At 48.1% G+C, this 225,000-nt stretch overlaps 4 protein-coding genes and 1 long non-coding RNA gene across 7 annotated transcripts; 2 read left to right on the top strand and 3 right to left on the bottom strand.

The window, feature by feature from the left end:
- Window positions 1–60,099: 60,099 nt before the first annotated feature.
- LOC311117748 (TSC22 domain family protein 1-like) lies at window positions 60,100–79,521 on the bottom strand (the record flags this gene model as incomplete). The annotated part of the gene is made up of 4 exons (XM_084192668.1): window positions 60,100–61,454; window positions 67,473–67,524; window positions 77,276–78,011; window positions 78,345–79,521. 4 exons carry the CDS (start codon window positions 79,519–79,521, stop codon window positions 61,215–61,217), a joined length of 2,205 nt encoding a protein of 734 aa, XP_084048794.1. The 3' UTR covers window positions 60,100–61,214.
- A 9,438-nt stretch (window positions 79,522–88,959) lies between these two features.
- Window positions 88,960–131,978, bottom strand: LOC311117750 (FMR1-interacting protein NUFIP1-like). Of its 2 annotated transcripts, none has more exons than XM_084192672.1 (10): window positions 131,651–131,978; window positions 131,222–131,292; window positions 127,178–127,279; window positions 111,637–111,699; window positions 110,565–110,641; window positions 100,974–101,066; window positions 99,837–99,994; window positions 93,641–93,772; window positions 90,942–91,177; window positions 88,960–90,790 (listed from the first exon to the last, which is right to left on the bottom strand). In XM_084192672.1, exons 1-10 carry the CDS (start codon window positions 131,856–131,858, stop codon window positions 90,194–90,196), a joined length of 1,737 nt encoding a protein of 578 aa, XP_084048798.1. In that variant the 5' UTR covers window positions 131,859–131,978; the 3' UTR covers window positions 88,960–90,193. The 2 variants fall into 2 exon arrangements, with proteins under 2 accessions (XP_084048798.1, XP_084048797.1); XM_084192671.1 differs by having other exon boundaries at window positions 127,178–127,282; window positions 131,651–131,949.
- A 4,258-nt stretch (window positions 131,979–136,236) lies between these two features.
- LOC311117749 (nucleolar protein 58-like) lies at window positions 136,237–147,075 on the top strand. Of its 2 annotated transcripts, none has more exons than XM_084192670.1 (12): window positions 136,237–136,383; window positions 137,026–137,102; window positions 137,248–137,300; window positions 138,178–138,439; window positions 138,753–138,817; window positions 139,849–140,256; window positions 140,469–140,632; window positions 140,748–140,882; window positions 143,629–143,690; window positions 145,785–145,927; window positions 146,368–146,495; window positions 146,586–147,075. In XM_084192670.1, exons 1-12 carry the CDS (start codon window positions 136,339–136,341, stop codon window positions 146,640–146,642), a joined length of 1,599 nt encoding a protein of 532 aa, XP_084048796.1. In that variant the 5' UTR covers window positions 136,237–136,338; the 3' UTR covers window positions 146,643–147,075. The 2 variants fall into 2 exon arrangements, with proteins under 2 accessions (XP_084048796.1, XP_084048795.1); XM_084192669.1 differs by having other exon boundaries at window positions 146,362–146,495.
- Window positions 147,076–164,615: 17,540 nt separating this feature from the next.
- Window positions 164,616–212,908, top strand: LOC311117746 (ribosome biogenesis protein wdr12). Its single transcript, XM_084192667.1, has 13 exons — window positions 164,616–164,773; window positions 165,148–165,242; window positions 178,787–178,881; window positions 194,421–194,527; window positions 195,261–195,376; window positions 196,405–196,559; window positions 197,089–197,134; window positions 197,240–197,328; window positions 201,592–201,732; window positions 207,278–207,383; window positions 208,173–208,305; window positions 208,848–208,920; window positions 212,652–212,908. The coding sequence occupies exons 1-13, from the start codon at window positions 164,733–164,735 to the stop codon at window positions 212,727–212,729; spliced, it is 1,275 nt and encodes a 424-aa protein (XP_084048793.1). The 5' UTR covers window positions 164,616–164,732; the 3' UTR covers window positions 212,730–212,908.
- LOC311117747 lies at window positions 208,936–212,640 on the bottom strand. Its single transcript, XR_014611707.1, has 6 exons — window positions 212,465–212,640; window positions 212,035–212,128; window positions 211,552–212,004; window positions 210,325–211,484; window positions 209,699–210,287; window positions 208,936–209,564 (listed from the first exon to the last, which is right to left on the bottom strand). It is a non-coding gene; the product is annotated as an uncharacterized lncRNA (long non-coding RNA).
- Window positions 212,909–225,000: the final 12,092 nt, after the last annotated feature.

The raw sequence follows: 225,000 nt of genomic DNA, 5'->3' as shown, positions 1-225,000 counted from the left end.
ATGAGGTTTAATTCCATAGTGAAGGATCATTTTGAGCAGACGAGGGAGGAGGTGGAGATTCTCCAACAGTTCAGAGTAATATCAGCATATCGGCGAAATAAAAATTTGAAAGATGTGCTGGTACACTCTGGTTTCAGGGAGAAGCCGGGGCGGAGTGGATCACATTTTAGACAAGTTAAATACATTCAGAATAAATGGTCGGGTCTAGGGGCTCCAGTATGGGAGGTATTTCAATTGAAGACCACCAACATTGTATATGGAATTGAATGTCTACAATGTGGAAAACTGTATATTGGAGAAACTAGGAACTCCTTGGAAGCCAGACTCAAACAACATCTCTATCATATAAGTAAGGAGTCGGTTAAAAGCACACTATACATCCACTTTAGATCTCATCCAGTAGCTCAGTTAAGAATAGCAGGGTTGGAATCTAACCAGGGGTGGTCGCTAAAACACAGACAGATCCAGGAGCGGTGTTGGATAAAAAAATTGGGTACTTGTAATCCTAAAGGCCTTAATGAAAAGTATTAGAGACCTAAACTTTTCGAACTCTGACCTGAACACTAACCTGAACCATCCCAACCCCAGTTTACTTTAACTATAACCCCAACCCTAATCCAAAACTTAACCTTAACCTTGATTATAACCTTAATCCTAACTTTAACCGGAGCAATTTCAATTCTAGCTCTAACTTTAAACCTAAACCTAATCCTAAACCTAAACCTAACCCTAACCCTAACCCTAACCCTAACCCCTAACCCCTAACCCCTAACCCTATCCCAACCCTATCTCTAACCTTAACCTCCATCCTAAACCTAACCTTAACCTTCTCTAACTTTAAACCTAAACCTAACCCTAACCCTAACCCTAACCCTAACCCTAACCCCTAACCCTATCCCAACCCTATCTCTAACCTTAACCTCCATCCTAAACCTAACCTTGATCATAACCTTAACCCTAACGCAAGCTTTAAACTTAACTTGAACCCTAAGTCTAACCTCTTGGTTTACCCTAACTATAACCCTAACCTTGATTGTAACTCTGATCCTTGCTCGAACCCTAACCTTAACCTTACCTGAAACTGGAGCAATCCCAACCCTAGCTTTAACCTTAACCCTAATCCTAAACCTAATCTCAACCCGGATAATAACCTCAGTTCTAATCCTAACCCCAATCACAATCCTAATTTTAACCCCACCTCAATCCCTGAACCTTGACCCCGATACCAACCTTAATTGGAACTCAAGCTTCAAATCTAACCTTAACCCTAACCCCCTTGGGACTTAAAAAGTGGATATCAGGAATCCCACAAGTCTGAAACAAAAGTATGAGAGCCCAATTATCCTCTTGGAGGAAAAGGTTACTCTTATCTGTTCTTTTTTAGGGATAAACCATAACATCTTTCTTTGGGGTATATCTCCCAATTTCCTGTAGGACTATGATGTATCAATAGGAGAAATAGAATTAGAGAACATGTGCCCGTGTATTTGGTCCTCTTGAAGGGCAATTTTCTCTTAAACCTAACCCTAACCCTAACCCTAACCCTAACCCTAACCCTAACCCTAACCCTAACCCTAACCCTAAACCCTAACCCTAAACCCTAACCCTAACCCTAACCCTAACCCTAACCCTAACCCTAACCCTAACCCTAACCCTAACCCTAACCCTAACCCTAACCCTAACCCTAACCCTAACCCTAACCCTAACCCTAACCCTAACCCTAACCCTAACCCTAACCCTAACCCTAACCCTAACCCTAACCCTAACCCTAACCCTAACCCTAACTATAACCCCAACCCTAATCCAAAACTTAACCTTAACCTTGATTATAACCTTAATCCTAACCTTAACCGGAGCAATTTCAATTCTAGCTCTAACTTTAAACCCAATCCTAAACCTAACCTTAACTCTGATCATAACCCTAACCCCAGTCTCAAACTTAACCACAAGCCTAATCCTTTGGTCTACCCTAACCCTAACCCTAACCCTAACCCTAACCCAACCCTGACCTTAACCTCACCTTTAACTGGAGCAATTTCAACCCTAACTCTAACCTTAACCCTAACCCTAATCCTAAACCTAACCTTAACTTTGATCATAACTTTAACCCTAACTCCAGCCTCAAACCTAACCCCAAACCTAACCCTTTGGTTTACCCTAACTATAATCCTAATCTTAAACCTAACCTTAACCTGGATTGTAATCTTAATCCTAACCTGAACCCTGACCTTAACCTGAATCCTAACCTTAACCTCACTTTTAATTGGAGCAATCCTAACCCGAACTCTGATCTTAACCTGAACCCTAACCTTAACCTCACCTTTTACTGGAGCAATCCCAACCCTAGCTCTAACCTTAACCCCCATCCTAAACCTAACCTTAACCTTGATCATAACCTTAACCCTAACGCAAGCTTCAAACTTAACTTGAACCCTAAGTCTAACCTCTTGGTTTACCCTAACTATAACCCTAACCTTGATTGTAACTCTGATCCTTGCTCGAACCCTAACCTTAACCTTACCTGAAACTGGAGCAATCCCAACCCTAGCTTTAACCTTAACCCTAATCCTAAACCTAATCTCAACCCCGGATAATAACCTCAGTTCTAATCCTAACCCCAATCACAATCCTAATCTTAACCCCACCTCAATCCCTGAACCTTGACCCCGATACCAACCTTAATTTGAACTCAAGCCTCAAATCTAACCTTAACCCTAACCCCTTGGGACTTAAAAAGTGGATATCAGGAATCCCACAGGTCTGAAACAAAAGTATGAGAGCCTAATTTTAACCTTGACACTGACAATCTTAATCGGTACTTTAAATTATAACCCTGGCTTCATAAAGATGTATTCTGAGGAGCCTGGGAATTAGAAGGTATGTATTGTTTGGGTAGTGTCTGGGTGTTTATCCTCTTGGAGGAAAAGGTTACTCTTATCTGTTCTTTTTCAGGGATAAACCATAACATCTTTCTTTGGGGTATATCTCCCAATTTCCTGTAGGACTATGATGTATCAATAGGAGAAATAGAATTAGAGAACATGTGCCCGTGTATTTGGTCCTCTTGAAGGGCAATTTTCTCTTAAACCTAACCCGCCAGAGCCCTGTTCTCCTCCTCCTAATTAGATACTTTTACCCAGAGAAACTTGAATCTCATATATCAGGAGCACTTTTATATTATAATTGGAACCTTGTTAATATGTAAATTATTTTTGTTTTATTAAAGTTGTCTTTTTATATTTTTCTTTTTTTCTTTTTTTGTCTTGTGTGTTTTGGCCCTGTTTTCTTTTGATTCATTTATTTGGAATTTCTTTAGAGGTCTTTTTGTAGTGGGGAACGATGTCATAACAAAACCACATTTTCCCTTCATGTAGATTGGTTTATACAAGGAAGGTGAAAAAACAATGGGAAATTTGTAGAATTAAGGACAGGTGTGTTGGAGGACATAGGATGGACATAATAGTCCACCAATGGAAGGTCAGGCTTAGTACCTTAACCCCTCCCCTCACCCGTTCTCATACTATATGGGCTGGCCTCTTCTCATTTTCTGTCTATTTTCCTCTGAAGAAGCACGAATTGTGCGAAACGTCAGGAATTTTTTCTTCCTAATTTTAAACAATACTCCTTTTATCTTTTTACCTTGAAACAAAAAAGGTTTTGATAATGTGAATCAGAAGAGGATTACTGTATCTCACTATTCTAAAAGGACACCATTTTTCCTACAAACAAAGATAAGCACATGGACCTTTGGAGACTTGGTGGGGATGGTATGGAAGAGCTCTTTTCCGTGTGAGATATCCATTTCTCTGGGTTGGTGAGTACTCCCAAAATCACTGTGTGTACACATGAAGATTTGAACATTTGGAGTGACTTGAAGTGGAACCACTATCAGAATTGAACCATAAAGGAGTGATCACTTTTGAATGGAGTGTTTTTTTCTCCCACTTGAGTGGGGGTTTTTTTTCTCACCTTTGTGTGTTTTTATGGAGTGACACCTAACCTAAAGTGGGAATTTCCTACGGATCTGGGGTAACCACCAGATGGCAACGGACAATTATTTGTTGTTGGAGTAAATGAGTTGTGAGTGCTGACCTCTTATCCTTTCTTTACATTGGGTTTTGTTTCATTGGAGTTTTTTATCTAAAATAGGGCTAATTCTTTCTAATTTTTTCTTTTTGTCTTTGGTGTATGTATTTTTCTTTTTGTCTTTTGTATGTGTGTATATATATAAAATTTTTTTGGGGTTGATTGGTTCCAATTATATATTGTGGGGGGGATTTTAACCTTTATATGATCCCTTCTTTCAGTTGGGATTTCCAGCAAGGGTTCCTGGTTTTGAACCTTTACCATGGCAGTGCCACTACATAACCGTTTCCAGGCTCTAGTTAGTTTAAATGATGAGGGTGAGTCTACTGGAGAGATTAGGAATGTTTCTTCTTTGCAAGATAATACTTGCACAAAGGGATATTTCAAGGCTCTACAAGCAATTCATCACTCAGAAATATTAGATCATTCTGCAGTTAATCATTCTTTTCCAGCAGGGATGGTAAGACAGGTGAACAAATTGGCGGCCTTTATTAAACCCTCCTCGCCTAACCAACAGACCCTGGCAAAGGTAAAACTTAATACCAGTAGGTGGATGGAGAATAATATGGATATTCTGAGGGAGCATTATGATGGGGTAATTGCCTTATGCATTCAGAATAGCCCAACTTATAATCAAGAAGCTCTAGATAAAGCGGTGATGTGGGCAAAGGCAAGATATAAACACAAATTTACATCTTCGTCAGTAAGTACCTTAAAAAACATGTTGCAAAAACCAATTGACCCGCCGGCCTCTACTAAACTGATAACTTCTCATCAGGCCCATTCCAGTTATGCGGCTGCGGTGACCAGCAAGTCACCAACTGGTAGGGTCTCAATGGGAGCCCAGGCCCACAGGGACTTTGGAATATGCAGGAATATCCCAGGGGGCCAGAGTGACACTTCGGTAAGGGACAATATGGTTAATAAACAGGCCTTCAGTAATCCTGTAGATAAACCGATAAACCATAGTCAGACTATCAACAGCAATACCACAGGGCTTGCTGGGGGTATGCAGAGAAGGGAGGTGCAGGTAGAAGTTCATGTTGGGTCTACTTCCCTTTGTAGAGTGGTTCCTTCGACGAGCTTACCTACTAACCAACTATCTCCCCTCTTGTCCTGTCTCACCCCTCGGGAATTAGGTCCTGCAAAGAGTGGCGGGACTAGCTTCAGACTTACCCCAATAACCAGGAAGAGCACGGGGATACCGAATCCCCAAACTCAGCGACCAAGAAACAATTTGGCCGAGCCTAAAGTCCCAGCCCTGACCCTTCCAGGTAGAGAGCCCTCGAATTTACTCTTAACAGTAGAGGCGTTGGAGATTACGGTGAATAACGGCAATGGTCAAAAACTACCATTGAACAATGTGGCTGTTTTGATGGATGACATGGTTTTATCCAATTCTACGACAGGTTCACAGCAAGAGGACCATCAGGGTAAGGTAGCAATGGCAAATGGAAAAGACACGGGCCCTGGGACAGAACCAATACTGGAACTTGGAAAAAAGGAGAAACTCTTTTATCCCACATGTCATCCTAGAACTGAAAGGAAAATAAATGATTGGAGTATTGAGATTAAAAAGCCCGTGGTCTTTATTGGGGATTCCAACCTTGCGCGCATTTCTAGTTTCACTGACCCTAATACACAGATAGATAGTTTTCCGGGAGCAACCTTCAGACATATTGCAGGAGTGATAGGCAAGTTGGAGAAACAGCAAAACACACAGAAGGTTGTTCTATCAGTGGGTCTTGTTAACGGCTTGAACCAGCAGTATACCACTGCAGTCAAGCAGTTGCAACAGCTACTGAATAAAGCAGGTGAAGTTTTTCCTCATGCACAGGTTTATGTTCCTATCATACATTTTTCAGATGAGCTCCCATGGGAAAAGCAGGAGGTACTGAATCAATTGAACAAGTATATTCAGAAGAATTGTAGGGAACTATTGGATCTGAATAAACTTAGATTTCACACAGTGCAGGACGACCCAATACATTGGAGACCAGATACAGCTGTAAACATTTTTAATTACTGGCTAGACCAGTTAAACTATTAAGAGGGGAAGAGTGTATTGGTATTACTCCCCAGCACTCTAATGTACTTAACTTATCGACTACTTTTAGACTTACAGCGGCAGAACAGCAACTTCTGGAGAAGGGTCTTATGTTTATCCCGACACCCACTAAGATAGATCGCATGGAGCTCAGGAGGGATCTGCATACCTATCATAGAAAATTAAAATTACTTGATCATTTTAATTATAATACTGATAACCAAAGAATACCATTTATTGGTCCATCACATTGGGAGCCTAAGTTAGAGGGAGTGTCCAATACGATGCAGACTTTAATTCAAAGAGACTCTACCTCTTTTAGTACATTTAGGTTTTATATGGCAGGGAAAGATAATCTTACAAAACAAGAACGTAAATCCTTAAAATCCTTAAGTAAGAATTCCAACATAGTTATAAAACCAGCGGATAAAGGATCAAAGATTGTTATTTTGGATAAAACACAGTATCTGATCGAGGCGAAAAGGCAATTGAATAATTCTAAACATTATAGACCATTGACTCATTCATTGCAGCAGGAGACCCAGAGACAAATTAGGCAGATTTTAGGAGAACTTTATGAGAATAATTACATTACAGACAAACAAATGTTTTACCTATTTGGACCAGATACCCCACGTCCCAGACAATTTTATTTGTTGCCTAAAATCCACAAACCTCCTGAGACTTGGACCATTCCTTCTGAGGTTCCATGTGGTAGGCCGATTGTATCGGACTGTGGCTCGGAATCGTATAGAATAGCAGAGTATTTAGATTATTTTATAAATCCTCTGTCACGGAAACATCAAAGTTTCATTAAAGACACGTATGAATTTGTGACAAAATTGAAAGAAATTAGTGTGCCTCAAGAAACTGTGTTTTTTTCAATTGATATTGACTCATTGTATACCAACATTGACACCAAGTTGGGTCTTAGAGCGATCAAAAACATCTTCCATAAATATCCAGACCTAGATAGACCAGATGGGGCTTTACTACAACTATTGGAACTCAGTTTAACAAGAAATGACTTTGAATTTAATTCTAATTGGTTTCTTCAAATCCATGGTACAGCTATGGGGAAGAAGTTTGCCCCGTCCTATGCCAATATTTATATGGCAGAATGGGAACAATCAGCCTTCCCCAAATGTATAAAGCTTCCAATTTTGTATTTACGGTATCTAGATGATATATTTGGGTTATGGACACATTCACTTTCAGATTTTATGGAATTTGTGAAGATTCTGAATACACATCATCCGTCAATTACGATTAAACACAATGTTCAGCCGGAACGAATAGAATTTTTGGACACCGAGGTATTTTTTGTAGAGGGGAATGATAACCTGAAGCGATTAGCAACAAAGGTTTATTTTAAACCTACGGACACCCATTCCCTCTTACATAAATCCAGTTTTCATCCAAAACACACCTACAGGGGGTTGATAAAGTCGCAGCTTATTAGATTTAATAGGATTTGTACACAGGAAAAACATGTCAAGGAGGCTATAGGAATTCTTTTTAAGGCTCTCAGACCCAGAGGATACTCAAAACGTTTCCTCCGCACTATAAGAGCAGAGGTGAACAATATGTCTGTAACGGAACCTATATGTGGGAGGACTAGTAATGATGGATGCATTATTCCATTTGTCACCACATATTCACAGTCTTCTATGAGGTTTAATTCCATAGTGAAGGATCATTTTGAGCAGACGAGGGAGGAGGTGGAGATTCTCCAACAGTTCAGAGTAATATCAGCATATCGGCGAAATAAAAATTTGAAAGATGTGCTGGTACACTCTGGTTTCAGGGAGAAGCCGGGGCGGAGTGGATCACATTTTAGACAAGTTAAATACATTCAGAATAAATGGTCGGGTCTAGGGGCTCCAGTATGGGAGGTATTTCAATTGAAGACCACCAACATTGTATATGGAATTGAATGTCTACAATGTGGAAAACTGTATATTGGAGAAACTAGGAACTCCTTGGAAGCCAGACTCAAACAACATCTCTATCATATAAGTAAGGAGTCGGTTAAAAGTACACTATACATCCACTTTAGATCCCATCCAGTAGCTCAGTTAAGAATAGCAGGGTTGGAATCTAACCAGGGGTGGTCACTAAAACACAGACAGATCAAGGAGCGGTGTTGGATAAAAAAAATTGGGTACTTGTAATCCTAAAGGCCTTAATGAAAAGTATTAGAGACCTAAACTTTTCTAACTCTGACCTGAACACTAACCTGAACCATCCCAACCCCAGTTTACTTTAACTATAACCCCAACCCTAATCCAAAACTTAACCTTAACCTTGATTATAACCTTAATCCTAACCTTAACCGGAGCAATTTCAATTCTAGCTCTAACTTTAAACCCAATCCTAAACCTAACCTTAACTCTGATCATAACCCTAACCCCAGTCTCAAACTTAACCACAAGCCTAATCCTTTGGTCTACCCTAACCCTAACCCTAACCCTAACCCTAACCCAACCCTGACCTTAACCTCACCTTTAACTGGAGCAATTTCAACCCTAACTCTAACCTTAACCCTAACCCTAATCCTAAACCTAACCTTAACTTTGATCATAACTTTAACCCTAACTCCAGCCTCAAACCTAACCCCAAACCTAACCCTTTGGTTTACCCTAACTATAATCCTAATCTTAAACCTAACCTTAACCTGGATTGTAATCTTAATCCTAACCTGAACCCTGACCTTAACCTGAATCCTAACCTTAACCTCACTTTTAATTGGAGCAATCCTAACCCGAACTCTGATCTTAACCTGAACCCTAACCTTAACCTCACCTTTTACTGGAGCAATCCCAACCCTAGCTCTAACCTTAACCCCCATCCTAAACCTAACCTTAACCTTGATCATAACCTTAACCCTAACGCAAGCTTCAAACTTAACTTGAACCCTAAGTCTAACCTCTTGGTTTACCCTAACTATAACCCTAACCTTGATTGTAACTCTGATCCTTGCTCGAACCCTAACCTTAACCTTACCTGAAACTGGAGCAATCCCAACCCTAGCTTTAACCTTAACCCTAATCCTAAACCTAATCTCAACCCCGGATAATAACCTCAGTTCTAATCCTAACCCCAATCACAATCCTAATCTTAACCCCACCTCAATCCCTGAACCTTGACCCCGATACCAACCTTAATTTGAACTCAAGCCTCAAATCTAACCTTAACCCTAACCCCTTGGGACTTAAAAAGTGGATATCAGGAATCCCACAGGTCTGAAACAAAAGTATGAGAGCCTAATTTTAACCTTGACACTGACAATCTTAATCGGTACTTTAAATTATAACCCTGGCTTCATAAAGATGTATTCTGAGGAGCCTGGGAATTAGAAGGTATGTATTGTTTGGGTAGTGTCTGGGTGTTTATCCTCTTGGAGGAAAAGGTTACTCTTATCTGTTCTTTTTCAGGGATAAACCATAACATCTTTCTTTGGGGTATATCTCCCAATTTCCTGTAGGACTATGATGTATCAATAGGAGAAATAGAATTAGAGAACATGTGCCCGTGTATTTGGTCCTCTTGAAGGGCAATTTTCTCTTAAACCTAACCCTAACCCTAACCCTAACCCTAACCCTAACCCTAACCCTAACCCTAACCCTAACCCTAACCCTAACCCTAACCCTGACCCTAACCCTAACCCTGACCCTAACCCTGACCCTAACCCAACCACACTATACACACCCTAACCCTAACCCTAACCCTGACCCTAACCCTAACCCTAACCCAACCACACTATACACACCCTAACCCTAACCCTAACCCTGACCCTAACCCTAACCCTAACCCTAACCCTGACCCTAACCCAACCACACTATACACACCCTAACCCTAACCCTAACCCTGACCCTAACCCTAACCCTAACCCTAACCCTCTATCATATAAGGAAAGAGTCTGGCACAACCACACTATACACCCACTTTAGATCTCATCCAGTAGCTCAGCTAAGGATAGCAGGGCTGGAATCTAACCAAGGGTGGTCGTTAACACAGAGACACACTAAGGAGTACTATTGATCCCACAGGTCTGAATGACAAGAATTAGAGAAAGGCATGGCCACATAGGACCCTCTGTCTCCATCTGCTGGACAGTTTTTAAAAGACAGGTGGACTGCTAGTTTACATATGAGCCTCTGTCTCCATCTGCTGGACAGTTTGGAGAAGACAGGTGGACTGCTAGTTTGTTCTCTGTGACCTCAACACTCATGAAGATTGCATTTAGACAAAGGTTAATAGACCAGGTCTTGGCCCTGACCTTAACCCCGGACCTGACCTTTGCACCAGCCGTTACCTTAACCTTAAACCTGGCCCTGATTCTAACCCGACCTTCACCTTAAACCTCAGCACCTAGAGGTTACTAAGCCTTTGATCCTTGTCCTAACCTTAACCCCACCCTTCACTGGGGCTCTAACCTTAACCTTCCTCTGGCAATGTTCTCTCACCTCTCATATAACAACTTTTATACAGATGTATCCCTAGGAACAATACAATTAGAGAATATGTGCCTCTGCATTGCTTGTCCTCTTTGAGGTCAGATTTCCTCTAACCCAACCCTGACCCTGAGCCCAACCCCAACCCTGACCCTGAACCTGACCCCAACCCTGACCCTGAACCTGACCCCAACCCTGACCCTGAACCTGACCCCAACCCTGACCCTGAGCCCAACCCCAACCCTGACCCTGAACCCGACCCTGACCCTGAACCTGACCCCAACCCTGAGCCCAACCCCAACCCTGACCCTAACCCCTAACCCTTAACCCCTAACCCCTAAACCCTAACCCTACTCCTACTCCTAACCCTACTCCTAACCCTAACCCTAACCCTTAACCCTTAACCCTAACCCTAACCCCTAACCCCAACCCCTAAACCTAACCCCTAACCCCTAACCCTAATCCTAACCCTACTCCTAACCCTACTCCTAACCCTACTCCTAACCCTAACCCTACCCCCAACCCTACTCCTAACCCTAACCCTAACCCTGACCCTAACCTTAACCCTTACCCTAACCCGGGTTCGTATCCTGTTCCCACCCCTAACCCTACTCCTAACCCTAACCCCACCAAAATCCCCCCCTCTCTGAATCACAACCTTCTCTCCTCCTCTGATTCCTCTTCCAATCAGCAGACAATCCTTATCCCCTTAGTCACTACATTCTCACATAAGATCAGACCGCTACATCAGGCATTCAAACATAATTTTCTCATTACTCAACAGGCATACACACCCTTCCAGCCATATAGAATTATCTCAGCATTCAGAAGGAATAAGAGTCTCAAAGACGTCCTAATCAAAGCAAAATACAGCACTAAGCCCCCACAACCACCCAAACCTCACACGGCCCACTTCAAACCAAGTAAATTCATTTCAAATCCACACAGCAAGACCTCCACTCCAGTTCTAGACTCTATCTCACTCAACACTCCAAATGTCATTTATATAATTACCTGTACATTATGCAAAAAACACTACATCGGGGAAACTCAGTATACAATAGAAACTAGACTTAAACAACATCTATACAACATCAAACGGGCCCATCTACACACAGAACTAGTCACTCATTTCCAGGATCACCCCATCACTTACCTCAATATATCCGGCTTACAGTCATGTTCTGGGTGGACCAGTGGGTGGCGAAAAGCAGTGGAACGTGGGTGGATAAGAGATCTTCAAACAATTACACCCACCGGTCTGAATGAGCGTTTTTAACCAGTTAGATAGGATCAATCGAAAGGGATGGCACTTGTTTACAGGGATCTCAAGGAGGTGAAAGAAGGATGCACTATTCAAACAAAAAATAAAGTTTAAGTGGGTTTGTCTAATATTTAATATTTGCATGCTTATCTTAAATAGTTTTATTCCTTCCTTTTTTAGGTATTTGATTTTGTTTTGACATTTTAGCACTTTATCTCTTAGCACTTTGTCTTCTAGCGCTTATATATGTGGATATAATTGTGTTTGTATATGTATTATTAAAGCATCTATCCCCTGATCCCTTGTATATTTTAATATCTCAGTCCCTTCATGGTCCTAGATAACCACTCAGACTATCATTTAGAAACAATAATAACCTACTTACTTTTGGTAAGGGTTGGAGGGGGTAATCTAGATAATTTTAATAGTTGAATGGTTTATAGCATTATATTGGAGGGGCACACAACAATAGGCCTGCGCACCACAAGACAAACCAGTCTCTTTTTAACTCTACCCTAATTCAAAACCTAACCCTAACCCTAACCCTAACCTAACCCTAACCCTAAACCTAACCTCAGTGGCACCGATGCCTAAAACTTAATCCCTTCCCGTTTTTGGGATTCTATTGTAATGTCTTGTCTTGTCCTTGTCTCTCCTGTATTTTTTATTTTTGTATGTTTTTGGGGGATTTCATTGAAACATAAAGGATAAGATATATTTATAGCCCCTGTGCCCGTGCACACTTAACACCCACGTGGTGTGAATAATTTGTCCCCTACCTAACCTAGCCTGTGCCTGGTTGGCTATTATCACAATTAGGTATTCTGAATTTAAAAAAGAGATCTAATTATGGGCAATAGGAACTTATAAGAAGACTACACATTTTAATGTATTATAAGTCTTCCCTACCTATAGAGGGAACTTGTATCTATTTGGGGACATTTTAGATGCAGAAAGTTTTGGAGGAAAAAATGCCAAGGACCAATTAACAGTGATTGCCACTGGAGGTCAGCCCCTCTGAAACCCTTTTTATAGTTCCTGTTTTGCCCATTGTCTTGATACCTCTGATGAAGCCTAGTAAGGCGAAACATCAGGCAGCGCTTTTTATTTGTATATTTGTTCTAAACTAGAGAATATTCCCCTGCCTCTCACCTTAACCCTAACCCCAACCTCAGTGACACCGGTGCCTAACCCTAACCTCAGTGACACCGGTGCCTAAAACTTAAGACATTACAATAGAATCCCAAAAACGGGAAGGAATTGTCTTGTCCTTGTCTCTCCTGTATTTTTTATTTTTGTATATGTTTTTTTTAGATTTCATTGAAACATAAAGCATGATATATATAGCCCCTGTGCCCGTGCACACTTAACACCCACTTGGTGTTAAGAATTTGTCCCCTACCTAACCCTAACCCTAAAGTCCTCTACCTAACCCCTAACCCTAACCCTGACCCTAACCCTAAACCTAACCTCAGTGGCACCGATGCCTAAAACTTAATCCCTTCCCGTTTTTGGGATTCTATTGTAATGTCTTGTCCTGTCCTTGTCTCTACTGTATTTTTTATTTTTGTATATGTTTTTTTTAGATTTCATTGAAACATAAAGCATGATATATATAGCCCCTGTGCCCGTGCACACTTAACACCCACTTGGTGTGAAGAATTTGTCCCCTACCTAACCTAGCCTGTGCCTGGTTGGCTACTATCACAATTAGGTATTCTGAATTTAAAAAAGAGATCTAATTATGGGCAATAGGAACTTATAAGAAGACTACACGTTTTAATGTATTATAAGTCTTCCCTACCTATAGAGGGAACTTGTATCTATTTGGGGACATTTTAGATGCAGAAAGTTTTGGAGGAAAAAATGCCAAGGACCAATTAACAGTGATTGCCACTGGAGGTCAGCCCCTCTGAAACCCTTTTTAAAGTTCCTGTTTTGCCCATTGTCTTGATACCTCTGATGAAGCCTAGTAAGGCAAAACGTCAGGCAGTGCTTTTATATGTATATCTGGAAACAATCTGATGACTTTTTGGACAACCTTTTTTTAAAACAGGGGATTCAGATACTTTTAAAACCAAAAGGACTACAAAATCAACAAACAATTCAAGTGCAGGAGCACACCGATAACATCCACTATTGGATTCTTCCATTCTTCCTCCATCACTAAGGGTAGGCCACCCAAACATTTCAAATGTGAGTATGGAGTAAAGGACCTGGGTAAGAATTTGTTTTGGACTAGGTGTGCACACTGAAGACAACAACACACATATATATATATATTTATTTATTTATTTTTATATGTCCACTTGTTTTTCACTAAGGAAAATACAAAATTGTTTTTATACTACCATCGGAACAAAGTGGAAACTACAAAAGAAAGAACCACCAAACACTTCCAGTTCCATACCTTTAATGGTGGATGTTTTTTGGTTTTGTGTAGTCTTTAAAGGAAAATGATTACATCCTAAATCCACCAGATGGCAGTGAGAGTTTACTCCTTGAGAGTTCACCTGTAAAAGTGAGTGTTTGTTAGATTGAGTGTGGTTTCTAGTTCTCTTTCCAGTCCGGTCATTAATCATTGTGTGTTTTATGTAAACCCCCTTTCTTTAAAACCCTACCCTATCCTTTTCCCCCCCTAACCCTAACCTCAGTGACATCGGTGCCTAAAACCTAACCTTAACCCTAAAGTCCTCTACCTAACCCTGACCCTAACCCTAACCCTGACCCTAACCCTAACCTCAGAGACACCGGTGCCTAAACCTAACCTCAGTGACACCGATGCCTAAAACTTAATCCCTTCCCGTTTTTGGGATTCTATTGTAATGTCTTGTCTTGTCTTTGTCTCTCCTGTATTTTTTATTTTTGTATATGTTTTTGGGGGGATTTCATTGAAACATAAAGGATGATATATATATATATATATAGCCCCCGTGCACACTTAACACCCACTTGGTGTGAAGAATTGGTCCCCTACCTAACCCTCATACCTAACCCTCATACCTAACCCTAACCCTCATACCTAACCCTAACCCTAAACCCTAACCCTAACCCTCATACCTAACCCTAACCCTCATACCTAACCCTAACCCTCATACCTAACCCTAACCCTCATACCTAACCCTAACCCTAACCCTCATACCTAACCCTAACCCTCATACCTAACCCTAACCCTAACCCTCATACCTAACCCTAACCCTCATACCTAACCCTAACCCTAACCCTCATACCTAACCCTAACCCTCATACCTAACCCTAACCCTAACCCTAACCCTCATACCTAACCCTAACCCTCATACCTAACCCTAACCTCTAGACCATCGTTCTGACCTTGGCCCCTGGTCTCTAATTCTCAGTACTGAATCCCTGGTTCTTAACCCAAGCTTTATTTTAAATTCTGATTCTGGTCCTCTTTTATTTTATTTTTTAGTCATTAAAGTATTTTTTATACACAAGTCTTACCATTTATTTTAAAGGTTTTGCCAGTGCCACTGCACATCAGATTCGTCTGTTATTTATTAAACCTAACCCTTAACCCAACCTAACCCTTACCTTAACCCTAACCCCACCGGCCTTAACCCCCAGTCCTTATCCTTACCGTTAACCACTAGCCCCTAATTCCTAAATGTTACTCCCAGCCCTTATTCTAACCTTAATCCCCATCCTCACCCCAAATTCTGCTCATTGTTCTGACCTTGGCCCCTGGTCTCTAATTCCCAGTCTTAAATCCCTGGTTCCCAACCCTAGTTTTATTTTAAAACCTTTTTAGTCATTGAAGTATTTTTATATAAGTCTAACCATTTAATATAAAAGTTTTGCCTGTGCCAGTGCACATCAGATTTGTCTGTTCTTTAATTAACCTAACCCAGCCCGAGCCTGGCATTTTATATATTATTTAGGTTTTAAAGACTGACTAGATTGTTTTAGTATTTTTCTTGTTTTACTTTGTCTAAGTGGTTTAACAGTGATTCAACACCCACCCCAATTGGGACCTTTTGATTGGAGGAGAATGGGGGGATTGACGGAGGACTAAGCCATACACATGTTTTGGGAACTATGGATCCTCCCCCTTAATTCTCCATATTAACACAGGTGTTGGTGACTGCTCATTACCTCTGAAGAAAGCTATCAGCTGAAACGTAAGGTCTCTGTTTGTCTTCTGTTTTAACTACTCATTACCTCTGAAGAAAGCTATCAGCTGAAACGTCAGGTCTCTGTTTGTCTTCTGTTTTAACTCCTGAAAGTTCCCTTAACAGGTCTTTAAGCTATTTTGATTCCTTTTATCTTGGATTTTATGATATTTTAAACTACTTTAGACCTTTTATGGTGTGGTGTCGAGAAAACGTTGCTAATTATGCTGTGTGACCAAGGAGAACCGCTGACGCTGTATTTTCATCATAAAGGTTTATTCATATCAAAGGGTTACAGCGTCGATTTACAGATACCTGCAGATACCTGGAGAATAATCGGCCCATCTCAACCTGCAGATACCTGGAGAATAATCGGCCCATCTCAACCTGCAGATACCTGGAGAATAATCGGCCCATCTCAACCTGCAGATACCTGGAGAATAATCGGCCCATCTCAACCTGCAGATACCTGGAGAATAATCGGCCCATCTCAACCTGCAGATACCTGGAGAATAATCGGCCCATCTCAACCTGCAGATACCTGGAGAATAATCGGCCATCTCAACCTGCAGATACCTGGAGAATAATCGGCCATCTCAACCTGCAGATACCTGGAGAATAATCGCCCCATCTCAACCTGCAGATACCTGGAGAATAATCGGCCATCTCAACCTGCAGATACCTGGAGAATAATCGGCCCATCTCAACCTGCAGATACCTGGAGAATAATCGGCCCATCTCAACCTGCAGATACCTGGAGAATAATCGGCCCATCTCAACCTGCAGATACCTGGAGAATAATCGGCCCCATCTCAACCTGCAGATACCTGGAGAATAATCGGCCCATCTCAACCTGCAGATACCTGGAGAATAATCGGCCCCATCTCAACCTGCAGATACCTGGAGAATAATCGCCCCATCTCAACCTGCAGATACCTGGAGAATAATCGCCCCATCTCAACCTGCAGATACCTGGAGAATAATCGGCCCCATCTCAACCTGCAGATACCTGGAGAATAATCGCCCCATCTCAACCTGCAGATACCTGGAGAATAATCGGCCCATCTCAACCTGCAGATACCTGGAGAATAATCGGCCCCATCTCAACCTGCAGATACCTGGAGAATAATCGCCCCATCTCAACCTGCAGATACCTGGAGAATAATCGCCCCATCTCAACCTGCAGATACCTGGAGAATAATCGGCCATCTCAACCTGCAGATACCTGGAGAATAATCGGCCCATCTCAACCTGCAGATACCTGGAGAATAATCGGCCCATCTCAACCTGCAGATACCTGGAGAATAATCGGCCCATCACAACCTGCAGATATCTGGAGAATAATCGGCCATCTCAACCTGCAGATACCTGGAGAATAATCGGCCCATCTCAACCTGCAGATACCTGGAGAATAATCGGCCCATCTCAACCTGCAGATATCTGGAGAATAATCGGCCATCTCAACCTGCAGATACCTGGATAATAATCGGCCCATCTCAACCTGCAGATACCTGGATAATAATCGGCCCATCTCAACCTGCAGATACCTGGAGAATAATCGGCCCATCTCAACCTGCAGATACCTGGAGAATAATCGGCCCATCTCAACCTGCAGATACCTGGAGAATAATCGGCCCATCTCAACCTGCAGATACCTGGAGAATAATCACCCCATCTCAACCTGCAGATACCTGGAGAATAATCGCCCCATCTCAACCTGCAGATACCTGGAGAATAATCGGCCCATCTCAACCTGCAGATACCTGGAGAATAATCGGCCCATCTCAACCTGCAGATACCTGGAGAATAATCGCCCCATCTCAACCTGCAGATACCTGGAGAATAATCGGCCATCTCAACCTGCAGATACCTGGAGAATAATCACCCCATCTCAACCTGCAGATACCTGGAGAATAATCGCCCCATCTCAACCTGCAGATACCTGGAGAATAATCGGCCCATCTCAACCTGCAGATACCTGGAGAATAATCACCCCATCTCAACCTGCAGATACCTGGATAATAATCGGCCCATCACAACCTGCAGATATCTGGAGAATAATCGGCCCATCTCAACCTGCAGATACCTGGATAATAATCGGCCCATCACAACCTGCAGATACCTGGAGAATAATCGCCCCATCTCAACCTGCAGATACCTGGAGAATAATCGGCCATCTCTAATATGATTATTCTGTCTTCCTTTGTCCTAACTGTGGTATATATTCTATGTAATCTGATAAGGGTGTTTCCCTACAGACCAATCACCTGTCTCCACACAACAGACTTCCTCTGTTCTATGGGGTGTCCCCACAAAACTACTCCCCAGATGCTCCCTCTAAGCTGAATAAACCTCCTCTCAGGTTCCATTTGAAAACGTTAGCAAAGTCATAATTCCTCAGATACTACATATTCCCCCCTTCAAGACAAATTAAGTCTCGAAAACAAACAGAATAGGATTATGACAAGTAACAATTTATCTTATTGAGTATCTTTAACAATAAACCAAAAACACATTTTTCTATGGAGTGTAAATACATTTCTATGAAACATGAACAAATCTCTATGGAGTGTGAATACATTACTATGAAATATGAACAAATCTTTATGGAGTGTGAATACATTTCTATGAAACATGAACAAATCTCTATGGAGTGTGAATACATTTCTATGAAACATGAACAAATCTCTATGAAAGGAACTAGACACGGACTTGAATTATCTGTTTAGTGTGCTAACACACTCTTGGCAGTTTGTTGTAACCAAGTATTGATGCTAAATTGTGTGTTAATGGATGCTAGCTTGCAAGTTAGCTACGGCGTCATAGCTAGGCATCGTGGGTTGTTGTGTGTAGTTACTGTGTCTTGGCAGTGCCGGCTGTAGCACGAAGCGAGCTACCTAGCCGTTTTTTCGAACAGAGTCAGAGTCAACACAATAGCCATTGTGTGCCGGGTGTAGCACGAAGCTAGCTAGCTAGCCGTTCTTCAAACAAAGTCAACACAGTGGCCATTGCTAGCTACCCAACACGACCAGCTAACTGTACGGTAGTAGCTAAATACAATATACTTGTCCTAGCTAGCCAACGTCTAATCATTGCTGCGTCATGAAAGGAACTTGACACAGACACGAATGATCTGTTTAGTGTGCTATCACACTATTGGTGGTTTGTTGTGACCAAGTGTTGGTGCTAAACGGTGTGTTATTGTTATTGGATGCTAGCTTGCTAGTTAGCTATGGTGTCATAGTTGGCTAGCTGAATAAAGTGGGTTGAGTCTATTCCTTTAAACATTGAACCGCTGTGGTTCACAACAATTCTGATTTCTAAAGGCGGAAGTTGGGAGAGTTTTTGTTCGGGTGGTTCAGTGAATCCCACTGGCTATAGGGTGAACGCACCAATTTGTGAGTCGCTCTGGCTAAGAGCGTCTGCTAAATGACGTTAATGTGCCCTTGAGCAAGGCACTTAACCCTAATTGCTCCTGTAAGTCGCTCTGGATAAGAGCGTCTGCTAAATGACTAAAATGTAAAATGTAAATGTAAATACATTTCTATGAAATATGAACACATCTTTATGGAGTGTGAATACATTTCTATGAAACATGAACAAATCTCTATGGAGTGTGAATACATTTCTATGAAACATGAACAAATCTCTATGGAGTGTGAATACATTTCTATGAAACATGAACAAATCTCTATGGAGTGTGAATACATTTCTATGAAACATGAACAAATCTCTATGGAGTGTGAGAGCGAAAAACCTGTCTGGCAGCCATCTTTCCAAATATCAATCAAGACAGTAACATTCTCTCACAGCCCCTCTGCCCCAGGCAACCACTTAAGTACTCCAGATCAATTCATAAATCTTTATCAATGCATTTGAAACTATGATGCCATTTGAATACACATGAAAGCCTCAGCAAACAAAATACTATCAAAAACGTCCACACTCAGGCTGGTCGACCCATCGGACCCTCCTGTGGATTCTCTCTATCCCTGCCTAGACTCCATATCCCTAAGCTTCCACGAAATAAACAAAAACATCTGAGATCCCCACATGTACCCAATAACAGCAAATATCATTCTACAAAAATTTATACAGAAAGAATATGACACAAATTATGTATTACACATGCAAATATGTCTATATATCATTGCAGACACTGGAATGTAGTCCACTACACTTCATCTCCTCAGCAGTGTCGACTTCCAATGCATCGTTGATGATGGAATCGGAACATTTCCACACCTTCCTTGTTCCACTTCCTCCAGTCCATTCATATTCTCCTTTCATATCGTCCTTGTTTGAGGATTTGAATCTCTACATATTCCCCCATATGCTTCTAGAAGAAAAGACCAAACAGTATCTTTTGCAAAACAACACATTCAAATTAAAACATCAATATCAACTAAGAATATAAAAATGATATATAAAATGAATCACATTCTATTGCCCCCCTTTTGATTCATAACAAAATACTAAAATCACACTAACATTTAAACCTCAGAAAAATTATCGGATATTCAAAATTGATATCTATCTATCAATACTCCTTTGAGTCTTGACAGAAGGTTAAACCCTCTTATCGTTTCATTTGCAAAAACCTTCAAATTATAGGTAATATTATCTGTTATCTCCCCAAATTTTACACCATACCATGGAAAAATCCCCACTTCTCTCTTAGACTTATCCTCCAATGATAGGCTTCCCAGACTATGAAACTCCTCTCTTTCCCCTTGCTTCCCTTCTTTTAATTTAAAAAACCTCATATGGAAGCTTCAACTTCAACATGTAACAACATCCTATCCATCCATAGGGTAAGAATATATACGCTTTATCACCACAAGCCCCTAAACATCTCTAAAATCCCCAATAGTCACATTACCAGGCAAAAGCTTCTCTCCTTACTAAATGAAACCTCAAAAGTTACATTATATTTCTCATTACTAACCTTATGTTCCTGCTTACCCAAAGTCATCATATAATCATCACCATCTGATATTCCCCTAAACATCCCTTTCCATCAAATGTTTTATTAGAACAAAAACAGCTTTTAGCCCTCACTGGTTTCACCTCCAATGCTTCATAAAGCGCTATTAACTGATTTTCCTTCCTATCCAACAAATTCACATAGGTTAATTCACTTAACCAAGAACACTTAAACCTAGGCCTAAACAAATGTTTCGACAACTACATTATTTTCTCTCTTAATGATTGTTGCTGATACAACATCCCTAACCCTAACCCTCCCTTATAAAACATTAGATTTACACATACTTGATAGAAGTTTAGCTACCTTCTAAGATTCAACCACATTTTCTTTATGCTGAAATTCTCAACAGACATTTACCCTCAAGATTCCTCACTGATCTTACAGTATGAGTTAACTCCTTGAACTAAAGATTCCTACCTGCCCATCCATCTTTAATTTACAAACAGAAGAATTAAATCCATATGCCTTCCATTTAGTTTCTCTCTTCCCTAACGAACTGTATTGATCAGATATATCTTCTTGTCTTCCATTAAAATCAAAGAACTCATCCTGTACCTCCATGATAGTATTCTCCCTCTAACATTACTCAAAATAAGTTAGCAATCACTCATAACCCTCTTTCACTTCATATCGTTGTACAAAATATACTTCCTTTGACTAGGTGAAACAGCTTCTACTTCTTATCCTCATAACAACACTTCTTCTCCATAATTATCTCTCCATCTGGGAGGAACCTCACCTCTACACATTCCTTCTCTCACATCTACAAGGAAGATGAGCTGGATCACCCATCCTAACCCTAATAACAGTCTTTTCCTCTAAAATTGGTGCTGGAGCGATTGGCTCCCTTGTAATCAAATGTGATACATTTATAGCTTTAATAAATGTCAATGTTAAAAGAGTTAAATTGCTTCTCACTGTTGTTATAATATGCTGAAGTGTTGATGTCATTGTTGTTGATTCATCTATTTTCCCCAAAGCTTTGAACTCTTTACTTGTATTTCCATCTATCACCACTAGTGTCACTACATTCACTCTGTCCCAACTCTAATCCCTCACTTTCAAACTGTTGATTATAAAAAATACACTTATAATCACCTTGATCTTCCTGCTGGGAATTGTAAATATAGATACTACAATCACCCTCAATCTTCTCTTATCATTCAGCAACGCATACTTTCTCAATGCAACTGCTCCTAACACATCTAAACTCCTACCATATCTATCTTCCCACTGAACTCTACATTTCCCTTCACCACTGTTCTCTCTCTCTTACTACTAACATTGAAGCTTAGCTGACTGTCCTAGAGTTCCTTCAACCCTAGTTTTCTTAGCTTTTTTAATCTGACTTTTCTCCTAACTTTTTCAAAAACCATTTCACTGATTTATCCACAAATTCCTTTCCCACTAATTTTAGAAAAACCATTTCACTGATTTATTCACAAAATCCCTTCCCACTAATTTTAGGACATGTGATCAGGAAGTCCCCACCTGCTTATGACTTCTTTACACACAGACTTGGCAAACGATTGAGCATCTTTTAGCCTAGTTTGACATCTTATTCACCTCTTGGTTTAGGAATGTAACCAAGAATAACAGTCACCCCCTGTAAACATTATTTTTCAGACAGATTGTCCCCCTTCCTATGATATAATCTTTTCAAGCAAATATGATTCCCAAAAACCCTACTCCTTTATAATCTTCTAACCTTAGCCTTCTTTAAAAAATCTTCACTGAGATTTCCAATCCAGAATACTAAAGACAAATCCATCTCTGTCATCAACCATTGGTAAACCTTCTCCTTTGGCACTTCTACCAGACAGCCGTCTGGTGTACATCTTATTGTACAGTTCAACTTACACAATGCATCTCTTCCCAACAATGCAATAGGTGTATGTTCTGATACCAGTATGGGTATTGTAATTTGTTCATTTTCATAGCAGAGCTCAATTGGTTCCTTAAGAGTAATCAGCTGTTTTACTCCCTCGAATCCCTATCCTAATTAGTTGATTTGACATAGTGAGATGTGTAACCTCTTCAGGCTGAACACAGGTAAAAGCTGTTCCGCTATCCGCCATCACTTCCAATGGTCGGTTGTTTATTTTCACCTCAATTGTTGGCTCTTTTTCCGGTCCTGATGCTACCAGCTGACACCCCCCTTTCGGATCTTCTGGGCACCCCTAGAATCCTTGCTCCTTGTCCCTATAAGGATTCACCTGTCCTCCAGATGATCTTCACTTGCTCCTGTATCTTCCTCTGAAATTCTTTCTTTCCAGAAACTATCTATGGATATGAAACAACATGTACCACTAGTTGTGGCTGGTACAATTGCATTTGACCTTGTTCAATTGAAGCTGTGGCAGTGATTGTTGATTTGGTGCACACTGATTCTTCATAACCAAAGCTTTTCTTCTCCTTCTCCCCCCAGTTGTATTTCATCAAGTTTTCTGAGAGTTTCTTGGTCCTGTTCTTTCTAGTTGTTGACATATCGGTATTCTTCAAAGGCTTATATTCTAGGCTCTGTCCTCTAAATATCATCTTCCATCATCTTCTTACTGGTGCCCTCTTTCCTTGGCCTCAATGTATACTTCTCCTCCAATTCTTGGGATCCTTTTCTCAGCAGTTTTTTCCTCTTCTCTTCTGTATCTTCAGCTTCTTGAGTTGTTCTTCCAGTTCTCTTTGTCTCTTCTAAATTATTCCCCTTATCCAGGCATAATACGCATCAGTCTATATCTCTTTCTATTTCTTCTTTGCTAATCATTGTAGAATAAAATCCTCTTGAATATGAAGCACCTTTAATCTCCAAATCTTTATCACTGTCTTCATCTTCGCTTTCATCAGAACTGGAATATCTTGTATTCTTCTTCAAACATCCATCACCCCTTCTTTCCGCTCTGGCCAACCTCCGTCTGATCACAGGGTCATATCCACCCCATGATCTCTTCTCAATCACTCTGATCATCATCTTCTTCTTCAAGTTCCATCTTCCTGAACCTCATTCCACCCTTAGTTTCCAGACATCTCATTTTCTTCCTACTTTTGGAGTTTTGGATTCATCTTTATGGTCGTTTCTGCTTTTCCTCTCTCTATTATTCAATCACTTTCATCATGTTGATGACGTCAGGGTTAAAATTCCCTCCACTGGCCATGGTTGTTCAATGTCAGGCCAACGTTTATTCCCTTTTCCAGATAACCTTTAGTTAATGGTATTGCAAGGTTTACTATTTTCAACTATATCAACAGGTGTAATTACATTCATAGTTCTGATGTCCTTTTTCCCCATTGTAACAACAATTTTTTTATATTCCTTTATTGTGAATTATTTTTATTTTAGACTATATAGCCTATAGTTTCCTCCCTATTTTTTCTTCTTTTTTCCCCCCCAAATTAATTAATCAATTAATTTATTCATCAATTTATTTATTTGTTTATTTTATTTTACCAAATTATTGATTAGTGGCAATCTTACCACATCCAATCAGGAAATTAAATGAAAGTAGTCAACTTCAGAGCAATCCAAAAAAATAAAGACCTATAATCCTGCAACACTACAGTACTCACAAACCCCATTGCTTAATAAGCACCCAATGACCTTAATTTTACAGAATAATGTCAGTACTCGATCCCCAACACAACTCTAATCAAACCCACTCATGCACAAAAACTCCAATGCGCAATTACGTCAATTGATCAGTCTGTTGCCAAGTCCTTGTCAAATTGTCATAACATCAAATATGCTAGGCACACAAAATATCCTGTATGGGAAGGTAGGTTTTGTAAATAGAACAGCACTGGCCTTAGTTTGACTGGGCCCCGTCGCAGCAGACTCTTGTCGCGTGATGTACACATCAGCACTTCCGCTCTCTCTCTCTCTCCTCCTTCCTCTTATCGTCTCTCATATGACAGAATAACAAAGGACAAACAAGAATTTAGTATTTTATGCACACACTGAGTTATTTCAATCATTTAATATTTCTCTAGTCACATTCGCGCTAAGAATTAACTCAGGAATAGTATAAATAGCTCTAACATTTTATTTTGTTATATTTTTAATCCGTCAACATATCTCTAGTTTATCAATTCGATAGGTCTCAAGAAAAGTTTCATCATTAAACAACAGCCTATTTAACAACCAGAATACACTATTAGTCTCTAAATCTCTCTCTTTGTCTGCTCTCCCCGCAGCTCAGTGTAGGCAGAGGAGTATCTCTCTCTCTGCTCTCCCAGCAGCCCAGTGTAGGCAGAGGAGTATCTCTCTCTCTGTCTGCTCTCCCCGCAGCTCAGTGTAGGCAGAGGAGTATCTCTCTCTCTGCTCTCCCAGCAGCTCAGTGTAGGCAGAGGAGTATCTCTCTCTCTCTCTGCTCTCCCAGCAGCCCAGTGTAGGCAGAGGAGTATCTCTCTCTCTCTCTGCTCTCCCCGCAGCCCAGTGTAGGCAGAGGAGTATCTCTCTCTCTTTGTCTGCTCTCCCCGCAGCCCAGTGTAGGCAGAGGAGTATCTCTCTCTCTCTCTCTGCTCTCCCAGCAGCCCAGTGTAGGCAGAGGAGTATCTCTCTCTCTGTCTGCTCTCCCAGCAGCCCAGTGTAGGCAGAGGAGTATCTCTCTCTCTCTCTGCTCTCCCAGCAGCCCAGTGTAGGCAGAGGAGTATCTCTCTCTCTCTCTGCTCTCCCAGCAGCTCAGTGTAGGCAGAGGAGTATCTCTCTCTCTCTCTGCTCTCCCCGCAGCCCAGTGTAGGCAGAGGAGTATCTCTCTCTCTCTCTGCTCTCCCCGCAGCCCAGTGTAGGCAGAGGAGTATCTCTCTCTCTGCTCTCCCCGCAGCCCAGTGTAGGCAGAGGAGTATCTCTCTGTCTGCTCTCCCAGCAGCCCAGTGTAGGCAGAGGAGTATCTCTCTCTCTCTCTGCTCTCCCAGCAGCCCAGTGTAGGCAGAGGAGTATCTCTCTCTCTCTCTGCTCTCCCCGCAGCCCAGTGTAGGCAGAGGAGTATCTCTCTCTCTCTCTGCTCTCCCCGCAGCCCAGTGTAGGCAGAGGAGTATCTCTCTCTGTCTGCTCTCCCCGCAGCCCAGTGTAGGCAGAGGAGTATCTCTCTGTCTGCTCTCCCAGCAGCCCAGTGTAGGCAGAGGAGTATCTCTCTGTCTGCTCTCCCAGCAGCCCAGTGTAGGCAGAGGAGTATCTCTCTCTCTCTCTGCTCTCCCAGCAGCTCAGTGTAGGCAGAGGAGTATCTCTCTCTGTCTGCTCTCCCAGCAGCCCAGTGTAGGCAGAGGAGTATCTCTCTCTCTCTCTGCTCTCCCCGCAGCTCAGTGTAGGCAGAGGAGTATCTCTCTCTCTCTCTGCTCTCCCCGCAGCCCAGTGTAGGCAGAGGAGTATCTCTCTCTGTCTGCTCTCCCAGCAGCCCAGTGTAGGCAGAGGAGTATCTCTCTCTCTCTCTGCTCTCCCCGCAGCCCAGTGTAGGCAGAGGAGTATCTCTCTCTCTGTCTGCTCTCCCAGCAGCCCAGTGTAGGCAGAGGAGTATCTCTCTCTCTGCTCTCCCCGCAGCCCAGTGTAGGCAGAGGAGTATCTCTCTCTCTGCTCTCCCCGCAGCCCAGTGTAGGCAGAGGAGTATCTCTCTCTCTCTCTGCTCTCCCAGCAGCCCAGTGTAGGCAGAGGAGTATCTCTCTCTCTCTCTCTGCTCTCCCAGCAGCCCAGTGTAGGCAGAGGAGTATCTCTCTCTCTCTCTGCTCTCCCCGCAGCCCAGTGTAGGCAGAGGAGTATCTCTCTGTCTGCTCTCCCCGCAGCCCAGTGTAGGCAGAGGAGTATCTCTCTCTCTCTCTGCTCTCCCAGCAGCCCAGTGTAGGCAGAGGAGTATCTCTCTCTCTGCTCTCCCAGCAGCCCAGTGTAGGCAGAGGAGTATCTCTCTCTGTCTGCTCTCCCAGCAGCCCAGTGTAGGCAGAGGAGTATCAAATTCCTCGGCGCCATTTTGTTGTGTCGAGAAAACGTTGCTAATTATGCTGTGTGACCAAGGAGAACCGCTGACGCTGTATTTTCATCATAAAGGTTTATTCATATCAAAGGGTTAGGTATCAAAGGGTTAGGTAACCCTAACCCTAACCCCTAACCCTTTGGTTAACCCTAACCCTTTGGTTAACCCTAACCCTTTGGTTAACCCCTAACCCTTTGGTTAACCCTAACCCTTTGGTTAACCCTAACCCTAACCCCTAACCCTTTGGTTAACCCTAACCCTTTGGTTAACCCTAACCCTTTGGTTAACCCTTTCCCTCCTGGCATGATGAAACAGGTTGACCAGGTCTCTCCCTCCTGGCATGATGAAACAGGTTGACCAGGTCTCTCCCTCCTGGCATGATGAAACAGGATGACCAGGTCTCTCCCTCCTGGCATGATGAAACAGGTTGACCAGGTTTCTCCCTCCTGGCATGATGAAACAGGTTGACCAGGTCTCTCCCTCCTGGCATGATGAAACAGGTTGACCAGGTCTTTCCCTCCTGGCATGATGAAACAGGTTGACCAGGTCTTTCCCTCCTGGCATGATGAAACAGGTTGACCAGGTCTCTCCCTCCTGGCATGATGAAACAGGTTGACCAGGTCTCTCCCTCCTGGCATGATGAAACAGGATGACCAGGTCATTCCCTCCTGGCATGATGAAACAGGTTGACCAGGTTTCTCCCTCCTGGCATGATGAAACAGGTTGACCAGGTCTTTCCCTCCTGGCATGATGAAACAGGTTGACCAGGTCTTTCCCTCCTGGCATGATGAAACAGGTTGACCAGGTCTCTCCCTCCTGGCATGATGAAACAGGTTGACCAGGTCTTTCCCTCCTGGCATGATGAAACAGGTTGACCAGGTCTCTCCCTCCTGGCATGATGAAACAGGTTGACCAGGTCTCTCCCTCCTGGCATGATGAAACAGGTTGACCAGGTCTCTCCCTCCTGGCATGATGAAACAGGTTGACCAGGTCTCTCCCTCCTGGCATGATGAAACAGGATGACCAGGTCTCTCCCTCCTGGCATGATGAAACAGGTTGACCAGGTTTCTCCCTCCTGGCATGATGAAACAGGTTGACCAGGTCTCTCCCTCCTGGCATGATGAAACAGGTTGACCAGGTCTTTCCCTCCTGGCATGATGAAACAGGTTGACCAGGTCTTTCCCTCCTGGCATGATGAAACAGGTTGACCAGGTCTCTCCCTCCTGGCATGATGAAACAGGTTGACCAGGTCTCTCCCTCCTGGCATGATGAAACAGGATGACCAGGTCATTCCCTCCTGGCATGATGAAACAGGTTGACCAGGTTTCTCCCTCCTGGCATGATGAAACAGGTTGACAAGGTCTTTCCCTCCTGGCATGATGAAACAGGTTGACCAGGTCTTTCCCTCCTGGCATGATGAAACAGGTTGACCAGGTCTCTCCCTCCTGGCATGATGAAACAGGTTGACCAGGTCTTTCCCTCCTGGCATGATGAAACAGGTTGACCAGGTTTCTCCCTCCTGGCATGATGAAACAGGTTGACCAGGTCTCTCCCTCCTGGCATGATGAAACAGGATGACCAGGTCTCTCCCTCCTGGCATGATGAAACAGGTTGACCAGGTCTTTCCCTCCTGGCATGATGAAACAGGTTGACCAGGTCTCTCCCTCCTGGCATGATGAAACAGGATGACCAGGTCTCTCCCTCCTGGCATGATGAAACAGGTTGACCAGGTCTCTCCCTCCTGGCATGATGAAACAGGATGACCAGGTCTCTCCCTCCTGGCATGATGAAACAGGTTGACCAGGTCTCTCCCTCCTGGCATGATGAAACAGGATGACCAGGTCTCTCCCTCCTGGCATGATGAAACAGGTTGACCAGGTCTCTCCCTCCTGGCATGATGAAACAGGTTGACCAGGTCTTTCCCTCCTGGCATGATGAAACAGGTTGTTAGATGACCAGGTCTTGCCCTCCTGGCATGATGAAACAGGTTGACCAGGTCTCTCCCTCCTGGCATGATGAAACAGGTTGACCAGGTCTCTCCCTCCTGGCATGATGAAACAGGATGACCAGGTCTCTCCCTCCTGGCATGATGAAACAGGATGACCAGGTCTCTCCCTCCTGGCATGATGAAACAGGTTGACCAGGTCTCTCCCTCCTGGCATGATGAAACAGGTTGACCAGGTCTCTCCCTCCTGGCATGATGAAACAGGTCGTTAGATGACCAGGTCTTTCCCTCCTGGCATGATGAAACAGGTTGACCAGGTCTCTCCCTCCTGGCATGATGAAACAGGTTGTTAGATGACCAGGTCTTTCCCTCCTGGCATGATGAAACAGGTTGACCAGGTCTCTCCCTCCTGGCATGATGAAACAGGTTGACCAGGTCTCTCCCTCCTGGCATGATGAAACAGGTTGACCAGGTCTCTCCCTCCTGGCATGATGAAACAGGTTGACCAGGTCTCTCCCTCCTGGCATGATGAAACAGGATGACCAGGTCTCTCCCTCCTGGCATGATGAAACAGGTTGACCAGGTTTCTCCCTCCTGGCATGATGAAACAGGTTGACCAGGTCTCTCCCTCCTGGCATGATGAAACAGGTTGACCAGGTCTTTCCCTCCTGGCATGATGAAACAGGTTGACCAGGTCTTTCCCTCCTGGCATGATGAAACAGGTTGACCAGGTCTCTCCCTCCTGGCATGATGAAACAGGTTGACCAGGTCTCTCCCTCCTGGCATGATGAAACAGGATGACCAGGTCATTCCCTCCTGGCATGATGAAACAGGTTGACCAGGTTTCTCCCTCCTGGCATGATGAAACAGGTTGACAAGGTCTTTCCCTCCTGGCATGATGAAACAGGTTGACCAGGTCTTTCCCTCCTGGCATGATGAAACAGGTTGACCAGGTCTCTCCCTCCTGGCATGATGAAACAGGTTGACCAGGTCTTTCCCTCCTGGCATGATGAAACAGGTTGACCAGGTTTCTCCCTCCTGGCATGATGAAACAGGTTGACCAGGTCTCTCCCTCCTGGCATGATGAAACAGGATGACCAGGTCTCTCCCTCCTGGCATGATGAAACAGGTTGACCAGGTCTTTCCCTCCTGGCATGATGAAACAGGTTGACCAGGTCTCTCCCTCCTGGCATGATGAAACAGGATGACCAGGTCTCTCCCTCCTGGCATGATGAAACAGGTTGACCAGGTCTCTCCCTCCTGGCATGATGAAACAGGATGACCAGGTCTCTCCCTCCTGGCATGATGAAACAGGTTGACCAGGTCTCTCCCTCCTGGCATGATGAAACAGGATGACCAGGTCTCTCCCTCCTGGCATGATGAAACAGGTTGACCAGGTCTCTCCCTCCTGGCATGATGAAACAGGTTGACCAGGTCTTTCCCTCCTGGCATGATGAAACAGGTTGTTAGATGACCAGGTCTTGCCCTCCTGGCATGATGAAACAGGTTGACCAGGTCTCTCCCTCCTGGCATGATGAAACAGGTTGACCAGGTCTCTCCCTCCTGGCATGATGAAACAGGATGACCAGGTCTCTCCCTCCTGGCATGATGAAACAGGATGACCAGGTCTCTCCCTCCTGGCATGATGAAACAGGTTGACCAGGTCTCTCCCTCCTGGCATGATGAAACAGGTTGACCAGGTCTCTCCCTCCTGGCATGATGAAACAGGTCGTTAGATGACCAGGTCTTTCCCTCCTGGCATGATGAAACAGGTTGACCAGGTCTCTCCCTCCTGGCATGATGAAACAGGTTGTTAGATGACCAGGTCTTTCCCTCCTGGCATGATGAAACAGGTTGACCAGGTCTCTCCCTCCTGGCATGATGAAACAGGTTGACCAGGTCTCTCCCTCCTGGCATGATGAAACAGGTTGACCAGGTCTCTCCCTCCTGGCATGATGAAACAGGTTGTTAGATGACCAGGTCTTTCCCTCCTGGCATGATGAAACAGGTTGTTAGATGACCAGGTCTCTCCCTCCTGGCATGATGAAACAGGTTGACCAGGTCTCTCCCTCCTGGCATGATGAAACAGGTTGACCAGGTCTTTCCCTCCTGGCATGATGAACAGGATGACCAGGTCTCTCCCTCCTGGCATGATGAAACAGGTTGACCAGGTCTTTCCCTCCTGGCATGATGAAACAGGTTGACCAGGTCTCTCCCTCCTGGCATGATGAAACAGGTTGACCAGGTCTTTCCCTCCTGGCATGATGAAACAGGTTGTTAGACGACCAGGTCTCTCCCTCCTGGCATGATGAAACAGGATGACCAGGTCTCTCCCTCCTGGCATGATGAAACAGGTTGACCAGGTCAATCCCTCCTGGCATGATGAAACAGGATGACCAGGTCTCTCCCTCCTGGCATGATGAAACAGGTTGACCAGGTCTCTCCCTCCTGGCATGATGAAACAGGATGACCAGGTCTCTCCCTCCTGGCATGATGAAACAGGTTGACCAGGTCTCTCCCTCCTGGCATGATGAAACAGGATGACCAGGTCTCTCCATCCTGGCAGGATGAAACAGGTTGACCAGGTCTCTCCCTCCTGGCATGATGAAACAGGATGACCAGGTCTCCCCCTCCTGGCATGATGAAACAGGTTGACCAGGTCTCTCCCTCCTGGCATGATGAAACAGGATGACCAGGTCTCTCCCTCCTGGCATGATGAAACAGGTTGACCAGGTCTCTCCCTCCTGGCATGATGAAACAGGTTGACCAGGTCTTTCCCTCCTGGCATGATGAAACAGGTTGTTAGATGACCAGGTCTCTCCCTCCTGGCATGATGAAACAGGTTGACCAGGTCTTTCCCTCCTGGCATGATGAAACAGGTTGACCAGGTCTTTCCCTCCTGGCATGATGAAACAGGTTGTTAGATGACCAGGTCTCTCCCTCCTGGCATGATGAAACAGGTTGACCAGGTCTCTCCCTCCTGGCATGATGAAACAGGATGACCAGGTCTCTCCCTCCTGGCATGATGAAACAGGTTGACCAGGTTTCTCCCTCCTGGCATGATGAAACAGGTTGACCAGGTCTCTCCCTCCTGGCATGATGAAACAGGTTGACCAGGTCTTGCCCTCCTGGCATGATGAAACAGGTTGACCAGGTCTTTCCCTCCTGGCATGATGAAACAGGTTGACCAGGTCTCCCCCTCCTGGCATGATGAAACAGGTTGACCAGGTCTCTCCCTCCTGGCATGATGAAACAGGATGACCAGGTCATTCCCTCCTGGCATGATGAAACAGGTTGACCAGGTTTCTCCCTCCTGGCATGATGAAACAGGTTGACAAGGTCTTTCCCTCCTGGCATGATGAAACAGGTTGACCAGGTCTTTCCCTCCTGGCATGATGAAACAGGTTGACCAGGTCTCTCCCTCCTGGCATGATGAAACAGGTTGACCAGGTCTTTCCCTCCTGGCATGATGAAACAGGTTGACCAGGTTTCTCCCTCCTGGCATGATGAAACAGGTTGACCAGGTCTCTCCCTCCTGGCATGATGAAACAGGATGACCAGGTCTCTCCCTCCTGGCATGATGAAACAGGTTGACCAGGTCTCTCCCTCCTGGCATGATGAAACAGGTTGTTAGATGACCAGGTCTTTCCCTCCTGGCATGATGAAACAGGTTGTTAGATGACCAGGTCTCTCCCTCCTGGCATGATGAAACAGGTTGACCAGGTCTCTCCCTCCTGGCATGATGAAACAGGTTGACCAGGTCTTTCCCTCCTGGCATGATGAACAGGATGACCAGGTCTCTCCCTCCTGGCATGATGAAACAGGTTGACCAGGTCTTTCCCTCCTGGCATGATGAAACAGGTTGACCAGGTCTCTCCCTCCTGGCATGATGAAACAGGTTGACCAGGTCTTTCCCTCCTGGCATGATGAAACTGGTTGTTAGACGACCAGGTCTCTCCCTCCTGGCATGATGAAACAGGATGACCAGGTCTCTCCCTCCTGGCATGATGAAACAGGTTGACCAGGTCTTTCCCTCCTGGCATGATGAAACAGGATGACCAGGTCTCTCCCTCCTGGCATGATGAAACAGGTTGACCAGGTCTTTCCCTCCTGGCATGATGAAACAGGATGACCAGGTCTCTCCCTCCTGGCATGATGAAACAGGTTGACCAGGTCTCTCCCTCCTGGCATGATGAAACAGGATGACCAGGTCTCTCCATCCTGGCAGGATGAAACAGGTTGACCAGGTCTCTCCCTCCTGGCATGATGAAACAGGATGACCAGGTCTCCCCCTCCTGGCATGATGAAACAGGTTGACCAGGTCTCTCCCTCCTGGCATGATGAAACAGGATGACCAGGTCTCTCCCTCCTGGCATGATGAAACAGGTTGACCAGGTCTTTCCCTCCTGGCATGATGAAACAAGTTGACCAGGTCTTTCCCTCCTGGCATGATGAAACAGGTTGTTAGATGACCAGGTCTCTCCCTCCTGGCATGATGAAACAGGTTGACCAGGTCTTTCCCTCCTGGCATGATGAAACAGGTTGACCAGGTCTTTCCCTCCTGGCATGATGAAACAGGTTGTTAGATGACCAGGTCTCTCCCTCCTGGCATGATGAAACAGGTTGACCAGGTCTCTCCCTCCTGGCATGATGAAACAGGATGACCAGGTCTCTCCCTCCTGGCATGATGAAACAGGTTGACCAGGTTTCTCCCTCCTGGCATGATGAAACAGGTTGACCAGGTCTCTCCCTCCTGGCATGATGAAACAGGTTGACCAGGTCTCTCCCTCCTGGCATGATGAAACAGGTTGACCAGGTCTTTCCCTCCTGGCATGATGAAACAGGTTGACCAGGTCTCCCCCTCCTGGCATGATGAAACAGGTTGACCAGGTCTCTCCCTCCTGGCATGATGAAACAGGATGACCAGGTCATTCCCTCCTGGCATGATGAAACAGGTTGACCAGGTTTCTCCCTCCTGGCATGATGAAACAGGTTGACAAGGTCTTTCCCTCCTGGCATGATGAAACAGGTTGACCAGGTCTTTCCCTCCTGGCATGATGAAACAGGTTGACCAGGTCTCTCCCTCCTGGCATGATGAAACAGGTTGACCAGGTCTTTCCCTCCTGGCATGATGAAACAGGTTGACCAGGTTTCTCCCTCCTGGCATGATGAAACAGGTTGACCAGGTCTCTCCCTCCTGGCATGATGAAACAGGATGACCAGGTCTCTCCCTCCTGGCATGATGAAACAGGTTGACCAGGTCTCTCCCTCCTGGCATGATGAAACAGGTTGACCAGGTCTTTCCCTCCTGGCATGATGAAACAGGTTGACCAGGTCATTCCCTCCTGGCATGATGAAACAGGTTGACCAGGTCTTTCCCTCCTGGCATGATGAAACAGGTTGACCAGGTTTCTCCCTCCTGGCATGATGAAACAGGATGACCAGGTCTCTCCCTCCTGGCATGATGAAACAGGTTGACCAGGTCTTTCCCTCCTGGCATGATGAAACAGGATGACCAGGTCATTCCCTCCTGGCATGATGAAACAGGTTGACCAGGTCTCTCCCTCCTGGCATGATGAAACAGGTTGACCAGGTCTTTCCCTCCTGGCATGATGAAACAGGTTGTTAGATGACCAGGTCTCTCCCTCCTGGCATGATGAAACAGGATGACCAGGTCTCTCCCTCCTGGCATGATGAAACAGGTTGACCAGGTCTTTCCCTCCTGGCATGATGAAACAGGATGACCAGGTCTCTCCCTCCTGGCATGATGAAACAGGTTGACCAGGTCTCTCCCTCCTGGCATGATGAAACAGGATGACCAGGTCTCTCCCTCCTGGCATGATGAAACAGGTTGACCAGGTCTCTCCCTCCTGGCATGATGAAACAGGTTGACCAGGTCTCTCCCTCCTGGCATGATGAAACAGGATGACCAGGTCTCTCCCTCCTGGCATGATGAAACAGGTTGACCAGGTCTCTCCCTCCTGGCATGATGAAACAGGATGACCAGGTCTCTCCATCCTGGCATGATGAAACAGGTTGACCAGGTCTCTCCCTCCTGGCATGATGAAACAGGATGACCAGGTCTCCCCCTCCTGGCATGATGAAAAAGGTTGACCAGGTCTCTCCCTCCTGGCATGATGAAACAGGATGACCAGGTCTCTCCCTCCTGGCATGATGAAACAGGTTGACCAGGTCTTTCCCTCCTGGCATGATGAAACAGGTTGACCAGGTCTTTCCCTCCTGGCATGATGAAACAGGTTGTTAGATGACCAGGTCTCTCCCTCCTGGCATGATGAAACAGGTTGACCAGGTCTCTCCCTCCTGGCATGATGAAACAGGATGACCAGGTCTCTCCCTCCTGGCATGATGAAACAGGTTGACCAGGTCTCTCCCTCCTGGCATGATGAAACAGGTTGACCAGGTCTCTCCCTCCTGGCATGATGAAACAGGTTGACCAGGTCTTTCCCTCCTGGCATGATGAAACAGGTTGACCAGGTCTTTCCCTCCTGGCATGATGAAACAGGTTGACCAGGTCTCTCCCTCCTGGCATGATGAAACAGGTTGACCAGGTCTCTCCCTCCTGGCATGATGAAACAGGATGACCAGGTCATTCCCTCCTGGCATGATGAAACAGGTTGACCAGGTTTCTCCCTCCTGGCATGATGAAACAGGTTGACAAGGTCTTTCCCTCCTGGCATGATGAAACAGGTTGACCAGGTCTTTCCCTCCTGGCATGATGAAACAGGTTGACCAGGTCTTTCCCTCCTGGCATGATGAAACAGGTTGACCAGGTCTTTCCCTCCTGGCATGATGAAACAGGTTGTTAGATGACCAGGTCTCTCCCTCCTGGCATGATGAAACAGGATGACCAGGTCTCTCCCTCCTGGCATGATGAAACAGGTTGACCAGGTCTTTCCCTCCTGGCATGATGAAACAGGATGACCAGGTCTCTCCCTCCTGGCATGATGAAACAGGTTGACCAGGTCTCTCCCTCCTGGCATGATGAAACAGGATGACCAGGTCTCTCCCTCTTGGCATGATGAAACAGGTTGACCAGGTCTCTCCCTCCTGGCATGATGAAACAGGTTGACCAGGTCTTTCCCTCCTGGCATGATGAAACAGGATGACCAGGTCTCTCCCTCCTGGCATGATGAAACAGGATGACCAGGTCTCTCCCTCCTGGCATGATGAAACAGGATGACCAGGTCTCTCCCTCCTGGCATGATGAAACAGGTTGACCAGGTCTTTCCCTCCTGGCATGATGAAACAGGTTGACCAGGTATTTCCCTCCTGGCATGATGAAACAGGTTGTTAGATGACCAGGTCTTTCCCTCCTGGCATGATGAAACAGGTTGACCAGGTCTTTCCCTCCTGGCATGATGAAACAGGTTGACCAGGTCTCTCCCTCCTGGCATGATGAAACAGGTTGTTAGATGACCAGGTCTCTCCCTCCTGGCATGATGAAACAGGTTGACCAGGTCTCTCCCTCCTGGCATGATGAAACAGGATGACCAGGTCTCTCCCTCCTGGCATGATGAAACAGGTTGACCAGGTTTCTCCCTCCTGGCATGATGAAACAGGTTGACCAGGTCTCTCCCTCCTGGCATGATGAAACAGGTTGACCAGGTCTTTCCCTCCTGGCATGATGAAACAGGTTGACCAGGTCTTTCCCTCCTGGCATGATGAAACAGGTTGACCAGGTCTCTCCCTCCTGGCATGATGAAACAGGTTGACCAGGTCTCTCCCTCCTGGCATGATGAAACAGGATGACCAGGTCATTCCCTCCTGGCATGATGAAACAGGTTGACCAGGTTTCTCCCTCCTGGCATGATGAAACAGGTTGACAAGGTCTTTCCCTCCTGGCATGATGAAACAGGTTGACCAGGTCTTTCCCTCCTGGCATGATGAAACAGGTTGACCAGGTCTTTCCCTCCTGGCATGATGAAACAGGTTGACCAGGTCTTTCCCTCCTGGCATGATGAAACAGGTTGACCAGGTTTCTCCCTCCTGGCATGATGAAACAGGTTGACCAGGTCTCTCCCTCCTGGCATGATGAAACAGGATGACCAGGTCTTTCCCTCCTGGCATGATGAAACAGGTTGACCAGGTTTCTCCCTCCTGGCATGATGAAACAGGATGACCAGGTCTCTCCCTCCTGGCATGATGAAACAGGTTGACCAGGTCTTTCCCTCCTGGCATGATGAAACAGGTTGACCAGGTCTCTCCCTCCTGGCATGATGAAACAGGTTGACCAGGTCTCTCCCTCCTGGCATGATGAAACAGGTTGACCAGGTCTTTCCCTCCTGGCATGATGAAACAGGTTGTTAGATGACCAGGTCTCTCCCTCCTGGCATGATGAAACAGGATGACCAGGTCTCTCCCTCCTGGCATGATGAAACAGGTTGACCAGGTCTTTCCCTCCTGGCATGATGAAACAGGATGACCAGGTCTCTCCCTCCTGGCATGATGAAACAGGTTGACCAGGTCTCTCCCTCCTGGCATGATGAAACAGGATGACCAGGTCTCTCCCTCCTGGCATGATGAAACAGGTTGACCAGGTCTCTCCCTCCTGGCATGATGAAACAGGTTGACCAGGTCTCTCCCTCCTGGCATGATGAAACAGGATGACCAGGTCTCTCCCTCCTGGCATGATGAAACAGGTTGACCAGGTCTCTCCCTCCTGGCATGATGAAACAGGATGACCAGGTCTCTCCATCCTGGCATGATGAAACAGGTTGACCAGGTCTCTCCCTCCTGGCATGATGAAACAGGATGACCAGGTCTCCCCCTCCTGGCATGATGAAACAGGTTGACCAGGTCTCTCCCTCCTGGCATGATGAAACAGGATGACCAGGTCTCTCCCTCCTGGCATGATGAAACAGGTTGACCAGGTCTTTCCCTCCTGGCATGATGAAACAGGTTGACCAGGTATTTCCCTCCTGGCATGATGAAACAGGTTGTTAGATGACCAGGTCTTTCCCTCCTGGCATGATGAAACAGGTTGACCAGGTCTTTCCCTCCTGGCATGATGAAACAGGTTGACCAGGTCTTTCCCTCCTGGCATGATGAAACAGGTTGTTAGATGACCAGGTCTCTCCCTCCTGGCATGATGAAACAGGTTGACCAGGTCTTTCCCTCCTGGCATGATGAAACAGGATGACCAGGTCTCTCCCTCCTGGCATGATGAAACAGGTTGACCAGGTTTCTCCCTCCTGGCATGATGAAACAGGTTGACCAGGTCTCTCCCTCCTGGCATGATGAAACAGGTTGACCAGGTCTTTCCCTCCTGGCATGATGAAACAGGTTGACCAGGTCTTTCCCTCCTGGCATGATGAAACAGGTTGACCAGGTCTCTCCCTCCTGGCATGATGAAACAGGTTGACCAGGTCTCTCCCTCCTGGCATGATGAAACAGGATGACCAGGTCATTCCCTCCTGGCATGATGAAACAGGTTGACCAGGTTTCTCCCTCCTGGCATGATGAAACAGGTTGACAAGGTCTTTCCCTCCTGGCATGATGAAACAGGTTGACCAGGTCTCTCCCTCCTGGCATGATGAAACAGGTTGACCAGGTCTCTCCCTCCTGGCATGATGAAACAGGTTGACCAGGTCTTTCCCTCCTGGCATGATGAAACAGGTTGACCAGGTTTCTCCCTCCTGGCATGATGAAACAGGTTGACAAGGTCTTTCCCTCCTGGCATGATGAAACAGGATGACCAGGTCTCCCCCTCCTGGCATGATGAAAAAGGTTGACCAGGTCTCTCCCTCCTGGCATGATGAAACAGGATGACCAGGTCTCTCCCTCCTGGCATGATGAAACAGGTTGACCAGGTCTTTCCCTCCTGGCATGATGAAACAGGTTGACCAGGTATTTCCCTCCTGGCATGATGAAACAGGTTGTTAGATGACCAGGTCTTTCCCTCCTGGCATGATGAAACAGGTTGACCAGGTCTTTCCCTCCTGGCATGATGAAACAGGTTGACCAGGTCTCTCCCTCCTGGCATGATGAAACAGGTTGTTAGATGACCAGGTCTCTCCCTCCTGGCATGATGAAACAGGTTGACCAGGTCTCTCCCTCCTGGCATGATGAAACAGGATGACCAGGTCTCTCCCTCCTGGCATGATGAAACAGGTTGACCAGGTTTCTCCCTCCTGGCATGATGAAACAGGTTGACCAGGTCTCTCCCTCCTGGCATGATGAAACAGGTTGACCAGGTCTTTCCCTCCTGGCATGATGAAACAGGTTGACCAGGTCTTTCCCTCCTGGCATGATGAAACAGGTTGACCAGGTCTCTCCCTCCTGGCATGATGAAACAGGTTGACCAGGTCTCTCCCTCCTGGCATGATGAAACAGGATGACCAGGTCATTCCCTCCTGGCATGATGAAACAGGTTGACCAGGTTTCTCCCTCCTGGCATGATGAAACAGGTTGACAAGGTCTTTCCCTCCTGGCATGATGAAACAGGTTGACCAGGTCTTTCCCTCCTGGCATGATGAAACAGGTTGACCAGGTCTTTCCCTCCTGGCATGATGAAACAGGTTGACCAGGTCTTTCCCTCCTGGCATGATGAAACAGGTTGACCAGGTTTCTCCCTCCTGGCATGATGAAACAGGTTGACCAGGTCTCTCCCTCCTGGCATGATGAAACAGGATGACCAGGTCTCTCCCTCCTGGCATGATGAAACAGGTTGACCAGGTCTCTCCCTCCTGGCATGATGAAACAGGTTGACCAGGTCTCTCCCTCCTGGCATGATGAAACAGGTTGACCAGGTCTCTCCCTCCTGGCATGATGAAACAGGTTGACCAGGTCTTTCCCTCCTGGCATGATGAAACAGGTTGACCAGGTTTCTCCCTCCTGGCATGATGAAACAGGATGACCAGGTCTCTCCCTCCTGGCATGATGAAACAGGTTGACCAGGTCTTTCCCTCCTGGCATGATGAAACAGGTTGACCAGGTCTCTCCCTCCTGGCATGATGAAACAGGTTGACCAGGTCTCTCCCTCCTGGCATGATGAAACAGGTTGACCAGGTCTTTCCCTCCTGGCATGATGAAACAGGTTGTTAGATGACCAGGTCTCTCCCTCCTGGCATGATGAAACAGGATGACCAGGTCTCTCCCTCCTGGCATGATGAAACAGGTTGACCAGGTCTTTCCCTCCTGGCATGATGAAACAGGATGACCAGGTCTCTCCCTCCTGGCATGATGAAACAGGTTGACCAGGTCTCTCACTCCTGGCATGATGAAACAGGATGACCAGGTCTCTCCCTCCTGGCATGATGAAACAGGTTGACCAGGTCTCTCCCTCCTGGCATGATGAAACAGGTTGACCAGGTCTCTCCCTCCTGGCATGATGAAACAGGATGACCAGGTCTCTCCCTCCTGGCATGATGAAACAGGTTGACCAGGTCTCTCCCTCCTGGCATGATGAAACAGGATGACCAGGTCTCTCCATCCTGGCATGATGAAACAGGTTGACCAGGTCTCTCCCTCCTGGCATGATGAAACAGGATGACCAGGTCTCCCCCTCCTGGCATGATGAAACAGGTTGACCAGGTCTCTCCCTCCTGGCATGATGAAACAGGATGACCAGGTCTCTCCCTCCTGGCATGATGAAACAGCTTGACCAGGTCTTTCCCTCCTGGCATGATGAAACAGGTTGACCAGGTATTTCCCTCCTGGCATGATGAAACAGGTTGTTAGATGACCAGGTCTTTCCCTCCTGGCATGATGAAACAGGTTGACCAGGTCTTTCCCTCCTGGCATGATGAAACAGGTTGACCAGGTCTTTCCCTCCTGGCATGATGAAACAGGTTGTTAGATGACCAGGTCTCTCCCTCCTGGCATGATGAAACAGGTTGACCAGGTCTTTCCCTCCTGGCATGATGAAACAGGATGACCAGGTCTCTCCCTCCTGGCATGATGAAACAGGTTGACCAGGTTTCTCCCTCCTGGCATGATGAAACAGGTTGACCAGGTCTCTCCCTCCTGGCATGATGAAACAGGTTGACCAGGTCTTTCCCTCCTGGCATGATGAAACAGGTTGACCAGGTCTTTCCCTCCTGGCATGATGAAACAGGTTGACCAGGTCTCTCCCTCCTGGCATGATGAAACAGGTTGACCAGGTCTCTCCCTCCTGGCATGATGAAACAGGATGACCAGGTCATTCCCTCCTGGCATGATGAAACAGGTTGACCAGGTTTCTCCCTCCTGGCATGATGAAACAGGTTGACAAGGTCTTTCCCTCCTGGCATGATGAAACAGGTTGACCAGGTCTCTCCCTCCTGGCATGATGAAACAGGTTGACCAGGTCTCTCCCTCCTGGCATGATGAAACAGGTTGACCAGGTCTTTCCCTCCTGGCATGATGAAACAGGTTGACCAGGTTTCTCCCTCCTGGCATGATGAAACAGGTTGACAAGGTCTTTCCCTCCTGGCATGATGAAACAGGATGACCAGGTCTCCCCCTCCTGGCATGATGAAAAAGGTTGACCAGGTCTCTCCCTCCTGGCATGATGAAACAGGATGACCAGGTCTCTCCCTCCTGGCATGATGAAACAGGTTGACCAGGTCTTTCCCTCCTGGCATGATGAAACAGGTTGACCAGGTATTTCCCTCCTGGCATGATGAAACAGGTTGTTAGATGACCAGGTCTTTCCCTCCTGGCATGATGAAACAGGTTGACCAGGTCTTTCCCTCCTGGCATGATGAAACAGGTTGACCAGGTCTCTCCCTCCTGGCATGATGAAACAGGTTGTTAGATGACCAGGTCTCTCCCTCCTGGCATGATGAAACAGGTTGACCAGGTTTCTCCCTCCTGGCATGATGAAACAGGTTGACAAGGTCTTTCCCTCCTGGCATGATGAAACAGGTTGACCAGGTCTTTCCCTCCTGGCATGATGAAACAGGTTGACCAGGTCTTTCCCTCCTGGCATGATGAAACAGGTTGACCAGGTCTTTCCCTCCTGGCATGATGAAACAGGTTGACCAGGTTTCTCCCTCCTGGCATGATGAAACAGGTTGACCAGGTCTCTCCCTCCTGGCATGATGAAACAGGATGACCAGGTCTCTCCCTCCTGGCATGATGAAACAGGTTGACCAGGTCTCTCCCTCCTGGCATGATGAAACAGGTTGACCAGGTCTCTCCCTCCTGGCATGATGAAACAGGTTGACCAGGTCTCTCCCTCCTGGCATGATGAAACAGGTTGACCAGGTCTTTCCCTCCTGGCATGATGAAACAGGTTGACCAGGTTTCTCCCTCCTGGCATGATGAAACAGGATGACCAGGTCTCTCCCTCCTGGCATGATGAAACAGGTTGACCAGGTCTTTCCCTCCTGGCATGATGAAACAGGTTGACCAGGTCTCTCCCTCCTGGCATGATGAAACAGGTTGACCAGGTCTCTCCCTCCTGGCATGATGAAACAGGTTGACCAGGTCTTTCCCTCCTGGCATGATGAAACAGGTTGTTAGATGACCAGGTCTCTCCCTCCTGGCATGATGAAACAGGATGACCAGGTCTATCCCTCCTGGCATGATGAAACAGGTTGACCAGGTCTTTCCCTCCTGGCATGATGAAACAGGATGACCAGGTCTCTCCCTCCTGGCATGATGAAACAGGTTGACCAGGTCTCTCCCTCCTGGCATGATGAAACAGGATGACCAGGTCTCTCCCTCCTGGCATGATGAAACAGGTTGACCAGGTCTCTCCCTCCTGGCATGATGAAACAGGTTGACCAGGTCTCTCCCTCCTGGCATGATGAAACAGGATGACCAGGTCTCTCCCTCCTGGCATGATGAAACAGGTTGACCAGGTCTCTCCCTCCTGGCATGATGAAACAGGATGACCAGGTCTCTCCATCCTGGCATGATGAAACAGGTTGACCAGGTCTCTCCCTCCTGGCATGATGAAACAGGATGACCAGGTCTCCCCCTCCTGGCATGATGAAACAGGTTGACCAGGTCTCTCCCTCCTGGCATGATGAAACAGGATGACCAGGTCTCTCCCTCCTGGCATGATGAAACAGGTTGACCAGGTCTTTCCCTCCTGGCATGATGAAACAGGTTGACCAGGTATTTCCCTCCTGGCATGATGAAACAGGTTGTTAGATGACCAGGTCTTTCCCTCCTGGCATGATGAAACAGGTTGACCAGGTCTTTCCCTCCTGGCATGATGAAACAGGTTGACCAGGTCTTTCCCTCCTGGCATGATGAAACAGGTTGTTAGATGACCAGGTCTCTCCCTCCTGGCATGATGAAACAGGTTGACCAGGTCTTTCCCTCCTGGCATGATGAAACAGGATGACCAGGTCTCTCCCTCCTGGCATGATGAAACAGGTTGACCAGGTTTCTCCCTCCTGGCATGATGAAACAGGTTGACCAGGTCTCTCCCTCCTGGCATGATGAAACAGGTTGACCAGGTCTTTCCCTCCTGGCATGATGAAACAGGTTGACCAGGTCTTTCCCTCCTGGCATGATGAAACAGGTTGACCAGGTCTCTCCCTCCTGGCATGATGAAACAGGTTGACCAGGTCTCTCCCTCCTGGCATGATGAAACAGGATGACCAGGTCATTCCCTCCTGGCATGATGAAACAGGTTGACCAGGTTTCTCCCTCCTGGCATGATGAAACAGGTTGACAAGGTCTTTCCCTCCTGGCATGATGAAACAGGTTGACCAGGTCTCTCCCTCCTGGCATGATGAAACAGGTTGACCAGGTCTCTCCCTCCTGGCATGATGAAACAGGTTGACCAGGTCTTTCCCTCCTGGCATGATGAAACAGGTTGACCAGGTTTCTCCCTCCTGGCATGATGAAACAGGTTGACCAGGTCTCTCCCTCCTGGCATGATGAAACAGGATGACCAGGTCTCTCCCTCCTGGCATGATGAAACAGGTTGACCAGGTCTTTCCCTCCTGGCATGATGAAACAGGTTGACCAGGTCTCTCCCTCCTGGCATGATGAAACAGGATGACCAGGTCTCTCCCTCCTGGCATGATGAAACAGGTTGACCAGGTCTCTCCCTCCTGGCATGATGAAACAGGATGACCAGGTCTCTCCCTCCTGGCATGATGAAACAGGTTGACCAGGTCTCTCCCTCCTGGCATGATGAAACAGGTTGACCAGGTCTTTCCCTCCTGGCATGATGAAACAGGTTGTTAGATGACCAGGTCTTTCCCTCCTGGCATGATGAAACAGGTTGACCAGGTCTTTCCCTCCTGGCATGATGAAACAGGTTGACCAGGTCTCTTCCTCCTGGCATGATGAAACAGGATGACCAGGTCTCTCCCTCCTGGCATGATGAAACAGGATGACCAGGTCTCTCCCTCCTGGCATGATGAAACAGGTTGACCAGGTCTCTCCCTCCTGGCATGATGAAACAGGTCGTTAGATGACCAGGTCTTTCCCTCCTGGCATGATGAAACAGGTTGACCAGGTCTCTCCCTCCTGGCATGATGAAACAGGTTGACCAGGTCTCTCCCTCCTGGCATGATGAAACAGGTTGACCAGGTCTCCCTCCTGGCATGATGAAACAGGTTGACCAGGTCTCTCCCTCCTGGCATGATGAAACAGGTTGACCAGGTCTCTCCCTCCTGGCATGATGAAACAGGTTGACCAGGTCTCTCCCTCCTGGCATGATGAAACAGGTTGACCAGGTCTCTCCCTCCTGGCATGATGAAACAGGTTGACCAGGTTTCTCCCTCCTGGCATGATGAAACAGGTTGACCAGGTCTTTCCCTCCTGGCATGATGAAACAGGTTGACCAGGTCTCTCCCTCCTGGCATGATGAAACAGGTTGACAAGGTCTCTCCCTCCTGGCATGATGAAACAGGTTGTTAGATGACCAGGTCTTTCCCTCCTGGCATGATGAAACAGGTTGACCAGGTCTCTCCCTCCTGGCATGATGAAACAGGTTGACCAGGTCTCTCCCTCCTGGCATGATGAAACAGGTTGACCAGGTCTCTCCCTCCTGGCATGATGAAACAGGTTGTTAGATGACCAGGTCTTTCCCTCCTGGCATGATGAAACAGGTTGTTAGATTACCAGGTCTTTCCCTCCTGGCATGATGAAACAGGTTGACCAGGTCTCTCCCTCCTGGCATGATGAAACAGGTTGACCAGGTCTTTCCCTCCTGGCATGATGAAACAGGTTGACCAGGTTTCTCCCTCCTGGCATGATGAAACAGGTTGACCAGGTCTCTCCCTCCTGGCATGATGAAACAGGATGACCAGGTCTCTCCCTCCTGGCATGATGAAACAGGTTGACCAGGTCTCTCCCTCCTGGCATGATGAAACAGGTTTACCAGGTCTTTCCCTCCTGGCATGATGAAACAGGTTGACCAGGTCTCTCCCTCCTGGCATGATGAAACAGGTTGACCAGGTCTCTCCCTCCTGGCATGATGAAACAGGTTGACCAGGTTTCTCCCTCCTGGCATGATGAAACAGGATGACCAGGTCTCTCCCTCCTGGCATGATGAAACAGGTTGACCAGGTCTTTCCCTCCTGGCATGATGAAACAGGTTGACCAGGTTTCTCCCTCCTGGCATGATGAAACAGGTTGACCAGGTCTCTCCCTCCTGGCATGATGAAACAGGTTGACCAGGTCTTTCCCTCCTGGCATGATGAAACAGGTTGTTAGATGACCAGGTCTCTCCCTCCTGGCATGATGAAACAGGATGACCAGGTCTCTCCCTCCTGGCATGATGAAACAGGTTGACCAGGTCTTTCCCTCCTGGCATGATGAAACAGGATGACCAGGTCTCTCCCTCCTGGCATGATGAAACAGGTTGACCAGGTCTCTCCCTCCTGGCATGATGAAACAGGATGACCAGGTCTCTCCCTCCTGGCATGATGAAACAGGTTGACCAGGTCTCTCCCTCCTGGCATGATGAAACAGGTTGACCAGGTCTCTCCCTCCTGGCATGATGAAACAGGATGACCAGGTCTCTCCCTCCTGGCATGATGAAACAGGTTGACCAGGTCTCTCCCTCCTGGCATGATGAAACAGGATGACCAGGTCTCTCCATCCTGGCATGATGAAACAGGTTGACCAGGTCTCTCCCTCCTGGCATGATGAAACAGGATGACCAGGTCTCCCCCTCCTGGCATGATGAAACAGGTTGACCAGGTCTCTCCCTCCTGGCATGATGAAACAGGATGACCAGGTCTCTCCCTCCTGGCATGATGAAACAGGTTGACCAGGTCTTTCCCTCCTGGCATGATGAAACAGGTTGACCAGGTATTTCCCTCCTGGCATGATGAAACAGGTTGTTAGATGACCAGGTCTTTCCCTCCTGGCATGATGAAACAGGTTGACCAGGTCTTCCCTCCTGGCATGATGAAACAGGTTGACCAGGTCTTTCCCTCCTGGCATGATGAAACAGGTTGTTAGATGACCAGGTCTCTCCCTCCTGGCATGATGAAACAGGTTGACCAGGTCTCTCCCTCCTGGCATGATGAAACAGGATGACCAGGTCTCTCCCTCCTGGCATGATGAAACAGGTTGACCAGGTTTCTCCCTCCTGGCATGATGAAACAGGTTGTTAGATGACCAGGTCTCTCCCTCCTGGCATGATGAAACAGGTTGACCAGGTCTTTCCCTCCTGGCATGATGAAACAGGTTGACCAGGTTTCTCCCTCCTGGCATGATGAAACAGGTTGACCAGGTCTCTCCCTCCTGGCATGATGAAACAGGTTGACCAGGTCTCTCCCTCCTGGCATGATGAAACAGGATGACCAGGTCATTCCCTCCTGGCATGATGAAACAGGTTGACCAGGTTTCTCCCTCCTGGCATGATGAAACAGGTTGACAAGGTCTTTCCCTCCTGGCATGATGAAACAGGTTGACCAGGTCTCTCCCTCCTGGCATGATGAAACAGGTTGACCAGGTCTCTCCCTCCTGGCATGATGAAACAGGTTGACCAGGTCTTTCCCTCCTGGCATGATGAAACAGGTTGACCAGGTTTCTCCCTCCTGGCATGATGAAACAGGTTGACCAGGTCTCTCCCTCCTGGCATGATGAAACAGGATGACCAGGTCTCTCCCTCCTGGCATGATGAAACAGGTTGACCAGGTCTTTCCCTCCTGGCATGATGAAACAGGTTGACCAGGTCTCTCCCTCCTGGCATGATGAAACAGGATGACCAGGTCTCTCCCTCCTGGCATGATGAAACAGGTTGACCAGGTCTCTCCCTCCTGGCATGATGAAACAGGATGACCAGGTCTCTCCCTCCTGGCATGATGAAACAGGTTGACCAGGTCTCTCCCTCCTGGCATGATGAAACAGGATGACCAGGTCTCTCCCTCCTGGCATGATGAAACAGGTTGACCAGGTCTCTCCCTCCTGGCATGATGAAACAGGTTTACCAGGTCTCTCCCTCCTGGCATGATGAAACAGGATGACCAGGTCATTCCCTCCTGGCATGATGAAACAGGTTGACCAGGTCTCTCCCTCCTGGCATGATGAAACAGGTTGACCAGGTCTTTCCCTCCTGGCATGATGAAACAGGTTGTTAGATGACCAGGTCTTTCCCTCCTGGCATGATGAAACAGGTTGACCAGGTCTTTCCCTCCTGGCATGATGAAACAGGTTGACCAGGTCTCTCCCTCCTGGCATGATGAAACAGGATGACCAGGTCTCTCCCTCCTGGCATGATGAAACAGGATGACCAGGTCTCTCCCTCCTGGCATGATGAAACAGGTTGACCAGGTCTCTCCCTCCTGGCATGATGAAACAGGTTGACCAGGTCTCTCCCTCCTGGCATGATGAAACAGGTCGTTAGATGACCAGGTCTTTCCCTCCTGGCATGATGAAACAGGTTGACCAGGTCTCTCCCTCCTGGCATGATGAAACAGGTTGACCAGGTCTCTCCCTCCTGGCATGATGAAACAGGTTGACCAGGTCTCTCCCTCCTGGCATGATGAAACAGGTTGACCAGGTCTCTCCCTCCTGGCATGATGAAACAGGTTGACCAGGTCTCTCCCTCCTGGCATGATGAAACAGGTTGACCAGGTCTCTCCCTCCTGGCATGATGAAACAGGTTGACCAGGTCTCTCCCTCCTGGCATGATGAAACAGGTTGACCAGGTTTCTCCCTCCTGGCATGATGAAACAGGTTGACCAGGTCTTTCCCTCCTGGCATGATGAAACAGGTTGACCAGGTCTCTCCCTCCTGGCATGATGAAACAGGTTGACCAGGTCTCTCCCTCCTGGCATGATGAAACAGGTTGTTAGATGACCAGGTCTCTCCCTCCTGGCATGATGAAACAGGTTGACCAGGTCTCTCCCTCCTGGCATGATGAAACAGGTTGACCAGGTCTCTCCCTCCTGGCATGATGAAACAGGTTGACCAGGTCTCTCCCTCCTGGCATGATGAAACAGGTTGTTAGATGACCAGGTCTTTCCCTCCTGGCATGATGAAACAGGTTGTTAGATGACCAGGTCTTTCCCTCCTGGCATGATGAAACAGGTTGTTAGATGACCAGGTCTCTCCCTCCTGGCATGATGAAACAGGTTGACCAGGTCTCTCCCTCCTGGCATGATGAAACAGGTTGACCAGGTCTTTCCCTCCTGGCATGATGAAACAGGATGACCAGGTCTCTCCCTCCTGGCATGATGAAACAGGTTGACCAGGTCTCTCCCTCCTGGCATGATGAAACAGGTTGACCAGGTTTCTCCCTCCTGGCATGATGAAACAGGTTGACCAGGTCTCTCCCTCCTGGCATGATGAAACAGGTTGTTAGATGACCAGGTCTCTCCCTCCTGGCATGATGAAACAGGATGACCAGGTCTCTCCCTCCTGGCATGATGAAACAGGTTGACCAGGTCTTTCCCTCCTGGCATGATGAAACAGGATGACCAGGTCTCTCCCTCCTGGCATGATGAAACAGGTTGACCAGGTCTCTCCCTCCTGGCATGATGAAACAGGATGACCAGGTCTCTCCCTCCTGGCATGATGAAACAGGTTGACCAGGTCTCTCCCTCCTGGCATGATGAAACAGGTTGACCAGGTCTCTCCCTCCTGGCATGATGAAACAGGATGACCAGGTCTCTCCCTCCTGGCATGATGAAACAGGTTGACCAGGTCTCTCCCTCCTGGCATGATGAAACAGGTTGACCAGGTCTCTCCCTCCTGGCATGATGAAACAGGTTGACCAGGTCTCTCCCTCCTGGCATGATGAAACAGGTTGTTAGATGACCAGGTCTTTCCCTCCTGGCATGATGAAACAGGTTGTTAGATTACCAGGTCTCTCCCTCCTGGCATGATGAAACAGGTTGACCAGGTCTCTCCCTCCTGGCATGATGAAACAGGTTGACCAGGTCTCTCCCTCCTGGCATGATGAAACAGGTTGTTAGATGACCAGGTCTCTCCCTCCTGGCATGATGAAACAGGTTGACCAGGTCTCTCCCTCCTGGCATGATGAAACAGGTTGACCAGGTCTCTCCCTCCTGGCATGATGAAACAGGTTGTTAGATGACCAGGTCTTTCCCTCCTGGCATGATGAAACAGGTTGTTAGATGACCAGGTCTCTCCCTCCTGGCATGATGAAACAGGTTGACCAGGTCTCTCCCTCCTGGCATGATGAAACAGGTTGACCAGGTCTTTCCCTCCTGGCATGATGAAACAGGATGACCAGGTCTCTCCCTCCTGGCATGATGAAACAGGTTGACCAGGTCTCTCCCTCCTGGCATGATGAAACAGGTTGACCAGGTCTCTCCCTCCTGGCATGATGAAACAGGTTGACCAGGTCTCTCCCTCCTGGCATGATGAAACAGGTTGTTAGATGACCAGGTCTCTCCCTCCTGGCATGATGAAACAGGATGACCAGGTCTCTCCCTCCTGGCATGATGAAACAGGTTGACCAGGTCTTTCCCTCCTGGCATGATGAAACAGGATGACCAGGTCTCTCCCTCCTGGCATGATGAAACAGGTTGACCAGGTCTCTCCCTCCTGGCATGATGAAACAGGATGACCAGGTCTCTCCCTCCTGGCATGATGAAACAGGTTGACCAGGTCTCTCCCTCCTGGCATGATGAAACAGGTTGACCAGGTCTCTCCCTCCTGGCATGATGAAACAGGATGACCAGGTCTCTCCCTCCTGGCATGATGAAACAGGTTGACCAGGTCTCTCCCTCCTGGCATGATGAAACAGGATGACCAGGTCTCTCCATCCTGGCATGATGAAACAGGTTGACCAGGTCTCTCCCTCCTGGCATGATGAAACAGGATGACCAGGTCTCCCCCTCCTGGCATGATGAAACAGGTAGACCAGGTCTCTCCCTCCTGGCATGATGAAACAGGTTGACCAGGTCTCTCCCTCCTGGCATGATGAAACAGGTTGTTAGATGACCAGGTCTTTCCCTCCTGGCATGATGAAACAGGTTGACCAGGTCTCTCCCTCCTGGCATGATGAAACAGGATGACCAGGTCTCTCCCTCCTGGCATGATGAAACAGGATGACCAGGTCTCTCCCTCCTGGCATGATGAAACAGGATGACCAGGTCTTTCCCTCCTGGCATGATGAAACAGGATGACCAGGTCTCTCCCTCCTGGCATGATGAAACAGGTTGACCAGGTTTCTCCCTCCTGGCATGATGAAACAGGTTGACCAGGTCTCTCCCTCCTGGCATGATGAAACAGGTTGACCAGGTCTCTCCCTCCTGGCATGATGAAACAGGTTGTTAGATGACCAGGTCTTTCCCTCCTGGCATGATAAAACAGGTTGTTAGATGACCAGGTCTTTCCCTCCTGGCATGATGAAACAGGTTGACCAGGTCTTTCCCTCCTGGCATGATGAAACAGGTTGACCAGGTCTCTCCCTCCTGGCATGATGAAACAGGATGACCAGGTCTCTCCCTCCTGGCATGATGAAACAGGTTGACCAGGTCTTTCCCTCCTGGCATGATGAAACAGGTTGACCAGGTCTTTCCCTCCTGGCATGATGAAACAGGTTGTTAGATGACCAGGTCTTTCCCTCCTGGCATGATGAAACAGGTTGACCAGGTCTTTCCCTCCTGGCATGATGAAACAGGTTGTTAGATGACCAGGTCTCTCCCTCCTGGCATGATGAAACAGGTTGACCAGGTCTCTCCCTCCTGGCATGATGAAACAGGTTGACCAGGTCTCTCCCTCCTGGCATGATGAAACAGGTTGACCAGGTCTCTCCCTCCTGGCATGATGAAACAGGTTGACCAGGTCTTTCCCTCCTGGCATGATGAAACAGGTTGACCAGGTCTTTCCCTCCTGGCATGATGAAACAGGTTGACCAGGTCTCTCCCTCCTGGCATGATGAAACAGGATGACCAGGTCTCTCCCTCCTGGCATGATGAAACAGGTTGCTATATGACCAGGTCTCTCCCTCCTGGCATGATGAAACAGGTTGACCAGGTCTTTCCCTCCTGGCATGATGAAACAGGTTGACCAGGTCTTTCCCTCCTGGCATGATGAAACAGGTTGACCAGGTCTTTCCCTCCTGGCATGATGAAACAGGTTGTTAGATGACCAGGTCTCTCCCTCCTGGCATGATGAAACAGGTTGACCAGGTCTCTCCCTCCTGGCATGATGAAACAGGTTGACCAGGTCTTTCCCTCCTGGCATGATGAAACAGGTTGACCAGGTCTTTCCCTCCTGGCATGATGAAACAGGTTGACCAGGTCTTTCCCTCCTGGCATGATGAAACAGGTTGACCAGGTCTCTCCCTCCTGGCATGATGAAACAGGATGACCAGGTCTCTCCCTCCTGGCATGATGAAACAGGTTGCTATATGACCAGGTCTCTCCCTCCTGGCATGATGAAACAGGTTGACCAGGTCTTTCCCTCCTGGCATGATGAAACAGGTTGACCAGGTCTCTCCCTCCTGGCATGATGAAACAGGTTGACCAGGTCTTTCCCTCCTGGCATGATGAAACAGGTTGACCAGGTCTTTCCCTCCTGGCATGATGAAACAGGTTGACCAGGTCTCTCCCTCCTGGCATGATGAAACAGGTTGACCAGGTCTCTCCCTCCTGGCATGATGAAACAGGTTGACCAGGTCTCTCTCCTGGCATGATGAAACAGGTTGACCAGGTCTCTCCCTCCTGGCATGATGAAACAGGATGACCAGGTCTCTCCCTCCTGGCATGATGAAACAGGTTGACCAGGTCTCTCCCTCCTGGCATGATGAAACAGGTTGACCAGGTCTTTCCCTCCTGGCATGATGAAACAGATTGACCAGGTCTCTCCCTCCTGGCATGATGAAACAGGTTGACCAGGTCTCTCCCTCCTGGCATGATGAAACAGGTTGACCAGGTCTTTCCCTCCTGGCATGATGAAACAGGTTGACCAGGTCTCTCCCTCCTGGCATGATGAAACAGGATGACCAGGTCTCTCCCTCCTGGCATGATGAAACAGATTGACCAGGTCTCTCCCTCCTGGCATGATGAAACAGGTTGACCAGGTCTCTCCCTCCTGGCATGATGAAACAGGTTGACCAGGTCTCTCCCTCCTGGCATGATGAAACAGGTTGACCAGGTCTCTCCCTCCTGGCATGATGAAACAGGTTGACCAGGTCTCTCCCTCCTGGCATGATGAAACAGGTTGACCAGGTCTCTCCCTCCTGGCATGATGAAACAGGTTGTTAGATGACCAGGTCTCTCCCTCCTGGCATGATGAAACAGGTTGTTAGATGACCAGGTCTCTCCCTCCTGGCATGATGAAACAGGTTGTTAGATGACCAGGTCTTTCCCTCCTGGCATGATGAAACAGGTTGACCAGGTCTCTCCCTCCTGGCATGATGAAACAGGTTGTTAGATGACCAGGTCTCTCCCTCCTGGCATGATGAAACAGGTTGACCAGGTCTCTCCCTCCTGGCATGATGAAACAGGTTGACCAGGTCTCTCCCTCCTGGCATGATGAAACAGGTTGACCAGGTCTCTCCCTCCTGGCATGATGAAACAGGTTGACCAGGTCTCTCCCTCCTGGCATGATGAAACAGGTTGACCAGGTCTCTCCCTCCTGGCATGATGAAACAGGTTGACCAGGTCTCTCCCTCCTGGCATGATGAAACAGGTTGACCAGGTCTCTCCCTCCTGGCATGATGAAACAGGTTGTTAGATGACCAGGTCTCTCCCTCCTGGCATGATGAAACAGGTTGTTAGATGACCAGGTCTCTCCCTCCTGGCATGATGAAACAGGTTGTTAGATGACCAGGTCTTTCCCTCCTGGCATGATGAAACAGGTTGACCAGGTCTCTCCCTCCTGGCATGATGAAACAGGTTGTTAGATGACCAGGTCTCTCCCTCCTGGCATGATGAAACAGGTTGACCAGGTCTCTCCCTCCTGGCATGATGAAACAGGTTGACCAGGTCTCTCCCTCCTGGCATGATGAAACAGGTTGACCAGGTCTCTCCCTCCTGGCATGATGAAACAGGTTGACCAGGTCTTTCCCTCCTGGCATGATGAAACAGGTTGACCAGGTCTTTCCCTCCTGGCATGATGAAACAGGTTGTTAGATGACCAGGTCTCTCCCTCCTGGCATGATGAAACAGGTTGACCAGGTCTCTCCCTCCTGGCATGATGAAACAGGTTGACCAGGTCTCTCCCTCCTGGCATGATGAAACAGGTTGACCAGGTCTCTCCCTCCTGGCATGATGAAACAGGTTATTAGACTTACAGCTTTTATTAAACCTTCTTCACCCAATTCAACCACTCTGGCGCTGGTTAAGGAGAATACGGACCACTGGATGGACACTAACCATTTAATATAAAAGTTTAGCCTGTGCCAGTGCACATCAGATTTGTCTGTTCTTTAATTAACCTAACCCCTAACCCTAACCTAACCCTAAATCTAACCCTGCCGGTCTAAACGAGATTAACTAGAGTCCTTTTGTGGATCTTACTCCAACCAGAAACATGTTTGTGTGGGGAGGTGGCACTGACTGTACCAAATAACCTCCTACCTAATGTTAATAAATCCTCTATTTAAAAATATTTCTTACAACTTCTAATTTTTTGTTTAATTGATTGTATTTATTAATTATTCATTTCTATTTTTTGATGGGATTTCTGTGTGTTTTTTATTTGCATGATAACAGAATATAGTTGTTCCTCCTTTTGGAACTTAAAAGGAGGCTATTTTGATTTCTAACCCCCAACCCCTTCCCCTAACCCCTTCCCCTAACCCCAACCCCAAATCCTCTTAATGCTCTTGTTTCAACAATTACCACTCATTTATTTATATTTGCCAACATCAGCACTTAGAACCTTTTGAGGTAAAAAACTACATTTATTAATTTATTTATTGATCCATTTATATTTTGTGATTTTGAGGATCTAAATGTTTTGAGGATTGGTGTTGTTGGTGTCATCTCCTCCCAACTAAAAGACAATCTTATCTAGTTTACAAACATTTCAGCAGTGATAAATTCATGAACTTCTTTGAGGAAAAGATCATGACCATTAGAAAGCAAATTACGGACTCCTCTTTGAATCTGCGTATTCCTCCAGGGCTTAGCTGTCCTGGATCTGCACAGCTCTGCGAGGGCCTGGGATCGGGAGAGACACTTAAGTGTTTTAATACTATATCTCTTGACACAATGATGAAAATAATCATGGCCTCTAAACCTTCAAGCTGCATACTGGATCCTATTCCTACTAAACTGCTGAAGGAGCTGCTTCCTGTGCTTGGCCCTCCTATGTTGAACATAATAAACAGCTCTCTATCCACCGGATGTGTACCAAACTCACTAAAAGTGGCAGTGATAAAGCCTCTCTTGAAAAAGCCAAACCTTGACCCGGAAAATATAAAAAACTATCGGCCTATATCGAATCTTCCATTCCTCTCAAAAATTTTAGAAAAAGCTGTTGCGCAGCAACTCACTGCCTTTCTGAAGACAAACAATGTATACGAAATGCTTCAGTCTGGTTTTAGACCCCATCATAGCACTGAGACTGCACTTGTGAAGGTGGTAAATGACCTTTTAATGGCGTCAGACCGAGGCTCTGCATCTGTCCTCGTGCTACTAGACCTTAGTGCTGCCTTTGACACCATCGATCACCACATTCTTTTGGAGAGACTGGAAACCCAAATTGGTCTACACGGACAAGTTCTGGCCTGGTTTAGATCCTACCTGTCGGAAAGATATCAGTTTGTCTCTGTGAATGGTCTGTCCTCCGACAAATCAACTGTACATTTCGGTGTTCCTCAAGGTTCCGTTTTAGGACCACTATTGTTTTCACTATATATTTTACCTCTTGGGGATGTTATTCGAAAACATAATGTTAACTTTCACTGCTATGCGGATGACACACAGCTGTACATTTCAATGAAGCATGGTGAAGCCCCAAAATTGCCCTCGCTAGAAGCCTGTGTTTCAGACATAAGGAAGTGGATGGCTGAAAACTTTTTACTTTTAAACTCGGACAAAACAGAGATGCTTGTTCTAGGTCCCAAGAAACAAAGAGATCTTCTGTTAAATCTGACAATTCATCTTGATGGTTGTAAAGTCGTCTCAAATAAAACTGTGAAGGACCTAGGCGTTACTCTTGACCCTGATCTCTCTTTTGACGAACATATCAAGACTGTTTCAAGGACAGCTTTTTTCCATCTACGTAACATTGCAAAAATCAGAAATTTTCTGTCCAAAAATGATGCAGAAAAATTAATCCATGCATTTGTTACTTCTAGATTAGACTACTGCAATGCTCTATTTTCCGGCTACCCGGATAAAGCACTAAATAAACTTCAGTTAGTGCTAAATACGGCTGCTAGAATCCTGACTAGAACCAAGAAATTTGATCATATTACTCCAGTGCTAGCTTCCCTACACTGGCTTCCTGTTAAGGCAAGGGCTGATTTCAAGGTTTTACTGTTAACCTATAAAGCGTTACATGGGCTTGCTCCTACCTATCTTTCCGAGTTGGTCCTGCCGTACATACCAATACGTACGCTACGGTCACAAGACGCAGGCCTCCTAATTGTCCCTAGAATTTCTAAGCAAACAGCGGGAGGCAGGGCTTTCTCCTATAGATCTCCATTTCTATGGAACAGTCTGCCTACCCATGTGAGAGACGCAGACTCGGTCTCAACCTTTAAGTCTTTACTGAAGACTTATCTCTTCAGTAGGTCATATGATTGAGTGTAGTCTGGCCCAGGAGTGTGAAGGTGAACGGAAAGGCTGGAGCAACGAACAGCCCTTGCTGTCTCTGCCGGGCCGGTTCCCCTCTCCACTGGGGTTCTCTGCCTCTAACCCTGTTGCAGGGGCTGAGTCACTGGCCTGCTGGTGCTCTTTCATGCCGTCCCTGGGAGGGGTGCGTCACTTGAGTGGGTTGAGTTACTGACGTGATCTTCCTGTCTGGGTTGGCGCCCCCCCCCCCTTGGTTTGTGCTGTGGTGGAGACCTCTGTGGGCTATACTCGGCCTTGTCTCAGGATTGTAAGTTGGTGGTTGGGGATATCCCTCTAGTGGTGCGGGGGCTGTGCTTTGGCGGAGTGGGTGGGGTTATATCCTTCCTGTTTGGCCCTGTCCGGGGGTTTCTTCGGATGGGGCCACAGTGTCTCCGGACCGCTCCTGTCTCAGCCTCCAGTATTTATGCTGCAGTAGTTTATGTGTCGGGGGGCTGGGGTTAGTTGGTTATACCTGGAGTACTTCTCCTGTCTTATCCAGTGTCCTGTGTGAATTTAAGTATGCTCTCTCTAATTCTCTCGTTCTCTCTTTCTCTCTGAGAACCTGAGCCCTAGGACCATACGTCAGGACTACCGGGCATGATGACACCCTGCTGCCCCCAGTCCGCCTGGCCTTGCTGCTATTCCAGTTTCAACTGTTCTGCCTGCGGCTACGAAACCCCTACCTGTCCCAGACCTGCTGTTTTCAACTCTAAATGATCGGCTATGAAAAGCCAACTGAGAGACCTGAGCCCTAGGACCATACGTCGGGACTACCGGCCGTGGTGACTCCTTGCTATCCCCAGTCCGCCTGGCCTTGCTGCTATTCCAGTTTAAACTGTTCTGCCTGCGGTTATGGAACCCCTACCTGTCCCAGACCTGCTGTTTTAAACTCTAATGATCGGCTATGAAAAGCCAACTGAGATTTATTCCTGATTATTATTTGACCATGCTTGTCACTTATGAACATTTTTGAACATCTTGGCATGGTTCTGTTATAATCTCCACCCGGCACAGCCAGAAGAGGACTGGCCACCCCTCATAGCCTGGTTCCTCTCTAGGTTTCTTCCTAGGTTTTGCCTTTCTAGGGAGTTTTTCCTAGCCACCGTGCTTCTACACCTGCATTACTAGCTGTTTGGGGTTTTAGGCTGGGTTTCTGTACAGCACTTCGAGATATTAGCTGATGTAAGAAGGGCTATATAAAATAAAATTGATTGATTGATTGATTGATTTCATACATGTCAAAGGCCGTGCACCTGGCCATGATGGCCCAGTGGTTAGAGCATTGGGAAAGTTAGCGGTAATTTGCTAGTTCGAATCCCCCAAGGGGGGGAAAAGGAAAAACCCATATTTTGGGTGTTCCATTGAGAAAGGCACTTGGTGCCAACTGTTTTATGGTACGCTGTTGATGGGAATTCAGACCATCTAGTGACCATCAAGAAACATTTCGGGGAACTACCCTTTATTCTGGTTGGAAGTTTTGAGCTTTTTGGGACCACTTCATCTATTGTTACAATGTATTAAAATGGTACCTTGGTTTTATGTAGAGGTTCATATAATGAGTGAGGTTATTGTCTATGTGCCCGTGCTCCCTGTACTCCTTGTGGGTAACAGTTTTTTGGCCCCTTACCTAACCCTAACCCAATAACCAACGTGATCAAAGTGGGCAACGAAGGGTCAACAATGGCAGTGACTGGATCACTAGCCACCACTACAGCAGTGACTGGATCACTAGCCACCACTACAGCAGTGACTGGATCACTAGCCACCACTACAGCCCTGACTGGATCACTAGCCACCACTACAGCAGTGACTGGATCACTAGCCACCACTACAGCAGTGACTGGATCACTAGCCACCACTACAGCCCTGACTGGATCACTAGCCACCACTACAACAGTGACTGGATCACTAGCCACCACTACAGCAGTGACTGGATCACTAGCCACCACTACAGCAGTGACTGGATCACTAGCCGCCACTACAGCAGTGACTGGATCACTAGCCGCCACTACAGCAGTGACTGGATCACTAGCCACCACTACAGCCCTGACTGGATCACTAGCCACCACTACAGCAGTGACTGGATCACTAGCCACCACTACAACAGTGACTGGATCACTAGCCACGCTCGGTTGTGCGGTTCCTACGAAACCCTTCTGCTAGATAAATAACTCGAGTGGTGCCCTGGCTCCCGTGGCTGGGGCCGCGGGTAGTTTGTGGCCTCCCGCTGGGCATGCGGTGGATTGCACTGGGGCCTCCTCCCCTCACAGGGTATTTCTAAGTTATATTCAATAGGTAGATATAATACATTTATGGCACAAATGCAGATTGCCCCTTTAAGAAACAGTACTAACCAGTTTCAGGCATGGAACAAGACAAAGCACGCCAAGAATGACCAATCAGAGACCACAACATTTACAAGTTTCTCACCACTGAACTGACATATACTAATATAATATTTAATGCTGTAGTCTCAGCCATTCCCACAGTATGTTGTCAAAGACCTATCTGGGTTAGAAATGTGTATGATGTCTTTAACCTGAGGTAGGCCCTCTCCACCTGCTCCACTCTGCCACTTAACTATTCAATAAAATGATCACATGCATTGTTATTGAAAAACCACAAGAGACTGCAAGATGTATATTTTGTTTTTCCATTATATTTAAGTTGAGGTGCAACTGTTTAGTGCAATTGTAACGTCACATTTGTGGAGAACATTGTCTTGACATACAGTACCAGTCAAAAGTTTGGACACACCTACTCATTCAAGGGTTTTTGTAAGCAACAACATCGAGTTCCAAAAAGCGAACACTGGCGCTTCTAATGTATGTCACGCCCCTCCCTGTTCCACATCATCCCTCCTATGGAATAGACAGACAGCTGTGAGAATAGTGATTATTCTAATGTAGTGCATTCGGAAAATATTCAGACCCCTTCCCATATAATTTTTCCACATTTTATTACGTTACAGCCTTATTCTAAAATGGATTAAATAATAAAAATCCTCATCAATCTACACCCAATACCCCATAATGACCCAATACCCCATAATGACCCAATACCCCATAATACCCCATAATGACCCAATACCCCATAATGACCCAACACCCCATAATGACCCAATACCCCATAATGACCCAATACCCCATAATGACCCAATACCCCATAATGACCCAATACCCCATAACGACCCAATACCCCATAACGACCCAATACCCCATAATGACCCAATACCCCATAATGACAAAGTGAAAACAGGTTAACAAATGTGTGCAAATGTATTACAAATAAAAAACAGAAATCCCTTATTCAGACCCTTTGCTATGAGTTTCGTAATTGAGCTCAGGTGCATCCTGTTTCCATTGATCATCCTTGAGATGTTTCTACAACTTGATTGGAGTCCACCTGTGGTAAATTCAATTGATTGGACATGATTTGGAAAGGCACACAGCTGTCTATATAAGGTCCCACAGTTGACCGTGCATGTCAGAGCAAAAACCAAGCCATGAGGTTGAAGGAATTGTCCGTAGAGCTCCGAGACAGGATTGTGTTGAGGCACAGATCTGGGGAAGGGTACCAAAACATTTCTGCAGCATTGAAGGTCCCCAAGAACAGTGGTATCCAACGTTCTTAAATGGAAGAAGTTTGGAACCACCAATACTCTTCCTAGAGCTGGCCGCCCAGCCAAACTGAGCAATCGGGGGAGAAGGGCCTTGTTCAGGGAGGTGACCAAGAACCCGATGGTCACTCTGACAGAGATCCAGAGTTCCTCTGTGGAGATGGAAGAACCTTCCAGAAGGACAACCATCTCTGGAGCACTCCACCGATCAGGCTTTTATGGTAGAGTGGTCAGACGGATGCCACTCCTCAGTAAAAGGCACATGACATCCCACTTGGAGTTTGCCAAAAGGCACCTAAAGGATTCTCAGACCATGAGAAACAAGATTCTCTGGTCTGATGAAACCAAGATTGAACTCTTTGGCCTGAATGCCAAGCATCACGTCTGGAGGAAACCTGGCACCATCCCTACGGTGAAGCATGATGGTGGCATCATCATGCTGTGGGGATGTTTTTCAGTGACAGGGACAGAGAGACTAGTCAGGATCGAGGGAAAGATGAACTGAGCAAAGAACAGAGAGATCCTTGATGAAAACCTGCTCCAGTGCGCTCAGGACCTTAGACTGGGGCGAAGGTTCACCTTCCAACAGGACAACGACCCTAAGCACATAGCCAAGACAACGCAGGAGTGGCTTCGGGACAAGTCTCTGAATGTCCTTGAGTGGCCCAGCCAGAGCCTGGACTTGAACCCGATCGAACATCTCTGGAGAGACCTGAAAATAGCTGTGCATCAACGCTCCCCATCCAACCTGACAGAACTTGCAAGGATCTGCAGAGAAGAATGGGAGAAACTCCCCAAATAAAGGTGTGCCAAGCTTGTAGCGTCATACCCAAGAAGACTTGAGGCTGTAATCGCTGCCAAAGGTGCTTCAACAAAGTACTGAGTAAAGGGTCTGAATACATGTGTAAATGTGATATTTCAGTTTTTTATATTGAATACATTTTTTTATTGTCATTATGGAGTATTGTGTGTAGATTGATGAGGGGGAAAAAACAATGTAATCCATTTTAGAATAAGGCTGTAATGTAACAAAATGTGGAAAAAGTCAAGGGGTCTGAATACTTTCCGAATGCACTGAATGTTCCACCCTACGCCCCATACCAGATGGGGTCCTGTTTTCCCTTTCTTTAATGGTCCCTACAGATAATGCACCTCATTTCTTCACTGACAAAGTCCTTGTTGTTTGATTAAATTCACAGCTAGGAAATACTCCAACCAAAACAACTAAATGAAAAGTGTGTAAAGAAGTGGCAGCAATGGCTCAATTCAACCGTCACTGTAGAGATCTGAAGACAGTGTACCCGTTCTGGGTTGTTGTCTGTCTGTTTTATCTCCATGACAACTGTCCATCTGTTCCATTCACCTCCCTGGTCTCCATGGCGATTGTCTGAAGCACTCCAAGCTGACAGAACACCTGACACACAAGTGTCCATCATTGTCTTTGGTCAGTTAAATAAATGTGCAAAACATGGTTTTTCTACTTCTAGCGGTCTCCTTGATTGAGCCATATTGGTTCTTGTTTGCTTTGCATGAGGTCAGTTCACAGCATTGTAAAGGTTCTTCTCTCTCCTCCTCCTTCCCCTGTGGACGGGGGCTATGCGGAGGTCCCAGAGCTCTGTGAGGACGGCAGGGGCTGAGGCTGGGGGTTAGGGGAGCCAGAGCTGGGCTGGACCTGAGCCTGGAACTGAGCCATCTGCTCTGGGCTGGCCAGGGTTTTCAGGAGGTTGTTCTCCTGCTCCAACTGAGAGTTCCTCTCTATCAGCTCCTTAATCTGGTCCTTCAACACATCCACCTCCTCTCTCACAGCATACATCAGGTGGCTCTTTACCAGGTCCTGGGAGAGATGGAGAGAGAGAGATGGAGAGAGATGGAGGCAGGGAGAGAGAGAAGGTGAGAGAGGAAGGGATGAGGCAGAGAGATGGAGAGAGGAAGGGATGAGGCAGAGAGATGGAGAGAGGAAGGGATGGAGGGAGAGAGATGGAGAGAGGAAGGGATGAGGCAGAGAGATGGAGAGAGGAAGGGATGAGGCAGAGAGATGGCGAAAGGAAGGGATGGAGGGAGAGAGATGGAGAGAGGAAGGGATGAGGGAGAGAGATGGAGAGAGGAAGGGATGAGGCAGAGAGATGGAGAGAGGAAGGGATGAGGCAGAGAGATGGAGAGAGGAAGGGATGGAAGGAGAGATGGAGAGAGGAAGGGATGGAAGGAGAGAGATGGATAGAGGAAGGGATGAGGCAGAGAGAGGAAGGGATGAGGCAGAGAGGAAGGGATGAGGCAGAGAGATGGAGAGAGGAAGGGATGGAAGGAGAGAGATGGAGAGAGGAAGGGATGAGGCAGAGAGATGGAGAGAGGAAGGGATGGAAGGAGAGAGATGGAGAGAGGAAGGGATGAGGCAGAGAGATGGAGAGAGGAAGGGATGAGGCAGAGAGATGGAGAGAGGAAGGGATGGAAGGAGAGAGATGGAGAGAGGAAGGGATGAGGCAGAGAGATGGAGAGAGGAAGGGATGAGGCAGAGAGATAGAGAGGAAGGGATGAGGCAGAGAGATGGAGAGAGGAAGGGATGGAAGGAGAGAGATGGAGAGAGGAAGGGATGGAAGGAGAGAGATGGAGAGAGGAAGGGATGGAAGGAGAGAGATGGAGAGAGGAAGGGATGAGGCAGAGAGATGGAGGAAGGGATGGAAGGAGAGAGATGGAGAGAGGAAGGGATGAGGCAGAGAGATGGAGAGAGGAAGGGATGAGGCAGAGAGATGGAGAGAGGAAGGGATGAGGCAGAGAGATGGAGAGAGGAAGGGATGGAAGGAGAGAGATGGAGAGAGGAAGGGATGGAAGGAGAGAGATGGAGAGAGGAAGGGATGGAGGGGGAGAGAGGAAGGGATGAGGCAGAGATGGAGAGAGGAAGGGATGAGGCAGAGAGATGGAGAGAGGAAGGGATGAGGCAGAGAGATGGCGAAAGGAAGGGATGGAGGGAGAGAGATGGAGAGAGGAAGGGATGAGGCAGAGAGATGGAGAGAGGAAGGGATGAGGCAGAGAGATGGAGAGAGGAAGGGATGGAAGGAGAGAGATGGAGAGAGGAAGGGATGGAAGGAGAGAGATGGAGAGAAGAAGGGATGGAAGGAGAGAGATGGAGAGAGGAAGGGATGGAAGGAGAGAGATGGAGAGAGGAAGGGATGGAAGGAGAGAGATGGAGAGAGGAAGGGATGGAAGGAGAGAGATGGAGAGAGGAAGGGATGGAAGGAGAGAGATGGATAGAGGAAGGGATGAGGCAGAGAGAGGAAGGGATGAGGCAGAGAGGAAGGGATGAGGCAGAGAGATGGAGAGAGGAAGGGATGGAAGGAGAGAGATGGAGAGAGGAAGGGATGAGGCAGAGAGATGGAGAGAGGAAGGGATGAGGCAGAGAGAGGAAGGGATGAGGCAGAGAGGAAGGAATGAGGCAGAGAGGAAGGAATGAGGCAGAGAGATGGAGAGAGGAAGGGATGGAAGGAGAGAGATGGAGAGAGGAAGGGATGAGGCAGAGAGATAGAGAGGAAGGGATGAGGCAGAGAGATGGAGAGGAAGGGATGAGGCAGAGAGATGGAGAGAGGAAGGGATGAGGCAGAGAGATGGAGAGATGAAGCAGAGAGATGGAGAGAGGAAGGGATGGAAGGAGAGAGATGGAGAGAGGAAGGGATGGAAGGAGAGAGATGGAGAGAGGAAGGGATGGAGGGGGAGAGAGGAAGGGATGAGGCAGAGATGGAGAGAGGAAGGGATGAGGCAGAGAGATGGAGAGAGGAAGGGATGAGGCAGAGAGATGGAGAGAGGAAGGGATGAGGCAGAGAGATGGAGAGAGGAAGGGATGAGGCAGAGAGATGGAGAGAGGAAGGGGTGAGGCAGAGAGATGGAGAGAGGAAGGGATGGAAGGAGAGAGATGGAGAGAGGAAGGGATGAGGCAGAGAGATGAGAGAGGAAGGGATGAGGCAGAGAGATGGAGAGGAAGGAGTGAGGCAGAGAGATGGAGAGAGGAAGGGATGGAGGGAGAGAGATGGAGAGAGGAAGGGATGAGGCAGAGAGATGGAGAGAGGAAGGGGTGAGGCAGAGAGATGGAGAGAGGAAGGGGTGAGGCAGAGAGATAAAGGGAGAGATAAATGTATTTGTTTAATGTGAGAGTTAGATGGGTCAAAGATCATACCCCCAAGACATGCTAACCTCTCACCATTACCAATAACAGGGGAGGTAAGGATGTTTTGGGGGGTATGGTATTTGTGCATCTGTAACTTTCTCACTCATCATTATTCACAATTCATTCAGGATTATCCGTAATCATGGTAGCATCCACATTAATGTATAAGTGTTTAGGAACATATTATATTCTTATTGACAATAAAAGTGACTCCAAAATGACACAATACATTATTTACCATTTATCATTTCTATTGGGCACAAAATAATCTGAAACACAACCAAAACAAACAGCAAATGCATCCAACAAGTTTGTAGAGTCCCAAGCTTGATGTAGTCATTGTGTGCTGTGAATATGGGACCAAGTCACCAGCTTGATGTAGTCATTGCCTGCTGTGAATATGGGACCAAGTCACCAGCTTGATGTAGTCATTGCCTGCTGTGAATATGGGACCAAGTCACCAGCTTGATGTAGTCATTGCATGCTGTGAATATGGGACCAAATAATTAACTTTTTAATACACATACGTGAATTTGTCCCAATACTTTTGGTCCCCTGAAATGGGGGGACTATGTACAAAAAGTGCTGTAATTTGTAAACGGTTCACCCTATATGGATGAAAATACCCTCAAATTAAAGCTGACAGTCTGCAGTTTGGAATACCGAGGTCTAACTGTCTGAATCCTTTAGGGGCTCACTGTATATGTATGTTCCATATCCTTTCCACAGCAGTGAACAGTTCAGTCAGAAAGGGCTCACTGTATATGTATGTTCCATATCCTTTCCACAGCAGTGAACAGTTCAGTCAGAAAGGATACAGCATCTCTAATCATCCAAGACAAAGTAACAACCACACACTGACTGATGGAAAACTGATGGAATCTGACCAGAAAATACATTCATACAGAAAAGTTCTATCTTCAGCTGTGATGGTAGAATTCTCTGATATCAGAAATCTATTGTTGTGTGCAGGCAGTTAGTTAGTGGTTAGTTAGTGGTTAGTTAGTGGTCTAATGAGAGGAAGCATTCCCATAGCAGTTAGTTAGTGGTCTAATGAGAGGAAGCATTCCCATAGCAGTTAGTTAGTGGTCTAATGAGAGGAAGCATTCCCATAGCAGTTAGTTAGTGGTCTAATGAGAGGAAGCATTCCCATAGCAGTTAGTTAGTGGTCTAATGAGAGGAGGCATTCCCATAGCAGTTAGTTAGTGGTCTAATGAGAGGAAGCATTCCCATAGCAGTTAGTTAGTTAGTTAGTGGTCTAATGAGAGGAAGCATTCCCATAGCAGTTAGTTAGTGGTCTAATGAGAGGAAGCATTCCCATAGCAGTTAGTTAGTGGTCTAATGAGAGGAAGCATTCCCATAGCAGTTAGTTAGTGGTCTAATGAGAGGAAGCATTCCCATAGTAGTTAGTTAGTTAGTGGTCTAATGAGAGGAAGCATTCCCATAGCAGTTAGTTAGTTAGTGGTCTAATGAGAGGAAGCATTCCCATAGCAGTTAGTTAGTGGTCTAATGAGAGGAAGCATTCCCATAGCAGTTAGTTAGTGGTCTAATGAGAGGAAGCATTCCCATAGCAGTTAGTTAGTGGTCTAATGAGAGGAAGCATTCCCATAGCAGTTAGTTAGTGGTCTAATGACTGGAAGCATTCCCATAGCAGTTAGTTAGTGGTCTAATGAGAGGAAGCATTCCCATAGCAGTTAGTTAGTGGTCTAATGACTGGAAGCATTCCCATAGCAGTTAGTTAGTTAGTGGTCTAATGAGAGGAAGCATTCCCATAGCAGTTAGTTAGTGGTCTAATGAGAGGAAGCATTCCCATAGCAGTTAGTTAGTGGTCTAATGACTGGAGGCATTCCCATAGCAGTTAGTTAGTGGTCTAATGAGTGGAAGCATTCCCATAGCAGTTAGTTAGTGGTCTAATGAGAGGAGGCATTCCCATAGCAGTTAGTTAGTGGTCTAATGAGAGGAAGCATTCCCATAGCAGTTAGTTAGTTAGTTAGTGGTCTAATGAGAGGAAGCATTCCCATAGCAGTTAGTTAGTGGTCTAATGAGAGGAAGCATTCCCATAGCAGTTAGTTAGTTAGTGGTCTAATGAGAGGAAGCATTCCCATAGCAGTTAGTTAGTGGTCTAATGAGAGGAAGCATTCCCATAGCAGTTAGTTAGTGGTCTAATGAGAGGAAGCATTCCCATAGCAGTTAGTTAGTGGTCTAATGAGAGGAAGCATTCCCATAGCAGTTAGTTAGTGGTCTAATGACTGGAGGCATTCCCATAGCAGTCAGTTAGTTAGTGGTCTAATGAGAGGAAGCATTCCCATAGCAGTTAGTTAGTGGTCTAATGAGAGGAAGCATTCCCATAGCAGTTAGTTAGTTAGTGGTCTAATGAGAGGAAGCATTCCCATAGCAGTTAGTTAGTGGTCTAATGAGAGGAAGCATTCCCATAGCAGTTAGTTAGTGGTCTAATGAGAGGAAGCATTCCCATAGCAGTTAGTTAGTGGTCTAATGAGAGGAAGCATTCCCATAGCAGTTAGTTAGTGGTCTAATGAGAGGAAGCATTCCCATAGCAGTTAGTTAGTGGTCTAATGACTGGAGGCATTCCCATAGCAGTTAGTTAGTTAGTGGTCTAATGAGAGGAAGCATTCCCATAGCAGTTAGTTAGTGGTCTAATGACTGGAGGCATTCCCATAGCAGTTAGTTAGTTAGTGGTCTAATGAGAGGAAGCATTCCCATAGCAGTTAGTTAGTGGTCTAATGACTGGAGGCATTCCCATAGCAGTTAGTTAGTGGTCTAATGAGAGGAAGCATTCCCATAGCAGTTAGTTAGTGGTCTAATGAGAGGAAGCATTCCCATAGCAGTTAGTTAGTGGTCTAATGAGAGGAAGCATTCCCATAGCAGTTAGTTAGTGGTCTAATGAGAGGAAGCATTCCCATAGCAGTTAGTTAGTGGTCTAATGAGAGGAAGCATTCCCATAGCAGTTAGTTAGTGGTCTAATGAGAGGAAGCATTCCCATAGCAGTTAGTTAGTTAGTGGTCTAATGAGAGGAAGCATTCCCATAGCAGTTAGTTAGTGGTCTAATGAGTGGAAGCATTCCCATAGCAGTTAGTTAGTGGTCTAATGAGTGGAAGCATTCCCATAGCAGTTAGTTAGTGGTCTAATGAGAGGAAGCATTCCCATAGCAGTTAGTTAGTGGTCTAATGAGAGGAAGCATTCCCATAGCAGTTAGTTAGTGGTCTAATGAGAGGAAGCATTCCCATAGCAGTTAGTTAGTGGTCTAATGAGAGGAAGCATTCCCATAGCAGTTAGTTAGTGGTCTAATGCAGTTCCCGCCTTCAAACTGACAAGCTAGAGAACAGAATGTTCTGCATCGGCAGGGAGGAGCTAACAGATAAGTTATTTATACCGGGGCATCTGAGAGCAGACTTGCCTAGCAACACCTGACAGGGAACCGACCAACCGGATCACGGCAAATACAGAAACGGTTGCAGTCATTCAATCAAAGTGTCTTTATTGTACCAAGTATCCAACTGTTTTATTACCGACACGTTCTCTCTCCCAGAACAGTCAGATGTTCCAACACTTTAATTAGACTCCAGTACTCTGAACACCGGTCCTATTCCGTTTAAATAAAGTTGACATTTACATTTGACCTTTTAGTCATTTAGATGTGATTATATTATATACATATTAACGATGAGGATATTAACTTACCATTGCTTGTTCGATTTTATTGTCGATGGCCACCAAACTGGCACCAGAAGAACTGAAACACAAACATACACAACTCCAGCTTTAACAATAACAGGGTTGGGGTTGGGGTTAGGGTTAGCTAATAACACATTATAACCCTATATAGACATCACTGGGGTTAGGGTTAGCTAACCCTATATAGACATCACTGGGGTTAGGGTTAGCTAACCCTATATAGACGTCACTGGGGTTAGGGTTAGCTAACCCTATATAGACGTCACTGGGGTTAGGGTTAGCTAACCCTATATAGACGTCACTGGGGTTAGGGTTAGCTAACCCTATATAGACGTCACTGGGGTTAGGGTTAGCTAACCCTATATAGACATCACTGGGGTTAGGGTTAGCTAACCCTATATAGACATCACTGGGGTTAGGGTTAGCTAACCCTATATAGACATCACTGGGGTTAGGGTTAGCTAACCCTATATAGACATCACTGGGGTTAGGGTTAGCTAACCCTATATAGACATCACTGGGGTTAGGGTTAGCTAACCCTATATAGACATCACTGGGGTTAGGGTTAGCTAACCCTATATAGACATCACTGGGGTTAGGGTTAGCTAACCCTATATAGACATCACTGGGGTTAGGGTTAGCTAACCCTATATAGACATCACTGGGGTTAGGGTTAGCTAACCCTATATATAGACATCACTGGGGTTAGGGTTAGCTAACCCTATATAGACATCACTGGGGTTAGGGTTAGCTAACCCTATATAGACGTCACTGGGGTTTTGGCAGATGTTGACACGGTGGGTATTAGTGAAGGTGCATTCTGAACTCTTTAGAATAAACAGATTTTTGCCATCACATTAACGGACTGAATGAAGGAATGTACAACTATTAGTCTTTATATATAGCTATAAGAGTATTATTGTTGGGGTTTAACTACCAGGTTGTGGGACTTTAGCTACAAGGTTTATGTAAGGGTTATATAATGTTATGGTTATAAATTATTTATAGTCAACACGATGCGGAAAAGTTTAACACTGCAGAGCTCATCAAGTTATGAACCCCTCAATACTGCAGGACCGCACCACGCATTAAAGCATATAATCATCATAATACATTGAAATTCTAACCGTCACGGTCCCATTCATTTGATGCATAGCCATATTCTATTGCTTTTGCATACAAGTTTGATAAATAAGCTGGGAAAACATGTTACCTATTGTCAAGCCTGACTGGACTGGTCTCTTTAGCAAGCACGGAAGACAGAAAAGAAATAGACAAATTCCTCAGTTGACAAACACCAAGGTCCATCTCCACTGCAAAACAATGGGAATTCATCATTTTCCATCCATTAAAACAAAAGGCAATATTTCAAATGTAGAAAATGTCCAGTGTAATAAAAGTAAAGAAACATCAGAATTGGCAGAAGGTCCGTTCTCCGGGCGGTACAAGCTGACAACCGGGGCAGTCTTTACACTGAAGCAGCACAAAGGATAACCACAGCGAGACTGACTGGCTCCGCTAAGCTGGGAATCTGCAGCTCCCGTCCCAACTGCAGAAATGATGCATGAAAACAGCGCTGTACTGGCTGCCATTGGCGGAGAGTGACCTCATTTGAATAATTGAAGTGGCAACGCCCCCACCTGTGGCCCAGCTTCAGATGTAACTGCACCTAACTGTTCACTGCCATCCAAACCATCCAGAACCCAGGGTTAGGGTTATAGGGGATCCACTGCACCTAACTGTTCACTGCCATCCAAACCATCCAGAACCCAGGGTTAGGGTTATAGGGGATCCACTGCACCTAACTGTTCACTGCCATCCAAACCATACAGAACCCAGGAAGCAGCCCGGGACAGGATGAGGAGTCTCATCCAGAACCCAGGAAGCAGGCCGGGACAGGATGAGGAGTCTCATCCAGAACCCAGGAAGCAGGCCGGGACAGGATGAGGAGTCTCATCCAGAACCCAGGAAGCAGCCCGGGACAGGATGAGGCGTCTCACTGGGAAACAGTTGGGAAACAGTGAGGAAACGTTTCTCCAATACTTCTGGTTTCTTAAAATCAGCTTCAACATTTGTCATCTTCATTGTAACTAAAATGCTAAAACAAATGTAGACTATGTATGAGCAGAACGAATGACTAATACAAGGGAAAGTCAGACCTGGTCTGGTACAGTAGACCATAACGTGAAAATAGATGTTTTAAATACTATGGCCACTTTGTTTGGTAGCCTATAGAAACCCTATTGGGTTAGGGTTATAGGGGATCCACTGCAGCAGCAGGTGGGAGTTGGGACTGGACTCTATAGGTGGAACCATAAACAGGGTTATAGGGGATCCACTGCAGCAGCAGGTGGGAGTTGGGACTGGACTCTATAGGTGGAACCATAAACAGGGTTAGGGTTATAGGGGATCCACTGCAGCAGCAGGTGGGAGTTGGGACTGTACTCTATAGGTGGAACCATAAACAGGGTTAGGGTTATAGGGGATCCACTGCAGCAGCAGGTGGGAGTTGGGACTGTCCTCTATAGGTGGAACCATAAACAGGGTTAGGGTTATAGGGGATCCACTGCAGCAGCAGGTGGGAGTTGGGACTGTACTCTATAGGTGGAACCATAAACAGGGTTAGGGTTATAGGGGATCCACTGCAGCAGCAGGTGGGAGTTGGGACTGGACTCTATAGGTGGAACCATAAACAGGGTTATAGGGGATCCACTGCAGCAGCAGGTGGGAGTTGGGACTGTACTCTATAGGTGTAACCATAAACAGGGTTAGGGTTATAGGGGATCCACTGCAGCAGCAGGTGGGAGTTGGGACTGGACTCTATAGGTGTAACCATAAACAGGGTTAGGGTTATAGGGGATCCACTGCAGCAGCAGGTGGGAGTTGGGACTGTACTCTATAGGTGGAACCATAAACAGGGTTAGGGTTATAGGGGATCCACTGCAGCAGCAGGTGGGAGTTGGGACTGTACTCTATAGGTGGAACCATAAACAGGGTTAGGGTTATAGGGGATCCACTGCAGCAGCAGGTGGGAGTTGGGACTGTCCTCTATAGGTGGAACCATAAACAGGGTTAGGGTTATAGGGGATCCACTGCAGCAGCAGGTGGGAGTTGGGACTGTACTCTATAGGTGGAACCATAAACAGGGTTAGGGTTATAGGGGATCCACTGCAGCAGCAGGTGGGAGTTGGGACTGGACTCTATAGGTGGAACCATAAACAGGGTTATAGGGGATCCACTGCAGCAGCAGGTGGGAGTTGGGACTGGACTCTATAGGTGGAACCATAAACAGGGTTAGGGTTATAGGGGATCCACTGCAGCAACAGGTGGGAGTTGGGACTGTACTCTATAGGTGGAACCATAAACAGGGTTAGGGTTATAGGGGATCCACTGCAGCAGCAGGTGGGAGTTGGGACTGGACTCTATAGGTGGAACCATAAACAGGGTTATAGGGGATCCACTGCAGCAGCAGGTGGGAGTTGGGACTGGACTCTATAGGTGGAACCATAAACAGGGTTAGGGTTATAGGGGATCCACTGCAGCAGCAGGTGGGAGTTGGGACTGTACTCTATAGGTGTAACCATAAACAGGGTTAGGGTTATAGGGGATCCACTGCAGCAGCAGGTGGGAGTTGGGACTGGACTCTATAGGTGGAACCATAAACAGGGTTAGGGTTATAGGGGATCCACTGCAGCAGCAGGTGGGAGTTGGGACTGTACTCTATAGGTGTAACCATAAACAGGGTTAGGGTTATAGGGGATCCACTGCAGCAGCAGGTGGGAGTTGGGACTGTACTCTATAGGTGGAACCATAAACAGGGTTAGGGTTATAGGGGATCCACTGCAGCAGCAGGTGGGAGTTGGGACTGTACTCTATAGGTGGAACCATAAACAGGGTTAGGGTTATAGGGGATCCACTGCAGCAGCAGGTGGGAGTTGGGACTGTACTCTATAGGTGGAACCATAAACAGGGTTAGGGTTATAGGGGATCCACTGCAGCAACAGGTGGGAGTTGGGACTGTACTCTATAGGTGGAACCATAAACAGGGTTAGGGTTATAGGGGATCCACTGCAGCAGCAGGTGGGAGTTGGGACTGGACTCTATAGGGTGGAACCATAAACAGGGTTAGGGTTATAGGGGATCCACTGCAGCAGCAGGTGGGAGTTGGGACTGTACTCTATAGGTGGAACCATAAACAGGGTTAGGGTTATAGGGGATCCACTGCAGCAGCAGGTGGGAGTTGGGACTGTACTCTATAGGTGGAACCATAAACAGGGTTAGGGTTATAGGGGATCCACTGCAGCAGCAGGTGGGAGTTGGGACTGTACTCTATAGGTGTAACCATAAACAGGGTTAGGGTTATAGGGGATCCACTGCAGCAGCAGGTGGGAGTTGGGACTGGACTCTATAAAGAGTCTCCTGTGTGAAAACCCCACCTATCGGTTGCACAGGAACCAAGACTGTTCAAGTCTGAAGTCAACTGGACACAAAAAAAAAAAACGGTTGCATTTTGTGTAGAAATGTTAACTGTGGTCACAGAATAGATAGATCAGAATTAGAGCAGGGTGAAACGAGGCTAAGGAGTTAGTCACTAACCTAGATCCAGCCTTATCAAATGAGAGACGGTCACAACCTAGATCCAGCCTTATCAAATGAGAGACGGTCACAACCTAGATCCAGCCTTATCAAATGAGAGACGGTCACAACCTAGATCCAGCCTTATCAAATGAGAGACGTCACAACCTAGATTCCAGCCTTATCAAATGAGAGACGGTCACAACCTAGATCCAGCCTTATCATATGAGAGACGGTCACAACCTAGATCCAGCCTTATCAAATGAGAGACGGTCACAACCTAGATCCAGCCTTATCAAATGAGAGACGGTCACAACCTAGATCCAGCCTTATCAAATGAGAGACGGTCACAACCTAGATCCAGCCTTATCAAATGAGAGATGGTCACAACCTAGATCCAGCCTTATCATATGAGAGACGGTCACAACCTAGAACCAGCTTTATCAAATGAGAGACGGTCACAACCTAGATCCAGCCTTATCAAATGAGAGACGGTCACAACCTAGATCCAGCCCTATCAAATGAGAGACGGTCACAACCTAGATCCAAATATAAAGGGCAGGTCCTGAACAACTGACATTTCCTCACCTTTAACAGACACTCAATGTTCATCCTTACCTCTATTCAAACAACAGTCAATGTTCATCCTTACCTCTATTAAAACAACAGTCAATGTTCATCCTTACCTCTATTAAAACAACAGTCAATGTTCAGATAGTGATCTATCCTATAGACAGGGCTCTACAGTGCTAGCCCCTCTATTAAAACAGTCAATGTTCAGATAGTGATCTATCCTATAGACAGGGCTCTACAGTGCTAGCCCCTCTATTAAAACAGTCAATGTTCAGATAGTGATCTATCCTATAGACAGGGCTCTACAGTGCTAGCCCCTCTATTAAAACAACAGTCAATGTTCAGATAGTGATCTATCCTATAGACAGGGCTCTACAGTGCTAGCCCCTCTATTAAAACAACAGTCAATGTTCAGATAGTGATCTATCCTATAGACAGGGCTCTACAGTGCTAGCCCCTCTATTAAAACAACAGTCAATGTTCAGATAGTGATCTATCCTATAGACAGGGCTCTACAGTGCTAGCCCCTCTATTAAAACAACAGTCAATGTTCAGATAGTGATCTATCCTATAGACAGGGCTCTACAGTGCTAGCCCCTCTATTAAAACAGTCAATGTTCAGATAGTGATCTATCCTATAGACAGGGCTCTACAGTGCTAGCCCCTCTATTAAAACAACAGTCAATGTTCAGATAGTGATCTATCCTATAGACAGGGATCTACAGTGCTAGCCCCTCTATTAAAACAACAGTCAATGTTCAGATAGTGATCTATCCTATAGACAGGGCTCTACAGTGCTAGCCCCTCTATTAAAACAACAGTCAATGTTCAGATAGTGATCTATCCTATAGACAGGGCTCTACAGTGCTAGCCCCTCTATTAAAACAGTCAATGTTCAGATAGTGATCTATCCTATAGACAGGGCTCTACAGTGCTAGCCCCTCTATTAAAACAACAGTCAATGTTCAGATAGTGATCTATCCTATAGACAGGGCTCTACAGTGCTAGCCCCTCTATTAAAACAGTCAATGTTCAGATAGTGATCTATCCTATAGACAGGGCTCTACAGTGCTAGCCCCTCTATTAAAACAACAGTCAATGTTCAGATAGTGATCTATCCTATAGACAGGGCTCTACAGTGCTAGCCCCTCTATTAAAACAACAGTCAATGTTCAGATAGTGATCTATCCTATAGACAGGGCTCTACAGTGCTAGCCCCTCTATTAAAACAACAGTCAATGTTCAGATAGTGATCTATCCTATAGACAGGGCTCTACAGTGCTAGCCCCTCTATTAAAACAGTCAATGTTCAGATAGTGATCTATCCTTTAGACAGGGCTCTACAGCTCCTGTGCTGTTGGTTCAGCTGTCGATCACAGATTGGTTGAGTGAATACATGGGAACATTTTGTACTCAGTTATCCAATCAGAAGAAGATCCTTCCATGATTTGATCTCATCTAAATATGAACACTAGTGCTGAGCGATTAACTGACATTTCAGTCATTTTCAGTTTTTAAAACAATTAATTGACCGACGTCGGTTTAATTATTTTAATTCCATTTCGTAGTTTTTTCCCCTGTGAACTATGTACAGACTCTGTAGAGATAAATCAGATCCAGCCTGAACTGGGCGACGGAGCAGGGAGTTGTAGTTTCCAACAGGCCAATATTCTACATAGTTTAGCACAGAATTAACTACATCATTCATTGCCCGCTGAAACTACAACACGGAGACGGAGAGAACAGAGAACGGAGAGAACAGAGAACGGAGAGAACAGAGAACGGAGAGAACAGAGAACGGAGAGAACAGAGAACGTGTGATCAGAGGGATAGAGAGCAGTGGCTTCCTGAGCCTGAAAATACACGATCTGAGTGATTTATAGTTGGGATTCAGCAGTCAGAAAAGGATGACTTATTTACTCTGAAGAACTACTAAAATAGTGAATCTGTCAGACAGCAGCTCTATAGAGATGAGAATAAGGAAGTGGCTCTGGATCAGAGCGTCTGCAGCTCTATAGAGATGAGAATAAGGAAGTGGCTCTGGATCAGAGCGTCTGCAGCTCTATAGAGATGAGAATAAGGAAGTGGCTCTGGATCAGAGCGTCTGCAGCTCTATAGAGATGAGAATAAGGAAGTGGCTCTGGATCAGAGCGTCTGCAGCTCTATAGAGATGAGAATAAGGAAGTGGCTCTGGATCAGAGCGTCTGCAGCTCTATAGAGATGAGAATAAGGAAGTGGCTCTGGATAAGAGCGTCTGCTAAATGACTAAAATGTAAAATGTAATAATAAAGTGATGAAATAAACAAGAGATAGCAGTAATGGGACGTCTCTTCCATCTTGGGACTTTAACTCATGGTTCTATTCTGTTGTTACAGCATTAAACTCACTTAATGCATTTAATGTCTAAAAAAAGGATCAAAAACTAAATCCATTATTTTTTGTAAATAATCTAACCGAAACGACCTCAAAAAGCACTAATCGTTCAGCACTAATAAAACACTAGGTTGTAGCCTACAAGCCAGCCAACGTAAAGGGTCATTTCCCATTTTAAGGCTAAATAGACTATTCTCTTGATTTGATCAGGACTAAATAGACTATTCTCTTGATTTGATCAGGACTAAATAGACTATTCTCTTGATTTGATCAGGACTAAATAGACTATTCTCTTGATTTGATCAGGACTAAATATACTTTTCTCTTGATTTGATCAGGACTAAATCAACTTCTCTTGATTTGATCAGGACTAAATAGACTATTCTCTTGATTGGATCAGGACTAAATAGACTTCTTAAATTTGATCAGGACTAAATCAACTATTCTCTTGATTTGATCAGGACTAAATAGACTTCTTAAATTTGATCAGGACTAAATCAACTATTCTCTTGATTTGATCAGGACTAAATAGACTTCTTAAATTTGATCAGGACTAAATCAACTATTCTCTTGATTGGATCATGACTAAATAGACTTATCTTTATTCGATCAAGAGTAAATACACTTCTCTTTATTAGATCAGGACTAAATAGACTATTGATTTGATCAGTACTAAATATATTATTCTCTTGATTCTCTGTGTACAGCAGCAATAAAACTGGCCTTCTTGAGACTAGTTGAGTATCTGGAGCATCAGCAATTGTGGGTCCGATTACAGGCTCAAAATGTCCAGAAACAAATAACGTTCTTCTGAAACTCGTCAGTCTATTCTTGTTCTGATAAATGAAGGCTATTCCATGTGAGAAATTGCCAAGAAACTGAAGATCTCGTATAACGCTGTGTACTACTCCCTTCACAGAACAGCGCAAACTGGCTCTAACCAGAATAGAAAGAGGAGTGGGAGGCCCCGGTGCACAACTGAGGAAGAGGACAAATACATTAGAGTGTCTAGTTTGAGAAACAGACGCCTCACAGGTCCTCAACTGGCAGCTTCATTAAATAGTACCCGCAAAACACCAGTCTCAATGTCAACAGTGAAGAGGCGACTCCGGGATGCTGACCTTCTAGGCAGAGTTGCAAAGAAAAAGCCATATCTCAGACTGGCCAATAAAAAGAAAAGATTAAGATGGGCAGTCTGAGATATGACTTTTTCTTTGCAACAAAAGAAATGTTCCGGATTGACTGACCTTCATGTCTTAAAGTAATGATGGACTGTCGTTTCTCTTTGCTTATTTGAGCTGTTCTGCCATAATATGGACTTGGTCTGTTCTCTCTGCTTATTTGAGCTGTTCTGCCATAATATGGACTTGGTCTGTTCTCTTTGCTTATTTGAGCTGTTCTGCCATAATATGGACTTGGTCTGTTCTCTTTGCTTATTTGAGCTGTTCTGCCATAATATGGACTTGGTCTGTTCTCTTTGCTTATTTGAGCTGTTCTGCCATAATATGGACTTGGTCTTTTACCAAATAGGGCTATCTTCTGTATACCACCCCTACCTTGTCACAACTGATTGGCTCAAACGCATTAAGGAAAGAAATTTCACATATTAACTCTTAACAATGTACACCTATTGATTGAAATGCATTCCAGGTGACTACCTCATGAAGCTGGTTAAGAAAATGCCAAGAGTGTGCAAAGCTGTCATCAAGGCAAAGGGTGGCTACTTTGAAGAATCTCAAATATAAAATATATGTTGATTTGTTTAACCCTTTTTTGGTTACTACATGATTCCATATGTGTTATTTCATAGTTTTGATGTCTTCACTATTATTCTACAATGTAGAAAATAGAACAAATAAAGAAAACCCCTGGAATGAGTAGGTGTGTCCAACCCTTTGACTGGTCCTGTATATAAACACACAGGCGGTAAATTAGTTAACAGAACAATATGTGGGTTCCAAACCGCTCGGCCAATAACAGCTAGTTTCCAGTTGGCCCCTCCCCACTCAGACCACTCCCAGACAGTCTAGCAAAGTTCTTGCTTGAGAAATTGCTCTTTGCTAAGAAGCTATTTGTTTATTTTTTACCATTTTAATTTAAAACAATCACAGTAAGGTAGGCCTACTTAACTGTTACCTTTAGAGCAGTCTATGATGTCATATTGGATCTTTAGAGCAGTCTATGATGTCATATTGCTGAGTCTACCTTCAACCGTTCTAATTCCAACACAGAGGCCATCCATCCATCCATCCATCCATCCATCCATCCATCCATCCATCCATCCTTACCTGTCCTCCTCTCCATCTGCAGACTGTGTCCTCAGGCCTGCAGCAGCAGCCAATAAGGCACTGGCATCTCCAGCCTTCCCCATGTTCTCCATGGAGCAGCCTCGTCCTGCAGCTCCCAGCCGGGACTGGTGTTGGAACAGCAGCCTCTGGGCATCCTCCAGCTGGGATGCCGTCAGGCTGGGGATGCTGCCCCCGTACGGAGCCCCGCTTTGGGCCAGGCTGGTGTGGCTGAGGGGCACCCCGTGGGTCAGGAGGGGCTGGAGGTCGGCTCGGAGTGTGGTCACGAAAGGGGCGGAAGGGTGCTGGGGGTGAGGGTGCAGCTGCTGGGCTGGGAGATTCTGGAGCTGACTCGGAAGGGGTTGAGGGACAGCGGCTGGGCCAGGCATGGACACCCCAAGAGAGCCAGGGTGTGGGGGGAGGACCTGGGACTGGAGAGGAGCCGTAGGCTGGATGAAGTCTGGAGGCCGGCTGCCTGTCTGGCTCACTAGCACCGCTGGGAGCTGCTGCGTGGGCTGGCCTGTCTGGGCATGGTCCATAGCATAGGGCACCTGCTGGGGCATGGCCTGACTCCCAGCACCCTGGGCATTCACCTGGGGGACTGCAGGTAGAGTACCACGGGGGACCATGCTGGTCCGCTGCAGCAGGAGAGGGTTAGGGTCCTGAGGGACCATGTGGACAGTCTGAGGGCTGCTGTAGTCCTGGTGCTGCTGGTATGGCTGCAGGGTCTGGGATGCCCCTGCTTCCATCTCTGGGCCTCCGTACTGGACAACACTGGCCACCACACTCCCATTCCCTGCTTCCATCTCTGGGCCTCCGTACTGGACAACACTGGCCACCACACTCCCATTCCCTGCTTCCATCTCTGGGCCTCCGTACTGGACAACACTGGCCACCACACTCCCATTCCCTGGTTCCATCTCTGGGCCTCCGTACTGGACAACACTGGCCACCACACTCCCATTCCCTGCTTCCATCTCTGGGCCTCCGTACTGGACAACACTGGCCACCACACTCCCATTCCCTGCTTCCATCTCTGGGCCTCCGTACTGGACAACACTGGCCACCACACTCCCATTCCCTGCTTCCATCTCTGGGCCTCCGTACTGGACAACACTGGCCACCACACTCCCATTCCATGCTTCGCTCTCTGGGCCGGCAGCGCTGGGTGCAGGGGCTGGGTCAGAAGTCGGCGCGGCAGGGGGAACCTCCTTCTCATAGTACTCTGTACACATCCATCTTCCCTTACGGAACGGCTCAGAGTTAGAGTCCAGCTTCACCACTCTGAAGCGAGACCCCGGAGCGGCTTGGGTCTGTGTCTGGGTGCTGGAGGTCATAGCCTGTGCCACCACTCCTGCCATCCCAATCTGGGTGCTATTGGTGGGCCCTGTGCCTCCAGGGAGAGACCCTACTCCACTGGATGTCCCTTGACGGCCTCCACTACTGTCAAAGCTTATAGGGTCCGCAGAGGGAGGGACACCACTACCACCGTCTATGGATGACACATCCATGCCTGGCCCAGCAGTGATGGTACCAGAGAACTGAGTGGTGGTATTCTCCACCATACCCTGCCCCATCTGGGTCTGGTTGGGCCCAGCCATTCCAGAGGAACTCCCCTCTGCCACTGAGACAGTAAAGGCTGCTGCCACCACATTCTCTTGCAGATTATGCACAGTCCCGTTCACCATGTTGCCAGGCTGCGGAGGACCCCGAGGCTGCAGGGGTTCGCTAGGAGGGCCCTGGGGTAGGGAGTGAGGGATCAGGGGTTGGTTAGGGGACGCTGCGCCTGGGGTCTCCACCCCATGGGGGCTGTTCAGGGTCTCATCCGAGGAGCTTCTCTCCGGGACGCCGGTGTCCCGAGATACGGACACATCCAGCATTTCAGAGGAGGAAAGGTCTTCTGTGTGGGATTCATCCATGTCATCATAACTCTCTGTGTCGTCCGCTATGCTGTTGTTGGTGCTAACAGAGACCTGGGCCAGGGTCACGCTAGTTATCTGGAAGCCACTCTTCTTTTTCACCTGAGACCCGGACTGGGAGAGGTTAAGGCTCAGGGGGTGGTGGTGTGGCCCAGGGGAGGAGGACCCAGCCTGGCTAGTTGACTGATAATCATCAGTGGGAATTACATTACTGCTACCTGCAGCATACCCAGATACTCCACCACTACCGGTGGTGTTACTGCCTCTTCTATTGTGGAAAGACATCTTCCTAGACCCAGTAGAATCTCCTGAAAAGTCATGTTGATGCATTTTGTGACCAACACGAAGCCAGTAACGGGGGACTAGCTGTGTAGCTACTAATGCTAGCTGCTTGTTATGGCCAGACATACATAACATTAGCTAGTAACGTCACTGTAGTCAGAGGTTAGCTAGCTAATAGTTACCTAATAGTTAGCCAACGGTAGCTAACGTAACATAAGCAAGGTGACAGTCCCACAATAAATCACAACAAAGCTGGGACGTCGATGTAATTTTCTGTTTTCAGTAGTTGAGCACTTCCCTCTGTAATTGTCTGATAAGCAGTCGATATTGAAGTGAATGCGAATTACTAACGCGTTAGCTCAGACTTGGCCAGAACAACCAAGCTAGCTTAGCTATGTTTTCTATCTAGCTGAAATGTAGGCTACGAAGAGGCACTTTTAGAAACGTTTAAACAACGTCAAACATCTCACTGGCAGAAATATGATTTGACGTCAATAATATAGTGCCAAATTCAGTGCCAGAAGCTGTCGTAAGAGATCACCTCCATCGCTGGCATCACCAGACGTTGAGTCATCTTCTAGACTCTGGTCAAAAGTTTGTCGTCGAAAAATTCAGTCAGACACCCATCACTATAAACAACATCCTCTCAGCACATCAACTTGTTTGAATCCATCTAGACGGTTTCTAGCTAGCGTAGTTGTATCATCATCCTCTTAGCACATCAACTTGTTTGGATCCATCTAGACGGTTTCTAGCTAGCGTAGTTGTATCATCATCCTCTTAGCACATCAACTTGTTTGGATCCATCTAGACGGTTTCTAGCTAGCGTAGTTGTATCATCATCCTCTTAGCACATCAACTTGTTTGGATCCATCTAGACGGTTTCTAGCTAGCGTAGTTGTATCATCATCCTCTTAGCACATCAACTTGTTTGGATCCATCTAGACGGTTTCTAGCTAGCGTAGTTGTATCATCATCCTCTTAGCACATCAACTTGTTTGGATCCATCTAGACGGTTTCTAGCTAGCGTAGTTGTATCATCATCCTCTCGCTTGGCCCCGTTGACACGAACGCAGGGCACAACGTTAGCTAGCTAGCTAGGGGGCGGCAGGTAGCTTAGTGGGTAAGAGCGTTGTGCCAATCCCCGAGCCGACTAGGTGAAAAATCTGTCGATGTGCCCTTAAGCAAGGCTCTTAACCCTAATTGCTCCTGTAAGTCGCTCTGGATAAGTGCGTCTGCTAAATGACTAAAATGTAAATGTAGCTAGCTCACTCCGACGACGAGAAGAGAGGAGGCTACTGCGCATGACCTCTACTAGCTGGCAGAACAGCTGCTGTAGCTAGGATCAGCTACCAGTCGGTCCCTGAAATGACCTCTACTAGCTGGCAGAACAGCTGCTTTAGCTAGGATCAGCTACCAGTCGGTCCCTGAAATGACCTCTACTAGCTGGCAGAACAGCTGCTGTAGCTAGGATCAGCTACCAGTCGGTCCCTGAAATGACCTCTACTAGCTGGCAGAACAGCTGCTTTAGCTAGGATCAGCTACCAGTCGGTCCCTGAAATGACCTCTACTAGCTGGCAGAACAGCTGCTGTAGCTAGGATCAGCTACCAGTCGGTCCCTGAAATGACCTCTACTAGCTGGCAGAACAGCTGCTGTAGCTAGGATCAGCTACCAGTCGGTCCCTGAAATGACCTCTACTAGCTGGCAGAACAGCTGCTGTAGCTAGGATCAGCTACCAGTCGGTCCCTGAAATGACCTCTACTAGCTGGCAGAACAGCTGCTTTAGCTAGGATCAGCTACCAGTCGGTCCCTGAAATGACCTCTACTAGCTGGCAGAACAGCTGCTGTAGCTAGGATCAGCTACCAGTCGGTCCCTGAAATGACCTCTACTAGCTGGCAGAACAGCTGCTGTAGCTAGGATCAGCTACCAGTCGGTCCCTGAAATGACCTCTACTAGCTGGCAGAACAGCTGCTTTAGCTAGGATCAGCTACCAGTCGGTCCCTGAAATGACCTCTACTAGCTGGCAGAACAGCTGCTGTAGCTAGGATCAGCTACCAGTCGGTCCCTGAAATGACCTCTACTAGCTGGCAGAACAGCTGCTGTAGCTAGGATCAGCTACCAGTCGGTCCCTGAAATGACCTCTACTAGCTGGCAGAACAGCTGCTTTAGCTAGGATCAGCTACCAGTCGGTCCCTGAAATGACCTCTACTAGCTGGCAGAACAGCTGCTGTAGCTAGGATCAGCTACCAGTCGGTCCCTGAAATGACCTCTACTAGCTGGCAGAACAGCTGCTTTAGCTAGGATCAGCTACCAGTCGGTCCCTGAAATGACCTCTACTAGCTGGCAGAACAGCTGCTGTAGCTAGGATCAGCTACCAGTCGGTCCCTGAAATGACCTCTACTAGCTGGCAGAACAGCTGCTGTAGCTAGGATCAGCTACCAGTCGGTCCCTGAAATGACCTCTACTTAAATAGCTGTATAAGATGGAACTCTGTGTTTCCCACTCACATAAAATGACAACTCACTTTCATGATTATATAATACTAATAATATATGGCATTTAGCAGACGCTTTTTTCCAAAGGTACTTAGTCAAGCGTCCATACATTTTAAGTATGGTGGACCCGGGAATCGAACCCACAACACTGGTGTTTACAAGCGCCATGCTCTACCAACTGAGTTACAAAGGAATCCAAGACTGAAAGGTTCGTGTTAGACTGGAGGAAGGCAGCAGCAGTGAACATATTACACTGAACAAAAATATAAATGTAACAATCTCTAAGATTTTACTGAGTTACAGTTCATAGGAAATCAGTCAATTGAAATAAATTCATTAGGCCCTAATCTATGGATTTTACATGACTGGGAATACAGATATGCATCTGTTGGTCACAGATACCTTAAATAAAAAGGTAGGTGAGAGGATCAGACAACCAGTCAGTATCTGGTGACCACCATTTGCCTCATGCAGCGCGACACATTTCCGTCTCATAGAGTTGATCAGGCTGTTGATTCTGGCCTGTGGAATGTTGTCCCACTCCTCTTCAATGGCTGTGCGAAGTTGCTGAATATTGGTGGGAACTGGAACACGCTGTCGTACACGTCTATCCAGAGCATCCCAAACATGCTCAATGGGTGACATGTCTGATGAGTATGCCATAGAAGAACTGGGACATTTTCAGCTTCCAGGAATTGTGTACAGATCCTTACAGCATGGGGCCGTGCATTATCATGCTGAAACATGAGGTGAATGGCACGACAATGGGCCTCAGGATCTCGTCACGGTATTTCTGTGCATTCAAATTGCCATCGATAAAATGCAATTGTGTTCGTTGTCCTAGCATACCTGCCCATACCTTAACCCCACCGCCACCATGTTCACAACATTGACATCAGCAAACCGCTCACCCACACGATGCCATACACGCTACGCTGTCTGCCATCTGCCCGGTACAGTTGAAACCGGGATTCATCCGTGGAGAGCACACTTCTCCAGCATGCCAGTGGCCATCGAAGGTGAGCATTTGCCCACTGAAGTCGGTTACGACACAGAACTGCAGTCATGTCAAGACCCTAGTGAGGACGACGAGCACGCAGATGAGCTTCCCTGAGACGGTTTCTGACAGTTTGTGCAGAAATTCTTCGGTTGTGCAAACCCACAGTTTCATCAACTGTCCGGGTGGCTGGTCTCAGACGATCCCGCAGGTGAAGAAGCCGGATGTGGAGGTCCTGGGCTGGTGGTCTGCGGTTGCGAGGCCGGTTGGACCTACTGCCAAATTCTCTAAAACAACGTTGGAGGTTGGTTGTTGTAGAGAAATGAACATTCAGCTCTGGTGGACATTCCTGCAGTCATTGTGCCAATTGCATGCTCCCTCAAAACTTGAGACATCTTTGGCATTGTGTTGTGTGACAAAACGGCATATTTTAGAGTAGCCTTTTATTGTCCCCAGCACAAGGTGCACCTGTGTAATGATCATGCTATTTAATCAGCATCTTGATATGCCACACCTGTCAGGTGGATGGATTATCTTGAAAAAGGAGAAATGCTAACTAACAGGGATGTAAACAAATTTGTGTACAAAATGAGAGAAATAAGCTTTTTGTGCGTATGGAACATTTCTGGGATGTTTTATTTCAGCTCATGAAACATGGGACTAACACTTTACATGTTGCGTTTCTATGTTTGTTCAGTATAGTCATTTGGTAGGAAGGATAGGGGGGAAACAAAGCCGTTTCCACCAGTATGATGCGTGCTAACAGACAGCCCCATGTGCACAGAACTTTATGTTTACCTCATGCATCATACCTGGATGATCACCCACATGACACTGATCCACCTTAGAGGCATGTTCCCCCTGTCCCCCCCTGCCTGATCTCTGTCCCTCCCCAGCCCCAGGCAACAAGCTATAGCTGAATGATAAATAGGCAATGACAGGAGGTATGGTGTTGGACAGTCAAACCATGAAGAGGCGGGGATGTGAAAGAGCACAGTTAGAAAAATATGGCATATAGAAGCAAACCAGATGGTTCAGGAGTAAAAACAAACAAAATATAATTATTGTAGAATTTGACTGTCCATAAAATGTATATAGTATGTATGGGCTGAAAGTATGTATGTATGTATGTATGTATATATATATATACAGTGGGGGGAAAAAGTATTTAGTCAGCCACCAATTGTGCAAGTTCTCCCACTTAAAAAGATGAGAGAGGCCTGTAATTTTCATCATAGGTACACGTCAACTATGACAGACAAAATGAGGAAAATAAATCCAGAAAATCACATTGTAGGATTTTTAATGAATTTATTTGCAAATTATGGTGGAAAATAAGTATTTGGTCAATAACAAAAGTTTCTCAATACTTTGTTATATACCCTTTGTTGGCAATGACACAGGTCAAACGTTTTCTGTAAGTCTTCACAAGGTTTTCACACACTGTTGCTGGTATTTTGGCCCATTCCTCCATGCAGATCTCCTCTAGAGCAGTGATGTTTTGGGGCTGTCGCTGGGCAACACAGACTTTCAACTCCCTCCAAAGATTTTCTATGGGGTTGAGATCTGGAGACTGGCTAGGCCACTCCAGGACCTTGAAATGCTTCTTACGAAGCCACTCCTTCGTTGCCCGGGCGGTGTGTTTGGGATCATTGTCATGCTGAAAGACCCAGCCACGTTTCATCTTCAATGCCCTTGCTGATGGAAGGAGGTTTTCACTCAAAATCTCACGATACATGGCCCCATTCATTCTTTCCTTTACACGGATCAGTCGTCCTGGTCCCTTTGCAGAAAAACAGCCCCAAAGCATGAGGTTTCCAACCCCATGCTTCACAGTAGGTATGGTGTTCTTTGGATGCAACTCAGCATTCTTTGTCCTCCAAACACGACGAGTTGAGTTTTTACCAAAAAGTTCTATTTTGGTTTCATCTGACCATATGACATTCTCCCAATCCTCTTCTGGATCATCCAAATGCACTCTAGCAAACTTCAGACGGGCCTGGACATGTACTGGCTTAAGCAGGGGGACACGTCTGGCACTGCAGGATTTGAGTCCCTGGCGGCGTAGTGTGTTACTAATGGTAGGCTTTGTTACTTTGGTCCCAGCTCTCTGCAGGTCATTCACTAGGTCCCCCCGTGTGGTTCTGGGATTTTTGCTCACCGTTCTTGTGATCATTTTGACCCCACGGGGTGAGATCTTGCGTGGAGCCCCAGATCGAGGGAGATTATCAGTGGTCTTGTATGTCTTCCATTTCCTAATAATTGCTCCCACAGTTGATTTCTTCAAACCAAGCTGCTTACCTATTGCAGATTCAGTCTTCCCAGCCTGGTGCAGGTCTACAATTTTGTTTCTGGTGTCCTTTGACAGCTCTTTGGTCTTGGCCATAGTGGAGTTTGGAGTGTGACTGTTTGAGGTTGTGGACAGGTGTCTTTTATACTGATAACAAGTTCAAACAGGTGCCATTAATACAGGTAACGAGTGGAGGACAGAGGAGCCTCTTAAAGAAGAAGTTACAGGTCTGTGAGAGCCAGAAATCTTGCTTGTTTGTAGGTGACCAAATACTTATTTTCCACCATAATTTGCAAATAAATTCATTAAAAATCCTACAATGTGATTTTCTGGAGAAAAAAAATCTCAATTTGTCTGTCATAGTTGACGTGTACCTATGATGAAAATTACAGGCCTCTCTCATCTTTTTAAGTGGGAGAACTTGCACAATTGGTGGCTGACTAAATACTTTTTTTCCCCACTGTAGCTGCTGCTACTCTGATTATCATATATCCTGATGTCTAGTCACCTGACCCCTATACATATCTACTGACCCTGTATATACCTGCTACTCTGATTATCATATATCCTGATGTCTAGTCACCTGACCCCTATACATATCTACTGACCCTGTATATACCTGCTACTCTGATTATCATATATCCTGATGTCTAGTCACCTGACCCCTATACATATCTACTGACCCTGTATATACCTGCTGCTACTCTGATTATCATATATCCTGATGTCTAGTCACCTGACCCCTATATACATATCTACCTCTATCTCTCCAGTATCCCTGCACATTGTTAATATGGTACTGGAACTGACCCTGTATATAATATACTTACTTTATCATGTTCTCATTTTTATATCTGGTGTTTTTGTTCTACCTTGTTATTTTTAGTATTACATTGTTATTGATTACTGCATTGTTGGGTTTTGAGTTACATTTTACATTTTAGTCATTTAGCAGACGCTCTTATCCAGAGCGACTTACAGGAGCAATTAGGGTTAAGTGCCTTGCTCAAGGGCACATCGACAGATTTTTCACCTAGTCGGCTCAGGGATTAGAACCATCAACCTTTCGGTTACTGGCACAACGCTCTTAACCACTAAGCTACCTGCCGTTAGCAAGAAAGGCTGTACTAGTGCATGTGACATTAAACCTTGAGTGTCAGTTTGGTTGTAACAACCTGGATTCCCTTTTGTCCTCACATACAGTGAGGGGAAAAAGTATTTTATCCCCTGTTGATTTAGTACGTTTGCCCACTGACAAAGACATTATCAGTCTATAATTTTTATGGTAGGTCATTGCAACTCCACGAGGTGAGATCTTGCATGGAGCCCCAGGCCGAGGGAGATTGACAGTTATTTTGTGTTTCTTCCATTTTGCGAATAATCGCACCAACTGTTGTCACCTTCTCACCAAGCTGCTTGGCGATGGTCTTGTAGCCCATTCCAGCCTTGTGTAGGTCTACAATCTTGTCCCTGACATCCTTGGAGAGCTCTTTGTCTCGGCCATGGAGGAGAGTTTGGAATCTGATTGATTGATTGCTTCTGTGGACAGGTGTCTTTTATACAGGTAACAAACTGAGATTAGGAGCACTCCCTTTAAGAGTGTGCTCCTAATCTCAGCTCGTTACCTGTATAAAAGACACCTGGGAGCCAGAAATCTTTCTGATTGAGAGGGGGTCAAATACTTATTTCCCTCATTAAAATGCAAATCAATTTAACATTTTTGACATGCGTTTTTCTGGATTTTTTTGTTATTCTGTCTCACTGTTTAAATAAACCTACCATTAAAATTATAGACTGATCATTTCTTTGTCAGTGGGCAAACGTACAAAATCAGCAGGGGATCAAATACTTTTTTCCCCTCACTGTATGTCATCAGCATAACAATTCAATATTCAGATTATACAGTATATAATATACTATATACCAAGTGGCAGCATGTAGTATATAATACTATATACCAAGTGGCAGCATGTAGTATATAATATACTATATACCAAGTGGCAGCATGTAGTATATAATACTATATACCAAGTGGCAGCATGTAGTATATAATATACTATATACCAAGTGGCAGCATGTAGTATATAATATACTATATACCAAGTGGCAGCATGTAGTATATAATATACTATATACCAAGTGGCAGCATGTAGTGTATAATATACTATATACCAAGTGGCAGCATGTAGTATATAATATATTATATACCAAGTGGCAGCATGCAGTATATAATATATTATATACCAAGTGGCAGCATGTAGTATATAATATACTATATACCAAGTGGCAGCATGTAGTATATAATATATTATATACCAAGTGGCAGCATGTAGTGTATAATATATTATATACCAAGTGGCAGCATGTAGTATATAATATACTATATACCAAGTGGCAGCATGTAGTATATAATATATTATATACCAAGTGGCAGCATGTAGTATATAATATACTATATACCAAGTGGCAGCATGTAGTATATAATATACTATATACCAAGTGGCAGCATGTAGTATATAATATATACCAAGTGGCAGCATGTAGTATATAATATACTATATACCAAGTGGCAGCATGTAGTGTATAATATATTATATACCAAGTGGCAGCATGTAGTATATAATATACTATATACCAAGTGGCAGCATGTAGTATATAATATATTATATACCAAGTGGCAGCATGTAGTGTATAATATACTATATACCAAGTGGCAGCATGTAGTATATAATATACTATATACCAAGTGGCAGCATGTAGTATATAATATACTATATACCAAGTGGCAGCATGTAGTATATAATATACTATATACCAAGTGGCAGCATGTAGTGTATAATATACTATATACCAAGTGGCAGCATGTAGTATATAATATACTATATACCAATTGGCAGCATGTAGTATATAATATATTATATACCAAGTGGCAGCATGTAGTGTATAATATACTATATACCAATTGGCCGCATGTAGTATATAATATACTATATACCAAGTGGCAGCATGTAGTATATAATATATACCAAGTGGCAGCATGTAGTATATAATATACTATATACCAAGTGGCAGCATGTAGTATATAATATATTATATACCAAGTGGTAGCATGTAGTGTATAATATACTATATACCAAGTGGCAGCATGTAGTATATAATATACTATATACCAAGTGGCAGCATGTAGTATATAATATACTATATACCAAGTGGCAGCATGTAGTATATAATATATTATATACCAAGTGGCAGCATGTAGTGTCTATAGACAACAACAGACTCATTTAAGAGCAGAAAATCGATGCCTCTGTTGGCGTCTACTTCTCTCATTGAGACAAACTAGAAGCTTGAAAGGACAGTGTGAAATGGACTACACCACTGCTGGTAGCCTACACAAAGAGTGAAATGGACTACACCACTGCTGGTAGCCTACACAAAGAGTGAAATGGACTACACCACTGCTGGTAGCCTACACAAAGAGTGAAATGGACTACACCACTGCTGGTAGCCTACACAAAGAGTGAAATGGACTACACCACTGCTGGTAGCCTACACAAAGAGTGAAATGGACTACACCACTGCTGGTAGCCTACACAAAGAGTGAAATGGACTACACCACTGCTGGTAGCCTACACAAAGAGTGAAATGGACTACACCACTGCTGGTAGCCTACACAAAGCGTGTTCATGAACAATCCCAATATCCTGTGTTGTTCCCATAGTAGAACTACTTAGTCATTTATTTACATGTTGAAAAAACAAGTGTACATATCAAATAAAATGCCAGAGGTAGTTGATGTTTAGATGAAAACATAATGACAGCGTAGGGAAGTAAATCCCCAACATGTCCATCAGAGACAAGGTGAAAGGTCAAGGGGACAGTCTATCACCAACATGTCCATCAGAGACAAGGTGAAAGGTCAAGGGGACAGTCTATCCCCAACATGTCCATCAGAGACAAGGTGAAAGGTCAAGGGGCCAGTCTATCCCCAACATGTCCATCAGAGACAAGGTGAAAGGTCAAGGGGACAGTCTATCCCCAACATGTCCATCAGAGACAAGGTGAAAGGTCAAGGGGACAGTCTATCACCAACATGTCCATCAGAGACAAGGTGAAAGGTCAAGGGGACAGTCTATCACCAACATGTCCATCAGAGACAAGGTGAAAGGTCAAGGGGCCAGTCTATCACCAACATGTCCATCAGAGACAAGGTGAAAGGTCAAGGGGACAGTCTATCACCAACATGTCCATCAGAGACAAGGTGAAAGGTCAAGGGGACAGTCTATCACCAACATGTCCATCAGAGACAAGGTGAAAGGTCAAGGGGACAGTCTATCACCAACATGTCCATCAGAGACAAGGTGAAAGGTCAAGGGGACAGTATATCACCAACATGTCCATCAGAGACAAGGTGAAAGGTCAAGGGGACAGTCTATCCCCAACATGTCCATCAGAGACAAGGTGAAAGGTCAAGGGGCCAGTCTATCACCAACATGTCCATCAGAGACAAGGTGAAAGGTCAAGGGTTAAAGGCTCTGCATGGTCAATCCGCCAACGTCCGTACAGCATTTCCTGCGATACAGCCTCTGCAGAAGTCAGGGCATTCATACTTCACAGCTGTTGTGAAGGAAGTTGTAAAGGAAGTGACTGTGTTTATACAGGAACTCCCGCCCCCAACGACAGTCAGGGGTCAAGGTAACAGTCTTGATTTAAGGGTTAGGGTGACTTCAGGGGTCAAGGTAACAGTCTTGATTTAAGGGTGACGTCAGGGGTCAAGGTGACAGTTGATTTAAGGGTGACGTCAGGGGTCAAGGTGACAGTTGATTTAAGGGTTAGGGTGACGTCAGGGGTCAAGGTGACAGTTGATTTAAGGGTTAGGGTGACTTCAGGGGTCAAGGTGACAGTTGATTTAAGGGTTAGGGTGACGTCAGGGGTCTTAGGTTTCCCAGACTTCGTCATCATAGTTGGAGGTCTGGGAGTGGTCTTCAGGGTGACCATATCCATATCCAGCATTCACAGCCAAGTCCATTGGAGGTTCCTGGAGGGGATGTGACTGTGAGCAGGCTGGTCCCCTCTGTGTGTTGTCCAGCATGCTCTGGTCTTCTCCTGCTTGTTGGGCTACAGGCCCCTGGGCCTCAGGCTCATGGTTAGATTTAGGCTGAGTTATGACATCAGGGTTTGAGGCTGCACCTGGGATCTCCTCAGGATGGACAGCTTCACCATTCAAAATGTCCACCTCTGAAGGTCCCTGACAGACTGGTGGTTTCTGGGTACCTTCTAGTGATGACCTCACCTGGTCACCTGTTGCATCTGGACCAACCACAGAGGTCGCTGGGAGTGGACCCCTCAGATCATCTGATCTCACTTCCTGTGTCTGGGGGTCAAGGTTAGGGTGAGCTGTGGTCACTGTTCTGCCCCGAGTTCCGTCCTGGTCCTGAGTTTGACCCCCCAGTACAAAGAAGTTGTTTCGGACAATGTAGCGAACACACTGCAGGAGCACGTTCCTCTCATGGCGGACATCTGGGGCCAGTAACTGTAAAGGTCAGGGGTCACATTGAAACAGTCAGCAGGTAGAAAAATGCTAACTACACATGCCAACTACATTCATAATACATAGACTTGAAAATGTTGAGCTTTTATCTCAAAATCAGTTGTGCCTTGTTGCCTCTGTCCCGGTGTCTTACCATCTCAAGCAGAGTGGCGCGGCGCTGTTGGGGGGTGTCCATGTTGTTTCGTCCTCCTCTCGCTCCTCCCCCCCTGCCAGGTCTGTGAGGACCAGATCCAGGCTGTGGTTCCCGGGGGGGCTCAGGGTAGAGTCTCTTAGCCCCAGATGAAGCACTGTTCTGGGGCTTGGCTGGCAGAGCCTTCAGCATGGCCTGGTTCTCCTTCGGCAGCAGACTGGCCCTCTGGATGGGCAGGGCTGAGACAGGGACACACCACTAAGATCACATCTCAACATGTTGAGTAACGAAACACAATGAAAGTAAAGGCCTTTTATAGTCTAAATATGAAAGTAAAGGCCTTTTATAGTCTAAATATGAAAGTAAAGGCCTTTTATAGTCTAAATATGAAAGTAAAGGCCTTTTATAGTCTAAATATGAAAGCTAAAAGGACTCAAGTAACAAGTCAAACTTTAGACATCATAGCATTTTAAAATATGTTTTTAGGACTCACTTTAAGATTCAACAACAAGTCCATAGTAAAACAGTGGAATCATTGGTGACGTGTGTTTGTTGCCTCCACACACACAGAAAACAGGCCTCCGTATGGGGGAAACAGGCCTCCGTATGGGGGGAAACAGGCCTCCGTATGGGGGGAAACAGGCCTCCGTATGGGGGAAACAGGCCTCCGTATGGGGGAAACAGGCCTCCGTATGGGGGAAACAGGCCTCCGTATGGGGGAAACAGGCCTCCGTATGGGGGAAACAGGCCTCCGTATGGGGGAAACAGGCCTCCGTATGGGGGAAACAGGCCTCCGTATGGGGGAAACAGGCCTCCGTATGGGGGAAACAGGCCTCCGTATGGGGGAAACAGGCCTCCGTATGGGGGAAACAGGCCTCCGTATGGGGGAAACAGGCCTCCGTATGGGGGAAACAGGCCTCCGTATGGGGGAAACAGGCCTCCGTATGGGGGAAAACAGACCTCCGTATGGGGAAAACAGACCTCCGTATGGGGGAAACAGACCTCCGTATGGGGGAAACAGGCCTCCGTATGGGGGAAACAGGCCTCCGTATGGGGGAAACAGGCCTCCGTATGGGGGAAACAGGCCTCCGTATGGGGGAAACAGGCCTCCGTATGGGGGAAACAGGCTTCCGTATGGGGGAAACAGGCCTCCGTATGGGGGAAACAGGCCTCCGTATGGGGGAAAACAGGCCTCCGTATGGGGGAAAACAGGCCTCCGTATGGGGGAAAACAGGCCTCCGCATGGGGGAAAACAGGCCTCCGTATGGGGGAAAACAGGCCTCCGTATGGGGGGAAACAGGCCTCCGTATGGGGGAAACAGGCCTCCGTATGGGGGAAACAGGCCTCCGTATGGGGGAAACAGGCCTCCGTATGGGGGAAACAGGCCTCCGTATGGGGGAAACAGGCCTCCGTATGGGGGAAACAGGCCTCCGTATGGGGGAAACAGGCCTCCGTATGGGGGAAACAGGCCTCCGTATGGGGGAAACAGGCCTCCGTATGGGGGAAACAGGCCTCCGTATGGGGGAAACAGGCCTCCGTATGGGGGGAAACAGGCCTCCGTATGGGGGAAACAGGCCTCCGTATGGGGGAAACAGGCCTCCGTATGGGGGAAACAGGCCTCCGTATGGGGGAAACAGGCCTCCGTATGGGGGAAAACAGACCTCCGTATGGGGGAAAACAGACCTCCGTATGGGGGAAACAGACCTCCGTATGGGGGAAACAGACCTCCGTATGGGGGAAACAGACCTCCGTATGGGGGAAACAGACCTCCGTATGGGGGAAACAGGCCTCCGTATGGGGGAAACAGGCCTCCGTATGGGGGAAACAGGCCTCCGTATGGGGGAAACAGGCCTCCGTATGGGGGAAACAGGCCTCCGTATGGGGGAAACAGGCCTCCGTATGGGGGAAACAGGCTTCCGTATGGGGGAAACAGGCCTCCGTATGGGGGAAAACAGGCCTCCGTATGGGGGAAAACAGGCCTCCGTATGGGGGAAAACAGGCCTCCGTATGGGGGAAAACAGGCCTCCGCATGGGGGAAAACAGGCCTCCGTATGGGGGAAAACAGGCCTCCGCATGGGGGAAAACAGGCCTCCGTATGGGGGAAAACAGGCCTCCGTATGGGGGAAAACAGGCCTCCGTATGGGGGAAAACAGGCCTCCGTATGGGGGAAACAGGCCTCCGTATGGGGGAAACAGGCCTCCGTATGGGGGAAACAGGCCTCCGTATGGGGGAAACAGGCCTCCGTATGGGGGAAACAGGCCTCCGTATGGGGGAAACAGGCCTCCGTATGGGGGAAACAGGCCTCCGTATGGGGGAAACAGGCCTCCGTATGGGGGAAACAGGCCTCCGTATGGGGGAAACAGGCCTCCGTATGGGGGAAACAGGCCTCCGTATGGGGGAAACAGGCCTCCGTATGGGGGAAACAGGCCTCCGTATGGGGAAACAGGCCTCCGTATGGGGGAAACAGGCCTCCGTATGGGGGAAACAGGCCTCCGTATGGGGGGAAACAGGCCTCCGTATGGGGGAAACAGGCCTCCGTATGGGGGAAACAGGCCTCCGTATGGGGGGGAAACAGGCCTCCGTATGGGGGAAACAGGCCTCCGTATGGGGGAAACAGGCCTCCGTATGGGGGAAACAGGCCTCCGTATGGGGGAAACAGGCCTCCGTATGGGGGAAACAGACAGCTGACATTTAGAGCTCACCTTGGGGTTCCTGGTCACTGTCGCTGTCGCTCATGGAGCCGTAGCTGGCCATCAGAGATCCCAGCCCTGACGTCATCTGTTTAGGAGGTACAGTCACCCCACCTCCACTGACTGGCTCCTCTGTATCAGAGTCTACAGGGGGGTTAGAGGTCAGAGGTCAGAGTTAGGACCTCCTCTCTATCAGAGTCTACAGGGGGGTTAGGGGTCAGAGTTAGGACCTCCTCTCTATCAGAGTCTACAGGGGGGTTAGAGGTCAGAGGTCAGAGTTAGGACCTCCTCTCTATCAGAGTCTACAGGGGGGTTAGGGGTCAGAGTTAGGACCTCCTCTCTATCAGAGTCTACAGGGGGGTTAGAGGTCAGAGGTCAGAGTTAGGACCTCCTCTCTATCAGAGTCTACAGGGGGGTTAGAGGTCAGAGTTAGGACCTCCCCTCTATCAGAGTCTACAGGGGGGTTAGAGGTCAGAGTTAGGACCTCCTCTCTATCAGAGTCTACAGGGGGGTTAGAGGTCAGAGGTAGGACCTCCTCTCTATCAGAGTCTACAGGGGGGTTAGAGGTCAGAGTTAGGACCTCCTCTCTATCAGAGTCTACAGGGGGGTTAGAGGTCAGAGTTAGGACCTCCTCTCTATCAGAGTCTACAGGGGGGTTAGAGGTCAGAGGTCAGAGTTAGGACCTCCTCTCTATCAGAGTCTACAGGGGGGTTAGAGGTCAGAGGTCAGAGTTAGGACCTCCTCTCTATCAGAGTCTACAGGGGGGTTAGAGGTCAGAGTTAGGACCTCCTCTCTATCAGAGTCTACAGGGGGGTTAGAGGTCAGAGGTCAGAGTTAGGACCTCCTCTCTATCAGAGTCTACAGGGGGGTCAGAGGTCAGAGTTAGGACCTCCTCTCTATCAGAGTCTACAGGGGGGTTAGAGGTCAGAGGTCAGAGTTAGGACCTCCTCTCTATCAGAGTCTACAGGGGGTTAGAGGTCAGAGTTAGGACCTCCTCTCTATCAGAGTCTACAGGGGGGTTAGAGGTCAGAGTTAGGACCTCCTCTCTATCAGAGTCTACAGGGGGGTTAGAGGTCAGAGTTAGGACCTCCTCTCTATCAGAGTCTACAGGGGGGTTAGAGGTCAGAGTTAGGACCTCCTCTCTATCAGAGTCTACAGGGGGGTTAGAGGTCAGAGGTCAGAGTTAGGACCTCCTCTCTATCAGAGTCTACAGGGGGGTTAGAGGTCAGAGTTAGGACCTCCTCTCTATCAGAGTCTACAGGGGGGTTAGAGGTCAGAGGTCAGAGTTAGGACCTCCTCTCTATCAGAGTCTACAGGGGGGTTAGAGGTCAGAGTTAGGACCTCCTCTCTATCAGAGTCTACAGGGGGGTTACAGGTCAGAGGTCAGAGTTAGGACCTCCTCTCTATCAGAGTCTACAGGGGGGTTAGAGGTCAGAGGTCAGAGGACCTCCTCTCTATCAGAGTCTACAGGGGGGTTAGAGGTCAGAGGTCAGAGTTAGGACCTCCTCTCTATCAGAGTCTACAGGGGGGTTAGAGGTCAGAGGTCAGAGTTAGGACCTCCTCTCTATCAGAGTCTACAGGGGGGTTAGAGGTCAGAGTTAGGACCTCCTCTCTATCAGAGTCTACAGGGGGGTCAGAGGTCAGAGTTAGGACCTCCTCTCTATCAGAGTCTACAGGGGGGTCAGAGGTCAGAGTTAGGACCTCCTCTCTATCAGAGTCTACAGGGGGGTTAGAGGTCAGAGGTCAGAGTTAGGACCTCCTCTCTATCAGAGTCTACAGGGGGGTTAGAGGTCAGAGTTAGGACCTCCTCTCTATCAGAGTCTACAGGGGGGTTAGAGGTCAGAGTTAGGACCTCCTCTCTATCAGAGTCTACAGGGGGGTTAGAGGTCAGAGGTCAGAGTTAGGACCTCCTCTCTATCAGAGTCTACAGGGGGGTTAGAGGTCAGAGTTAGGACCTCCTCTCTATCAGAGTCTACAGGGGGGTTAGAGGTCAGAGTTAGGACCTCCTCTCTATCAGAGTCTACAGGGGGGTTAGAGGTCAGAGTTAGGACCTCCTCTCTATCAGAGTCTACAGGGGGGTTAGAGGTCAGAGTTAGGACCTCCTCTCTATCAGAGTCTACAGGGGGGTTAGAGGTCAGAGTTAGAACCTCCTCTCTATCAGAGTCTACAGGGGGGTTAGAGGTCAGAGTTAGGACCTCCTCTCTATCAGAGTCTACAGGGGGGTTAGAGGTCAGAGGTCAGAGTTAGGACCTCCTCTCTATCAGAGTCTACAGGGGGGTTAGAGGTCAGAGTTAGGACCTCCTCTCTATCAGAGTCTACAGGGGGGTTAGAGGTCAGAGTTAGGACCTCCTCTCTATCAGAGTCTACAGGGGGGTTAGAGGTCAGAGGTCAGAGTTAGGACCTCCTCTCTATCAGAGTCTACAGGGGGGTTAGAGGTCAGAGTTAGGACCTCCTCTCTATCAGAGTCTACAGGGGGGTTAGAGGTCAGAGGTCAGAGTTAGGACCTCCTCTCTATCAGAGTCTACAGGGGGGTTAGAGGTCAGAGTTAGGACCTCCTCTCTATCAGAGTCTACAGGGGGGTTAGAGGTCAGAGGTCAGAGTTAGGACCTCCTCTCTATCAGAGTCTACAGGGGGGTTAGAGGTCAGAGTTAGGACCTCCTCTCTATCAGAGTCTACAGGGGGGTTAGAGGTCAGAGGTCAGAGTTAGGACCTCCTCTCTATCAGAGTCTACAGGGGGGTTAGAGGTCAGAGTTAGGACCTCCTCTCTATCAGAGTCTACAGGGGGGTTAGAGGTCAGAGTTAGGACCTCCTCTCTATCAGAGTCTACAGGGGGGTTAGAGGTCAGAGTTAGGACCTCCTCTCTATCAGAGTCTACAGGGGGGTTAGAGGTCAGAGGTCAGAGTTAGGACCTCCTCTCTATCAGAGTCTACAGGGGGGTTAGAGGTCAGAGGTCAGAGTTAGGACCTCCTCTCTATCAGAGTCTACAGGGGGGTTAGAGGTCAGAGTTAGGACCTCCTCTCTATCAGAGTCTACAGGGGGGTTAGAGGTCAGAGTTAGGACCTCCTCTCTATCAGAGTCTACAGGGGGGTCAGAGGTCAGAGTTAGGACCTCCTCTCTATCAGAGTCTACAGGGGGGTTAGAGGTCAGAGGTCAGAGTTAGGACCTCCTCTCTATCAGAGTCTACAGGGGGGTTAGAGGTCAGAGGTCAGAGTTAGGACCTCCTCTCTATCAGAGTCTACAGGGGGGTTAGAGGTCAGAGGTCAGAGTTAGGACCTCCTCTCTATCAGAGTCTACAGGGGGGTTAGAGGTCAGAGTTAGGACCTCCTCTCTATCAGAGTCTACAGGGGGGTCAGAGGTCAGAGTTAGGACCTCCTCTCTATCAGAGTCTACAGGGGGGTTAGAGGTCAGAGTTAGGACCTCCTCTCTATCAGAGTCTACAGGGGGGTTAGAGGTCAGAGTTAGGACCTCCTCTCTATCAGAGTCTACAGGGGGGTTAGAGGTCAGAGGTCAGAGTTAGGACCTCCTCTCTATCAGAGTCTACAGGGGGGTTAGAGGTCAGAGTTAGGACCTCCTCTCTATCAGAGTCTACAGGGGGGTTAGAGGTCAGAGGTCAGAGTTAGGACCTCCTCTCTATCAGAGTCTACAGGGGGGTTAGAGGTCAGAGTTAGGACCTCCTCTCTATCAGAGTCTACAGGGGGGTTAGAGGTCAGAGGTCAGAGTTAGGACCTCCTCTCTATCAGAGTCTACAGGGGGGTTAGAGGTCAGAGTTAGGACCTCCTCTCTATCAGAGTCTATAGGGGGGTTAGAGGTCAGAGGTCAGAGTTAGGACCTCCTCTCTATCAGAGTCTACAGGGGGGTTAGAGGTCAGAGTTAGGACCTCCTCTCTATCAGAGTCTACAGGGGGGTTAGAGGTCAGAGTTAGGACCTCCTCTCTATAAATAAAAATAAATAATAAAAAATATCAGAGTCTACAGGGGGGTCAGAGGTCAGAGTTAGGACCTCCTCTCTATCAGAGTCTATAGGGGGGTTAGAGGTCAGAGGTCAGAGTTAGGACCTCCTCTCTATCAGAGTCTACAGGGGGATTAGAGGTCAGAGTTAGGACCTCCTCTCTATCAGAGTCTACAGGGGGGTTAGAGGTCAGAGTTAGGACCTCCTCTCTATCAGAGTCTATAGGGGGGTTAGAGGTCAGAGTTAGGAGCTCCTCTCTATCAGAGTCTACAGGGGGGTTAGAGGTCAGAGTTAGGACCTCCTCTCTATCAGAGTCTACAGGGGGGTTAGAGGTCAGAGGTCAGAGTTAGGACCTCCTCTCTATCAGAGTCTACAGGGGGGTTAGAGGTCAGAGGTCAGAGTTAGGACCTCCTCTCTATCAGAGTCTACAGGGGGGTTAGAGGTCAGAGGTCAGAGTTAGGACCTCCTCTCTATCAGAGTCTACAGGGGGGTTAGAGGTCAGAGTTAGGACCTCCTCTCTATCAGAGTCTACAGGGGGGTTAGAGGTCAGAGTTAGGACCTCCTCTCTATCAGAGTCTACAGCGGGGTTAGATGTCAGAGTTAGGACCTCCTCTCTATCAGAGTCTATAGGGGGGTTAGAGGTCAGAGTTAGGACCTCCTCTCTATCAGAGTCTACAGGGGGGTTAGGGGTCAGAGGTCAGAGTTAGGACCTCCTCTCTATCAGAGTCTACAGGGGGGTTAGAGGTCAGAGTTAGGACCTCCTCTCTATCAGAGTCTACAGGGGGGTTAGAGGTCAGAGTTAGGACCTCCTCTCTATCAGAGTCTACAGGGGGGTTAGAGGTCAGAGGTCAGAGTTAGGACCTCCTCTCTATCAGAGTCTACAGGGGGGTTAGAGGTCAGAGTTAGGACCTCCTCTCTATCAGAGTCTACAGGGGGGTTAGAGGTCAGAGTTAGGACCTCCTCTCTATCAGAGTCTACAGGGGGGTTAGGGGTCAGAGTTAGGACCTCCTCTCTATCAGAGTCTACAGGGGGGTTAGGGGTCAGAGTTAGGACCTCCTCTCTATCAGAGTCTACAGGGGGGTTAGAGGTCAGAGTTAGGAGCTCCTCTCTATCAGAGTCTACAGGGGGGTTAGAGGTCAGAGTTAGGACCTCCTCTCTATCAGAGTCTACAGGGGGGTCAGAGGTCAGAGTTAGGACCTCCTCTCTATCAGAGTCTACAGGGGGGTTAGAGGTCAGAGTTAGGACCTCCTCTCTATCAGAGTCTACAGGGGGGTTAGAGGTCAGAGTTAGGACCTCCTCTCTATCAGAGTCTACAGGGGGGTTAGAGGTCAGAGGTCAGAGTTAGGACCTCCTCTCTATCAGAGTCTACAGGGGGGGTTAGAGGTCAGAGGTCAGAGTTAGGACCTCCTCTCTATCAGAGTCTACAGGGGGGTTAGAGGTCAGAGGTCAGAGTTAGGACCTCCTCTCTATCAGAGTCTACAGGGGGGTTAGAGGTCAGAGTTAGGACCTCCTCTCTATCAGAGTCTACAGGGGGGTTAGAGGTCAGAGTTAGGACCTCCTCTCTATCAGAGTCTACAGGGGGGTTAGGGGTCAGAGGTCAGAGTTAGGACCTCCTCTCTATCAGAGTCTACAGGGGGGTTAGAGGTCAGAGTTAGGACCTCCTCTCTATCAGAGTCTACAGGGGGGTTAGAGGTCAGAGGTCAGAGTTAGGACCTCCTCTCTATCAGAGTCTACAGGGGGGTTAGGGGTCAGAGTTAGGAGCTCCTCTCTATCAGAGTCTACAGGGGGGTTAGAGGTCAGAGGTCAGAGTTAGGACCTCCTCTCTATCAGAGTCTACAGGGGGGTTAGAGGTCAGAGGTCAGAGTTAGGACCTCCTCTCTATCAGAGTCTACAGGGGGGTTAGAGGTTAGAGGTCAGAGTTAGGACCTCCTCTCTATCAGAGTCTACAGGGGGGTTAGGGGTCAGAGGTCAGAGTTAGGAGCTCCTCTCTATCAGAGTCTACAGGGGGGTTAGAGGTCAGAGTTAGGACCTCCTCTCTATCAGAGTCTACAGGGGGGTTAGAGGTCAGAGGTCAGAGTTAGGACCTCCTCTCTATCAGAGTCTACAGGGGGGTTAGAGGTCAGAGTTAGGACCTCCTCTCTATCAGAGTACAGAGGTCAGAGGTTAGAGTAAGTGTCAGCGTCGACAGGATTTGTTTATACAGGAACAGACATTAGGACCTTCAAAAAGGTAGTCTCTGGCAGGTTCCTGGATCACTGACCTGGGTCGCTGTTGGCAAGAGCCCCCAGGGGGTCTCCCTCCCTGGGGGACTGAGTGAGGGGTGGTGGTCTCTCTGACTGATGAGGAGGACCTGGTCTGGACCCTCTTCCCCTCCGGAACCTTCCACCACGCTGTCCGCGACCTCTACCCCTCATCCTCCTGACAACAGAACCCACAGCATGTTCTAGCATGGCAACAGAACACACAGCATGTTCTAGCATGGCAACAGAGCCCACAGCATGTTCTAGCGTGGCAACAGAACACACAGCATGTTCTAGCGTGGCAACAGAACACACAGCATGTTCTAGCGTGGCAACAGAACACACAGCATGTTCTAGCGTGGCAACAGAACACACAGCATGTTCTAGCATGGCAACAGAACACACAGCATGTTCTAGCATGGCAACAGAACACACCGCATGTTCTAGCATGGCAACAGAACACACAGCATGTTCTAGCATGGCAACAGAACACACAGCATGTTCTAGCATGGCAACAGAACACACAGCATGTTCTAGCATGGCAACAGAACACACCGCATGTTCTAGCATGGCAACAGAACACACAGCATGTTCTAGCATGGCAACAGAACACACAGCATGTTCTAGCATGGCAACAGAACACACAGCATGTTCTAGCATGGCAACAGAACACACAGCATGTTCTAGCATGGCAACAGAACTTCCATGTATTGTCATGGCAACAGAACACACAGCATGTTCTAGCATGGCAATAGAACACACCGCATGTTCTAGCATGGCAACAGAACACACCGCATGTTCTAGCATGGCAACAGAACACACCGCATGTTCTAGCATGGCAACAGAACACACCGCATGTTCTAGCATGGCAACAGAACACACAGCGTGTTCTAGCATGGCAACAGAACACACAGCATGTTCTAGCATGGCAACAGAACACACAGCATGTTCTAGCATGGCAACAGAACTTCCATGTATTGTCATGGCAACACAACATGTCTTATGGTAACAGAACTTCCAACATGTTCTATCATGGTCTTAATAGTTGAGCTCATATTGGTCTGAACTATTCAGTGTGGAGGAAACTTGTGAATCACTACAATATCATCCTGTTGTATATGTAACCTAACTATGTAGGAAGAAGAAATGGCACATACCCAAACTGAGCCGTCTCCAGCACCGCTCCCCTCTCCTCCCTGGCATCCATCACCTTCCTCTTCTTCTCCACATTCACCAGGGTTGGGTAGTTCCTGTACAGACAGAACCAAAGCTCCAAAGTGTCAAGTCACCTTGAAATAACTAAAAGGTGTCCTGCAAGGGTTGATTTAGGGACCCGTCCTCTTTACCATTTATATTAATAATATTGGTCTATCTGCAAAAACCGGTCACATTCATCTGTATGCAGATGACACTTACAGGACCAGTCAAAAGTTTGGACACACCTACTCATTCAATGGTTTTTCTTTAATTTTACTATTTTCTACATTGTAGAATAATAGTGAAGACATAAAAACTATGAAATAACACATATGGAATCATGTAGTAACCAAAAAAAAGTGTAAATGAGTCACTTGGTTGAGACAAAACATTTACACTGCCCCTTTAAGGGGTGGGCCTTTACCGTGGTAACCGTAGGATTCGCTTGTCTGTGTCAGAAATGAATCTCCAACATTCCTTTGCTAGTAGCAGTTGAGCAAACGCAAACTAACATTGAACAACCTAGTGTGAACAAAACCATGTAATTAGCCAAGAAACACGAGGACAAAGTCACACTTTAGTAGTAGAAGCCTGGGCGCTTCAAAAGATTCTCACTTTAGTAGTAGAAGCCTGGGCGCATCAACAAAGTCACACTTTAGTAGTAGAGGCCTGGGCGCTTCAAAAGATTCTCACTTTAGTAGTAGAAGCCTGGGCGCATCAACAAAGTCACACTTTAGTAGTAGAAGCCTGGGCGCTTCAACAGATTCACACTTTAGTAGTAGAAGCCTGGGCGCTTCAACAAAGTCACACTTTAGTAGTAGAAGCCTGGGCGCTTCAACAGATTCTCACTTTAGTAGTAGAAGCCTGGGCGCTTCAAAAGATTCTCACTTTAGTAGTAGAAGCCTGGGCGCTTCAACAAAGTCACACTTTAGTAGTAGAAGCCTGGGCGCTTCAAAAGATTCTCACTTTAGTAGTAGAAGCCTGGGCGCTTCAACAAAGTCACACTTTAGTAGTAGAAGCCTGGGCGCTTCAACAAAGTCACACTTTAGTAGTAGAAGCCTGGGCGCTTCAACAAAGTCACACTTTAGTAGTAGAGGCCTGGGCGCTTCAACAGATTCTCACTTTAGTAGTAGAAGCCTGGGCGCTTCAACAGATTCTCACTTTAGTAGTAGAAGCCTGGGCGCTTCAACAAAGTCACACTTTAGTAGTAGAAGCCTGGGCGCTTCAACAGATTCTCACTTTAGTAGTAGAAGCCTGGGCGCTTCAACAAAGTCACACTTTAGTAGTAGAAGCCTGGGCGCTTCAACAGATTCTCACTTTAGTAGTAGAAGCCTGGGCGCTTCAACAAAGTCACACTTTAGTAGTAGAAGCCTGGGCGCTTCAAAAGATTCTCACTTTAGTAGTAGAAGCCTGGGCGCTTCAACAAAGTCACACTTTAGTAGTAGAAGCCTGGGCGCTTCAACAAAGTCACACTTTAGTAGTAGAAGCCTGGGCGCTTCAACAAAGTCACACTTTAGTAGTAGAGGCCTGGGCGCTTCAACAGATTCTCACTTTAGTAGTAGAAGCCTGGGCGCTTCAACAGATTCTCACTTTAGTAGTAGAAGCCTGGGCGCTTCAACAAAGTCACACTTTAGTAGTAGAAGCCTGGGCGCTTCAACAAAGTCACACTTTAGTAGTAGAAGCCTGGGCGCTTCAACAAAGTCACACTTTAGTAGTAGAAGCCTGGGCGCTTCAACAAAGTCACACTTTAGTAGTAGAAGCCTGGGCGCTTCAACAAAGTCACACTTTAGTAGTAGAAGCCTGGGCGCTTCAACAAAGTCACACTTTAGTAGTAGAAGCCTGGGCGCTTCAGATTCTCACTTTAGTAGTAGAAGCCTGGGCGCTTCAACAAAGTCACACTTTAGTAGTAGAAGCCTGGGCGCTTCAACAAAGTCACACTTTAGTAGTAGAAGCCTGGGCGCTTCAACAGTCACACTTTAGTAATAGAAGCCTGGGCGCTTCAACAAAGTCACACTTTAGTAGTAGAAGCCTGGGCGCTTCAACAAAGTCACACTTTAGTAGTAGAAGCCTGGGCGCTTCAACAAAGTCACACTTTAGTAGTAGAAGCCTGGGCGCTTCAACAAAGTCACACTTTAGTAGTAGAAGCCTGGGCGCTTCAACAAAGTCACACTTTAGTAGTAGAAGCCTGGGCGCTTCAACAGATTCTCACTTTAGTAGTAGAAGCCTGGGCGCTTCAACAAAGTCACACTTTAGTAGTAGAAGCCTGGGCGCTTCAACAAAGTCACACTTTAGTAGTAGAAGCCTGGGCGCTTCAACAGATTCTCACTTTAGTAGTAGAAGCCTGGGCGCTTCAACAGATTCTCACTTTAGTAGTAGAAGCCTGGGCGCTTCAACAGATTCTCACTTTAGTAGTAGAAGCCTGGGCGCTTCAACAGATTCTCACTTTAGTAGTAGAAGCCTGGGCGCTTCAACAGATTCTCACTTTAGTAGTAGAAGCCTGGGCGCTTCAACAGATTCTCACTTTAGTAGTAGAAGCCTGGGCGCTTCAACAGATTCTCACTTTAGTAGTAGAAGCCTGGGCGCTTCAACAAAGTCACACTTTAGTAGTAGAGGCCTGGGCGCTTCAACAGATTCTCACTTTAGTAGTAGAAGCCTGGGCGCTTCAACAGATTCTCACTTTAGTAGTAGAAGCCTGGGCGCTTCAACAGATTCTCACTTTAGTAGTAGAAGCCTGGGCGCTTCAACAGATTCTCACTTTAGTAGTAGAAGCCTGGGCGCTTCAACAGATTCTCACTTTAGTAGTAGAAGCCTGGGCGCTTCAACAAAGTCACACTTTAGTAGTAGAAGCCTGGGCGCTTCAACAAAGTCACACTTTAGTAGTAGAAGCCTGGGCGCTTCAACAAAGTCACACTTTAGTAGTAGAAGCCTGGGCGCTTCAACAGATTCTCACTTTAGTAGTAGAAGCCTGGGCGCTTCAACAGATTCTCACTTTAGTAGTAGAAGCCTGGGCGCTTCAACAAAGTCACACTTTAGTAGTAGAGGCCTGGGCGCTTCAACAGATTCTCACTTTAGTAGTAGAAGCCTGGGCGCTTCAACAGATTCTCACTTTAGTAGTAGAAGCCTGGGCGCTTCAACAGATTCTCACTTTAGTAGTAGAAGCCTGGGCGCTTCAACAGATTCTCACTTTAGTAGTAGAAGCCTGGGCGCTTCAGATTCTCACTTTAGTAGTAGAAGCCTGGGCGCTTCAACAGATTCTCACTTTAGTAGTAGAAGCCTGGGCGCTTCAACAGATTCTCCCTTTAGTAGTAGAAGCCTGGGCGCTTCAGATTCTCACTTTAGTAGTAGAAGCCTGGGCGCTTCAACAGATTCTCACTTTAGTAGTAGAAGCCTGGGCGCTTCAACAGATTCTCACTTTAGTAGTAGAAGCCTGGGCGCTTCAACAAAGTCACACTTTAGTAGACTTCATTAAATTAGACCAACGTTTATGCCTGTGCGCAGCGCTTCTAAAAATTAATCTTCAGCACCTCAATCACTGTGCGCACAGCTCCCCAGTCAGGCAGTGTTGCTGTCTGTCTGTCTGTCTCACAGCTCCCCAGTCAGGCAGTGTTGCTGTCTGTCTGTCTGTCTCACAGCTCCCCAGTCAGGCAGTGTTGCTGTCTGTCTGTCTCACAGCTCCCCAGTCAGGCAGTGTTGCTGTCTGTCTGTCTGTCTCACAGCTCCCCAGTCAGGCAGTGTTGCTGTCTGTCTGTCTCACAGCTCCCCAGTCAGGCAGTGTTGTTGCCTGTCTGTCTGTCTGTCTCACAGCTCCCCAGTCAGGCAGTGTTGCTGTCTGTCTGTCTGTCTCACAGCTCCCCAGTCAGGCAGTGTTGCTGTCTGTCTGTCTCACAGCTCCCCAGTCAGGCAGTGTTGCTGTCTGTCTGTCTCACAGCTCCCCAGTCAGGCAGTGTTGCTGTCTGTCTGTCTGCCTGTCTCACAGCTCCCCAGTCAGGCAGTGTTGCTGTCTGTCTGTCTGTCTCACAGCTCCCCAGTCAGGCAGTGTTGCTGTCTGTCTGTCTCACAGCTCCCCAGTCAGGCAGTGTTGCTGTCTGTCTGTCTGTCTCACAGCTCCCCAGTCAGGCAGTGTTGCTGTCTGTCTGTCTCACAGCTCCCCAGTGTTGCTGTCTGTCTGTCTCACAGCTCCCCAGTCAGGCAGTGTTGCTGTCTGTCTGTCTGTCTCACAGCTCCCCAGTCAGGCAGTGTTGCTGTCTGTCTGTCTCACAGCTCCCCAGTCAGGCAGTGTTGCTGTCTGTCTGTCTCACAGCTCCCCAGTCAGGCAGTGTTGCTGTCTGTCTGTCTGTCTCACAGCTCCCCAGTCAGGCAGTGTTGCTGTCTGTCTGTCTGTCTCACAGCTCCCCAGTCAGGCAGTGTTGCTGTCTGTCTGTCTGTCTGTCTCACAGCTCCCCAGTCAGGCAGTGTTGCTGTCTGTCTGTCTCACAGCTCCCCAGTCAGGCAGTGTTGCTGTCTGTCTGTCTGTCTCACAGCTCCCCAGTCAGGCAGTGTTGCTGTCTGTCTGTCTCACAGCTCCCCAGTCAGGCAGTGTTGCTGTCTGTCTGTCTCACAGCTCCCCAGTCAGGCAGTGTTGCTGTCTGCCTGTCTGTCTCACAGCTCCCCAGTCAGGCAGTGTTGCTGTCTGCCTGTCTGTCTCACAGCTCCCCAGTCAGGCAGTGTTGCTGTCTGTCTGTCTGTCTCACAGCTCCCCAGTCAGGCAGTGTTGCTGTCTGTCTGTCTCACAGCTCCCCAGTCAGGCAGTGTTGCTGTCTGTCTGTCTCACAGCTCCCCAGTCAGGCAGTGTTGCTGTCTGTCTGTCTGTCTCACAGCTCCCCAGTCAGGCAGTGTTGCTGTCTGTCTGTCTCACAGCTCCCCAGTCAGGCAGTGTTGCTGTCTGTCTGTCTGTCTCACAGCTCCCCAGTCAGGCAGTGTTGCTGTCTGTCTGTCTGTCTCACAGCTCCCCAGTCAGGCAGTGTTGCTGTCTGTCTGTCTCACAGCTCCCCAGTCAGGCAGTGTTGCTGTCTGTCTGTCTGTCTCACAGCTCCCCAGTCAGGCAGTGTTGCTGTCTGTCTGTCTCACAGCTCCCCAGTCAGGCAGTGTTGCTGTCTGTCTGTCTGTCTCACAGCTCCCCAGTCAGGCAGTGTTGCTGTCTGTCTGTCTCACAGCTCCCCAGTCAGGCAGTGTTGCTGTCTGTCTGTCTCACAGCTCCCCAGTCAGGCAGTGTTGCTGTCTGTCTGTCTCACAGCTCCCCAGTGTTGCTGTCTGTCTGTCTGTCTCACAGCTCCCCAGTCAGGCAGTGTTGCTGTCTGTCTGTCTGTCTCACAGCTCCCCAGTCAGGCAGTGTTGCTGTCTGTCTGTCTGTCTCACAGCTCCCCAGTCAGGCAGTGTTGCTGTCTGTCTGTCTCACAGCTCCCCAGTCAGGCAGTGTTGCTGTCTGTCTGTCTCACAGCTCCCCAGTCAGGCAGTGTTGCTGTCTGTCTGTCTCACAGCTCCCCAGTCAGGCAGTGTTGCTGTCTGTCTGTCTCACAGCTCCCCAGTCAGGCAGTGTTGCTGTCTGCCTGTCTCACAGCTCCCCAGTCAGGCAGTGTTGCTGTCTGTCTGTCTCACAGCTCCCCAGTCAGGCAGTGTTGCTGTCTGTCTGTCTCACAGCTCCCCAGTCAGGCAGTGTTGCTGTCTGTCTGTCTGACAGCTCCCCAGTCAGGCAGTGTTGCTGTCTGTCTGTCTGTCTCACAGCTCCCCAGTCAGGCAGTGTTGCTGTCTGTCTGTCTCACAGCTCCCCAGTGTTGCTGTCTGCCTGTCTCACAGCTCCCCAGTCAGGCAGTGTTGCTGTCTGTCTGTCTCACAGCTCCCCAGTCAGGCAGTGTTGCTGTCTGTCTGTCTGTCTCACAGCTCCCCAGTCAGGTAGTGTTGCTGTCTGCCTGTCTCACAGCTCCCCAGTCAGGCAGTGTTGCTGTCTGTCTGTCTGTCTCACAGCTCCCCAGTCAGGCAGTGTTGCTGTCTGTCTGTCTGTCTCACAGCTCCCCAGTCAGGCAGTGTTGCTGTCTGTCTGTCTGTCTCACAGCTCCCCAGTCAGGCAGTGTTGCTGTCTGTCTGTCTGTCTCACAGCTCCCCAGTCAGGCAGTGTTGCTGTCTGTCTGTCTCACAGCTCCCCAGTCAGGCAGTGTTGCTGTCTGTCTGTCTCACAGCTCCCCAGTCAGGCAGTGTTGCTGTCTGTCTGTCTGTCTCACAGCTCCCCAGTCAGGCAGTGTTGCTGTCTGTCTGTCTCACAGCTCCCCAGTCAGGCAGTGTTGCTGTCTGTCTGTCTGTCTCACAGCTCCCCAGTCAGGCAGTGTTGCGTGTTGGGTGAAGTGGGCGGCAGGTAGCTTAGTGGTTAAGAGCGTTGTGCCAGTAACCGAAAGGTCGCTGGTTCTAATCCCCAAGTCGACTAGGTGAAAAATCTGTCGATGTGCCCTTGAGCAAGGCACTTAACCCTAATTGCTCCTGTAAGTCGCTCTGGATAAGAGCATCTGCTAAATGACTAAAATGTAAAATGTAAGTGTATCACTGTAAATTAGACGGAATTTGACATTTTTTAATAATAATAGTTCAACATTTGCTTTATGAGTAGTGCGTGACCCTAGCGTGGCAACACATACTGTACATTCTAAGTGATTTCAAATGGGTCTTTCTCTATTCTGAATGTTTTATACTGTTCAATTCAAACCAAAATCATTTTTCATCAATGTCTGCATTTCCTGCACTCATTTGAGATCATTTCCACACTGCCACGTAGGGCTGCACGATATGGCCAAACAACACTGCCACGTAAGGCTGCACGATATGGCCAAACAACACTGCCACGTAGGGCTGCACGATATGGCCAAACAACACTGCCACGTAGGGCTGCACGATATGGCCAAACAATCTAGGCCTTATTTTTAACCAAATGTTGAAATTGCGATTTGACTTGTGATTTAGAGCAAAACACTTGGTGAACTGTTGGAATCACGGAAATATAATGATTATTCAAATTCTATAGTTAGAATATAATAGTGGGCACTTTGAATACAGCGTTGACATGACAACCAATGAAAATGCCAGGGAGGAGTTATTGTGCCAGGGTAGGAACCAAAGTGTTGACAAGTGTTTCCTAGGGGACTCTATAATCTTTGGCTACATTGAATGTTCTCTCTTAGCTACTTCATGTAGCCAACATATTGTTGCTTTGTGTTTTCCTCTTTGATTTAGAAGATAGTGTGCAGATGTAGTTCTACACCATCCCTGGTATTATCAGCCTGTATAGCTGGTTACATTTGCTCTGACTCAGTATATTTATTGGCTAGTTAGCGATTAGCATTAGCGGCTAACAAGATTTAGGCACAACTTACTAAGAAAAGACAAACTAGCTGTTTACAGATGTAAGAACCACAAACAAAAAGTCAAATTATAGAACGCTAGTCTCATGCTAGAGAGTTTCAAGCAGACCACCATAGTCCCTGTGCCCAAGGACTCTAAGATAACCTGCCTAAATGACTACCGACCCGTAGCACCGACGTCTGTAGCCATGAAGTGCTTTGAAAGGCTGGTCATGGCTCACATCAACACCATTATCCCAGAAACCCTAGACCCACTCCAATTTGCATCCCGCCCCAACAGATCCACAGATGATGCAATCTCTATTGCACTCCATACTGCCCTTTCCCACCTGGACAAGAGGAACACCTACGTGAGAATGCTATTCATTGAATACAGCTCAGCGTTCAACAACATAGTGCCCTCAAATCTCATCACTAAGCTAAGGATCCTGGGACTAAACACCTTCCTCTGCAACTGGATCCTGGACTTCCTGACGGGCCGCCCCCAGGTGGTAAGGGTAGGTAACAACACATCTGCCACACTGATCCTCAACACGGGGGCCCCTCAGGGGTGCGTGCTCAGTCCCCTCCTGTACTCCCTGTTCACCCATGACTGCATGGCCAGGCACGACTCCAACACCATCATTAAGTTTGCCGACGACACAACAGTGGTAGGCCTGATCACCGACAATGATGAGACAGCCTATAGGGAGGAGGTCAGAGACCTGGCCGTGTGGTGCCAGGACAACAACCTCTCCCTCAACGTGATCAAGACAAAGGAGATGATTGTGGACTACAGGAAAAAAAAAGAGGACTGAGCACGCCCCCATTCTCATCGACGGGGCTATAGTGGAACAGGTTGAGAGCTTCAAGTTCCTTGGTGTCCACATCACCAACGAACTATCATGGTCCAAACACACCAAGACAGTCGTGAAGAGGGCACGACAAAGCCTATTCCCCCTCAGGAGACTGAAAAGATTTGGCATGGGTCCTCAGATCCTCAAAAAATTATACAGCTGCACCATCGAGAGCATCCTGACTGGTTGCATCACCGCCTGGTATGGCAACAGCTCGGCCTCTGACCGCAAGGCACTACAGAGGGTAGTGCGTACGGCCCAGTACATCACTGGGGCAAAGCTCCCTGCCATCCAGGACCTCTAGACCAGGTGGTGTCAGAGGAAGGACCTCAAAATTGTCAAAGACTCCCGCCACCCTAGTCATAGACTGTTCTCTCTGCTACCGCACGGCAAGCGGTACCGGAGAGCCAAGTCTAGGTCCAAAAGACTTCTCAACAGCTTCTACCCCCAAGCCATAAGACTCCTGAACAGCTAATCATGGCTACCCGGACTATTTGCACTGCCCCCCCACCCCATCTTTTTACGCTGCTGCTACTCTGTTAATTATTTATGCATAGTCACTTTAACTCTACCCACATGTACATATTACTTCAACTACCTCAACTAGCCGGTGCCTCCGCACATTGACTCTGCACCGGTACCCCCCTGTATATATAGCCTCCCTACTGTCACTTTATTTTACTTCTGCTCTTTTTTTCTCAACACTTTTCTTGTTGTTTTATTCTACTTTTTTATTCAAAATAAATGCACTGTTGGTTAAGGGCTGTAAGGAAGCATTTCACTGTAATGTCTGCACCTGTTGTTTTCGGCGCATGTGGCCAATAAAATTTGATTTGAACAACAAAATGTGCACCTTGAGTGACAGGGGGCGGGGCGAGGTCTGTGTGGAAGCTGCATGGAGAGAGATGACTCAGGTAGCTAAGTAAACTATAAAAATGGATGTTACCCACAGCGTATCACATTTAACAAACCAAACATTCAAATACCGTTCTAGAAGGTAAAGTAAAAACCCAAACTGGTCCGTGCATCAATACCGGTATATGGTAAAATACGGTACACCGCCCAGCCCCATACTGTGGAGCCCCGAGCACCCGCCAACATGGCTGGTAAAACAGACAACTTAGTATTGCCTAAATCTACCCACATTTGGCAGGTGTTAATTTTAGGCCCTGATCCTGGTGGTAACAGAACCTGGTTCATATGGACAGAATCAGATCTAATCCAAAAGGAGTCATTTCAAGAGAAGTGTAGGAAACCAAAGCATTGCCAGATGAGTGACTGGATCTTACAGCGAAGCTTCACCATGTTTAAAAACATCAACTACAGTACTGACCTGCGCCGCTCCTCTCTCCATTTAGAGATCTCCTCTTCAGTGTCCAGCTTGATTCTCTTTGCTCCTGGGGCATGGTTCTATAGGAGATGGTACAGGAGGAGTTAGGGTAATGTATGGTTCTATACAGGAGGAGTTAGGTTAATGTATGTTCTATACAGGAGGAGTCAGGGTAATGTATGTTCTATACAGGAGGAGTCAGGTTAATGTATGGTTCTATACAGGAGGAGTTAGGGTAATGTATGTTCTATACAGGAGGAGTTAGGGTAATGTCTGTTCTATACAGGAGGAGTCAGGTTAATGTATGTTTTATACAGGAGGAGTCAGGTTAATGTATGACTCTATACAGATGAAGAGGGGGTCTATGGTCTAGGTTCATTATGACTCTATACAGATGAAGAGGGGGTCTATGGTCTAGGTTCATTATGACTCTATCCAGATGAAGAGGGGGTCAGGTTAGGGTTCATTATGACTCTATCCAGATGAAGAGGGGGTCAGGTTAGGGTTCATTATGACTCTATACAGATGAAGAGGGGGTCTATGGTCTAGGTTCATTATGACTCTATACAGATGAAGAGGGGGTCTATGGTCTAGGTTCATTATGACTCTATCCAGATGAAGAGGGGGTCTATGGTCTAGGTTCATTATGACTCTATCCAGATGAAGAGGGGGTCTATGGTCTAGGTTCATTATGACTCTATCCAGATGAAGAGGGGGTCTATGGTCTAGGTTCATTATGACTCTATCCAGATGAAGAGGGGGTCTATGGTCTAGGTTCATTATGACTCTATACAGATGAAGAGGGGGTCAGGTTAGGGTTCATTATGACTCTATACAGATGAAGAGGGGGTCTATGGTCTAGGTTCATTATGACTCTATACAGATGAAGAGGGGGTCTATGGTCTAGGTTCATTATGACTCTATACAGATGAAGAGGGGGTCTATGGTCTAGGTTCATTATGACTCTATACAGATGAAGAGGGGGTCAGGTTAGGGTTAATGGGGGTCAGGTTAGGGTTAATGGGGGTCAGGTTAGGGTTAATGGGGGTTAGGGTTAATGGGGGTTACTACTTACATTCTTCCAGTGAATGTTGACCAGCTTCTCATGAGCAGTGAAGCTGCAGTCTTCAACCGAGCACTAGAAAACAGAAGTCTCTTTTACTAAAGGAAGACTAACAATTCTGCCTGTTTAACTAACAGAAGGCTTGGCCTGTTTAACTAACAGAAGGCTTTACCTGTTTAACAGAAGGCTTTACCTGTTTAACTAACAGAAGGCTTTACCTGTTTAACAGAAGGCTTTACCTGTTTAACTAACAGAAGGCTTTGCCTGTTTAACTAACAGAAGGCCTGTTTAACTAACAGAAGGCTTTACCTGTTTAACTAACAGAAGGCTTTGCCTGTTTAACTAACAGAAGGCTTTACCTGTTTAACTAACAGAAGGCTTTACCTGTTTAACTAACAGAAGGCCTGTTTAACTAACAGAAGGCTTTGCCTGTTTAACTAACAGAAGGCTTTGCCTGTTTAACTAACAGAAGGCTTTACCTGTTTAACTAACAGAAGGCTTTGCCTGTTTAACTAACAGAAGGCCTGTTTAACTAACAGAAGGCTTTGCCTGTTTAACTAACAGAAGGCCTGTTTAACTAACAGAAGGCCTGTTTAACTAACAGAAGGCTTTGCCTGTTTAACTAACAGAAGGCTTTACCTGTTTAACTAACAGAAGGCTTTACCTGTTTAACTAACAGAAGGCCTGTTTAACTAACAGAAGGCTTTGCCTGTTTAACTAACAGAAGGCCTGTTTAACTAACAGAAGGCTTTACCTGTTTAACTAACAGAAGGCTTTGCCTGTTTAACTAACAGAAGGCCTGTTTAACTAACAGAAGGCTTTGCCTGTTTAACTAACAGAAGGCCTGTTTAACTAACAGAAGGCTTTACCTGTTTAACTAACAGAAGGCTTTGCCTGTTTAACTAACAGAAGGCTTTGCCTGTTTAACTAACAGAAGGCCTGTTTAACTAACAGAAGGCTTTGCCTGTTTAACTAACAGAAGGCTTTGCCTGTTTAACTAACAGAAGGCTTTGCCTGTTTAACTAACAGAAGGCTTTACCTGTTTAACTAACAGAAGGCTTTGCCTGTTTAACTAACAGAAGGCTTTGCCTGTTTAACTAACAGAAGGCTTTACCTGTTTAACTAACAGAAGGCTTTACCTGTTTAACTAACAGAAGGCCTGTTTAACTAACAGAAGGCTTTGCCTGTTTAACTAACAGAAGGCCTGTTTAACTAACAGAAGGCTTTACCTGTTTAACTAACAGAAGGCCTGTTTAACTAACAGAAGGCTTTACCTGTTTAACTAACAGAAGGCCTGTTTAACTAACAGAAGGCTTTGCCTGTTTAACTAACAGAAGGCTTTGCCTGTTTAACTAACAGAAGGCCTGTTTAACTAACAGAAGGCTTTGCCTGTTTAACTAACAGAAGGCCTGTTTAACTAACAGAAGGCCTGTTTAACTAACAGAAGGCCTGTTTAACTAACAGAAGGCTTTGCCTGTTTAACTAACAGAAGGCTTTGCCTGTTTAACTAACAGAAGGCTTTGCCTGTTTAACTAACAGAAGGCCTGTTTAACTAACAGAAGGCTTTACCTGTTTAACTAACAGAAGGCCTGTTTAACTAACAGAAGGCTTTGCCTGTTTAACTAACAGAAGGCTTTGCCTGTTTAACTAACAGAAGGCCTGTTTAACTAACAGAAGGCTTTACCTGTTTAACTAACAGAAGGCTTTGCCTGTTTAACTAACAGAAGGCCTGTTTAACTAACAGAAGGCTTGGCCTGTTTAACTAACAGAAGGCTTTGCCTGTTTAACTAACAGAAGGCTTGGCCTGTTTAACTAACAGAAGGCTTGGCCTGTTTAACTAACAGAAGGCTTTACCTGTTTAACTAACAGAAGGCTTTACCTGTTTAACTAACAGAAGGCCTGTTTAACTAACAGAAGGCTTTGCCTGTTTAACTAACAGAAGGCTTTGCCTGTTTAACTAACAGAAGGCTTTACCTGTTTAACTAACAGAAGGCTTTGCCTGTTTAACTAACAGAAGGCTTTGCCTGTTTAACTAACAGAAGGCTTTACCTGTTTAACTAACAGAAGGCTTTGCCTGTTTAACTAACAGAAGGCCTGTTTAACTAACAGAAGGCTTTACCTGTTTAACTAACACAATGCTTTTCCTGTTTTACTAACAGAAGGCTTTGCCTGTTTAACTAACAGAAGGCTTTACCTGTTTAACTAACAGAAGGCCTGTTTAACTAACAGAAGGCTTTGCCTGTTTAACTAACAGAAGGCCTGTTTAACTAACAGAAGGCTTTACCTGTTTAACTAACACAATGCTTTTCCTGTTTTACTAACAGAAGGCTTTGCCTGTTTAACTAACAGAAGGCCTGTTTAACTAACAGAAGGCCTGTTTAACTAACAGAAGGCTTGGCCTGTTTAACTAACAGAAGGCCTGTTTAACTAACAGAAGGCTTTACCTGTTTAACTAACAGAAGGCTTGGCCTGTTTAACTAACAGAAGGCCTGTTTAACTAACAGAAGGCTTTGCCTGTTTAACTAACAGAAGGCTTTACCTGTTTAACTAACAGAAGGCTTTACCTGTTTAACTAACAGAAGGCTTTGCCTGTTTAACTAACAGAAGGCTTTGCCTGTTTAACTAACAGAAGGCTTTGCCTGTTTAACTAACAGAAGGCCTGTTTAACTAACAGAAGGCTTGGCCTGTTTAACTAACAGAAGGCTTTACCTGTTTAACTAACAGAAGGCTTTGCCTGTTTAACTAACAGAAGGCTTTACCTGTTTAACTAACAGAAGGCCTGTTTAACTAACAGAAGGCCTGTTTAACTAACAGAAGGCTTTACCTGTTTAACTAACAGAAGGCTTTGCCTGTTTAACTAACAGAAGGCTTTACCTGTTTAACTAACAGAAGGCTTTACCTGTTTAACTAACAGAAGGCCTGTTTAACTAACAGAAGGCTTTGCCTGTTTAACTAACAGAAGGCCTGTTTAACTAACAGAAGGCTTTGCCTGTTTAACTAACAGAAGGCCTGTTTAACTAACAGAAGGCTTTGCCTGTTTAACTAACAGAAGGCCTGTTTAACTAACAGAAGGCTTTGCCTGTTTAACTAACAGAAGGCCTGTTTAACTAACAGAAGGCTTTACCTGTTTAACTAACAGAAGGCTTTACCTGTTTAACTAACAGAAGGCCTGTTTAACTAACAGAAGGCTTTGCCTGTTTAACTAACACAATGCTTTGCCTGTTTAACTAACAGAAGGCTTTGCCTGTTTAACTAACAGAAGGCCTGTTTAACTAACAGAAGGCTTGGCCTGTTTAACTAACAGAAGGCTTTGCCTGTTTAACTAACAGAAGGCCTGTTTAACTAACAGAAGGCTTTACCTGTTTAACTAACAGAAGGCTTTGCCTGTTTAACTAACAGAAGGCTTTACCTGTTTAACTAACAGAAGGCTTTGCCTGTTTAACTAACAGAAGGCCTGTTTAACTAACAGAAGGCTTTACCTGTTTAACTAACAGAAGGCTTTACCTGTTTAACTAACAGAAGGCTTTACCTGTTTAACTAACAGAAGGCTTTGCCTGTTTAACTAACAGAAGGCCTTGCCTGTTTAACTAACAGAAGGCTTTGCCTGTTTAACTAACAGAAGGCTTTGCCTGTTTAACTAACAGAAGGCTTTACCTGTTTAACTAACAGAAGGCTTTACCTGTTTAACTAACAGAAGGCCTGTTTAACTAACAGAAGGCCTGTTTAACTAACAGAAGGCCTGTTTAACTAACAGAAGGCCTGTTTAACTAACAGAAGGCTTTGCCTGTTTAACTAACAGAAGGCCTGTTTAACTAACAGAAGGCTTTACCTGTTTAACTAACAGAAGGCCTGTTTAACTAACAGAAGGCTTTACCTGTTTAACTAACAGAAGGCCTGTTTAACTAACAGAAGGCCTGTTTAACTAACAGAAGGCCTGTTTAACTAACAGAAGGCTTTGCCTGTTTAACTAACAGAAGGCTTTGCCTGTTTAACTAACAGAAGGCCTGTTTAACTAACAGAAGGCCTGTTTAACTAACAGAAGGCTTTACCTGTTTAACTAACAGAAGGCCTGTTTAACTAACAGAAGGCTTTGCCTGTTTAACTAACAGAAGGCCTGTTTAACTAACAGAAGGCTTTACCTGTTTAACTAACAGAAGGCTTTGCCTGTTTAACTAACAGAAGGCTTTGCCTGTTTAACTAACAGAAGGCCTGTTTAACTAACAGAAGGCCTGTTTAACTAACAGAAGGCTTTACCTGTTTAACTAACAGAAGGCTTTGCCTGTTTAACTAACAGAAGGCCTGTTTAACTAACAGAAGGCTTTACCTGTTTAACTAACAGAAGGCTTTGCCTGTTTAACTAACAGAAGGCTTTACCTGTTTAACTAACAGAAGGCTTTGCCTGTTTAACTAACAGAAGGCCTGTTTAACTAACAGAAGGCCTGTTTAACTAACAGAAGGCTTTGCCTGTTTAACTAACAGAAGGCTTTACCTGTTTAACTAACAGAAGGCTTTGCCTGTTTAACTAACAGAAGGCTTTACCTGTTTAACTAACAGAAGGCTTTACCTGTTTAACTAACAGAAGGCTTTACCTGTTTAACTAACAGAAGGCCTGTTTAACTAACAGAAGGCTTTGCCTGTTTAACTAACAGAAGGCCTGTTTAACTAACAGAAGGCTTTGCCTGTTTAACTAACAGAAGGCCTGTTTAACTAACAGAAGGCTTTACCTGTTTAACTAACAGAAGGCTTTGCCTGTTTAACTAACAGAAGGCTTTACCTGTTTAACTAACAGAAGGCTTTACCTGTTTAACTAACAGAAGGCCTGTTTAACTAACAGAAGGCTTTGCCTGTTTAACTAACAGAAGGCTTTACCTGTTTAACTAACAGAAGGCTTTACCTGTTTAACTAACAGAAGGCTTTGCCTGTTTAACTAACAGAAGGCTTGGCCTGTTTAACTAACAGAAGGCTTTGCCTGTTTAACTAACAGAAGGCTTTACCTGTTTAACTAACAGAAGGCTTTGCCTGTTTAACTAACAGAAGGCTTTACCTGTTTAACTAACAGAAGGCTTTACCTGTTTAACTAACAGAAGGCCTGTTTAACTAACAGAAGGCTTTACCTGTTTAACTAACAGAAGGCCTGTTTAACTAACAGAAGGCTTTGCCTGTTTAACTAACAGAAGGCCTGTTTAACTAACAGAAGGCTTTGCCTGTTTAACTAACAGAAGGCCTGTTTAACTAACAGAAGGCTTTGCCTGTTTAACTAACAGAAGGCCTGTTTAACTAACAGAAGGCTTTACCTGTTTAACTAACAGAAGGCCTGTTTAACTAACAGAAGGCTTTACCTGTTTAACTAACAGAAGGCTTTGCCTGTTTAACTAACAGAAGGCCTGTTTAACTAACAGAAGGCTTTGCCTGTTTAACTAACAGAAGGCTTTGCCTGTTTAACTAACAGAAGGCCTGTTTAACTAACAGAAGGCTTTACCTGTTTAACTAACAGAAGGCTTTGCCTGTTTAACTAACAGAAGGCTTTACCTGTTTAACTAACAGAAGGCTTTACCTGTTTAACTAACAGAAGGCCTGTTTAACTAACAGAAGGCTTTGCCTGTTTAACTAACAGAAGGCTTTGCCTGTTTAACTAACAGAAGGCTTTACCTGTTTAACTAACAGAAGGCTTTGCCTGTTTAACTAACAGAAGGCTTTGCCTGTTTAACTAACAGAAGGCTTTGCCTGTTTAACTAACAGAAGGCTTTACCTGTTTAACTAACAGAAGGCTTTGCCTGTTTAACTAACAGAAGGCCTGTTTAACTAACAGAAGGCCTGTTTAACTAACAGAAGGCTTGGCCTGTTTAACTAACAGAAGGCTTTACCTGTTTAACTAACAGAAGGCCTGTTTAACTAACAGAAGGCTTTGCCTGTTTAACTAACAGAAGGCTTTGCCTGTTTAACTAACAGAAGGCTTTGCCTGTTTAACTAACAGAAGGCTTTGCCTGTTTAACTAACAGAAGGCCTGTTTAACTAACAGAAGGCCTGTTTAACTAACAGAAGGCTTTGCCTGTTTAACTAACAGAAGGCCTGTTTAACTAACAGAAGGCTTTGCCTGTTTAACTAACAGAAGGCTTTACCTGTTTAACTAACAGAAGGCTTTGCCTGTTTAACTAACAGAAGGCTTTGCCTGTTTAACTAACACAATGCTTTTCCTGTTTTACTAAAGGTAAGGTAGACTAACACAATGCTTTTCCTGTTTTACTAAAGGTAGACTAACACAATGCTTTTCCTGTTTTACTAAAGGTAAGGTAGACTAACACAATGCTTTTCCTGTTTTACTAAAGGTAGACTAACACAATGCTTTGCCTGTTTTACTAAAGGTAGACTAACACAATGCTTTTCCTGTTTTACTAAAGGTAGACTAACACAATGCTTTTCCTGTTTTACTAAAGGAAGACTAACAATTCTCTGCCTGTTTAACTAACAGAAGGCTTGGCCTGTTTAACTAACAGAAGGCTTTACCTGTTTAACTAACAGAAGGCTTTGCCTGTTTAACTAACAGAAGGCTTTACCTGTTTAACTAACAGAAGGCTTTGCCTGTTTAACTAACAGAAGGCCTGTTTAACTAACAGAAGGCTTTGCCTGTTTAACTAACAGAAGGCTTTGCCTGTTTAACTAACAGAAGGCTTTGCCTGTTTAACTAACAGAAGGCTTTGCCTGTTTAACTAACAGAAGGCTTTACCTGTTTAACTAACAGAAGGCTTTACCTGTTTAACTAACAGAAGGCTTTACCTGTTTAACTAACAGAAGGCCTGTTTAACTAACAGAAGGCCTGTTTAACTAACAGAAGGCTTTACCTGTTTAACTAACACAATGCTTTTCCTGTTTAACTAACAGAAGGCTTTGCCTGTTTAACTAACAGAAGGCCTGTTTAACTAACAGAAGGCTTTGCCTGTTTAACTAACAGAAGGCCTGTTTAACTAACAGAAGGCTTTACCTGTTTAACTAACAGAAGGCTTTGCCTGTTTAACTAACAGAAGGCCTGTTTAACTAACAGAAGGCTTTACCTGTTTAACTAACAGAAGGCCTGTTTAACTAACAGAAGGCTTTACCTGTTTAACTAACAGAAGGCTTTGCCTGTTTAACTAACAGAAGGCCTGTTTAACTAACAGAAGGCTTTACCTGTTTAACTAACAGAAGGCTTTGCCTGTTTAACTAACAGAAGGCTTTACCTGTTTAACTAACAGAAGGCCTGTTTAACTAACAGAAGGCCTGTTTAACTAACAGAAGGCTTTACCTGTTTAACTAACAGAAGGCCTGTTTAACTAACAGAAGGCCTGTTTAACTAACAGAAGGCTTTACCTGTTTAACTAACACAATGCTTTTCCTGTTTAACTAACAGAAGGCTTTGCCTGTTTAACTAACAGAAGGCCTGTTTAACTAACAGAAGGCTTTGCCTGTTTAACTAACAGAAGGCCTGTTTAACTAACAGAAGGCTTTACCTGTTTAACTAACAGAAGGCTTTGCCTGTTTAACTAACAGAAGGCCTGTTTAACTAACAGAAGGCCTGTTTAACTAACAGAAGGCCTGTTTAACTAACACAATGCTTTGCCTGTTTAACTAACAGAAGGCTTTGCCTGTTTAACTAACAGAAGGCTTTGCCTGTTTAACTAACAGAAGGCTTTGCCTGTTTAACTAACAGAAGGCTTTGCCTGTTTAACTAACAGAAGGCTTTGCCTGTTTAACTAACAGAAGGCCTGTTTAACTAACAGAAGGCCTGTTTAACTAACAGAAGGCCTGTTTAACTAACAGAAGGCCTGTTTAACTAACAGAAGGCTTTGCCTGTTTAACTAACAGAAGGCTTTGCCTGTTTAACTAACAGAAGGCTTTGCCTGTTTAACTAACAGAAGGCTTTGCCTGTTTAACTAACAGAAGGCTTTGCCTGTTTAACTAACAGAAGGCTTTACCTGTTTAACTAACAGAAGGCTTTGCCTGTTTAACTAACAGAAGGCCTGTTTAACTAACAGAAGGCTTGGCCTGTTTAACTAACAGAAGGCTTGGCCTGTTTAACTAACAGAAGGCCTGTTTAACTAACAGAAGGCTTTACCTGTTTAACTAACAGAAGGCCTGTTTAACTAACAGAAGGCTTTACCTGTTTAACTAACAGAAGGCCTGTTTAACTAACAGAAGGCTTTGCCTGTTTAACTAACAGAAGGCCTGTTTAACTAACAGAAGGCTTTACCTGTTTAACTAACAGAAGGCCTGTTTAACTAACAGAAGGCTTTGCCTGTTTAACTAACAGAAGGCCTGTTTAACTAACAGAAGGCTTTACCTGTTTAACTAACAGAAGGCCTGTTTAACTAACAGAAGGCTTTACCTGTTTAACTAACAGAAGGCCTGTTTAACTAACAGAAGGCTTTACCTGTTTAACTAACAGAAGGCCTGTTTAACTAACAGAAGGCTTTGCCTGTTTAACTAACAGAAGGCCTGTTTAACTAACAGAAGGCTTTACCTGTTTAACTAACAGAAGGCCTGTTTAACTAACAGAAGGCTTTGCCTGTTTAACTAACAGAAGGCCTGTTTAACTAACAGAAGGCTTGGCCTGTTTAACTAACAGAAGGCCTGTTTAACTAACAGAAGGCCTGTTTAACTAACAGAAGGCTTTACCTGTTTAACTAACAGAAGGCTTTACCTGTTTAACTAACAGAAGGCTTTACCTGTTTAACTAACAGAAGGCTTTACCTGTTTAACTAACAGAAGGCCTGTTTAACTAACAGAAGGCTTTGCCTGTTTAACTAACAGAAGGCTTTGCCTGTTTAACTAACAGAAGGCCTGTTTAACTAACAGAAGGCCTGTTTAACTAACAGAAGGCTTTGCCTGTTTAACTAACAGAAGGCCTGTTTAACTAACAGAAGGCTTTGCCTGTTTAACTAACAGAAGGCTTTGCCTGTTTAACTAACACAATGCTTTTCCTGTTTAACTAACAGAAGGCCTGTTTAACTAACAGAAGGCTTTGCCTGTTTAACTAACAGAAGGCCTGTTTAACTAACAGAAGGCCTGTTTAACTAACAGAAGGCCTGTTTAACTAACAGAAGGCTTTGCCTGTTTAACTAACAGAAGGCTTTGCCTGTTTAACTAACAGAAGGCTTTGCCTGTTTAACTAACAGAAGGCTTTGCCTGTTTAACTAACAGAAGGCTTTACCTGTTTAACTAACAGAAGGCTTTACCTGTTTAACTAACAGAAGGCTTGGCCTGTTTAACTAACAGAAGGCTTGGCCTGTTTAACTAACAGAAGGCTTGGCCTGTTTAACTAACAGAAGGCCTGTTTAACTAACAGAAGGCTTTACCTGTTTAACTAACAGAAGGCTTTACCTGTTTAACTAACAGAAGGCCTGTTTAACTAACAGAAGGCTTTGCCTGTTTAACTAACAGAAGGCCTGTTTAACTAACAGAAGGCTTTACCTGTTTAACTAACAGAAGGCCTGTTTAACTAACAGAAGGCCTGTTTAACTAACAGAAGGCCTGTTTAACTAACAGAAGGCTTTACCTGTTTAACTAACAGAAGGCCTGTTTAACTAACAGAAGGCTTTACCTGTTTAACTAACAGAAGGCCTGTTTAACTAACAGAAGGCCTGTTTAACTAACAGAAGGCCTGTTTAACTAACAGAAGGCTTTACCTGTTTAACTAACAGAAGGCCTGTTTAACTAACAGAAGGCTTTACCTGTTTAACTAACAGAAGGCCTGTTTAACTAACAGAAGGCCTGTTTAACTAACAGAAGGCCTGTTTAACTAACAGAAGGCCTGTTTAACTAACAGAAGGCTTTACCTGTTTAACTAACAGAAGGCTTTACCTGTTTAACTAACAGAAGGCTTTACCTGTTTAACTAACAGAAGGCTTTGCCTGTTTAACTAACAGAAGGCTTTGCCTGTTTAACTAACAGAAGGCTTTGCCTGTTTAACTAACAGAAGGCTTTGCCTGTTTAACTAACAGAAGGCTTTGCCTGTTTAACTAACAGAAGGCTTTGCCTGTTTAACTAACAGAAGGCTTTACCTGTTTAACTAACAGAAGGCTTTGCCTGTTTAACTAACAGAAGGCTTTGCCTGTTTAACTAACAGAAGGCTTTGCCTGTTTAACTAACAGAAGGCTTTACCTGTTTAACTAACAGAAGGCCTGTTTAACTAACAGAAGGCCTGTTTAACTAACAGAAGGCTTTGCCTGTTTAACTAACAGAAGGCTTTGCCTGTTTAACTAACAGAAGGCCTGTTTAACTAACAGAAGGCTTTGCCTGTTTAACTAACAGAAGGCTTTGCCTGTTTAACTAACAGAAGGCCTGTTTAACTAACAGAAGGCCTGTTTAACTAACAGAAGGCTTTGCCTGTTTAACTAACAGAAGGCTTTGCCTGTTTAACTAACAGAAGGCCTGTTTAACTAACAGAAGGCTTTGCCTGTTTAACTAACAGAAGGCTTTGCCTGTTTAACTAACAGAAGGCTTTGCCTGTTTAACTAACAGAAGGCTTTACCTGTTTAACTAACAGAAGGCCTGTTTAACTAACACAATGCTTTTCCTGTTTAACTAACAGAAGGCCTGTTTAACTAACAGAAGGCTTTGCCTGTTTAACTAACAGAAGGCCTGTTTAACTAACAGAAGGCTTTGCCTGTTTAACTAACAGAAGGCCTGTTTAACTAACAGAAGGCTTTACCTGTTTAACTAACAGAAGGCTTTACCTGTTTAACTAACAGAAGGCCTGTTTAACTAACAGAAGGCTTTGCCTGTTTAACTAACAGAAGGCTTTGCCTGTTTAACTAACAGAAGGCTTTACCTGTTTAACTAACAGAAGGCTTTACCTGTTTAACTAACAGAAGGCCTGTTTAACTAACAGAAGGCTTTACCTGTTTAACTAACAGAAGGCTTTACCTGTTTAACTAACAGAAGGCCTGTTTAACTAACAGAAGGCTTGGCCTGTTTAACTAACACAATGCTTTTCCTGTTTTACTAAAGGTAGACTAACACAATGCTTTTCCTGTTTTACTAAAGGTAGACTAACACAATGCTTTGCCTGTTTTACTAAAGGTAGACTAACACAATGCTTTTCCTGTTTTACTAAAGGTAGACTAACACAATGCTTTGCCTGTTTTACTAAAGCTAGACTAACACAATGCTTTGCCTGTTTTACTAAAGGTAGACTAACACAATGCTTTGCCTGTTTTACTAAAGGTAGACCAACACAATGCTTTGCCTGTTTTACTAAAGGTAGACTAACACAATGCTTTTCCTGTTTTACTAAAGGTAGACTAACACAATGCTTTTCCTGTTTTACTAAAGGAAGACTAACAATTCTCTGCCTGTTTAACTAACAGAAGGCTTGGCCTGTTTAACTAACAGAAGGCTTTACCTGTTTAACTAACAGAAGGCCTGTTTAACTAACAGAAGGCTTTGCCTGTTTAACTAACAGAAGGCCTGTTTAACTAACAGAAGGCTTTACCTGTTTAACTAACAGAAGGCTTTACCTGTTTAACTAACAGAAGGCTTTACCTGTTTAACTAACAGAAGGCTTTGCCTGTTTAACTAACAGAAGGCCTGTTTAACTAACAGAAGGCTTTGCCTGTTTAACTAACAGAAGGCCTGTTTAACTAACAGAAGGCTTTACCTGTTTAACTAACAGAAGGCCTGTTTAACTAACAGAAGGCTTTACCTGTTTAACTAACAGAAGGCTTTGCCTGTTTAACTAACAGAAGGCTTTGCCTGTTTAACTAACAGAAGGCTTTGCCTGTTTAACTAACAGAAGGCCTGTTTAACTAACAGAAGGCTTTACCTGTTTAACTAACAGAAGGCTTTGCCTGTTTAACTAACAGAAGGCTTTGCCTGTTTAACTAACAGAAGGCCTGTTTAACTAACAGAAGGCTTTACCTGTTTAACTAACAGAAGGCTTTGCCTGTTTAACTAACAGAAGGCTTTGCCTGTTTAACTAACAGAAGGCTTTGCCTGTTTAACTAACAGAAGGCTTTGCCTGTTTAACTAACAGAAGGCCTGTTTAACTAACAGAAGGCTTTACCTGTTTAACTAACAGAAGGCCTGTTTAACTAACAGAAGGCTTTGCCTGTTTAACTAACAGAAGGCTTTGCCTGTTTAACTAACACAATGCTTTTCCTGTTTTACTAAAGGTAAGGTAGACTAACACAATGCTTTTCCTGTTTTACTAAAGGTAGACTAACACAATGCTTTTCCTGTTTTACTAAAGGTAGACCAACACAATGCTTTGCCTGTTTTACTAAAGGTAGACTAACACAATGCTTTGCCTGTTTTACTAAAGGTAGACCAACACAATGCTTTGCCTGTTTTACTAAAGGTAGACTAACACAATGCTTTGCCTGTTTTACTAAAGCTAGACTAACACAATGCTTTGCCTGTTTTACTAAAGCTAGACTAACACAATGCTTTGCCTGTTTTACTAAAGCTAGACTAACACAATGCTTTGCCTGTTTTACTAAAGCTAGACTAACACAATGCTTTGCCTGTTTTACTAAAGGTAGACTAACACAATGCTTTTCCTGTTTTACTAAAGGTAGACTAACACAATGCTTTTCCTGTTTTACTAAAGGAAGACTAACAATTCTCTGCCTGTTTAACTAACAGAAGGCTTGGCCTGTTTAACTAACAGAAGGCTTTACCTGTTTAACTAACAGAAGGCTTTGCCTGTTTAACTAACAGAAGGCTTTGCCTGTTTAACTAACAGAAGGCTTTACCTGTTTAACTAACAGAAGGCTTTACCTGTTTAACTAACAGAAGGCTTTGCCTGTTTAACTAACAGAAGGCTTTGCCTGTTTAACTAACAGAAGGCTTTGCCTGTTTAACTAACAGAAGGCTTTACCTGTTTAACTAACAGAAGGCTTTACCTGTTTAACTAACAGAAGGCTTTACCTGTTTAACTAACAGAAGGCTTTACCTGTTTAACTAACAGAAGGCTTTGCCTGTTTAACTAACAGAAGGCCTGTTTAACTAACAGAAGGCTTGGCCTGTTTAACTAACAGAAGGCTTTGCCTGTTTAACTAACACAATGCTTTTCCTGTTTTACTAAAGGTAAGGTAGACTAACACAATGCTTTTCCTGTTTTACTAAAGGTAGACTAACAATGCTTTGCCTGTTTTACTAAAGGTAGACTAACACAATGCTTTTCCTGTTTTACTAAAGGTAGACTAACACAATGCTTTTCCTGTTTTACTAAAGGTAGACCAACACAATGCTTTGCCTGTTTTACTAAAGGTAGACTAACACAATGCTTTGCCTGTTTTACTAAAGGTAGACCAACACAATGCTTTGCCTGTTTTACTAAAGGTAGACTAACACAATGCTTTGCCTGTTTTACTAAAGCTAGACTAACACAATGCTTTGCCTGTTTTACTAAAGCTAGACTAACACAATGCTTTGCCTGTTTTACTAAAGGTAGACTAACACAATGCTTTGCCTGTTTTACTAAAGCTAGACTAACACAATGCTTTGCCTGTTTTACTAAAGCTAGACTAACACAATGCTTTGCCTGTTTTACTAAAGGTAGACTAACACAATGCTTTTCCTGTTTTACTAAAGGTAGACTAACACAATGCTTTGCCTGTTTTACTAAAGGCAGACCAACACAATGCTTTGCCTGTTTTACTAAAGGTAGACTAACACAATGCTTTGCCTGTTTTACTAAAGGTAGACCAACACAATGCTTTGCCTGTTTTACTAAAGGTAGACTAACACAATGCTTTTCCTGTTTTACTAAAGGTAGACTAACACAATGCTTTGCCTGTTTTACTAAAGGCAGACCAACACAATGCTTTGCCTGTTTTACTAAAGGTAGACTAACACAATGCTTTGCCTGTTTTACTAAAGGTAGACCAACACAATGCTTTGCCTGTTTTACTAAAGGTAGACTAACACAATGCTTTGCCTGTTTTACTAAAGGTAGACTAACACAATGCTTTGCCTGTTTTACTAAAGGTAGACTAACACAATGCTTTGCCTGTTTTACTAAAGGTAGACTAACACAATGCTTTGCCTGTTTTACTAAAGGTAGACTAACACAATGCTTTGCCTGTTTTACTAAAGGTAGACTAACACAATGCTTTGCCTGTTTTACTAAAGGTAGACCAACACAATGCTTTGCCTGTTTTACTAAAGGTAGACTAACACAATGCTTTGCCTGTTTTACTAAAGGTAGACTAACACAATGCTTTGCCTGTTTTACTAAAGGTAGACCAACACAATGCTTTGCCTGTTTTACTAAAGGTAGACTAACACAATGCTTTGCCTGTTTTACTAAAGGTAGACTAACACAATGCTTTGCCTGTTTTACTAAAGGTAGACTAACACAATGCTTTGCCTGTTTTACTAAAGGTAGACTAACACAATGCTTTGCCTGTTTTACTAAAGGTAGACTAACACAATGCTTTGCCTGTTTTACTAAAGGTAGACTAACACAATGCTTTTCCTGTTTTACTAAAGGTAGACTAACACAATGCTTTGCCTGTTTTACTAAAGGTAGACTAACACAATGCTTTGCCTGTTTTACTAAAGGTAGACTAACACAATGCTTTGCCTGTTTTACTAAAGGTAGACTAACAATGCTTTTCCTGTTTTACTAAAGGTAGACTAACACAATGCTTTGCCTGTTTTACTAAAGGTAGACTAACACAATGCTTTGCCTGTTTTACTAAAGGTAGACTAACACAATGCTTTGCCTGTTTTACTAAAGGTAGACTAACACAATGCTTTTCCTGTTTTACTAAAGGTAGACTAACACAATGCTTTGCCTGTTTTACTAAAGGTAGACTAACACAATGCTTTGCCTGTTTTACTAATGGTAGACTAACACAATGCTTTTCCTGTTTTACTAAAGGTAGACTAACACAATGCTTTGCCTGTTTTACTAAAGGTAGACTAACACAATGCTTTGCCTGTTTTACTAAAGGTAGACTAACACAATGCTTTGCCTGTTTTACTAAAGGTAGACTAACACAATGCTTTTCCTGTTTTACTAAAGGTAGACTAACACAATGCTTTGCCTGTTTTACTAAAGGTAGACTAACACAATGCTTTTCCTGTTTTACTAAAGGTAAGGTAGACTAACACAATGCTTTGCCTGTTTTACTAAAGGTAGACTAACACAATGCTTTTCCTGTTTTACTAAAGGTAAGGTAGACTAACACAATGCTTTTCCTGTTTTACTAAAGGTAAGGTAGACTAACACAATGCTTTGCCTGTTTTACTAAAGGTAGACTAACACAATGCTTTTCCTGTTTTACTAAAGGTAGACTAACACAATGCTTTGCCTGTTTTACTAAAGGTAGACTAACACAATGCTTTTCCTGTTTTACTAAAGGTAGACTAACACAATGCTTTGCCTGTTTTACTAAAGGTAGACTAACACAATGCTTTGCCTGTTTTACTAAAGGTAGACCAACACAATGCTTTGCCTGTTTTACTAAAGGTAGACCAACAATGGAAACTTGGAACCCTGATGACCTAGTATGATGTCATCACGTTCAGTTCATCACCTCAGAATCATTGGATCATGAGAATCAGTTACCTTGACATGTTGAGAGACGTGTTCGTCGTACTTGTCTTGGTTTTTGAAGCCTCTGTCACACGGGTCACAGAAATGTGAAAAAACGGGCTCTTTTTTATTTTTCTGCTGGAAAGAAAAACATTTGAACCATTACAGTCAAATCAGTATCCCTATTGGAGTGTTACACTGTAAGACAGGGCTGGACAACTGATGGAAGCAGGGGCCACAAAGAAACACAACTCATCATGAGGGGCTATAGAGGGTCAGTGTACCTACATCCATACACCCCCACACACCTTGCGAGCAAAACATTTTAGCGGCCCCCTCATGACAGGAGAAAAAACATGTACGTTTTAAAGTTCATTCCTGCAATTCTGCCCATTTTGCCCTGGGGCGGAGAGAATTCTGCCCATTTTGCCCTGGGGCGGAGAGAATTCTGCCCATTTTGCCCTGGGGCGGAGAGAACTCTGCCCATTTTGCCCTGGGGCGGAGAGAATTCTGCAATTTGTCACTAATTTCATGCAATTCTATTCATTTTGCGATAGGGTGGAGGCGAATGCTTGCAGTTTTTAATATGATAACTGATGATCAATGGGCCCCACCCTGGTCGGAAATTCAACCATGCTTCCGACAAGTTTAAATAGCTGGCCGCTTGACTGACCAATCTAAGACAATGTAGCTGACATGGCCTAATTGAGTGATGCTTATGCACATGGCCTAATTGAGTGATGCTTATGCACATGGCCTAATTGAGTGATGCTTATCCACATGGCCTAATTGAGTGATGCTTATGCACATGGGCTAATTGAGTGATGCTTATGCACATGGCCTAATTGAGTGATGCTTATACACATGGCCTAATTGATGATTTTGCACAACCACATTCATTTTACAAGCAGGCCGCCAGTTGCCCCTCCATCCCTGATCGAAGAGAAAAGACCTTCCATCTTCATGATTATTATTATTATTTGGGGGTTGCTTATATTTGTCCTGTCACAGTGTGTAATGGACTGTGTCTTTCTGCATATCCCAGCGCTCCCTGAGAGACCTGCAGGGAGTCGCCATTTTACAGGGCCCTTGGGGCCCTTGGGGCAATTAGGGTTTAACCTCGAGGCTACAGTGAGGGAAAAAAGTATTTGATCCCCTGCTGATTTTGTACGTTTACCCACTGACAAAGACATGATCAGTCTATAATTTTATTGGTAGGTTTATTTGAACAGTGAGAGACAGAATAACAACAACAAAATTCAGAAAAACGTATGTCAAAAATGTTATAAATTGATTCGCATTTTAATGAGGGAAATAAGTATTTGACCCCCTCTCAATCAGAAAGATTTCTGGCTCCCAGGTGTCTTTTATACAGGTAACGAGCTGAGATTAGGAGCACACTCTTAAAGGGAGTGCTCCTAATCTCAGCTTGTTACCTGTATAAAAGACACCTGTCCACAGAAGCAATCAATCAATCAATCAGATTCCAAACTCTCCACAATGGCCAAGGCCAAAGAGCTCTCCAAGGATGTCAGGGACAATATTGTAGACCTACACAAGGCTGGAATGGGCTACAAGACCATCGCCAAGCAGCTTGGTGAGAAGGTGACAACAGTTGGTGCGATTATTCGCAAATGGAAGAAACACAAAAGACCTGTCAATCTCCCTCGGCCTGGGGCTCCATGCAAGATCTCACCTCGTGGAGTTGCAATGATCATGAGAACGGTGAGGAATCAGCCCAGAACTACATGGGAGGATCTTGTCAATGATCTCAAGGCAGCTGGGACCATAGTCACCAAGAAAACAATTGGTAACACACTACGCCGTGAAGGACTGAAATCCTGCAGCGCCCGCAAGGTCCCCCTGCTCAAGAAAGCACATATACAGGCCCGTCTGAAGTTTGCCAATGAACATCTGAATGATTCAGAGGAGAACTGGGTGAAAGTGTTGTGTTCAGATGAGACCAAAATCAAGCTCTTTGGCATCAACTCAACGTGTTTGGAGGAGGAGGAATGCTGCCTATGACCCCAAGAACACCATCCCCACCGTCAAACATGGAGGTGGAAACATTATGCTTTGGGGGTGTTTTTCTGCTAAGGGGACAGGACAACTTCACCGCATCAAAGGGACGATGGACGGGGCCACGTACCGTCAAATCTTGAGTGAGAACCTCCTTCCCTCAGCCAGGGCATTGAAAATGGGTCGTGGATGGGTATTCCAGCATGACAATGACCCAAAACACACGGCCAAGGCAACAAAGGAGTGGCTCAAGAAGAAGCACATTAAGGTCCTGGAGTGGCCTAGCCAGTCTCCAGACCTTAATCCCATAGAAAATCTGTGGAGGGAGCTGAAGGTTCGAGTTGCCAAACATCAGGCTCGAAACCTTAATGACTTGGAGAAGATCTGCAAAGAGGAGTGGGACAAAATCCCTCCTGAGATGTGTGCAAACCTGGTGGCCAACTACAAGAAACGTCTGACCTCTGATTGCCAACAAGGGTTTTGCCACCAAGTACTATGTCATGTTTTGCAGAGGGGTCAAATACTTATTTCCCTCATTAAAATGCAAATCAATGTATAACATTTTTTACATGCATTTTTCTGGATTTTTGTTGTTATTCAGTCTCTCACTGTTCAAATAAACATACATTTAAAATGATAGACTGATCATGTCTTTGTCAGTGGGCAAATGTACAAAATCAGCAGGGGATCAAATACTTTTCCCCCTCACTGCACCTGCCGCCCCGTCTTCCTGTTTATGCTGTATGTACAGGTAACTGCCAAAATAAAGGAAACAGCAACACAGTGTCTTAAAGGGAAACGTCACCACTTCATATTCATCATCTGCAGCAACACCCCAACACAGTGTCTTAAAGGGAAACGTCACCACTTCATATTCATCATCTGCAGCAGCACCTCAACATGTGAAAATGGAGCGTTTCTATGTTTTGGAGTAAAACAGAGGAAGATAAGTGTTTCCAATGACATCATCATTAATAGACAATTAGTAGGCAATGCCTCATAACTGGTTAAAATCAAAACGATGTACACCGATGTCGTCATTGGAAACACCCATCTTCCTCAATCTGTTTTACTAAAAAAAACATAGAAAACGCACCATTTTCTCATTGTTGATGTTGGGGTGGTGCTGGAGATGATTCCCTTTAATTGGGTGTTGGGCCACCAGCGGTCAGAACTGCTTCAAGGCACCTTGGGACAGATTCTACAAGCGTCTGGAACTCCGTTGGAGGGAGGCGACACCATTGTTCCATGAGAAACTCCATCGTTTGGTGTTTTGTTGATGGAAAACTAAATGGATGTGGGTACGAAGACCCACGAGCCACTGGGACCCTCATGATGACTTCCTTTTTTTGTGGCTGCCATCCCCATCAAAGTTGCCCATGTGTTGATGAAGGTGTAGAAGGGGAGGAGACTAAGGGGAGGAGACTAAGGGGAGGAGACTAAGGGGAGGAGACTAAAGGGAGGAGACTAAGGGGAGGAGACTAAAGGGAGGAGACTAAAGGGAGGAGACTAAAGGGAGGAGACTAAGGGGAGGAGACTAAGGGGAGGAGACTAAAGGGAGGAGACTAAGGGGAGGAGACTAAGGGGAGGAGACAGGTTAAATAAGGATTTTTAAGCCTTGAGACATGGATTGTGTATGTGTGCCATTCAGAGGGTGAATGGGCAAGACAAAATATTTAACTGTAGTTGAACGGGGTATGGTAGTCGGTGCCAGGCGCACAGGTTTGTGTCAAGAACTGCAACGCTGCTGGGTTTTTCACGCTCAACAGTTTCCTATGTGTATCAAGAATTGTCCACCACCCAGAGAACATCCATCCAACTTGACAACTGTGGGAAGCATTGGAGTCAACATGGGCCAGCATCCCTGTGGAACGCTTTCGACACCTTGTAGAGTCCATGCCCTGACAAATTGAGGCTGTTCTGAGGGCAAAGAGGGGGTGCAATTCAATATTAGAAAGGAGTTGTTAATGTTTTGTACACTCAGTGTTTCCATTACTTTGGCAGTTCCCAGTAGATATATCAGAGACCTGGCTTTTAGTTTGATAGTGGATGTACTACCTTTTTCCACTGGTTGTTGGGAGGACCATAGTCCTGCCTTCCGTTTCCATGTCCACGATGGAAGTTCCGGCCTGTGGGTCAATGGTCAATACGACAATATTATGACATGTAGCCTACAGCTGGGTTCAGTTCAGTCATCACCAATCTGACACTTCTGTTCTGATAATGATGCAGGAGAAGTGCTTTCAAGTCAAGTTTAGTCAGACCTAGCCCTGAACCAGCATCTCCTCTGCCCAGATATTGGTTCAACCTAGCCCAAATTATAGACCTACATTATAATGGGCCACGCTTAGTCGGCCCTACTCCACTAAAATGCGTCATGGGAGTTTCCTTCAACAGACCTGACAGTAACAGTAGTCCACCAGGGGCTCTCAGCCAGGCCGCTACTAGTACCAGAACTCTCCTTGTTAGTATTAGTACAGTACTCACCATATGAGCCTCTGGGTCGACCGGGTTCGGGGCCGCCGTTCCAGTGTTCTCCCTGGCCGTTGTAGCTCCACGGCTCGGATGGCGGCTCGTACCAGTTCCACATACTGGGCTGGAAGTTGCTAGGAGGTGGATGGAACGTTGGCGGTCTTACCATCGAACCTGGAGGAGAGCCAAAGTTCGGCGGAGGGTAGCTTCCAAAATCATTCATGATGTAGGTGGCGCCTCTTCTTCAACGTTGTGTCGGTTCAATTCGTTTGTATAAATGTTTGTCTAGCTACGACCACGGAGGTATAATAAGAACCGCTACGACACGTGTATTTTTATGCTCGAGTTGCCGCGTTCACGTGCTAGTCGGAACTAGAAAACTCTGAAATGTCCGACTTTCTATGTAGGTACTGGTTGTAGTTATATACACGTGCCGCTTTCAACCAGTCATCAAGTCGGACATTTCAGAATTTCCTACTTCCGACTAGAACGTGAACGCGACAAGTTTAGATGCGCAAAGCGTGTTCGCCAGACTGAACGTCATATCCGTTAGTTTACACCAACCAAAAACAATTCAATAATATAATTATTTGAAGTAACAACGATTTAGGCACAATGAAAATGTACCATAACTCATGTAGTTTATGAAAACTAACTCATGTAGAATTATATCTGCCCTATGTACATAGTCATTGAACACTGGTCACTTTAATAAGGTTCACATACTGTTTTACCCACTTAATATGTATATACAGTATCCTATTCAAGGCTCATCTGATAGAGCCCCACAGTGGAGGTGTCATTGCTTGTCCATATATGTATATATTCTTAAATTCCATTCCTTACATAGATTTGTGTGTATTGGGTATATGTTGTGAAATTGTTAGATATTACTGCACTGTCGGAGCTAGAAGCACAAGCATTTCGCTACACCCGCAATAACATCTGCTAAACACGTGTATGTGACAAATAAATGTGATGATTTGATTTGATTATACATATAAAACCTAGTGGTCAAAGAGGGAAATTGTTCCAATCGTTTTTCCACCATTCATTTTTCCCATAAGGGATTTTAGAAACACTTAAAATAAGGGCTGTGTTTCTTGAATGCTTACTCTGACGTGACGTTTTCATAACCATCTAAATCTCTCTCGGACAAGGTGACTAATATCAATATAAACTGCTCAATTTACTCTCAGATTCGAAACTGCTAATTATTATCAAAGTAGACATCATGCAAAACTACAAATCCCTGCAAGCTCCTGCACATTATCTCTAGCTGACACCTTTGCTAACAGGTATTGTGTCAATTTAAAACTTGCACAAGACAGTTCACAGAATTGTCCATTTAAAAATGTTTAGCCAATTTATTAATTACTACATTTAGCTAACATTAGATAGTTAATCCAGAGATTCTTACATTTGCCTCGATTTGGCAGTCTCGTCCAGATCATCATGGCATTTGTAGTTCTTTATGATAGCCACATTAGCAGCTAATTAATTAAATACAGGCGAATATATTGATAAAAGGAATCTTGTCCGAGAGAGATTTACACGGTAATCAAAACGTCACGCCAAGGTAAGCCTACACGAAACACAGCCCTTATTTTATGTGTTTCTAAAATCCCCTATGGGAAAAATGAATGATGGAAAAACGATTGGAACCATTTCCATGTTTGACCGCTAGGTTTTATGGGTATTATGACTCATACTGTGGTACTCTATATAACTACTGCTGTACACACCTTTTCTATTCATATACTGTCCATAATGTCTATACGCACCATCATATACATACACTACCAGTCAAAGGTTTGGACACACCTCCTCATTCAAGGGTTTTTCTTTATTTTTTACTATTTTTTACATTGTAGAATAATAGTGAAGACATCAAAACTATGAAATAACACATATGGAATCATGTAGTAACCAAAAAAGTGTTAAACAAATCAAAATATATTTTATATTTGAGATTCTTTAAATAGCCATCCTTTGCCTTGACGGTCCTCATGAGAGCCAGTTTCATCATAGCGCTTGATGGTTTTTGCGACTGCACTTGAAGAAACGTTCAAAGTTCTTGAAATGTTCCGTATTGACTGACCTTCATGTCTTAAAGTAATGATGGACTGTCATTTCTCTTTGCTTATTTTAGATGTGTAAGGGCTATTTTACCAAGAAGGAGAGTGATGGAGTGCTGCATCAGATGGCAATGCAAATAGTCCGGGTAGGCATGATTAGCTGTTCAGGAGTCTTATGGCTTGAGGGTAGAAGCTGTTAAGAAGCCTTTTGGACCTAGACTTGGTTCTCCGGTACCGCTTGCCGTGCGATAGCAGAGAGAACAGTCTATGACTAGGGTGGCTGGAGTCTTTGACAAATTTTAGGGCCTTTCTCTGACACCGCCTGGTATAGAGGTCCTGGATGGCAGGAAGCTTGGCCCCAGTGATGTACTGGGCCATACGCACTACCCTCTGTAGTGCCTTGCGGTCGGAGGCCGAGCAGTTGCCATACCAGGTGGTGATGCAACCAGTCAGGATGCTCTCGATGGTGCAGCTGTATAACTTTTTGAGGATCTGAGGACCCATGCCAAATCTTTTCAGTCTCCTGAGGGGGAATAGGCTTTGTCGTGCCCTCTTCACGACTGTCTTGGTGTGTTTGGACCATGATAGTTTGTTGGTGATGTGGACACCAAGGAACTTGAAGCTTCAACCTGTTCCACTACAGCCCTGTCGATGAGAATGGGGGTGTGGTCAGTCCTCTTTTTTTCCCTGTTGTAATAATATAATAGTCCACAATCATCTCCTTTGTCTTGATCACGTTGAGGGAGAGGTTGTTATCCTGGCACCACACGGCCAGGTCTCTGACCTCCTCCCTATAGGCTGTCTCATCGTTGATGTTGAACGCTGAGCTGTAGTCAATGAATAGCATTCTCACGTAGGTGTGCCTCTTGTCCAGGCGGGAAAGGGCAGTGTGGAGTGCAATAGAGATTGCATCATCTGGGGATCTGTTGGGGCGGTATGCAAATTGGAGTGGGTCTAGGGTTTCTGGGATAATGGTGTTGATGTGAGCCATGACCAGCCTTTCAAAGCACTTCATGGCTACAGACGTGAGTGCTACGGGTCGGGAGTCATTTAGGCATGTTATCTTAGTGTCCTTGGGCACGGGGACTACGGTGGTCTGCTTGAAACATGTTGGTATTACAGACTCAGTCAGGGACATGTTGAAAATGTCAGTGAAGACACTTGCCAGTTGGTCAGCACATGCTCGGAGTACACGTCCTGGTAATCCGTCTGCATCCGTCTGGCCTTGTGAATGTTGACCTGCTTAAAAGTCTTATTCATGTCGGATACGGAGAGCTTGATCACATAGTCATCTGGAACAGCTGGTGCTCTCATGCATGCTTCAGTGTTGCTTGCCTCGAAGCGAGCATAGAAGTGGTTTAGCTCGTCTGGTAGGCTTGTGTCACTGGGAAGCTCGCGGCTGTGCTTCCCTTTGTAGTCTGTAATAGTTTTCAAGCCCTGCCACATCCGACGAGCGTCAGAGCCGGTGTAGTACGATTCAATCTTAGTCCTGTATTGATGTTCGTCAAACAGGCAAAGAGATTCCATATGTGTTATTTTATAGTTTTGATGTCTTCACTATTATTCTACAATGTAGAAAATATTAAAAATTAAGAAAAACCCTTGAATGAGTAGGTGTGTCCAAACTTTTGACTGGTAGTGTATATATTTATATTCCGGACTAGGTAGCCTAGTGGTTAGTGTTGGGCCATTAACCGAAAGGTCTCTGTTTTGAATACCAAGCCAACAAGGTAAAAAACCCTAATTTGCTCCAGGGTCGCCATACTACTACAGCTGAGCCTGTAAAACAACTAACCAGTGTATGTGACAGCAAACATATATACTTAAAAAAAAAAAAACGTAATTCCTGTCTTATTTCGGGGGAATTTGCGCGTATTGTTTTGTATTGCTAGGTATTACTGTATGGAACATAAGCATTTCTCTACACCCGCGATAACAACTGCTAAATTTGTGTTGGCGGTACGCGACCAAAATGTTATTGTCTGATTTGTTTATGCCTCCAAAAGGTTCATTCTGCAACTTCTCGCGATGTTGAAGAGAGAACGTGTTTCCGGGGTGGTTCATTCTGCAACTTCTCGCGATGTTGAAGAGAGAACGTGTTTCCGGGGTGGTTCATTCTGCAACTTCTCGCGATGTTGAAGAGAGAACGTGTTTCCGGGTGGTTCATTCTGCAACTTCTCGCGATGTTGAAGAGAGAACGTGTTTCCGGGTGGTTCATTCTGCCACTTCTCGCGATGTTGAAGAGAGAACGTGCTTCCGGGTGGTTCATTCTGCAACTTCTCGCGATGTTGAAGAGAGAACGTGTTTCCGGGTGGTTCATTCTGCAACTTCTCGCGATGTTGAAGAGAGAACGTGTTTCCGGGTGGTTCATTCTGCAACTTCTCGCGATGTTGAAGAGAGAACGTGTTTCCGGGTGGTTCATTCTGCAACTTCTCGCGATGTTGAAGAGAGAACGTGTTTCCGGGGTGGTTCATTCTGCCACTTCTCGCGATGTTGAAGAGAGAACGTGCTTCCGGATGCAGCACACAGATCACCGCGTGCAGCACTCTTCAGTTGGAGCAGCGTGGTGACTAGAGAAGGAGATACATTTTTTGTTTGTTTAAACTTGGTGAAAAAGCGTCAGAGATGCTTGTTTTATTTGAAACCGCTGCTGGTTATGCAATATTTAAAGTGAGTATTTAGCTAAAGTTATATTCTAAATTCTAAGATTTTTAGATGGATGCATGACATTTTAAATAATCTAACCGGGTTCGCAGTGCAGCTAGCCATCTATTGCATTAAAATACAAACTATTTCGATGTCAAGAACTGTTTGACTTTGTTTACAGTACCCGTTGGTTCTCTATTCAGGTCGTCGTGGTAGTTCTGGCATGCAATCCTTATTTTCACTGCAGCTGGGCCTTCCCATCCAACACGCAGTAGTCAAGCAACCACGTTGCATGTGGCAAGTTAACAAGCTACGGATATCCGCTGGATAGCCACGGGTACTTTGCTACCTTGGACTGGGCTTCTGGAACTGTGCAACTATTTGAACCCGTTTTGCCGTTTTTAAAGTTGAATTATTTATTTGCTGCCAATGCTTACCCAACAGTTAAAATAGGCTACTCTTCCTAGCCTAGTTAGCATAACTGGTGCGTGGTATTTTGGAAGGACCGCATGCTGGCTTTCTTGCCAGGCTCACCCGTTACTGATCATGACCCAGTTGACAGAGGAGTTTGAATGACAACACATGTAAACCGTGTTTAGTTAAATGAAGGTAATTTAAGGAATGCCTGTGTACTTGATAGATCTTTGAACCTTTTTTTTGTTCCAGGTCCTCGACGAGTCAAAGCTCCAAGAGGTGGACAGTTTATGGAAGGAGTTCGAAACGCCGGAGAAGGCCAACAAAGTGTGAGTTTTGGCCCCATGTTTGGATAAAGGAGTGTTTAGATTCGATTGAATACGTTGTCAATGAACAGTAGTATTACATATTATCAGCATAACGAACATGATTCTGGAGTTGTCAAATAACACGTTGCACCATTTCTCCTTCCAGAGTGAAGTTGAAGCACTTTGAGAAATTCCAGGACACAACAGAGGCTTTGGCAGGTACAGAATCCTTTCCCCTTTCCTGTTGCTCTCACTATAGTCTACCAGGTAGTGCCCATGGAACCAGCTAGTTACACACTAGCAACACGGTTACATTGATGCTGTTGACCCGGATCACTGGTTGCTGCAGAAAAGGAGAAGGTCAAAAGGGGAGTGAGTGAAACCAGTGTGAACTGGCTAGCTAGTTAGCGGTGCGCACTAGTAGCATTTCAATCGGTGACGTCACTTGCTCTGAGACCTTGAAGTAGTTGTTTCCCTTTGCTCTGCAAGGGCCGCTGCTTTTGTGGAGCGACGGGTAACGGTGCTTCGAGGGTGACTGTTGTGGATGTGTGCAGAGGGTCCCTGGTTCAAGCCCAGGTAGGGGCGAGGAGGGGGACGGAAGCAACACTGTTACACTCTGCCAGGCAGGTTAATGCTGTTTGTCCATCGTGAGAAGCCGAAGCCAGTATACACTTCCTGCTCTCACTATAGTGTACCAGATCGGTGTGGAAGAACTTGACTGGCCTGCATCAAGTCCTCACCGCAACCCTGTCGAACACCGTTGGGAAGAATTGGAACGCAGACTGTGAGCCAGGCCTAATCGCCCAACATCAGTGCCCGACCTCACTAATGCTCTTGTGGCTGAATGGAAGAAAGTCCCCGCAGCAATGTTCCAACATCTAGTGGAAAGCCTTCCCAGAAGAGTGGAGGCTGTTATAGCAGCAAAGGGGGACCAACTCCATATTTAGAGTTGGTGTCCACATACTTTTGGTCATGTAGTGTACCTTCTCTCCTGTCTTCATGTTGGATCTCTCTCTCTCACACGTGGATCTATAACATACCTTCTCTCCTGTCTTCATGATGGATCTATAACACACCTTCCCTCTCCTGTGCCCAGCGGCCACTGCCATGACAGAAGGGAAAATGGGGAAGAGTCTGAAGAAGATCCTGAAGAAAGTGGTGGCTAAAGAAGCTCATGAACAGCTGGCCATCAGCGACGCTAAACTGGGAGGCGTGATCAAGGAGAAGTTGAACCTGAGCTGCGTCCACAGCCCTGCGGTGGCTGAACTGATGAGAGGGATCAGGACACAGATGGAGGCCCTGATCACTGGCCTGCCCCCCCGGGAGATCAGCGCCATGTCTCTGGGACTGGCTCACAGGTAGGGTGGATCACACACTGGATTCATTAGGATCTCCATTAGACTAGTCTTATAACGAAAAATACATTAGACTAACACTTTATAATTTACTTCCATTTAAAATCATTAACATGAAGTGTGTTGCCGATGATTATATCTTGCTGTCTGAAACCTCGTGTAGATTTCCTCAGCATTCGTCACTACCCCTGAGGCAGCACCTCTGTCATATTCATAAAAGACCTGAAAGGCTGCTATGGAAGATCCTGATCTGTTTCTGTTTCCAAAGACCTGAAAGGCTGCTATGGAAGATCCTGATCTGTTTCTGTTTCCACAGTTTGTCCCGTTACAAGCTGAAGTTCAGCCCTGACAAAGTGGATACCATGATAGTTCAAGCTATCTGTAAGTACCTCTTAGACCAGGGATGGGCCACAACCTAATGTACCTAGTATTATGGTCTGTCTAGCTCTGTACCTAGTATTATGGTCTGTCTAGCTCTGTAACTAGTATTATGGTCTGTCTAGCTCTGTAACTAGTATTATGGTCTGTCTAGCTCTGTAACTAGTGTTATGGTCTGTCTAGCTCTGTAACTATTATTATGGTCTGTCTAGCTCTGTAACTAGTATTATGGTCTGTCTAGCTCTGTAACTAGTATTATGGTCTGTCTAGCTCTGTAACTAGTATTATGGTCTGTCTCTAACTAGTATTATGGTCTGTCTAGCTCTGTAACTAGTATTATGGTCTGTCTAGCTCTGTAACTAGTATTATGGTCTGTCTCTAACTAGTATTATGGTCTGTCTAGCTCTGTAACTAGTATTATGGTCTGTCTCTAACTAGTATTATGGTCTGTCTAGCTCTGTAACTAGTATTATGGTCTGTCTAGCTCTGTAACTAGTATTATGGTCTGTCTAGCTCTGTAACTAGTATTATGGTCTGTCTCTAACTAGTATTATGGTCTGTCTAGCTCTGTAACTAGTGTTATGGTCTGTCTAGCTCTGTAACTAGTATTATGGTCTGTCTAGCTCTGTAACTAGTATTATGGTCTGTCTAGCTCTGTAACTAGTATTATGGTCTGTCTCTAACTAGTATTATGGTCTGTCTAGCTCTGTAACTAGTATTATGGTCTGTCTCTAACTAGTATTATGGTCTGTCTAGCTCTGTAACTAGTATTATGGTCTGTCTCTAACTAGTATTATGGTCTGTCTAGCTCTGTAACTAGTATTATGGTCTGTCTCTAACTAGTATTATGGTCTGTCTAGCTCTGTAACTAGTGTTATGGTCTGTCTAGCTCTGTAACTAGTATTATGGTCTGTCTAGCTCTGTAACTAGTATTATGGTCTGTCTAGCTCTGTAACTAGTATTATGGTCTGTCTAGCTCTGTAACTAGTATTATGGTCTGTCTAGCTCTGTAACTAGTGTTATGGTCTGTCTAGCTCTACTAGATGACCTGGACAAGGAGCTCAACAACTACATCATGCGCTGTAGGGAGTGGTACGGTTGGCACTTCCCCGAGGTGGGGAAGATCATCACAGACAACCTGGCCTACTGCAAGAGTGTCCGGAAGATAGGGGCCCGTACCAACGTGGCCACCACGGACCTGTCCGAACATCTACCTGAAGAGGTTGAGGCAGAGGTCAAACTGGCTGCAGAGATCTCCATGGGAACGGAGGTGTCAGAGGAGGACATCGGTAACATCATGCACCTGTGTGACCAGGTGATAGAGATCACAGAGTACCGCACCCAGCTGTACGACTATCTGAAGAACAGGATGATGGCTATCGCTCCCAACCTGACTGTCATGGTGGGGGAACTGGTGGGGGCGCGGCTCATCTCCCACGCCGGTGAGTCATGATATAACAGCCAATCACACAGCAGGAATCATTCACAACACAAAACAAGCTGTGATTATGACGACTATATGTCACAATCCTGAAACCTGATGCTTTTCAGTCACTACCTCATCTGAGCTTGTATTGAGACCTCTTACCTGGACACCTGTAGCAGGCAGCTGGAAAGTCCAACTGCTCCTAAATGTTGTGGTTCTCTCTGACAGGGTCCCTGTTGAACCTGGCAAAGCACCCGGCCTCCACAGTCCAGATCCTGGGAGCAGAGAAGGCCCTGTTCAGAGCCCTGAAGACCCGCAGGGACACGCCCAAATATGGTCTCATCTACCACGCCTCTCTGGTGGGGCAGACCTCTGCCAAGAACAAGGGCAAGGTGAGGCTTTTGTTCCATCCCAACACTAGAAGTAGAATGTCTCTTCACACTACGGGACTGCTGTCATGTTCCAGGGGTGATACCGTTCTGATCCAGCTGCTTTCTGGCCTCTCAGATCTCCAGGATGCTGGCAGCCAAAGCATCTCTGGCGATCCGCTACGATGCCCTGGGAGAGGACACCAACGCTGAGATGGGAGTTGAGAACCGTGCCAAGCTGGAGGCCAGACTACGCCACCTAGAGGAGAAGGGAGTAAGTAGATCTCTGGTGGAGGCCCAGAACAACCAGACTACATGAGATGCCAAGCAGTGATGATGATGACTAATGTCAACAGTCCTGAAACTACCTGATGCTTTTCAGTCACTACCTCATCTGAGCTTGTATTATTGAACAGAGATATCCAACTAGTCCCACTACTAGTCCCCTACTGTGGTCCCTTACTTTACTAGTCCCCCTACTGTGGTCCCTTACTCTACTAGTTGTATTATTGAACAGTGATATCCAACTAGTCTCACTACTAGTCCCCTACTGTGGTCCCTTACTTTACTAGTCCCCCTACTGTGGTCCCTTACTCTACTAGTTGTATTATTGAACAGTGATATCCAACTAGTCTCACTACTAGTCCCCCTACTGTGGTCCCTTACTTTACTAGTCCCCTAATCTACTGTGGTCCCCTAATCTACTAGTCCCCTAATCTACTGTGGTCCCCTAATCTACTAGTCCCCTAATCTACTAGTCCCCTAATCTACTGTGGTCCCCTAATCTACTAGTCCCCTAATCTACTGTGGTCCCCTAATCTACTAGTCCCCCTACTGTGGTCCCCTAATCTACTAGTCCCCTAATCTACTGTGGTCCCCTAATCTACTAGTCCCCTAATCTACTGTGGTCCCCTAATCTACTAGTCCCCTAATCTACTGTGGTCCCCTAATCTACTAGTCCCCTAATCTACTGTGGTCCCCTAATCTACTAGTCCCCTAATCTACTGTGGTCCCCTAATCTACTAGTCCCCTAATCTACTGTGGTCCCCTAATCTACTAGTCCCCTAATCTACTGTGGTCCCCTAATCTACTAGTCCCCTAATCTACTGTGGTCCCCTAATCTACTAGTCCCCTAATCTACTGTGGTCCCCTAATCTACTAGTCCCCTAATCTACTGTGGTCCCCTAATCTACTAGTCCCCTAATCTACTGTGGTCCCCTAATCTACTAGTCCCCTAATCTACTGTGGTCCCCTAATCTACTAGTCCCCTAATCTACTGTGGTCCCCTAATCTACTAGTCCCCTAATCTACTGTGGTCCCCTAATCTACTAGTCCCCTAATCTACTGTGGTCCCCTAATCTACTAGTCCCCTAATCTACTGTGGTCCCCTAATCTACTAGTCCCCTAATCTACTGTGGTCCCCTAATCTACTAGTCCCCTAATCTACTGTGGTCCCCTAATCTACTAGTCCCCTAATCTACTGTGGTCCCCTAATCTACTAGTCCCCTAATCTACTGTGGTCCCCTAATCTACTAGTCCCCTAATCTACTGTGGTCCCCTAATCTACTAGTCCCCTAATCTACTGTGGTCCCCTAATCTACTAGTCCCCTAATCTACTGTGGTCCCCTAATCTACTAGTCCCCTAATCTACTGTGGTCCCCTAATCTACTAGTCCCCTAATCTACTGTGGTCCCCTAATCTACTAGTCCCCCTACTGTGGTCCCCTAATCTACTAGTCCCCTAATCTACTGTGGTCCCCTAATCTACTAGTCCCCTAATCTACTGTGGTCCCCTAATCTACTAGTCCCCCTACTGTGGTCCCCTAATCTACTAGTCCCCCTACTGTGGTCCCCTAATCTACTGTGGTCCCCTAATCTACTAGTCCCCTACTGTGGTCCCCTACTCTTATTAGTCCCCTAATCTACTGTGGTCCCCTAATCTACTAGTCCCCCTACTGTGGTCCCCTAATCTACTAGTCCCCCTACTGTGGTCCCCTAATCTACTAGTCCCCCTACTGTGGTCCCCTAATCTACTAGTCCCCCTACTGTGGTCCCCTAATCTACTAGTCCCCTAATCTACTGTGGTCCCCTAATCTACTAGTCCCCTAATCTACTGTGGTCCCCTAATCTACTAGTCCCCTAATCTACTGTGGTCCCCTAATCTACTAGTCCCCTAATCTACTGTGGTCCCCTAATCTACTGTGGTCCCCTAATCTACTAGTCCCCTAATCTACTGTGGTCCCCTAATCTACTAGTCCCCTAATCTACTGTGGTCCCCTAATCTACTAGTCCCCTAATCTACTGTGGTCCCCTAATCTACTAGTCCCCTAATCTACTGTGGTCCCCTAATCTACTAGTCCCCCTACTGTGGTCCCCTAATCTACTAGTCCCCCTACTGTGGTCCCCTAATCTACTGTGGTCCCCTAATCTACTAGTCCCCTACTGTGGTCCCCTACTCTTATTAGTCCCCTAATCTACTGTGGTCCCCTAATCTACTAGTCCCCCTACTGTGGTCCCCTAATCTACTAGTCCCCCTACTGTGGTCCCCTAATCTACTAGTCCCCCTACTGTGGTCCCCTAATCTACTAGTCCCCCTACTGTGGTCCCCTAATCTACTAGTCCCCTAATCTACTGTGGTCCCCTAATCTACTAGTCCCCTAATCTACTGTGGTCCCCTAATCTACTAGTCCCCTAATCTACTGTGGTCCCCTAATCTACTAGTCCCCTAATCTACTGTGGTCCCCTAATCTACTGTGGTCCCCTAATCTACTAGTCCCCTAATCTACTGTGGTCCCCTAATCTACTAGTCCCCTAATCTACTGTGGTCCCCTAATCTACTAGTCCCCTAATCTACTGTGGTCCCCTAATCTACTAGTCCCCTAATCTACTGTGGTCCCCTAATCTACTAGTCCCCTAATCTACTGTGGTCCCCTAATCTACTAGTCCCCTACTGTGGTCCCCTACTCTTATAGTCCCCTACTCCTCCCCTAATATTGTACTGACCCTGGTTTCTCCCTTCAGATCAGAAGAATCAGTGGAACAGGCAAAGCCATGGCCAAGTCTGACAAATACCAACACAAGAGGTGAGTTACACCTGGAGACAACTGTGTTGTGTAACTAACCTGTCGTGTCTCTGGTAACTAGCCGTCTGTCGTGTCTCTGGTAACTAGCCGTCTGTCGTGTCTCTGGTAACTAGCCGTCTGTCGTGTCTCTGGTAACTAGTCGTGTCTCTGGTAACTAGCCGTCTGTCGTGTCTCTGGTAACTAGCCGTCTGTCGTGTCTCTGGATAAGAATTGATCAGAGCATTACTTTTCCCTTTCACGCTGAGTGGTAATCGAAATGGAGAGAGCTGGAAAGATTTTTCAAATACATCGAAGAACTATTGTAATTCTCAATGGATGTAAAAACAGACTTTGTTTTCTTTGAGAAGCTCCACAGGTCATTAGTGGTGGTGCGTTAAGCCAATCAGAAATACTATCAGATCCCCAAATGGGCACATTTATAGGTCTACATTTGAGCGCAGGCCAGGTAGCCTATAGGACCATCCCTGCGGCTTCCGCACTAGGGTTGGCCTCGGCCTCCGCACTAGGGTTGGCCTCGGCCTCCGCACTAGGGTTGGCCTCGGCCTCCGCACTAGGGTTGGCCTCGGCCTCCGCACTAGGGTTGGCCTCGGCCTCCGCACTAGGGTTGGCCTCGGCCTCCGCACTAGGGTTGGCCTCGGCCTCCGCACTAGGGTTGGCCTCGGCCTCCGCACTAGGGTTGGCCTCGGCACTAGGGTTAGCCTCCGTCTCCGCACTAGGGTTAGCCTCGGCCTCCGCACTAGGGTTGGCCTCGGCCTCCGCACTAGGGTTGGCCTCGGCCTCCGCACTAGGGTTGGCCTCGGCCTCCGCACTAGGGTTGGCCTCGGCCTCCGCACTAGGGTTGGCCTCGGCCTCCGCACTAGGGTTGGCCTCCGTCTCTGCACTAGGGTTGGCCTCCGTCTCCGCACTAGGGTTGGCCTCGGCCTCCGCACTAGGGTTGGCCTCGGCCTCCGCACTAGGGTTGGCCTCGGCCTCCGCACTAGGGTTGGCCTCGGCCTCCGCACTAGGGTTGGCCTCGGCCTCCGCACTAGGGTTGGCCTCGGCCTCCGCACTAGGGTTGGCCTCGGCCTCCGCACTAGGGTTGGCCTCGGCCTCCGCACTAGGGTTGGCCTCGGCCTCCGCACTAGGGTTGGCCTCGGCCTCCGCACTAGGGTTGGCCTCGGCCTCCGCACTAGGGTTGGCCTCGGCCTCCGCACTAGGGTTGGCCTCGGCCTCCGCACTAGGGTTGGCCTCGGCCTCCGCACTAGGGTTGGCCTCGGCCTCCGCACTAGGGTTGGCCTCGGCCTCCGCACTAGGGTTGGCCTCGGCCTCCGCACTAGGGTTGGCCTCGGCCTCCGCACTAGGGTTGGCCTCGGCCTCCGCACTAGGGTTGGCCTCGGCCTCCGCACTAGGGTTGGCCTCGGCCTCCGCACTAGGGTTGGCCTCGGCCTCCGCACCAGGGTTGGCCTCGGCCTCCGCACCAGGGTTGGCCTCGGCCTCCGCACCAGGGTTGGCCTCGGCCTCCGCACCAGGGTTGGCCTCGGCCTCCGCACCAGGGTTGGCCTCGGCCTCCGCACCAGGGTTGGCCTCGGCCTCCGCACCAGGGTTGGCCTCGGCCTCCGCACCAGGGTTGGCCTCGGCCTCCGCACCAGGGTTGGCCTCGGCCTCCGCACCAGGGTTGGCCTCGGCCTCCGCACCAGGGTTGGCCTCGGCCTCCGCACTAGGGTTGGCCTCGGCCTCCGCACTAGGGTTGGCCTCGGCCTCCGCACTAGGGTTGGCCTCGGCCTCCGCACTAGGGTTGGCCTCGGCCTCCGCACTAGGGTTGGCCTCGGCCTCCGCACTAGGGTTGGCCTCGGCCTCCGCACTAGGGTTGGCCTCGGCCTCCGCACTAGGGTTGGCCTCGGCCTCCGCACCAGGGTTGGCCTCGGCCTCCGCAATGAAATGGGAGCGAATCAGAAGGGTGTCTAGTGTTCCACATAAAAAAATATGATTTGCTACTGCTCGACTAAAAAACGTCTTGGTCGACTAACGGCCTATCGACCAGTCGACTAATTACCAGCCCTACTGGGAAATAACGTTTTGTCATGTCTATGTTAACATTCTGTCGTGTCTCCATAGTGACGTGAAGGTGTACGACCCCTCCGGAGACTCCACCCTCCCCTCTGTTTCCAAGAAGAGGAAGTTTGAGGAGGTGGAGGAGGAAGAGGTGGTCACACCGGTGGCAGTCAAATCCAAGAAACCCAAGAAAGAACCTGTGGAAGGTCAGTTGGGCCCCTCTTCCATAATACAACATCCTATTTATATAAACACAATTCCTAACATGAGACCCATTCTCAGCCGCCTATAACACAATCCAGAACATGAGACCCATTCTCAGCCGACTAACACAATCCATAACATGAGACCCGTTCTCAGCCGCCTATAACACAATCCATAACATGAGACCCGTTCTCAGCCGTCTATAACACAATCCATAACATGAGACCCATTCTCAGCCGACTAACACAATCCATAACATGAGACCCGTTCTCAGCCGCCTATAACACAATCCATAACATGAGACCCGTTCTCAGCCGTCTATAACACAATCCATAACATGAGACCCGTTCTCGGCCGTCTATTCATATAAAATAAAAGAATCTCAGCAGTCTGTATTAAGTTGTCTTGTCTCATGGTGCGTTCTGTTTTCATTCAGAACCAGAGGCGTCAACGGCAGCAGAAGAAACTCCCAAGAAGAAGAAAAAGAAGGCGAGGAAAGCCGAGGCAGCGGAGGAGGCGATGGACGTGAAGGAGGAGGAAGAGGAGGCGACCGTCTCTCCCACAGAGGAAGTACGTAGCAATGCATGATGGGGACATGCTCATCTCAGCTGTTCTGTCTGAACAAACATACTAACCATAACCCTATTTCTTGTGATTTAGTCATCAAAGAAGAAGAAGAAGAAAAAGAAGAAGGTCAAGGAGGAAGAGGGAGAATAATCTGCTTCTGGTTGGGGAGAAACTGTATTATATTAGGACTTTTAGTTGTCGTTGCACATGCATCTACCAGGGGCCTGACTGTCACGTATTAGCCGTTTAAAGGCTAGCGGAGAGAGGAACTGGAGACAGAGGTTATTTCAGAATGACCAGCAGCTGATCTGTTATGATTAGGAATGAGACTTAATGATCGTGTAAAAATCCTACTGTGTGGATTTGCGTTTAAGATGACCCTTTTTTAGTATACTGTAACCTAAAGAGCCAATGGATTGTATACAATATCAGCTTGTCAATGTTCATGTTAAAACATTTCATTTCTCCACTGGTTTAACAACATACCATTTTTAAAAGCTGTTTTGATGTCTGTTGTTTCCCACAAGTCTTTGTCCATAACAGTCAACTTCTGCTCTGGTGGATTAAATCCATTTTCTCAGACGATGGTATTTCCCTTCATTCCAGCTATAGTGTTTTCAGACACCTTGACTTTCCACGTTTTGTTACGTTTCAGCCTTATTCTAAAATTGATTAAATAGTTTTTTCCCCCCCTAATCAATCTACACACAATACCCCATAATGACAAAGCAAAAACAAGTTTATAGATATTTTGCAAATGTATTCAAAATACAAAACTGAAATATTACATTTACATAAGTATTCATACCCTTTACTCAGTACTTTGTTGAAGCACCTTTGGCAGCGATTACAGCCTCGAGTCTTCTTCGGTATGACACTACAAATTTGGAGAGTTTCTCCCATTCTTCTCTGCAGATCCTCTCAAGCTCTGTCAGGTTGGATGGGGAGCGTTGCTGCACAACTATTTTGAGGTCTCCAGAGATGTTAGATCGGGTTAAAGGCTGGGCTCTTGCTGGGCCACTCAAGAACATTCAGAGACTTGTCCCGAAGCCACTCCTATGAAGGTGAACCATTGCCCCAGTCTGAGGTCCTGAGCGCTCTGGAGCAGGTTTTCATCAAGGATCTCTCTACTTTGCTCCGTTCATCTTCCCCTCGATCCTCACTAGTCTCCCAGTCCCTGCCACTGAAAAACATCCCCACAGCATGATGCTGCCACCCATGCTTCACCGTAGGGATGGTGCCAGGTTTCTTCCAGACGTGATGCTTGGCATTCAGGCCAAAGAGCTCAATCTTGGTTTCATCAGACCAGAGAATCTTGTTTCTCATGGTCTGAGAGTCCTTTAGGTGGCTTTTGGCAAACTCCAAGCGGGTGTTTGAATGTGCCTTTTACTGAAGAGTGGCTTCCGCCTGGCCACTCTATCGTAAAGGCCTGATTTTAGTGGAGTGCTGCAGAGATGGTTGTCCTTCTGGAAGGTTCTCCACATAGGAACTCTAGAGCTCTGTCAGAGTGACCATCGGGTTCTTGGTCACCTCCCTGACCAAGGCCCTTCTCCACCGATTGCTCAGTTTGGCCGGGCGGCCAGCTCTAGGAAGAGTCTAGGCGGTTCCAAACTTCTTCCATTTAAGAATGATGGAGGCCACTGTTCTTGGGGACCTTCAATGCTGCAGAGATGTTTTGGTACCATTCCCCAGATCTGTGCCTTGACACAATCCTGTCTCGGAGCTCTACGGACAATTCCTTCGACCTCATGGCTTGGTTTTTGCTCTGACGTGCACTGTCAACTGTGGGACCTTATATAGACAGGTGTGTGCCTTTCCAAATCATATTCAATCGATTGAATTTACCACAGGTGGACTCAAAGCTGTAGAAACATCTCAAGGATGATCACTGGAAACAGGATGCATCTGCACTCAATTTTGAGTCTCATAGCAAAGGGTCTGAATACTCATGTAAATAAGGTATTTCTGTTATTTTATTTGTAATAAATTAGCGAAAATGGCAAAACTGTTTTCGCTTTGTCATTATGGGGTTTTGTGTGTAGATTGAGGATTTTTATTTAATCAATTTTAGAGTAAGGCTGTAATGTGGAAAAAGTCCAGGGGTCTGAATAGTTTCCAAATGCAATATACACTGCTCAAAAAAATTAAGGGAACACTTAAACAACACAATGTAACTCCAAGTCAATCACACTTCTGTGAAATCAAACTGTCCACTTAGGAAGCAACACTGATTGACAATAAAAAAGTTGTGCAAATGGAATAGACAACAGGTGGAAATTATAGGCAATTAGAAAGACACCCCCAATAAAGAAGTGGTTCTGCAGGTGGTGACCACAGACCACTTCTCAGTTCCTATGCTTCCTGGCTGATGTTTTGGTCACTTTTGAATGCTGGCGGTGCTTTCACTCTAGTGGTAGCATGAGACGGAGTCTACAACCCACACAAGTGGCTCAGGTAGTGCAGCTCATCCAGGATGGCACATCAATGCGAGCTGTGGCAAGAAGGTTTGCTGTGTCTGTCAGCGTAGTGTCCAGAGCATGGAGGCGCTACCAGGAGACAGGCCAGTACATCAGGAGACGTGGAGGAGGCCGTAGGAGGGCAACAACCCAGCAGCAGGACCGCTACCTCCGCCTTTGTGCAAGGAGGAGCAGGAGGAGCACTGCAAGTCCTGCAAAATGACCTCCAGCAAGCCACAAATGTGCATGTGTCTGCTCAAACGGTCAGAAACAGACTCTATGAGGGCCCGACGTCCACAGGTGGGGGTTGTGCTTACAGCCCAACACCGTGCAGGACGTTTGGCATTTGCCAGAGAACACCAAGATTGGCTAATTCGCCACTGGCGCCCTGTGCTCTTCACAGATGAAAGCAGGTTCACATTGAGCACATGTGACAGACGTGACAGTCTGGAGACGCCGTGGAGAACGTTCTGCTGCCTGCAACATCCTCCAGCATGACCGGTTTGGCGGTGGGTCAGTCATGGTGTGGGGTGGCATTTCTTTGGGGGGCCGCACAGCCCTCCATGTGCTCGCCAGAGGTAGCCTGACTGCCATTAGGTACCGAGATGAGATCCTCAGACCCCTTGTGAGACCATATGCTGGTGCGGTTTGCCCTGGGTTCCTCCTAATGCAAGACAATGCTAGACCTCATGTGGCTGGAGTGTGTCAGCAGTTCCTGCAAGAGGAAGGCATTGATGCTATAGACTGGCCCGCCCGTTCCCCAGACCTGAATCCAACTGAGCACATCTGGGACATCATGTCTCGCTCCATCCACCAACGCCACGTTGCACCACAGACTGTCCAGGAGTTGGCGGATGCTTTAGTCCAGGTCTGGGAGGAGATCCCTCAGGAGACCATCCGCCACCTCATCAGGAGCATGCCCAGGCGTTGTAGGGAGGTCATACAGGCACGTGGATGCCACACACACTACTGAGCCTCATTTTGACTTGTTTTAAGGACATTACATCAAAGTTGGATCAGCCTGTAGTGTGGTTTTCCACTTTAATTTTGAGTGTGACTCCAAATCCAGACCTCCATGGGTTGATAAATTTGATTTCCATTGATAATTTTTGTGTGATTTTGTTGTCAGCACATTCAACTATGTAAAGAAAAAAGTATTTAATAAGATTATTTCATTCATTCAGATCTAGGATGTGTTATTTTAGTGTTCCCTTAATTTTTTTGAGCAGTGTATATTAAACTCTGACAGACAGACCTGGGGTTAGGGGGTGAGACTGGGGTTAGGGGGTGAGCCTGGGGTTAGGGGGTGAGACTGGGGTTAGGGGGTGAGCCTGGGGTTAGGGGGTGAGGGGGTGAGACTGGGGTTAGGGGGGGAGACTGGGGTTAGGGGGTGAGACTGGGGTTAGGGGGTGAGACTGGGGTTAGGGGGTGAGACTGAGCCTGGGGTTAGGGGGTGAGACCGAGCCTGGGGTTAGGGGGTGAGACTGAGCCTGGGGTTAGGGGGTGAGACTGAGCCTGGGGTTAGGGGGTGAGACTGGGGTTAGGGGGTGAGACTGGGGTTAGGGGGTGAGACTGAGCCTGGGGTTAGGGGGTGAGACTGAGCCTGGGGTTAGGGTGTGAGACTGGGGTTAGGGGGTGAGACTGGGGTTAGGGGGTGAGACTGAGACTGGGGTTAGGGGGTGAGACTGGGGTTAGGGGGTGAGACTGGGGTTAGGGGGTGAGACTGAGCCTGGGGTTAGGGGGTGAGACTGGGGTTAGGGGGTGAGACTGAGCCTGGGGTTAGGGGGTGAGACTGGGGTTAGGGGGTGAGACTGGGGTTAGGGGGTGAGACTGAGCCTGGGGTTAGGGGGTGAGACCGAGCCTGGGGTTAGGGGGTGAGCCTGGGGTTAGGGGGTGAGCCTGGGGTTAGGGGGTGAGCCTGGGGTTAGGGGGTGAGCCTGGGGTTAGGGGGTGAGCCTGGGGTTAGGGGGTGAGACTGAGCCTGGGGTTAGGGGGTGAGACTGAGCCTGGGGTGAGACTGGGGTTAGGGGGTGAGACTGGGGTTAGGGGGTGAGACTGGGGTTAGGGGGTGAGACTGGGGTTAGGGGGTGAGACTGGGGTTAGGGGGTGAGACTGAGCCTGGGGTTAGGGGGTGAGACTGGGGTTAGGGGGTGAGACTGAGCCTGGGGTTAGGGGGTGAGACTGAGCCTGGGGTTAGGGGGTGAGACTGAGCCTGGGGTTAGGGGGTGAGACTGAGCCTGGGGTTAGGGGGTGAGACTGAGCCTGGGGTTAGGGGGTGAGACTGGGGTTAGGGGGGGAGACTGGGGTTAGGGGGGGAGACTGGGGTTAGGGGGGGAGACTGGGGTTAGGGGGTGAGCCTGGGGTTAGGGGGTGAGACTGAGCCTGGGGTTAGGGGGTGAGACTGGGGTTAGGGGGTGAGCCTGAGACTGGGGTTAGGGGGTGAGACTGGGGTTAGGGGGTGAGCCTGGGGTTAGGGGGTGAGACTGAGGTTAGGGGGTGAGACTGAGCCTGGGGTTAGGGGGTGAGACTGGGGTTAGGGGGTGAGACTGAGCCTGGGGTTAGGGGGTGTGACTGAGCCTGGGGTTAGGGGGTGAGACTGAGCCTGGGGTTAGGGGGTGAGACTGAGCCTGGGGTTAGGGTGTGAGACTGAGCCTGGGGTTAGGGGGTGAGACTGGGGTTAGGGGGTGAGACTGAGCCTGGGGTTAGGGGGTGAGACTGGGGTTAGGGGGTGAGACTGAGCCTGGGGTTAGGGGGTGAGACTGGGGTTAGGGGGTGAGACTGAGCCTGGGGTTAGGGGGTGAGACTGAGCCTGGGGTTAGGGTGAGACTGGGGTTAGGGGGTGAGACTGAGCCTGGGGTTAGGGGGTGTGACTGAGCCTGGGGTTAGGGGGTGTGACTGAGCCTGGGGTTAGGGGGTGAGACTGGGGTTAGGGGGTGAGACTGGGGTTAGGGGGTGAGACTGGGGTTAGGGGGTGAGACTGAGCCTGGGGTTAGGGGGTGAGACTGAGCCTGGGGTTAGGGGGTGAGACTGAGCCTGGGGTTAGGGGGTGAGACTGGGGTTAGGGGGTGAGACTGAGCCTGGGGTTAGGGGGTGAGACTGAGCCTGGGGTTAGGGGGTGAGACTGGGGTTAGGGGGTGAGACTGGGGTTAGGGGGTGAGACTGGGGTTAGGGGGTGAGACTGAGCCTGGGGTGAGGGGGTGAGACTGGGGTTAGGGGGTGAGACTGAGCCTGTGGTTAGGGGGTGAGACTGGGGTTAGGGGGTGAGACTGAGCCTGGGGTTAGGGGGTGAGACTGAGCCTGGGGTTAGGGGGTGAGACTGAGGTTAGGGGGTGAGCCTGGGGTTAGGGGGTGAGACTGAGCCTGGGGTTAGGGGGTGAGCCTGGGGTTAGGGGGTGAGCCTGGGGTTAGGGGGTGAGACTGGGCCTGGGGTTAGGGGGTGAGACTGAGCCTGGGGTTAGGGGGTGTGACTGAGCCTGGGGTTAGGGGGTGAGACTGGGGTTAGGGGGTGAGACTGAGCCTGGGGTTAGGGGGTGAGACTGGGGTTAGGGGGTGAGACTGAGCCTGGGGTTAGGGGGTGAGACTGAGCCTGGGGTTAGGGGGTGAGACTGAGCCTGGGGTTAGGGGGTGAGACTGAGCCTGGGGTTAGGGGGTGAGACTGGGGTTAGGGGGGGAGACTGGGGTTAGGGGGTGAGCCTGGGGTTAGGGGGTGAGACTGGGGTTAGGGGGTGAGACTGAGCCTGGGGTTAGGGGGTGAGCCTGGGGTTAGGGGGTGAGACTGAGCCTGGGGTTAGGGGGTGAGACTGGGGTTAGGGGGTGAGACTGAGCCTGGGGTTAGGGGGGGTGAGACTGAGCCTGGGGTTAGGGGGTGAGACTGGGGTTAGGGGGTGAGACTGAGCCTGGGGTTAGGGGGTGAGACTGAGCCTGGGGTTAGGGGGTGAGACTGAGCCTGGGGTTAGGGGGTGAGACTGGGGTTAGGGGGGGAGACTGGGGTTAGGGGGTGAGCCTGGGGTTAGGGGGTGAGACTGGGGTTAGGGGGTGAGACTGAGCCTGGGGTGAGGGGGTGAGACTGGGGTGAGGGGGTGAGACTGGGGTTAGGGGGTGAGACTGAGGTTAGGGGGTGAGACTGAGCCTGGGGTTAGGGGGTGAGACTGAGCCTGGGGTTAGGGGGTGAGACTGGGGTTAGGGGGTGAGACTGGGGTTAGGGGGTGAGACTGAGCCTGGGGTTAGGGGGTGAGACTGAGCCTGGGGTTAGGGGGTGAGACTGGGGTTAGGGGGTGAGACTGAGCCTGGGGTTAGGGGGTGAGACTGGGGTTAGGGGGTGAGCCTGGGGTTAGGGGGTGAGACTGAGCCTGGGGTTAGGGGGTGAGACTGAGCCTGGGGTTAGGGGGTGAGACTGAGCCTGGGGTTAGGGGGTGAGACTGAGACTGGGGTTAGGGTGAGACTGGGCCTGGGGTTAGGGGGTGAGACTGGGGTTAGGGGGTGAGACTGGGGTTAGGGGGTGAGACTGAGCCTGGGGTTAGGGGGTGTGACTGAGCCTGGGGTTAGGGGGTGTGACTGAGCCTGGGGTTAGGGGGTGAGCCTGGGGTTAGGGGGTGAGACTGGGGTTAGGGGGTGAGACTGAGCCTGGGGTTAGGGGGTGAGACTGGGCCTGGGGTTAGGGGGTGAGCCTGGGGTTAGGGGGTGAGCCTGGGGTTAGGGGGTGAGACTGAGCCTGGGGTTAGGGGGGTGAGACTGGGGTTAGGGGGTGAGACTGGGGTTAGGGGGTGAGACTGGGGTTAGGGGGTGAGACTGAGCCTGGGGTTAGGGGGTGAGACTGAGCCTGGGGTTAGGGGGTGAGACTGGGGTTAGGGGGTGAGACTGAGCCTGGGGTTAGGGGGTGAGACTGAGCCTGGGGTTAGGGGGTGAGACTGGGGTTAGGGGGTGAGACTGGGGTTAGGGGGTGAGACTGGGGTTAGGGGGTGAGACTGGGGTTAGGGGGTGAGACTGAGCCTGGGGTTAGGGGGTGAGACTGAGCCTGGGGTGAGGGGGTGAGACTGGGGTTAGGGGGTGAGACTGAGCCTGTGGTTAGGGGGTGAGACTGAGCCTGGGGTTAGGGGGTGAGACTGAGCCTGGGGTTAGGGGGTGAGACTGGGGTTAGGGGGTGAGACTGAGCCTGGGGTTAGGGGGTGAGACTGAGCCTGGGGTTAGGGGGTGAGACTGAGCCTGGGGTTAGGGGGTGAGACTGAGGTTAGGGGGTGAGCCTGGGGTTAGGGGGTGAGACTGAGCCTGGGGTTAGGGGGTGAGCCTGGGGTTAGGGGGTGAGCCTGGGGTTAGGGGGTGAGACTGGGCCTGGGGTTAGGGGGTGAGACTGAGCCTGGGGTTAGGGGGTGAGACTGAGCCTGGGGTTAGGGGGTGAGACTGGGGTTAGGGGGTGAGACTGAGCCTGGGGTTAGGGGGTGAGACTGAGCCTGGGGTTAGGGGGTGAGACTGAGCCTGGGGTTAGGGGGTGAGACTGGGGTTAGGGGGTGTGACTGAGCCTGGGGTTAGGGGGTGAGACTGAGCCTGGGGTTAGGGGGTGAGACTGGGGTTAGGGGGTGAGACTGGGGTTAGGGGGTGAGACTGAGCCTGGGGTTAGGGGGTGAGACTGAGCCTGGGGTTAGGGGGTGAGACTGAGCCTGGGGTTAGGGGGTGAGACTGGGGTTAGGGGGTGAGACTGGGGTTAGGGGGTGAGACTGAGCCTGGGGTTAGGGGGTGAGACTGAGCCTGGGGTTAGGGGGTGAGACTGAGCCTGGGGTTAGGGGGTGAGACTGAGCCTGGGGTTAGGGGGTGTGACTGGGCCTGGGGTTAGGGGGTGAGACTGAGCCTGGGGTTAGGGGGTGAGACTGAGCCTGGACTGTTCAAGTAGCCTAGTCTAGTGAGGACAGAACCTTTATTTGTATTTATTAGGGATCCCCATTAGTTCCTGCCAAGGCAGCAGCTACTCTTCCTGGGGTTTATGATGGAACCCCATTAGTTCCTGCCAAGGCAGCAGCTACTCTTCCTGGGGTTTATTATGGATCCCCATTAGTTCCTGCCAAGGCAGCAGCTACTCTTCCTGGGGTTTATTATGGATCCCCATTAGTTCCTGCCAAGGCAGCAGCTACTCTTCCTGGGGTTTATTATGGATCCCCATTAGTTCCTGCCAAGGCAGCAGCTACTCTTCCTGAGGTCCAAACATATTAAAGCACTTACATCACATATACAACAGTACATCATATGACATTATTACACCACTACCTATCTACAATACAACATGTTTAATACCACCATACAACAATATCACAATGTGTGCGTATGCATGTGTCTATACCCTATTTTTACTTGTTTTTTTACATCTGATTTTACTGCTTGCATCAGTTACCTGATGTTGAATATAGTTCCATGTAGTCATGGCTCTATGTAGTACTGTGTGCCTCCCATAGTCTGTTCTGGACTTGGGGACTGTGAAGAGACCTCTGGTGGCATGTCTTGTGGGGTATGCATGGGTGTCCGAGCTGTGTGCTAGTAGTTTAAAAAGACAGCTCGGTGCATTCAGCATGCCAACACTTCTTACAAAAACAAGCAGTGATGAAGTCAATCTCTCCTCTACTTTGAGCCAGGAGAGACTGACATGCATGTCATTAATGTTAGCTCTCCGTGTACTTTTAAGGGCCAGACGTGCTGCCCTGTTCTGAGCCAACTGTAATTTTCCCAAGTCCCTCTTTGTGGCACCTGACCACACTACTGAACAGTAGTCTAGGTGTGACAAAACTAGGGCCTGTAGGACCTGCCTTGTTGATAGTGTTGTTAAGAAGGTACACTTTATTATAGACAGACTTCTCCCCATCTTAGCTACTGTTGAATCAATATGTTTAGACCATGACAGTTTACAATCCAGGGTTACTCCAAGCAGTTTAGTCTTTTCAATTTGCTCAATTTCCACATTATTCATTACGAGATGTAGTTGAGGTTTAGGGTTTAATGAATGATTTCACTCAAATACAATGCTTTTAGTTTTGTTAATATTCAGGACTAACTTCTTCCTTGCCACCCATTCTGAAACTAACTGCAGCTCTTTGTTAAGTGTTGCAGTTATTTCAGTTGCTGTAGTAGCTGACGTGTATAGTGTTGAGTCATCCACATACATAGACACACAGGCTTTACTCAAAGCCAGTGGCATGTCATTAGTAAAGATTGATAAAAATAAGGGGCCTAGACAGCTGCCCTGGGGAATTCCTGATTCTACCTGGATTATGTTGGAGAGGCTTCCATTAAAGAACACCCTCTGTGTTCTGTTAGACAAGTAACTCTTTATCCACAATATAGCAGGGGGTGTAAAGCTATGATCAATAATGTCAAAAGCCGCACTGAAGTCTAACAAAACAGCCCCCACAATCTTTTTATCATCAATTTCTCTCAGCCAATCATCAGTCATTTGTGTAAGTGCTGTGCTTGTTGAATGTCCTTCTCTATAAACATGCTGAAAGTTTGTTGTCAATTTCTTTACTGTAAAATAGCGTTGTATCTGGTCAAACACCATTTTATCCAAAAGTTTACTAAGGGTTGGTAACAGGCTGATTGGTCGGCTGTTTGAGCCAGTAAAGGGGGCTTTACTATTCTTAGGTAGCAGAATGAATTTTGCTTCCCTCCAGGCCTGAGGGCACACACTTTCTAGTAGGCTTAAATTGAAAATATGACAAATAGGAGTGGCAATATCGTCCGCTATTATCCTCAGCAATTTTCCATCCAAGTTGTCAGACCCCGGTGGCTTGTCATTGTTAACAGACAACAATACTTTTTCACCTCTTCCACACTCACTTTACGGAATTCAAAATTACAACGCTTGTCTTTCATAATTTGGTCAGATATACTTGGTTGCTGGCATGTCATACCTACATTTGCTAATCTTGCCAATGAAAAAAGTATTAAAGTAGTTGGCAATATCAGTTGGCTTTGTGATGAATGAGCCATCTGATTCAGTGAATGATGGAGCTGAGTTTGCCTTTTTTCCCAAAATTTAATTTAAGGCGCTCCAAAGCTTTTTACTATCATTCATATATATTCATTCAAAAAAAATTGTTTTAAGTGAAATATTAGCTTTTGTCTGAAGCTGAAAGACAGGAAATTCCTATGCTAATTTCACCTATGCACTAACAAGGCTTTTCAGCATAAGCAGCTTGACTACTGCTAGAGTACTGTAGCTTTATTGATCTACTGTACTTCAACAACAGATGTACTCACATTGGATGAGTTGATTAGGATTCAAACCTTCTCTCAAACAGCCTAATACATTCTCTTAGAATAGATTTACCCCATTAATGTACTTGGTATTGTAAAGGTGTTTTTTCATGTAAGACATCATCCCATTCCACTCATTTATGAGGTGTCCCAGACACAGATTGAGCCTTGTCCTTGACTATAAAGCCAGATCAATGGAAAATCTCCAGACAAATGTCTTTCTAGTCCAGAACTAGGTGTAGTCTGTGAAACCACTCCTTAACCCTACATGTGACCTAGCCTAATACATAGGCCTTCTCAGATGGGAAATGGATAAGGTAGTTGACAGCTTTTCAACATATTTTGAACCTAGAAAGTGTTTGAACACATGGCAAGTGACTGGGCTGAGCGGGAACTGTGCTTCCGTAGAGGAAGGGGGGCTAGCAGGCCAGAGGGTTAGGGTTAGGGTTAACCCTAGCAGGCCAGAGGGTTAGGGTTAGGGTTAACCCTAGCAGGCCAGAGGGTTAGGGTTAGGGTTAGGGTTAACCCTAGCAGGCCAGAGGTGGATGAACGTAGTGAGCGGGAACTGTGCTTCCGTAGAGGTAGGGGGGCTAGCAGGCCAGAGGGTTAGGGTTAGGGTTAACCCTAGCAGGCCAGAGGTGGATGAACGTAGTGGCACATGGCAAGTGTTTGCAGAAGAAACAAATATGTTGTTGTTGAAGAGTCGGTGCTGTATTTGTAATGGGAATCAGGCTCCCGAGTTCCCGGAGTGCCCTGTTATGTAATGGGAATCAGGCTCTGAGTTCCCGGAGTGCCCTGTTATGTAATGGGAATCAGGCTCCCGAGTTCCCGGAGTGCCCTGTTATGTAATGGGAATCACGCTCCCGAGTTCCCGGAGTGCCCTGTTATGTAATGGGAATCACGCTCCCGAGTTCCCGGAGTGCCCTGTTATGTAATGGGAATCACGCTCCCGAGTTCCCGGAGTGCCCTGTTATGTAATGGGAATCACGCTCCCGAGTTCCCGGAGTGCCCTGTTATGTAATGGAATCAGGCTCCCGAGTTCCCAGAGTGCCCTGTTATGTAATGGGAATCACGCTCCCGAGTTCCCGGAGTGCCCTGTTATGTAATGGGAATCAGGCTCCCGAGTTCCCGGAGTGCCCTGTTATGTAATGGGAATCAGGCTCCAGAGTTCCCTGTTATGTAATGGGAATCAGGCTCCCGAGTTCCCGGAGTGCCCTGTTATGTAATGGGAATCAGGCTCCCGAGTTCCCGGAGTGCCCTGTTATATAATGGGAATCAGGCTCCCGAGTTCCTGGAGTGCCCTGTTATGTAATGGGAATCACGCTCCCGAGTTCAATCTAGGTAACATCAGACCAGATAACCTTGTTTGTCATGGTCAGAGTCGTTTAGGTGCCTCTTGGCAAACTCCAAGCGGGCTGAACTCTGGAGCTCTGTCAAAGTGATCATCGGGTTCTTGGTCACCTCCCTGACAAAGGCCCTTCTCCCCCGATTGCTCAGTTTGGCCGGGCGGACAGCTCTAGGAAGAGTCTTGGTGGTTCCAAACTTCTTCTATTTAAGAATGGAGGAGGCCACTGTGTTCTTGGGGACCTTCAATGCTGCATACATTTTTTGGTACCCTTCCCCAGATCTGTGCCTCAACACAATCCTGTCTCGGAGCTCTACGGACAATTCCTTCGACCTCATGGCTTGGTTTTTGCTCTGACATGAAATGTCAACTGTGGGATGTTATATAGACAGGTGTGTGCCTTTTCAAATTGAATTTATCTCAGGTGGACTCCAATCAAGTTGTAGAAACATCTCAAGGAAAATCAAAAATCAATGGAAACAGGATTGACCTGAGCAAAATTACGAGATTCATAGCAAAGGGTCTGCATACTTATGTAAATAAGGTATCTGTTTTTTATTTCTAATACATTTGCAAAAATGGCTAAACCTGTTTTCGCTTTGTCATCATGGGACTGATAAATGCAGAAAATTAAAATTAAAATTCTACCACAGCGACCATGTTATTTTTGGGAAGCATATTTGGTTATGAGTTCGGACATATGAAGTTTCTCTGTGACGACTACTTCTAAGACGCATACATTCAGTTGCTCCGAACTCACTTCACTTTGACTAAGGAGAGAGGCACTCTCGGCTGGTGCTAGCACATGCTAAGATTAAATACACTGCTGGAACAACAATTAAGGTGTTTACATGTCCTATTAATTGGAAAGACTGCTCAGAAAACCAGGTGTTTTAATCGGTGTTTGCTTCCTTAGAGTTTGAGCTGATGTCTATTAAGATAAGCAGAGTAAGGTGTTTCCATGACTACAGCATAATCTGCCTACTGCCATAATCAGTTTAATATCAAATTATTACTGTGCATGTAAACGTACTGACTGATGGAAATAAAATGCTAGGACACCGACGTCTTGCTATCAGACAAGCTAAAGAAGTTATTTGCCAGCTACTAAGGACTGTGGGCTCTCCTTCTCCGTGGCCGACGTGAGTAAGACATTTAAAGGCGTTAACCCTCGCAAGGCTGCCGGCCCAGACGGCATCCCTAGCCGCGTCCTCAGAGCATGCGCAGGCTAGCTGGCTGGTGTGTTTACGGACATAGTCAATCTCTCCCTTTCCCAGTCTGCTGTCCCCACATGCTTCAAGATGGCCACCATTGTTCCTGTACCCAAGAATGCAAAGGTAACTGAACTAAATGACTATCGCCCCGTAGTACTCACTTCTGTCATCATGAAGTGCTTTGAGAGACTAGTCAAGGATAATTTCACCTCTACCTTACCTGTCACCCTAGACCCACTTCAATTTGCTTACTGCCTCAATAGATCCATAGACGATGCAATCGCCATCACACTGCACACTGCCCTATCCCATCTGGACAAGAGGAATACCTATGTAAGAATGCTGTTAATTGACTATAGCTCAGCATTCAACACCATAGTACCCTCCAAGCTCATCATTAAGCTCGAGGCCCTGGGTCTGAACCCCGCCCTGTGCAACTGGGTCCTGGACTTCCTGACGGGCCGCCCCCAGGTGGTGAAGGTAGGAAACAACATCTCCACTTCGCTGATCCTCAACACTGGGGCCCTACAAGGGTGTGTGCTCAGCCCCCTCCTGTACTCCCTGTTCACCCATGACTGCGTAGCCAAGCACGCTTCCAACTCAATCATCAAGTTTGCAGACGACACAACAGTAGTAGGCTTGATTACCAACAACGATTAGACAGCCTACAGGGAGGAGGTGAGGGCTCTGGGAGTGTGGTGTCAGGAAAATAACCTCTCACTCAACGTCAACAAAACAAAGGAGATGATCGTGGACTTCAGGAAACAGCAGAGGGAGCACCCCACATCGACAGGACCGCAGTGGAGAAGGTAGAAAGTTTTAAGTTCCTCAGCGTACATATCACTGACAAACTGATTGTTAAACAGCCATCACTAGCACAGAGAGGCTGCTGCCTACATACAGACTTGAAAATCACTGGCCACTTTAATAAATGGAACACTAGTCACTTTAATAATGTTTACATATCTTGCATTACCCATCTCATATGTATATATTGTTTTCTATTGTGGGGATTTATTATTCTCATAAATGTTTGTGATGAATAACTTAGAAGGAATGCATTAATGATAAGCATAGGTTTGTACTATACTGATATAAATTGTTTCACATAACAGGCTGTGATTCATGTGAGGAACGTTAGGGGGTAAGATGAGATAAGAACTTGTGTCTCAAAATACTAGACTACACTGCTTCTTTGATCTGTGAACCGTCCAAGGACATGGGTACTGCAAAAAGTGCTGACTCTACAGGTTATTATGATAGCAACGTATACCTGGCAACAGGCATATCTCCCGAGTGGCGCAGTGGTCTAAGGCATAGCTGTGCCACTAGAGATCCTGGTTCGTATCCAGGCTCTGTCGTAGCCGGCCGCGACCGGGAGACCCATTGGGCGGCGCACAATTGGACCAGCGTCGTCCAGGGTAGGGGAGGGAATGGCTGGCAGGGATGTAGCAACGCCAGGGTTGTGGGTTCGCCAGGGTTGTGGGTTCAATTCCCACGGGGGGCCAGTATGAAAAAATAATAAATAAATAAATAATGTATGCACTCACTAACTGTAAGTCGCTCTGGATAAGAGCGTCTGCTAAATGACTAAAATGTAATGTAAATGTAAACAGTGTGCAACAAGGAACGGTGGAGCGCCAATGACCACCATAATTTGCAAATATATTCATTAAAAATCCTACAATGTGATTTTCTGGATTTTTTTTCTCATTTTGTCTGTCATAGTTGATGTGTACCTATGATGAAAATTACAGGCCTCTCTCATCTTTTTAAGTGGGAGAACTTGCACAATTGGTGGCTGACTAAATACTTTTTTCCCCCACTGTATCTTGCATTACCCATCTCATATGTATATATTGTATTCTATACTATCTTAATAATGTTTACATATCTTGCATTACCCATCTCATATGTATATACTGTATTCTATACTATCTTAATAATGTTTACATATCTTGCATTACCCATCTCATATGTATATACTGTATTCTATACTATCTATTGCATCTTAGCCTATGCTGCTCTGATAATGACATTGCTCATCCATATATTTATATATTCTTATTCCATTCCTTTACTTAGATTTGTGTGTATTAGGTATTGGTTGTGGAACTGTTAGATATTACTGGTTAGATATTACTGCACTGTCGGAACTAGAAGCACAAGCCTTTCGCTCCACTCGCAACAACATCTGCTAATCATGTGTATGTGACCAATACATTTGATTTGATTTAGAAGCAAGAGGAAAGAATGTTAATGAATGCCTTATTGCTTAACATTGGTCACAAATGTGTTTGTCCGTAAGCCCAGGGCTTTGGAATACAAGTGTGAATCATCAGCTGAGGGCGGAGCTTAGCCCAGGGTTGAATCATCAGCTGAGGGCGGAGTTTAGCCCAGGGCGGAGTTTAGCCCAGGGTTGAATCATCAGCTGAGGGCGGAGCTTAGCCCAGGGTTGAATCATCAGCTGAGGGCGGAGCTTAGCCCAGGGTGGAATCATCAGCTGAGGGCGGAGTTTAGCCCAGGGTTGAATCATCAGCTGAGGGCGGAGTTTAGCCCAGGGTTGAATCATCAGCTGAGGGCGGAGTTTAGCCCAGGGTTGAATCATCAGCTGAGGGCGGAGTTTAGCCCAGGGTTGAATCATCAGCTGAGGGCGGAGTTTAGCCCAGGGCGGAGTTTAGCCCAGGGTTGAATCATCAGCTGAGGGCGGAGCTTAGCCCAGGGTTGAATCATCAGCTGAGGGCGGAGCTTAGCCCAGGGTGGAATCATCAGCTGAGGGCGGAGTTTAGCCCAGGGTTGAATCATCAGCTGAGGGCGGAGTTTAGCCCAGGGTTGAATCATCAGCTGAGGGCGGAGTTTAGCCCAGGGTTGAATCATCAGCTGAGGGCGGAGTTTAGCCCAGGGTTGAATCATCAGCTGAGGGCGGAGTTTAGCCCAGGGCGGAGTTTAGCCCAGGGTTGAATCATCAGCTGAGGGCGGAGCTTAGCCCAGGGTTGAATCATCAGCTGAGGGCGGAGTTTAGACCAGGGTTAACAAACGCTTGTGTGAACACTGGATAAGCTAGCCCAAAGCCATTCTTAGATATTATAACCGCGATTATAACCGCGATTGATAATAGACAGTACTGTGCAGCCGTCTTCATCGACCTGGCCAAGGCTTTCGACTCTGTCAACCACCGCATTCTTATTGGCAGACTAAATAGCCTTGGTTTCTCAAATGACTGCCTCGCCTGGTTCACCAACTACTTCTCAGATAGAGTTCAGTGTGTCAAATCGGAGGGCCTGTTGTCTGGACCTATGGCAGTCTCTATGGGGGTGCCACAGGGTTCAATTCTTGGGCCGACTCTTTTCTCTGTGTATATCAATGACGTCGCTCTTGCTGCTGGTGACTCTCAGATCCACCTCTACGCAGACGACACCATTTTGTATACATCTGGCCCTTCATTGGACACTGTGTTAACAAACCTCCAAACGAGCTTCAATTCCATACAACACTCCTTCAGTAGCCTCCAACTGCTCTTAAACACTAGTAAAACTAAATGCAAGCTCTTCAACCGAACGCTGCTTGCATTCACCCACCCGACTAGAATCACTACTCTCGACGGGTCTGACCTAGAGTATGTGGACAACTACAAATACCTAGGTGTCTGGTTAGACTGTAAACTCTCCTTCCAGACTCACATTAAGAATCTACAATCCAAAGTTACATCTAGAATCGGCTTCCTATTTCGCAACAAAGCCTCCTTCACTCATGCTGCCAAACATGCCCTCGTAAAACTGACTATCCTACCGATCCTTGACTTCGGCGATGTCATTTACAAAATAGCCTCCAACACTCTACTCAGCAAATTGGATGTAGTCTATCACAGTGCCATCCGTTTTGTCTCCAAAGCCCCATACACTACCCACCACTGTGACCTGTACGCTCTTGTTGGCTGGTCCTCACTACATGTTCGTCGTCAAACCCACTGGCTCCAGGCCATCTATAAATCACTGCTAGGCAAATCCCTGCCTTATCTTAGCTCATTGGTCACCATAGCAGTACCCACCCGTAGTCTGCGCTCCAGCAGGTATATCTCACTGGTCATTCCCAAAGCCAACACCTCCTTTGGCCGCCATTCCTTCCAGTTCTCTGCTGCCAATGACTGGAACGAATTGCAAAAATCTCTGAAGCTGGAGACTCTTATCTCCCTCACTAACTTTAAGCATCAGTTGTCAGAGCACCTTACCGATCACTGCACCTGTACACAGCCCATCTGAAATTAGCCCACCCAACTACCTCATCCCTATATTGTTATTTATTTTGCTCTTTTGCACCCCAGTATCTCTATTTGCACATAATCTCTTGCACATCTAGCATTCCAGTGTTAATACTATTGTAATTATTTTGCACTATAGCCTATTTATTGCCTTACCTCCATAACTTGCTACATTTGCACACACTGTATATATATTTTCTGTTGTATTTTTGACTTTATGTTTTTTTACCCCATATGTAACTCTGTGTTGTTTTTATTGCACTGCTTTGCTTTATCTTGGCCAGGTCGCAGTTGTAAATGAGAACTTGTTCTCAACTGGCTTACCTGGTTAAATAAAGGTGAAATAAATAAAATAAAAAATAGCCTGGGGTTAGCAACAATGCAGTGTGAAAAGGCCTTTTAACATGCATTGCTGGCTATCATCTCGTCTATAATATACGATGTATGGCCAGAAAATGTCCCTAAATATGCTAAGGAGTGGCGTGGTCGATGGCTGCTTTCAGGACAAAAACAACTATTTTATGTTTAGGCCTACCCACCCCCCAAGACATTACTAGAGGAGTAGGGAAAAGTTATCGACTTTTGACTTTTCTGTGATCCACTAATATGTCTGCCACAGCTGACGCAGGCACGCTGATTCTGAACCACATGGCATGACGTACTGCTTGATGTGTATAGCAACGCAGTCTAGGAAGCAGTTTTATAGAGTTAGTATTCAACATCAGAAGAGACATGTCTCAGTTACAAACAAGGTTCTTTACGGACAACAAAAAGTAAGTATTTATTGCTGAATTGTGAAGATAGCCAGTTAGCTTTCTCTTTTGCCAGTAAGCTAGCTAGCTAACTTGCTAGCGAGCATGAAGGAGAACTCTATGGGAGTGTTAGCCATGCTGTTGTTAATCATATTGTATCCTTAGCTGGCGAGCTGCATAAAGGTGCTTCGACAATGTTGACTTATTGAAGTTAGTGTTAGCTAGTTTGACCAGGGGAGATTGTGAATACAAATCCTATGGGTTGTTATGTGTGCTAGCCTAGCTGATAACTACAACAAGTTTGACGTTACCTAGCCAACGGTCTATTTGTCTGTTAGCAGTGACTTAGTCATGTTGAGTTATTTATATAACAACCTACCAACGTTGTCCCTCAGATATTCCGTAGATGACGTCCCTTTCTCCATCCCTGCTGCCTCAGAGGTGCAGGAACTCAGCAACGTCATCAACAAGCTGCTGGAAGCTAAGCATGGTGAGAATAGAGTTTACAATGGTGCTTTCCTTTCCTTCCTCGTTGGGGTTTAATGGTGCTTTCCTTTCCTTCCTCGTTGGGGTTTAATGGTGGTTGGCATTCAATATAATGTTGCATTACAGCCACCAACTGTATATCTACTTCATCTGTTCAAAAAATGTAACTAGAAATAAACACAACCCCCAAACCTCACCCCAAACTAAATATACTACACTACCTACCCTTGCCCACTATCTATACTACAGAGTTCAGGTCCCTTAGCCCACTATCTATACTACAGAGTTCAGGTCCCTTAGCCCACTATCTATACTACAGAGTTCAGGTCCCTTAGCCCACTATCTATACTACAGAGTTCAGGTCCCTTAGCCCACTATCTATACTACAGAGTTCAGGTCCCTTAGCCCACTATCTATACTACAGAGTTCAGGTCCCTTAGCCCACTATCTATACTACAGAGGTCAGGTCCCTTAGCCCACTATCTATACTACAGAGTTCAGGTCCCTTAGCCCACTATCTATACTACAGAGTTCAGGTCCCTTAGCCCACTATCTATACTACAGAGTTCAGGTCCCTTAGCCCACTATCTATACTACAGAGTTCAGGTCCCTTAGCCTGAGCATTCCCTCCCTCTCCACCCTGGCCCTTCTCAATACCTCTGCATACAGAACACCCTGGCCCCTTCTCAATGCCTCTGCATATATAAACACCCTGGCCCCTTCTCAATACCTCTGCATACAGAACACCCTGGCCCCTTCTCAATGCCTCTGCATATATAAACACCCTGGCCCCTTCTCAATACCTCTGCATACAGAACACCCTGGCCCCTTCTCAATACCTCTGCATACAGAACACCCTGGCCCCTTCTCAATGCCTCTGCATATATAAACACCCCGGCCCCTTCTCAATACCTCTGCATACAGAACACCCTGGCCCCTTCTCAATGCCTCTGCATATATAAACACCCTGGCCCCTTCTCAATGCCTCTGCATACAGAACACCCTGGCCCCTTCTCAATACCTCTGCATACAGAACACCCTGGCCCCTTCTCAATACCTCTGCATACAGAACACCCTGGCCCCTTCTCAATGCCTCTGCATACAGAACACCCTGGCCCCTTCTCAATACCTCTGCATATATAAACACCCTGGCCCCTTCTCAATACCTCTGCATACAGAACACCCTGGCCCCTTCTCAATGCCTCTGCATACAGAACACCCTGGCCCCTTCTCAATACCTCTGCATATATAAACACCCTGGCCCCTTCTCAATGCCTCTGCATATATAAACACCCTGGCCCCTTCTCAATACCTCTGCATACAGAACACCCTGGCCCCTTCTCAATACCTCTGCATATATAAACACCCTGGCCCCTTCTCAATACCTCTGCATACAGAACACCCTGGCCCCTTCTCAATGCCTCTGCATACAGAACACCCTGGCCCCTTCTCAATACCTCTGCATATATAAACACCCTGGCCCCTTCTCAATGCCTCTGCATATATAAACACCCTGGCCCCTTCTCAATACCTCTGCATACAGAACACCCTGGCCCCTTCTCAATACCTCTGCATACAGAACACCCTGGCCCCTTCTCAATACCTCTGCATACAGAACACCCTGGCCCCTTCTCAATACCTCTGCATACAGAACACCCTGGCCCCTTCTCAATACCTCTGCATACAGAACACCCTGGCCCCTTCTCAATGCCTCTGCATACAGAACACCCTGGCCCCTTCTCAATACCTCTGCATATATAAACACCCTGGCCCCTTCTCAATACCTCTGCATACAGAACACCCTGGCCCCTTCTCAATGCCTCTGCATACAGAACACCCTGGCCCCTTCTCAATACCTCTGCATACAGAACACCCTGGCCCCTTCTCAATACCTCTGCATATATAAACACCCTGGCCCCTTCTCAATGCCTCTGCATACAGAACACCCTGGCCCCTTCTCAATGCCTCTGCATATATAAACACCCTGGCCCCTTCTCAATGCCTCTGCATATATAAACACCCTGGCCCCTTCTCAATGCCTCTGCATATATAAACACCCTGGCCCCTTCTCAATGCCTCTGCATATATAAACACAGCACAGCATCAGGGCCAGACTCTCCTCCCTCCAGCCACCTCACAGCACAGCATCAGGGCCAGACTCTCCTCCCTCCAGCCACCTCATAGCACAGCATCAGGGCCAGACTCTCCTCCCTCCAGCCACCTCACAGCACAGCATCAGGGCCAGACTCTCCTCCCTCCAGCCACCTCATAGCACAGCATCAGGGCCAGACTCTCCTCCCTCCAGCCACCTCACAGCATCAGGGCCAGACTCTCCTCCCTCCAGCCACCTCACAGCACAGCATCAGGGCCAGACTCTCCTCCCTCCAGCCACCTCACAGCACAGCATCAGGGCCAGACTCTCCTCCCTCCAGCCACCTCACAGCACAGCATCAGGGCCAGACTCTCCTCCCTCCAGCCACCTCACAGCATCAGGGCCAGACTCTCCTCCCTCCAGCCACCTCATAGCACAGCATCAGGGCCAGACTCTCCTCCCTCCAGCCACCTCATAGCACAGCATCAGGGCCAGACTCTCCTCCCTCCAGCCACCTCATAGCACAGCATCAGGGCCAGACTCTCCTCCCTCCAGCCACCTCATAGCACAGCATCAGGGCCAGACTCTCCTCCCTCCAGCCACCTCATAGCACAGCATCAGGGCCAGACTCTCCTCCCTCCAGCCACCTCATAGCACAGCATCAGGGCCAGACTCTCCTCCCTCCAGCCACCTCATAGCACAGCATCAGGGCCAGACTCTCCTCCCTCCAGCCACCTCACAGCACAGCATCAGGGCCAGACTCTCCTCCCTCCAGCCACCTCACAGCACAGCATCAGGGCCAGACTCTCCTCCCTCCAGCCACCTCACAGCACAGCATCAGGGCCAGACTCTCCTCCCTCCAGCCACCTCACAGCATCAGGGCCAGACTCTCCTCCCTCCAGCCACCTCATAGCACAGCATCAGGGCCAGACTCTCCTCCCTCCAGCCACCTCATAGCACAGCATCAGGGCCAGACTCTCCTCCCTCCAGCCACCTCATAGCACAGCATCAGGGCCAGACTCTCCTCCCTCCAGCCACCTCATAGCACAGCATCAGGGCCAGACTCTCCTCCCTCCAGCCACCTCATAGCACAGCATCAGGGCCAGACTCTCCTCCCTCCAGCCACCTCACAGCACAGCATCAGGGCCAGACTCTCCTCCCTCCAGCCACCTCATAGCACAGCATCAGGGCCAGACTCTCCTCCCTCCAGCCACCTCATAGCACAGCATCAGGGCCAGACTCTCCTCCCTCCAGCCACCTCACAGCACAGCATCAGGGCCAGACACTCCTCCCTCGGGGCACAGCATCAGGGCCAGACTCTCCTCCCTCCAGCCCTCGGGGCACAGCATCAGGGCCAGACTCTCCTCCCTCCAGCCACCTCATAGCACAGCATCAGGGCCAGACTCTCCTCCCTCCAGCCACCTCATAGCACAGCATCAGGGCCAGACTCTCCTCCCTCCAGCCACCTCATAGCACAGCATCAGGGCCAGACTCTCCTCCCTCCAGCCACCTCATAGCACAGCATCAGGGCCAGACTCTCCTCCCTCCAGCCCTCGGGGCACAGCATCAGGGCCAGACTCTCCTCCCTCCAGCCCTCGGGGCACAGCATCAGGGCCAGACTCTCCTCCCTCCAGCCACCTCACAGCACAGCATCAGGGCCAGACTCTCCTCCCTCCAGCCACCTTACAGCACAGCATCAGGGCCAGACTCTCCTCCCTCCAGCCACCTCATAGCACAGCATCAGGGCCAGACTCTCCTCCCTCCAGCCACCTCATAGCACAGCATCAGGGCCAGACTCTCCTCCCTCCAGCCACCTCACAGCATCAGGGCCAGACTCTCCTCCCTCCAGCCACCTCATAGCACAGCATCAGGGCCAGACTCTCCTCCCTCCAGCCACCTCACAGCACAGCATCAGGGCCAGACTCTCCTCCCTCCAGCCACCTCACAGCACAGCATCAGGGCCAGACTCTCCTCCCTCCAGCCACCTCACAGCACAGCATCAGGGCCAGACTCTCCTCCCTCCAGCCACCTCACAGCACAGCATCAGGGCCAGACTCTCCGCCCTCCAGCCACCTCACAGCACAGCATCAGGGCCAGACTCTCCTCCCTCCAGCCACCTCATAGCACAGCATCAGGGCCAGACTCTCCTCCCTCCAGCCACCTCACAGCACAGTTTCAGGGCCAGACTCTCCTCCCTCCAGCCACCTCATAGCACAGCATCAGGGCCAGACTCTCCTCCCTCCAGCCACCTCACAGCACAGCATCAGGGCCAGATTCTCCTCCCTCCAGCCACCTCACAGCACAGCATCAGGGCCAGACTCTCCTCTCTCCAGCCACCTCACAGCACAGCATCAGGGCCAGACTCTCCTCCCTCCAGCCACCTCACAGCACAGCATCAGGGCCAGACTCTCCTCCCTCCAGCCACCTCACAGCACAGCATCAGGGCCAGACTCTCCTCCCTCCAGCCACCTCATAGCACAGCATCAGGGCCAGACTCTCCTCCCTCCAGCCACCTCATAGCACAGCATCAGGGCCAGACTCTCTTCCCTCCAGCCACCTCACAGCACAGCATCAGGGCCAGACTCTCCTCCCTCCAGCCACCTCACAGCACAGCATCAGGGCCAGACTCTCCTCCCTCCAGCCACCTCACAGCACAGCATCAGGGCCAGACTCTCCTTCCTCCAGCCACCTCACAGCACAGCATCAGGGCCAGACTCTCCTCCCTCCAGCCACCTCACAGCATCAGGGCCAGACTCTCCTCCAGCCACCTCACAGCACAGCATCAGGGCCAGACTCTCCTCCCTCCAGCCACCTCATAGCACAGCATCAGGGCCAGACTCTCCTCCCTCCAGCCACCTCACAGCATCAGGGCCAGACTCTTCTCCAGCCACCTCACAGCACAGCATCAGGGCCAGACTCTCCGCCCTCCAGCCACCTCATAGCACAGCATCAGGGCCAGACTCTCCTCCCTCCAGCCACCTCATAGCACAGCATCAGGGCCAGACTCTCCTCCCTCCAGCCCTCGGGGCACAGCATCAGGGCCAGACTCTCCTCCCTCCAGCCCTCGGGGCACAGCATCAGGGCCAGACTCTCCTCCCTCCAGCCACCTCACAGCATCAGGGCCAGACTCTCCTCCCTCCAGCCACCTCATAGCACAGCATCAGGGCCAGACTCTCCTCCCTCCAGCCACCTCATAGCACAGCATCAGGGCCAGACTCTCCTCCCTCCAGCCACCTCATAGCACAGCATCAGGGCCAGACTCTCCTCCCTCCAGCCACCTCATAGCACAGCATCAGGGCCAGACTCTCCTCCCTCCAGCCACCTCATAGCACAGCATCAGGGCCAGACTCTCCTCCCTCCAGCCACCTCATAGCACAGCATCAGGGCCAGACTCTCCTCCCTCCAGCCACCTCATAGCACAGCATCAGGGCCAGACTCTCCTCCCTCCAGCCACCTCACAGCACAGCATCAGGGCCAGACTCTCCTCCCTCCAGCCACCTCACAGCACAGCATCAGGGCCAGACTCTCCTCCCTCCAGCCACCTCACAGCACAGCATCAGGGCCAGACTCTCCTCCCTCCAGCCACCTCACAGCATCAGGGCCAGACTCTCCTCCCTCCAGCCACCTCATAGCACAGCATCAGGGCCAGACTCTCCTCCCTCCAGCCACCTCATAGCACAGCATCAGGGCCAGACTCTCCTCCCTCCAGCCACCTCATAGCACAGCATCAGGGCCAGACTCTCCTCCCTCCAGCCACCTCATAGCACAGCATCAGGGCCAGACTCTCCTCCCTCCAGCCACCTCATAGCACAGCATCAGGGCCAGACTCTCCTCCCTCCAGCCACCTCACAGCACAGCATCAGGGCCAGACTCTCCTCCCTCCAGCCACCTCATAGCACAGCATCAGGGCCAGACTCTCCTCCCTCCAGCCACCTCATAGCACAGCATCAGGGCCAGACTCTCCTCCCTCCAGCCACCTCACAGCACAGCATCAGGGCCAGACACTCCTCCCTCGGGGCACAGCATCAGGGCCAGACTCTCCTCCCTCCAGCCCTCGGGGCACAGCATCAGGGCCAGACTCTCCTCCCTCCAGCCACCTCATAGCACAGCATCAGGGCCAGACTCTCCTCCCTCCAGCCACCTCATAGCACAGCATCAGGGCCAGACTCTCCTCCCTCCAGCCACCTCATAGCACAGCATCAGGGCCAGACTCTCCTCCCTCCAGCCACCTCATAGCACAGCATCAGGGCCAGACTCTCCTCCCTCCAGCCCTCGGGGCACAGCATCAGGGCCAGACTCTCCTCCCTCCAGCCCTCGGGGCACAGCATCAGGGCCAGACTCTCCTCCCTCCAGCCACCTCACAGCACAGCATCAGGGCCAGACTCTCCTCCCTCCAGCCACCTTACAGCACAGCATCAGGGCCAGACTCTCCTCCCTCCAGCCACCTCATAGCACAGCATCAGGGCCAGACTCTCCTCCCTCCAGCCACCTCATAGCACAGCATCAGGGCCAGACTCTCCTCCCTCCAGCCACCTCACAGCATCAGGGCCAGACTCTCCTCCCTCCAGCCACCTCATAGCACAGCATCAGGGCCAGACTCTCCTCCCTCCAGCCACCTCACAGCACAGCATCAGGGCCAGACTCTCCTCCCTCCAGCCACCTCACAGCACAGCATCAGGGCCAGACTCTCCTCCCTCCAGCCACCTCACAGCACAGCATCAGGGCCAGACTCTCCTCCCTCCAGCCACCTCACAGCACAGCATCAGGGCCAGACTCTCCGCCCTCCAGCCACCTCACAGCACAGCATCAGGGCCAGACTCTCCTCCCTCCAGCCACCTCATAGCACAGCATCAGGGCCAGACTCTCCTCCCTCCAGCCACCTCACAGCACAGTTTCAGGGCCAGACTCTCCTCCCTCCAGCCACCTCATAGCACAGCATCAGGGCCAGACTCTCCTCCCTCCAGCCACCTCACAGCACAGCATCAGGGCCAGATTCTCCTCCCTCCAGCCACCTCACAGCACAGCATCAGGGCCAGACTCTCCTCTCTCCAGCCACCTCACAGCACAGCATCAGGGCCAGACTCTCCTCCCTCCAGCCACCTCACAGCACAGCATCAGGGCCAGACTCTCCTCCCTCCAGCCACCTCACAGCACAGCATCAGGGCCAGACTCTCCTCCCTCCAGCCACCTCATAGCACAGCATCAGGGCCAGACTCTCCTCCCTCCAGCCACCTCATAGCACAGCATCAGGGCCAGACTCTCTTCCCTCCAGCCACCTCACAGCACAGCATCAGGGCCAGACTCTCCTCCCTCCAGCCACCTCACAGCACAGCATCAGGGCCAGACTCTCCTCCCTCCAGCCACCTCACAGCACAGCATCAGGGCCAGACTCTCCTTCCTCCAGCCACCTCACAGCACAGCATCAGGGCCAGACTCTCCTCCCTCCAGCCACCTCACAGCATCAGGGCCAGACTCTCCTCCAGCCACCTCACAGCACAGCATCAGGGCCAGACTCTCCTCCCTCCAGCCACCTCATAGCACAGCATCAGGGCCAGACTCTCCTCCCTCCAGCCACCTCACAGCATCAGGGCCAGACTCTTCTCCAGCCACCTCACAGCACAGCATCAGGGCCAGACTCTCCGCCCTCCAGCCACCTCATAGCACAGCATCAGGGCCAGACTCTCCTCCCTCCAGCCACCTCATAGCACAGCATCAGGGCCAGACTCTCCTCCCTCCAGCCCTCGGGGCACAGCATCAGGGCCAGACTCTCCTCCCTCCAGCCCTCGGGGCACAGCATCAGGGCCAGACTCTCCTCCCTCCAGCCACCTCATAGCACAGCATCAGGGCCAGACTCTCCTCCCTCCAGCCACCTCATAGCACAGCATCAGGGCCAGACTCTCCTCCCTCCAGCCACCTCATAGCACAGCATCAGGGCCAGACTCTCCTCCCTCCAGCCACCTCATAGCACAGCATCAGGGCCAGACTCTCCTCCCTCCAGCCACCTCAAAGCACAGCATCAGGGCCAGACTCTCCTCCCTCCAGCCACCTCATAGCACAGCATCAGGGCCAGACTCTCCTCCCTCCAGCCCTCGGGGCACAGCATCAGGGCCAGACTCTCCTCCCTCCAGCCCTCGGGGCACAGCATCAGGGCCAGACTCTCCTCCCTCCAGCCACCTCATAGCACAGCATCAGGGCCAGACTCTCCTCCCTCCAGCCACCTCATAGCACAGCATCAGGGCCAGACTCTCCTCCCTCCAGCCACCTCATAGCACAGCATCAGGGCCAGACTCTCCTCCCTCCAGCCACCTCATAGCACAGCATCAGGGCCAGACTCTCCTCCCTCCAGCCACCTCATAGCACAGCATCAGGGCCAGACTCTCCTCCCTCCAGCCACCTCATAGCACAGCATCAGGGCCAGACTCTCCTCCCTCCAGCCACCTCATAGCACAGCATCAGGGCCAGACTCTTCTCCAGCCACCTCACAGCACAGCATCAGGGCCAGACTCTCCGCCCTCCAGCCACCTCATAGCACAGCATCAGGGCCAGACTCTCCTCCCTCCAGCCACCTCATAGCACAGCATCAGGGCCAGACTCTCTTCCCTCCAGCCCTCGGGGCACAGCATCAGGGCCAGACTCTCCTCCCTCCAGCCCTCGGGGCACAGCATCAGGGCCAGACTCTCCTCCCTCCAGCCACCTCATAGCACAGCATCAGGGCCAGACTCTCCTCCCTCCAGCCACCTCATAGCACAGCATCAGGGCCAGACTCTCCTCCCTCCAGCCACCTCATAGCACAGCATCAGGGCCAGACTCTCCTCCCTCCAGCCACCTCATAGCACAGCATCAGGGCCAGACTCTCCTCCCTCCAGCCACCTCAAAGCACAGCATCAGGGCCAGACTCTCCTCCCTCCAGCCACCTCATAGCACAGCATCAGGGCCAGACTCTCCTCCCTCCAGCCCTCGGGGCACAGCATCAGGGCCAGACTCTCCTCCCTCCAGCCCTCGGGGCACAGCATCAGGGCCAGACTCTCCTCCCTCCAGCCACCTCATAGCACAGCATCAGGGCCAGACTCTCCTCCCTCCAGCCACCTCATAGCACAGCATCAGGGCCAGACTCTCCTCCCTCCAGCCACCTCATAGCACAGCATCAGGGCCAGACTCTCCTCCCTCCAGCCACCTCATAGCACAGCATCAGGGCCAGACTCTCCTCCCTCCAGCCACCTCATAGCATAGCATCAGGGCCAGACTCTCCTCCCTCCAGCCACCTCACAGCACAGTTTCAGGGCCAGACTCTCCTCCCTCCAGCCACCTCATAGCACAGCATCAGGGCCAGACTCTCCTCCCTCCAGCCACCTCACAGCACAGCATCAGGGCCAGACTCTCCTCCCTCCAGCCACCTCACAGCACAGCATCAGGGCCAGACTCTCCTCCCTCCAGCCACCTCACAGCACAGCATCAGGGCCAGACTCTCCGCCCTCCAGCCACCTCACAGCACAGCATCAGGGCCAGACTCTCCTCCCTCCAGCCACCTCATAGCACAGCATCAGGGCCAGACTCTCCTCCCTCCAGCCACCTCATAGCACAGCATCAGGGCCAGACTCTCCTCCCTCCAGCCACCTCACAGCACAGCATCAGGGCCAGACTCTCCTCCCTCCAGCCACCTCACAGCACAGCATCAGGGCCAGACTCTCCTCCCTCCAGCCACCTCATAGCACAGCATCAGGGCCAGACTCTCCTCCCTCCAGCCACCTCACAGCACAGTTTCAGGGCCAGACTCTCCTCCCTCCAGCCACCTCATAGCACAGCATCAGGGCCAGACTCTCCTCCCTCCAGCCACCTCACAGCACAGCATCAGGGCCAGACTCTCCTCCCTCCAGCCACCTCACAGCACAGCATCAGGGCCAGACTCTCCTCCCTCCAGCCACCTCACAGCACAGCATCAGGGCCAGACTCTCCTCCCTCCAGCCACCTCACAGCACAGCATCAGGGCCAGACTCTCCTCCCTCCAGCCACCTCACAGCACAGCATCAGGGCCAGACTCTCCTCCCTCCAGCCACCTTACAGCACAGCATCAGGGCCAGACTCTCCTCCCTCCAGCCACCTCATAGCACAGCATCAGGGCCAGACTCTCCTCCCTCCAGCCACCTCACAGCATCAGGGCCAGACTCTCCTCCCTCCAGCCACCTCACAGCACAGCATCAGGGCCAGACTCTCCTCCCTCCAGCCACCTCATAGCACAGCATCAGGGCCAGACTCTCCTCCCTCCAGCCACCTCATAGCACAGCATCAGGGCCAGACTCTCCTCCCTCCAGCCCTCGGGGCACAGCATCAGGGCCAGACTCTCCTCCCTCCAGCCCTCGGGGCACAGCATCAGGGCCAGACTCTCCTCCCTCCAGCCACCTCATAGCACAGCATCAGGGCCAGACTCTCCTCCCTCCAGCCACCTCATAGCACAGCATCAGGGCCAGACTCTCCTCCCTCCAGCCACCTCATAGCACAGCATCAGGGCCAGACTCTCCTCCCTCCAGCCACCTCATAGCACAGCATCAGGGCCAGACTCTCCTCCCTCCAGCCACCTCACAGCACAGTTTCAGGGCCAGACTCTCCTCCCTCCAGCCACCTCACAGCACAGCATCAGGGCCAGACTCTCCTCCCTCCAGCCACCTCACAGCACAGCATCAGGGCCAGACTCTCCTCCCTCCAGCCACCTCACAGCATCAGGGCCAGACTCTCCTCCCTCCAGCCACCTCATAGCACAGCATCAGGGCCAGACTCTCCTCCCTCCAGCCACCTCACAGCATCAGGGCCAGACTCTCCTCCCTCCAGCCACCTCATAGCACAGCATCAGGGCCAGACTCTCCTCCCTCCAGCCCTCGGGGCACAGCATCAGGGCCAGACTCTCCTCCCTCCAGCCCTCGGGGCACAGCATCAGGGCCAGACTCTCCTCCCTCCAGCCACCTCATAGCACAGCATCAGGGCCAGACTCTCCTCCCTCCAGCCACCTCATAGCACAGCATCAGGGCCAGACTCTCCTCCCTCCAGCCACCTCATAGCACAGCATCAGGGCCAGACTCTCCTCCCTCCAGCCACCTCATAGCACAGCATCAGGGCCAGACTCTCCTCCCTCCAGCCACCTCACAGCACAGTTTCAGGGCCAGACTCTCCTCCCTCCAGCCACCTCACAGCACAGCATCAGGGCCAGACTCTCCTCCCTCCAGCCACCTCACAGCACAGCATCAGGGCCAGACTCTCCTCCCTCCAGCCACCTCATAGCACAGCATCAGGGCCAGACTCTCCTCCCTCCAGCCACCTCATAGCACAGCATCAGGGCCAGACTCTCCTCCCTCCAGCCACCTCACAGCACAGCATCAGGGCCAGACTCTCCTCCCTCCAGCCACCTCACAGCACAGCATCAGGGCCAGACTCTCCTCCCTCCAGCCACCTCATAGCACAGCATCAGGGCCAGACTCTCCTCCCTCCAGCCACCTCACAGCACAGCATCAGGGCCAGACTCTCCTCCCTCCAGCCACCTCATAGCACAGCATCAGGGCCAGACTCTCCTCCCTCCAGCCACCTCACAGCACAGCATCAGGGCCAGACTCTCCTCCCTCCAGCCACCTCATAGCACAGCATCAGGGCCAGACTCTCCTCCCTCCAGCCACCTCATAGCACAGCATCAGGGCCAGACTCTCCTCCCTCCAGCCACCTCACAGCACAGCATCAGGGCCAGACTCTCCTCCCTCCAGCCACCTCATAGCACAGCATCAGGGCCAGACTCTCCTCCCTCCAGCCACCTCATAGCACAGCATCAGGGCCAGACTCTCCTCCCTCCAGCCACCTCATAGCACAGCATCAGGGCCAGACTCTCCTCCCTCCAGCCACCTCACAGCACAGCATCAGGGCCAGACTCTCCTCCCTCCAGCCACCTCACAGCATCAGGGCCAGACTCTCCTCCCTCCAGCCACCTCATAGCACAGCATCAGGGCCAGACTCTCCTCCCTCCAGCCACCTCATAGCACAGCATCAGGGCCAGACTCTCCTCCCTCCAGCCACCTCACAGCATCAGGGCCAGACTCTCCTCCCTCCAGCCACCTCACAGCACAGCATCAGGGCCAGACTCTCCTCCCTCCAGCCAACCTCTACACTTGGAGACACTGTTATAACCCCTTCCGTAGACTAAAACCTCTTGTTCCCCCAGTTGAACGAAGCCCCATCCCTCTGGGATATAGGGTGTTGGTGGCACCTTAATTGGGGAGGACTGATTGGTGGTAATGGCTGGAGCTGAATCAGTGGAATGGTATCAAACACATGGTTTCCATGGTGATGCCATTCCATTGGCTCCGTTCCGGACATTATTATGAGCCGTCCTCCCCTCAGCAGCCTCCACTGACATCAATCATAATGAATCCATTTCATGCTGCCTTGACTGACTGCACCTTTCCTAACTCTCCACCCACCCCGATACCCCAAACGGACCAGACAAAACCCCATGCTTCCTAACTCTCCACCCACCCCGATACCCCAAACGGACCAGACAAACCCCATGCTTCCTAACTCTCCACCCACCCCGATACCCCAAACGGACCAGACAAACCCCATGCTTCCTAACTCTCCACCCACCCCGATACCCCAAACGGACCAGACAAACCCCATGCTTCCTAACTCTCCACCCACCCCGATACCCCAAACGGACCAGACAAAACCCCATGCTTCCTAACTCTCCACCCACCCCGATACCCCAAACGGACCAGACAAAACCCCATGCTTCCTAACTCTCCACCCACCCCGATACCCCAAACGGACCAGACAAAACCCCATGCTTCCTAACTCTCCACCCGCCCCGATACCCCAAACGGACCAGACAAAACCCCATGCTTCCTAACTCTCCACCCACCCCGATACCCCAAACGGACCAGACAAAACCCCATGCTTCCTAACTCTCCACCCACCCCGATACCCCAAACGGACCAGACAAAACCCCATGCTTGACTTTTTCCTTGAATCCTACTCCAACCAGCAATGTCCTCGTGGACACGTCGCGGATTTCCTTTTCCCGACTCTGTTTCCTTTCCGCTCTTCAGACTCTTCCTCATTCTCTTCAACTCATTGATCCCTAATAACAGGAGATACAAGGTCCTCCGTTCTATATTCAGGAGACATCTGAGAGCCCCAGGGCTATAGGAAGACATGTCTACACTCAGGAGACCAATATTCACCTGCTGCCGTTGTCCATTCCTTATCTGGCCTTATGTCACATTAAACATATTGATCATATCTGGCCTTATGTCACATTAAACATATTGATCATATCTGGCCTTATGTCACATTAAACATATTGTTTGTCCTTTTAACTATTATTCTCAAATTGCATTATTTCAGGACTGGTTGAAGATCACTGTTGACTAATGTATTAGCATCATATTGGGTGTCTCATCTTTGTGTGTGTTTTGTTGTTGAAGGGTCTCACAGCCAGATTGAATTTGACTTCCTGGTGCGAGGTCAGTTCCTGCGGACGTCGTTGTCCAATCACATGGAGGCTGAAGGCATCTCAACGGTGAGTAGGACCTCTGGACAGTAGGACCTCTGGACAGTAGGACCTCTGGACAGTAGGAGGACCTCTGAACAGTAGGAGGACCTCTGGACAGTAGGGTTTACTAATAGGACCTCTGGACAGTAGGAGGACCTCTGGACAGTAGGGTTTACTAATAGGACCTCTGGACAGTAGGAGGACCTCTGGACAGTAGGAGGACCTCTGGACAGTAGGGTTTACTAATAGGACCTCTGGACAGTAGGGGGACCTCTGGACAGTAGGAGGACCTCTGGACAGTAGGAGGACCTCTGGACAGTAGGGTTTACTAATAGGACCTCTGGACAGTAGGGTTTACTAATAGGACCTCTGGACAGTAGGGTTTACTACTAGGACCTCTGGACAGTAGGGTTTACTAATAGGACCTCTAGACAGTAGGAGGACCTCTGGACAGTAGGAGGACCTCTGGATAGTAGGGTTTACTAATAGGACCTCTGGACAGTAGGAGGACCTCTGGACAGTAGGGTTTACTAATAGGACCTCTGGACAGTAGGGTTTACTAGTAGGACCTCTGGACAGTAGGGTTTACTAGTAGGACCTCTGGACAGTAGGGTTTACTAATAGGACCTCTGGACAGTAGGAGGACCTCTGGACAGTAGGAGGACCTCTGGACAGTAGGGTTTACTAATAGGACCTCTGGACAGTAGGAGGACCTCTGGACAGTAGGAGGACCTCTGGACAGTAGGAGGACCTCTGGACAGTAGGGTTTACTAATAGGACCTCTGGACAGTAGGAGGACCTCTGGACACTCGGAGGACCTCTGGACAGTAGGGTTTACTACTAGGACCTCTGGACAGTAGGGTTTACTAATAGGACCTCTAGACAGTAGGAGGACCTCTGGACAGTAGGAGGACCTCTGGACAGTAGGAGGACCTCTGGACAGTAGGGTTTACTAGTAGGACCTCTGGACAGTAGGGTTTACTAATAGGACCTCTGGACAGTAGGGTTTACTAATAGGACCTCTAGACAGTAGGAGGACCTCTGGACAGTAGGAGGACCTCTGGACAGTAGGAGGACCTCTGGACAGTAGGGTTTACTAATAGGACCTCTGGACAGTAGGAGGACCTCTGGACAGTAGGAGGACCTCTGGACAGTAGGGTTTACTAATAGGACCTCTGGACAGTAGGGTTTACTAATAGGACCTCTGGACAGTAGGAGGACCTCTGGACAGTAGGAGGACCTCTGGACAGTAGGAGGACCTCTGGACAGTAGGGTTTACTAATAGGACCTCTGGACAGTAGGGTTTACTAATAGGACCTCTGGACAGTAGGAGGACCTCTGGACAGTAGGGTTTACTAATAGGACCTCTGGACAGTAGGAGGACCTCTGGACAGTAGGAGGACCTCTGGACAGTAGGGTTTACTAATAGGACCTCTGGACAGTAGGAGGACCTCTGGACAGTAGGAGGACCTCTGGACAGTAGGGTTTACTAATAGGACCTCTGGACAGTAGGGTTTACTAATAGGACCTCTGGACAGTAGGGTTTACTAATAGGACCTCTGGACAGTAGGGTTTACTACTAGGACCTCTGGACAGTAGGGTTTACTAATAGGACCTCTGGACAGTAGGGTTTACTAATATGACCTCTAGACAGTAGGAGGACCTCTGGACAGTAGGAGGACCTCTGGATAGTAGGGTTTACTAGTAGGACCTCTGGATAGTAGGAGGACCTCTGGACAGTAGGAGGACCTCTGGATAGTAGGGTTTACTAGTAGGACCTCTGGATAGTAGGAGGACCTCTGGACAGTAGGGTTTACTACTAGGACCTCTGGACAGTAGGAGGACCTCTGGACAGTAGGGTTTACTAATAGGACCTCTGGACAGTAGGGTTTACTAGTAGGACCTCTGGACAGTAGGGTTTACTAATAGGACCTCTGGACAGTAGGGTTTACTAATAGGACCTCTGGACAATAGGAGGACCTCTGGACAGTAGGAGGGCCTCTGGACAGTAGGAGGACCTCTGGACAGTAGGGTTTACTAATAGGACCTCTGGACAGTAGGAGGACCTCTGGACAGTAGGGTTTACTAATAGGACCTCTGGACAGTAGGGTTTACTAATAGGACCTCTAGACAGTAGGGTTTACTAATAGGACCTCTGGACAGTAGGAGGACCTCTGGACAGTAGGGTTTACTAATAGGACCTCTGGACAGTAGGAGGACCTCTGGACAGTAGGAGGACCTCTGGACAGTAGGGTTTACTAATAGGACCTCTGGACAGTAGGAGGACCTCTGGACAGTAGGAGGACCTCTGGACAGTAGGAGGACCTCTGGACAGTAGGGTTTACTAATAGGACCTCTGGACAGTAGGAGGACCTCTGGACAGTAGGAGGACCTCTGGACAGTAGGGTTTACTAATAGGACCTCTGGACAGTAGGAGGACCTCTGGACAGTAGGAGGACCTCTGGACAGTAGGAGGACCTCTGGACAGTAGGAGGACCTCTGGACAGTAGGGTTTACTAATAGGACCTCTGGACAGTAGGGTTTACTAATAGGACCTCTGGACAGTAGGAGGACCTCTGGACAGTAGGAGGACCTCTGGACAGTAGGAGGACCTCTGGACAGTAGGGTTTACTAATAGGACCTCTGGACAGTAGGAGGACCTCTGGACAGTAGGAGGACCTCTGGACAGTAGGGTTTACTAATAGGACCTCTGGACAGTAGGAGGACCTCTAGACAGTAGGGTTTACTAATAGGACCTCTGGACAGTAGGAGGACCTCTGGACAGTAGGGTTTACTAATAGGACCTCTGGACAGTAGGAGGACCTCTGGACAGTAGGAGGACCTCTGGACAGTAGGAGGACCTCTGGACAGTAGGGTTTACTAATAGGACCTCTGGACAGTAGGAGGACCTCTGGACAGTAGGAGGACCTCTGGACAGTAGGGTTTACTAATAGGACATCTGGACAGTAGGAGGACCTCTGGACAGTAGGAGGACCTCTGGACAGTAGGGTTTACTAATAGGACCTCTGGACAGTAGGAGGACCTCTGGACAGTAGGAGGACCTCTGGACAGTAGGGTTTACTAATAGGACCTCTGAACAGTAGGGTTTACTAATAGGACCTCTGGACAGTAGGAGGACCTCTGGACAGTAGGAGGACCTCTGGATAGTAGGGTTTACTAATAGGACCTCTGAACAGTAGGAGGACCTCTGGACAGTAGGGTTTACTAATAGGACCTCTGGAAAGTAGGAGGACCTCTGGACAGTAGGGTTTACTAATAGGACCTCTAGACAGTAGGAGGACCTCTGGACAGTAGGAGGACCTCTGGATAGTAGGGTTTACTAGTAGGACCTCTGGATAGTAGGAGGACCTCTGGACAGTAGGAGGACCTCTGGATAGTAGGGTTTACTAGTAGGACCTCTGGATAGTAGGAGGACCTCTGGACAGTAGGGTTTACTACTAGGACCTCTGGACAGTAGGAGGACCTCTGGACAGTAGGGTTTACTAATAGGACCTCTGGACAGTAGGGTTTACTAGTAGGACCTCTGGACAGTAGGGTTTACTAATAGGACCTCTGGACAGTAGGGTTTACTAATAGGACCTCTGGACAATAGGAGGACCTCTGGACAGTAGGAGGGCCTCTGGACAGTAGGAGGACCTCTGGACAGTAGGGTTTACTAATAGGACCTCTGGACAGTAGGAGGACCTCTGGACAGTAGGGTTTACTAATAGGACCTCTGGACAGTAGGGTTTACTAATAGGACCTCTAGACAGTAGGGTTTACTAATAGGACCTCTGGACAGTAGGAGGACCTCTGGACAGTAGGGTTTACTAATAGGACCTCTGGACAGTAGGAGGACCTCTGGACAGTAGGAGGACCTCTGGACAGTAGGGTTTACTAATAGGACCTCTGGACAGTAGGAGGACCTCTGGACAGTAGGAGGACCTCTGGACAGTAGGAGGACCTCTGGACAGTAGGGTTTACTAATAGGACCTCTGGACAGTAGGAGGACCTCTGGACAGTAGGGTTTACTAATAGGACCTCTGGACAGTAGGGTTTACTAATAGGACCTCTAGACAGTAGGGTTTACTAATAGGACCTCTGGACAGTAGGAGGACCTCTGGACAGTAGGAGGACCTCTGGACAGTAGGAGGACCTCTGGACAGTAGGAGGACCTCTGGACAGTAGGGTTTACTAATAGGACCTCTGGACAGTAGGAGGACCTCTGGACAGTATGAGGACCTCTGGACAGTAGGGTTTACTAATAGGACCTCTGGACAGTAGGAGGACCTCTAGACAGTAGGGTTTACTAATAGGACCTCTGGACAGTAGGAGGACCTCTGGACAGTAGGGTTTACTAATAGGACCTCTGGACAGTAGGAGGACCTCTGGACAGTAGGAGGACCTCTGGACAGTAGGAGGACCTCTGGACAGTAGGGTTTACTAATAGGACCTCTGGACAGTAGGAGGACCTCTGGACAGTAGGAGGACCTCTGGACAGTAGGGTTTACTAATAGGACATCTGGACAGTAGGAGGACCTCTGGACAGTAGGAGGACCTCTGGACAGTAGGGTTTACTAATAGGACCTCTGGACAGTAGGAGGACCTCTGGACAGTAGGGTTTACTAATAGGACCTCTGAACAGTAGGGTTTACTAATAGGACCTCTGGACAGTAGGAGGACCTCTGGACAGTAGGAGGACCTCTGGATAGTAGGGTTTACTAATAGGACCTCTGAACAGTAGGAGGACCTCTGGACAGTAGGGTTTACTAATAGGACCTCTGGAAAGTAGGAGGACCTCTGGACAGTAGGGTTTACTAATAGGACCTCTGGACAGTAGGAGGACCTCTGGACAGTAGGAGGACCTCTGGACAGTAGGGTTTACTAATAGGACCTCTGGACAGTAGGGTTTACTAATAGGACCTCTGGACAGTAGGGTTTACTAATAGGACCTCTGGACAGTAGGAGGACCTCTGGACAGTAGGGTTTACTAATAGGACCTCTGGACAGTAGGAGGACCTCTGGACAGTAGGAGGACCTCTGGACAGTAGGAGGACCTCTGGACAGTAGGGTTTACTAATAGGACCTCTGGACAGTAGGAGGACCTCTGGACACTCGGAGGACCTCTGGACAGTAGGGTTTACTACTAGGACCTCTGGACAGTAGGGTTTACTAATAGGACCTCTGGACAGTAGGAGGACCTCTGGACAGTAGGGTTTACTAATAGGACCTCTAGACAGTAGGAGGACCTCTGGACAGTAGGAGGACCTCTGGACAGTAGGAGGACCTCTGGACAGTAGGGTTTACTAGTAGGACCTCTGGACAGTAGGGTTTACTAATAGGACCTCTGGACAGTAGGGTTTACTAATAGGACCTCTAGACAGTAGGAGGACCTCTGGACAGTAGGAGGACCTCTGGACAGTAGGAGGACCTCTGGACAGTAGGGTTTACTAATAGGACCTCTGGACAGTAGGAGGACCTCTGGACAGTAGGAGGACCTCTGGACAGTAGGGTTTACTAATAGGACCTCTGGACAGTAGGGTTTACTAATAGGACCTCTGGACAGTAGGAGGACCTCTGGACAGTAGGAGGACCTCTGGACAGTAGGAGGACCTCTGGACAGTAGGGTTTACTAATAGGACCTCTGGACAGTAGGGTTTACTAATAGGACCTCTGGACAGTAGGAGGACCTCTGGACAGTAGGGTTTACTAATAGGACCTCTGGACAGTAGGAGGACCTCTGGACAGTAGGAGGACCTCTGGACAGTAGGGTTTACTAATAGGACCTCTGGACAGTAGGAGGACCTCTGGACAGTAGGGTTTACTAATAGGACCTCTGGACAGTAGGGTTTACTAATAGGACCTCTGGACAGTAGGGTTTACTAATAGGACCTCTGGACAGTAGGGTTTACTACTAGGACCTCTGGACAGTAGGGTTTACTAATAGGACCTCTGGACAGTAGGGTTTACTAATAGGACCTCTAGACAGTAGGAGGACCTCTGGACAGTAGGAGGACCTCTGGATAGTAGGGTTTACTAGTAGGACCTCTGGATAGTAGGAGGACCTCTGGACAGTAGGAGGACCTCTGGATAGTAGGGTTTACTAGTAGGACCTCTGGATAGTAGGAGGACCTCTGGACAGTAGGGTTTACTACTAGGACCTCTGGACAGTAGGAGGACCTCTGGACAGTAGGGTTTACTAATAGGACCTCTGGACAGTAGGGTTTACTAGTAGGACCTCTGGACAGTAGGGTTTACTAATAGGACCTCTGGACAGTAGGGTTTACTAATAGGACCTCTGGACAATAGGAGGACCTCTGGACAGTAGGAGGGCCTCTGGACAGTAGGAGGACCTCTGGACAGTAGGGTTTACTAATAGGACCTCTGGACAGTAGGAGGACCTCTGGACAGTAGGGTTTACTAATAGGACCTCTGGACAGTAGGGTTTACTAATAGGACCTCTAGACAGTAGGGTTTACTAATAGGACCTCTGGACAGTAGGAGGACCTCTGGACAGTAGGGTTTACTAATAGGACCTCTGGACAGTAGGAGGACCTCTGGACAGTAGGAGGACCTCTGGACAGTAGGGTTTACTAATAGGACCTCTGGACAGTAGGAGGACCTCTGGACAGTAGGAGGACCTCTGGACAGTAGGAGGACCTCTGGACAGTAGGGTTTACTAATAGGACCTCTGGACAGTAGGAGGACCTCTGGACAGTAGGGTTTACTAATAGGACCTCTGGACAGTAGGGTTTACTAATAGGACCTCTAGACAGTAGGGTTTACTAATAGGACCTCTGGACAGTAGGAGGACCTCTGGACAGTAGGAGGACCTCTGGACAGTAGGAGGACCTCTGGACAGTAGGAGGACCTCTGGACAGTAGGGTTTACTAATAGGACCTCTGGACAGTAGGAGGACCTCTGGACAGTAGGAGGACCTCTGGACAGTAGGGTTTACTAATAGGACCTCTGGACAGTAGGAGGACCTCTAGACAGTAGGGTTTACTAATAGGACCTCTGGACAGTAGGAGGACCTCTGGACAGTAGGGTTTACTAATAGGACCTCTGGACAGTAGGAGGACCTCTGGACAGTAGGAGGACCTCTGGACAGTAGGAGGACCTCTGGACAGTAGGGTTTACTAATAGGACCTCTGGACAGTAGGAGGACCTCTGGACAGTAGGAGGACCTCTGGACAGTAGGGTTTACTAATAGGACATCTGGACAGTAGGAGGACCTCTGGACAGTAGGAGGACCTCTGGACAGTAGGGTTTACTAATAGGACCTCTGGACAGTAGGAGGACCTCTGGACAGTAGGAGGACCTCTGGACAGTAGGGTTTACTAATAGGACCTCTGAACAGTAGGGTTTACTAATAGGACCTCTGGACAGTAGGAGGACCTCTGGACAGTAGGAGGACCTCTGGATAGTAGGGTTTACTAATAGGACCTCTGAACAGTAGGAGGACCTCTGGACAGTAGGGTTTACTAATAGGACCTCTGGAAAGTAGGAGGACCTCTGGACAGTAGGGTTTACTAATAGGACCTCTAGACAGTAGGAGGACCTCTGGACAGTAGGAGGACCTCTGGATAGTAGGGTTTACTAGTAGGACCTCTGGATAGTAGGAGGACCTCTGGACAGTAGGAGGACCTCTGGATAGTAGGGTTTACTAGTAGGACCTCTGGATAGTAGGAGGACCTCTGGACAGTAGGGTTTACTACTAGGACTTCTGGACAGTAGGAGGACCTCTGGACAGTAGGGTTTACTAATAGGACCTCTGGACAGTAGGGTTTACTAGTAGGACCTCTGGACAGTAGGGTTTACTAATAGGACCTCTGGACAGTAGGGTTTACTAATAGGACCTCTGGACAATAGGAGGACCTCTGGACAGTAGGAGGGCCTCTGGACAGTAGGAGGACCTCTGGACAGTAGGGTTTACTAATAGGACCTCTGGACAGTAGGAGGACCTCTGGACAGTAGGGTTTACTAATAGGACCTCTGGACAGTAGGGTTTACTAATAGGACCTCTAGACAGTAGGGTTTACTAATAGGACCTCTGGACAGTAGGAGGACCTCTGGACAGTAGGGTTTACTAATAGGACCTCTGGACAGTAGGAGGACCTCTGGACAGTAGGAGGACCTCTGGACAGTAGGAGGACCTCTGGACAGTAGGGTTTACTAATAGGACCTCTGGACAGTAGGAGGACCTCTGGACAGTATGAGGACCTCTGGACAGTAGGGTTTACTAATAGGACCTCTGGACAGTAGGAGGACCTCTAGACAGTAGGGTTTACTAATAGGACCTCTGGACAGTAGGAGGACCTCTGGACAGTAGGGTTTACTAATAGGACCTCTGGACAGTAGGAGGACCTCTGGACAGTAGGAGGACCTCTGGACAGTAGGAGGACCTCTGGACAGTAGGGTTTACTAATAGGACCTCTGGACAGTAGGAGGACCTCTGGACAGTAGGAGGACCTCTGGACAGTAGGGTTTACTAATAGGACATCTGGACAGTAGGAGGACCTCTGGACAGTAGGAGGACCTCTGGACAGTAGGGTTTACTAATAGGACCTCTGGACAGTAGGAGGACCTCTGGACAGTAGGGTTTACTAATAGGACCTCTGAACAGTAGGGTTTACTAATAGGACCTCTGGACAGTAGGAGGACCTCTGGACAGTAGGAGGACCTCTGGATAGTAGGGTTTACTAATAGGACCTCTGAACAGTAGGAGGACCTCTGGACAGTAGGGTTTACTAATAGGACCTCTGGAAAGTAGGAGGACCTCTGGACAGTAGGGTTTACTAATAGGACCTCTGGACAGTAGGAGGACCTCTGGACAGTAGGAGGACCTCTGGACAGTAGGGTTTACTAATAGGACCTCTGGACAGTAGGGTTTACTAATAGGACCTCTGGACAGTAGGGTTTACTAATAGGACCTCTGGACAGTAGGAGGACCTCTGGACAGTAGGGTTTACTAATAGGACCTCTGGACAGTAGGAGGACCTCTGGACAGTAGGAGGACCTCTGGACAGTAGGAGGACCTCTGGACAGTAGGGTTTACTAATAGGACCTCTGGACAGTAGGAGGACCTCTGGACACTCGGAGGACCTCTGGACAGTAGGGTTTACTACTAGGACCTCTGGACAGTAGGGTTTACTAATAGGACCTCTGGACAGTAGGAGGACCTCTGGACAGTAGGGTTTACTAATAGGACCTCTAGACAGTAGGAGGACCTCTGGACAGTAGGAGGACCTCTGGACAGTAGGAGGACCTCTGGACAGTAGGGTTTACTAGTAGGACCTCTGGACAGTAGGGTTTACTAATAGGACCTCTGGACAGTAGGGTTTACTAATAGGACCTCTAGACAGTAGGAGGACCTCTGGACAGTAGGAGGACCTCTGGACAGTAGGAGGACCTCTGGACAGTAGGGTTTACTAATAGGACCTCTGGACAGTAGGAGGACCTCTGGACAGTAGGAGGACCTCTGGACAGTAGGGTTTACTAATAGGACCTCTGGACAGTAGGGTTTACTAATAGGACCTCTGGACAGTAGGAGGACCTCTGGACAGTAGGAGGACCTCTGGACAGTAGGAGGACCTCTGGACAGTAGGGTTTACTAATAGGACCTCTGGACAGTAGGGTTTACTAATAGGACCTCTGGACAGTAGGAGGACCTCTGGACAGTAGGGTTTACTAATAGGACCTCTGGACAGTAGGAGGACCTCTGGACAGTAGGAGGACCTCTGGACAGTAGGGTTTACTAATAGGACCTCTGGACAGTAGGAGGACCTCTGGACAGTAGGGTTTACTAATAGGACCTCTGGACAGTAGGGTTTACTAATAGGACCTCTGGACAGTAGGGTTTACTAATAGGACCTCTGGACAGTAGGGTTTACTACTAGGACCTCTGGACAGTAGGGTTTACTAATAGGACCTCTGGACAGTAGGGTTTACTAATAGGACCTCTAGACAGTAGGAGGACCTCTGGACAGTAGGAGGACCTCTGGATAGTAGGGTTTACTAGTAGGACCTCTGGATAGTAGGAGGACCTCTGGACAGTAGGAGGACCTCTGGATAGTAGGGTTTACTAGTAGGACCTCTGGATAGTAGGAGGACCTCTGGACAGTAGGGTTTACTACTAGGACCTCTGGACAGTAGGAGGACCTCTGGACAGTAGGGTTTACTAATAGGACCTCTGGACAGTAGGGTTTACTAGTAGGACCTCTGGACAGTAGGGTTTACTAATAGGACCTCTGGACAGTAGGGTTTACTAATAGGACCTCTGGACAATAGGAGGACCTCTGGACAGTAGGAGGGCCTCTGGACAGTAGGAGGACCTCTGGACAGTAGGGTTTACTAATAGGACCTCTGGACAGTAGGAGGACCTCTGGACAGTAGGGTTTACTAATAGGACCTCTGGACAGTAGGGTTTACTAATAGGACCTCTAGACAGTAGGGTTTACTAATAGGACCTCTGGACAGTAGGAGGACCTCTGGACAGTAGGGTTTACTAATAGGACCTCTGGACAGTAGGAGGACCTCTGGACAGTAGGAGGACCTCTGGACAGTAGGGTTTACTAATAGGACCTCTGGACAGTAGGAGGACCTCTGGACAGTAGGAGGACCTCTGGACAGTAGGAGGACCTCTGGACAGTAGGGTTTACTAATAGGACCTCTGGACAGTAGGAGGACCTCTGGACAGTAGGGTTTACTAATAGGACCTCTGGACAGTAGGGTTTACTAATAGGACCTCTAGACAGTAGGGTTTACTAATAGGACCTCTGGACAGTAGGAGGACCTCTGGACAGTAGGAGGACCTCTGGACAGTAGGAGGACCTCTGGACAGTAGGAGGACCTCTGGACAGTAGGGTTTACTAATAGGACCTCTGGACAGTAGGAGGACCTCTGGACAGTAGGAGGACCTCTGGACAGTAGGGTTTACTAATAGGACCTCTGGACAGTAGGAGGACCTCTAGACAGTAGGGTTTACTAATAGGACCTCTGGACAGTAGGAGGACCTCTGGACAGTAGGGTTTACTAATAGGACCTCTGGACAGTAGGAGGACCTCTGGACAGTAGGAGGACCTCTGGACAGTAGGAGGACCTCTGGACAGTAGGGTTTACTAATAGGACCTCTGGACAGTAGGAGGACCTCTGGACAGTAGGAGGACCTCTGGACAGTAGGGTTTACTAATAGGACATCTGGACAGTAGGAGGACCTCTGGACAGTAGGAGGACCTCTGGACAGTAGGGTTTACTAATAGGACCTCTGGACAGTAGGAGGACCTCTGGACAGTAGGAGGACCTCTGGACAGTAGGGTTTACTAATAGGACCTCTGAACAGTAGGGTTTACTAATAGGACCTCTGGACAGTAGGAGGACCTCTGGACAGTAGGAGGACCTCTGGATAGTAGGGTTTACTAATAGGACCTCTGAACAGTAGGAGGACCTCTGGACAGTAGGGTTTACTAATAGGACCTCTGGAAAGTAGGAGGACCTCTGGACAGTAGGGTTTACTAATAGGACCTCTAGACAGTAGGAGGACCTCTGGACAGTAGGAGGACCTCTGGATAGTAGGGTTTACTAGTAGGACCTCTGGATAGTAGGAGGACCTCTGGACAGTAGGAGGACCTCTGGATAGTAGGGTTTACTAGTAGGACCTCTGGATAGTAGGAGGACCTCTGGACAGTAGGGTTTACTACTAGGACTTCTGGACAGTAGGAGGACCTCTGGACAGTAGGGTTTACTAATAGGACCTCTGGACAGTAGGGTTTACTAGTAGGACCTCTGGACAGTAGGGTTTACTAATAGGACCTCTGGACAGTAGGGTTTACTAATAGGACCTCTGGACAATAGGAGGACCTCTGGACAGTAGGAGGGCCTCTGGACAGTAGGAGGACCTCTGGACAGTAGGGTTTACTAATAGGACCTCTGGACAGTAGGAGGACCTCTGGACAGTAGGGTTTACTAATAGGACCTCTGGACAGTAGGGTTTACTAATAGGACCTCTGGACAGTAGGAGGACCTCTGGACAGTAGGAGGACCCTGGACAGTAGGGTTTACTAATAGGACCTCTGGACAGTAGGGTTTACTAATAGGACCTCTGGACAGTAGGAGGACCTCTGGACAGTAGGAGGACCTCTGGACAGTAGGAGGTCCTCTAGACAGTAGGGTTTACTAATAGGACCTCTGGACAGTAGGAGGACCTCTGGACAGTAGGAGGACCTCTGGACAGTAGGGTTTACTAATAGGACCTCTGGACAGTAGGGTTTACTAATAGGACCTCTGGACAGTAGGGTTTACTAATAGGACCTCTGGACAGTAGGAGGACCTCTGGACAGTAGGAGGACCTCTGGACAGTAGGGTTTACTAATAGGACCTCTGGACAGTAGGGTTTACTAATAGGACCTCTGGACAGTAGGAGGACCTCTGGACAGTAGGGTTTACTAATAGGACCTCTGGACAGTAGGAGGACCTCTGGACAGTAGGAGGACCTCTGGACAGTAGGAGGACCTCTGGACAGTAGGGTTTACTAATAGGACCTCTGGACAGTAGGAGGACCTCTGGACAGTAGGGTTTACTAATAGGACCTCTGGACAGTAGGGTTTACTAATAGGACCTCTAGACAGTAGGGTTTACTAATAGGACCTCTGGACAGTAGGAGGACCTCTGGACAGTAGGAGGACCTCTGGACAGTAGGAGGACCTCTTGACAGTAGGAGGACCTCTGGACAGTAGGGTTTACTAATAGGACCTCTGGACAGTAGGAGGACCTCTGGACAGTAGGAGGACCTCTGGACAGTAGGGTTTACTAATAGGACCTCTGGACAGTAGGAGGACCTCTGGACAGTAGGAGGACCTCTGGACAGTAGGAGGACCTCTGGACAGTAGGGTTTACTAATAGGACCTCTGGACAGTAGGAGGACCTCTGGACAGTAGGGTTTACTAATAGGACATCTGGACAGTAGGAGGACCTCTGGACAGTAGGAGGACCTCTGGACAGTAGGGTTTACTAATAGGACCTCTGGACAGTATGAGGACCTCTGGACAGTAGGAGGACCTCTGGACAGTAGGGTTTACTAATAGGACCTCTGAACAGTAGGGTTTACTAATAGGACCTCTGGACAGTAGGAGGACCTCTGGACAGTAGGAGGACCTCTGGATAGTAGGGTTTACTAATAGGACCTCTGAACAGTAGGAGGACCTCTGGACAGTAGGGTTTACTAATAGGACCTCTGGAAAGTAGGAGGACCTCTGGACAGTAGGGTTTACTAATAGGACCTCTGGACAGTAGGAGGACCTCTGGACAGTAGGAGGACCTCTGGACAGTAGGGTTTACTAATAGGACCTCTGGACAGTAGGGTTTACTAATAGGACCTCTGGACAGTAGGGTTTACTAATAGGACCTCTGGACAGTAGGAGGACCTCTGGACAGTAGGGTTTACTAATAGGACCTCTGGACAGTAGGAGGACCTCTGGACAGTAGGAGGACCTCTGGACAGTAGGACCTCTAGACAGTAGGGTTTACTAATAGGACCTCTGGACAGTAGGGTTTACTAATAGGACCTCTGGACAGTAGGAGGACCTCTGGACAGTAGGAGGACCTCTGGACAGTAGGACCTCTAGACAGTAGGGTTTACTAATAGGACCTCTGGACAGTAGGAGGACCTCTGGACAGTAGGAGGACCTCTGGACAGTAGGAGGACCTCTGGACAGTAGGACCTCTGGACAGTAGGACCTCTGGACAGTAGGAGGACCTCTGGACAGTAGGAGGACCTCTGGATAGTAGGGTTTACGAATAGGACCTCTGGACAGTAGGGTTTACTAATAGGACCTCTGGACAGTAGGAGGACCTCTGGACAGTAGGAGGACCTCTGGACAGTAGGGTTTACTAATAGGACCTCTGGACAGTAGGGTTTACTAATAGGACCTCTGGACAGTAGGGTTTACTAATAGGACCTCTGGACAGTAGGAGGACCTCTGGACAGTAGGGTTTACTAATAGGACCTCTGGACAGTAGGGTTTACTAATAGGACCTCTGGACAGTAGGAGGACCTCTGGACAGTAGGAGGACCTCTGGACAGTAGGGTTTACTAATAGGACCTCTGGACAGTAGGGTTTACTAATAGGACCTCTGGACAGTAGGAGGACCTCTGGACAGTAGGAGGACCCTGGACAGTAGGGTTTACTAATAGGACCTCTGGACAGTAGGGTTTACTAATAGGACCTCTGGACAGTAGGAGGACCTCTGGACAGTAGGAGGACCTCTGGACAGTAGGAGGTCCTCTAGACAGTAGGGTTTACTAATAGGACCTCTGGACAGTAGGAGGACCTCTGGACAGTAGGAGGACCTCTGGACAGTAGGGTTTACTAATAGGACCTCTGGACAGTAGGGTTTACTAATAGGACCTCTGGACAGTAGGGTTTACTAATAGGACCTCTGGACAGTAGGGTTTACTAATAGGACCTCTGGACAGTAGGAGGACCTCTGGACAGTAGGAGGACCTCTGGATAGTAGGGTTTACTAATAGGACCTCTGGACAGTAGGAGGACCTCTGGACAGTAGGGTTTACTAATAGGACCTCTGGACAGTAGGGTTTACTAATAGGACCTCTGGACAGTAGGAGGACCTCTGGATAGTAGGGTTTACTAATAGGACCTCTGGACAGTAGGAGGACCTCTGGACAGTAGGGTTTACTAATAGGACCTCTGGACAGTAGGAGGACCTCTGGACAGTAGGAGGACCTCTGGACAGTAGGAGGACCTCTGGACAGTAGGAGGACCTCTGGATAGTAGGGTTTACTAATAGGACCTCTGGACAGTAGGAGGACCTCTGGACAGTAGGGTTTACTAATAGGACCTCTGGACAGTAGGAGGACCTCTGGATAGTAGGGTTTACTAATAGGACCTCTGGACAGTAGGAGGACCTCTGGACAGTAGGAGGACCTCTGGACAGTAGGAGGACCTCTGGACAGTAGGGTTTACTAATAGGACCTCTGGACAGTAGGAGGACCTCTGGACAGTAGGAGGACCTCTGGACAGTAGGGTTTACTAATAGGACCTCTGGACAGTAGGAGGACCTCTGGACAGTAGGACCTCTGGACAGTAGGGTTTACTAATAGGACCTCTGGACAGTAGGAGGACCTCTGGACAGTAGGAGGACCTCTGGACAGTAGGAGGACCTCTGGACAGTAGGGTTTACTAATAGGACCTCTGGACAGTAGGAGGACCTCTGGACAGTAGGAGGACCTCTGGACAGTAGGGTTTACTAATAGGACCTCTGGACAGTAGGAGGACCTCTGGACAGTAGGACCTCTGGACAGTAGGGTTTACTAATAGGACCTCTGGACAGTAGGAGGACCTCTGGACAGTAGGGTTTACTAATAGGACCTCTGGACAGTAGGAGGACCTCTGGACAGTAGGAGGACCTCTGGACAGTAGTAGGACCTCTGGACAGTAGGAGGACCTCTGGACAGTAGGGTTTACTAATAGCCTGCTTAGTATGACAATATGACTTGAAGCGTGTTTTGACTGTGTGTGTGTGTGTGTGTGTGTGTGTGTGTGTTACAGGAAGATGTGGTGGAGATCGAGTATGTGGAGAGGTTCACCGCTCCCCAACCAGAGGAGTGTATGATGCATGATGACTGGATCAGCTCAGTGGAGGCAGACTCTGAATGGTAAGAGACATGATGTCTAACCCCAGACTCTGAATGGTAAGAGACATGATGTCTAACCCCAGACTCTGAATGGTAAGAGACATGATGTCTAACCCCAGACTCTGAATGGTAAGAGACATGATGTCTAACCCCAGACTCTGAATGGTAAGAGACATGATGTCTAACCCCAGACTCTGAATGGTAAGAGACATGATGTCTCCCAGACTCTGAATGGTAAGAGACATGATGTCTAACCCCAGACTCTGAATGGTAAGAGACATGATGTCTAACCCCAGACTCTGAATGGTAAGAGACATGATGTCTAACCCCAGACTCTGAATGGTAAGAGACATGATGTCTAACCCCAGACTCTGAATGGTAAGAGACATGATGTCTAACCCAGACTCTGAATGGTAAGAGACATGATGTCTAACCCCAGACTCTGAATGGGAAGAGACATGATGTCTAACCCCAGACTCTGAATGGTAAGAGACATGATGTCTAACCCCAGACTCTGAATGGGAAGAGACATGATGTCTAACCCAGACTCTGAATGGTAAGAGACATGATGTCTAACCCCAGACTCTGAATGGGAAGAGACATGATGTCTAACCCCAGACTCTGAATGGTAAGAGACATGATGTCTAACCCCAGACTCTGAATGGGAAGAGACATGATGTCTAACCCCAGACTCTGAATGGTAAGAGACATGATGTCTAACCCAGATACCCTATGTTAATGATGTCTGCTCCAGGATCCTGACGGGTTCCTACGATAAGACGGCCAGGATCTGGTCTCTGGAGGGCAAGGCTGTGATGACGGTGGCCGGACACACGGACGTGGTGAAGGACGTGGCCTGGGTCAAGAGAGGTGAGGGGGAGGGTCTGGGTCAAGAGAGGTGAGGGGGAGGGTCTGGGTCAAGAGAGGTGAGGGGGAGGGTCTGGGTCAAGAGAGGTGAGGGGGAGGGTCTGGGTCAAGAGAGGTGAGGGGGAGGGTCTGGGTCAAGAGAGGGGGGGGGAGGGTCTGGGTCAAGAGAGGTGAGGGTCTGGGTCAAGAGGGGGGGGGGGGGGGGGTCTGGGTCAAGAGAGGTGAGGGGGAGGGTCTGGGTCAAGAGGGGGGGGGGGGGGGGGGTCTGGGTCAAGAGAGGTGAGGGGGAGGGTCTGGGTCAAGAGAGGGGGGGGGAGGGTCTGGGTCAAGAGAGGTGAGGGTCTGGGTCAAGAGGGGGGGGGGGGTCAAGAGAGGTGAGGGGGAGGGTCTGGGTCAAGAGAGGTGAGGGGGAGGGTCAAGAGAGGTGAGTGGTCTAAGGCACTGCATCGCAGTGCTAGCTGTGCCACTAGAGATCCTGGTTCGAATCCAGGCTCTGTCGTAGCCGGCCGTGACCGGGAGACCAATGGGGCGGCGCACAATTGGCCCAGCGTCGTCTAGGGTAGGGGAGGGAATGGCCGGCAGGGATGTAGCTCAGTTGGTAGAGCATGGCGTTTGCAACGGCAGGGTTGTGGGTTCGATTCCCACGGGGGTATGAAAAATAAAAATTAAATAATGTAAGTCGCTCTGGATAAGAGTGTCTGCTAAATGACGTAAAATGCGAGAGAGGTGAGGGGGAGGGTGAAGAGAGGTGAGGGGGAGGGTGAAGAGAGGTGAGGGGGAGGGTCTGGGTCAAGAGAGGTGAGGGGGAGGATGAAGAGAGGTGAGGGGGAGGATGAAGAGAGGTGAGGGGGAGGGTCTGGGTCTGGGTCACTTGGAGCTGATTTGCTGGTGTTTTTACAGTTTTTTATTTCCAACAATTTTAAAATAAAATTGCTCAACTTGGGTTAGGGAAATAAAATCACCCGCTGGGGCGGCCAGTTGGGGAACCCTGGTCTAGATGGTCTCATCCTGACACCCCTATGTTTGTCTAGATGGTCTGACCTCCCTGCTGCTCACTGCCTCTCTGGACCAAACCATTCTGCTGTGGGAGTGGAACTCTGAGAGGAACAAGCTGAAAGCTAGACACTGTTGCCGTGGACACGCTGGGAGCGTTGACACTATCGCCACTGATCCCACACGCACTAAGGTGAGGGGGGGGAGGAGAAGACATGGAGGAGAAGAGGGGTGAGAAGGAGGAGGGGGGGAGAAGAGGGGGGGGAGAAGACAGGAAGGAGAAGGGGGGGAGAAGACAGGAAGGAGAAGAGGGGGGGAGAAGACAGGAAGGAGAAGGGGGGAGAAGACAGGAAGGGGGGAGAAGACAGGAAGGGGGGGAGAAGACAGGAAGGAGAAGGGGGGGAGAAGACAGGAAGGAGAAGAGGGGGGGAGAAGACAGGAAGGAGAAGGGGGGAGAAGACAGGAAAGAGAGGGGGGGGAGAAGACAGGAAGGAGAAGGGGGGGAGAAGACAGGAAGGAGAGGGGGGGAGAAGACAGGAAGGAGAGGGGGGGGAGAAGACAGGAAGGAGAAGGGGGGGAGAAGACAGGAAGGAGAGGGGGGGGGAGAAGACAGGAAGGAGAAGAGGGGGAGAAATATGATTTATTATTATTATTCTAGATATGCAGCTGTCTACGTCACTGCTCAGGAACTAATAGATGTGTTTTGTCTTCATTCCTCTCAGTTCTGCAGTGGTTCCTGGGACAAGATGCTGAAGATCTGGTCAGCAGGTACAGTCCTATTGGATTAGTTTACAGCTCCCTGCTCTCTATAGGATCCATGTTAACTGTGGATCTCCTGTGTTATCCCTGCTAACTGTTCTGTTGTCCTGCCAGTGGCCACGGAGGAGGAGGAGGAGGAGGAAGAGGAGACTCCCAGCAGACCCAGGAAGAAACAGAAGACTGAACAGCTGGGACTGACCAGGGTGAGGAGAGCAGCCTAACCCTTACCTTACCCCAGACTAACCCTATCAGACTGACCAGGGTGAGGAGAGCAGCCTAACCCTTACCTTAACCCAGACTAACCCTATCAGACTGACCAGGGTGAGGAGAGCAGCCTAACCCTTACCTTAACCCAGACTAACCCTATCAGACTGACCAGGGTGAGGAGAGCAGCCTAACCCTTACCTTACCCCAGACTAACCCTATCAGACTGACCAGGGTGAGGAGAGCAGCCTAACCCTTACCTTAACCCAGACTAACCCTATCAGACTGACCAGGGTGAGGAGAGCAGCCTAACCCTTACCTTACCCCAGACTAACCCTATCAGACTGACCAGGGTGAGGAGAGCAGCCTAACCCTTACCTTACCCCAGACTAACCCTATCAGACTGACCAGGGTGAGGAGAGCAGCCTAACCCTTACCTTACCCCAGACTAACCCTATCAGACTGACCAGGGTGAGGAGAGCAGCCTAACCCTTACCTTAACCCAGACTAACCCTATCAGACTGACCAGGGTGAGGAGAGCAGCCTAACCCTTACCTTAACCCAGACTAACCCTATCAGACTGACCAGGGTGAGGAGAGCAGCCTAACCCTTACCTTAACCCAGACTAACCCTATCAGACTGACCAGGGTGAGGAGAGCAGCCTAACCCTTACCTTAACCCAGACTAACCCTATCAGACTGACCAGGGTGAGGAGAGCAGCCTAACCCTTACCTTAACCCAGACTAACCCTATCAGACTGACCAGGGTGAGGAGAGCAGCCTAACCCTTACCTTAACCCAGACTAACCCTATCAGACTGACCAGGGTGAGGAGAGCAGCCTAACCCTTACCTTAACCCAGACTAACCCTATCAGACTGACCAGGGTGAGGAGAGCAGCCTAACCCTTACCTTAACCCAGACTAACCCTATCAGACTGACCAGGGTGAGGAGAGCAGCCTAACCCTTACCTTAACCCAGACTAACCCTATCAGACTGACCAGGGTGAGGAGAGCAGCCTAACCCTTACCTTAACCCAGACTAACCCTATCAGACTGACCAGGGTGAGGAGAGCAGCCTAACCCTTACCTTAACCCAGACTAACCCTATCAGACTGACCAGGGTGAGGAGAGCAGCCTAACCCTTACCTTAACCCAGACTAACCCTATCAGACTGACCAGGGTGAGGAGAGCAGCCTAACCCTTACCTTAACCCAGACTAACCCTATCAGACGGACCAGGGTGAGGAGAGCAGCCTAACCCTTACCTTAACCCAGACTAACCCTATCAGACGGACCAGGGTAAGGAGCGTTAGGGATGGGTTATAGCTATGTTTTGTTCTGTGGTAGTGAACTGGGTCTTCAGACATGTTTGGAATGTTCTCTCCTCATGATGTTACCCAGGGTTAGGGGCTCCCAGGTCCCTCATCTTCCTCCTCTAGATACCCCTCATGATGTTACCCAGGGTTAGGGGCTCCCAGGTCATCTTCCTCCTCTAGATACCCCTCATGATGTTACCCAGGGTTAGGGGCTCCCAGGTCATCTTCCTCCTCTAGATACCCCTCATGATGTTACCCAGGGTTAGGGGCTCCCAGGTCATCTTCCTCCTGTAGATACCCCTCATGATGTTACCCAGGGTTAGGGGCTCCCAGGTCATCTTCCTCCTCTAGATACCCCTCATGATGTTACCCAGGGTTAGGGGCTCCCAGGTCATCTTCCTCCTCTAGATACCCCTCATGATGTTACCCAGGGTTAGGGGCTCCCAGGTCATCTTCCTCCTCTAGATACCCCTCATGATGTTACCCAGGGTTAGGGGCTCCCAGGTCATCTTCCTCCTCTAGATACCCCTCATGATGTTACCCAGGGTTAGGGGCTCCCAGGTCATCTTCCTCCTCTAGATACCCCTCATGATGTTACCCAGGGTTAGGGGCTCCCAGGTCATCTTCCTCCTCTAGATACCCCTCATGATGTTACCCAGGGTTAGGGGCTCCCAGGTCATCTTCCTCCTCTAGATACCCCTCATGATGTTACCCAGGGTTAGGGGCTCCCAGGTCCCTCATCTTCCTCCTCTAGATACCCCTCATGATGTTACCCAGGGTTAGGGGCTCCCAGGTCCCTCATCTTCCTCCTCTATATACCCCTCATGATGTTACCCAGGGTTAGGGGCTCCCAGGTCATCTTCCTCCTCTATATACCCCTCATGATGTTACCCAGGGTTAGGGGCTCCCAGGTCATCTTCCTCCTCTAGATACCCCTCATGATGTTACCCAGGGTTAGGGGCTCCCAGGTCCCTCATCTTCCTCCTCTAGATACCCCTCATGATGTTACCCAGGGTTAGGGGCTCCCAGGTCATCTTCCTCCTCTAGATACCCCTCATGATGTTACCCAGGGTTAGGGGCTCCCAGGTCATCTTCCTCCTCTAGATACCCCTCATGATGTTACCCAGGGTTAGGGGCTCCCAGGTCATCTTCCTCCTCTAGATACCCCTCATGATGTTACCCAGGGTTAGGGGCTCCCAGGTCATCTTCCTCCTCTAGATACCCCTCATGATGTTACCCAGGGTTAGGGGCTCCCAGGTCCCTCATCTTCCTCCTCTAGATACCCCTCATGATGTTACCCAGGGTTAGGGGCTCCCAGGTCATCTTCCTCCTCTAGATACCCCTCATGATGTTACCCAGGGTTAGGGGCTCCCAGGTCATCTTCCTCCTCTAGATACCCCTCATGATGTTACCCAGGGTTAGGGGCTCCCAGGTCATCTTCCTCCTCTAGATACCCCTCATGATGTTACCCAGGGTTAGGGGCTCCCAGGTCATCTTCCTCCTCTAGATACCCCTCATGATGTTACCCAGGGTTAGGGGCTCCCAGGTCCCTCATCTTCCTCCTCTAGATACCCCTCATGATGTTACCCAGGGTTAGGGGCTCCCAGGTCATCTTCCTCCTCTAGATACCCCTCATGATGTTACCCAGGGTTAGGGGCTCCCAGGTCCCTCATCTTCCTCCTCTAGATACCCCTCATGATGTTACCCAGGGTTAGGGGCTCCCAGGTCCCTCATCTTCCTCCTCTAGATACCCCTCATGATGTTACCCAGGGTTAGGGGCTCCCAGGTCATCTTCCTCCTCTAGATACCCCTCAATGTTACCCAGGGTTAGGGGCTCCCAGGTCATCTTCCTCCTCTAGATACCCCTCATGATGTTACCCAGGGTTAGGGGCTCCCAGGTCATCTTCCTCCACTAGATACCCCTCATGATGTTACCCAGGGTTAGGGGCTCCCAGGTCATCTTCCTCCTCTAGATACCCCTCATGATGTTACCCAGGGTTAGGGGCTCCCAGGTCCCTCATCTTCCTCCTCTAGATACCCCTCATGATGTTACCCAGGGTTAGGGGCTCCCAGGTCATCTTCCTCCTCTAGATACCCCTCATGATGTTACCCAGGGTTAGGGGCTCCCAGGTCCCTCATCTTCCTCCTCTAGATACCCCTCATGATGTTACCCAGGGTTAGGGGCTCCCAGGTCATCTTCCTCCTCTAGATACCCCTCATGATGTTACCCAGGGTTAGGGGCTCCCAGGTCCCTCATCTTCCTCCTCTAGATACCCCTCATGATGTTACCCAGGGTTAGGGGCTCCCAGGTCCCTCATCTTCCTCCTCTAGATACCCCTCATGATGTTACCCAGGGTTAGGGGCTCCCAGGTCATCTTCCTCCTCTAGATACCCCTCATGATGTTACCCAGGGTTAGGGGCTCCCAGGTCATCTTCCTCCTCTAGATACCCCTCAATGTTACCCAGGGTTAGGGGCTCCCAGGTCATCTTCCTCCTCTAGATACCCCTCATGATGTTACCCAGGGTTAGGGGCTCCCAGGTCATCTTCCTCCTCTAGATACCCCTCATGATGTTACCCAGGGTTAGGGGCTCCCAGGTCATCTTCCTCCTCTAGATACCCCTCATGATGTTACCCAGGGTTAGGGGCTCCCAGGTCATCTTCCTCCTCTAGATACCCCTCATGATGTTACCCAGGGTTAGGGGCTCCCAGGTCATCTTCCTCCTCTAGATACCCCTCATGATGTTACCCAGGGTTAGGGGCTCCCAGGTCATCTTCCTCCTCTAGATACCCCTCATGATGTTACCCAGGGTTAGGGGCTCCCAGGGTTAGGGGCTCCCAGGGTTAGGGGCTCCCAGGGTTAGGGGCTCCCAGGGTTAGGGGCTCCCAGGGTTAGGGGCCCCCAGGGTTAGGGGCTCCCAGTAGTGTATTAATCATCTTCCTCCTCTAGACTCCCCTCATGACATTGTCTGGTCACAACGAGGCGGTGTCGTCTGTCCTCTGGTTGGACAGCGAGGAGATCTGCAGTGCATCCTGGGACCACACCATCCGACTCTGGAACGCCGAGACCGGAGGCGTGAAGACCACACTGGTGAGAGACTCCCTAACCCTAACCCTAGACCACACTGGTGAGAGACTCCCTAGACCACACTGGTGAGAGACTCCCTAGACCACACTGGGGAGAGACTCCCTAGACCACACTGGGGAGAGACTCCCTAGACCACACTGGGGAGAGACTCCCTAGACCACACTGGGGAGAGACTCCCTAACCCTAACCCTAGACCACACTGGGGAGAGACTCCCTAGACCACACTGGGGAGAGACTCCCTAACCCTAACCCTAGACCACACTGGGGAGAGACTCCCTAACCCTAACCCTAGACCACACTGGGGAGAGACTCCCTAACCCTAACCCTAGACCACACTGGGGAGAGACTCCCTAGACCACACTGGGGAGAGACTCCCTAACCCTAACCCTAGACCCCACTGGGGAGAGACTCCCTAGACCACACTGGGGAGAGACTCCCTAGACCACACTGGGGAGAGACTCCCTAACCCTAGACCACACTGGGGAGAGACTCCCTAGACTCCACTGGGGAGAGACTCCCTAGACCACACTGGTGAGAGACTCCCTAACCCTAACCCTAGACCACACTGGGAGAGACTCCCTAGACCACACTGGGGAGAGACTCCCTAACCCTAACCCTAACCCTAGACCACACTGGGAGAGACTCCCTAGACCACACTGGGGAGAGACTCCCTAGACCACACTGGGGAGAGACTCCCTAGACCACACTGGGGAGAGACTCCCTAACCCTAACCCTAGACCACACTGGGGAGAGACTCCCTAACCCTAACCCTAGACCCCACTGGGGAGAGACTCCCTAACCCTAACCCTAGACCTCACTGGGGAGAGACTCCCTAACCCTAACCCTAGACCACACTGGGGAGAGACTCCCTAGACCCCACTGGGGAGAGACTCCCTAGACCACACTGGGGAGAGACTCCCTAGACCACACTGGGGAGAGACTCCCTAGACCACACTGGGGAGAGACTCCCTAGACCACACTGGGGAGAGACTCCCTAGACCACACTGGGGAGAGACTCCCTAGACCACACTGGGGAGAGACTCCCTAGACCACACTGGGGAGAGACTCCCTAGACCACACTGGGGAGAGACTCCCTAGACCACACTGGGGAGAGACTCCCTAACCCTAACCCTAGACCACACTGGGGAGAGACTCCCTAGACTCCACTGGGGAGAGACTCCCTAGACCACACTGGGAGAGACTCCCTAGACCACACTGGGGAGAGACTCCCTAGACCACACTGGGGAGAGACTCCCTAGACCACACTGGGGAGAGACTCCCTAACCCTAACCCTAGACCACACTGGGGAGAGACTCCCTAGACCACACTGGGGAGAGACTCCCTAACCCTAACCCTAGACCTCACTGGTGAGAGACTCCCTAACCCTAACCCTAGACCTCACTGGTGAGAGACTCCCTAGACCACACTGGGGAGAGACTCCCTAACCCTAACCCTAGACCACACTGGGGAGAGACTCCCTAGACTCCACTGGGGAGAGACTCCCTAGACCACACTGGGGAGAGACTCCCTAACCCTAACCCTAGACCTCACTGGGAGAGACTCCCTAGACCACACTGGGGAGAGACTCCCTAGACCACACTGGGGAGAGACTCCCTAACCCTAACCCTAACCCCACTGGGGAGAGACTCCCTAACCCTAACCCTAGACCCCACTGGGGAGAGACTCCCTAACCCTAACCCTAGACCACACTGGGGAGAGACTCCCTAACCCTAACCCTAGACCACACTGGGGAGAGACTCCCTAACCCTAACCCTAGACCACACTGGGGAGAGACTCCCTAACCCTAACCCTAGACCACACTGGGGAGAGACTCCCTAACCCTAACCCTAACCCTAGACCCCACTGGGGAGAGACTCCCTAGACCACACTGGGGAGAGACTCCCTAGACCACACTGGGGAGAGACTCCCTAACCCTAGACCACACTGGGGAGAGACTCCCTAGACCACACTGGGGAGAGACTCCCTAGACCACACTGGGGAGAGACTCCCTAGACCACACTGGGGAGAGACTCCCTAGACCACACTGGTGAGAGACTCCCTAACCCTAACCCTAGACCACACTGGGGAGAGACTCCCTAACCCTAGACCACACTGGGGAGAGACTCCCTAGACCACACTGGGGAGAGACTCCCTAACCCTAGACCACACTGGGGAGAGACTCCCTAGACCACACTGGGGAGAGACTCCCTAGACCACACTGGGGAGAGACTCCCTAGACCACACTGGTGAGAGACTCCCTAGACCACACTGGGGAGAGACTCCCTAGACCACACTGGGGAGAGACTCCCTAGACCACACTGGGAGAGACTCCCTAGACCACACTGGGGAGAGACTCCCTAGACCACACTGGGAGAGACTCCCTAGACCACACTGGGGAGAGACTCCCTAGACCACACTGGGGAGAGACTCCCTAACCCTAACCCTAGACCACACTGGGGAGAGACTCCCTAGACCACACTGGGGAGAGACTCCCTAGACCACACTGGGGAGAGACTCCCTAACCCTAACCCTAGACCACACTGGGGAGAGACTCCCTATACCCCACTGGTGAGAGACTCCCTAGACCACACTGGGGAGAGACTCCCTAGACCACACTGGGGAGAGACTCCCTAACCCTAACCCTAGACCACACTGGGGAGAGACTCCCTAACCCTAACCCTAGACCACACTGGGGAGAGACTCCCTAACCCTAACCCTAGACCACACTGGGAGAGACTCCCTAGACCACACTGTGGAGAGACTCCCTAGACCACACTGGGAGAGACTCCCTAGACCACACTGGGGAGAGACTCCCTAACCCTAACCCTAGACCTCACTGGGGAGAGACTCCCTAGACCACACTGGGGAGAGACTCCCTAACCCTAACCCTAGACCTCACTGGTGAGAGACTCCCTAGACCACACTGGGGAGAGACTCCCTAACCCTAACCCTAGACCTCACTGGGAGAGACTCCCTAGACCACACTGGGGAGAGACTCCTTAGACCACACTGGGGAGAGACTCCCTAGACCACACTGGGGAGAGACTCCCTAACCCTAACCCTAACCCCACTGGGGAGAGACTCCCTAACCCTAACCCTAGACCCCACTGGTGAGAGACTCCCTAACCCTAACCCTAGACCACACTGGGGAGAGACTCCCTAACCCTAACCCTAACCCTAGACCCCACTGGGGAGAGACTCCCTAGACCACACTGGGGAGAGACTCCCTAGACCACACTGGGGAGAGACTCCCTAACCCTAACCCTAGACCCCACTGGGGAGAGACTCCCTAGACCACACTGGGGAGAGACTCCCTAGACCACACTGGGGAGAGACTCCCTAGACCACACTGGGGAGAGACTCCCTAACCCTAACCCTAGACCACACTGGGGAGAGACTCCCTAACCCTAACCCTAGACCACACTGGGGAGAGACTCCCTAACCCTAACCCTAGACCACACTGGGGAGAGACTCCCTAACCCTAACCCTAGACCACACTGGGAGAGACTCCCTAACCCTAACCCTAGACCACACTGGGGAGAGACTCCCTAGACCCCACTGGGGAGAGACTCCCTAGACCACACTGGTGAGAGACTCCCTAGACCACACTGGGGAGAGACTCCCTAGACCACACTGGGGAGAGACTCCCTAACCCTAACCCTAGACCACACTGGGGAGAGACTCCCTAGACCACACTGGGGAGAGACTCCCTAGACCACACTGGGGAGAGACTCCCTAACCCTAACCCTAGACCCCACTGGTGAGAGACTCCCTAGACCACACTGGGGAGAGACTCCCTATACCCCACTGGTGAGAGACTCCCTAGACCACACTGGGGAGAGACTCCCTAGACCACACTGGGGAGAGACTCCCTAACCCTAACCCTAGACCACACTGGGGAGAGACTCCCTAACCCTAACCCTAGACCACACTGGGGAGAGACTCCCTAACCCTAACCCTAGACCACACTGGGAGAGACTCCCTAGACCACACTGGGGAGAGACTCCCTAGACCACACTGGGGAGAGACTCCCTAGACCACACTGGGGAGAGACTCCCTAACCCTAACCCTAGACCACACTGGGGAGAGACTCCCTAACCCTAACCCTAGACCACACTGGGGAGAGACTCCCTAACCCTAACCCTAGACCACACTGGGAGAGACTCCCTAGACCTCACTGGTGAGAGACTCCCTAGACCACACTGGGGAGAGACTCCCTAGACCACACTGGGGAGAGACTCCCTAGACCACACTGGGGAGAGACTCCCTAACCCTAGACCTCACTGGTGAGAGACTCCCTAACCCTAACCCTAGACCACACTGGGGAGAGACTCCCTAGACCACACTGGGGAGAGACTCCCTAACCCTAACCCTAGACCACACTGGGGAGAGACTCCCTAGACCACACTGGGGAGAGACTCCCTAACCCTAACCCTAGACCACACTGGGGAGAGACTCCCTAGACCACACTGGGGAGAGACTCCCTAACCCTAACCCTAGACCTCACTGGTGAGAGACTCCCTAACCCTAACCCTAGACCACACTGGGGAGAGACTCCCTAGACCACACTGGGGAGAGACTCCCTAGACCACACTGGGGAGAGACTCCCTAACCCTAACCCTAGACCACACTGGGGAGAGACTCCCTAGACTCCACTGGGGAGAGACTCCCTAGACCACACTGGGGAGAGACTCCTTAGACCACACTGTGGAGAGACTCCCTAGACCACACTGGGAGAGACTCCCTAGACCACACTGGGGAGAGACTCCCTAGACCACACTGGGGAGAGACTCCCTAACCCTAACCCTAGACCACACTGGGGAGAGACTCCCTAGACCACACTGGGGAGAGACTCCCTAACCCTAACCCTAGACCACACTGGGGAGAGACTCCCTAGACCACACTGGGGAGAGACTCCCTAACCCTAACCCTAGACCACACTGGGGAGAGACTCCCTAGACCACACTGGGGAGAGACTCCTTAGACCACACTGTGGAGAGACTCCCTAGACCACACTGGGGAGAGACTCCCTAGACCACACTGGGGAGAGACTCCCTAACCCTAACCCTAGACCACACTGGGAGAGACTCCCTAGACCACACTGGGGAGAGACTCCCTAGACCACACTGGGGAGAGACTCCCTAACCCTAACCCTAGACCTCACTGGGAGAGACTCCCTAGACCACACTGGGGAGAGACTCCCTAGACCACACTGGGGAGAGACTCCCTAGACCACACTGGGGAGAGACTCCCTAACCCTAACCCTAGACCACACTGGGGAGAGACTCCCTAGACCACACTGGGGAGAGACTCCCTAACCCTAACCCTAGACCCCACTGGGGAGAGACTCCCTTACCCTAGACCACACTGGGGAGAGACTCCCTAGACCACACTGGGGAGAGACTCCCTAGACCACACTGGGGAGAGACTCCCTAACCCTAGACCACACTGGGGAGAGACTCCCTAGACCCCACTGGGGAGAGACTCCCCTCACAACCTCTTAGTTGATAACTGATAAGTTGATCTCCCCTTCTCTTCTTCTCTATAGACGGGCAGTAAGGTGTTTAACCATGTCTCCTACTCTCCACTGTGTCGGCGCCTGGCCTCTGGCAGCACTGACAGACACGTCAGGCTGTGGGACCCTCGCTCCAAAGGTCACAACTAAATCACATCACTTCATTTAAACATCTCCTTGCACTTTCCAATGTACATTAGAACATCTCTCTTGGGTGTGTGTATTTGTAATTATTAAGGATCCCCATTAGTTCCTGCCAAGGCAGCAGCTACTCTTCCTGGGGTTTATTATGGATCCCCATTAGTTCCTGCCAAGGCAGCAGCTACTCTTCCTGGGGTTTATTATGGATCCCCATTAGTTCCTGCCAAGGCAGCAGCTACTCTTCCTGGGGTCCAGCAACATTAAGGCAGTTATAATTTCAAATATTACATGACATTACATTTCATAACACTTTACCCAATACATGTAGTGTGTTCCCTCAGGCCACTACTCCACTACCACATATTTACAATCCAACATCCATGTGTACGTGTGTGTAGAGTGCCTGTCTCTTCCCAGTCCCTGCTGTTCCATAAGGTGTGTGTGTGTGTGTGTGTGTAGAGTGCCTGTCTCTTCCCAGTCCCCGCTGTTCCATAAGGTGTGTGTGTGTGTGTGTGTGTAGAGTGCCTATCTCTTCCCAGTCCCCGCTGTTCCATAAGGTGTGTGTGTGTGTGTGTGTGTAGAGTGCCTGTCTCTTCCCAGTCCCTGCTGGTCCATAAGGTGTGTGTGTGTGTGTGTGTGTAGAGTGCCTGTCTCTTCCCAGTCCCTGCTGGTCCATAAGGTGTGTGTGTGTGTGTGTGTAGAGTGCCTGTCTCTTCCCAGTCCCTGCTGTTCCATAAGGTGTGTGTGTATCTTGTGTGTGTGTGTGTGTGTGTGTGTGTGTGTGTAGACGGGTCGTTGGTGCTGCTGTCTCTTACCTCTCACAGCGGCTGGGTCACGGCGGTGAAGTGGGCTCCTTCCCATGAGCACCAGCTGGTGTCTGGTTCCCTCGACAACGTGGTCAAACTCTGGGACACCAGGAGGTCTGTATTCTGGGGGGGTTAGGGGTAGAGGCTGGGAGGTAGGGGGGTAGGGTTAGAGGGGGTAGGGGGTAGGATTAGAGGCTGGGAGATAGGGGGTAGGGGTAGAGGCTGGGAGGTAGGGGGTAGGATTAGAGGTTGGGAGATAGGGGGTAGGGTTAGAGGCTGGGAGATAGGGGGTAGGGTTAGAGGCTGGGAGATAGGGGGTAGGGTTAGAGGCTGGGAGATAGGGGGTAGGGTTAGAGGCTGGGAGATAGGGGGTAGGGTTAGAGGCTGGGAGATAGGGGGTAGGGTTAGAGGCTGGGAGATAGGGGGTAGGGTTAGAGGCTGGGAGATAGGGGGTAGGGTTAGAGGCTGGGAGATAGGGGGTAGGGTTAGAGGCTGGGAGATAGGGGGTAGGGTTAGAGGCTGGGAGATAGGGGGTAGGGTTAGAGGAGGTAGGGTTAGAGGAGGTAGGGGGGTAGGGTTAGGGGTTAGAGGTTAGGGGTTAGATGGGGTAGAGGTCAGAGGATCTAGTGTTTACTAAAAGTGTGTTTGTGTTCCAGCTGCAAGACTCCTCTGTATGATGTGTCTGCCCATGAGGACAAGGTGCTCTGTGTGGACTGGACTGACAGCAGGGTGAGACACCCTGGATTCACCTGTAGAGACACCAACACACATCTAGCCTGGATTCACCTGTAGAGACACCAACACACATCTAGCCTGGATTCCCCTGTAGAGACACCATCTAGCCTGGATTCACCTGTAGAGACACCAACACACATCTAGCCTGGATTCACCTGTAGAGACACCAACACACATCTAGCCTGGATTCCCCTGTAGAGACACCAACACACATCTAGCCTGGATTCACCTGTAGAGACACCAACACACATCTAGCCTGGATTCACCTGTAGAGACACCAACACACATCTAGCCTGTATTCACCTGTAGAGACACCAACACACATCTAGCCTGGATTCACCTGTAGAGACACCATCTAGCCTGGATTCACCTGTAGAGACACCATCTAGCCTGGATTCACCTGTAGAGACACCATCTAGCCTGGATTCCCCTGTAGAGACACCAACACACATCTAGCCTGGATTCCCCTGTAGAGACACCAACACACATCTAGCCTGGATTCACCTGTAGAGACACCAACACACATCTAGCCTGGATTCCCCTGTAGAGACACCAACACACATCTAGCCTGGATTCACCTGTAGAGACACCATCTAGCCTGGATTCACCTGTAGAGACACCATCTAGCCTGGATTCCCCTGTAGAGACACCATCTAGCCTGTATTCACCTGTAGAGACACCAACACACATCTAGCCTGTATTCACCTGCAGAGACACCATCTAGCCTGGATTCACCTGTAGAGACACCATCACACATCTAGCCTGGATTCACCTGTAGAGACACCAACACACATCTAGCCTGGATTCACCTGTAGAGACACCATCTAGCCTGTATTCACCTGTAGAGACACCATCTAGCCTGGATTCCCCTGTAGAGACACCATCTAGCCTGGATTCACCTGTAGAGACACCATCTAGCCTGGATTCACCTGTAGAGACACCATCTAGCCTGGATTCACCTGTAGAGACACCATCTAGCCTGTATTCACCTGTAGAGACACCATCACACATCTAGCCTGGATTCACCTGTAGAGACACCAACACACATCTAGCCTGGATTCACCTGTAGAGACACCATCTAGCCTGTATTCACCTGTAGAGACACCATCTAGCCTGGATTCCCCTGTAGAGACACCATCTAGCCTGGATTCACCTGTAGAGACACCATCTAGCCTGGATTCACCTGTAGAGACACCATCTAGCCTGGATTCACCTGTAGAGACACCAACACACATCTAGCCTGGATTCACCTGTAGAGACACCAACACACATCTAGCCTGGATTCCCCTGTAGAGACACCAACACACATCTAGCCTGGATTCCCCTGTAGAGACACCAACACACATCTAGCCTGGATTCACCTGTAGAGACACAAACACACATCTAGCCTGGATTCACCTGTAGAGACACCATCTAGCCTGGATTCACCTGTAGAGACACCAACACACATCTAGCCTGGATTCACCTGTAGAGACACCATCTAGCCTGGATTCCCCTGTAGAGACACCAACACACATCTAGCCTGGATTCACCTGTAGAGACACCATCTAGCCTGGATTCACCTGTAGAGACACCAACACACATCTAGCCTGGATTCACCTGTAGAGACACCAACACACATCTAGCCTGGATTCCCCTGTAGAGACACCAACACACATCTAGCCTGGATTCACCTGTAGAGACACCAACACACATCTAGCCTGGATTCCCCTGTAGAGACACCATCACACATCTAGCCTGGATTCACCTGTAGAGACACCAACACACATCTAGCCTGGATTCCCCTGTAGAGACACCAACACACATCTAGCCTGGATTCACCTGTAGAGACACCATCTAGCCTGGATTCACCTGTAGAGACACCATCTAGCCTGGATTCACCTGTAGAGACACCAACACACATCTAGCCTGGATTCCCCTGTAGAGACACCAACACACATCTAGCCTGGATTCCCCTGTAGAGACACCATCTAGCCTGGATTCCCCTGTAGAGACACCATCTAGCCTGGATTCACCTGTAGAGACACCATCTAGCCTGGATTCACCTGTAGAGACACCAACACACATCTAGCCTGGATTCACCTGTAGAGACACCATCACACATCTAGCCTGGATTCCCCTGTAGAGACACCAACACACATCTAGCCTGTATTCCCCTGTAGAGACACCAACACACATCTAGCCTGGATTCACCTGTAGAGACACCAACACACATCTAGCCTGGATTCCCCTGTAGAGACACCATCTAGCCTGGATTCACCTGCAGAGACACCATCTAGCCTGGATTCCCCTGTAGAGACACCAACACACATCTAGCCTGGATTCACCTGTAGAGACACCAACACACATCTAGCCTGGATTCACCTGTAGAGACACCAACACACATCTAGCCTGGATTCACCTGTAGAGACACCAACACACATCTAGCCTGGATTCACCTGTAGAGACACCATCTAGCCTGGATTCACCTGTAGAGACACCATCTAGCCTGGATTCCCCTGTAGAGACACCATCTAGCCTGGATTCCCCTGTAGAGACACCATCTAGCCTGGATTCACCTGTAGAGACACCATCTAGCCTGGATTCACCTGCAGAGACACCAACACACATCTAGCCTGGATTCACCTGTAGAGACACCAACACACATCTAGCCTGGATTCCCCTGTAGAGACACCAACACACATCTAGCCTGGATTCACCTGTAGAGACACCATCTAGCCTGGATTCACCTGTAGAGACACCATCTAGCCTGGATTCCCCTGTAGAGACACCATCTAGCCTGGATTCCCCTGTAGAGACACCAACACACATCTAGCCTGGATTCCCCTGTAGAGACACCAACACACATCTAGCCTGGATTCACCTGTAGAGACACCAACACACATCTAGCCTGGATTCACCTGTAGAGACACCAACACACATCTAGCCTGGATTCACCTGTAGAGACACCAACACACATCTAGCCTGGATTCCCCTGTAGAGACACCAACACACATCTAGCCTGGATTCACCTGTAGAGACACCATCTAGCCTGGATTCACCTGTAGAGACACCAACACACATCTAGCCTGGATTCACCTGTAGAGACACCATCTAGCCTGGATTCACCTGTAGAGACACCAACACACATCTAGCCTGTATTCACCTGTAGAGACACCATCACACATCTAGCCTGGATTCACCTGTAGAGACACCATCTAGCCTGTATTCACCTGTAGAGACACCAACACACATCTAGCCTGGATTCCCCTGTAGAGACACCATCACACATCTAGCCTGTATTCACCTGTAGAGACACCATCACACATCTAGCCTGGATTCCCCTGTAGAGACACCATCACACATCTAGCCTGTATTCACCTGTAGAGACACCAACACACATCTAGCCTGGATTCACCTGTAGAGACACCATCTAGCCTGGATTCACCTGTAGAGACACCAACACACATCTAGCCTGGATTCCCCTGTAGAGACACCAACACACATCTAGCCTGGATTCCCCTGTAGAGACACCAACACACATCTAGCCTGGATTAACCTGTAGAGACACCATCTAGCCTGGATTCACCTGTAGAGACACCATCTAGCCTGGATTCACCTGTAGAGACACCATCTAGCCTGGATTCACCTGTAGAGACACCATCTAGCCTGGATTCCCCTGTATTCTGTCCAAGGTTTTGTGTTCCGTTTCTCTTCTAACTGGTGTACCTCCTCTCCTCTTGCAGTTGGTGTTGAGTGGAGGAGCTGACAACAAGCTGTACACATACAGATACACAGCCTGCGAGACGGACGCTGGAGCCTAGACTAGAGACAGACAGTATAGATATAGCACCAGTGTTCTTTATTGGATATTATTGAAATGCAGTATCCAGTCTTTGTGCTTATTCTGAATTCTAATTTGTTTTATTTTTGTTTTCTTAATGTTACTTTTTATTTCTCTCAGATGTATTATTGCCTGTTGATTAAAGCATTTCCTGATGTAGATATGTTTATTTATGAACAGCTACAGTTGTGTTGATGTTCTTCATGATATAAGATAGCCAAGATGACATACTGTTTTCTAAGATACAGATGGTCTCCATTTAATACTGCGTATGAATGTAACTACAGTTTACAGATTGAACTAGTGTATTGAGAACCATCAGTGGCAGGTCTCAATTCTCTATACTGCCCTCTGTTGGGATAGATGAATAGATCCAGGCCTACTGGGTTCATAAAGTCACATCATTCCTACTGTGGTTGTTAATCAGAATGTCTGTCTACATCCATGATATACCAGTATTTAAATACAATAACCACCCTGTCATCAGTTTTTCTGATGAAAGAACTTTGTATTTTACTGCTGCACCTTTTATTAGGGTTGTATTGTTGAAGATGCCGGTTTCACTAGTACATGATGTGCCCTGCAAACATTCCCCATTTCTCCTGCACCTCATCGAGTGAGGTTGGGGTTAGTGTCCTTCAGACGTTTTAAACTATAATGTTTGTCCAACTGGTTTGATCTGTGATGTTGAGACGTCCCCACAGCGGCCGGACAGAGGACAGACACTTTGCATATCCCGTTTCTGTGAGTCAGTTGTTGGTTGGTGGCTAGTGCTGCTAACGGTAGCTAGCTGGATACCCTGACTGCCGGACAAAGGGACTTCTGGACAGAGCTTCATTCAACGGTAAAGCCAAAACAATGTGATGATGCAAGACGTCTGCGTATTGCGTTTATATGGGCAACATTTTATCCGTAGACAAAGTCATTTGGACTAGCTAACGTTACGTTGGTTAGAATTAGCAGGTTATACTGCCGTAGGTTAGCATCAAGCTAGCGGCGCATCCTGGAAAACGTTGCAAACATTAGCTAGCTAGCTGGAACAGGAACTAGCAACATGCAGTTATTTACTAAACACGCACGTTGAGAAGAAACAGGTTTGATGTTGTGAGGGGTGGAATAACTGCATGGAGATCACTTGGCTTGGGCACCTACACGTAGCTAGCTCGCCATAAATTAGCAATAGCAGCTAGCTACCTCATAATGGTTACTAAACACCTGGTAACCAACCTGCTGGTTACTGGACACCTGGTAACCAACCTGCTGGTTACTGGACACCTGGTAACCAACCTGCTGGTTACTGAACACCTGGTAACCAACCTGCTGGTTACTGAACACCTGGTAACCAACCTGCTGATTACTAAACACCTGGTAACCAACCTGCTGGTTACTGGACACCTGGTAACCAACCTGCTGGTTACTGGACACCTGGTAACCAACCTGCTGGTTACTGAACACCTGGTAAACCACCTGCTGGTTACTGAACACCTGGTAACCAACCTGCTGGTTACTGAACACCTGGTAACCAACCTGCTGGTTACTGAACACCTGGTAACCAACCTGCTGGTTACTGAACACCTGGTAACCAACCTGCTGGTTACTGAACACCTGGTAACCAACCTGCTGGTTACTGAACACCTGGTAACCAACCTGCTGGTTACTGAACACCTGGTAACCAACCTGCTGGTTACTGAACACCTGGTAACCAACCTGCTGGTTACTGAACACCTGGTAATTTTTTTTTTTATATATTTTTTTTTTTATTATTTTTTTTTTTTTTTTTTTTTAGTCATTTAGCAGACGCTCTTATCCAGAGCGACTTACAGTTAGTGAGTGCATACATATTTTTATTTTTCATACTGGCCCCCCGCGGGAATCGAACCCACAACCCTGGCGTTGCAAACGCCATGCTCTATCAACATCCCTGCCGGCCATTCCCTCCCCTACCCTGGACGACGCTGGGCCAATTGTGCGCCGCCCCATGGGTCTCCCGGTCACGGCCGGCTACGACAGAGCCTGGATTCGAACCAGGATCTCTAGTGGCACAGCTAGCACTGCGATGCAGTGCATTAGACCACTGCGCCACTCGGGAGACTCGGGAGACCAACCTGCTGGTTACTGAACACCTGGTAACCAACCTGCTGGTTACTGAACACCTGGTAAACCACCTGCTGGTTACTGAACACCTGGTTACCAACCTACTGGTTACTGAACACCTGGTAACCAACCTGCTGGTTACTGAACACCTGGTAAACCACCTGCTGGTTACTAAACACCTGGTAACCAACCTGCTGGTTACTGAACACCTGGTAACCAACCTGCTGGTTACTGAACACCTGGTAACCAACCTACTGGCGACGTCTCCCAGTCTGCCTTCTGGTTGACGCTGGCAGGTGTCGATCCGTTTATCCTTTATTTTGTATTCATATTTTTTATTGCAGAAACACCACTATACATACAAGAAGTATACTAACAGACAATGATAAATGCTAGGGGGTACAACACATTACAGATTATACAAATACTTTAAAAGATACACACGTATTGATTGTTTTAACAGCTTTCTTATTGGAAGAATGTAGAATGGTCCTAATGTACTGCTCGAACTACTTATAGAAAACATGGAACAGTGGTTTTTTATTAGTGAATTTACATTTATGAATATGACATTTTGCCAATAGCACAATTAGATTTAAGAGGTCAAATAGTTTTTCTTTATCCTTATTATAGTTAAGGAAACCGAGCAGCACATTCTCCCATAATAAACAAAAGTCGTCAAGAATATTAACAATTATAAAACTATAAATATCTTGCCATAATTTATTTTACATGTAGACAATGCCAAAATAAATGCAAAACTGTTTCTGGATGCTCAACACAAAAAGTACAGTTAATGTTAATATATTCTTTGAGTTTCTTCAGGTAATATTTTGCAGGGTAATACTGATGGATCGTTCTGAATCTATGTATTCTGTGAGTTTCTTCAGGTAATATTTTGCAGGGTAATACTGATGGATCGTTCTGAATCTATGTATTCTGTGAGTTTGTTCGGGTAATATTTTGCAGGGTAATACTGATGGATCGTTCTGAAAGAGACATCTGACTGTTAACAAGCAGGTATTTGTGTGTTAATAACAAACCTTTTTCCAACCGATATTTTTTATTTTATTTTATTTCACCTTTATTTAACCAGGTAAGAAGCCAGTTGAGAACAAGTTCTCATTTACAACTGCGACCTGGCCAAGATAAAGCAAAGCAGTGCGATATTATTGACAAATGTATTCCAGTAAGTTGTGACATAAGGAATAGATACAATATCCCTTTGAAATACAGCACGTAGAGATCTGTTGTTCTGAGGGAGCAAGGAGAAACACATTGTTCCTCATGGAGAGTCAACTGGATTAATAAGCGAGGGTAGCTCAAGAAGGTGAGGTCTGGTTACACCTCTAAACAACACGAGAGTTCCAGATGGCTATGGCGAACTCTAGGTTTAACAGTGATATTGGAACGAGATAAAAAGTCCTCATAATAGAGTAATAACATTGTAAAGTGATTATCCCACTGGCTATAAGGTGAATGCACCAATGTGTAAGTCGCTCTGGATAAGAGCGTCTGCTAAATGACGTAAATGTAAATGTAAATGTAATAATCCTTCTGCATTAAAACGTTGACTCACCAGCAGGATATGATTATTAAACCAGTTCTTAAAAAATAAAGACTTATTTCTATACAAAATATCCTTATTGTTCCAAATGAAATACCTATGCGGAGAAAAATTATGTTTATATATTAATGACCACGCTAAGAATACTTGTCTATGAAAAGCTGATATTTTGTAGTAATCTTATCAATGTTATAATTACAAAGTTACATCAAATTGAAGCCACCAAAACGGGAGAAGATATGAGGGATGAAATTCCAAATTGAAGTTGGATTCTTTAAGAAATGTTTAGCCTAATTTATCTTAAAAGTATTATTCAAAGTAGGAAAATCTAAAAAATGTAGACCACCATATTCATATGTGTTCATAACGAGAGATTTACTAATATAATGTGTACGATTTTTACAGATGAAGTTGAAAAGCATCAGGTCAACTGATTTACCTATTGTGTTGTCTAGATGTAGGGACTGCTTTACCTATTGTGTTGTCTAGATGTAGGGACTGGACTGCTTTACCTATTGTGTTGTCTAGATGTAGGGACTGGACTGCTTTACCTATTGTGTTGTCTAGATGTAGGGACTGGACTGCTTTACCTATTGTGTTGTCTAGATGTAGGGACTGGGCTGCTTTACCTATTGTGTTGTCTAGATGTAGGGACTGGACTGCTTTACCTATTGTGTTGTCTAGATGTAGGGACTGCTTTACCTATTGTGTTGTCTAGATGTAGGGACTGCTTTACCTATTGTGTTGTCTAGATGTAGGGACTGGGCTGCTTTACCTATTGTGTTGTCTAGATGTAGGGACTGGGCTGCTTTACCTATTGTGTTGTCTAGATGTAGGGACTGGGCTGCTTTACCTATTGTGTTGTCTAGATGTAGGGACTGGACTGCTTTACCTATTGTGTTGTCTAGATGTAGGGACTGGACTGCTTTACCTATTGTGTTGTCTAGATGTAGGGACTGGGCTGCTTTACCTATTGTGTTGTCTAGATGTAGGGACTGGGCTGCTTTACCTATTGTGTTGTCTAGATGTAGGGACTGGGCTGCTTTACCTATTGTGTTGTCTAGATGTAGGGACTGGGCTGCTTTACCTATTGTGTTGTCTAGATGTAGGGACTGCTTTACCTATTGTGTTGTCTAGATGTAGGGACTGGACTGCTTTACCTATTGTGTTGTCTAGATGTAGGGACTGCTTTACCTATTGTGTTGTCTAGATGTAGGGACTGGACTGCTTTACCTATTGTGTTGTCTAGATGTAGGGACTGGACTGCTTTACCTATTGTGTTGTCTAGATGTAGGGACTGGGCTGCTTTACCTATTGTGTTGTCTAGATGTAGGGACTGGGCTGCTTTACCTATTGTGTTGTCTAGATGTAGGGACTGGACTGCTTTACCTATTGTGTTGTCTAGATGTAGGGACTGGGCTGCTTTACCTATTGTGTTGTCTAGATGTAGGGACTGGGCTGCTTTACCTATTGTGTTGTCTAGATGTAGGGACTGGACTGCTTTACCTATTGTGTTGTCTAGATGTAGGGACTGGGCTGCTTTACCTATTGTGTTGTCTAGATGTAGGGACTGGACTGCTTTACCTATTGTGTTGTCTAGATGTAGGGACTGCTTTACCTATTGTGTTGTCTAGATGTAGGGACTGGGCTGCTTTACCTATTGTGTTGTCTAGATGTAGGGACTGGACTGCTTTACCTATTGTGTTGTCTAGATGTAGGGACTGGGCTGCTTTACCTATTGTGTTGTCTAGATGTAGGGACTGGACTGCTTTACCTATTGTGTTGTCTAGATGTAGGGACTGGGCTGCTTTACCTATTGTGTTGTCTAGATGTAGGGACTGGACTGCTTTACCTATTGTGTTGTCTAGATGTAGGGACTGGGCTGCTTTACCTATTGTGTTGTCTAGATGTAGGGACTGGACTGCTTTACCTATTGTGTTGTCTAGATGTAGGGACTGCTTTACCTATTGTGTTGTCTAGATGTAGGGACTGCTTTACCTATTGTGTTGTCTAGATGTAGGGACTGGGCTGCTTTACCTATTGTGTTGTCTAGATGTAGGGACTGCTTTACCTATTGTGTTGTCTAGATGTAGGGACTGGGCTGCTTTACCTATTGTGTTGTCTAGATGTAGGGACTGGGCTGCTTTACCTATTGTGTTGTCTAGATGTAGGGACTGGGCTGCTTTACCTATTGTGTTGTCTAGATGTAGGGACTGGACTGCTTTACCTATTGTGTTGTCTAGATGTAGGGACTGGACTGCTTTACCTATTGTGTTGTCTAGATGTAGGGACTGGACTGCTTTACCTATTGTGTTGTCTAGATGTAGGGACTGGGCTGCTTTACCTATTGTGTTGTCTAGATGTAGGGACTGGGCTGCTTTACCTATTGTGTTGTCTAGATGTAGGGACTGCTTTACCTATTGTGTTGTCTAGATGTAGGGACTGGGCTGCTTTACCTATTGTGTTGTCTAGATGTAGGGACTGCTTTACCTATTGTGTTGTCTAGATGTAGGGACTGGACTGCTTTACCTATTGTGTTGTCTAGATGTAGGGACTGGGCTGCTTTACCTATTGTGTTGTCTAGATGTAGGGACTGGGCTGCTTTACCTATTGTGTTGTCTAGATGTAGGGACTGGGCTGCTTTACCTATTGTGTTGTCTAGATGTAGGGACTGGACTGCTTTACCTATTGTGTTGTCTAGATGTAGGGACTGGGCTGCTTTACCTATTGTGTTGTCTAGATGTAGGGACTGCTTTACCTATTGTGTTGTCTAGATGTAGGGACTGGACTGCTTTACCTATTGTGTTGTCTAGATGTAGGGACTGCTTTACCTATTGTGTTGTCTAGATGTAGGGACTGGACTGCTTTACCTATTGTGTTGTCTAGATGTAGGGACTGCTTTACCTATTGTGTTGTCTAGATGTAGGGACTGGGCTGCTTTACCTATTGTGTTGTCTAGATGTAGGGACTGGACTGCTTTACCTATTGTGTTGTCTAGATGTAGGGACTGCTTTACCTATTGTGTTGTCTAGATGTAGGGACTGGACTGCTTTACCTATTGTGTTGTCTAGATGTAGGGACTGGGCTGCTTTACCTATTGTGTTGTCTAGATGTAGGGACTGGGCTGCTTTACCTATTGTGTTGTCTAGATGTAGGGACTGGACTGCTTTACCTATTGTGTTGTCTAGATGTAGGGACTGCTTTACCTATTGTGTTGTCTAGATGTAGGGACTGGGCTGCTTTACCTATTGTGTTGTCTAGATGTAGGGACTGGACTGCTTTACCTATTGTGTTGTCTAGATGTAGGGACTGGACTGCTTTACCTATTGTGTTGTCTAGATGTAGGGACTGGACTGCTTTACCTATTGTGTTGTCTAGATGTAGGGACTGCTTTACCTATTGTGTTGTCTAGATGTAGGGACTGGGCTGCTTTACCTATTGTGTTGTCTAGATGTAGGGACTGGACTGCTTTACCTATTGTGTTGTCTAGATGTAGGGACTGGGCTGCTTTACCTATTGTGTTGTCTAGATGTAGGGACTGCTTTACCTATTGTGTTGTCTAGATGTAGGGACTGGACTGCTTTACCTATTGTGTTGTCTAGATGTAGGGACTGGGCTGCTTTACCTATTGTGTTGTCTAGATGTAGGGACTGGGCTGCTTTACCTATTGTGTTGTCTAGATGTAGGGACTGCTTTACCTATTGTGTTGTCTAGATGTAGGGACTGGGCTGCTTTACCTATTGTGTTGTCTAGATGTAGGGACTGGACTGCTTTACCTATTGTGTTGTCTAGATGTAGGGACTGGGCTGCTTTACCTATTGTGTTGTCTAGATGTAGGGACTGGACTGCTTTACCTATTGTGTTGTCTAGATGTAGGGACTGGGCTGCTTTACCTATTGTGTTGTCTAGATGTAGGGACTGGACTGCTTTACCTATTGTGTTGTCTAGATGTAGGGACTGGGCTGCTTTACCTATTGTGTTGTCTAGATGTAGGGACTGCTTTACCTATTGTGTTGTCTAGATGTAGGGACTGCTTTACCTATTGTGTTGTCTAGATGTAGGGACTGGACTGCTTTACCTATTGTGTTGTCTAGATGTAGGGACTGGGCTGCTTTACCTATTGTGTTGTCTAGATGTAGGGACTGGGCTGCTTTACCTATTGTGTTGTCTAGATGTAGGGACTGGGCTGCTTTACCTATTGTGTTGTCTAGATGTAGGGACTGCTTTACCTATTGTGTTGTCTAGATGTAGGGACTGGGCTGCTTTACCTATTGTGTTGTCTAGATGTAGGGACTGGACTGCTTTACCTATTGTGTTGTCTAGATGTAGGGACTGGGCTGCTTTACCTATTGTGTTGTCTAGATGTAGGGACTGCTTTACCTATTGTGTTGTCTAGATGTAGGGACTGGGCTGCTTTACCTATTGTGTTGTCTAGATGTAGGGACTGCTTTACCTATTGTGTTGTCTAGATGTAGGGACTGGACTGCTTTACCTATTGTGTTGTCTAGATGTAGGGACTGGACTGCTTTACCTATTGTGTTGTCTAGATGTAGGGACTGGGCTGCTTTACCTATTGTGTTGTCTAGATGTAGGGACTGGGCTGCTTTACCTATTGTGTTGTCTAGATGTAGGGACTGCTTTACCTATTGTGTTGTCTAGATGTAGGGACTGGGCTGCTTTACCTATTGTGTTGTCTAGATGTAGGGACTGGACTGCTTTACCTATTGTGTTGTCTAGATGTAGGGACTGGGCTGCTTTACCTATTGTGTTGTCTAGATGTAGGGACTGCTTTACCTATTGTGTTGTCTAGATGTAGGGACTGGACTGCTTTACCTATTGTGTTGTCTAGATGTAGGGACTGCTTTACCTATTGTGTTGTCTAGATGTAGGGACTGGACTGCTTTACCTATTGTGTTGTCTAGATGTAGGGACTGGGCTGCTTTACCTATTGTGTTGTCTAGATGTAGGGACTGCTTTACCTATTGTGTTGTCTAGATGTAGGGACTGGGCTGCTTTACCTATTGTGTTGTCTAGATGTAGGGACTGGACTGCTTTACCTATTGTGTTGTCTAGATGTAGGGACTGGGCTGCTTTACCTATTGTGTTGTCTAGATGTAGGGACTGGACTGCTTTACCTATTGTGTTGTCTAGATGTAGGGACTGCTTTACCTATTGTGTTGTCTAGATGTAGGGACTGGGCTGCTTTACCTATTGTGTTGTCTAGATGTAGGGACTGGACTGCTTTACCTATTGTGTTGTCTAGATGTAGGGACTGGGCTGCTTTACCTATTGTGTTGTCTAGATGTAGGGACTGGACTGCTTTACCTATTGTGTTGTCTAGATGTAGGGACTGCTTTACCTATTGTGTTGTCTAGATGTAGGGACTGGGCTGCTTTACCTATTGTGTTGTCTAGATGTAGGGACTGGGCTGCTTTACCTATTGTGTTGTCTAGATGTAGGGACTGCTTTACCTATTGTGTTGTCTAGATGTAGGGACTGGGCTGCTTTACCTATTGTGTTGTCTAGATGTAGGGACTGGCTTTACCTATTGTGTTGTCTAGATGTAGGGACTGGACTGCTTTACCTATTGTGTTGTCTAGATGTAGGGACTGGCTTTACCTATTGTGTTGTCTAGATGTAGGGACTGGACTGCTTTACCTATTGTGTTGTCTAGATGTAGGGACTGGCTGCTTTACCTATTGTGTTGTCTAGATGTAGGGACTGGGCTGCTTTACCTATTGTGTTGTCTAGATGTAGGGACTGGGCTGCTTTACCTATTGTGTTGTCTAGATGTAGGGACTGGCTGCTTTACCTATTGTGTTGTCTAGATGTAGGGACTGGACTGCTTTACCTATTGTGTTGTCTAGATGTAGGGACTGGCTGCTTACCTATTGTGTTGTCTAGATGTAGGGACTGGCTGCTTTACCTATTGTGTTGTCTAGATGTAGGGACTGGACTGCTTTACCTATTGTGTTGTCTAGATGTAGGGACTGGACTGCTTTACCTATTGTGTTGTCTAGATGTAGGGACTGGGCTGCTTTACCTATTGTGTTGTCTAGATGTAGGGACTGGGCTGCTTTACCTATTGTGTTGTCTAGATGTAGGGACTGCTTTACCTATTGTGTTGTCTAGATGTAGGGACTGGACTGCTTTACCTATTGTGTTGTCTAGATGTAGGGACTGGCTTTACCTATTGTGTTGTCTAGATGTAGGGACTGGACTGCTTTACCTATTGTGTTGTCTAGATGTAGGGACTGGACTGCTTTACCTATTGTGTTGTCTAGATGTAGGGACTGGGCTGCTTTACCTATTGTGTTGTCTAGATGTAGGGACTGGCTGCTTTACCTATTGTGTTGTCTAGATGTAGGGACTGGGCTGCTTTACCTATTGTGTTGTCTAGATGTAGGGACTGGACTGCTTTACCTATTGTGTTGTCTAGATGTAGGGACTGGACTGCTTTACCTATTGTGTTGTCTAGATGTAGGGACTGGCTGCTTTACCTATTGTGTTGTCTAGATGTAGGGACTGGACTGCTTTACCTATTGTGTTGTCTAGATGTAGGGACTGGCTGCTTTACCTATTGTGTTGTCTAGATGTAGGGACTGGACTGCTTTACCTATTGTGTTGTCTAGATGTAGGGACTGGACTGCTTTACCTATTGTGTTGTCTAGATGTAGGGACTGGGACTGCTTTACCTATTGTGTTGTCTAGATGTAGGGACTGGGCTGCTTTACCTATTGTGTTGTCTAGATGTAGGGGACTGCTTTACCTATTGTGTTGTCTAGATGTAGGGACTGCTTTACCTATTGTGTTGTCTAGATGTAGGGACTGGACTGCTTTACCTATTGTGTTGTCTAGATGTAGGGACTGGGCTGCTTTACCTATTGTGTTGTCTAGATGTAGGGACTGGACTGCTTTACCTATTGTGTTGTCTAGATGTAGGGACTGGACTGCTTTACCTATTGTGTTGTCTAGATGTAGGGACTGGACTGCTTTACCTATTGTGTTGTCTAGATGTAGGGACTGGACTGCTTTACCTATTGTGTTGTCTAGATGTAGGGACTGGACTGCTTTACCTATTGTGTTGTCTAGATGTAGGGACTGGACTGCTTTACCTATTGTGTTGTCTAGATGTAGGACTGGACTGCTTTACCTATTGTGTTGTCTAGATGTAGGGACTGGCTGCTTTACCTATTGTGTTGTCTAGATGTAGGGACTGGACTGCTTTACCTATTGTGTTGTCTAGATGTAGGGACTGGACTGCTTTACCTATTGTGTTGTCTAGATGTAGGGACTGCTTTACCTATTGTGTTGTCTAGATGTAGGGACTGGACTGCTTTACCTATTGTGTTGTCTAGATGTAGGGACTGGGCTGCTTTACCTATTGTGTTGTCTAGATGTAGGGACTGGACTGCTTTACCTATTGTGTTGTCTAGATGTAGGGACTGGCTGCTTTACCTATTGTGTTGTCTAGATGTAGGGACTGGACTGCTTTACCTATTGTGTTGTCTAGATGTAGGGACTGGACTGCTTTACCTATTGTGTTGTCTAGATGTAGGGACTGGACTGCTTTACCTATTGTGTTGTCTAGATGTAGGGACTGGACTGCTTTACCTATTGTGTTGTCTAGATGTAGGGACTGGACTGCTTTACCTATTGTGTTGTCTAGATGTAGGGACTGCTTTACCTATTGTGTTGTCTAGATGTAGGGACTGGACTGCTTTACCTATTGTGTTGTCTAGATGTAGGGACTGGACTGCTTTACCTATTGTGTTGTCTAGATGTAGGGACTGGACTGCTTTACCTATTGTGTTGTCTAGATGTAGGGACTGGACTGCTTTACCTATTGTGTTGTCTAGATGTAGGGACTGGGCTGCTTTACCTATTGTGTTGTCTAGATGTAGGGACTGGACTGCTTTACCTATTGTGTTGTCTAGATGTAGGGACTGCTTTACCTATTGTGTTGTCTAGATGTAGGGACTGGGACTGCTTTACCTATTGTGTTGTCTAGATGTAGGGACTGGACTGCTTTACCTATTGTGTTGTCTAGATGTAGGGACTGGCTGCTTTACCTATTGTGTTGTCTAGATGTAGGGACTGGACTGCTTTACCTATTGTGTTGTCTAGATGTAGGGACTGCTTTACCTATTGTGTTGTCTAGATGTAGGGACTGGGCTGCTTTACCTATTGTGTTGTCTAGATGTAGGGACTGGACTGCTTTACCTATTGTGTTGTCTAGATGTAGGGACTGGGCTGCTTTACCTATTGTGTTGTCTAGATGTAGGGACTGGACTGCTTTACCTATTGTGTTGTCTAGATGTAGGGACTGGACTGCTTTACCTATTGTGTTGTCTAGATGTAGGGACTGGGCTGCTTTACCTATTGTGTTGTCTAGATGTAGGGACTGCTTTACCTATTGTGTTGTCTAGATGTAGGGACTGCTTTACCTATTGTGTTGTCTAGATGTAGGGACTGGGCTGCTTTACCTATTGTGTTGTCTAGATGTAGGGACTGGACTGCTTTACCTATTGTGTTGTCTAGATGTAGGGACTGGGCTGCTTTACCTATTGTGTTGTCTAGATGTAGGGAC

This window comes from Coregonus lavaretus (assembly GCF_964263955.1).
Source record: "Coregonus lavaretus genome assembly, contig: HAP1_SCAFFOLD_765, whole genome shotgun sequence".
NCBI lineage: Eukaryota > Metazoa > Chordata > Actinopteri > Salmoniformes > Salmonidae > Coregonus > Coregonus lavaretus.
This window is presented reverse-complemented; position numbering and strand designations above follow the sequence as displayed.

Bases quoted from the DNA above. Each gene is read 5' to 3' on its own strand.
- LOC311117750 (XM_084192671.1), bottom strand. From the start codon at position 131,858: ATGAATGATTTTGGAAGCTACCCTCCGCCGAACTTTGGCTCTCCTCCA. The intron at 131,293-131,650 runs GTGAGTACTGTA...ATTGACCCACAG, and splicing joins TCGACCCAGAGGCTCATATG to GCCGGAACTTCCATCGTGGA. The intron at 111,700-127,177 runs GTAACTGATTCT...TCTGTTTTCTAG, and splicing joins ACGTCTCTCAACATGTCAAG to TGCTCGGTTGAAGACTGCAG.
- LOC311117749 (XM_084192669.1), top strand. From the start codon at position 136,339: ATGCTTGTTTTATTTGAAACCGCTGCTGGTTATGCAATATTTAAA. The intron at 136,384-137,025 runs GTGAGTATTTAG...TTTTTGTTCCAG, and splicing joins CTGGTTATGCAATATTTAAA to GTCCTCGACGAGTCAAAGCT. The intron at 143,691-145,784 runs GTGAGTTACACC...GTGTCTCCATAG, and splicing joins GACAAATACCAACACAAGAG to TGACGTGAAGGTGTACGACC.
- LOC311117746 (XM_084192667.1), top strand. From the start codon at position 164,733: ATGTCTCAGTTACAAACAAGGTTCTTTACGGACAACAAAAA. The intron at 178,882-194,420 runs GTGAGTAGGACC...TGTGTGTTACAG, and splicing joins AGGCTGAAGGCATCTCAACG to GAAGATGTGGTGGAGATCGA. The intron at 208,306-208,847 runs GTCTGTATTCTG...TTTGTGTTCCAG, and splicing joins AAACTCTGGGACACCAGGAG to CTGCAAGACTCCTCTGTATG.